This window comes from Pagrus pagrus (genome assembly GCF_965226575.1).
Source record: "Pagrus pagrus genome assembly, chromosome: 2".
NCBI lineage: Eukaryota > Metazoa > Chordata > Actinopteri > Spariformes > Sparidae > Pagrus > Pagrus pagrus.
Genome location: NC_140186.1, coordinates 3836203 through 4049496, shown reverse-complemented (window position 1 = coordinate 4049496; position 213294 = coordinate 3836203). Strand labels below are relative to the sequence as shown.

General features: G+C 42.8%; 4 protein-coding genes across 18 annotated transcripts; 1 reads left to right on the top strand and 3 right to left on the bottom strand.

The window, feature by feature from the left end:
- Positions 1–13806: 13806 nt before the first annotated feature.
- stx10 (syntaxin 10) lies at positions 13807–27582 on the bottom strand. The gene is made up of 10 exons (XM_084345722.1): positions 27485–27582; positions 27280–27377; positions 26706–26781; positions 24637–24730; positions 23859–23953; positions 22551–22613; positions 21394–21495; positions 20439–20545; positions 18366–18460; positions 13807–17508 (listed from the first exon to the last, which is right to left on the bottom strand). The coding sequence occupies exons 2-10, from the start codon at positions 27345–27347 to the stop codon at positions 17432–17434; spliced, it is 777 nt and encodes a 258-aa protein (XP_084201848.1). The 5' UTR covers positions 27348–27377; positions 27485–27582; the 3' UTR covers positions 13807–17431.
- Positions 27583–37000: 9418 nt separating this feature from the next.
- ier2b (immediate early response 2b) lies at positions 37001–38582 on the top strand. Its single transcript, XM_084369931.1, has one exon. It carries the CDS (start codon positions 37189–37191, stop codon positions 37738–37740), a length of 552 nt encoding a protein of 183 aa, XP_084226057.1. The 5' UTR covers positions 37001–37188; the 3' UTR covers positions 37741–38582.
- A 16261-nt stretch (positions 38583–54843) lies between these two features.
- On the bottom strand, positions 54844–177129 carry cacna1ab (calcium channel, voltage-dependent, P/Q type, alpha 1A subunit, b). 14 transcript variants are annotated; one of them, XM_084373863.1, is made up of 49 exons: positions 176914–177129; positions 145209–145315; positions 144716–144855; positions 129624–129715; positions 129279–129431; positions 128994–129181; positions 127320–127423; positions 127045–127160; positions 126868–126912; positions 126345–126437; positions 125744–125938; positions 124219–124331; positions 123434–123546; positions 122711–122842; positions 122543–122615; positions 121436–121556; positions 121169–121236; positions 120872–120978; positions 118758–118911; positions 115257–115846; positions 114743–115050; positions 113443–113575; positions 113112–113241; positions 111704–111763; positions 111279–111385; positions 101768–101867; positions 100926–101086; positions 100347–100484; positions 99796–99997; positions 99527–99691; positions 99277–99387; positions 98833–98916; positions 93392–93508; positions 93231–93296; positions 92594–92691; positions 92235–92385; positions 91744–91871; positions 90986–91082; positions 81712–81817; positions 81224–81331; positions 77976–78079; positions 73776–73897; positions 73323–73458; positions 71790–71903; positions 68861–68878; positions 68242–68277; positions 63033–63231; positions 61312–61550; positions 54844–60617 (listed from the first exon to the last, which is right to left on the bottom strand). In XM_084373863.1, the coding sequence occupies exons 1-49, from the start codon at positions 177065–177067 to the stop codon at positions 59889–59891; spliced, it is 7125 nt and encodes a 2374-aa protein (XP_084229989.1). In that variant the 5' UTR covers positions 177068–177129; the 3' UTR covers positions 54844–59888. The 14 variants fall into 14 exon arrangements, with proteins under 14 accessions (XP_084229989.1, XP_084229997.1, XP_084230000.1 ...); XM_084373871.1 differs by having other exon boundaries at positions 61312–61538; XM_084373874.1 differs by having other exon boundaries at positions 73776–73873.
- A 19553-nt stretch (positions 177130–196682) lies between these two features.
- Positions 196683–208765, bottom strand: LOC311269673 (uncharacterized protein). 2 transcript variants are annotated; one of them, XM_084373998.1, is made up of 3 exons: positions 208605–208765; positions 207813–208205; positions 196683–196734 (listed from the first exon to the last, which is right to left on the bottom strand). In XM_084373998.1, exons 1-3 carry the CDS (start codon positions 208619–208621, stop codon positions 196701–196703), a joined length of 444 nt encoding a protein of 147 aa, XP_084230124.1. In that variant the 5' UTR covers positions 208622–208765; the 3' UTR covers positions 196683–196700. The 2 variants fall into 2 exon arrangements, with proteins under 2 accessions (XP_084230124.1, XP_084230123.1); XM_084373997.1 differs by lacking the exon at positions 196683–196734 and adding an exon at positions 200910–201071.
- Positions 208766–213294: the final 4529 nt, after the last annotated feature.

The window sequence follows — 213294 nt, the reverse complement described above, 5'->3', positions numbered from 1 at the left end:
CATGTGAGCTATTCGAATGCAAATATGCAAATAAATGGGTGTAGGTACATCTGACCAGGCACATCAGTGCTGTGTGTGTGTGTGTGTGTGTGGTTAAGTACGTGTAAGTGTGTGTGTGCTGCATGTCTCCCCCCCTCTCATTTGACACTGTGGTCCAGTTGTGTGATTTTTTTATGTTTACTGCACCTTTAATAATCAGACTATTGATGAGGAAGGTCCGTGTGTCCCTGTGCTCCCCCTGGCTGCTGTGGCCGACGAATCACAACGTCCACACGAGCGACAGGCAGCCGACCGTGACGCAAATAACGACCATACTGTCGAAACTAAGTGACCAAGTGGGGTTAAAAAAATAATTACAATCATCCTAGACTTGAGCAGTGAGGGAAGGAGGAGGAGGAAGAGGAGGAGGAGGAGGAGGAGGTGGTGCTGTTCTTCCTGAGGAGGAGATGTTTGTTAAGAATCTCCCAGGACAGATGAGGCATTGCGGCAGTCTGCCGTCACATGAGCGAAGCCACAATCCAGACAAAGAGACAAGAGTGAGAGGAGAGAGGAGAGAGGAGGAGGCTAATGACAGAGAGGAGGAAGAGGAGGAGGAGGAGGAGGGAGGAGGTGATCGTCTCTCTCTGGCCCTGTGCCACCAAGATAAATACCTGGGTGCTTGTTTATTTATGTAGCGTGGCATTTTTGCAGAGGGGTGGGGTCGTGAGGCTGAATGAATTAAACAGTCGACTTTTCTAAAAATGACCCCGACCAGACGAGCGCCCACTCACCGGACGATAACGGGGATCCAGATAAAGAATAAAGCCTCTAAAACTTTAGTTCAGATCGAGCTTTGATCTTTTTTTTTCCCCCCACAAAGTTGAAATTGCACTAAATATCTGTAACCGAGTGGAGAAAATGTCTTTTATGTCCAGAAACACATTTGGCTGAATGTTTTGACCCGACTCCTTTTTTTAAAGCACTGCGATACGATAATGTGAAGATGGTTTTTGCTGCAGCTGTTAGAGGTGATCTCGGCCTCATCGGCAGCTGTCGTCAGCGTGTCGGCATGCTGAACACCAGGCAGATCTTCATCTGTAGTCGACACTTACAGGTCAGGAGGAACAGTGGAGCTATGGATCAGCAGGAGGCCATTTTAAAGGGGCTGTTTTAAGTAGCACAGTGGTTCCTGACCTTTACGAGCTTGTGACCCCACAACGAAATCATTCCACGTTCAGTCGAACTGTAATGTTCCCGTCTCGGATTTCATTTAAATAAAGAAAATCAGTGCTGATGACTGTCACGCTCAGGAAACCAGACGAGTAAAAACAATGTTTTTCAACTACATAAGAGGTGTTAGAAATGCTTTTATCCAGAGTTTAATGAGATTTACTTCAAACATTTTTAGTCACGTTTTCCTGCGACTGATGATACATCAGTCCACAGTGGATGTTCTGCAACAAAGGCTATAATCTGTTTATTCTGCCTGTATTTAGATAAAAATCTTAAGACTATTTAACAAGCAAAATAAGGCAGAATCTGGTGCATATCGTCCACTGGATAAACATTAAGAAATACCATTTATCTGACAGGTTTTCTGAGAAAAAGACGACTTAACAGTTATTTAATGCTCAGAAGTGGAAAATAAAGCTTCGGCTTTTGTATTCGTTCATAATAAATTGAATATCATGAGAGAATATCAAGACAAGGAATTTCAAGTTTTTCGAGAGCAGGAAAATACGTTTCATGCCTGATTGAACATATACAGAATTTCTTCAGAGAAAAAAGCAATACTTTGTGTAAATGTATGTATCAGAATGTACTTTTATCATCTAACAACCCCTTAAATGAGTCAGTCGACAGGTCGGGAGCCACTGCAGCAGCAGTATTAGACCCTTTACAAACAGTCTAAACGTGGGCTTTAATTTTCTAACACACGGGCGGGAAATCGAGATTGAAGTTGAAGGTTTTGTACTTTTTGCAAAGGAACTTTTGTCACTGTGCAAGATTTTTTTTTTTTTTTTTAAAAAGCAAAGAATGTGGAAGTTGTGACTGTAGATGGTTTTAGGCAGATCCAACAGTTTCCAGCTGTCTTGTCGGTGCTTGGCCCGGTTCTCCTGGGGCCTCGGGGTGCACAGGGGCTCTCACATCCAGGGGTTTGAGGATTAATTTAAGAGAAATTCGGCGTACTTTAAGCGAGCACAGCAAAAGGGATATTTTCCGTAATATCCGTCTGTGTGTGTCGTGTTTCCTCTTTTGATCGGGAGGAAAATGTTACGAGCCGGTAGCCGAGTGCTGCTGAGAGGAGGATAGAGAGGATGGTTTCCTAAAGAAGTTTTGAACACTCCTGCCCTGCAAAGAGCAAAACGTGGAAATGAAACTGAACAGTAAAGCTTCGTCAGCCGAGTACGAAGGGCTGCATATCACAGAATATCTTATCTTTTTATTTAGGACACAGGTCGCAGCTTTTTTTTGCCTCTTTGTAGGGCAGCTATGTCTGAGCACAGTTTCACGACTAAAGGTTGAGCGGGGCCAGAGCAGACGTTTTTATTCGAAGCGATACGAGTCTTGTAGAAGAGCTTTGTACACGTTTTTATTCTTTGAAACTTTCACGTTTAATTTTCTGTTGCTATTGTGTTTTTTTTTTTTTTTTTTTTTCGTTTTCTACATTTGAGCTAGTGTACTGTAGTCCTTGAGAGTTATTTTGAGACAGATGCTACTAATAATCCAACATTAACACCTTGTACGTAGAGATGCCAAGATGTGTAAAAAAAAAAAAAGGAAAAAAAGTGAGAAAAAGAGAAAGTGGAGACATGGTTAGCTGTAAAATAGTTTTAGAGAAAGAGAACCACATATTTTTGCATTGCGATTGTTGTATGACTGAGGTGCTGCGGGCGGGCGGGGCGGGTTGAGGGGTTTGGGCTTTAAATGCTGGACCAGATGTTTTGGTTTTACTGTACTGCAGCTGTTGTCGGGCAGGACGGACGGATTGGACCGACTGATGGATGGACGGACAGTCTAAGCAAAACGAAACACTGCTGGGCTTACTTCATTTAAAGGCTACAAGTCTGAATGTCTGTTAAAAAAAAATCTCTTCACGGATAAAAAAACTTGCTCTCCATTTGTCTTGTGACGATTTAAATACGTTTCTAACCAAGCTGACACGAACTTCCATTAGAAAACGACCCAAAGTAAGTTTACTTGACCTGGTTCTGGAACCAGCTTCTCCACAAAGAATAAGCTACTGCTGCTTGAATGTTCGTTTTTTCTTTACACGCCACCTGGTGGCCAAATGCAGCTACCGCGGGCCTCAGAGAAAAAGGGGGGGGCTCAGAGGCAGCAGTAGCTGCCGGCGCCGCCAGAGGGCGAGATCCCAAGAAGCAGTGATCCAACGCAAAGCTACGATTGTAATGAGTCTCGATCACTGTATTCATCCGAGCACCTTATCAGCAGACCTGCCGGAGGCTTCTGCTGCCCATTCTTTTTACAAATCCGACACAAGACGCAAAACCCGCCAAAATGTCCGCCACACGTGGGCCCAAGATGCCAAATAAAGCTGTCAGTAGATTGAAAAGTTGCTGACGAGACTTTTCCAAAAGAAAAAAAAGAGCTCAGCAGCTGTTTTGTTTCTGTGCTTCGACCCGTCCATCCACGCTGCGTCCGTCCTCCTGTCTTCAGTCCTGATGTCCGCTCCAGCTGCAGACCCACAGAGAGGAGCAAAAAGTGACAAAGGAGAGAGTGAAATAATCTTTAAAAAAATAAAAAAGCACCTTTGGGCGAGCGCTCAACTGTCCCGGAGAGCCGAAGCCCTCTGCACCTTTCTGAGCACGCTCACTATGTCACTTCCTGTCTGTGGTTTGGATGCTGGCGTCAGAAGTGGGACTTTTGTTGACTCGGGGGAGGGACGGGGATCGAGATGTAATGTGAGGGTTCTTTTTGTAAGTTCCTTATTTTTGTTGTTTTTATCTTTTTGTACTATTATTCCCTTTTTTTATTTTGTATGTTTTGTTTTCTCTTCTCTCGATGACATTTGTTGTGTACTGTAAAATGATGATGATGATGATGATGATGATGATGATGATGTGCCCATCGACCTGTCTCCCCCCCAGGTGGGAAGTGGGAGCGTAGACTGTGCAAACTCTCCCTCTGATTGGGGGTGTGGGGGTGAGGAGTAACGGGGGGGAGGGAGGGTTCAGGTGGGTGAGGGGTTAAAGGGTGAAGGTTGGAGTTGGTTCAGACAGGGTTCCTACACAGATCTGGAGTCTGGGACGAAGTGATTTCTGATCATTTTCCAGGTCTTCAAGAAAAAATCCCTGAAAAATCAGCAAGAAAACTGCTCACTCAGCACGTATCACAGCTAAAATATCTCTTAAAAACCAGATTCAGGCTGATGCCGAGCAGATTTTCACGTCTGATTTCAAAATCAACAATGAAGCAAAGATGGACGACTTCAGTGTCCTATGATCAGTTCCCACCAAAATGCTTGTGAGGTTTAACTTGTACTGTCATATGTATTGTATGGAAACACTTTTAACAAATCCAGTGAAATGTCAAAGGAAAAATCCACCCTGAAAATCACATATTCTGCTGTATTCACCAGTGAACATCAAGTCCTGGCGTCTCTCCCTTAAAGCTGCACTAGCTGATTATTTTCATCCAACACGTCCTGCAAACATGAGGAGAGTTTGCATTCATTTGGCAACATTGACTCCACTTTAAGCTCTGTTTTGGTCTCCACCATCTCCCGTCGCTGCGAAAATACTCAACTGTTTTCCACCAGCTGATCGCGAACTTGGTGCTGGTGCCGGACAGTCGACGTACAGCGAGTTAAACTTGTCTTTTTCACTGACAACAAGTCAAAATAGTGGATCTGCTGGCTTTAAAAAAACTAAGAAAATTAAATGCCAACTATTTTGATCATCAATCGTCATTTTTTAAGCAAACATTTGCAGGTTCCAGCTTCTTAAATGTTTGGTTTGCTGCATCTTGCTTGTCATTCATGACAGTAAATGAAGAGTCTTCGGGTTTTTGGACTGTTGGTTGGATAAAAGAATGAATTTGAAGCAATACTACAAAGTTTCGACACTTGTCACCAGATGAACTTTTGTAACCAGAGGGTGGATCTTTCCTGTGTAGGGACCCGGCTGAGAATCCGGATGAATGTCAGGAGTCGTGTCGTTAAGTGTGTAAAAAAAAAAAACTGGCTAAACTTGAGAACAGAGGAGCCGAGAGGAAGTGGATGCGAGACTGTTTTTTTGAATCAAGATCAGGAGGATGAATCCTCCTCGTTTCTCTCTCTCCCTTCTCCATCCCTTCCTCTCCAGCTCAGCCGCCTTCCTCCTCATCTTCCTCGGCGCTGCGGCCTGACCTCACCGACCCCTCGCCCGACCCTCATCCCCCCCTCGCGCTCCTCAAGCTCCGCGAGTCTCTTTTTTCCTGCTGTCTGCAGGTCCGTAGTCTTCTTATCCAGAACCATTTACTCCGCTCTCCCAAATCCCCACACACCAGAGACAAACACACAATCACACAAATATATATATAAATACTGTATATGTATAAATGAATACAAAAACGGGCAAACCTCTGAGATACAGAAGCTCGCACACACACACCCCTGCAGACTCTCTCAGGATGCGACGCCGGAAACGTGTGTGTGCGTGTCTTTCGTGTCACTGATGCAGTTTTAAAAAAATCGTACCAGTTTACCTCGGGAGCTCTCAGCCATAGCAGACCTTAATCTCCACAGATATATCTCAGCGCTGCGAGCAGCTTCTGAACTGCTGTGGCTGCCGTTACAAAAGCAGGTACATTTTTGTTTTTCAGGAACAAAAAAACTCTCCGGGAGCCTCAGCAGAGCGCCTCTCGGAAACCATTTGAATGCATATACATCGCAGGGTTTTTACAGGAACACGGGACACACGTTGAGAGTCCATGTCAACACAGTCTTACCTCAGAATCATACTACAGAACAGCAGGGGGGGCGGGCCGGGCTTCTATATGATCATAGCAACCGTGAATGACTATTTTTTATTCCTTCTCTTCCTTGTCTCTGGTGTCGTCGGGTGAAAAATACTCTGCAGAAACTTTTTTTTTTTCTTTTTCTCCGTTTTTTTTCCACTATAAATATATAAATATATAAACTGTACATTATGACATAGAAGCACTATCGAAGTTTGATTGTTAGATGTGCACTCGCAGCATGAGGTATTATTCTTTATTATTCCTTCATAACCCAGAAAAATGATAAAAGTGAAACAAGAGCTTTTGGAAGTAAAACAACAAAGGATTAAAAAAAATAAAAAAACAAAACAATGCAGTAGCATCTACTGATGTCAAAGAAAATACCCGACCTCACCCCCGCCACACACACACACACACACACACACACCCCTAGACCTTTACCCCAGCCCTACCGTGTTACCCCGCCCTGCCCCCCCATCCGACCGATCGCCCTGATGCCCCCTCGCGCCGCCCCCCTCCTGCCCCGCCCCGTGTACATGCCAGTGTTTCCCCCATGTGTTCCAAGTGCCAATAACTTTGTGAATTCCTAACTGTGACCCAGTAATAAAGATAATTGCACATTAACTACTGTAAAGAGAAAAAGAAACCAGACTGATTAAAAATGAGGAAAAATCTGAATATCTTAATAAAAAAGGTTTTTAACAAACAGGATTGACCTTACGGCTGTGTCGCGTCTTCATTGACCCTTTTCTGACATCGTCCAGTACGACTGGATCGTGTTTCAGCAGAGATTTTAATATATTTTGAATTGATTATATGCAACATTTACTGAACTGTAGCCGCCAGTTTCAGTAAGAGAATCATGGCGTGTTGAATGTCTGACGACGATCTTTAATGAGCTACTTTTAAAGATGCCACCATCAGGACCACGAGCACATGAGACCATCAGTGTGTTCCAGCACCGACCCCACCACACTCATTAGTATGCCAGAAAAGATTTTGTCATGTCCGATAGGAAGTGTGTCAAAGCAGTATGACAGAAATATGCCTACTGTGTCCATTTGCAAATATGCAAGGCAGCATGTTTTTCTGGCTATTCTGACCCACAATCCTTTGCACAGACTGCAATGGATGTTTGAGTAAGAGGATGAATGTTTAAGGCGCAGTGTTGTGACAAAGTAGTATGTCCCGATTTTAAGCATACTCCATGCAGCAGTACATACTTTGTAGAGATGAGATGCGATGAGATGTTCCTTTATTCACAGGTAACACAGCAGTACAGAGGGAAATAAGTAGCAGCACAAGAGTGAGTCTCAAAAAATAGAGACAGTAATAAAGGAGATATTGGAGAGAATAAAATAACAATTTGAATGAAAATATAATAAAAACTATTAGAATAAGAATAAGGATACTGCACAATGTACAGAGTAAAAAGTATGTGATTTGGAGCACAACAAACATGCTAGCCACTCTGTGAAGCTGTACGAAGGCTGGGCGCAGCTAAATGCTAACACTGATATGCTAACATACTTAAAGTGACAAAGCCTAAATGATGATTTGTATAAAGCGTACCATTTTCATTAGTGTCGTAAAAAGTACCCAGAAGTCATACTTCAGTAAAAGTAAAGATATCTTGAACTTCAGTGTCATAAATGTCTTTAAAGTATCAAAAGGTACAAGTAAAAATTATACATTTACATGTACTGTATATTATAGGTCGACTGATTATTGGCGTGACCTATTAGTGGATCAGATATTCAATGTTTTTGTGATTACTAGAACTTTTGTTTTTTTCAGAAAAAATTTTTCAGGAGATTTTCTTTTATTTTCAGGAATTTCTTTTTTCACCATTTTTTTTTCATCGGTGAAAAAAATGAGAAATTTTTTCAGGATTTTGTTTTTTTATGAGAATTTTAAAAAAAAATTAATGTTTCCTTTTTTTCGGGAATTTCTTTTCAGGATTTTTGTTTCCTGATTTCTGGATTTTTTGTTAGTTAGGAGAATGTTTTTTTCAGAAGAATTAAAAAAAAATTTCAGGAGAATTTTCATTTTTTTTCAGGAGATTTCTTTCATTTTTTCAGGAGATTTTTTTCCAGGATTTTTTGTTTGTTAGGAGAATTTCTTTTATTTTCAGGAATTTCTTTTTTCATCATCTTTTTTCATCTGTGAAAAAAATGAGATTTTTTTTCAGGATTTTGTTTTTTTTATGAGAATTTTAAAAAAACTTTCAGGAGAAATGTTTCCTTTTTTCAGGAGATTTTTTCAGGATTTTTGTTTCCTGATTTCTGGATTTTTTGTTTGTTAGGAAAATGTTTTTTTCAGGAGAATTTTAAAAAGAAATTTCAGGAGAATTTAAAAAACAATTTTCAGAATAAAAAAAAAAATTCAGGAAAATTTAAAAAAAAATTCAGGAGATTTCTTTCATTTTTTCAGGAGATTTTCTTTTTTCAGGATTTTTTGTTAGGAGAATTTTTCAGGAGAATTTATTTTTTCATCATCTTTTTTCATCTTTGAAAACATTAAGGGAAAAGGATCAGGATAATTTTTTTTCAGGATTTTGGTTTTTTGGAAGAATTTTAAAATTTTTTCAGGAGATTTTCTTTTTCAGGATTTTGTTTTTTCAGGAGAATTTAAAAAACAATTTTTCAAGATTTTTGTTTTTCCCAGATCCATTTTCTTAGTCTGATCTAAATAGTTTTCTCTCCTTTGTTTATGACTTGAGAACTGGTGGAAATGCTTTGTCATCTGTGAAAACATGAAAAAAGAATCCGGAGAATCTTTTTTTGTTAGGGGAATGTTTTTTTCAGGAGAATAAAAAAAAAAATTCAGGAGAATTTTTTCCATTTTTAAAGAGATTTTCTTTTTCAAGATTTTTGTTTTGTCAGGAGAGGAATTTAAAAAAAAAGTTTTTTCTAGTGATCCATTTTAAGTCTGATGTCACACCCCTGGTCTAAGGGAACCCAGGGACATAACGTGATGTGTCTCCCCCCATTCTTTTCACTCCCAAGAAAGCCAGTGTCACAGAGGAGTCACATTCAAAGTAGCATTTATTTTTCTTCAGAGGGAAAACAAGGCCAACACAACAAACACAATAATCTGTTACCCTGACTTCCTGCCACAAATCAAAAATATAAACAAAAGACAAAGTCTTACCTAACTCCTAAAATCAGCATAAATAGGAGAAAAAGGGTTATCAAAGAAAATGGCTTCTCCCTCCTACTATGCTAACACACTGTCTGTCTATTTATACATTCACAAATTGTACTGCAGCTGAGTTACTTTCAATTGGTTTATATATCATATAACAAAGACACGAGTCAGACACTGGTCCGGGTTGGAAGTAGAAGATTGGTGGAGAAGATTGGTGGAGAGGGAGATTGCAGTCAGCCGGTGGAGCCGACACTCAGCGAGACTGCTCACACACAACACTGAGGAGGAAAGACAGATCAGCAGAAAATACAAACACAATAATGACTCCCGGTCATGACACTGATCTAAATAGTTTTCTCTCCTGTGTTTATAACTGGAGAACTGGTGGAAATTTTTTTTCATCTGTGAAAAAATGACTGATTTTGTTTTTTCAGGAGATTTTCTTTTTCAGGATTATTGTTTTGTTAGTAGAATTTTTTCCAGATCCATTTTCTAAGTCTGGTCTACATAGTTTTCTCTCCTGTCTTTATGACTTGAGAACTGGTTGAAAAAAAGTTTTGCCAGGATAATTTTTGTTTTTTGATTTTTTGTTTTCCTTCCAAACTCAGGAGAATTATTTTATTGAGGAGAAATTTATTTTTTTTCTATTGATCCATTTTCTAAGTCTGATCTAAATAGTTTTCTCTGGTGGAAAAAAAGTTCTGCCAAGATCATCTTTTTTCATCTGTGAAAACATGAAGGAAAAATCAGGAGAATTTTTTTTTCAGGATTTAGTTTTTTCAGGAGAATTTTAACATAAATTTTTTTTCTATAGATCCATTTTCTAAGTCTGATCGTGTTTTCTCTCCCGTGTTTATGACTTGAGAACTGGTGGAAATGTTTTGTCATCTGTGAAAACATGAAAAAAAAAAAATACGAGAATTTTTTTCAGGAGAATTTTTTCCTTTTTTTCCCAGGAGATTTTCTTTTTCAGGATTATTGTTTTGTTAGTAGAATTTTTTTTTTCCAGATCCATTTTCTAAATCTGGTCTACATAGTTTTCTCTCCTGTGTTTATGACTTAAGAACTGGTGGAAAAAAGTTGCCAGGATCATCTTTTTTCATGTGTGAAAATCTGTGATAATGTTTTTTTTTAGGTTTTCATTTTTTTTTTAAAATTCAGGAGAAATTTTTCCTTCTTCGGGAGATTTTTCAGGATTTTTGTTTTGTTAGGAGAATTTTTTTTCCAGGAGAATTTTTTTTTCAGGATTTTGTTTTTTCAGGAGAATTTTAACATAATTTTTTTTTCTATAGATCCATTTTCTAAGTCTGATCGTGTTTTCTCTCCTGTGTTTATGACTTGAGAACTGGTGGAAATGTTTTGTCATCTGTGAAAACATGGGAAAAAAAATTACGAGAATTTTTTTCAGGAGAATTTTTTCCTTTTTTTTCCAGGAGATTTTCTTTTTCGGGAGAATTTTTTCCTTTTTTTTCCAGGAGATTTTCTTTTTCAGGATTATTGTTTTGTTAGTAGAATTTTTTTTTTCCAGATCCATTTTCTAAATCTGGTCTACATAGTTTTCTCTCCTGTGTTTATGACTTAAGAACTGGTGGAAAAAAGTTCTGCCAGGATCATCTTTTTTCATCTGTGAAAATCTGTGATAATTTTTTTTTTCAGGTTTTCATTTTTTTTAGGAGATTTTTTTTTTTTAGGGGAATTTTTAAAAACATTTCAGGAGAAGTTTTTCCTTCTTCGGGAGATTTTCCATGATTTTTGTTTTGTTAGGAGAATTTTTTTTTCCAGGAGACAATTTTTTTCAGGATATTTTTTTATTTTTTTTCTCAGGAGATTTTTTACATTTTTTCAGGAGATTTTCTTTTATTTTCAGGAATTTCTATTTTCATCATCTTTTTTCATCTGTGAAAACATGAAGGAAAAATCAGGAGAATCTTTTCAGGATTTGTTTTTTTCAGGAGAATTTTAACTTAATTTTTTTTTCTATAGATCCATTTCCTAAGTCTGATTGTGTTTTCTCTCCTGCGTTTATGACTTGAGAACTGGTGGAAATGTTTTGTCATCTGTGAAAACATGAACAAAGAATCAGGAGAATCTTTTTTTACAGGATTTTGGTTTGTTAGGGGAATGTTTTTTTCAGGAGAATTTTAAAAAAAAAGTCAGGAGAATTACGAGAATTTCTTTTCAGGAAAAAAAAATTTTCAGGAGAATTTTTTTTTGGGGAGATTTTCTTTTTCAGGATTATTGTTTTGTTAGTAGAATTTTTTTTCCAGATCCATTTTCTAAGTCTGGTCTACATAGTTTTCTCTCCTGTCTTTATGACGTGAGAACTGGTGGAAAAAAGTTCTGCCAGGATCGTCTTTTTTCATGTGTGAAAATCTGTGATAATTTTTTAAGGTTTTTATTTTTTCAGGAGAATTTAAAAAAAAATAAAAAATCAGGAGAAATTTTTCCTTTTTTCGGGAGATTTTTTCAGGATTTTTGTTTTTTTAGAATTTTTTTTCAGGAGAATTTTTTTTTCAGGATTTTATTTTTTCAGGAGAATTTTATCATACATTTTTTTTCTATAGATCCATTTTCTAAGTCTGATCGTGTTTTCTCTCCTGTGTTTATGACTTGAGAACTGGTGGAAATGTTTTGTCATCTGTGAAAACATGAAAAAAAAATAAATACAAGAATTTTTTTCAGGAGAATTTTTTCCTTTTTTTTCCAGGAGAATTTAAAAAAAAATTAAAAATCAGGATTTAATTTTTTCAGGAGAATTTTAACATAATTTTTTTTTCTATAGATCCATTTTCTAAGTCTGATCGTGTTTTCTCTCCCGTGTTTATGACTTGAGAACTGGTGGAAATGTTTTGTCATCTGTGAAAACATGAAAAAAAAAAAAATACGAGAATTTTTTTCAGGAGAATTTTTTCCTTTTTTTTCCAGGAGATTTTCTTTTTCAGGAGAATTTTTTCCTTTTTTTTCCCAGGAGATTTTCTTTTCAGGATTATTGTTTTGTTAGTAGAATTTTTTTTCTCCAGATCCATTTTCTAAATCTGGTCTACATAGTTTTCTCTCCTGTGTTTATGACTTAAGAACTGGTTGAAAAAAGTTCTGCCAGGATCATCTTTTTTCATCTGTGAAAATCTGTGATAATTTTTTAAGGTTTTTATTTTTTCAGGAGAATTAAAAAAAATAAAAATAAAAAAAATCAGGAGAAATTTTTCCTTTTTTCGGGAGATTTTTTCAGGATTTTTGTTTTTTTGGAATTTTTTTTCAGGAGAATTTTTAAACATTTTCAGGAGAATTTTTTCCTTTTTTCGGGAGATTTTTTTCCAGGATTTTTGTTTTGTTCGGAGAATTTTTTTCAGGATTTTTGTTTTGTTCGGAGAATTTTTTTTCAGGAGAATTTTTAAACATTTTCAGGAGAATTTTTAATTTTTTTCAGATTTTCTTTTTTCAGGATTTTTTGTTTGTTAGGAGAATTTTTTTCACATCTGTGAAAACATGAAGGAAAACAAATCATGAGAATTTTGTTTTTTTAGGACAATTTTACATTTTTTTGTGATTTTTTTTTTCTCTTTTTGGGAGATTTTTTTCAGGATTTTTGTTTTGTTAGGAGAATCTTTTTTTTTTTTCAGGAGAATTGTTTTAGGAGATATTCTTTTATTTTCAGGAATGTCTTTCATCTGTGAAAACATGAAGGAAAAAAATCAGGAGAATTTTTTTTCAGGATTTTGTTTTTTTATGAGAATTTTTTGAATTGGTTATTTTTCCATCTGATTTGAATTGGTTATTTTTCCATCTGTGAAAATGTTTTTACAGAATTTTTCTGTTTTCATGGGTGAAACTGATTGGGGGGGAAATAAAAGTTTTTGTTTTTTTGGTCTAATTTTATTTATCCATCTTTTAATTTCTTTGTATAAACGAGCCGAGCTCTTCTGTGTGAAAGTTCCTGATATTACAAATCTTTACTAAACCTACAACTGAACCATACATCGGTCTTTTTCTTTATATTTGCACTTACCTGTTGGCAAAATGTAAAATAAGCTAACTCACTCTTCTAACCACATTCCCAGATAAAACCTGGGACCAAATATACCACCTACCTTTATACGTCCTGGAAAAGTAGAAAGCGTCTCCAAAAGGCCCAAATAAGCATTAAATGTAAGTGTGTGATACCTGCAGACACCCTGTTTAACACTCTATTTCACTAAATGTGGGATCTTTTATTGTAGTTTCTACAACAGTGCATTCATATTCAGATCGTCGCTTGTTGCCACAGTGTGAGAGTTGGTTTTGAGTCCATCACTGACAGCTGACGGATCAGTGTGATGCTGTCAGTGTCTCTCACTCCTGCAGACTTTCAACAGGACGTCTGCTGCTGCTGGTCTGAATGAACAGGACTCCTGCGTGCTGATTTTCACAGCTCCTGCTCGGTTCCCTGAAGCCACCGGGGGACTGGCGTTCTGCTCATTACAGCTAAAGTAAATGTAATTTCACATGATGGTCCCGCTCTCAGAATAGGATGCGATGATGTTTCCATTTTTGAAGAGTGCCTCTCGATTAAACCTCGCTCCTGTGGCGTCTGCAATTTGATGAAAGCTTTTACCTAAAGTACAAATCACAGAGGGAACTGGAGCCAAAAATACTGACTTCAAACAAACACAGCGAGGGAACTGCATCAGCTCTGAACAGATACTTTTATTCATGTTTAAAAAAAATCACCAGAACAGCTTCATGTTGAACAAGTTTAATGAAACTCCAAACCTCACTGAACCGTTTCATAAATCTCCAGCAACCAGTAAGAAAACAATAATTTTCACTTCACTTTATGCAGATTTCGTGTTTTGTTTTCGTCAAAGCATCGTGACCTTCATTCTACATGTAGTGTGTGAAAGCTAATACTTCAGATATCTTATAGCAGAGCAGTGAAATGAAAAGCAACGATCAGTCGCTGCCGTCACCCTTTCTTTTAGCATCATACGGCACGATGGCAGACAGTATATTACACAATTATCTCCCTCCTTACCTTTAATATCATGTTACAATAACACAAGTCTTTCAGGAATAAGTTTGGATACATTCAAAGGACAAACTCTCCGGCCAGAAGCTGCTCTCTGATCAGTGGCACTTCGAATTAAAGGAGACGTTTAGTTTCATTAACAGTTTTGAACCATTTAGAGGTCAGCTCACAGGTTTGCACGATTTTACCAAAAGTCAACGACTGACGTAATCTTAAACTTACTCATCTTACAGCTCTGATGTTGGCAGGTGTTGAGCTATAAGCTGTATTGAAATATGCTCCTGAAAAAGTTTGAAATTTCAAATGTCTTCCTTCAGACCCAGATCAAGCCAAAAAAAGAATGAGCTCCCTAGCAAAGCCACGTTTCCACCAAAAGTACCTGAAACGTTTAGTCCCAGGGACTGCCTTTATGGAAACTAAAGGTTCCTTCAGTCTGTTGTTGTCTGCGTTTAGAAAATGAGTCTGCTGACGTACGAAGAAGCAGCGGCTGTTTTCACACCATCTTTGTAACAACATTGAATGTCGGTCCATCTGTCGTACGCTTTCTTCTGCAACTCCGGCTTCTGTATACTCATTTTTTAAGCTGTTTTTTCTTTTGCTGGCCTTCCTACAACAGGAAGTCATGCACCACTGCAGTGCTCACATAGTCCCACCTCCTCCAGAAGTAAATTAACTTAGATGCGTCTTTGTAACTTAACTTTAGATATTTTATGCCCCCAATGTTGTCAATTTTACCCCATGGAATTAAATTTTTTTAAGGTATTGATATTTTTCAAGGTATCAAAGCTAGAAATTCCAGTTTCGTAGCTACACAAGCGCCTGAAATAAAAAAGTACACGACCTGTCAAAAATCAGCCTCCCAAAGTTACCGTACTTTTGGAAAGTACGACCCCACAATCAAGGACTTTTTGCGGGGTAATTAATTTAGATCCCTGCTGTGGAAACACTCCCACAAACGTTCTCAGTCGCTGCGGTGGAAACATGGCTTCTGACACTCTCACACACAGATGTGACGTTACAGTATCAGATCTGTAAAATCCTGTTCAGTCAAATCCAAACAGAAAAGCACTGAAGAGCCTGAACAACAGAAAACTCCTCTTCAAGTGTTTCAAGAAGCCGTTACCTTCACATGCTGTACTGAGGTCTTACAGTGACTCATGACTTCATTTGTGCTCGCAGAGGTTTTTCCACGTATTCAGTTAATACTCCCCACTGAAGCAGTTAAGGAACGACGGCTTGCATACGCAGAAGCACATTAAAAAAAGCATACGTGATGAACTGCTGAGAGAAAAGGATTAGAAGAGGCTCTGGCAGTGAAGCATCCTGGACGTCTGACCTCTGACTCGGGGAAATGTCTCCGAAGAAAAATCTCATCTAACTACTGAATTCATTATTTCCTCCGCAACTGGGCGACGAAACACAAACGTGAAAAGAAATCTGGATCACACAGGATTAAAAAATAAGATTCAATCTGGATTTATACAGGAATAAAGTCCATTTACACACACACGTTTAAAGCATTATAGTATACTGTATATCATCAGTACAGCACTGGAACACACCCTAGCGTGGGCAGCGTTACCTGACATGACACAAAGAAAGCAGCATGACCCACAGCCTCCAGCAGAGGGAGCTGTGAGCCCGACTCTGGGCTGCGTGTGGAGACATCCTGCCCAGCAACTGTTCATCCTCTCATTAGCTAAAGCTTTTTCAATAAAACAGGCGAACCCATTCGCTCGGAGCCAAGCTTCTCTCTCATCATCACCCAGTGAGAGTAACAAAGCCTCAGCCAATCGTGTGCTCAACCGCCTGCAGCGGCGCGAAGGCGGTTGTCTGGGCTGAGGACCTGACTTCACCTCACCTCACCGCGACGCATCACGATCAGGGGCAGGGAAATGAAACCGTTATTTCTGGCCGCCGCAGCAGAAAATCAAAAACAGGCATCTAGAATCAGAGATGGATGAGTCTACATGTTTGTTTTGATCACAGACATCACAGCAGCTGATTTCAGAGGACGAGTTCATCGGTGAAATCAGCAGCTGTCGTCGTCGGTGCTGGAAGGAAAAAACCTGCAGACTTTAACTGCCCATTCTCCTGATTTAACCGATGACTAATACTCGGTGTTCATTTCCCTCCCTGATTCACATGTAGGCACAGAAACATACTGCACTTTTCACAATATAAAAATATATTTAAGGCAACACTGAAAACCCCTCCTCCCCCATCTCCTCCCTCCCACGCTGCTCCTGTAAGCTTAAAACACAAATAACTGCATTCTTCTCTTGATTCAACAGTTAATAAATCCATTTTTAAAACAACTTTTTGGCTGCTTACTGCCAGGAATCAGATCTCACCACCCAAACTGATTTCATGTTACATTTTCTTTACAAAAACACTCCTTTCTCTCCTATAAAGCATTTTGAAAACCTTTTTACTTACAAAACAGTTTATCAATAAGTTTGTGGTTCATCGTGGAGTTAGTCTGAGTCACATCGGGCGCCTATTTTCAGATGGCACTCTCCCTCCCTCCTGTTATCCAAAAATCTCCTTCTCTATGGGAAACGGCGACTACCGCCTCCGAGCCAACAACCTGCACGCTGGAAATCACACGCTACACTAACCTGGTCGTAACCGGTACGAAAATAAACACGCGAGCAGTTGTTGCCGTTTCTTTTACTGGGATTTAGCCATTTCAATGCCAAGTCGCCTCCTGGCACTTTTGTGCAGAGGCTGCATCCCGAGTTTAGCGCCGTCCGAGATGAAGAAACTGGTGCAGCCAGATTTTTCTCCAGCACAATGCGAGACTAAAAGTAATGATGACAAAAACGAGACTGTTTTGTAGTTTTAAAGTGAAGATGTGTTGATTACTTATTATTATTATTTATCAACAGAAAAGATTATTCTGCCACTTGTCGGGTGTAGATTACAAACCCTGACGTACACGCTGACAGACATGAAATGACGTTGAACTGATTTGCTCTTTTAACCTGACAGCAGCAGCTTCCTGTCCCGACTCTCACATTCAGTACCATTTTCAACAACAATAACCGAAATGCACCAGTTTGAAATCCGTAACACCTCCGGGGGTTTCCACGTGTTAAGCTCCTCCGCCGACAGACACCAGCAGGTTTTTTTGTTTTTTTTTCACTTGAATGATTAAAAGCAGAGAGGAGGAGGATTAATATCCTGACTTCTCTCTGCAGGTCGCCAGTTTCTCCTCAGTGTGAAGAAAAGGGAGGGGGAAGGTCCGTCCATCCATCCATGTATCGATCCATCTGTCCGTCCTAACGGGGAGGAGTCGCTGAACTCAGTCGGGAGGTCAGAGGTCAACTGGGATCAGAGGGCGAAGAAGAGGATGAGGACGACGATCATGATGGCGACCAGCACGCCGATAGCACACCACTGTCTGCGACCTGAAGGACAGAGAGACACAACACACACACAGTCAGGCTGACATCACTGACTAAGATCATTAATTAAGTATTGATTGTTGTTGTCCAGGCAACCGTGTCTGATTGTTTTAAAGGGAAGGTGTTTGATAATATTTAAGGAATAGTTCCGACATTTTAGCTTCTTAACGCTAAGCTAACTGAACCAGCTGCTGCCTCTGGTGTCTGTTATATATGTATAAACACACCTCAGAGCAGAATTAATGTTCTCACTTAATTACTGGCAAAGAAAAAGGAGAATAAGCATTTTTCCCAAGTCGTCAAATGATATACGTCACCTACATTCAGAGATATGAGGCATGTTGAAACTGTCTTAGTTACTACAAGGAACTTTCACTTTTTTGTATATTTTATGCTCTTTGTTTGTTTATTTCATTTCAATACATTTTTACAGACAGTATTTTATTCATCATTATTTTTATTGCTCGTATTTATCTTTTATTATTTCGACCACCGTTGGCGCGTCTCTAAATGTTTTTTCAATCACTTTTTAGGCACTTTGAAATGCAATTTGGTTTGTTTGAAAGGTGCTATATAAATTAGGTTTGATTGATTAATTGATTGATGCTAATTATATCCACCAGTGGAAACCTGACGCATCACAGTCCTGAACAGAAACTGGAAATTTCCGCTTCAGCAGAAAAGGAAGTAACTGGTTTTGGTTTCGCTCTGACAGACGCTGGTTGGTTTGAAGACTCACGCTAATCAGGCTCCTCTCAACACGTCTGTATTGCAAGAAGTCAGATTCTCATTATTACAAATTACGATTAGCAGTAATTACAAAAATGTTTCTGTGTGTGTGTGTGTGTCTGTACACTTACTGCTGGTCATGTGCGACACCTTCTCCAGCTTCTTTAAGACCGAGTCCATGCGGGACGACGTCTGGTCCATCTCGTCTCCAAAGTCCCCCAACATACTGAACAACAGGAGGACAAAAACGTCAGCAGAAGCACCAAACACTCGTGTGGAAACATTATTCACACTCATTTAAGCCACTAAAACCAGTCATTGTAATCGGGTCCAAGTGTCCTTGGCTGCTGCGGGACATTTTAAGCGCTGCACGATATCGAGACAGGAAGACATTTAATCTGGGTGTCTGAATGATGTAGAAAAACAAACTTCTAAATAAAAGATAGCTGGAACTCTTGAAGGCCACAGTATTAAAGTATGGGTTTAAAAGAGATACACGGACAATTTTGCTTTTAATAAAGCAGCAGTGTGGCTAAAAATGTGATGACTGTCCTGCGGGTGGAGCTACAGGGAAGCTGAAGGAGTCATTAAAAATCAAAACTGCTCTGAAGATGACAGGATCGTGACGGTACCGTGACGTCCTGCGAGTCACTGTGTACAGATGATTAAAAGGTGTTATAGTTTGCTTACGTTGCCGGCTGCGTTTCTCCCGACGAGCCCCGCGTGTTTCCATCGGGGGTGTTTTAGTCAGTGTTGTTGACGCGAAAGGAGAGAAAAATAATCGTCGCTCTACTTCCTGAAGACGTGTGCCACACTTGTTTTAATCACCCTTCTGTTGACTAAACACGTCTCGATCCTGGACAGTCACGGGAAACATTCAGACGAATCCAACTCAGATCAGATAAAAGAGCAGCGATAAGAACTGTGTGGGAGGGTGGTGCTGGTGGGAATGTTCAGTTCTACCACACGTGTTGTGGTCGCCGGAGAAACATTCACAGTATTTAATTAAACCGGCATAAAAAATAAATAAACAAATAAATAAATGAGAGCACCCCTTGGCTGCAAACACGTGGCGTACTCAGACTTGGCCGTTAAAACTCTTGTTACTGAGCAGTAAAGGGATTCAAACGCTCTAACTGCTTTCTTTTCGTTAATGATGTCGTAACGTTTCCCAGAATCCTTTCTGATAACTCCTAGAAGAGAGCAGAGAGGTGAAGTTCTTCTCTTCTGTTGGACCACCATGCGATGTTGTTTTAGAAAAGATACGTACGATAGTGGACGATGAGAGGCAAATCATTTTGCCATGAATTCAAAAATAATGGTTCATCTTGAGAAAGTCACAGTTTGTTGTGAAACTGTTGGTGTAAGACTGTGACAATATGTAATTATAAAGACAACACACCCAGGTATCGTCTCATTTAACACTCACCAAAATGGATTCCCAAAACCCTAAGTTTTAGTGCCGAGGTGACGGCCATGTTGGTGTTGGCGACATGCATCATGTGAGATGAACGGCCTCCCACAAAACTAAATGGTTTGACGAAGTTTGACTTTCTTGACTTGCAAAATTATCTTCTAAAGTTGACAAACATCGTACCTGTTATTCATGGCACAATACAAACAGGAGGCATGAGGGACTTCACCTCTCAGGGGCTGATAGATACATTTTGTATTTGATGGTAAGGGACGATGTTTGTTTTTAATTTATCCGCGAGAAAACAGAGAAAAATCACAATTTTTCGTGAATGATTTCCTGAAGCCCAAAGTGACGTCTTCACAAAGCTTGGTCCGTCCGAAGATATTCACTTTACTATCACGTAAGACAAAGAAAAGCTACAAATGCTCACAATTAAGAGGCTGGACACCAGGAAGTGATTGTCAATTTTTATCAAAAACTGACTAAATTCATTATAAAAACAATTTTCTTTCAAGGTTTTTGTCCACTGACTAATCCACTAATTGTTTCAGCTCTACGAGGGACTGACACCAAAGCGTGACTGAACTTGATGTTTAAAAAAAGATGTCAAAGTAAAAGAAAAAAACACATCACATTTCACTTTCTCACAAGGTCAGACAGAAGAAAAGTCTTCTTGACCTGAGAAATGATATATTCTGAAGTCATCTTGAGGAGATCTGTAGCTGCTAATAATGTGTTATTTACAGTCAGTCAAGTAAAAGTACAACAACGCATCGTCTACACTCACACAGCCTGCTCGTCCAGCTCGTCCCCGATGCGTCCCGACATGTCTTTGAGGACTCTGATGCTGCCTGACACCAACTCCAGCTGCTCGTCCTGCTCCTGCATGATCAGCTGCACACACACACACACACACACACACACACAAACATTCATGTCTGTTAACATTGAATTTGCCTGTTTATTGATTATAAATCACGTCAGAGAGTCACAAATACTGTTGGAGGATCTGGTGAAACTCCACAGGAGCACACGTCTACTCCTCCATCGCTAATCAAAGGTGTGAACAAGCGCGTTTTTTCATTCACTTCCTACTAAAAACCGACGACCTGACACAGGATGTGTGAAGAAAGAGTTTCACCGTTCAACACCACAGGAAACAGAAACCGACAGCTCATACTCTGACTCTGAAAATAACCTTTTACACGTAGATTTCATTTTCATTCACAGCTTGAAGCTTTGTAAGGCGGGTAAAGATCTCCTCGTCTACCTCGTCTTTATTAAAAGCGCTGCAGCGGGAGTCCTGCGCTCTCCGTGCTCACCTTCTCTTCATGTAACGTGACGCTTTGATTAAATCCGTCTCCTCATCTGTTAACATAACCTCGTAAAAAACAAACATCGCAACATTTTTTAAGCTTCTGTGTGACGGTGAGGAGGCTCTCATATTGGAGTTCATGAAGTCTCCTTTTACATGAAATCATGTGTAACTGCAAATAAAGTCACACTGAACTCAATTTAAAATGTCTGACGATGCACATGAAGAATGTGGAGGGACTTTACAGGAGGAAACTAGTCCTGCTCACTTTTCTTTACACTTAATTTTAAAGAGAAATTGAAGTCAAGAGTATAAATAGAGAATATTAAACGGATGAACAAGACTTCTCCCTTCTTCCTTTTCCCCGCTCCTTTGTTCGCTGCTTCCTGTCGCCCATCAGTTTCCTCTTTTTCTTGTGTATTTCTACCTGCTGTTGTTCCTGCTGCTCCTCGATGTATCTGGAGTTTGCAGACACCATGTGAGCCTCAAGTCCTGTTGACCTGTCCTGGCCTGATGAAGTCAGCAGAGCCTGGACAGAGAGACACACAAGACACAAAGAAGACATAAATATAAGTAACATTTATAAAACATTTACTCGTGATATCAAGTTTTGGCGTCACATAAAAATCAACCATGAAGTTTAAAAACATGAGCCCACAGCAGCACTCGGATTAAACTACACCAAACTGTACATTGAAGTTTCATGTCAGCAGGTGTATTTTATATTTAGGCTTATGGACAACACATAATTACTTTATTCTAACATATTGCACAATAACATCTATACTTAAAGCATAACATTTAAACAAAATCATACAGATTAATAACATGTAGGTTTCTTGGGCTTTTGTTGCAGACATGTGAGACTAAAAACTTATTTTTACACCAAAATTAGTGCGTTTATGTAGATTTCCTATTGTGGATTAACCCGCTAATATAGACATTGACTGCAGGAGACAATATGCCTTTGTTTTGTTTAGTTTTTGTGTGTGTCATGTTCAACGTCATGAAATCACGAGAACAAAGGGAGCAGTAGAAAGCAGCATGGAGGCCGGTGACAGTGGTTACTTTTTTAATATATTTTTTCCTCAGTCTCTCTTTATAAAGAAAAACTACACACCCGTATCCTCAACTTCAACGTGTGTCATAGCATCACCCCTGAAAAAGGGCGAAAATCAGTGTGTGTCCACCCGGGTGTTGTGTTTCCATGACAAAATTGAAGGTGGAGCCAAACAGCCAAACAGCCATTTGACCTTTGAATGAAGGCTGATTGTACTCTTTCCCATTGAAGACAAAAGCCAGATGTTAGCAGGGTAACATCGTGCCAGTCTCAAAGGGCTGCTGTAAATGTTAGAAGCCACCAGATGTCACTGTGTTCGCTGAGTTTGAAGCCCTGAAGCTTCAGCACTTACATTAAAGGAAGCGCTGAAGCTTCATTAAGGCTTCATCCACCCATCGCTGCTGACAACCTCACATTTCTGAGAGTTACATCATTCAGTCCGTGTATCTGTAGTTCATTACATTTCACCCAGTTAAGTGTTTATATTGTTCACATGCTCATCGTGTGTTTAAACGTCCACCCACCTGTCTGTTCTTCTTCTCTGCCTGAGCCACAGCAGAAGGGCTGGACAGCTGATCCTTCATCTCCTGCACACAAAAACACAAGAAAACTTGACCTCTCTCCCACAATGTTTCACAATTGTAGCAGAAATGACTTTAAAAGCCCGGCTCAGTGCCGACAGCTCCATTAATTACACTCTCTGCTTGGCAGCTGGGCAAATCAAAATGTCAGAAGCACTTCTGTTCCCCCTCAGTAAAGCTCCTTTCTTTGGCTCAGATGACTCAGTTCTCTTCGGCTCTATTTAAAGATGGTACCTTTGCCTGCAAGACTCGTCTGCTGGTATCTGACTCATATTTTCCACTGTGCATACAGCGTGGTCATTGATTCAATTCAGTCAGGAGCCGAACAGCTGCGGTGCAGGTAAAACGAGCAGACAGGCGCCGATGGATAATCGATATCGCATCTCTTTACGATAAAACTCAGTGAAAACACAGAAGTTATTCTGGGCTTTTTAGTTGTGGGAGCCGCTGCTCTGACGGATGTTTGACTTTGTCTGACCTGCTCAGTCTGTGGGCTTTATTAGAAACACTTCAGTTGCCAAAACACAACAGAGGCCTCCCAGGCAATGTTTGTGTAAGTGTTTCTGCTCCAACATGACCACTGGTAACCACGGCTAACACCATTCAAAACAAAACACACACGATCTGTGACGACGATATGTCAGGTGGTATCTGTTATATCTGAAGAAAACAAAGGATTTAAGGATCCTTTCATTGAACAATGAGGATCAAAATATGTGCTGAGCGCTAACATTCAACACTGTTTATTATAAATTGGCACAAACATACAGTATCCTTGACATTTGGGATATTGTGTAAAAATATATTTACACCTGGCATTAACGTGTGTCTTGACATGACCATTTATGTTTGGATCACTCTTCCCCGCACTATATGCAAATAAACCCGTACGTTACTGGTGTACACCCGTAGAAACCGACATTATTACACAAAGAAGGAAAAAATGTTGTGTATAACATTTGCCGAATTTACAAGAAGCGCCAAATAATTAGGAATTTGTCATAGAGAGCGTTCACAACATTTATTATGCTTCCCCTGACTCAACCAGAACAAAAATTCAATGATTTGTGAAGGAAGTCTGGGGACTTTCCACACAGGTGACAAACATGTAACCTATATTAGTTACTATTTATAAAATTTGACATGTTTACTGTCCCAAAAAGAGTTAGGATGCTGCAAATATAGAGATTAATAACACGACATGCTAGAAAAACGTGTTTAAAAAGATAATATGGTTGAGGTTGAGTTTACCTGGACAGATTTCCTGGTTCGCTCCACAAAGTCTCTCCTCTCCTGAAGTTCATTGTCGCCCAGTTTGAACTTCCCCGGGTTCGACTCCACGATATCTGAGCCAGTTAAAGACCAAACGGACTCACAAACTTGTCTGACCCTCCTCATGCTAACTGTTAAAAACTCTGCAGCACCTTCAGACCATCTTTAATGGATTCATAAACAAAAGCTTACAGGACTTCAGGTGGTTTTAGAAATAAAACACCAAAAAAAGAAAAGAGGTTAACAGGATATTGTCGTGTTCACTTTGAAAGCGTACAAAACCCCCACACTTTCTCTGTCATTTGAAGTCACAAGGAAACTTTTTAAATTTTCAAACTACTCGAGGCTCCATCATCCACTAATTTCTTTATTAAAACCCTGGTGAAGCAGCTTTATTTGTTAGAGGCTCTCCCATCAAACACATTCAGCATCCTCTGATATAAAATATAATAACCAGTCATGAGTCACAGTAAGAGGTTCAATCACTGAGTGGATGCAGGTCGCGTTCCCTCTTCTGCCTTTAGACTCTGCTCTTTAAAAACAAATTTCTGATTTTCCTGACAACTGAGAGGGTCTTTTTATAATTCTGATGTTTATCATCATGTAGGTAAAAATGTCTCTGGTCTTCAGAACGAGTGGAAAGAGGGTGAGGCTGGGAAACAAAGGATCTGTTTGTTTTAAAAATACTGTGGCGGTCATGTGAAGATACGAGTTGTGAGGATGAGGGAAAGAGATTTTTCCTTCTGTTAAAGGATACTGATGGTCTCGCTGAGGTCCTCCAGGTCCCAGTCTATGGCCCTCAGACAGTTCCTCAGTTCGTTGGTGCTCCAGTCCAGCTCGTCACGACTTACCTGAGAACACAGAAACCAACAGACGCTCACTTACTATGTCTAAAGATATAAACACTGTACTCAGACTCTGTGCGAGCAGGTTTTCACTCCCACTAAGAAATTCTACAACGTGGCGCTCACTACAAATGTGGCATGTGGGAGGTAAAGGTCTGAAACCAGGCGATGAGCACCGTCCTAACGTCAGGATGCATGATGTCAGACACCGAGGACTTAAACCGCTGCAGTAAGGAAGTGTACTGAAGTGTATATTTGCACAATATATTTAACGAGGCAGATAAAATACCAACAATATGCTTCGAGATTTGTTGACAAAGCACACTATTGTATTGCAGTAATACTGTGTTCTCATCCGGTAATTAACACAGGCAGCAGCCTCAGAAAATGGGTTATTTACACGAAGACGGAAAACTAAATTAAAAACAGATGTTTTGAGATAAATTCAGAACATCATTATATAACTAATTGTTTTAAATAGTTGTGACGATAACTGTAGGAATCCAGCGGCACAACGAATAAGAAACATTTTTTAAGGTTTTTCTGACAGTATTAGTTTAGTGTTTTCATGTAGATGCCACAATGTGATAAACATTTGTTCCAGAAGGTTTCTAGTAGAGATTAAAATTCAAAAACAGATTTGAAACTGAACAAAAGCAGATAAGTGTGTCCACTCCTTTATCCACACAACAAATGAAGTGATCATTAATTGATAAACACCTGCATCATCTACCAGAAACATGTGTGGAACACAGAGAAAGCTTTCAGCGCAGCAGGTTGCTGATATGCATTTGTTTAAAAGGCTGTTAGAGTTTGGGAGATTTATTGTAATGTACATTATGCACCGTTGACTCGACAGTCTTTCCCTTCATTCACAGAAGCATCTGCATTTGAATACATCTGCATGTAGTTTAAAAATTATAATCCCAGTGAGTCCAAAGTGCATTTTAAATGAATTAACGACTATATTTAGAAGTTTCCCCACTTGTGATCAGACCGTGACATAATTGTTTACGCCGAGGCTGACCTACTTGGCTGCCACGGGCCCTCAAAGCACTGCATTTTTGAGAAAGTACTGTACATGCAAGTAGACATAACACGAGCAAATGAAGTACACAATAAATTAAATGTTAACCAGTTTGACAGCAGATATGCCTCACAGAGAAACACACTGCACACTCATCAAAAATACGCAAAAACAGAAATGCTGCAGGCTGTACGGAACAAAACAGAAATAAGTTACAAGAAATAAATGTTTCTGAAGGACATTAAAACTGATGAACACATTAATTAGCAGGAGGTAAATGCTTTCTATATAGAAGATATCTACAAGAATACAGGAAACAAGCAATCAGAATTTTCAAAGCTACAATAAAGATTATTCGCACATTTTCCTGCACATCTGACAAGTCGTGTTCAACCGTTTTTAGCGTCTCCCAGAAACTTTTGTTGTGTTGTTGACAATTTTTCATGATTCTGTATTTGCATCATGTGTTTTTGTATCAGACATCAGACAGTCATGTGCATGTCTGTCTGTCCTGGGAGACGGATCCCTCCTCCGTGGCTCTTCGTGAGATTTCGCTCATCTTTTTTTCCCTGTGAAAAGGTTTTTTTCATAATATGGCATGTTTTCCTTCACTTGATCGTGGGTCTGAGGACAGAGGATGTCGCTGTATGGATTGTAAAGCCCACTGAGGCAATGTGATTGTGATTGTGGGGTAAATAAATAAAATTGGCCAATAAGTCGTCTTCTTATTCTCTCGTGTTTCAGTTTGCTGTGATGTTTATTTCCAGATTTACTGAATGAGAATTGAGCTTTCTCGGCCACCGTAGACCTGGGCTTTAGACCCTACCCTTTAGTTTCTGGTGTGTGTTACGTATAAGGAAGTCATTGGTAAGAATATCCATCTATATATAACTTTTTTGAGTCCGACAGTGATGTTCTGCAGTGATGTTGTTGAGGTGGTGGAGGGCTGCTCACCTGTGTCCCATCCTGCAGCAGCTCCTCCCATCTATCAAACAGGCTCCGGGCACGAGAGAGGGCCTTCTGCACCTCCCTGGACACACAAGCACATTAACAGGACAACATTACCAGCACAGACAGCGTTAGCTAACTGACTTCACCCTTGAGACACCTGGCTGTTCTTCAGGCTGAAACCCAGCAGCTACACCCCTCAGTTTTAACCACAACAAACACAGGAGCTACATTTCGCATCCCTCTCTTAACTTCGCAGCGGCTTGTAAACTGCCTGACAGCAGAGTCGAGACGCAGCTCAGCTGTTTGCAGTGAAAGCCAGATGAAACAAACACAAACAACACAGGTTTCTCGGTCTTGTTAGCCCTGAAAACAAACATCAACACACTGACCAACCACGTAAGCTAGCAGCGCTGATGCTAGTTAGCCACAGCTAGCCGTCTGGCTAACTTCGCTTGTGTAACTTTGTCCTGAGGGGAAAACAACAACTCGCTGTCCACTTCTGCTGTTAAACATGTACTCTCTTGACTTATCTCGATGTACAGCCGAGTTTTAGGTCTTAATTTTATTAATTTCTTACCCCTTCACGACGAAAAATGGGTCCTCTATCGACATGATGCCTTCTTCCGCGTTCTCCCCTTCGCGCATGCGCACTTCACAGACAAGTCTCCAGTGACACTTCATCAATCAGAGTCTGATGATCAGTTATTCAGCTGTTTCACACATTTAAACACAGTTATGCTGATCCATGACACTTGAACAATATACATATAAACACCACGTACCACCACAGTTTATTATCCAACTGCATCTCCTTTGTTTTTTTCATTTTCAAGCTTGTAAAAGTTGGAAAAAGTAAATAATTTCCATTCCAGTAGAACAAAATAAAAAACACCAGGTTGAAGACGGTTAAAATGAAGCTGAACAACAAAAGGGGAAAAATACTGGCTTGTTGGGGCAAAAGAAGAGTTACTAGCACACATCTGTATAAGATTAGTTGCCGTGGTAACGTCCATGCAGTGATGTGTAATCGCTGGCTGCGTTTGCAGTAAAATGGCAGGAATTGATACACAGACTGAAACAATGAACTGCACTTAACTCTTTGTGTACACAATGTCCAAATATTTACAAAACAGAGCGTTTTAAAAACAAAAAGGTGGATACAGCAGACCAAGTAGGAGGATGTCTTCCTCGAGAGTAGGACGTATACAGCCCACAGACATAAATCTGCACATCTGCAGTACAACTTCATGACAACTAGGCACTCTTAAATGACCCTGTGGTGGGTAAAATATGATAAAGGATTCTCTATGGTTGCCAAATGTGCAGTAAAACATGATACAGTGCCCCCGAGGGTGCTGTTCCAGTGGAGGAAATGGGATGTGGGGCCAAAAAGTCGAGCAGATGAGTTGGCCTCCATGTGCCTCTGAATGCAATAACTAATAGTTCACTGTGTGTTTTTATTAAAGAGGAGTAGTTCAACTTCAAATCAGAGTCACATTATAAAAATCATTATAATGTACCAGAGTTCTCACCATTAATACATCATGACTTTCATGACTTTGACTTGCACACGATGTTAAATATAGTTATTTTGACTTATTCAACAGCTCTGAGCAGAAACACGATGCACTCGTAACTATTTGCTGTGTTTTCTCACTTTGTTCCAGACCTCTGAATTTCTGTCTATATCTTCTCACAGAGGGTGATTGTTACATTCACGGCCTGAGGTAAAAGGAGTCAACTTCAACTTCAACTACATCTTGAAGGAGCAGACAGATCCCTTTTTAAAAAAAAAAAAATAGGCATCTCCAACCTCCAGAAAGCGGTCCAGAGCAACGACCGCTGAGCTCTTTCTTCATCAAGGGTAAGTGGTAGAAATCTGAGGGTGCCAAGTGAGGCGAGTCGGGCAGGTGTTGGACACGTTTACATCCACATTCCTGGATGGCAGCCATTGCCACCGTGGAGTGTTGTCAGTGCTGACTTGCAATTTTTCAATTACTCAAAACAGAAACACCACAAAAGGTATCAGCTTCTAAACTTTCTGCAAAATCACTCAAAGACATCTCGTTCTTCCTCAGGCCATGAACACATCAATTACCTCTTGTAAATAAATGAACCGTCATGTTTCTCATGACGTGTCGGGGCCAGATGCACAAAAATACAATATAAAAAAATATGTGACCCACATTAGACTCTTTGCATACACATCATGCTTCCAATCACAGACGTTGGTGTGTTTTTAATATATATTTATTAATTTTCCAGAACACAACAACACAGAGTGAGAAAGAGACTCAGGTATTACATCACATTACACACAATGTGTATTCCAGTGTCGGACGTAAAGGCTCCCTTGTTCTATGACATACATTATCTAGTCGTAATCTAGAGAAACATATTAATTTATTACCTTATGCCACTGTGTGTTGTGTGTTATCCACGTCAGAAGTTTAGACCATGCACAGAGTGTTAGCATTTTAAAAACATTTCCTTTAATATTTATCAGTGAAAAAGCTGCTTTGTATTCCAAGTAGCACGCATACTGGATCACTCTCTGGATACAAGTCTGAGATTTTATTCATTTCCTGCCTTATAAAGTGCAGGATCCTCTGTATTGTGGCCAAGACCACGGGCAGTGGTTGAGACTAACCAACTCCAGTTTGCACTTCAGAGAAAAAGGGGAAAAGAAAGTGTTAGATTTACGAAGCTGGTGGGAGATATGTGAGCTAACATCCTCTGCTAAGGTCCTCTCACTCTGCAGGGCCTCATCCACAGGCTTTACTTACACTTTAACTTTAAAATAGTCTATATTTTAATGGACCGTTCAAGTATTTATGTGTGAGATTGTATTTAATTGCTGATGCGCACATTTGCATACTGTAGTGGGGGTGTTTAATGGGTGATTAAGTGGTTACATAAACACTCAGGCTGACCAACAAGCAGTGCTAAAACCCTGAAATCATCTTTAAATCACACCACTTTCTTTATATCATGTTAAATTTGAATGAGCTTTCCATTAAAATGATGTTAAAAGATTCCTGGACTTCTTAAAACAGACCTACAAACTCCCTCACAGTTATAATTTGTGAGTCGAAAGAAAAGGAGGCTGGTGAATCGTCTGGACAAACATGGAGCTCTCATTAAAAATGAATTAGTAAAGGATCCACGCAGACACAGACGGACTGAGTGGATCGATGTAGAGTGTTGCAGGAAGAGAAAAAAAGAAAAGAAACATGCATGCTCAGCAAATCCTCCAGCTCCAGTTTGCATGTTCTCCTTCCTGTCCCACCCATTTGTCTCTATCCTGAGGGGGTTTGACTCAGTCCCACCCTGTCCTGTCCAACTCCTGCCTTCCTGTCTTCATCCTGTTTCCTCCCCTCTTCTCCTCCTTCACTCCACTTCCTCCCTTCCTGTCCTGTGAAAATTCACAGCCAGTTATAAACGTCACTCTCTTCAAACACACACACACACACACACACACACACACACACACTGAAGGAGTCCTCTCTGTGGTATTGCTACCACTGGTATTTATCCAGATCAAGACTTCACCCCACGTTCACTCTGTCACAGACATCTGTTTGCAATTTAAAAACAAATAGGTTGTTGTTATACATTTTTGTTGAGTTGTATTCTTAAGTTATCCCAAATGTTTCCAGCAATGTGCAGACCCACCGAAAATGTGTCTATGGCAACACAAGAAACATCAGGTGATACACCAGAGTGAGGAAACATTACCTTGTCCGTGAACGTTTCTGCCTGAGTCACATCAGATAGATTTTTATTAGCAATAGTTGTTGCTTAACACCAAAGACATCAACTCCCATGATCCCACACAACACACAACAGGTTTGTTTTATCTTGATTGAGAGCAACCCAACCGCCAGTATAGATCAGTACGTTTGCATGCACACTGAAGTCCAGCTACGGTCATAGCTCCATTAGGCCGTTTAACTGGACTGCTGCCATTGTCCCAGTACACAAGCACCAGGGGAGGATCCATTTATTGACACAGTACGTCGGACTCGACCACGGTAGGTGGTGATATGCACCGCTTCAGCTGGTTGCTACTGGACCTTCATCCAGTTGACCTGTTACATCACATACCAAACAAGTTAAGAAGACAGTGAAAACATGGATGACTTTTCAGCGCTGTACGTTACATACTATATAATCGTCTTCTGCTTTTGATTTTTCCAGCTTCCTGCTGCAGATTTATGCAATGGACGACTTCCTGGTCAATGCCCGGGGCGGGGACCGTGGTGCATGTGCAGAACGCTGAGGCCAGTTTGGGTCCGACTCAGACGTATACAGGAGTACATCGACTTCCAACCGCATTATCCGGGCGTGTTAGTCCGACTTTGAGAAATTCGATCTAGTATGATTTCAGTCGGACTAACACAATAGTCCGACTTTTTCAAACATCATGTAAACGCTCTGAATATTAGCTGAGTATGTTTCTAAAAAAACATAGATAAATGAAAAACTGAATGTTTCTTTATGTTGCAACTTTAGGTTAATTTTTCTGTTCCTCTCTTGTCACAACACTGTCATTCAGCTCTGGTTAGGTTTAGGCACAACAGCCACGTGGTTAGGGTTTGGAAAACATCATGGTTTGGCTTAAAATACCAGTTTTGGTCACTGTGATCGGGGATGGAGAGCGTCCGACTTCTTGTGAGAATAGCTGGTTGTGGTTACCACAAAAACGCATGGAAATATCCTGAGGTGTCCTTAAAACCAGGCGGGCTTTTTGCTGGCTTGTTGGCTCGTTGGCTTGTTATAACAGCACCACCACCTCTCATAGAAAAGCCAGATCTCATACAAATGTTAACTTTGTACATATCTGTGGCTTGCAGAAACATTAGCTGCTAACATTATCTCTTGGTGACCAGGCTGTTTTCTTGATACCGCCCCAAAATCTAAAATCTGCCTTGAAACACTTTACAACCTGTCCAGCAGACAGCAGCATCTATCCCCTACCCTTCAGTACAGATAAGGAAAAAAACTCCAGTGTGTAAAAACCCTGAAATACTCAGTGAAAGAAAACATTTAGGTGTTTTCTCTTTACAACTCAAAATGTATTATGTACAACTCGGAAAGTTAATTTCCACCTGCTGCATCTCTTGATTCATCTTTACTGCTCTTCTTCTACTGTCCAGCTCAGCTGTGGAAACTTTGCGTCATTTTAAAACACAATGATGCAGCAGGAAAATGTCCACTGGAACAAAAACAAAGTCTGAAAGGAACCAGGTTGGTCTGCTATAACAAAAGAAAACTGGCTGCGAGTCAACAATCAAAAGGAAACAGCCAGAGAAGCGCTGAGTCTATAAATAGGCAGCATGACCCATTCCCTGACGATGCCTTCAAGTGCCGCTCGTAAGGATGACCTACTTTCAAGCTATTTGAGTCGCAGATGCAACTTGCTGTTAGTGCATTCAAAAGAGTAACTTGCTCTGCTGCTGTCTTCTTTCACAGCTTAAGTTTCATGGTGCTGCTGTTCAGAAGGAGGGGGAGGGGAAGCACACGTCATGATATTAAATTATAGTGAATGAAGCCAGGATGCAACTGAAAACCACAACAAACACCAGCCTGTGCGTCAAACACCTGCAGCACGATGAGACAGGCGCAACCACTTTAACCGCCACTTGACACTCAACCTGATGTCTCTGAAACCTTTTGAACACGTCTCAGAATCCATTAAAAACATTAAAGCGTGCTAAATAGTTCAGAATTTAAAATTGAGAGCCGGTGATGAGGCCGTTACAAAAGATTGATATATACTTTTTTCACAGCCAGATAGTTTGGCCTTGGATTCTAGGAATCCTTTGGTTTCCAGTTAACTTGTGAATATGTATTAGAGGACGTAAATTTGAATTAAATTCAACTTTCTCCAAGTTAAATCGTCAAAATCGTCAATGCAGAGCAGACTTCTGAATTCAGTCTGACCTTAAACCTACATTAAGTGATATTTTTAGTTTTAAACAACATAGACATACAGTATTATCTCTTTAAAAAGTTAATATGGCTTATTTTAACACTGGGAACACACAGAGCAACATCATATCACCATTCATTTGGAGTTGTCTGCAGTTTATTTCCTCAATTAATCAGTTTTTTGGTCTATAAAATGTCGGGCTATAGTGAGAAATGGCCAACATAATGTCTGAATTAAGGATATGTGATAAAAGTCTTTTTAAAAGGAAGTTTAAAGTTGCGATATGTAAGAATTTTAGGGGTTTGCATGCTAACCAGCTAGCTCCTGTCTCATGATGCCACTCTGAGCTCCCAGTCTGGACAGTTAGCTGCACGGCTAACTGAGCAAACAAGCTAACAGCAGCTACAGTCAGCGGTTACTCTGGTGATGTGCTGCCTCATATTCATTTGCAGTTCAGCCAATTCTTACATATTGCACCTTTAACACACTGCCAACCCACATACACAGAGTGCTTAAAGTGCTTCACAGAGTTGATCTCCTTTACCTTCATGTATTGTTAATGGTGGCAACAGTCTCCAAGCTTTCTACCTCTAAAAGGTCATATTTTGGCAACTAGGTCATTTCCCAGTCCTACCAACCAACCAGTGTTTATACAGAAGCAAATACTGCAACTCTTTGAACCGGCAGGCCCCACCCTTTGGTCTGCACACACACACACACACACACACATACAGTCACACACACTCTCCAACGCCCATTTTGGCCTCAGGCAGAGGCAGTGTGTAAGTATAATCACACATAACACTGTCACCATAGAGACCGGTCGGGTACAGACCTGAAGTGAAGTCATGTTTGGTTTGTGTTTTCTTTGCTTAGGAAGCGCTCGGCTTATAGAACGACTCATCCGACAGGCATTTAAAGTGCAAACGGCTCGTGATTTAGTCTGTTTAAAAACCTGCAACACATACCAGTAACAACACATCAGCTCAATTTATCATTTAATTGCCAAACATGATGAGTGAGAGCGGACAGTGAAAGTGGACATGAGGAGCATAAATCCTCCTTTGTATCCTTTCAGGTGGACAAATTTAAATTTTTTTCTTGAAAACTGTGTACCTTGCACCTTGGATTTGTCCATTTATCAAGGATATTTTGTGAGACTACATTATGTGGATGCATTTAAGGGTCAAACTTGAAAAAACGAACTGAAATATGATCTGCTGACCCGACCAACAATCAGAAAGCACCAGTGTTTCTTACTTTCTTACATCTTGGACCTTTAAGGCACACAAAAGACATGATCTTATGTAAGTCTGCGTAGATAAACACCTTTCTTTTTGCAAAAAACCTAAATTTCCACATTACAATACTTACAATGATGACTTAATTTAAAGTATATTTTAAATGCAGTGAGATAGTGAGTGTTTTGCTCAGCAGTCATCTCCATTATATACAGTACAACATCTTGGTGTAATTTTCTGTGAGGACATTTGGTATCCATTACAGTGTACAGTGTTTCTCATGCCACGTTCACGTCATGCGGGGAAGGCAAAGAAGCGATGGGGAAGGTTTCCATGGTTACAGCTTGCATGTTTTTTTTTACAGCATCGGACCACCGAGGGCGGTGACTGCCAGTGTTACTGATAACAAGTGTAATTTGCACTCAGAGTTACAGTTGTATTGTATGACGGGCAGTCAGTGGTCACGGGTGCATAAAGAAACCTGTTTTGTCAGCAGTAAGTCAGAAACGTCTGGATTTGAATTAAACGACACCTGGATGTTGTCATGACAAAAACAAATACAGATGTGGTTACTACAAAACTTCCATATGTTGCGTTGGTGATCTGCACAATCTCCCTTCAACACTCACACACTTCGCTCTCTGTCTCTTCACTGTACATTATTTTTGATGCTAAGGAGGGAAATTTAGCTTTAATACCAGAGATGTAGTAAAAAAAAACATGCACTTGTTGTTTTATTATATTTTAGTGTCTCAATGAGATGAAAATGAGCCCAAACTCTGGATTATTTATTGTCTTTCTCTGAACAACAATGAGAAGTGTCCATGAAAAAAAAAAAGAGTAAAATAAAGCAAAAAAAAGGAAATAAATCAAAGTTTGGTTTTCGTTGGAGCAGCGTGCACGAATTAAAGAATGTGCAAAAGCAGTAGTGCTACATTTATACAATAATAGTAACATTTTATGACAACCATCATAAATAAACGGTACGTTTATAGTAAATTAAACTTTAGTTAATAGTTATTTCACTCAAAGTGCTGTGTCGTAGGCAACTGGACTTTCACCTCTCATCCAAGAGGCTTCTTCACTTCTAACTAACTGGAGGGGAGTTTGCAGGCTGCGACACTCTGTGTGGGAGTGTCCTCACAGAGTCGTTAAGGACACGTGTGAGCTCTGAGTTTCAGAGTCGACTCTGAAACTCAGAGCTCACACGTGTCCTCAGTCAGACCTGAAGAAGCCTCTTGGATGAGAGGTGAGACTTCTGCAAGAAACTGAAACACGTCTGGTTGTCTCCGAAACAGCACTTAGAAATAAACCCTGACCTGGATGACTGAGAACGTTCATCAACACAGTTATTAAGCAATTGTAAAGGTTAAAAACATTAGTTGCAACACTCTAATGGCCATCCCAACAATGTTTATGAATGAACTACATAGTATTTATGAACCATTTACACAGTATAATAAACATCAGTTGCAACTTTCCAATAAACAATTGCTAATAAATAGTTTGTAAAACATTTCATTGCTTGTTTACAGTGAAATTACTATTAACTAAAGTTGAATTAACTTCCAATGTTGAATTATAGATAATTATTTATGTTAATGACATGATAGATATAAAAAAAGTGTTACCAAATATATATATTATATATTATTACTTATTGTCTTGTAAGATAACCTGATTAAGTTGAGTTTTTTCCTTTTTCCTAAGCACCTGTTGCACCGCATGTGTGCAAAAGCTGTGACTCTGTGACATTAAAGGGATAAAAAAAAAAAAGTAACAATCACTGTCTTTCTGCAGAATTTGCCTCTTTCTTTTTGTTGTCAATCTGAAATGCTTATATTTCCAACAGCACCTGAAAGCAGCGCCGCGGTGCTCTGGGCGGACTGCCTCCTGCAGTTTGACCTCAGCTGCGCTGCTGCTTAGTAACCTAATTTACACCGGTGACAGCTCCTTATATGGTGCAGAGATGACGACATCACCGCTGTGCACGGGCGCACACACACACACACACACACACACACACACACACACACACACACACACAGAGAGAGAGAGGGGGAGAAGGGGGGGAGCTGCGGTTGCGCGTTCGCGTCATGGCTTTTCCACTGTGCGCGTCCCCACGGGGCTTTACTACCGGATGGACCATATATGGAAGCTGAGCGTGCGAGTGTTGTGACGTAGTGAGTTGTGTGTTAGAGCGAGAAGAAGAAGAAGAAGAAGAAGAAGAAGAAACTCCCGACACGTTTTTTTTCTCTCCCACGTAAATTCTTCGAACCGCTGACTGGGTTTGTTACCAGAACATAAACACTCACTGACATAATCTCACTCGTTTCTTCTTCAGATCACTTCCTTGTATTTATTTTACACAGCACTTCCTCAACAGCCCTGTCAGACACTTCCTCCTCATGCTGGGAACTGTGAACTGGGACTTTAATGTACAGAATCTCCCTTTAAACCTGATTTTATTAAATAAAATAGTTTATTCTTGAGAAATATCGCCATATAATATATAATTCATCACAGAAACATTATTTTATAGTAGATTAAACGTTAAACAAATATTTTATCATTATTATCTAAACAAAAAAATGTGCTATAATAATGTTTCGCTGCCTGCTTCTATTAATCTTGATTTAAATGCTATTTATTTGAATAATATAAGAAGATAGATAGATAGATAGATAGATAGATAGATAGATAGATTTGCATATAAATGAAGACATATTCATGTGAAGGTATTTGGCTAAAATGCGTTTTTAAACCAGAAAAAAACACCTTTTCCTTCATGTTTATAAAGAAGCTACCAAAAAGAGGCTTAAATCAAAGAGAGGAGAAAATAATAAAATATAGAATTGAACCTTTAAGTGTTCAGGTTTGGATCTAACGAGCTGCAGCAGCGATGAATGATCTGCAGCAGAAGCTGAAATAGAAATAATAAGAGAAGATCAACTGTGAGAAAAACTCGGTAGACGGAACAGATGGTGTGTGTGTGTGTGTGTGTGTGTGTGTGTGTGCGCTCCCTGCAGCTTACAGCAGGTGTGGGCGGCGCCTGTTTGTCACTAACTGAGGAATGAAGTCCACGTTACGTCAAAGGGGAAATAAAACGCCACCCTGCTACTCGCACACTCTCATTTCTCTGAGTACAACAACTGGTGAGGAGCGGAAGTCCGAGCCGAGACACGTTACAACACTAGAACAACTAAAGTCTAACTCAGGACAGATCGAGCTCGTCGGGCTTGTTCAGCCTTTTGGTGTGACAGTGCCAAAACAACCGTGCGTAATTACGCGTAAAGAAGACAACACAACAATGAGTGCCACAACCGCCATGGAAGTCAACGCCGAAGCCAGACGGATCCTGGCCGTGTCGATAAGCAAGCTGTACGCCTCCAGGACCCAGAGAGGCGGGCTGAGGCTCCACCGGAGCCTTCTCCTCTCCATGGTCATGAGGTCTGCCCGGGACATCTATCACTCCTCCCGGGAGATCGAGGGGCCAAGCGGCGCGCAGCCAGCATCGGAGGAGCCGATGGACACCACCCCCAACCCCGAGGAACAACCCGGGCTGCCCGAGCCTGAGCCCCAGTCGGCTCTGAACTCTACCGAGCCACCCCAAGAGGAGCCGGACAGCTCGGAGGAAGACAGTGACACTGAAATCACAGAGGACAAAGAGAACTTGAGCCCGGCGAGGCAGTCCAGGAAACGCCGGGGCAAGGCGTCGGCGGCGCCTGACTTCCTTCCCAGCAAGAGGGCGAGGCTGGAGCCCGGGGAGGAGAGGTATGCGGCCCCGCTGGGCAGCTGCCGCGCCGGGGCCGGGGACACCCTGTCCGCTTTGTCTCTAAATCGGGTTATACCTGCCTTCTGAACAGACGGGGGAAGGAAAAATAGCCTCCAATGAGACTTTGGAGCGGAGTGATTCTCAACTCCTCGTTAGCCTATAAGGGCGGTTTGATCCCTTGGCGCACCAAGGAGCTGACCTACATCGGCGATCCTGGGGACAAAGGGATTACCGGGGCCACGGTGCGAGCTCTCCGGGTCGACCTGAGTGTGCTTGCCGGGGCTGGCAGAGCCTCCCCCTCCCCTCCACAACCAAGAGATCAACGGAGCAGAGAGGGGAGAAGAAACTGAAGCAGGCCGGAAAGTTTGAGGAAGAAACCGAAGGGGGAACTGGCCCTGTCGCTTTTCTTGTTTCCCGGTGATTCACCTTCAGTAAGAATGAGTCCAAACAAGTGACTGCTGCTGACTCAAAGTGTGTGTTATGTGTGAATCAGCAGTGAGTGATGTGAGTCAGTCAGAGGAGAAGTGAAGTGGTGAACGGCTGACCACAAAGCAACACACACACAAGAAGGACTTCTGGGGAATTTCCTGCCTTTGTGCCGGAATATGAGACTCTGAAAGAGGAAGGACAGCCGAGACTGTCACACACACATTCACACACTGCTGCTGTTGACTTTGGTAAAAATCAATACTACTGCTTTGGGACTGTGTCATATACAGTGTTCACATGGTGCTTTGAGAGAAAAAAAAAAACAACCCCAGGCTCTCCATGTGGTGTGGGAAGCCTGATAATCTAAACTCTTTGTGTGTTTATGTCACTGAAATGTTGTTTTTCATGACATGTGGATAATAATATTACCTCACATTCAAAGCTGCTTTATTTTATTTGTATGATGGATTTAATGGTGTAATAAACACGTTGAAAGGTAACTCGGCTGTCTCGCTCACTTTGTTCTGAAGATTCAGGTCCAAACTTCGGTCTTATGTCCAAATTAAAGAGGTCTATATTGGGCCACGGTTCACAGGGTCAATCCTTTTATAAGGGGGAGGAGGCTGGTACAACCCCGGAGCCAGTCTGGCCTCCTGCCGCCGCTAATCTCATGCTTACACTAAGACGCACGCACATTAAAACAAACAAACTCACACACACACACTCTCGCAGAGCTTCCAGGGTCGTACCATTTCCTGTTGGATTACGACTGAATTCTGAATCACATCCTTCCCAACATGACCTGACACCGATTCAAAAGAGGGATAATAAAAAGAGTTACGCAACATCAGCTGGGGGCCGATGACAATGTGGCTGCTGAACAACACAGGGAGCAGCAGGTAGTGTTTACAGCCTCAGGGGCCTCTTCGTCATCATCATCATCATCAGCAGCAGCAGCAGCAGAGTCATCGTCACGAGAAGCCGCTTCCTGCCAGATAACTACACCCTGAAACCTCGATGACTGGCAGGGACGTCGAGCTGGTTGTACTGGTCGCTCAGGGTTTTCACCATCATCGTCATCATCATCATCACTTCTTCTTTCCAACATACACAACAGGTGTTTAACTAACAGATGTCATCATGAAACTCCCCCGGTTGATTACTGACAATTATATTTCTTGTATTACAAGTCGTCTAAACTTTAGATTTAAATATGGAAATAAGAAAGAAACCTGAACTTTGGATAAACCCGGGCTCAAAAGGGTTTTTACAGACGGACATCTCTTGTTTAACAGCCATAAATAAACACTTCCACCATGTTTTTAGGAGGAAAATCTTATAAATCAGGCTGTGAGTGATATAAGAACAGAACCCTCAGTGAAAAACCTTTAGAATATAGAGAGAAATAAAAGTGGTAAGTTTGGTATATGTAGGTACGATCTTCCCTGTTGACTGCTCGCATTAAAGATGCAGTATGTAAACTCTTTAGTTGATGTAGTGTGTAGTTAAATAGCAGTTATAATGTCTATGTGTTGCATGCTTAGCCCGGCCCTTCCTGCTCCTGAGCTCCTGAGCTCCTGAGCTTAGCGGTGTAAACATCAACACTTCCCTGGTGCTCCAAGTTCCCAGTCCTGACTGCTAGCTGCGTGGCTAACTGAGCTAACGAGTCACTTAAAGTGACGTTTGTTGCTCCAATTTTAAGACAGTTAAGGAAGCAAAATACCCCAAAATCTCCAAAGTGACTAATTCATGGAGAAGAGGAAGAACAAGAAAAGCAGATAATGATAGAAAAGCTGAGGAATGATGATGATCATTGACCCCTGAACAGTACAGAGGAAATGATGATTCTAGTTTTATCACAACTTTGGCCTCATTTTTCACAGTTTCTGTCAGTTATAACAACAAAGTCAAAGACATTAGTGAAGCAGCGTGTGAGAAGCAGCCAGGTTGTAAACAAGCCCAGTCAAGTTTGTTTTTAAAAGAAACTGAATTAACTCTTAACGTGACGCGTTTCCTGTTGACGCGCTCAGGCAGCGAGGCCACGGTGAAGCCGTCAGACACGAGGGCGAAGGTTGTCTCATTTGGTTAGAGAGGCGTTTGAGTTTCACTCGCGGTGCAGCGTGTGGTCACCACTAAAGATAAACAAACTTCCTGAAAGTTAAAGTGTCCACGTCATGGTGTGTTTTCACTGCAGTGTGCAACCGTGAGTACTCAGAAGATGCACATTTAATACATGTAGTCAGGTTTTTGTGTCCTTTTCATGGTGAGGAAGAGAAGAGAGGGCAGGCAGAGTTTATGATGATGACACAGGAAGGAAAAGGGAAGATTAAAAAATGAACAGAGGTCGTGTGAATATAGGAAGGAAAGCTGTTCCATTTCCTGGCCGTTATCGTCTTCATCTGATCGCCATCACCTTCAATTTCCGCACCTTCCTTTCCAGTGAACGTCCACCACAGGCCAACACGGGCGAGAAGCCCCAGGAAAAGCTGCAGGTGATGACAATCGCGTGTCAACAGATGAACGCTGATAAGACCGCAACGCCGCTGACATCACTGGAAAAAGCTGCGTCAGTGGACTTTGAGCTGGGTTGTTTTTTGTTGACTCATCATCGTCCTTATCTTTAAATTGAAGGAAAACACCTTGTTGACGTCACAGCCGCTAAACGTGTGGATTCCCTCTTTGCTGACCTTTAAACTGACAGTTTCTGTGTCTGCTGCTTCTGTCTTTTATTTTGAAGAAGACCTTTAAACTGAAAAATGTCATCAATCCATCTTCCCTGATCATTTTCCAATGTTTCTGTTCATTATTTAATTAATGAAACGTCAAAAAACTGTGAATATAACGCTCATCACAACTTCCCAGATCGAAGATGACGCCTTAAAATGTCTTGTCGCGTCCGACCAACGACCCAAAACCGAGAGTTATTCAGTCAACAATGATTTATGACAAAGACAGCCAGCGAATCCTCTCATTTAAGCAGCAGAAACCAGAGTATTTGTCATTTATTCCTCCATTTTCACTACATTTTTCAGTGCTAGTCATTTAATCTTATTACCATCGAATTTCTCTTCCTCCTACCGACAATCACCACCTTCTTTCCCCCATATCGGTCATCTAAACCCTGCATGCTCCCTTTTCTTCCCCTCATTGTAAGTATTTGGATGAAGTTAATCCAAAGAGTGTTTTTCAGAGGCCCGAAGAGGAAAAAGTATTCATGAAAAACAAAACAACAAATGTGATTAAAGTCGGGTTGCGTAGAAAATCAATATACTTTTCTTCATATCTCCTCAAATTATTATCTGGGGGACATTCTGACCACCAGGCTTATGAAACGCTTCATGTTTTCATCACGACTTTTCCGCTCACGGATGTTGTTTTGGTACGTCGGCGGCTCAGCAGCTGCATTATCACACTGCCAGTGTTAATGCCCCCTCAGTATCCACACAGCATATGAACGTACACATGAGAGTTTTATCACGGTGACCCCGATCTGCTCGATACGTCAGTAGCTTAATGTGAAAAAATCTGGGTCATATAGGAAGTTCACGCTTTTATTTTTTCAAACCGGTGTTAAATCCTTCTGTAAGCAGCCGTAATTATTCATCCACAGAGGATTCCAGCCTGTAACAGTGTTTATCAGTCTGTGCGACGAGGACTTAAGTCACGCAGGGTCCTTTGAAATGTGCTTACTAACAGAGTCGATGCCACTCATGTATGTAAATGAGTGTAGTGAGAAGACGTTTTATTAGGTGTTTCATTTCACTGTGGGTGCTGTGATCAGAGAGGAGGAGGCAGAGTGAGGGAAGAAAGGAGTTTTGGGTGAAAAGCAGAGGAGGAATGTAACTAAGTACTTAGACTGTCTGCTTCGTCTCCACCACATCTGGAGGCAAATACTGGACTTTATACTCCACGATACTTATTTGAAAGTCTCGATCGTTGAGTCTCGTTCTCAGGTTGTCAAACAGACATGGGTGAAAACATGGCAGAGGTGATTATAATCCAGGAATATTCGACTTTGAAACATTCTCTGTGAGTACGTTTGCTGTTTTCCACCATAAAGTGGTTATGAAACAGTCTCAATTTAATAATGATGGCCTCTATATGACCTACATGAGCAAGCAAGGCCATCAGTGAGAGGATGTTTGAGTCATTCTTAATGCCTGTCACTGGGCACACAGCTGTTTGAAGGATGCATATCAGTGAGGTGATGTTTCTACCTGTGGTTATGTGAGGTTAAGCTAAGTAAAGTATTAAAGTGAGTGTGAAATGACAAAAAACAGCCAATCTTGTCGCTGTCAGTCACCAGGATATAATGTCAGCAATTAATGTTTCTGCAGAAACACACAATTGGGAGCTGGAGCAGATGATGGAGTTACAAACAACAACTGCTTGTGGTATTTGGAGTGATACAACTGGATATTTCTAAGGAGAGCTGGGGACGTTTCCAGACGTGTTGTGGTGACCATGACCGGATATTTTTCACGGGAAGTCGGGCCGTCTTCAGCCGTGTTTGTGGCAACAGAGGCCGGCGATTAGAAGGAGACGCTGTGACATTTCTATCCGTGTTTGTGGCGACCAAAAGACGTATTTTAAGCCAAACCGTGATGTAAGGCATCACTGCTTGCCATAACCAAGCATTTTTTCTGTGCCTAAACCTGACCAGAGCTCAGCAAATGTAAGAAATGCACAGCTTGAAGTTGTCTGTAGTTTTGCAGAAACGTACTTAGATAAAACAACGCGATTGTGTCGTTAGGTCTTACAGAGGCATCAGTATTAAACATGCTTGTAACAGAGTATTTGCACTGTAGCGTTGCTACTTTTACTGAAATGAAAGAAGTGAACACTTCCTGGTGTGAGCACTGAGACAAAGCCAGTACAAGTTGCCACAGGAAACTGAACGACAATGAAGGGCGGACCTCAACATAATCATGAAACTACATTTTTAAGTTTTGTTTTCTCAATATGTCGTATTAATCATCCACGTCTGTCATGACTGAGCAGTTGAGAGTTCGAGCAGAGGCGGGGAAGTGAGCTGTGAACGACAGAAATCTGTCATCGTACAGTCACCGACATCCATCATCAGTTTTCTCACAATGAGGTCACTCTGTGGTGCGAATCTTAAGTGCCGTCCGCTTTAAATGACACAACGTTAGTCTTTCAGTGACTTCTGTGCACCTCAGTTGTGTCGCTTTGACGCTGCACATGTTTTGAATGGATCACATCCAAGACGTAACGGCTCAAAAGGAGCTGCAGAGCCGAGCTTCAGTGGGTGTTTGTCTGAAAGCGGCGAGTTCTCCACAGACGGGCACAACAGCAGCCGTACATAATGTTCCACACCGCCACTTAAACAAGAATACAACATGTCCTTGGGCTGGAACATGTGCTCAAATCAAAACGGACTCATTCTGGCTCAAATACCCGACGCACTGAGCAGAATTACCAGCTCACAGACATGGTGTTATTGCTTTTATTGTTATTTATATCAATTTGCAGGCTTGTGCTGGTGCGGTCGTGCGGAAAAAGGGGCATTAATGGAGCCGGAGGTGCAAATCTTCCTTTCAATAAAGCATGATTGTTTTGTTCCTTTTATTTCACAGTGTTCTGCATCTTAACCGAGAAAAAAATCTGCTGCTCTAATGGAGTCCCTTATTAAAAAACAAAAACAAAAACAGCACAAGAGGAAATTGGACACGACCTCAGGAACAACAGATTCTCTGCTCTGTGTCGCTGTCTGTTCCTTGTCTCTTAGTTAATGGACAATTACTGACATAAAACAATTATAACTGCTGTATAATGCTGTTGTTGTCCTTGTGCCATTGTATGTAACAATACATGTAATAAATGTAAGTTAAGTACGTTTCTGCAAAACCAAAGATAAGTTAAAACTGATGTTCCTTTATGTTGCAACGTAGCGTTTATTTAAACGCTTTGCTTTGGTGTACGCACAAAACCCACTTGGTTAGGGTTAGGAAAACATCATGGTTTGGCTAAAAATACCTGTTTGGGTCACCACAAAAACAGCCAGAAATGTCTCCAAGGTGTCCCTAAAAAATATCCAGCGGCGTGTCTCCAGTCGCTCTTTATACTACGTCACCTGGCTGCATCCTTTGCTCCCGTCATAATAGAGCGCCGTATGAACGGGTCCTAAAACCCGGAAATCAGTTGCATTTCTGCACTTCAGGTTCCCTCGTCTCAAAGTCGGGACATTAAACGTCATCAACATGGTGACTCATCTATAGTCCGTCTTCACAGGCACAATCAATTTACAAAAAACGTGTAGTAAGACGCTTAGTGGTGGTGAGGCTTCGGTCATGTAGTCTGTTTATAGCCTAACATTAGCTTTTTACCTCTGCTGGTTTCATTTACCCTTCAAAAATCATTACAGTGGTGTTCGTCTGTGAAGATTATCGAGAAAACCTGTAAGTATCACAAGCTTTTTTTAGCCACAGAGCTTATTTTCTGCAACAATGCAAAATCCAATGGAAAAATCCTGTAGACTTTTTACCGAGGGAACCAGGGCGATGCTAACTTCAGGGTCAGCCTACAAAAATGCATCATACCTCCAGGTCTCTATTACTCAATAATAAACGTAAATGTACCTGTCAGGAGGGAACGGACAAAAACGGAAACGATTTAAGAGGCGATGTATTATTTACACAATACACACTATCAATATTTCAATCGTAAGGAGCTGCCTGTAGGGCCGTCTTCATAGTGAAGACTTCCATAGAAAGACCAAAATAACACATTTCCATCTCCTAATACTTTCCGACATCCATCGTCTGTCTGTGGCTCTCAGCTCCAAGTCCTCTGAATAGTCTGTTTGTTATTTTTTCTATTTTCATCAGTAAATTAATCAGCATTTGGTGCTTTAGTGGCTATTTCCTGCAACTGAACGCTGCATGTGGGTCTGAGTCATGATACAACTACAATGTGTGTGTTCACAGGGACACAACATGACAATGTGCCACAGTGTGACTCACTGGTGTGGTTCAATAGTTTTTGGACGACAATGGACTTCAGTCTTTTGGATAGGAAACAGAATATGTGTCAGTAAAATCCATTTATTTTTATTTTTTTTATGTTTTTAGAAAAATATAGAACATCTTTAGCCTTAACCTTTAAAATGTAACAATAACCTCTAACATTTCCTGCTACACAAATATATCTTCTGTTTTTCTATGAAGATTTACTGGTGCTACAGCAGATAAGCACCTTTTATAGCGATGGATGGACAAAATCCTGCACCGTGACGACTGCACACACTGGGTGAGGTATTCTGATTAAGATGCAGAGTGCAGAGGCCAGACAGTCACAGTGACGTGGAGCTCTAACAGCTCCGAGCTAAAAAAAGAAAAAACACACCAGCGCAGGAAATGTCTTCACACAGGATGCATGCAATGCATCGAGCGGGCGCGCTCCTGCCTGTGATGGAGGCAGATACACCGTGTGACCAATCAGAGCGGAGGGAGTCGTGTAGTGCAGATGCGCGGGGGCTAAAACAGGGCGTTTGATCGTGTTTCTCATACCACCAGTATGATGACGATGGCGGTGTGTGTGTGTGTTTGTGTGTGTGAAGGATGGTGTGGTTTTCTTTACGTATGTCTTTGAATAACCCACTAGGGTTTCACATTAATATGAATGAGATTGTTAACGGTGACGATAAACATTTATATATTACAGGAGTGTTACAGAATGATTACGATGTGGATCTGAACGTGAAGATAACGCTGGATTGTCTTAAAGATGCATTCTTCCAAATGACCGTCCACTGGTTGCGAAAAGAAGTCCGATTGTATGTAAGCTTATGAGAAATGACCCTACTTCTCACTTGATTCATTACCTCGGCAAACAATTTCCTGAATGGTCTCAGTCAGTATCAAGTGTTCTTCAACACAGCACGATCCCATTCAAAGCAAAATAGCCTTGTGACTGACAAGATGCACCACCGCCAGGTATTCAATCAGGAAATCCTCCCCAGCTCCACCCTCTCGTCCAAATATGGTCACTTCCGGCTCCTAACCACCAAGACGGCGACCTTCAAAACAGACCACAATATCATGGGTGACGTCACGGTGGGCTTACACTTGGCTGATATGTAAAATGTGGTTAATTGATGAAGGCAGAATGCAAAAACGTGTAATAGAAACAGACTTGGCAGATAACATCATGTTGCACATGAAGCATGTTAGCTCGCCTTTAGCATCTGCTGCTAAGAAATAGCATAACTAGAGAATTAGCGCCACCAGCTGTTCAATCTTGATGCACCCAACTCTTAAAGGCTCATTTATGCTCAACATGAGATGCGGACGGAGGCCTCTGTCCGGATTCGACGTACATTTCTTCGGTATTCCTGCACTTTTTCTAAAAGCTTACAAATACGGAGCAACGGAGCAGTACCTCCGATAGTCGCGGGGGGCAGCGTAGCAGTGTAGCCACTAGTTCAAGCGAGACTCGACCGCAGGACAAGAGGAAGTTTTAAAAAATGCTGAACTTTTTTGAGGAGAGGTTATACAAAGTTTTAATCTGTATGCTACTTTTTTTCTGGTCAAGGTGGGAGGAGATTAGACGGCGCCTTCTAGTGGTTGTTTTGCTTCACATCCACGCCAACGTGAAGGACGCATGGAAACATGTGGGCAGTGATGGCAGCGATCGTATCTATTTCCATACATAAGGGGAGGATAAATGAGCCTTAATAATCCCATAATGGTAGTAGATGGAAACATACACTAGTTTTTATTATCTTTTACTTTTAGCACGACATTTTAGCGCAACACCAGCTAACTAATGATGGGAAAATGAATCTCTGAAAGCTGTGATGACTCCATCCTTTTCTTTTTTAATCTCACAAGTGAAGGTTGAAATGTTAATATGGGCTGAATTAAAATGGATAAAATTAAAAACACCCTCCAATGCTTGATGCAAAGTCAGACTGCCTTCACTTCAGCAAAAAAACTTAAAAAATATGTAATCCTCCTTTTGACCTCCACTTCCCCCTTTTTTTTGATATTCAGCACAAAATGTCAAATAGAAACTTCAAATGTGAAAAGATCAAAAGTGTGTGACTGTGGGAACAGGAAGTCAGTTGAAATATGTGGCTGTTTCTCTGAAAATGAAGAGGAAGTAATTATGTCTGGTGTATCTCCCTCTGCGTGTGTGTGTGTGTGTGTGTGTGTGTGTGTGTGTGTGTAAGCAGTTGATGATCACATGTCAAGACGCTGCGATCACGTGACCTCACGCCTCTCATCACAGCGCTGATTGTGGGGCTGAGATGTTTCATTACACCAGAGGACTACTGACTAACTGTGAGTGTGAATGAGTGCGAATGCCTGCATGAGTGTGTGTGCGTGCACGTGTGTGTGTGTGTGTGTGTGTGTGCAGCAGTAGCAGAGCTGGCTGAGACAGGAAGTGATGCGTTGATGCCAGCGGGCGACAGAATGTGTAGGAGGTTTCTATTTTTAGACTCGGCTGCAGGAGAACACAGAGCACTCCAATACATCTGGCCTGGTACTGTGTGTGTGTGTGTGTGTGTGTGTGTGTGTGTGTGTGTGTGCTTTTATCTAGTGTGTGTGTGGTCATGATGCAGTAGGCAGGCTAATGGCCAGAGGCGGTGCTTTTAGTGTTTTTTAAATGTCCTCAAAGCCCAACGGATAATTGCATCTTTGCACAAAAAATCAAATTAGGACATAATTCTTCTTCATGTTTTTTAAGCCTGTGTCGGTCGGATGCCACCCAGAGAGCGTTTAGGAGGCGGAGGTGGGAGACAGACAGACAGACAGACAGATGAGTGGACAGGAGGAGGAGGAGGAGGAGGAGGAAGGACAGATGTGAGGACGGCTGCAGGAAGAGCAGCAGCAGTGTTCAAAGAGAGGACGGGAAGGAAAAAAAAAAAAGAAATAGCCGGAGGAAGGATGTCAATAAAACGTGACTACATGGGGAGGGGGAAGGAGGACACAACAAATGGTTGTGTGAGTGTATCAGTGTGTGTGTGTGTGTGTGTGTGTCTTCCACAGCCCACATCCGTGACGTAGCACCAGACGTAGACAGAGAGGAGGAGGAGGAGGGAGGCAGTCTGAGGACACTCAGTGAGGGGGCGTTTGATTCCAACATGTTTTACATTGTTAAATGGAAAGAGAAGCAGCCCGGCTGTCTCACCTGCGATGAGTCGACTGCCTCCGAGGGTTTTTTTAAAAAAAGAAATCTCTCTGCAGGAACAAAATGAACAAAATGTTTCATTCAGCGCTCCTCGCCAACGTTCAGGTACATGCTCTACCTGCATCCATCTCCTCTCTGACGAAGAGTCCAGTAAACAGAAATCAAGCTTCCCTCCGGTTGTTGGGATGTTTGAAATTCTTTTGCATTCAGGATCAGGATATTATGACCAGTTTTAAAGGGAAACGCTGCCAATTTTACACATTTAAGTGTGTTTACAGGACAAAAAGAAGTCAGGAGTGTGGCATTAATGTAACATAAACACCTGTAGTCTTTTAAAATCATTGTCCAGGTGTTGAAGGTGACCTATTAGTGTTAAATAATCTTGTCACACATCTTTCCTCTTCTCTAGATTTGATATAAACAGACTATTTAAAAAAATGTAATTTGTTTTTCAGTATTGCAACAGTAATTAACTATGCCTTGAATTAGATTTTTAAGAAGGTGTGTGACGCCTGTTAAATGAGTTATTCTGTGTTATATTTAATGTTATAACTGAGCTGTAATCGGTAATAGCGTCTCTAAAATGTAATCCTGTCATGTATAATCATATTAGCTGTGTGAAAGCACTGAACAGCAATTACTTGTATACAGTACTTTATAAAATCACCTTCCAAAAGTTGAATCCTGTTACATGTAATTACTAAAATCATAATAGGTTTTTTTTCTGTTACAGGTTCTCTTTGCCACTTTGTGTATGAACTAACTGAATAACAGTTATTATGGATACATGATACTGTTATCGTCCTGTTGTGTGTCTGAAAGCTGTCAAAACTGTCTGAACTAAAAACAGTCATTTATGTAATCCTCAGTGGTGAAGGGAGAAGCAGGCTGCTCACCGGTATGATTAAAACTAGTCAAAGTCCTGCAATGACAGTTATACTCAAGGAAAAGTAAACAAGAAAAAACTGTGTGAACTGTCCAAACAGTATTTCAGTATTGAGGGTTCAGGTGCTTCTACTGATCACTGTTCTGACCCGTCTCATCAACCTAACGTCACATTGTATTCAGCAGGTAGGCGTGGGTTGGACTTTCCCGTTCTTTACAATACGTCGCTTGATGTTTTCATGTGTAACAGTGGGACACATCTGTTTCCTACAGAAGGCAAATGAGTCGTGTTATTCGTATGCAGGCGGAAGCGACTTGACTGACAGTTTCATCTGTACCTGCAGCTGTCACACTAATGTGTCAGAGTGAAAACTACAACACTTACCCCTGAATGTTGTTAAGGAGCCACAGGGAAAACACTTTGTCATTCCTACTTTGTGTAAGTACCCTGTCACCTCCAAGTTCACATCGTATACTGCATGCATCATGTGAAGACTTCATGGTCCCAGTCCATTTTTTAATACCAGTCAGCTTGATCCAGTGGGATTACACCCTTATTTTGTTAGGAGGAAAATGCACACTGTGATGACAGAATTTAAGAATCTGAGGTCTTAAAACTACATTTTGATTTAAGACCTTCTACAAGACAAGAGCCACAAAAGATTAGGTTTAAAAAGGCAGGACTCAGTCTGTTGCTACTGTTGCTTAGTTCCTTAACAAATGTATGATTAATAAAATGTACACCCACTAACACACTGTGAATTTAACACTATGTATCTTGTTTGTTTAATCCTACCAAGTGAAAAATACAGTTGTCTTTGTCATCAGTGGTATATGTCTTCTTATTTAACGCATTGCAAGAAAGTGAACATGCACATTTTCTAAAAAATATTGAACTTTTCCTTTAAATAAACAAGAGAAAGTTAGGAAAGCTGGCAATGTTAGCAACTAGCTAGTGAACAGCTAGCAGCTTGAGATTTTGATTTATTCTCTGGAGTTGGTGGAGACCAAAACAGAGCTCAAAACTGGACTTAGCATCAGGCTAGCAGCAAAAACAGCTGCACCACAAGCTATCACATTAAGTGCATTCATAGTAAAATCAAAATCAAACATTTTTGATGCTATGTCTTCTTTTTGTACTCTTTGAAGAAGACAGTTAGCAATGTTAGCAACTAGCTAGTGAACCGCTAGCAGCTTGAGATATTGATTTATTCTCTGGAGTTGGTGGAGACCAAAACAGAGCTCGACACTGGACTTAATTCACCACGTGGACGCTGACACGACTCCCAGTTAATGCTATGCTGCTCTGTGTCTGTTGGCTTTGTCAGTAGCTGACTGTTAGCCATTAGCACTTCTCAATGCCATCACATATCAGGGTTAACATGTTGAACTTTTCCTTTAAATGAACAATTTCCCCACCTGTAATCGAAACCATGGAAACGTACTCTGATCATGTGTAAGTGGGTGAAGTGGGTGCAGGATCAATAAAGCAGACGGGAGGATGGGTAGAATGCATTCTCTCTGGTTTATTCAGGTTCTTTAGGAAGAGTTCTGTTTGAAATTACAAAATGCACTGGTAGAAACAGCAGAGATAGATAGAGAAAGAAAACAGAGGGAGAGAAAGAGATGGTCAGAGAAAGAGAGAAAGAGAGAGAGAGGGAGGGAGAAAGAAGGGATCTCATAGCCGGAATAAACGGGAATAACATCACCAGATTCAGGTTTCAGGCAGCTCTTTACTCTCAAAGGGATTTGTTTTTCTATCAAGGAAAAAAGTTTTGTATTCCTTCTCCCTCCTTTTTAAAATCATTTTTTCTTTTTTTTTTTTTTGTAATGTTAGTTTAAAGTGTTTATCTATCCTTTTGTTCCCCCCCCAACGGTTTTCCCCCCGTGAAATAACTGGCAAATATAACAAACAAACATTCTTTGATTTCATCACCAAAGTCATTTCCATTGTGTTTTTTTTTTTTTTTTTTTTAAATCAGGATGATTTTTTTTTTTTTTTTTTTTCATTTTTGTTATATTTTTTTTTGGTCGGGTTTTTTGGATTTTTTTGTTTTTAAAAATAGAAGAAAAAAGAAACACGTTGCTCTTAAAAACATCTATCTATATATATTTTTACATATATATACTTTTTTCTTTATATTTATTTATTTTTTTAATTCCTGAAGTTGACTTGTTACCCCACATAGTGGCATGCACATTGCACATGCAAATCTGTAATTAAATACTTCTCTTTTATCTTAAATTGCCATGTATGTTTTATTTTTTTCTCTTTTTTCCCCAACTTGCTGAGTGAATCCTGTATGGTTTTCTACTGTGGCACTGGTTCGGTTTCTACTGGGTCTGAGTGTCTGATGGTTTGCGTGGTGATGAGATGGATGGTTGGGTAGTTGCTTCAGAGTTTCCCCCCCGGTGCATCGCCACACTGACAACACTTCTACACCTCTGCTGATCGGATCTTTTGTAATGATATTTAACCCTTTGTAGCTAGTTTTTAACATCAGATGGTAGTATTAATCTTTAGGGGAAGGGTTTTGTTCCTTATACATACTTATACTCCTTTAGCTTGACCTGGTTTGACTATTTCTCCCAGTGTTGCAGCATCATACAGCTAAAGTACCAAATATAAGGAAATATAAAAGTAAATAAAGCTTAAAAATACACGGTTTTAAGTCGAAAACCACTGTGAATACCAAAGAAGAAGAGACTGAAATGTCCCTAATCTTTGGCTAAAGTTTACAGGATTGGAATCAAATATCTTTTGACACCTCAATCTTACATCTATCAAATGATCGGTTACCTGAATTTTGTCAAATAAAGGAGTCAACAGTTCATTTTGGTCGGTGCAAACCTAAAAACCAATCGAGCACAGAAAGCCACATAACGTAAAAATGTGTCCATTTCTGTTATGATGAACTGTGGATGTGTCACTTTCCCCCTGTTTGGTTCAAGGATGTTAAGTCTTGTTAAGATATAACAATCAAATCAAATCTGTGCTACAAAGGGTTAAAAAAAAAAAAAAAAAAGTGATCCTGCCAATTCCCAGATCTTGTGGCACCTCAAGATGTTTTTTGGGGGATGGTGAGATCGTCCTCCTGTCGTCAAGACGCGAGGACAGATCTTCTTGAAGCAACTCGGTTCACTGGGTTGATGGTGATGGAGAGAGAGAGAGAGGGATACATCCAGATAGATGGAAACATGAGGGACCTTGAGGGTTGCTATGACGACAGCAGGAGACACTTCACTCGTGTCTCTGAGGAATCATTTCTACTCTGAAGTACCGAGCCCAGCGTGTATCAGAGATGAAAGTTTGGATAACTCGCACAGGAATGAATAATTCACTCCTCGCACTCGTAAGTCCTGCCTTCACAGTAACAACCCTGAGTGTTAGCATCAGGCTAGCAGCAAAAACAACTGCAGCTATTCAACAAGATATCATATTAAGTGCATTAATACTAAAATCTTAAAACATTTTTGATGCTATGTCTTCTTTTTTGACTCTCTGGGTGGTGGAGACCAAAACAGAGCTTAAAATTGGACTTAATTCATCATGTGGACACAGATACGACTCCCAGTTAATGCTATGCTTCTCTGTGTCTGTTGGATTTGTCAGTAGCTAAGTGATAGCTAACACATTAGCCATTAGCACTTCTTAATACCAGAACAAGTCAGGGTTTTGTTCATTTCTTGCCCTTAGAAGTTGATTAGCGCAGCTTTAACAATGAAATATACCATTTTTTATCTGTGTTTTGGTGTGTTCATAACAAATTTAGTCATTTTCGATTTCAAATAATTAATTCAAATGAATGAATTACAGATTAATGTGCATGAATTGTCAAGAAATTCACCCCTAATACCTGCTGGACCCCACGAGGAGCTGAAGACCTACACAACACTTCAGACAGACCAAACACTCCCACAGCAAGCATGAACTCATTCAACCTGCACAGACACACACACAGACACACTGGACTGCACACCTTTCATAATGAGTGATGATGGTGAAAGCTCAACCCCACCACCTTGTGTTTTATGAGTGGTACTACACGAGGAGTGAGGGCGAGAGAGAAATGTGAAGAGTGAAGCACAGCGAGAGAAACAAACACGATGAGTTTTTCCAGAAAGTTTATGGATTATATACACAAGAATTACAGAGCCCAAAACATACAGTAGACAGCATGGGAGAGAATGGGTGAGAGAAATGACATGATTATCTACTGAAACCCTCCTCACCCCTCCTTCACCCGCCACCCTCATCAGCCCAGGCTTGACTTAATGGTCCCAGAGGAAGGTGAGGAGAGGGTGAGGGAGGGAGGCAGGGAGGGGGATGAAGATGGCGGATGGCGATGAGGACGTTAAAATCTCACGTGTGTGCGCTGTGATTGTCTCAGTGGGAGAAATCATCGTGTCCTGTACAGTGTAAGGCACTGAGGGGTTACCTACTGTAGCTGATGGCGGCAGGACACGTGCACGCACACACACACTAACACACACACACACACAATAATAAATACTTGCTAGTTCACTCACTTCCATGTCTTCCTCTTACATGCACACACTCACAGTTAATGCTGAAACGATTAGTCGATTAATTGATTAATTATCAACCGAGGGATGATAAAACAATAACGACATTGATAATCGATTAATTGTTTGAGTAATCTATTAACTTACAACTTTCTCTGATTCCAGGAGGATTATTTACTATAATTAGAGCCCTGAGCACAAACCTTGTGAAGGCCCGCTTGAAATGGAGGGACTTTTTATAATTATTAGTTATCTGGCAAATAAACTGCTGATTTGAGGCTTCAACACGCTCAATGACTCAAAAAGCCTTGCAGGAAATTCAAAGGTGGTGGAAATGTACGTATTTTTGCCTACAAAAACGTCTCTTGTGGCCTAAAACCAACATTTACACATGCTGTGCTTTAACAAACTCCTCCAAGAGCTTTAATTACTATAATTTGCTATGTTTGATATCCTTGTAAATTAAATATCAGGACTGGTGAAGTTAATTGTTGTTGCATACTAATATAGCAACATAAACACACCACCTGTGCATCATTTTCATTCGTTGTAATTTGTCATATATACTTTTATTTAAGTGTTGCACCTTCATTATCTCATTCATTTCTTTCTAGTTTACTTTTTATTTTATATAATTACATTTCAAGAAATACTACACTGACCATCTTGGATGCAAAAATTCCTTTTATGTATCGTATCTTATTGGTATTTTGAAACCATCTATGTAAATATTCAAGGTTCAGGTCAACAACTAAAATGAACCAATTGTCTTAAAACAGATAACTATATTTAAAAAACATAATAAATTTGCATTTTTCTTACAATTTTCTGATTTCTTGATGAATTAATCAATAATGAAAATAATCTGTTTCAGCCCTAAACACACCGCGCACTCACACATGTCACACATACACACTCAGACACCAACACACACACACACACAGTAAATGTCTCCCTGTCGCAGCAGTAGCCCCGCCCCTCTCAAAGTGTGACCAAGCGGGTTTGACGGTGACAAAAAATGGCTTCTGAGCGTGAGGATGAGCCCGAAAAGTGGTCCAGTGCCATTGTGAAATTGTGTGTTAACATCACTACGACCTCTGCTGCTGCTGCTGCCCCTCCCCCCACCTCCCACCTCCCTATGACTCCACCCCGAACACCCCTACATCATTAAAATCTCTCTCATTGCCTTTTTGACCCTCCCGCCCCTCCCTCCCCGCTTCGCTCTTGACCCCCCTACACACACACGCATGCACACATCTAGTGCTGTACAAAGGGGAGACCACGGCGTGGCTTCAGCTACATAAGCACGACTTTTGGCAGCACTACTGTACATTAAAACCCACTGTATAGCTTTTTTTTTTTTTTTTAAAGAGAGCCCTTATTCGTGTTTTTGTCGACACGTTGCCTCACGACTGACCCACTGACACAATTTCACAGCCGACTGAGTGGATGGGTTGGTGCGTTTTGTTAGTTTTTTCCTTCGTCCGATAACGAAGAAGAACATAAAGAGAATGATTAGTCGGAAGGTTTTAAGACTTGATGGGAGACAGAAGCCGGAGGTGAAGACGTGGAAAGCGGAGGTGGAGAGAAAGCATGACTGAGCAAAAACCTTGTAATCCCCCCCAACTCCATTCAGGAAAGTCAGTGAAACAACAAGAAAGAAAGAAAGAAAGAAAGATCGGATGTTCACTTTTCTTCCGAAAGAATGGGATTTTGTTTTCTCGGAAAAAGCACACACACAACATGCTTTCACACAAGGGCAGTGTTGTGTGTCGGCCATTTTGGATCCGCTGTTACAATTCTGGACAAGCGAGTGGTGTCGTGGAGAGCCAAAATGGAGGTGGGTTTTTTCCTGCCTGTCTGTCAACACGCTTGGCGTCGAGTGTTGGTGCGTCGGCAGGCTGCTGATGGGGAGGTGAGGTGTGTAATGTGGGTTAGTGAAGGAAGAAGGGGGGGGAGGTTGGGGGTGGGGGGGTTGTTAACATTACAACGTCTGACGCCATGCCAGGTAAAACCATACAATAACTCAATCTGAGGCCTGCTTGTTTTTTTATTTAGCTTCCCTACGTGGTCTAACTATCTAGCTACCTAACTCTAGAGGGACCTGAGAAGTAAGCAAACTGCTTTGCACCTCTGTAAACCTCTCACTACACCGCCTGAAACTGGACCCACGACGTATCCGCGATGGACACAAAATGCCACACCTATTCCTACATAGGGAGGTGACACCAAGAGGAGCTAGCTTGCTAGCAGCATCCGGTATATCAACGATGAATGTTTGAATCAGAGCTTCGTGGGTTTCGAGTTTTAAAGATTCAAACTGCGTGGATCTCTTTTGATTTTTTTGGCAACTTTTACAAAAGATTGTGTATGTTTGGATGGGAAGTTTAAAGCCCATACCGGATGTGATATTGATTCCTGCTTCAAGGTCTAGCCTCTTGGCTGTTTCCTCAACGTGGCCCAGTCTCAAAATCACCGCTCTCCCTGTTTCTATGCTAGCATGGGAGCCGGTGGGACTCGACTTTTAAGGCGTAGTGTGGTTGATCTCAACTACTACAGAGGGTAAGGGGGGTGACGGACGGGAGCGGCCGGGGGCGAGGAGATCTTGGGGGAGGTGACGGATGTGACTCTGATACAGAAGGCACTGTGGCTCTGTAGGGGGTATTTGGGAAGTATCCCCACATGCCGTAACCTCTCTTGATGGGAGGTGAGGGCAGTAGGGGTTTCGGGTTTGCGCCCCTCGACTCCCGCCAAACAAATAGACAATCAACACAAAACAAAACCCCCCTATCCCCTTCTTCACTACGCTATGCTCAACTATGCGAGGCCTGGAGGCAACACATTTCGGGAGAGGAGAGAAGGATGGAGAGGGGGAATCATCTGGAGGAGGGAGGGAAAAAAGACAGCGACAGAGGTAACATGAACGAAAGGGGGCTTCACTGCGGGTGTGATGTCAAGTGACGTGTGCAAACGTGGTGTCGATCTTCACATTTTTCCCCAGATCCGTTTTTTTTGTTTGTTTCATTAATCTGTTGTTACAGTACCACAGCGTTGCAGTTTCCGAAATAATACGACGAGGATGCTCATGAGGTCTGCATAGAGTCAAAAACACGTGGACTGGGGTTTGTTTTCTGGCTTCAGCGACTGCGACGAAAAACAGCGCGAGTTTTCAAGAGTAGCTAGATCGTCGACCGTGTCATGAGCATGAACGGTATGCAAAATAAATAAATATCTGAAACTCTAATTATACTCTGTTATCTATAACTACATCTACTGCATTATGTCTAGATTTAGTTTATCATCTATAGTTATCTATACTTTATCATCTTGTCCTAGAGTTATTGAATATTCAATAATTGTTGTCCCTCATATAACAATAAGGATGAAATTATTATTCCTAAGTGTTTTCTGTCCTGTGATGCCTTTTAGTGTCTTCAGTGTCGCTTCTCTGGCAAGCTGAAAGAACAGATGTCGAAGCAAATGGACAGAAAAAAAGGAAAAGGTAGATGAGGATAGAGAGGTTGGTGGATACTGAAGTAGGTTTTGGCAGAGGAGGTTTTCAGCTTTGCTACAACCTCATGTGATTGGTGATTTTGGTGACTGTTCTCTGGTTATCCAGACCTGAGAGTAGGGGCTGGAGGGGAGGTCAGCATTGGCACAGACAGGCAGACAGAAGGACTTACGAACCGACAAACGGACAGATATGGCGTCTCCTGGGCTACATCCACGTTTCCTGACTAGGACTGGACTCCCATCTATTTATCTTACAAAGATACAGGAGGTTTCACTCCGGGGTCTAGAAACCAGGATGTGGCCCGGAGGCTGTCCTTTAGAGGGGGGAAGGCGGGGAGGATGTGTGCTGATAACTGCCCCCTGGTGGCAAAAAAAGAGAACAACACCACCTAATACTGACACCAACACTGTACCACCAATACTGTGCTGTAACTGCCGGCAACCGATCTCACTACAAAACTACAGAGCCCGACAGAGGGAAAAGATTAAAATTAGTAGTTTTTTTGGCTGCAGGTGGAAGAAATTCAATCGTGGTAGAAGTTTAACGTCAGTAAAACAGGGTTGTCTGAAACCTCTGCAGTGTAAAAGGCAGACATGATATGATCTACCCCTGCATCTGAGCGTGAAGTCTTGATCTTTGGGTTGGCTCGACAAGAGTGCTGACCCCACGAATCGTTGAAAAGTCAGGTACTGAAGCTCCCCTGACCTCTACCTCCACCATTCAGAAGAGAGAGTGTATCTTAAGAGTTGCGTTACAACACGCAACGCTGCTAAGTGAATGTTCCCAAGCCGTCATTGCCCCGAAAAGTTGCAGGAAGGCATCAGGAACCCGGTAAACGTCATTGAACGGGGGGGATAAAAAACATAACGGATGTAAACAAGATGGACATAGCATACTTAAACTCCAAATAACATGACAACAAATCTACAGCAACAAGTTCTATCAATCAAACAATCAATCAATCAACCAATCAATCATCAGTATCATCATCATCATCATTGTCATCGTCATTTTGCATTGACATTGATATCATTATTCATAAGACTATCATCATTAACAATAATAAATCAAGTGTGGTAGAAGTCCGCTTCTCTCCGCTCGTTCTCCCTCTTGTTTCTCGAGCACGACAGGAAACGAGAATGTGATCCTGCCGTGTTTCCTGTCTTTTTAATAGGTCGTAGAAACGTAGCTTTTGAACAGCGTCGGCAGAAAAACTGAGACGAAACAAAACGGCCGACCGTCAAAAACCTGTTTCGGGTAAAAAGTAAAACTTACAATTTGAGATGTTAAGAGAGAGAGAGAGTCTGAAAGAAGAGAACTTCTCTGTTTGAAAACCTAAATGCAAAGTTTCCTATAAAGCCCCCAGGTCCCACCCACACCAGTTAGATTTCCTCTCTAGTATGTATTTTTAATCAATCATGCAGGTTTCCATCAAATTTTGGACTCCGAAAAAGATCAAAGGAGGCTGAGCGAATGCAACAGAAGAACCAAGCTCCAATGTCCGAAGAAGAACAAGAAGGAGAAGTAATCGATAGAAGAAATACTGAAGAAATTAGTCTTTTTCCCCATCCCTCCTTTCCTCTCCTCCGCCCCATTCGACTGTGTGATGTCATTTCCTGTCAGGTCATCCCTCGCCCTTGCGCCGGGTCGAAGTAACTGAGGAGGAAGGGGCTTGACGAAGTGTCCGACTCCCCTCTCAAGTTACCTGAGCTCACTGCCCCCGCAATAGCGCACTCGAACAGGAAGTGAGCCCACACCGTGCCCCGCCCCCTTCCTCTACCACCACTACCACCACCACCACCACCAACGCCGGACAGGAAGTGATGTCACACCAGTTCCGTCAGCATTAAGTGAGTCTTTAACAGTAAACAGAGATGATAAAACTCATCAAATATCAGCCAGCACTGTGATTGGCTGGTTTTTGCAGTATAGGCGGAGCTTCCTGGTTCTGTCCCTTGGAAAGGAAAAAGGTTAAAGATAAAGTGGTTGTTCTCCCTTTTTTTCTTTTCATTGTTTGTCATGTAAAGTTTCATTTTTGTTCTTCATTGTTCAAGTTTGATTTTTCTGGAGGCATAGCTTGGCATGTAAGGGTTAGGGGGTCCTGGCTTTTTGATAATTTTATTCTTCTTTAAACATATTAGTTCAAGGAGCAGAATCAAAGCGGTGGACTCTGTGTTCCAGCTCATTTTCAGGCTTTTACATTTGCAGACTTGGCCAGCAACAGATAGCACACATCTGGCGAGACTAACCGATCACGCGACAGTCTGGGAGAAGTGCTGTTAGGCCTCGTGAACGGCGATCAACCCCCGGCCATTTTTACATGCTCCTCCCTCGCTTTTTCCGTCCCCACGCCTCGCTCTTCCTCCTGCAGCCTGGCCTTGCTGGTCAAGCAGGGATTTCTTTAGTTCTGAGACTGAGAGAGGCGGAGGTGCACTGTGCCCCGGGTGTCTTGGCAGTCTCTTTTTCAGTTTATCCGTTTGCTGCTCTTTGAGTCTTACACAAAATTTGTAAAAGGCTATTTGCAGCACCTTCACCCCCCTCCCCACCACCCTTTCCTCTCATTTAGAGTCCGAGGGCTGAAGGTAGAGGGTTTGGAGGGCGTTCAACCCCCCCCAACATTTTCACCAACCCGCTTTATTAAAAGTCTACATATCCAAAGCCAGAGCACCGGAGGCTGCTATTCTTCTTCTCCTCTCCTGCCCTTATCCCTCGCTCCCTGTGGTTGCTAGCACCAGTCATCCTCATCCGTCTCACTATAAGGTTCATGCAGGCCCTTGCGGGGCCCTCTGGCATGTGGGGGGCGGTGGTGTGGATGGGGTGGCGCCCCAGGTGGCCCCCTCCGATGTGGAGAAGGTGAGGATGAGCGGTAGCCATTGGGCACCCTACGTGGATGAGGGTGAGGGGGCGGAGGGGGCCCGTGACGGGCAGTCCTTGGTGAGCGCGGGTGTGGGTGAGGATTTCCCCCATGTGGGTGTGGGTTGCCATGAGAGAGGCTTTGCTCGTAGGCAGGGGGCTCATGATGGCGCTCGTACTCGTAGTCGCGCTCGTAGAAGGGCCCGTCGCCCTCCAGGCTGTCCCCAGGCGGGGGTCCGCTCCAGCGGCCTCGATGAGGGGACCTAGGTGAGCCGTGGAGGGGTGAGCGCGGGGACTGGTGCCGAGGGGAGCGCGGAGAACCGTGCCGGGACCCGGAGCCCCCGTGGTGTGGAGAAGCGTGGCGTGACGGGGGCCGGTGGTGGTAGCCCCTGTCGTGGTCTGGTGGGGAGAATTGCCGGGGGGAGGGCGAGCGCAGTCGGCCCGGACCCGGGGGACCGTAGCTCGGCTTTCGGACAGCGGGGGAGTAGGTGACATGTGGACGGGGTACAGCAGGGGTCTGGGGCAGCTGGCGACGGCCTCTCCTCGGAGTGCTGGTCCCCGAGGTGGAGGGGACCGGGCTGCCGCTCACCGAACTACTGCCCTACAGCAAAATGTAAACAAGGAAAATCAAAACGCACCACAACAGCAACAACAGAGACCAGAATAGAGCAGAGTGGTGGCAGATAGATAGAACGATAGACAGAACGATAGATAGAACGAGAGAACGATAGAACGATAGAACGATAGATAGATAGATAGATAGATAGAGAAGAGATAAACACCATTGAAAATCATTCAAAAACATAGTGATGAGGCAAAAAATTGACATCAAGAAGCCACACGTCACATTGAAGAAAAATGGACAGAGAGAGAGAGAAACAGTGATAAAGAAAAAAGCATAACACAAAAAAGAAGAGATTGAAATCCATAAGTAGGTGTATGACTTTGTGTGAACTCTCACTGGGTAAGAGAACAGTAGTTGTGGTGGGTGAAAAGGATCACTTCACACAGAATAGTGTCTCTTTTAAAATCAAAATCTACATCTAGTGCAATAGAAACACAGCTCACAGGTACGATGTAAAGTACCAGCATGAGCACTGAAGCGTCCACAGTGACAGTACAGAACATCCTTAAGGCTACAAGGGCTTTTATCCCACCTGCACTGAGTGGAAAGCTTTATTTAAGCTATTCTTCATATATGGAAATTAACACAAGAATGAACAGAAAAGACAGTGTTGGACAGACCCTTATACTTTATACCCCTTGGCATTAATCTCGGTGTCTGTGGAGCCCACCTGTCTGTGTCCTCGTCCATCAGGCCCCTCGCTGGGTGAGCGGGACCAGTGGCGGTCCTGGGGATGCCTGTGGGGGTAGTCATGGCGTTCGGGGCCGTAGCGCTCCTTGTCCATGGAGCTGTGATGGTGATGGTGGTGGTGGTGGTGACGACGGTCCTTGGTGCGGCCGCGATCGCGCTCGCGCTCCTTAGGTGGAAGGTCGCCCGACTGCGTGGTGGTGCTGAGGTCTGTGCCCAGGCCTACCAAGGAGATGTCTCAGTTTACATTTGAAAATACAAGATTGTTCTTTATGTTGTCAGCTAAACGAGGCGAGGACACACAAATTAAGATTACAAAAAATTACAGTAGTGGGGAAAATGTTTTTCATCGGGGAAGAGCGAGTCAAAAGTCAGTTAAATGAAAATGAAACAAATAAATGAAATACCATCCACGCAAAAATGCACTACACCTGCAGCGTGTAGAGAAATAAAAAACAAATTTCAAACACCATCATTACTGAAGGGTAAGTAAGCAGTGGAGAGTCTCCTCCATCAGATTAGCGAGCTCTCCAATTACAAAGGGGATTTAGAGTTTAACCGTGCCAGCCTTGTCGCATTAGTTTTACAGCTGAAGCCTGCAATTTGCACTCGCAATTAGTGATGAAGTGGGCTATCTGCACGCACCACGCTCTTTTTCAAGGACCTCTTTGTGCCGAGACTTGACTTACATAAGATGTAGTGAATACAAACTTTGCTGTCTTAGTTCCACAAATGCACAGCTTTCTCTTAAGTGCTACAGAGTTGCTCTTCACCGAGGCAGTCTGACATGTTCTGGATGAAGAGTGAGGAGCACACTAGTCTTGAAAAGCTGGACCTGTTTCCACACTTTGTTTTCGTCGCTGGAGAAGTTACAAATGTTTGTGAAGTTAACCTTCGTTTGTGAGAGCTGTCCGACAGTCACTCGTCAGAGCTAACGTTAGCCTGTCTGCCCTGGCTAGCTTGACTTTTAGCTTCATCATTTTTCTCCCTAAAAGAGCTTTCCATGTGTTTAGTCTCAGAAGCTTTTGATGTCATAACGTACTCGGGCTTGAGGTAAAGTTACCTACTAACTTTTCTCCCTCTGGCTAGGAGTGATGTGATCGTTGGTAGCGAGCCATCCTTGGACATGGCAGCGGGGCGTTGGCTCTTAATGTGGTACGGCATAGTGCTAGTAGTACTACTGAACTAAAGAGTAGCTTCACACATTGTAACGTATATTTGACTTTATTGCCTTTCTAGAGGAAATGTTCTCACACTGAGCTTCTTTTAGAGCGCTTCATTTTTCACTTGCATGTCTGTATGCAAATAAACCTAAAGACCCACGTTAACCGCCGACATCCGGAGTCGGTACGTTAAAAAATGAAGTTACAGAAGTAATGTAGTTACCTCACCCCAAACCACAATGTTTTCCTAAACCTAACCAAGTAGTTATTTGCCTAAAACTAATCTAACTGTGAGTTTACGAATATGGTGCGGTACGCTTGTTGCTTGTACACTGCAACAATCATTTTGAGAGTCACTGTCGATCAACCTATTCAGTCATTAAGGTCTGAGGATGTGTTGGCCAATGGAGGCTGCTGCTCTTGAAGAGAGACTTTTAAAGTAAGCAAATTGAACCTTGGAGATACATACACTTTTAGATGCTGTACAGATGTCAGGTAGGACGTATAGGAAGCATATAGATGTCTACTTTGAGTGACTCACCCGTGTCTGCGTCGGTGTATCTGGTGAGGGAGCGCTGTGAGGTACGGTGACTCATTTCTCTGTGTCTGCGTCCTCCGTGTCTCCCCTCCTCAGACACCACCCTCTCCAGGGAGTAGTCATCCAGCCTCACGCCCCGGCCCGGACGCCCGTGGACCAGGCTGGAGGTGGAGCGACGCATCGGACTGGTGTCGGTGATGGTCTGAGAGGACCAAGGACAGAGCAGAGTAAAAAGGGAGAGGGGACAGGCAGAGAAGGTAGGAGAGGATGTGATGAGAGACAAAGTGGTGGGAGAGAGAAGGAAACAGAGGAGAGAAGAAGTGAGATTTAAAGCATCGTGACGTCCATCATCAGCTGTGAGGAGGACGACACTCTCAACACTCACTAAGCTGATTTTAATGAGTGCATGACACTGCTACAGACCTGCATATGGTGGGATGTCTGTCAGATTGTGCATTCATTCATTTGTTTACATGCCTATTCAATGACAATAACAAACAGCAATAGCGAGTTGTCTCGGTTTAGGTGGGTGGTGGTCGACCACACGAGGACAATTCAGGTTTTGTTGCATTTTCCTCATGATGGTACGAACAGTTTGTCTGTTGTGCTGTCCCGTGTGGCGACCTGCACCCATCTGATCTGAAACGACACACCAAAATCACCTGCCGACCCGTCTTAAATCTTATATATCAGCTTACGATCTTTTGCATTCTTATAGCTTGACCCGTAGCCCCCTGAAACCCCCAAACTACTAAGCCTTTGACAAGCACATGTAATACCATGCTTCTTCACCATAAACATGGAGGAATGAAACATACAGGAGGATAAACAGGGATCTGACAGGAAGAGAAGAAAAAAGGGGCAGAGAGACAGAGAGCAAGCATGAAGGAAGGCCATAGAAACCATGCCTCACATGCACAATGCAGAGGAACCTCTACTGGACGTCTCCAGACGGCAGCCGTACTTCATTTAGATCATACTCAGGATGGAAAGCCGGGAGAAAACCCTGATCTTGTCCCAATTCTCCCCTTTTTGTCCTCAAATGTTTTGGAAATATTCAAAATGATTACTTAAAAAAACAAATGATGATCCTAATGTGAATTATGGCAGTTTACAATAAACATATTGCTGCATTATTGATACCATAGAGGCTTGTGATAGTAAAATGATTACATCTCACTGATTAGGAGGGAAACATCTGGCCACATGTTAACTCGTGGATTTCCATTTAAATTTGAATTGTTAAAAAAATGCCAGTTTTATGGAACATACAGATGCTTTTCTTGGTCGTTAACGTCTCACATAGGTTATTGTTTCCCAACACAGAGTATGACATAAATCAAATATGGCAGCCAGGTGGATAAACTCACATTACATAACCTGAGAGCCTGGTCAAAATGCTCTGAAAGAACCCAACAGGAAAATCCTACAGGATGAATTATTGTGTTTAAAAAGGGTTTGTGTGTTGCATGTTGAATTAAGCTGTTGATCAGTGCAGGGAGGTGTTCACTGTTGGCCTGTTAGGGCTGTACTGAATGATATTTCTATTGAAGTTCATCAGATTTAATCACTCAAATAAAACCCAATTTTAACACATTTCTTTAACAAATGTAGCTGGTCAGTGTCATCAACATAAATACATAATAAATACATATTTTTTCCAATAACTTTTGACCTTTGGACTTTGGACTTTTCACATTTCAGATAAATCCAGAACTGAACGTTCTGGATTTATCTGAAATGTTTGAATCGCACAAGTCGGAAACAATCCTACACATTTCTACACAAAGTATAGCACTAATCACATCAGTGAAGCCTAATCTTTATCTGCAATAGTGCAGAAACCTCAGGTGTAAACAGAATTAATAGAAAAAACTGCATAGAATTTAAATGTTAATATAAAATACAGAAGCTTCAAACTATTTGGTACAGCCCAACGTAAAAGTGTTCAAATGTAGAAGCAACTAAATAATGTGGAGAGCAAGTTACACTACCTTTGTGTCCTGTACAGTGTGTGTGCATGTTTAGAAAATCTATGAACACGTGGCTGTGTTTTTGCATCAAGATACAGATAATCAGTCAGGTAAACAGTGAAACTGGCTCCAGTTAAAGTCTACGTGATGTATTCTGGAGCCAGTGTTGTGTGATTTTCCTGCTGGGGTCGTTATCAGGCTCTTCTGACCCGGATCGGACGCTGCTGACACTCTGAACCCCCCAGAAAGCTTCACATCACCCTGATGACGAAGCACACGTCAGTCTGCAAGCAGCAGGCCGGACAACGGATTCACTGTCCTGAGAGGAGCTGCACTACACACTCACTCACACACACACACACACACACACACACACACACACACACACACACACACACACACACACACACACACACACACACACACACACACACACACACACACACACACACACACACACACACACACACACACACACACACACACACACACACACCGGTCCGCACACTCTCTGAGCAGCTTAACACAAGCCATGCACGCCCACTGGGTTGCCGGCAGCACTGGACTACAGATCTGCAGACACTGAAGACACACACACACTTGAAAAGGACGTGTCACTTTCCACATTTTCTTTATCGCCTCCCTGTTCCTTGTTGTGACTACAGATTTACAGACACATCACAAAAATGTTGTGAAATCAATCAATGACCACTTGGATCGTGTTCTTAATGAAGTATAGAAAGTTAAACATCAATGAAATGATTTTCAGAGCGCTCGTGTCTACTCTCGTTTGCCTTATTTGGGCACTAATGAGAGCTTCGTTAGCCTCTTTTAGCTTCAATCATCACTCGTCTGCTGTGCCGAGTTTCCCAAATGGAGCGCCTCGAGGCATTTCCAGGTGTGCAGTGGGGTTTTGCATGGGATTACTTTATCACTATTTTATACACATTCATTTCCGAATACAGAGGCAAACTCTACACCCTAAGAAATGTGTTAAAAACCATCCAGGGCGCCAAAAATAAAGATGTCCAGAGTGATTAGATAACACGTTATATAGACTGATATGAATACAGGTGTGCCTTGAGATTTTGGCTTGTGCCTGTAAACACCTGCCATATAGAAAATTCCAGCTCAAACTACATGAGTCACCAATAATTAGTTATCGAGGAAACTATACGATATGTGGAACTGATACAGATTTGCAGTATAAATGAAAATCTAGAACAAAAGCACAATATACTCGAGTACTGTACTTAAGTATACATTTGAGGTACTTTTACTTGAATGTTTCCATGTTCAGCTGCTTTATATTTCCACTGCGCTATTTTATCTTGTGTTGAAAAACACTGATTCAGATAATTGGAAAAAATGCTGAATCTGATAGTCGCCCATGCCGATAATCGGTCTGTCCCTACTAACAATTCTTGTTTTTAGAGGGCACACTACTCTCTTTGCATTACCTCATCAAACAGCTTTAATCTGGGGGCGTAAAAGACTGAAAATACTCGTCTGTACACAGAAACATTATGATCCTGGTGACTTGTGTGTCCAAATGAACGGCTGGCTAAACGTTAGAATAACATCATCCAACAACCGACAGACAGAAGTGCTGAGCATGACACAGCCACTCTCCTTTTTGTCCAACGTTCACTCCACCTTTCAGGCTACAGATGGAGCTTTCCTTTGTTCGTACACTTCCTCTCCATCACATCCACGGCAAGACTCAGCTCTGCCACGTCATGCACGATTTATGACATGCCGGTACGATGCCAACCCCTGCGTGTACAGGCCAACAGTTGCACATCAGGCCAGTCCATGCTTTCCGTCATACACTGTTGACCCGGTCTGCAGCGATGCAACAGACTAAAAAAACGCACACGTAACACACACAGAGGAACACACACACACACGCACGCTGCATACAAGCAGAACTTCAGGGGAAACTGGTCACGGAGAACAAAACGATGGAGAGCAGAGCGACCTCAACACGAGCAGACACGGGTGGAGAAAGAGAAAGAAGGGAAAAGACAGAGGCAGAGAGATACCAGGACGGTTTAAAGAAAAGCTGACAGGGTAGGTAGAAGAAGGGAGATGTGATCAAAGTAGATCTGAACAGTGACAATTAGGTCACAGTTGGTTTAAAGAGCTCCGGGTACCAGGTGGGTGGGATTCACTGCGTCAACACGGCTCAGATGGCGACTCTTTGAAGCTGAGGAAACGACTGAAATCCGAGCTGTTTCGAGTGGCACTTAAAACAGACTACACAAACTATAAAATCAATAATACAAAAATGTGATCCGAGGGAAGAAGAGAGGACATAAAATATAGAAATTTGTCCCACAAATGATCGTGACGAGGCACAGCGGTACGAGAAGTTTCTGAACTTTTGCAGCACATCAACTAAAACTGAGATCCTGTGATTGTTTTTCTGTGCCTGACAGCGTTATAGAAAAGGATCTTCACAGAGTTGTTTAAGACTAAATTGGCGATCTTAAAACCGCTTTCTTCAAAGTCACCAGACAAAAGTCGCACAATAATACGAACAAACTAACCGATCGAAGCGATAGACCAGCAACTCTGGTGTTCTGAGAGGTAAGATTACTGTTTTTGTCAATGGAGTCTGGTGGCTTTGAAAACAGCAATAATATGCCCGTTTATGGCAAAAAAAATAAAAGGGATATTACTATTTAACAAAAAGGTCATTTAGACCAGTAAATATATAAAAACAGCCTCTTGAAAAGGCCTTTAAACACACTGAATGTGCAGTGGTCACTACAGCTGCATGTGCAAAATCCCAACCAATTTTAATTTGTCTTTTCTTTTTTCAATGTTTGAATATTTTAAAGAATTAAAATTCTTTTAAAGTGTGTGCGCATTATACAAATTCAATTCAACCCATCAACCCACCTGGTTTCCCCCTTAAATTTGACTTAAGACTTTGCTCTCGGCAATAAAAGAATATAAATATATTAAATGACGATAGAGAGGATGTGTTAAATAAATAAAACAGACAGGATCATAACTTTAATCTGTCACGAATACCAAACAGGTAGTGTCGCTATCACCATCTGACCCTGTCCCAGTGCAGTTCAAACCGACCCACATGGCGTCTCAAGAGTGGGTAAAGAAAAACCAGCAAACTAGATTCTGGTTCAGATCCAGTTTGAAACATGATTGACAGAGAGACAGAAGAATCAAGAGGGAGAGAGAGAGAGAGAGAGAGAGAGAGAGGTACATACACTGAGGTTATCTCCGCGAGGCCTGTGTCTCCTCCGCTGCAGAGCAGGCAAACACAGAGATGATACGTAGAGCAGAGCAGTGTAGCACACACACACACACACGCACACACACACACACACACACACACACACACATACACACACACACACACACACACACACACACACACACACAGCATAGGCCCGACATAGCATAGCCGCCAGGACCGAGAGAGAGTAGAGGTAGAAAACGAGTAGATAAGACAGGGAGGGATGAGAAACGAACAACAGAGATATGAGGAGGGAGAGGAAGGATAATGAGCTCAGTTTGAGGACGTAAACATGTTTTTGGGAGGGAGGGGAGAGAAAAAATACAAGGGCAGGGATGACAGAGATGTAGGACGAGTATATAAGTGAAGGAGAAGATGAAGGGAGGGATGACGAAGAGAGAGAAACGTACAAGAGTAAGTGATAAAGAGAGGACAGAGAGAGGAGAGAGAGAGGACCCAGGTGATTTAAAGGAGGCCAGTGCACACATATAAGAGCGAGGTGGGTGCGTCAGTGAGCGAGAGAGGACAGAGGACAATATATAAGACACACACACACACACACATACACATACACTCACACACACACTTACCGAAACAGCGTGAGCTCTCTGTAAGGCAGAGCAGTGTTAGAAAGCAGTAAGTAACACACATATATACTGTATACACAACACACACACACACACGCACACACACACACACACACACACACACACACGCACGCACGCTGGACATTTTCTACACTCCCGCAGCGGTCTCTATCTTTATTCATGATTGAATTAACATGTCTAATTCTTTCAAAGTAGCATTTAATTATGTTAACACCAGGACTTATGATAACAGTGTTGACGCACCAAAACCTGAGTCAGGTGGTGTTTGTTTTAATGAGCAGGGAGTACCGAATGGGTGGAGCTTGTCTAAATATATAGAGCAATAAAGAGAAGCGATTGTTCACTTTCTTTTTTGGAAAGACGAAGGAGAGTCCCCAGAAACTTGCTATTTCAGCTGGAGGCGATGCCTTACATCCTGACTGACTGACTGACTGACTGACTGTCGGCTCGCATCGGGCGTCTTCTCACTTTTAATTTCGATTTGTGGAGAATCTTTGACTTGTAACTGAGATGATTCATCCATTTAAAATGTGATTGTGATCATCGCTGTTTGTGTCCTGTGTGAAATCAAAACCATAATCTTCTCCTCAACCTAACCAGGTAGTCAAATAAACAAACAACAAAACCGTGACTGAAAGCTACAAATACTTTAAGATACTTTTAGAGTCAAGATTTTTTTTCCGGCAGAAAACCTCCCAATATCCCAGCCCAGGCAGACTGATACTTTCCAGGCACATACGTGTGAAGCCAAATACACAAAATATATGATGTGCACTCAGAGCGCAGGCTGAGACGGTCACGTGGTTCTCAGACTCATCTACTGCTACGTCCTGAAATCCATCTGGGTGAAATAACAAGTTTGAAGGGAGACCCATACACAAAGAGTGTTTTCATAGTTTTTTGGAGAGTGTTATTTTGTTTGGCTGGAAGTGCGTTGGATATAAAATGAAACAGTAACTGTCAGCTTTAACTGTTTCCATCTGGCTCGTACGAACAGTGTAAGAACTGTCGCCATTTTTATCTTCTGAATCAGAAACTTAAAGTACTAGAATAAGTAGATATTGTACTGACTCCTTCTCCTCACACATCACATTCCCTCGTGTACACCCCTCTACCTCACCCTCTAAATGTTCAGACAAAGAAACACTCCATGGAGTTACCAACATACCAAAGTGAGAGCAACATGACTGGATGCAGTGACAGTGTCGGAGAATGGGAGATGCTTGTATGCATGAATGTGTGTGTGTGTGTGTGTAACTGCAGCCAGAGGCTTCACAGTAAAGTCTGCATGTGCTGCATGGAAATATAAATTACACTTCTCTCGTTTTAAGGATTAAATATCTGAGCACACAGGGGCCGATCTGTAAGCAGAGCGAGATGGTTTGTTTCCTCACTGTCTTCATAAAGTTCCCGTCTAGTTTCTTTCTTCTAGGTGCTAAAGGCCGTCAAACCTGCTGAGGAAATTCACAAGGCCAGATTTCACAGTCAGTGAGTGCAAAATCAGGATTTTTACACTCAAAATCTGCCCCTACCTGATCCTAAAAGGTGTTTTGTTAATTAATAATTTTTAGTTAACAACTACAAAAAAGGTTCAGCTGGGATCGAAGCCTCTGTAACAGCTTCTACGTCAGCCCGCTCTGTTCATATCTCACATACCATGAAGAAACGGCCAAAATAGAAAAATAAAGATATTTATAAACAACTCAATAAATAAATGAATATGCCTTTCAATGCACCAAAAGTAACATTAAACAATGTACAAATGAATTGATATTTTTGTTTTAATTTGCTTGTGTATTTTTTATCTTTAACTTAATTTAACGATTAATTTCCATTTTTTATTATTCAGTTATCCATTTAAAAAAAAATGTATTTCATAAATATGTACATTTTAAAATGACAGAATTGTTAAAACAAATGGAAAACTAAATGGGAAATTAAATAAAAATACAAGCAATTAAAGCAATTAAAACAGAAATATCAATTTATGTCACTATTATATATCATTTTATAAATGTTTTTCTTTTTTTTAATAAATAATGTTTTATAAATATTGCCCACATTTATTTTTAGTATTTTTTTTGCTGCACTTTAATGGCATATTTATTTATTTTTGTTTTTTTGTTTATTTGTTTTTGCTTTTGGCAGTTTCGGTCCTCCATAAAACACCTGAGACGTCAAAAAAGAGTCCGTTTGAGCGAGTTAATGATGGCGGCTGCTGCTGAGATCACTTTACCATGAAATGATCATGTGGCTGTATTTGTTCTGAATGATTTATATGCTGCAGGATCATTTGCACTTCATGACTTTTCTTTTTGTCATTTTGTTGCTGAAGGGAGACGTTAACTCTGGCCACAGTTTACACATGACAGACACACCAAGGATTCAATGGAGATGGGAAAGGGAACAGGAAATGGTTCGACCACATATTCTACACATATAGGTCCTCTAGATATACATACTATACATATCTAGAACACTTATCCAGCCCTCCGACCTGAGCTGAGCAGCAGCGCTGGGTCGGCTGCTGGATAAGTGGAGGTTTATGAGAGTGAGGGAGGAGGACGAGGAGGTGGAGGAGGTGGAGGGATGGTGGTGGGAAGGGGAGGGAGGGACGAGACAGACGAAGGTGAATTTAGATAAGTCTCACTGCTTCTTTGCATCCTGTCAAAACATTTTGTTGGAAATGAACCATGTTTCCTGTGCAGAGAACTAGAGCCATTAATAAACAAATATTCCAGAATAAAGGAAATATTTCTTGGCTTTGGTTTGATTTCAGACTCGGCTCTCTTCTCTGTTCGGGATGCGAGGAGACTTTGCCTCTAATTCACTTCGACTGTCCTCACTGCTAACAGGCATATTAATGGGAGAGTGGTGGTGATGGTGGCGATGGTGGGATGAAGGTGCTCACTTGGTTGTCTGCCGAGAGGCGGGGCATGGAGATGGTCCGCCCATGCCCATCCATTGGGTGATAGGGCTCAGTGTCGGAGTACCCGTCCCGCCCCATCTCACTCATCTCTACCGTCTGTAAAAGACAACGAGAGGGGGGCGTGACCACTGTCTGCTGAGGGAGGGGAGGGACTCTGACAGGTCATTGACTAATCGAGGGGGAGGAGCTAACTGAGGTGAAGGTAACAGTGAATAAATTCAAAAAACGTTTAAAGTTCCTTCTTTTGTGTGTCTTTACTACAATTCTGTCTTCATAAATGCAACTTGTTGTCGCATAAATTGACTGTTGCAACCTGTGTTGTTTTAGAAAATTGGCCTCTGAGAGATTTAGATGAGGTGGAGATCAATAAACCTATCTGTAGCCAAAATCCTCCACCGTGGGTTAATGTATAATCATGTACTCAAACCCTGCACCATCGGACAAGAATTCAGACCTCTCTGACATAAAACCTGCCAACCCACAGGATCCAAAACTGGGGGCAGGAAAATATCTCCCTCCAACGAGTCCACGGCACAAATCCATAAACATTTTAGTACGTTAGTCATGGGATTGAAGAGAGAGATGAGGGGCTGGGGGAGTAGGGACATCCCAACAGACAAGTGAAAGGAAAGGAGGCCGTGAGGAGGAGGAGAAGGTGCACATCGCAAAACACATCCACCAACTCTATTCACCAAGCCAACTGATTCAAGAGGAGGTTGAAGAGTGGACAGGAAAAAATAAAAAGGAATAAGGAAGATGGTGAGACTAAAGAGAATACGGGAGATGTGAACTTTTGAGCAGAGAGATGAAGAAAGAGACAGATAAAAAAGAAAAGAGCTCAAAGGACAGAGAGACACTACAGTCTTCATCCAGCAAGATTTCAACTCTGAACTAAGAAAGTGGTTTTGGGACTAACAGCTCTCAGTCTTTCCACAACAAGGACACTCAAACGGGGCGTCGAGGTGGAGTTCTTCAGTTCCTTTGCAGCTGCATCAAATCACTTCATCCCAGAGACAGGAAGCTGGATTAAGGTCTGGCTTTTATCCCTGAAATGCCCATCCAACCACCTCTGAGGTTAGATTATGGATCGTATAAGATAATTTGAAATAAAATACTTACCTGAATGCAAAGAAAAAAACAGGGGATTTTACTTTCAGCTCAGTTACTTGACTTTATTTTCCATCGAAAGGTTTTTGCTTTTGCATTTAAGCTCCGACTCTTAGATCGACTTTTATTTAAGGATGGGCACTGGAGTGATGAAACTCACCAAATTTCATTTAAAAAATGTAATTGACAAAATAGTTTTAGGCCCTCAACGAATAAAGAAGTCATAAGAAGTAATTTAGATAAAGAGAATAAAGAGAGTTCAGGTGCAGATTGCAAGTGTGACGGCTTCAGGATGTTTCAGTATGTGCGTTGCAACAGCGGGAGTCCTGAGGATTGTTGAGTACTGCACCACGGCGTGGTCGGAGAGCGGAGAACATGGTTGTGTGTGCGCCTGTGTGTTCGTCATACCTGCGGGTTGTGACGGTTGTCGTGGAGACCTTCGGGGTAGGGTCTGTCGGGGCTCCAGTTACCCGTCTTTTTGAACATTTCCTGGGCGTTGACCGTCAACCACGACTGGCTCTGAGTCATGCCACCCTCAGGAGGTCTGGCACCCACACATACACACAAGTCAGGGGATTACAAATCTGCGAGGCTTCCAAGTGAAGAAATTCACAGTTTGAGTAGAAGGTATATGACATCTTTGACCAATCAGGCAGCTGATGCTGGTGAAGGATCTCTTAAAACCTGTCCTTGAAAAAAACAAGATGCCCCTAAAAATCTGACAAAAGGTGCACAAAGTGTGTATATATACTGCATATACTTATTAATTACTACAAAAAATATGTTTGTGTGGGCAATTATTAATATATCCTGCCTTTCAGTGCACTACACTTAAGCTCCCACCCGCACCCAGTCACTCACATGCTGTTGAGGTTTTCCGGCTGGGTGCTGGGGAGGCCGTTCAGGCCTTGGCCCCCCTGGCCGTCCGTGCCCCCTCCCTCAGAGGGTGGCTCCATGCGCTGAAACAGTAATGGCGTTCGGTTCTGTGTGAGATACACGACATGGCCTGCAGGCTGGCATCAGGCACACTCAGGGGGCAGACACAGGACACAAACACAGGATGCACTCGCAGCATGCACCCACACGGGGGCGCCATCGGCAAGCACATGGCTGTGGGTAACCAAGGTAAAGCCAGACTACTGATCTGGGATCTGCTGACCACACTGAACAAGTGTTTAAATGAACACTGCCGGCTTTAAGATTACTTGACTTATTCCTTCATATCTCTGAGCTGATGTTCAGGGAGGGAAAGCTGATCTCAGATCCGTGTCAGAGGGAAACTTTTACCTTAGGCATTTGAGGTAAGATTGCTCTTAAATCACAGGTTTTGGACCAGATTACCATATTCATGAAACACATGATCCAAAAAGACACATTACTCAAAAGTCATCATTCATCTGCTAAGATTTTTTTTGAGTAATATGCCATTTTGTAGAAAAAGTAGACATCTGATCCTGAACTAAGAACATCTGCTTCCATCAGGTCAGAGGTCAGGCAGGCTTCCTCCCAAGGTGTGCTGGGTAATGAAGACCTCTCAGGAGTGGCTTAAAGGCAACGGTTCATGACTGCTACAGCCTGTGTCATGTCCCTCCACAGCCTGGAAGCTAAAGGCTGAATGCTTAATGAGTGCAGATGGATCGAGGCCTGTTCAGAAACAGATACACGTCCAAACCTCCTCGCACACGTCAGGCTGATCTGCTGGACAGGAAGCTCGTCTGGCTACGATGTCAAAACTTTGAAGGATATTTGTAGTTTTACAAACCGATCTTTAAGGACAGGCTGGTGAAGGTGGTAACAGAGGCTTTGCAGCTGCTTCCTTAATCTGTAATAACAACTGTATCTTTTGTCATGGAGGTGCAGATATCTTTACAGGATTGTTTTGATGAGGTGTACATGTTTCTAAGTAGGCCAAAGACAGAAATGTCTATGTCATGTTGCCTTGTCCACCAACTTCCTGTTGCGTGCCTCAAAGTGACATTTCACCTTTTTATCCCAAATCCATCCATGTATAAAAGACACTCACTTCCACTGAATATGTTAGTCAGTGTGCTAATCAGATTTGTTCATGGTGTGCAAGTTTGGGCTAACTTTGGTTAGCTAGCTAAAAAGCTGACATTATCTCAGCTCAAAAACAATTTGGCAGTTGTTATGAGTACTCAGACATTCACCATGACTGTTGAACTCTGTTGGTGCCTTCAAGTTGTTTAAATATTTAGCTAGCAATCAGAAATTCACACCTATCATTGCTCAAGAGTTGTGGTCCTCCAATGTATTTGCCAAAGGTAACAAAATGTCAGCTGAAAACTTTCTATTTCCTTCTTTGAACATGTTTTAAAAAATGATCAGACACTGAAGCACAGCCTTTTCCTGTCCAGTCGTCATCTCCTGTGCCACAGAGGTGAACGGCTCAAGTTCGTCTCTGGACAGTCTTGTTTGATACTTGCTAGCTCCAATGATGCATCCTGAGAAAGTTCATGGTAGATGGCGAACACACCAAACACCTAACACAGACACTGGCTTTAATGGAGTATGTTTCAGCAGCGGCATATGTATCAATGAATTGTTCCAGGATTGACTGATTACATACGGCGCCACTGGTCACAGGAACCTCCACTCAACATCCCACCAACCACCACAGCAGACAGACAGGCAAACAGACAGCTTCATGAACACACAGAGTGGAGAGAATGGGTCTTGGTTAGAGCAACTTGGTGACAATCGACGTGGATTGACCAAACAGCGAGAGCTTGATAAGCCAAGGTCTCATCTCTTCCTGGAAGGATAAAGGGAGTGCATCAGAAAGGGCCGGAGATGACGCAAGACTACAGACAACAGAGTGAAGAAACAGGAGAGTGACGGACAGCAGAAAGAATACCAAACAACAGAAATATCTGAGACACAACAACAGCTCAACAAACACTGAAGAGGACAGTCGTGGCGTCAAGAGGCACAAGTAGGAGGAACGGAGGAGGAGAGAGACGAGCACAGCGAATGAAGAGTTAAAGAAAAATCCACCTCCTGGTTCACTTACACTGTTACATGAGACCAGGAGCTATCTTTTAAAAATGTTCCTTTCCTCATGAGCCTACTACAACTCTACTTTCCTTGAGAGTTTATATGTTTTATTAACATATATAGGTCTCGGAGAGCACAGATGACACCAAATTAGCAATGCTATTGTTAGCAGCCATGACAACAAATGAGAAATCTTGTATACTACTATAGTTAAAGAGGGCAAAGATTTATCAAAGTTATATTTACGATGCTCGATCCAATACAACTGCAAAGCTGACGAGTTATGAGTCATGACTTTTAAACAACTGGATAAGCCATGATGTTTCAGTCAGCAAGAAAAGAAGAAGAGAAAACCTGGATGAATTTGACCAACTTTCTTGGAAAAGGAGAAGGGATTGTATGTGCACTATGGCCAGGCACATGGGAGAAAGGCTACTAAAGAAACTTTAGGTAAGACACAAAATTTAGTTCTGAAAACTTGCAAATTAACTTGTTAATGGCAATCAGCTGTAAAAGTGGTGCCGATCTGGTCTGTGTTGCCTGGCTGGGATTGGCGTCTCCTGGCTATTCATGAGTTGGGCTCTCAGCTTCAGACAGGTTTGGATTGGTTCCGAGTAGTACATTTCAGGGTCTTTCTCAGGTTTGGGCATGAATTTATGGATCTCCGATGTGGACATATAAATACAAAATAGCTTTCTAATTTGTGAACACTGGGGTTCGTCCATGGTCCCAACCACATCCTATATTCAAAACACAACATGTTGACATTACTTGTGTTGCATTTTGATTGGTTGAGGACACTTCTGAGGGAGAAATTTGGATTTTTGTCTATTGTATCAACTATTTCCCCTGTATGATTCCTGAAGTCCAGAAAGTTACCCTGGATATTTTAGATAACCAAGAAATGTTCTGCTATAAGACTCCACTGAAAGAAGATTTACAAAACCTCTGTCGTAAAGGTTTTGTTGTTTATTGATTTGTCATTCTCTGTTATGTTTTAGGGTGGATTCTTCCTTTAAAATGGTACGGCATTACAAAAACACAAGACCACACTGAAAGAGGGGAGGAATGACGTGAGATACTGTGGACATGGCAAACGACGATAACAGACACACAGACTGCTTGAAGTCCTTGTGTACTGCTGATGTTGAGAGAGCCTGTGTGGACCTGTCCATTAAGTCCAATGGGATGGCTGCATTCAAGAACATACCAACACATACTGTTTTAAGAAGAAAGGCTAACATACTCTCCAGTCACCAATGCACTCCTTCGTTCTTCAAATAGGAAATCCCATCTCAAGAAATATGTTTATGGCTCCATTCAAAGAGCACATTTGGACTTGGTTGTATCACCTTGAAATTTAGGATAAAGTGCTGATGACTTGCTAAAGCAAACTGGAGGTATTTCATGAGTGGAGAGATGTTTCCAGACGTCCACAGTGTGGACTGAAAAATACAGAGACAGCGGGCGCGAGTGCATCTCAAAGGCATTCATCGACATGAAGGTAAGAGTACTGACAGGGAACAAAAGGTAAGGCCATGTGGTATCATCATCATAATTATCATCACGTATCAGAACATTACCAACAACAAAAACCATAGTTGTGAATTGGTAAACCTTTGTCAACGCCTAATCCTCCTCAAACAGCCCATAGTGAGAAGACAAAGAACACTTAAAGCAGTTGTTGTGGGAAAGGTTGCTTAATAGCTAGAGAAAGTAAAGCAGCTAGAAACCTCCGTTAGCAAGCACGGTAAAAGGCATAAGGCTGGTGAAAGGAGCCACAAGGTGCTTGAAAAAGAACGCAGATTTTTCAGGTGGCATGCTAATAAAGGGCATAGCACAGGCGGAGAGAGGTAGGACGGTTTTTTGAGAGTTTATATTGGATTTAAATGTATAAGACGTGGTTCTTATACTTTTAAATCCATATTTGGCAGAAGACAGGCAAAATTCGCTACGGGGCCAGTGGAAGTGGTACCAGGAGGAAGAAGAGAAAAGGGAAATAAAAACTTGTTCGAGTTCAGGGAGTTTCTCTGGGATGGAGTCTACCTGTTCCTCTCGCAGGGCCTGCAGCTTTTTCGTCTTGCTCTGCCGGTAGTACTCCATGATCATCATGGCGGCGTAGATTTTGCCCACCGTCAAGTCTGTGGCTGCTGAGAAAATGACAAGTTACCCTGCAAGATTAGACCCGAGTGGGATGGGACCCTGAGCCGTGGGGGGAATGGGAGTGGGGGACAAGACACACACACTGAAACACCACCATTAACAACAACAACAATAAATTCACAGTAACATGCAGAGTACACCAGCAACTGAGACATTTCTGTTTCATGTCAAATCCATGGAGGGACAGACCCGAGCTTCAAAATCAAGACTTTAAAGCTCCTATTTGTAAGATTGTTGATTTTTGAGTCTCATTCCCAACTCGTCAAATACTGAAATTTTTAGGTTTCCCCAATTGTAGGTCGGGTCAGCAGCCAGCCCAAATCATCAGTATTTGACGAGTTGGGAATGGAGGGGATTACTTCTTCGTCATTCACAGTCACAGTCAATTAAGCTCCCTAAAGTAAGCCTCCATCTCACATACTTGACATAATCCTGTCCTATTTGACTTAAAATGTTTCATTTATGTTTGTCATATGTGATGTAGGTGCTAACTCATTACGTCATTACAATGTTATATCTTGAAAACTTGTAACCTAAAGTAATTGCGTATGTGGCAGCGACAGAGACAACATTCACCCTATTACCCCATTGTTGATACTGTTTTTATTTTACCTTCTATGTATGAACCTCAAAAGCTAAAGGCAAAACATTTTTTCTACCAGTTTGATAAGATAATGATATAATCTACACCTATATCTAAGGATAGGGTCTGTTTGTTTGCTGACGATGTGTTTCTGATCACTGCAAGTGAGACCATGAACTGTGCAATATAAAGGGACAAAACACTTTTAAAACAGAGACTAATACGCTCTTTTGTTGTCTTGAGGGATCATAGGTAACCACTGTGTAAACATGTTATGTGTAGCCTTAACAGAAACAGGCAGCTCACTCGCTGGTGTACAACAGACAAATACAATATTACAACACTACACTTACTAACACAACAAGGCCGGTAGTCTTTTCACAGGCAGATGCTGTACCTATACATTATAACATTCTCTTAGCTGCAATCTAAACATATCAAAACTTGAGTATATTTAATCTTTAGACATAATACTAAGGCTGCGGACTAGGTAGCCACCTCATTAAGAAACCTTTTGACACCACAGTCAAATGGAAAACAGGAGCTCAATTTTTTTCTAAAAACTCCGGACATGTATCCCCAGAGTTTGGATGGAAACATTAACATTTAAAATCAGAAAAATACTGAGCTTTGTTTTGGTCGTCGAATAACTTCACTGAGTAGCTAACTTTCTTACTGAATGAGTGGCGCCCTTTTCATAGTGACATGGCTACAAGTCATCTAGATATTGATAAGATATGACCACAGCATATCTTATTTTCTTCTTATATCACTGAGCAATAAGACATGACATATGCATATCTTGTACATTCTTAAGTGCCATGCGTTTAGCCAAGTAACTTGCGGGTATGCATAACATGCATCATTTTACTAGTTTGTATTCATGTGAGCACTAAAATCATTCCTATAACCTTCAAAACATTCATTCATCACAAGCTTTTCATATACTTATATACTTGTTGTGTCCTTAAGATCTGTTTTACTAGTCTAATAACTGCTCAGTTCTTCCTGTAGTGAAAAGACTTCTATAGAGGATCTTCTATAGCAGGCACCCCCTGATACCAGGACTGACTGAATGGGTAGAGATCAGCAGTGCAGGTATGTGTGCTAACGTTTCCATTCTGGTGTGTTTGTATGTGTATGAGTGTGCCTCCAGTACATGTATGGTATGGTGCATTCCTGTGTGGGATGTTTTTCTGTGAATACAAATGATGCAGGAGCTACTTTAGCCAATTAGGTACAAGATTCATAATCCACCTAAACTTAAAAACCACTATCTGACAATCTGTTTATCAAGAATCCAGTACAAAATGGCTCAACTGACCAAATTTGATTGAAATTGGTCTTGCAGGGTATACAGGTGGTGATTGGTAATGAACGGTGGCTAACCCTCATGAAACATTTTTGTTCATTGTTTGTCTGTGTTTATTTGTTTACCTAAACTGAAACCGATGGCAAGCTCAGTGCACAGTAGGCAAAGCAAGAGCCTGGCCGCCAACCACGTGATGCGGGGCATGAGGGAAGCATCTGCAGGAAGCAGGCTGAGCTCACCAGGGTTCAGGTAGGCCTGCAACCTTCCATATTGTTGGTAAGGAAAGCAATTGCCACATTTTGTAGCCGGTTAGTAGCTTCAGGAATTGTGGTTAATTGCCCTAGACCTAAAACCAAATCATTTTACAGGACAACCTGTGCCTAAACAGTAATTTTGGGCTTAAACACAAATTGCTTTGTTCATGAGTGGAAAGCCATGTCATGTCTTTAGCCTCTTTTATGCACCCTGTTCAGGGTGGGATGGTTGCTCCTTTATTCTGCTTTATCGTTATGATAATTATATAATTGGGTTGGTCTTTGTTCATCCGCCTCTGATTCAGCAGCAAAGGCATAGATATAATAGATGTCTAACAAGCAAGATTTTTAAAAAGCAGCTAGCATCAGTTAGCAGCTAACTCAAATAAGAAGAACAGCAACTGAAATTGGGGAGACGACACAAGGTCTGGGACCTCCTTACCCTCTGAGCAGAGAAAGAGATCATTGCCTTATAGACATTAAATAATTGTTATTGCTAAGTTATTGATTGTATTGTTTCGAGAGTGCTGCCCTTGCCTTGTGCAATCTCTTTGATGCTATTCAAGTGACTACTACTGCTTGGGGCAGTGAGCAATGAGTTACTGAGGTAGCAGGTTTCTATCATAGCAATGCTATATGACAGGCCAAGAAGTCACCAAAATCTATTATAACTCGCCGGCGGACCATGAATCTTGATGTCTTGAATCTTGATCCCAATTTCATTGGAATTTAAGAAGTAGTAAATATTTTGCTACAGACAACAGCACTGGAAGGACGTTTGGATTAATGGAGGTATACTGGTTTATGTATGTATGCATGTATGTTTGTGTTTGTATGTATGTTTAGTATGTGAGTTTCTGCTGTAGTAGCCTGATCAGGAGATGCGAAGCAGTGAATGACACTGGCTGGTGGAAGCTGTCCTCTTGGTGAGTTGGTGATCGGACACACACACACCACTATGCTAGGCTTTCCTGCAACTTACCCTTGTGCGGTGTAACCAGCAGGTCCAGCGTCTTCTGCGACAAGTTCGGCCAAATAGCCATCATCTCTTTTCTCAGCTCTGCATCCATCTGGTGCTTGTCTGCACCGCCTGGGTAGCACCAGCAACCCAGAGTGTCCACACACGCATCAAACATTTGTACACACACGCATACATCCATACACCAGCAAACACCCAACATGCATAAAACACAAGGCAGAGGAGGTACAGAGCGAAAGGAAGGCCAAAAAACATATATGTAGCCATTCACGCGTGTACACATTCATCCAAAACAAGAAAGTATTTTGTTAGAGTCAGAATCAACAGTTTTGTTAAATTTGCTATAATAATCTAGAGTTGTTGAAGAGAAACAGACAGAAACAGAGAGGTGAAAAGTCACACTTGTGAATTACCAAGGAATACCCAAGAATGTCAGACAGGAGGGTAACTGAGATAAACAGTAAATGGATTGTAGTACTTTAGGGTCGTACCCTTGGCAATCTTTATATCCAGTGCTGTCCTGATCAGAGCCATGAGGGTGGAGTTAAAATGCACCGTGTTGTCATCAGCAACCGGCAGATCCATGCGCAGCAGCCTCTGTGGAGAGCCAGTCAGGATGAGAGCGTGAGAAAGATACTTGTCCTTCCTAAAGTGTGGTGTGCCTGAACCTCCAGGAAGGGGAGAGGGTGAGGGGTTGGGGGCAGGGTTGAGAGAGCTCCATAGACAACAGCCAATTAGAGTTGGACTGGATTCGTCCAGCTTTTTATTTAATGTTGTGTGAGACAGATTAGAGTTAAGGCAAGGGTGACTATAATGTGTTTGGGTAATGATTTGATCAATGTAGCCTAATAAGTCAAGTTGGTAAAGTTGAGTCAAGGAAATGATTCCTCTGCCAAGTGTGTGCTATATTAAGTGATTGTTGAGCATTCATGTGTTAAGTGTGCTGCACATTTTATTAGTGCATTTACTCGCAAGTGCAAGAGCATTTGCTTGAGGAAAGAAACTTGAATTGGCGAGTCCCCGCATCTCCTGATTTTCCAATGATACTCTACGAGACAGCACAGCTATCCAATGAGGGCCATCTGCTGCTAAGCAACTGTGAGAGCCGAGAACCACAAGGAAGAACAATCGGAGCCAAAATGGCCTCCGACCCAACCTGTGCCCATGTTCCCTAAATGTGTGAATGCATTGGCGCATTTACACATCTCTGTTGTTACACACATATAGATATATACTATAACAGTACACATACACTGACCCCCCACCCCCTCCAGCCCCAACATCCCTCCCCGCCCACTTACACACAATTATTTGCACAGACTGCAATTAAAGGCGCTTAATTGCAGTCCTTTGAAGACAAAATAGGTTGACTGGAGAACAATAACAGTATCGCTGGAGTAATTCCGCAATTTTTCAGGAGACTGCTGTTGTTTTATTTGAGGCATCTGCTATAGAGCTCCCCCTACCTGTAAGGAGGTTCCCTGTCTTTACATGTCTATACCAGGTAAAACCAATGGAGAATCCTGCGGATAGAACGAAACAAGCTTGGCCAGCTGGGGCCGCTTGCCGTTCCTATCCTAACCAGTTGGCATCCATCGGATTTACCTACGAACATGAGCGTTGGGCACTAACGATAGCAAGCACGGCAGTACGATGGCGGTGGGGTTGTGTACGTGCTCGTGTTCCTGAGTGTGTGTGAGTGTCGGGCATGCCCAAAGCCAAGTGTGCGGCAGGCGGAGGGCATCGGCCAACATCCACAGCGCTCGGCAGACAGCAGGCAGGCTCGATGTCGCCCATAGCCATGCGACAGAGATTGTGAGCAATGCATGCAACACAACACCCTTCCCCAAGAAAACTCCCACATACCCGGACAAACAGAGCATGCAACATGTCTTAACTTCACTCCCATTATCTAACCCCAAAATCTTCTACCCAGCCCACTCTCCCCCGACTTCCCTCAAAACCCACTTTCACAATACAAGCAGCCGTGCATCCGCGCAAAGAGAGTATCCTCAATCCAACTGGATTGATCCTATTGATTGACAGATTCATTTCATAACTTTTTTTTTCGCTCTGTACATTTTTACATGAATGGTTCCCTGAATCATTGTCAAATTGGACAGCGATGGTAGTATTTCATATCAAGTCAAGATCTCTCTCAATGCCAAACGGGTGCAGTGTCTTAAGGGGTTGTCAGAGTTAGAGAGAATTAGAGTTGTGGCATTCCCTGAAAGAAGAAAAAAAAATCATAGAGAAGATCAAAAAGAGATGATTGACGTTTCTGTTTTTGTTTTGGACCAACCAGACTTCATAGTGGTAGTACTGAAGGGTCAGGTGAGGGGGGTGTATCAAAGGGGAAACATGTTAGGGGCAGCAGTTAGTTGAGTTAAACTAGGCGGCTCTAAGCTTGGTCATGAGATGTAGTTACAGATAAAAAGGGAAGGGCGAGAATGAGAAGGGAGAGGAGGATCGTGAAAACACTGAAAGAGTAAAAGAGGATTCAAGTGAACGTGGGTCAATTGGTTTTAACAGAGAGAGGAACGAAGTGTGTGTGTGCAGATAGAAGGAAAGATAAGAAAGAGGCTGAAAATTACAGAACAAGACAAGAGATAAGGACGAGGACTAAAAACAACACTGACATTAGTTTCCTGAGGAGAGGTCAGCTCAAAGAGCAAGGTGTCATAGCGATACACATTTGTCAAAACTACTTTTTTCAGTAAGGGCGAGGCCTAGTGTCCACTAAAGAGTAGATCGAGAACTTTAGGATTAAGAGTGATCAGTGTCAAATGGTTCAACACGTCTAACCTTCCCCTCTCTGTTCTGACAAAAAAACATGAAGACTTTCTGATGTCACAAGGTCCTTTAATGGACATTTTCTGTGAAATTGCATCAATGAATACTGGAAGGCTTTGATGGCTGAAGTATGTGATGGGGGCCACTGCCAATACAAGTTGACATTTTGAAGGAAAAAAAGAAAGAACAGTAGAGTCGAGGTAGAGACAGAGTGGTCTTAATTGGGCAGAGGGATGATATGGAGGACTGAAGATGGATGCTGGTCGCTGACAGGTGAAAGGACGAAGAGGTGCAAGGACAGAAGAATGACAGCAAGAGAGAAAGAGAGACAGAGAGACTGACAGGTTGGAAAAAAGAGAGAGCAACAAAAATTAGTAAAGGATATGACAAGACAGTGAAGAGGAGAGCAGAACAGAAGACAAAGGAGGAGAGGAGACAAAAGTGAGAGACTAGAAAGAGAGACAGGTGTGAATTAGGTACTGACACCCAGATTCAATAAAAGTTTAGCACACTGGAGAGTTTGTATTATTTGATCTAACGGTGTATTTGCACCTAGCTCATTTTAAACCAGTTGTATGACACCCTGAGTTTTTCATCCATAGGTTAGGTTTGTTTGTGCATGTGTCAACACAGCAGTCTTGATCAGATGTGGGCCAAAACAAGCGAGTCAAGAATCGTCTAAAGAGGGCTTGCCTCTGCTCCTACTCTGGGGTGGTTTGTTTGCAGTCAGAACCAAGTCCACCTTAACCTCCTAAACAACTTGCTTGTGCATTGACTGATGATCTATCCGTTTACTTTAGCTTATCTGGGGTCGGGTTGTGGTTGCAGCAGGCTGAGTAGAGTATTCTAAATGTCCTTCACCCCATCGACACTTTCCAGCTCCTCCTGGAGGAGGATTTTGAGATGTTCCCAGGCCAGATGAGACATGTAATCTCTCTAGGAAGCTCTGGGTCTGTCCCGGGGTCTCCGCAGAGTTGCCAAAGGGAGGCCCCCAGGGAGTATCTTAATCAAATACCCGAACCACTTCAGCTGGCACCTTCTGATGCGTGGGAGCACCCAATCTAATATCTCTTAGGCTAACCTGAGCCACCCTACGTAGGAAACTCGTTTCGGCTGCTTGTGACTGCTATCTCATTCTTTCGGTCACTACCTAAAGCTCATGACCGTAGGTGAAGGTTGGAACGTAGATCGACTGGTACACTGTTAAGCTTTGCCTTCCAGCTCAGTTCCCTCTTCACCACAACTGTCCAGTGTAACGCCCGCATCCCTGCGGATGCTGCAGCTCCTCACCCAGTATGAGGAAACCAGTGCATCCTTTTGGAGCCAGACCTGGGAGGGAAGCTTGCCAAAGGGTGTCTGGTGGCTGGGCTTTATTTCAATTGGGCTTGGGCCTGGAAAACCAACATGGAGCCAACACTCTGTGGGTGCACCACCTGCAGGAAAAGGCAATATGGTCGGGTGCAATGTGCAGACTGGCTTGCAGACTGGCATTGACTGATTATTAAAGATATAATCAAGTTTACCCGGTGAGCTGTCTTTGGAACAATTTCTGTGCAAGTTTGTGGTGGTAGCATCCATCAGAGTCCATCTACAAGAGCGAATGAAGCAGCACATCTTTTATTAAGATGCATCAGAACACTGTTTTCTATTTGCAGTCTAGATGCTCTTTGGAACGGGATGTTTGTTCAATTCCAAGTGAATCTTCTCAGTCATCCTTCTGCCCAGTGAGCGAAAAGCCTGCCGGTGGTTGGCATTTGTTTCCAACTTTTTCCTGCCACACAAATAAACCAAGGGGGAAATTTGACAATTTTAATCAAACAAGGGTATCATTTTGGTATCAATATTGAAGGAAATAGTATTTTTAGGAAACCTCCAATTTTCCAAAGCTTTTGGGGGGCAATGATGTTGGCTAAAGCAGATAAGCTTTACAGTTGAAGCATACAGGATGCTTGCCTTTGTGGTGCTACTTTTCATAGCTTCTCGATTATGGGAACTCTTTGCTAACCTTTTTTTCGATACTTATTTGGTGCATCTGGATGTCAATAAGAAAGAGAATGACAGAGAGGATAGACAGAGTATGATTCCACTGAGGATAAGAGAAATTGAGGACAACGAGACAAAGAGACAGCGGATGCTGAAGTACTCGACCCAAATCTTTACCCTGATGGTCTGAGGCACAAAGAGAAGCCAAAGACTCTGAAGTTTCTTTGGGTGTCAAAAAAAAGACATCTTAAAAAAGACAAAAAACTAGAAGGGCCATGTGTATGTGCACAGTGTGTAAGTGTGTGGTAGTGTGGGCATGTGTATGTGTGCACTATAGTGCCATCCACAGGAATAAGAGACGCAGAGGACTGAAGACAGACACCCTTGCCGGTCCTTCTGTACCCGCATCGTAAGCAAAGAGTTGCACTGTGTGAATATGAGCCTGGTTTAAATAACCTCTCTTTAAATGTTGTTAGTATGTTGGCCTTTGTACTAGAGATTTTCAGTTTTTTTTGTTTTTGTCTTTGTGAAATAATGGCTTGTGTAAACTAAACATTTTTCACATTTTATAATTCATAATTCTATACACAGTATATGCTCACAAAGAATATCAGAAATTACCACAAGCAATTGGTTGTTCTGGGGTTCATGTCATAGTTTACATATCTTTTTTTATGTAGTGTAAATACTCATACCTGTAACACAAATGTGGCCCAATGATATGTTTTATTATTTGTAAATCTTTAGCTTGTTAGAAATTTCTTTAACACAGGCTGTGTAGGACTGATTCAATGTACTTGTACTACAAGATTCAAGATTCAGTATGGTAGAATGCAAGAAAACTTCCTTTGTTAGTTTTAATGGATGTTTGCATATTTTAATTTCCTTAATTTGGCATGGAAAAGGCAAAATTCTTTGTTTTTCTGACTGGATTGTGGGTGTGCATGTGCATGCGTCCGTGCAGGTTGCAGAAGGACTAGCAAAGCCTCCTCCGTTCCTTTACTCCTGCGGCCTGACGGGAGGATATAAAAGAAAGAGGATTGACTACCACTCCACTATCACTTCACTTCACTGCACGACAAAAGCCCATCCCTCCATCCCCGCGGTCGGAGAGAGAGAAGAGAGGACAGCGCTCACCACCACCACAACCACCACTAACAGACAATGAGGAGAACATCGCTGGGAGGAGGGAGAGAGGGGAGGTGGGACGTGGAGGAGAAAGGGAGAGGAGGAGGAGGAGAAGGAGGAAAGGGACTGGGAGGTCCCAGCAGAGGACAGAGAGGAGAGGGTCTTCTCCCCAGCGATGGGGAGGTTTGAGGACGGAGATGAGAGGGAGAAAAGTAGGGAAGAAAGGCATGATGGGAGAAGGGAGGGACAGAAGGAGGTGGGGTGGTGGCTGAGGAGGGTGGAGGGGTAAGGTGGGGGGCGAGTCTACCTTATAGGCGACCCGGGCGGGACACCTCTTCCCGAGGCCTAGCGGCGGACACATGTGTCTTAGCATCTGATACATGTCTGTGTAACTGATCCGGCCGCTGGGTTGGCCACAAACACACACACACACACATATCACATGCACACATGCATTCAAACATCCACACACCATCACACACACACACACACACACACACACACACACGACAGACAGAACAAACGTAGACGGACGACGTGAAAACGAAAGAAGATAAACAATGAGGGGTAGGGAGGGGGAGGACAGAGGGGGGAGGACGCACAGAGGTGAGTTTGGAGGAGGAGACATGAGGAGAAAAAAGAAAGAAACCAACAAAGGAAAGGAAGAGGGAGGGAAACAAATACACAGAGGTTATTGTTTTGATCGCTGTGGATATGTGGTTGCTGTGGTGAGAGAAAGATAGAAAGAAAGATAAAGAGAGAGAACGAGGGGTCGTGTTACGTGGCTTCTAGTCTGGTATTTCATAAAGTAAGGGAGAGGAGGGGAGGGAGGGAGGGAGGGAGAAAGGTTGGGGAGGAGGGGAGGGTTTGGAGGAAGAGGAGGTGTTGTTTAGTTTAGTTAGTTGTTGTTGAGATACCGTTCTATGCGAGGTGAAAAGGGGGTTTGGGATTTTTTTCGCCGCTCGAATAGAACTGGCAGCGGGGCTTCTAGCAGGCAAAGAAAAGCACCGCTGCAGAGATCGGAGTGAGTCACAATGACAAGTCAATGCAGTCCGTTACTGAGGCTGCGTGTCCACCGGGAACCTCCGCTCACAGCTGTGCCTCCAGATGTTCACGGGCGCCCTCCCTGGTAATGATAGGGAGGGTTGGGATATACCCCAGCAGTGCTAAAGGCTAGGTCAGTTCACCCTCATCACAAAAAGTGTGTTTCATCTTGTATGTGGTATCAGAGCAGATTCAGTGGGACAAGGGCACTACTTTAATAATCAAATCATAATCAAAGAGCACCTGGTATTTTGGTTCACGTAGCTCATACGCAGAAATTAGCCCAAGGAGACCAAGTGTCTAAAATAATTTGTCTTTAAAGTTATGATGGTAAGTAAATTGACTTACCTAATCTACGTAATGTAAATTACATAAGTGACATGACTGAACGTTATTTAAACACAAAGCAGAATCTTTTCCTAAAAAGTAGTTTTGGTGCCTAAACCTAACCAGCTGCGTCCGTCAACATCAAACAGTCCAAAAGTCACAATATATTATCATAAGTATGACAAGCCATGGGATGGCCTCTTGCAGTGTATAAAAATAACCACTAGATAAATAAACGTGCGAGTGTGGGTATAACCTCTGCATATCCAACTTTTTTTTTTAATGATTTTGGTGAACTGACCCTTTAACCATTTCTTATGTCAAAGCCAAAGACTGCAGCACTTTGAAAAGATCTTGACAGTCGTAAAGCAAAACGCAGACGACCGAAGAGTCTTCCCACGAGCGTCTGTCGACACAGGAAGTTAATGAGAGGTACCTGGTGGACACAAGACCTTCTTATGTCCAGAGTCACTGCCCCAAATCACACACACACCCTGCCCCTTTCCTTTCTTTACCCAAACACCAGAGCCACAAACAGAGCAGGTTTGGCCTTATTATTATGATGATATTTCAGTTACCAGCGAGTGTAAACTTTTACCATAAGGCCTGTTACATCCTCCACTCAAGAACACGAGTACGTGGGATACAGAGGATCTCATAACACACTCATGTGTTTACATAACACACTGTGCTTGTTGCACAGGGGGAGTAATGTCAATGTGATCTGGGATTATTCAGCATTTAAATGGCCAAAGAGTGGAATTGTTTAGTTATATTATACACTGAAGAGTATTTTAAAAAGAAGATAAAAGCTACAGTAGATCTCTGTGGGTTACAAGATGACAAACTCTTTATAGGATTTGATTTTAAACTTGTTGTAGAAGCTTGATGTTGCTGCAGGTTTCACAAATTCTGGACTTTACGTATGTGATGGGCAACGTGTATATTCTTTATGAGGAGCTTGTAACAGGCCTAACAATTGTTTGGATACCTTGAATATTTAAAAGCCACTACGTGCAGGATTTTAACGCAGTTTCACTACAATCATTTTTATTTTTCTACAAATCAGCCACCAGACTCATGATTCAATAATCACGTAAAATCTCTACACATAGTGGCTTTAAAATCTTAGATCTTATAAAAATATTACAGACTAATGCTGAGCGCAGTGGTTCACAAACATGTGCCATGGAGGCGCGAGAGTCTGCAGTTTGCTGCTGATATCAGCTGGTTTCATTTGTGTCTATCAGCAGTCGACATGTCACCGTTACTGCAGTGGCGCCTCCCAACAATATCTTTTTATGCGAGCTGTCCTAAGAAGTGAACATTTGCTATCATTTTTTTACCTTTACCTTCTAAGTAATGTTACTTACAATAAGGGGAACTTGTGCAGTTCTCAGCTGCTCCAGTCTCCAAAAAAAGCTGAACATTACTTGATCAAGAATATTATTCATATTATTATAAATAATTATTTATTACTTAATATTATTAAAACAGTAGTTCTGACCCTCTATGAGTGACCTGTAGTTAGCATTTTGTTGCTCAACGGCAGGCGATTTCTGAAACAATCTCGAGTACCTATAAAAGTTGTATTATGACTCGTTACTTGTAATGTAACTGGTCTTTCATGATTAAATGCAGTTCTTGACTGATTATTCTAGCAAGCTAGTTGGTATATTACTCAGTACTTCATCTATTCTGGCTGTCATTACCAGTAGCATGTAAAAACTGAATTACATTAAGGGATCGCCATTCATATGAGGTACATTAAGTATTTACTGGGGGTCAAAGGCGCCACTAGATGGTTGAACACACAAAGCCTGCAGACTCCTGAGCCTTGATGGCACGTGGCTGGAAAACAGTGGCCGAGCTAACGGGCTACGAAGGTTAACATGGTGACGATATTCAGACCAAGCCATCTCTGCATGTGTCTCTGCACTAACCCTGCCTCCCTCACCCAAAACCCCAACTCAAACAAGAACAATGCACATTGCTCGAACCATTTTCTGCCCAGGCAAAAATTAGACAGCAAGCAGAAATAAAAGACAATGGCTGACTGGAGTCTAGACTCTTAACGTTTACATCATACTGACTTAAAAAGGTGAACACATCAGTGTCATTTTCCCCAGCGTTCAGTCAGAAGACAATAGCGAGTGCAGTGCACCACCTCATGCTTCACACACCGCTATCGGTGTGTGTGTGTGTGTGTGAGTGCGTACAAGAGTGTGTGTGTGTGTGCATTTCTGCATTGTCCCAAACATTCTCATTGTCATGTCAGAATGCATATACATATAACAGAAACCCCCCCCAAAATGATTCAATGGTGAAATGGGACTAAAACAACTGAATAATGCAAACCCAAAAAAAAAAAAAAAAAGTTGAAGTAGTAAAAGATTTGTTTTAAAAGTGATAAAAGAGCGACATTCATTCCAGTCTCTTAAAGGCGAGCAGGTTGCGTTTAAGTTTGTGCTTTAGGGGTTTGGTCCAAACCTTGCAGGCCACCCTATGTGGGCATTTCTTGCCAAGGCCCAGGGGAGGGGAGATAACTCGCAATAAACTGTACATATCCTTATAATGTATGCGCCCGCTGCAAGAAAAATACAAGGAGGGGAGGTTAGGTGAGGGAATACACAGAATACAGAGAGAGAGAGAGAGAAATAAAGAAAGCGGAGGAAGAAAAAGAGGAGATAAGAAAAAGAAGAGGAAGAAGAGGAGAGAGCATTTATTTACACTGAGAAAAAGAGGTGTAAGACACCTTCCTCTCATGCATGCTCCAACACACACTCATTACAGTGAGGAGAAGAGGACGAGGAGAGGTGTTACATTCATCGCACAAATTGTGCATTTTTGAGAAAGAAGGCAGAGGAGTTCAGAGAGAAAGGCAGGGAGAGAGCTGGACAGCTCAGGCCAGCTGTAACTGACCCACTTTGAACATCATCTATGATGCAGATCATCAGCTGATGAAGATCCTGTTTCATCATAACACTTCCTGGATGAGATCATGACATCAGTCTTTGCCCCGTTTTTGGGGACGGGAGAGAAAGTCAGGAGTTAAGAGTAACTTTACATTCAGCAAAGACACATGTAACGTCTGCTAACTCAGTTTAATGTTACAGATCAGCAGTGTGTATCATCCTTCTACAGTACAGTCTGTACGTCTGCGTATTTGCTACTTCAGATCTGTATTTCTGCCTTTAGTATTTGAATGACTCCGACAGTGTGTGTGACAGTGTGTGCGCGCCACTCACCAAGCAGCAGGGTCGTACTCGGCCCATATCCTTACATACTCGTCCAGGTGATGCGGCCCCAGGATAGACGAGTCTCTGGTCAGGTACTCAAAGTTGTCCATGATGACGGCCACGAACAGATTCAGCATCTGGAACAAGAATGAGGTAAACAAACTCATAGCAAGAGTGTTTTTTGATAAAAATCATTGAGTTCAAATGTAAGACATGTGACTTTAAACCATTTATCTAGCTGGATATAGAAAGAGAGAGTCTGCCTCGGTGGCGTTGTTTTCCATGTGGCCAGCTGCAGAACTGCAGTATATCCCTGTAGCCCAAGTAGCATTTTCCACATTGATCTCTATAGAACATATTCACACGGCGGCCATTTTTCTCTGACGTCACACTCAGTGTGGGAAGTTCAAGTGTTTTAGCGGGTTGTCCCGTGTTTAAATAAACCTGTGTAGACCAGCAAATTTTTGGTGTAAATGCGGTATGAGTTAGGTTTTTCTCACCAGGAAAGAGCAGAGGAAGATGAAGGACACAAAGTAGGTGTAGGCGAAGGTGCTGCCACATTCAGGTCCTGTGTTCCCTGAGTCCTTGTCGCATTCCTTACCACCCAGACAAGCTAACATGATCTCATGCCATGCTTCGCCCGTAGCACTCCTGCATGAGGGGAGACACGCAAACATGAAGGACTGAGCGTTTAGCAACAATGGTTCAACCTTTAGTGAACGTTAGCAGTGAATGGGAAAGAGACAGTGTTGATTAATTAATTAATTAATTAAGGAAGGATAACTACTACTCCTGTGGGTTAGTTGGGGCCTTTGTGAACATTTTGATATAATTGTGAAAGAGAAGCTGAAAGACTCACCTGAAGAGCAGCATTAGGGCCATGATGAAGGTTCTGAAGTTATTGTGCTCGTTAATGGCGCCTTCCCTCTCCTCATCGAGCGCCAGATTCCCGAACAACTACACACACAAACAGTGGACAAAGGAAGTGAATGTATTGGTTGAGTTGAAACGATGCAGTAACAACAGTATTTTGAGGTACTTGGGTGCTTTAAATTCGTGGTTCTGTACTTATACTTCTTATATTTCAGAGCCCAATATTGTACTTTTAATTTATTGACTCTGCAGTATAAAAAATATAAAAACTAGCTCTTTAATGAGCTACAACTTTAAAATGTTACACACACGTTAATGCATCAGTGCAGTGATAACAATCAGCATTACACAAGACAGTGTAACAGGACAGGAGCCGTCGTTCCTGCATAGAAAGTTCCTCTAGTTTGATACTTTTAAGACATTTTGGTGATATTGCTTCTATACTTTTACTTTATATGTAAATACAGGGTTTTTATCTGTGATGGAGTACTTTTACATTGTAGTACTGAATGTTTCTTCTGTTGCAGAGAAAATTGACCGACCCTCCCAGCTGTACGATTAATCCTACGCATCATGTAAAAATCACACACATGAAATTCGAAATTCAAACGGGCAGCACTCACCTGCATGCCGATGATGGCATAGATGAAGAAGAGCATGGCAATGAGCAGGCACACATACGGCAGAGCCTGTCAGAGGAGATGAAGAGAGAGGGAATATTTGTAAGCGATGGTACGTGTATTGTGACCATACGTACGTTATGTATCTGTTTGAGGCTGAATACCTTGAAGGACTGGACGAAGGTCCACAGCAGGATGCGGATGGTCTCTCCCTGCCTCAGCAGCTTGATGAGACGAGCTGCTCTGAACAGCCTCAGGAAGCTCAAGTTGATGAAGTTATTCTACAGCACAGAGGGAGAAAACAGTCAGCCTCACCAAACACACGACACGTGCACAACCTCCCTCTACCAAACACAAAAGCCAAAAAACAACAGCGGGAGGAAGAGAGTACAAAGAGAGAGAGAGAGAGGAGGGGGGGGGGAGAAACATAACTTACTGCAAACAAAATGGCTCTTAGTAGATACAAGTATAAATGAGAGAAAGACAGAGAAAACGTCAAAAGACAAAGAAAAGATGAAAGAAGGAGGAAAAAGAGAGGAAATAAGGAAAATCATAAGTCAAAGAGTCTAAAGGTCATCATCCAATCTGGTACAGCAGAACGCTTTTTTTTTTAAAAAGAGAACCAAATGCACTGATCTCTGGGGGGCAAGCAGGCCACACAAGATGGAGCACAGGGCACTGTGCCTGTCAACCACACACACACACACACAGACACACACACACACACACACACACACACACACACACACACACACACACACACACAGACACACACGCACTTTTCCGTGGCCCAAAGAGCATGGCGTAGGGTTGTCTGTGACACCTAACGCTCTAAAATGTGTGTGTGGGGAAGTTTTCTTTTCAAAATCAGCCACAAATTACATTTCATGTCCAGGGAACAGCCGCCATATTGTGTATGAGTTGGATAAACTCGGTACGTTTTCACACTTGGGTTAAACCTTTTTCCAGTCTGGAGAGTCTGTTCTGGTACGTTACATTAAAGATCATAATAAGCTCATAAGCTCAACGCATTATTTTCTTCATATTGTCTATCGTTGCAGCACCTCTATTCACCCTTTGTCTGAGCGCTCTAATTTAGTGCCTGTCTCTTTAAGAACCGCCTCCTAAAAAGCCTAGTCTGCTATGATTGGTCAGCTCTGGCAGGCCTGAGCTAGCCTAAAATATCTTAAATTTTAAGGACGTGTGAATTGTTATTATGGGCCTTGTTTGGAGGTGCTGCTGGATTTTGACATGCCACACATCCACTTACTTTTTTTTGTATAACTATCATTCAGGAAAGCATATACTATTCTTGATATTTGCAAAACCTGCTAAAGGCTCAACTAATGTAAGGAATAGTGTTGTTGAGGATACCTGTTACAAAATCTATCTATGGTCCGGACTCCCACTACTAGAAGACTGAAGTGTGAAAATGCCTTTAAACAATAAGGCGCTCTGTTCCCAAGATGAATTCAGCCCAATTAACTGCTGATTCTTGTTGGTGGTCCTTCGCGGTGTCACAGAGAGAATAATGTAATGTAACGACAGCCAGACTCCCTGATGAGGCCCTTGCATTGTGTGGTTGACAGGCAAGGCAGGAGGAGGAGGAGCATGAAGAGGGCGGGAGGAAGAAGAGGAAGAAGGAGGAGGGACTAGCGAGCAGCCTCCGTGCAGGCATGGTTTGGCATGGCAGCATACTTTTCGAGGAAAAGAAACCGGCCTACATGCAGACCAGTCGGGGCCAGAGGGGCCGAGCACATTGACTGATTCACACATTCACTCATTTAGTTGCACAAAGAGTGTGAGAATTCAATCTGCTTCAGATTGTCTTATAAATTTAGCATGAAATACTGGTACTACCTGCTTATGTTATGTGTATGAATACCCTCATACTGTTGCAAAGAGTGTGAATATTATGTGTTATTAAAGGGACAGTACACCCCCAAATCAGAAATACATATTTTTCCATCCAGATTGTTTTGGTGTGATTTGCAGAGTTTTGGAGATATGAGCCGTAGAGATGTTTGGCTTCTCTCGAATATAATGAAACAAGATGGTGCTCAACTTGTGGTGCTCAATACATTTCACACTCAGCAGCAATGTCTCTTTCCAGAGATCACGGAGGTCAAATCCACAGACCTTGTTGAGCAGCAGTTAGATGTAGGAACAATTTTCTTTCTACTGACCTACACCGTATCACCACGCAGGACATTGAGTCTTGGATGAAACGCTTGTGCTTGTGACAGCACATGACAAAACATTAATGGCTTCCTCCTTAACTTTAGCTAGGTAGTTAGTTTGCTTCTCGTCCATGAGTAGAAGCACACTTCCTTATGCGCGGTGATGCATATAGAAAATAGTCCCTACATGAAACTGCTCACAACAGGGTCTGTGGATTTATTTTGAAGTTTCCGGGTTATGATTTCTGGAAAGAGACATTGCTGTTGAGTTTTTCAAAAAATATTTTTTGGCACTTTGAGCACCACAAGTTGACGAGACTTCCATCTGGTTACATTATATTAGAGAGTATGCAAGGCGGATGTCTCTACGGTCAATTCACACCAAAACAGGTAAGAGGAAACAGTTTGTATTTTTTTGATTTTGGGATGAAATGTCCCTTAAACTTGTTGTACTTTTAATAAAAGTGATCTCTGAGATGATTGGGATTAACCCACACAGATGCAGCTGAAAGATGGCAACAGCATCAAACAGTCCGCTACAAGCTGAACCAGATCCAAGTCTTTTGGTTGCATGAAACTGTTGCCAGGAGCCAAATATGCAAAAATTTGAAAAATGTGTTCTTTATTCCACCTCGCTGGATAATTAGTGAAATGTTGGGAGATATTTGGGATGAATTAAGAACTGTGACCAGAAAGCTTTCTCTTTCTCTGTATACATTAAATATTGTATATTCTACCTACATGTGCAGTCCTTTCTAAAATATTTCCTAATGTTTTGTAATATTGTCACTATGTTATCATGTACAAAGAGTTGAAAAGGTCATCATCCAGGAAGCGCATGCACTGGGGTCAGGGGTTAAGACTGGTCATGGGGGGTGACTGGGGGGTCAGAATGGTCAGGGGGGTACGCATGACCAATGAGGATGCAGCAGAAAGCTTTGAGAGATAAATTACAAACCAACCAGATTCTACATGTGCGAAGATGTAGAAAGATGAATGGGGAGGGAGTTTTTTTTTTTTTTTGTTGTAGTACATTGTGAGTGGGTGAGAGACATTATTTGGAGGAGGGGCGGGTGTTTTATTGGGCAAGGGCATGGGGCGAAACGCACACCATCACCACCATTATCATCATCATCATCATCATCACAGCACCACCACCACATGTCATGGCGCAGCACGGATGGAAGAACACGATGAAGGATTTCATAGTGCATTTTGATTGGATGGATTATATCAGAGGAGGAGGAGGGAGCGGGAAGGGGCGTAGGGCGCCAACAAAGTAGAGAGGTTTTTAAAGAAAGCATGTAAAGAGATAGAAGAGGAAGACGGAATCATTATGGGTGTCATTAGAAAGGCAGTGAAACACAACTTCAAGTCAACAACAACAGTTAGAGAGCGATACGAGATACAGTGTTCAGCCCCTCTTTGATGCCAGCTGTTAGAAAACCACGTAGGACTCGTATTCAGTTAGTTGTTCCACACAGGAGGTCCCCCTGCAAAATGGGATGTTGTCTAATTTTCACGTATTTTAAGATAAGCCGTCAACGTATTGGAGCACTTTTTTGCAATTCGTCCTCATGCAGTGGTGGAAGGTAACTTAGTACAAGTACTGTAATTTGAGGAGTTTTTTACTTAAACATTTCAAAGAGAAATGTTGTATTTTCCCCCCACTACATTTATCTGACAGCTTTAGTTTCTAGTTACTTGACGAATTTAAATTTATGCATATAAAACACCTTTATTAAACCTAGATTAAAGTACCTTATAGCCAGGCTGCTGATCGTTTTGCTCGTGCTCAGCACAAAATAATCCCCCAAAGGCTCACCTAGCATGTTATCTTAAAGCTTAGAGGGGCATTTTGTTCTCATGAACCAAGGACAACTGACCTGGTGATCCTCCCGTCGGTGGCCCTGCCAATCAACTAGTCATTTTCATGTACCTCCATGACGGATACTGTGCTGTGATTGTTGTTATACACTATGGGATTCCCTTAAATCAGAAATAGATGAAATTGACCATCAGCTTGTATTATCTGCTTATTTTCTCCTCGAGCTGTCATTAGAAGAGTAAAAGTTAATGTTAATGGTCTTATTAGGGGGATTTTGGTGCAGTTTTGGGGAAATTAAGTACTATTAGACTATTCAGTCTATTATTAAGATAACTATGCAACCAAAGCAACGTCAGTATCTGCTTACTATCTAATACTAACACTAGATTTTACTCGATGTGTTCGCTCGTGCAAAGATCAGATGTGCTTAACCTTCAGGTTAGTTGCATCGAGCTGACAGAGAATCAATCAGATGTCTGAAATGATCAGCTCACTGTTGACAGCAGCACTGAAGTCAATTACTGTCTGCTCAGACAGCTGAGATGTGAATTGAGGGTGTCTTTAATCATGTGAAGGTGCAGTTGTTCTGCAGTGAATACAACACTCACTGCTAATATAGTCAGCGCGAATGAGAGGAACTGAACAGAAACCTGGATACAAAATACCAAATCTGTGCTTGTGGCTGCAGCTGGACAACAGAGAGGGGCTGAAATTCAACTGAACTCCACAAATATTGAGACTTACATCTATAATCATATTAAGATCATATATATATATATATAGATTAAAACACAGACATGCTGATAGACAAACAAATAGAATCACAGTTAACAGTGAGATAAACATGAGTGTGTCTACATACAACAGCACATTAAAGGCACAATCTGTCATTGGCACAAAAAAATGTCATTTAACCCCAAAACAACAGACTCATAGGTTATAATCTGAATGCAGACAATGTGGACTGTATAATTATTTGATGTTTAGGATTTGCTGCACACCGATCGAGGACGAGCGAATCAATGTTTTGCTTGGAAAATAATAATAAATGACCGTTTCCCAGCTTTAACAAATAAATAAAAATGTAAAATACAAATTTTGATTTTGTGTGGAAGTTCTACTTGTTTCTGTAAGGGACGTGAGGAGGTATTGCAGCATTTTGAGGGTTGTTAGCTTTAAAAAAAAAGTCGACACAGTGGGTCACTCGACCAGTATGCGGGACACATACTTAGCTTTTTACAAAAACGAATATCATCTGAGTAAAAATTGTCAATATTCGTAATTGTGATGAAGTTTTGTTATCAGCAACATTGATCTGAAGTTCAAATTCAGAGGCATTATAATACATTTAACAACTTCTGTTCAACCCGCATCAACTTCAGGGTACGGATACAGATACAGATCATTTAACTGGTTGGACAGATACGGATAATGGTTAACTCGCTCAACTTGAATATTTATTAAGAACGGACAAAGGAAACTAAAGTAAAACCGAGTCCTGTCTGGTTTAGACACTGACAACAAGGCTGATAAACAACTAGCGTTCAGCTGCAAATCAAAAAAGTGTCATCCGGTCCAAACAGTCCACAGCACTTACCCCTAGCTCTGTCACTAAAATGTCAGTGATGCTTCCGAGGACGGAGACAAAATCAAAAATGTTCCAGGCGTCTCTGAAGAAATTCTGTTGGGGAAAAAGAGAAAAAAGTAAGAGACCGGCGAGCCGACAGAGAGACGCTACAACAACAGCCAATCACATCCTCCTGTAGCTGCAACCAGGGCAGCAGTAAGGGGCGCGCCCCTGGACCAATGGTGGTGTTGTTACCGTGGAGACCGGCTGGAGGGAGGCCGATAGCGTGACTGCGGTGCGACACGGTGCGCTCCGGGTTTTTCAGGGACAGGAAGAAACATGCTCTAGATCTGTCTACCAAAATAACCCGCTTTATGAATGAATAATAGGATGAAACACTGAAGCATATAGACCGGTCAACCTAGATAAGGAATATGTGTGTAGGTTTTAGGTTTTGCGTTTTTTGGGTCTTACCAGAGGGCCGAAAGCGATGAACTTGAGGACTGATTCCATGAAGAAGAAGGTGGTAAACACAATGTTGAGGTTCTTCAGGACTTCATCGTACGTTTTGGATGCACCGTCAAACTAGAGACACGGAAAATTTGTTTTTTTCTCAGACCGTCAGCCACATTATTTCCACTTTTATATCTTTACTCTGAAATTTTCTTCAAGTTTCAAGTTGAATAGTTTTACTTTGCAGACTGAATTGTGTGAATGTCCATACCTTCATCATGAGGACGATGGTGTTGAGCGCAATCAGAGCCATGATGCTATACTCGAAGGGCGGAGAAACTACAAATTGCCACATGCGATACTGGAAACTAAGTTTATTCTTCGGCATGTGGCGAGTCAGAGGCCTGGCGTTGATGGCGAAATCTATACAGGCTCTCTGTAGGAGGGAAGGAAAGGAAAGAAGTTATAGTTACATTACTTTTACTCTTTAAGAAGAGTTAACGCAAGATATCCGAACATATCAGATAATCTCCTCCTCACCTCATTCTTTTCTAAGCTATAGTCTTCCATCATCTTATCCCCCTGTTCCTGGAAGGTGATAATGATGAGAGCCACAAAGATGTTTACGAAGAAGAAGGGGAAGACAACGAAGTACACCACGTAAAAGATGGACATTTCCATCCTGTAACCTGGGCTAGGGCCCTGATTCTCATAGGTGGAGTCCACCGAGTGCTTTAACACCCTGGAAGAGGAAGAGAGAAACGAAACACAAATGAGGTTTGTGGTGACGACAGCTCAAATGTTTGCGGTGGCATTCTGTGTGTTTTTAGATGAGCATATGTACTTTATTTTTTTAGTATTAAACCATAAGAAAATCCAATCAAATCTACATAAAAGTAATGTGTTCGCCATATAATCTGTGTAATGTTATGCTATAAAACTATTTATAAACATGCGATTATTCAAAAGCCGTTTGTTTCAATTCCACATTTATAGTTACAGCTGATTTCCTCGATTAGATAATTGTTATTTATACTATTATATAAATTTGATTTATTTAATCTTATGCTGTGTGTATGACTGCCACTCACGTCGGCCACCCCTCTCCAGTGGAGACAGTGAAGAGGGTGAGCAGGGCCCAAGCCACGTTGTCGTAGTGAAAATCGTACTTCTTCCACTCCCGCTTCTGGGCTTTGACCTCATCTCTATCATACACCAAGTACTCGCCCCTGAAGGAACAAACACACAAACACACACATGGTTTTACAGTGAAAACACAACATCAGCATCGATCAGGAAAAGCATTGGACGTGCAGAAAAAGCACCAGGATGGTCTTAACATTTCTGAAAAAGTCCTCCAGGTGGCAGCATCTGCACAGCTAACTGTAGTTCACCACTGTGTTTTCTCACCAGCATTTGCATGGTAGTACCTCTGATATTAAATGGCCATCAGGTTTGGCACTATGAGAGTACCATACTGTGCCAAAAGACAGTACTTTATGTACCACAAGTACAAACAATACAGAATCATGGTGACAAATTATGGTAGAATAAAAATCTTTCTACCTAATGAGTTAGAAGTACGTGTACAAACTGGAAAATACTTGAAATATTAAGTCAGACATGCGTTTGTCACTGGGTGAAATCTGTGTTCGTGTTTCTGAACCGACCTGCAGTCGCGCTCAAACTCCTTGGATTCGTCTGTGCAGTAGAAAAATCTCCCTTTGAAAAGCTGCACGGCCACCACGGCGAAGATGAACATGAAGAGCATGTAGACGATCAAGATGTTCAGCACGTTCTTCAGAGAGTTGACCACACAGTCAAACACAGCCTGCGAGGTGGAGACGGAGACAGATTAGAAGACTGATCGACTGGCTTGGTGTTCAGTGCTGCAGTGGTTTGATAACATTGATTTAACCCTAAATGATCTCGATCGTGATGGTGATAGATGAGTATTCAGCCTATGATACACTTGATTTGTGCAACTTTATAGAGCAAATCCAGACTTAAGGGTGCTAAAAATACAAATATAAACACATTTGAGGTGTTGAGTCATGCTTTGCCCTCTTTTGCCTGACCTGCGTTGAATAATAACCTGCACAGCAGAACAGCGTTGCTCTCTGGGCTTCTGGAGACTTGGATTGCGCCGGACGAGCTGTATGGAGCCATTTTATGTATTGTTTTTTTTCTGTGGTTGTCTTATTTTAAGTATTTAAACAAGTCTCCAGGACAATACTACAACACTGTTTTGCTCCAGAAATGTTTTGTTGACTACAAAACTTTTTTTGGGTGAACTTATCCTTTAGGACAAAACCCCATTCAGTATGATGCATGGGACCTGTTTTTAGATCAATTTAACCTCCTCCATTGGAAAGAAACATCTTGCATTCATCTGATATGTGCATATATGACTCATTCTATAATATTATATATTACGATGAAGTATATCTTATCCTCACGTATGCGGCCACCTGACCTGAGATCACAGAAACAGAGCCGCCGAGCCCCTCACCTTTAACTTGGGCAGTCGTTTAATGGTCTTGAGAGGACGCAGCACCCTGAGCACACGAAGGGACTTGATCGTGCTGATGTCTTTGCCCTTGCTGCTCCCCCTAGAGTTCAGCCAGAGAACAACAGCAGCGTCAGAGACGGATTAGGCGGCAGAGCGGAGGAATGAAGAGATGGAGCGATCGTGAAGGGCTCTTACTGCACCCTCATCAAACGTTGTTAAAAAAGGGGGTGAGGGGTATGTCCGTAAAGTTGAGTTTAACTTAAACCTCTATAGTGACAATTTCTGTGAGAGCAACACATGATATGCAGTACTTTTGTATAAAAAAACGTACATTGCACCAGTGTGGACAATAAAAGCTCCTCTTCTGTAGGAAAAAGAAACTTTTAAGTGCACGTCAGACATGAAACCAGGAGGAGGGAGAGCGATCAGTCGCCTGACCGTTTGGTTTCATGGACATCAAGAAGCAAACACCATCATCATCATCCGTTATTATAATCTAACCACCATTATACAAACAGACATTCGCTCATTCCATATCGACAGGCATCTCCCGGCAGAGTGCCCAGCCAAACCTCTTTCTTTCTTTTTCAGTGACAGTTTCTGTTCGGTTCTTCGGAAGAAATGGGAGTTTCAGATGTGGACACATGAGGCGTGAACGTTAAGTATCACACGGGCGAGGATTATGTTGATATAATCCTGAAGTTTGGACACACGACTGTACATGAACTGATTCTGAGAGGTTTCACATGGCCTCGTTTCATCTAAATCCAGATTTCAGAGAATGTTTTTTTGGTCTTCGGTCAGGACTGCAACCTGAATCGAAGGGAAACGGAGGCTATGCGAGACTCTCGGGACATGTGATGTCGCTTTGCGGGACCACGACATCCACATGTCGTAACACAAACAAACACGTTGCATCAATATGCTTCAAACGAGCCATGAGAGCGACCAGGAGGAAACCATTTAGGGGCCGAGAAGACAAACTCCTTTTCGGGCCGTGTGTTTTTTTTTAATGCGCTTGTTTCCTCCCCGAACCGCATAACAGAACATTCTGCTCATGATTTGTACGCCCATAAACCAATATCAGCGAGGAAAAATTGGGGTGTCAAGGGAGTAAATAGCCGAGTTGATCTTTACTGTAAGTGGATGGGCCATTTTCAAAAACACAAGGCAGGAGGCGCCTGGACGCCTGCCAAGCCCCGAGCGGAGGAGAGGTCGTCCATCAGGGCTCGCTCTTTAACTATGAACTCAGTTCCCGTGGCAGGAAAAAAAAAACGTAAGACAATTCAATTCAAGGCTGATTGATTGAGTCTGAGCCTTGGAAGTTGTACGTGTATGCGTACAGGGGGTTTGTGTGTGTGTGTGTGTGCGCGCAAGAGTGAGAGTGAGACTCGATCGATAATCAATAGGCCTTCCTCCTTTGAAGTTGTGCAGGACTGAGGTCTCTCTATCAGAGCAGCTTGAGGAGTATTAGAGTAAAGCCCAGTAAGGCCATAGGTGTCAGGAATTAAAAACATCCCTACACAAACACACACACACACACGACTCACACATGCACGCACACACACACTTGCATACTTAATAGGGCTCTTTGAGTCTCACGGTTGAAGTGTGATGTGTTTTGTGACACGTGCTGTCCCCTCAAGTTAAGGTGACACTCAAACCCTTTAAATCAAAACGTATCGGTGAAACTATTCTCGGTGTTCGGATGTTTTTTCTGTGACGTATGAAGAGTAAGACAAAGTACGATAACAGCGAGAATGAGTACGAACGATCAGAAGAACAAAGAAAGAAAGAGCGAGAAGCCAATTTGATCCGGTGGTGGAGAGCAAGGGGACAGAGCGGAGGAGGAGGAGGAGGACAGAGGAAGAACTTTACCGGGTGGTGCTCCTGTGGAGTTTCACCGAAGGTGGAGACAGCGAGAGTCAGTGACAGCGACAGAAAGAAAAGACAGCAGACAGCAAAGAAAGAGGAGGAGGAGGAGGAGGAAGGGAAGGAGAGGAAAAAACACATAGAAAAGACAGACAGACAGGCACAAAGACAAACATTGATAGAGAGAGAGACAAACAAAGACAGACACGAGACAAGAGAGAGGGGGTTTGGTAGAAAACAGGAAAAAAATACATCCATATGAGAGACAGACAAAAGAAGGAAGGACAGCAAGATGGCCATATCCCCTCCTGCTAACACACCTACAGGATACACACTCAGATACACACATCACTCCCTCTTATCCAACCACCCCCGCCCACACCCATCTCTTGTCTCCATGACAACTGGATGGGATGTCTACATACCTGTCTCCTAAATTTGTTTTTAGATAAGTTGAGGCCTACATACTGCAGTTTCCTTTTAATTGGACATGGTACCTCATAGCTAACACCTCGTTTCCACACAGTTTTGTGCCTGCTTTTACAGACATACACCCCCTAGTGTTTAAAGCAAGGAACTGCATTACTGTACGAATGGATAGAAAGCACTAACATGAGAAAGAGACTAATTTTCTCTGTTTAAATACGTTTATGATGCATTATCGAGAGAGAGTAATGCAGGCTAACAATGCTAGCTAAATATGCCGTTGCGCTTCTCTTTTATCATCCAGCTAATCCATTTATGCTAACGTTATTTGGCCTGAAATCCACTGCAAATGTTAAATTTTTTCAAGGTAATAAAGGCATAAAATCCGGACTAGGAAAGGAAGGAGGAGTTTCTGAAACACATCAGAGATCACTGAGGTTCCTGTAGGACTGAACAGACGTCGGGCTGACTCACACAGGTGCACAGAGCTACGTGGAAACGAGGTGTAAGAGTTTCCTGTTGGATTATTTGCTGCGACCTGTATCATCATTCCACTGATTTCTCCAAATACTCAAATATTTTCTACAAATTTTAAGATACTAGCTTTGTGTTAGTTGATTTTATGAGATTTTATTGACTGTTTTTTTTAAGACCAAGAGGTTGTGAAACAGTATGGATACAATTACACATGTGATCACAACCCCTGGCCACATATTTAAATTAAAGTAAGAATTTATTCTGCACAGTGATCATTTGATGCATTCCTTCTGCACTTCTGAACTGCACTCAACAATCATCTGTATACAACATACAAACAATAAATCTCAGGTAACTTCTTCAGATCTATATTAAGAGCTTCTTCTGAGAATCCAGCCCCTGGCTGAGAGACTCTGGATGTGCCAACCCTCCTTCCCTCCTGGCTGTCTTCTGCTGTGGCCTGCTGTGCTAGCAGCTCTATGAAGAATTACCTTCACGGTTGGAAGAGGAAACTCGATTGCTGCATCCATTTACACCGATTCTTATCTTATCACACCATAATGATCAATTAGACCGGGCCTACAGCACAAATTGCCCTCATTAGATCTGCAATCATCTAGTGGGATTTTTATCAAAGCTCTTTTCTGCATGCACATCTGCACAGGGGGAGGAGAAAGGCTGGTTCCAGGTTCTCTTGACATGTTAGAGCACATGGGTTGTACACTCAGGACATCCATCATGAGTGGAGACTCAAGAAACCAGGATTTGTGTGTATTGTCCCATACACACACACCATTAATAGAGGAGGGAAGGCATTCTCACAGAGTACTGCGACTGCATGCAGTCAGTGTTTCATTCAGCATCTGTTTGGAGGATGAAGGGTGCCAGAAGCGCGACTGTTGTGTTTAAAAACCCATAAAAAAACATGAAGCCATTGCACTCCGACCATGCTGACACTCCTCTCCTGCACAATGGCTCTGTGATGTACCTGCTGTGGAACAATGTCATGCGTCGAAGTTTAGTTTTATAGGTTTTGTGAGTGAAGCCTTCGCCCCCTTAAGCAAAAACTGTACTGTAGCTCAGCCCTGGAGCAGATGGTGGGAGGCAAAAGGAGAAGAGGTGGTGGAGAACGCGAGAAAAGGTTTTAGGAGAAGAGGCGAAGGTGAAGGAGGGGCAGTGGTGGGAGAGCATCCTAAAAGAAAGGGCGATTAAGAGAGTGATGGGTGTTAGAGGGGAGAGGGGAAGGTGACCGGTGGAGGAGGGGAGGAGGCGTCTTTGTTTCAGCGGGGGAGTCATGCTGTGGAGGGTGCAGCAGTGGACTGATTCTCAACTTGTTTTGTCGTAGTAGTTTAGCGCCGGTGCTGCTCGGCTTTTTAGCCAAAGTGATATTTTACTTTGATAGAACGATTTCACTTTTCTCTGCGTATTGATGGAGTTCATGATCTGTCTGATCTGAAACTGACTGGTCCTGTTGGGGCAAAACTAAACAAAAATGATCAATGTTTCTATTGGATAATATTTCAGTTTATTCCGACACATTCTCATCCCAGTTCGCCAAATACAGATGCCGCTTTGTCACGCTCCCCTGCGTCCCATACAGACACAAGATAACCTGTAGTGTCTGTGTGCGACACGCTAAGCCTTCCTCCCAGAATGCCTTTCTAACATCTGACTTGGTTGCAATTTAATGCAGTTAATGCAACAAAATGTTACTTCCTGGAGAAAGATAGTTGATTGTTAAGCTTCATCCCCAGATCGTCAAATACTGTCGCCTTGGGTTGGCAGAGCGTGTCGGATGTAAACCCATAGCGTCAATATTTGACGACCTGGCAGTCCAGGCAGTTACATCTTGTTGCTTTTAGTCAAATCAGTTTTTTTTATATAGCGCCACATCACAACAAAAGTTATCTCATGATGCTTCTCATAAAGAGCAGGTCTAGATGCTCAATATACTCAAACCCAACCCATCATTTCCCCATGAGCAAGCACTTTGCAACAGTGGCACGGTAAAACTGTCTTGTTACAGGCAGAAACCTGGGTGTGACCCTCCATTTGACCTCTCTTGGGACTTGTCTGTCTTTATACAACGTCAGGTTGAGTTGTTGCTCCTAGCGTCTCGTATAGACATGGATGAGTTTACACTAGAGCTACTACCTCATACAAATGCTGCATCCGTACGAGATGCCAAGCGGCATGAAAAAACATTGGTATTTGATGAACTGGGAATGAGAGCAGGCTGTTTGATCTTGTTTGCAGTTATTGGTGCTGGTGTTATCTGTAGATCTGATACTGTGAACTTCGACACAGGTGTGAAATGTTTTTTAAAAAAAAGTATCATATCACTTTAAATCCACAACACCTGTCTCCTGAATGCTGTGCGTCAGAAGACTTGTATGTGCACCTTCCCCATCCAGCTCGATTTACTTTTGCTGCTGTTTGTTTCCTTGAACACTGTTCACTGCATTCAGACTGCAAGCAACCACATGACTTATTCATATGTAGGACAGAAACCAATGGCTGCACGTGATGTTGGATAAAGTTATCGGTGCTGACAGCTTTTTCTGAAATTCAAGGAAACACATCAACCTCTGTTAACATCGTTAACAGCTCTCTAGTTGCTGGCAGTGTGAACGTGTAGTGACAATGACATTTAAAACAGGACTTTCACTTGTGTTTGCTATTAAAAACAGAGGTGTTGCGTGTTCAGACTGAGTGCAAAGTGAAGTGATTAGCCGGCTGTGCTGCGGTGTGTGTGATGTCTTTTTACATGAGATGCAAGGAAATTGTTGTCAAGGCAGGTTTGACCTACAATGTGAGAAAATAAAGCGGCCATGAGATGACGATTTGTGCCAGTATGGGTTGTCTTGGTCCTCAGCGACGAGTGAGAAGTGGCAGAGGTGGTGCTGCACACATTTTAACACTTCCTAAGGTCTTCGTAGTACAACTGGACAGATCCTAGCTGTCCATTTGTAGTAACTTACGCACTGATTGTGAGACTACTCTATAACATTTACCAGAAACCAAGAGGAAGTCTTTCTGATATTTTCCAACAGTTTCTTGCCTTTTTTCTTTTTGCCTCTTCACATTTAAGTGAACTTTGGGATAAGTGTTTGCTTTTTGCACAAGTTATAAAATGAGGATATAGAAATCGTCCAATGAAGAGACCAAAACGAACAACTAGGTAATATGTTCCCTTATTACCAGTGGTACATGGTAAATTACCATTTATTGCCACTGAACATAGGCACTAAAGTTTATTTTAAGTCAAGTCAGTTTTATTTACACAGCCCAATATCACAAATCTGCCTCATGGAGCTTTACAATCTTTACAGTATACGACACCCTCTGTCGTTTCGAACATGGTAGAAACTTTGAGAAGCTCTCTTGTTCACCCGAAGTATATTCATTTACTACAAATGCACTGTTTACTCCTGATTAACATTTGTTAAATACTACAGTGCCCAGCTTATTTTAGAAAATTACGTAAACAAAGGTTTGTCACATCTTTTGTTTCGTTTGAGTGTGAAAGACAGGTGATCAGATAGTAGTGAGACTAACACATTTTTAGTTTTGGTCTTTTCATGGACTTTGTAAGACATTAAGAAAAATGTTAAATGACACCAAATCACTTTACTGATTTATTATGCAATGGCACCACCTCTACAATTAGCTTTGTATTCAATCTGAACACACTTTGTCATCAACTCTAAGAGTCACACAACATATTTAACTGGATCACAGTCTTTTTGCCTGTGACTGACTCTGAACATCGTTAACATATGTGAGTGATGACGTCTGACGCATCACGGGTTGTGTTCAGGTTCATGCAGTCACCAAGGCAGACATGCACTGAGCATCCACAGAGCTGAGGAGGATGCACACACAAGCTTCTTTCTTTCTTTTCACTCACTCTTCTGCTTTTTTTTGCTTTTTTTTTGCACACAAACAAACATTCAGTCCCTCCAGTTGCATACTGTATATCATACATATTTAGTCCATATGTATTTACCTATATACCACCTCAGCGTAAGAACAAATCATTCCACCCACCACACCCTGCCCACGGCATGCCTCCCTCCTTCCCTCCCACGTTCAGTCTTCCCCCAAGGTCGTGCAGAGGAAGGAGTGTTAAATACCTGAGTCTCCGGGTACGTTAACATGGTCAGAAGGACGGGTGAGGATGTGTGTTTGTGTTTGAGTGTGTGTGGGTAAAAGAAAAGAGAAAGAGAGAGGGGTGGGGGGACGAGGCGATGAGCCCTGGTGGTATTCCTCCCTGTGGCGAACTGATAGCCTGGGCACTTAAAGGGTTAAAGGTGTCTGGGGTGCCCTCACCCCCACGGACTGACCGAGAGGGACCTTCAGCCCGAAGGACGGGGGAGGATGAAGAGAAGGGAGGCAGGGGTGTGGCGGGGTTCGAGGCAGGATGTTTGGCGTTAATGGTTGTTGGAGAGGTGGGGTTGAAAAGTGTGTGTGGTGGAGTTCAGAGGGGCAGCAGGGTTAATTATGGATTGTAGGGGTTATTATAAGACAGGGGTGGATAAGGGCAAGCTAGGGGGCAATGGTTGAAACTCATTCCTAACATACAGCACACAAATCAAAAGTTAGCATAAACTTAAATTGTGGATCTGGAATTAGGTTGGGTAGGTTTTACCGGTCCAGAGTACGAGCTTAAACCGGTTTGATTTTATGCGACCCGACTAACCCAGCATTTGTCAGGTGTAGGTGAAGACAGCTAGCAGCATGTCGCTAGTTAGCAGGAACCCAGGATTAGCTCAGTGCCAAAGGGTGATGCCTACAGTTGAGAGTTCACACAGTGCCGCTAGACTACTCTCACCAACGTCCAGGTAACGAGCTGCGGCTGAAGTTATGCTGCACCAGCTTACTTTAATATGCAGCCTCATTTTGATAAACTCCTGGTTGGCCTGTTAAAGTTACCGCATTATTTTGTTGATACAAACTCAACTGTTTCATTTCTTAACAAGACCTTTATTGTGAAACATGAAGCTAATGCCATCTTTTTGCGAGTTGTACTGCGCCAATTCTTTACTATTTTGATGTTAAACTTCAGAAGAAGAAACGATGTGTCGCAGTTGTCCTGATGGACTGTAGTGCTGTTACACTCTCATTCATGGGCTCTCATTATATCTCACTCAGGAGGTCATGTGCAACACCTCGTGGTAAAATAAGGTACGACTGGTCTGGCTATTTGGCTTAATATCAAACCGGTTGGAAAATGTTTACATCAGCCAAACCATACATGGATCATCTTATACCTGCAATACATCAGCATGTTTGCATCGTCATTGGGAGCAAGTTAGCATGCTAGATGTAGCATTTAGTATAGCCTTATTGCGCCTCAAGCATGGCTGTCGACCCTTGGTCTTGTTTTTCTCGCAATTTTGCATGAACAGCTTGGAGTTGCAGCAAGTTAACAGATTGTTAGAAAGTAAAACTCCCCTCAGTTAATGCACAGGTTTGGAGACGTTGACTGAGAGCACTGCCTCAGTGTCTCTTACTGTCTTTGCTGTATGCTAGGAGTCCGAGGTGTGTAAGGGGGATGAGTTAGGGAAATCAGGTATACACTTAAAATGTAATGACAGATAGGAGGGGGGTCTTATGAAAGAGGGGGTTGAAAGATATCTGGGAGGAAGGTGAATGCATCAGCAGGAACCAAAGCTGTGAAGGGGCCTTGGGGGGGTGGGGGTGTTGGTAAGCAAAGATTTGAGGGATCAAAGTCAGAAAAGAGGAAGGGATGACTCACGGCCTGGTTGGTGGAAATATCAGAGCGGCATGGATTGGGGAATAGGGGACACAAGGAAACAGGAGCAAGGAAGATTGGGAAAAGAAAATGTTCAGAGGGAGCAGGTGATGCTTTTTATTATATCAGGTCAGACAGTCACGGAGATTGGTGATTGAGACAAGGTTTGGGGTTTGTGGGGGGTGAAAGATGGGTGACATTGAAATTACACTCTAAAAACTCTAAAAACTAATTTCATTTTCAGGACTTTTAGGGTTCCTCTCTAGGAGCTTCAGAAAAAGTATCAAAAAAGTTAAGTTGCTTGTAAAACTACTGTGATAATCATTGCAAAGGTGTACCTCAGGGTACCCTCTGTGGTTCCCCAAAGATTGGATCATCAAGGAAAAGCAAAAAGTTAAGAGGCTTTTCTTTTTTAGAGTGTAGGTCAAAGGTTGGTGGTCAGGGAAATAATTTAGTGAAGGATCACGGGTTGTTGTCCAGATGAAGGTGGCGATGAAACGTAGAGAAAGACCTGCTGACACGATACCACACGGGTTGATGACCGATGAGATAGAGATGGAAATGGTGAAAAGGGTAGACTGCAGGAGGGAGGGAGACAAACAGACAATGACAAGACTGCAGAAGAAGTTTAAGAGAAGGAAAGAGAGGACAGAGACAGAAAGATTAACAAATAATATACTGAGGCTAGAGCAGAGAGAAAAAGATAGAAAAAGAGACAAAGGGAAGAAAAAAGGAGGAGATTGTGGGAAGACATTGACAGGAGGTGATTTCTGAAGTACAGCAGGCTGACAAAATAGAAAGAGAAAGATCAGCATTGCTTCGTGTATCGGACGCACAAGGCTGGGCGACAAGGGTCTTTCTGCAAATGGTGAAATGTGTGTGTGTGTGTGTGTGTGTGTGTGTGTGTGTGTTTGGGTTGGGGGTGGTGGAGATGATGAAAAGGAGGGTGGAGGTGGTGGAGGGGGAGGGGACACTTACGTGAAGGCGAAGGCCACCAGAGCACCACTAACCACTATAAAGTCCAGAATGTTCCACAAGTCGCGGAAGTAGGAGCCCTGGTGGAGAAACAAGCCGAGCACCACCATCTGGAAGACACGGAGCACGCTCAGTACAGCACACACAGTTTAAACACACACACGCTCATATGCCAGCTCAAACAACACACACTCTTACACACAAGTCCGTGCGTTTACAAAGGCACAGACACGCAGCGCCGATACAAAAAAAATACACTCGTAGGCAAACAGCCATAATAGCACACACGCAGAAATTTGCACAAAAAAAGAGAAAGAGGCAAGAAATAAATACAATTATGCAAAATACAAAAGCATTAAAATAAATTTCAATACACACTCTTTCTCTCGCTCTCTCTCACACACACACACACAGTGATACTTTGTTACCTTGATCAACATTTCAAACGTGAAGACGCCTGTGAAAACGTAGTCAAAATAACGCAGCACCTGCAGAGCAACACAACACCAGGAGATATAATTATCATATTAAAAAGACAGAGACAGAGAGAGAGAGAGAGAGAGAGATGAATCAGAGGAGGGAAAACAGAACAAGAGGAGGAGAGCAGGAGAGATTAACAAAGAGAGAAACAAATCAGACACCAACAAAAAGCCTAATCCTAATTCTAATATCCTGTTTTCTATTTTCAAACGGCCATTTTACAATCCAATTTCTCTTCTCAGTGTTTCTCTCTCATTGATAGTCGAGTAGAATAAATCATTTATTCACCATTTCCTTTTTTTCACCTTTTGTTTTCCCATTCATTTATGTTTTTCTGGGTAAAATTATACTCTACATTTCCAGCCCTAAGCCACATTTATTAAAACATTATAATATAATAATAACAATCACTAATTTGTCCTCAGTGCATTAAACTCAACCTGCCTTCATGAGCTATGCTGCTGCAGGTCCTGTTGTAGCTGACTCTTGATTAGAGATGTTCCTAACGACTAATTTTCCTGACATCTAAACAGAAGTTAAAATGTAGACTAGTCGACTATTTAACAAGTAAGAAAACACTGAATAAAACAGTAAGAATGGAGCGAAGTTTGATGCACAAAGTTAAAAGCCGATAATCACGTTCTTCAATTAACCAAATCATATTTTAAATTATTACATTATAGTGGCAAATGGCTGTGAAACGTCGTAGAGGCAACAGTAAACCGCCGTTGTTTGATCAGGAAGACATGACTGAAAAAAATAATAATAATCAGTTTAACCGACTAAGATTTCGGGTGCTGACTTCTTATTGACTACTTGACTATTTGAGTGCATCTCTGCTCTGAAAGTCAATGGAAATGAATCCTGCACTCAATTGTTGCGATTAGATCTCGTCCGGAAAACATATTTCTTGCAAAGTTTGTTTAGAAGTTGACCCCAAGCAGCTGGTTTTCATATATCATCCAGCATGAAGCCTAAGAGCTGCCAAGTGATGCCATCTGTGATGCTTTCTAAAAAAAAATGACTTGAAATTACAGATTTACAAAAAAAACATGTTCTCTTGAGAATATATGTTTAAATATTGTCTAAGTGGTGCTGTTATACATAAAACTTAATACCTGCCCAGGTATAAAATTATCATAACGACCATTATTAACCCTAAAATAATCAAACGTGACTTAATTTTACTTCAAAACCAAAGACTCATCCTAAACCAACCTTCATACCCGTGAAAATGAGCGAAGTGTTTTTACTTTGGAAGATTTTTCTCATCTTTATATCCTCGGGAAACATTTTATTACACTCTCACAGGTGGACAGAAAGCCACAAACACACACGCAGTGAATGATGTCTCACATTATTTCGCGGTGAGTCGGGCCAGACGGGGTCCTCTGCAGCGAGGGCGATGCTGCTCATAGCGATGACAGACAGGATGCTGAACTCGAAATACTTCAGAGTCAGGATGTAGTGACAGCACTTGCGAAACCTGGTGCAAACACACAGACGCATACGTGTGTTGACACAAAAAAAGAAAAAAAAGCACACACAACAAACTGTTTAAACATTTCCAGGCTCGGGGAGAAAAATGTTCATATTCAATAACTCTTCTACGTCCTCGATAAGGACACAGTAAAATGTTTTATGACAGTGTTTGGTCGAGGTTTTACACACAGACGTAAATACTCACGGGTTGGTGGTGGACATTATGAAGCAGGAGCTGTAGGGAGGCATGGGTTTGGGGCCGTCTTCATCTCCTTCTTCGTCCTCCTCCTCCTTCTTCTCCTCATTCTTCTTCTGGTCAGTGTTGGCGTTTTTGTTCACTGAGCCAAAGAAGGGATGAAAATGGAGGACAGACGAACGGATAGCAAAGAGGTCAGCGTCACCGGAGCGAGACAGCAAACACGTGATACAATAATACAATCTGCCAGCACTGTTTCAAGAATAGAAACTGAATGACACTGAACTTACAGCAGCCTTAGCCAGTAAAGCCATGTTTTTAAAGGGGACACCCACTGGTTTTACATGCTGAAGTTAATTTACTCTTTATGGGGAGTACTACTCAGTGTGCGGAAACAGTTGTTTAACGTCTGCTGTGCCACTTCAGTAACTGAGATAACTTGGGGTAACTAGGGGGTGAAGAGGGTGGGATGGTAGGTTAACAAGGGGGGATGCATTTTGGTAATTTTGGCAATAAATCAGCAACTGCACGTCAGCACAGTTATCCATTGCATTCACGGCACAACATCGCTGTTTATCGAATCATCTGTCACCTCAAGTGGTTGACAGTTTGTTGCATTTGCTAATGTTGCTAATGTAAACGTTGCTAGCACTAGCTAAGTACAGAAATGCTGGGCGCATACTGTAGAAATCAACTACCAACACTGCTGATTGCTTGAATTGTGCCATGCAGAACACATATGATGTTTGTCATTTAAAAGATAATGTTCCAAGTCAAGAAAGTCGCAGTTTGTCATAATTACAGTAAAATATCATCCAGTTTTGTGTTAAACCGCTCAGTGAACTACATCGTCTCGCTCAACACACGTCACCAACACCAACATGGCCGCCAACTCGGCACAGAAAACGTACTAAAAAAGATAAAAATCAATAATAAATGAATCAATAAATCTGGTCATATTGAGGAGAGTTGGTAAGTTCTGTGAGCTGCTGATATACAGTAGCAGCTCTACAATGTTTAGACTATTTGTACCAGAAAGCCTCAATCCTAAATATAAATGGGCGACTGAACTCTGTGTGGAAATGTGGTGTTGGGTAGGACAGGATCCCAGGGGAGGACAAGGCATTGGGACAAGTCCTTAATCTCTTTGAAATTACGTAGAAATATTTTATTGTCTCGTATTTGCTCAACTAGAAAAAATCAAGTCATTTGTGTACAGCCAATTGTCGTCTTTGTGAATGCCAGGGGATTTGTGACTGTATACCTACTTCTACCCTGGTTTACACAACTGATCCCTCCAGATGCTCACCTTGCAGGATAGCGTTGGTGGAGGGGTAGGGGTAGACAGGTGGCATGTCTATCTTTGTGTACTCGGGTTTGGCCATGCTGGTCAGGATCAGGCTGTCCATGCTGTGGAGCAGCGTGTGGGTGTCGGCGTCGCGGCAGTTCAGCAGGTTGTTGACGTGGTCGGGATGGTCGGGGTGATCCGGTGGGAGGGCGTACGGGTGCTCGTGGGCGCTGGCCAACTTGCTGTTGTTGCGGAAGTTGTCCAGGTCCTCGTTGTACTGCTGTATGGGTCGTGTTGTGGAGAGGCTGGGACAGGTGCTGTGGTGCTCCCTGGTTGGAGGAGGAATCGGAGACAGAAGGAATGAAACAAGGACGAGGATGGAAAGCATTTTATCAAAAACACCAGAACAGCACCATATTTCACAAGATGTGTTCTGTGTCCAGCACTCCCTTGTCCCTCAACTGGCTTTTAATTCTTGTCAGGTTGTAATTTAAAAACATTTCACACAGAGAAAATAAACCCTTCCTTCACTCACTTTCTGGTGCGATGTCCTCGGCTCCTCTCCTGGTTGCCATGACGATGCCGTCTCGTCTTCCTTCCCTCCCCGTCCGCACCTTTCTCCCCCTCTCCCTCCGTCCCCCTGGATCTGTGTCTCCTGCCTTCCTCCCCTTCTTTGCCTGCCCTGCGGTGCTGCCTGGACCTCCTGTGTTCGTTGCTCCCCTCTACCCCCTCGCTGTGGTGGGGAGACACGCTGCGAGCCTCCCGGCCCTCTCTGTTCCTGTGCCTGTGGCCCCGGTGGCTCCTGTGGCCGTGCCTCTCCTCCCCTTGATGGCCCTCCACGTTGCCCAGAGACGTGCAGCTGAAGCCGTGCTCCATGCGGGTCTCGGCCGGCTGGCCCGTCACTACGCCGTCTGGTCCGACGGCTTTCTGATGATGGTGGTGGTGGTGGTAGTGGGTGGCTCGGCGGTAGTGGTCGATGTCCTGGCGCCGGTACTCCTGGTCAAGAGGCAGCTCACCTGGCTGGGTCTTGTTGGTGTTGTTGTTGCGGTTGTCCTGCGGGTTGACCACCAACGGCCGATCAAGGTGGGTCTTCATATCACCGCGTCCTTTCCGTGGATAGGACACCTGAGTCGAGGTAATAGGGTAGCAGATGGGGTGAGTGGGTGCTGCCAAAACATCAGATACATCTTAAAAGGATTCGGCCGTAAATCAGATGAAAGAAACATTTCCCTTCTTACCTCCAGTGTTATTTAGCCATGCATGATATTTTTGGTTTCATTGTGCAGGTTTTGAGATTAAGCAGCAAAGCTTCTGCTGGCACCACAATTGAGTTGAAGTAAATTTAATATGCGGTGTTTAAAGTTGATAAATCTTCCATTTGATTAATTTAACAGCTAAATTAGAGGCAGAATGAGCAGGATTTGTTAGTTGCGGTTTGTAAACACATCGTTCAAAGTTGGCCCATCCTCCGCCGGCTTCGCCACATCGTAGCATGCTTACAATCTGGCACCTGGTTCCTACATTTTTATAGAGTCCCGCCCTCACACCGTGCACACTGTTATTGGTTGGGGGATTAATTCTCACTGGCCAAAGGTTGATGTGCAGACACGTCCCAAACTTTACCAAATCAGAAAAGTCTATGCATTGAGGTTTTTTTGGGGGAAAATCTGCCTTTAAGGGATAAGTTAGATGAGGTTTTTATGGCAGGAATGTTTAGAAGAAGCACCGATGCAAAATGGGCCACAATGTGAAGGTGAAACATTTACTTTTGGTTTCAAACTTTCAACTTTCAACTTCAAAAAAGTCCAATAAAAAGAAGCATTTTGTGAATTTGGTTTAAAAACCATCTTTCTGCGACAATAAAGGAAAAAGTTCTTATATCCTCCTTGACTTTCACACATATTCGTATATGTAAAGCTGGGTTGTAAGAGTTTTTAAACTCAGCAGAATGCATGACAGTTGCATTTCCATGATTTTTATGTTTCAGTAGCAGTTTGCTTCAAAGCTGGCACAAAGGACACAGTTAAGGCCGACTGTGACCTTCATTCAGGGCAGTTCATACCTGACTTAGATCTCAGTTTACCCAGAATAAACCCTGAATTTGCAACACTTGCACAATCACCCCCCCCTGCCAGGTTCCCTCCCCTGAGCCACAGACATACACAGATCGGCAAACAGTCCACCATTTTTGGCTCCACATGAGCAATTTGAAAATCCAAATTGTCACGAATCTCTCAGAACCACAAAATGGTAAACAGATCCAGCTGTGAGTACACAGTTTGCCGAGCCATATCCAGTCGACTCCTGATCATCTTCTTTTTGTGAAGTGCGTTACACTTCACCCCGCTCCAGTTTAGAGTCCGCTGCCTTCTTTGGGTACAGCTCTGGATTTTTCTCTGCATGCCCCACTTTAATAATGCATCGCTCCCAAGCACGCAGCTTCAAGCCGTCCCATATAGCAGCGGCTAGCGCAATAATAACACTCTTTCACCAGGCTTAAAGGGACATTACACCCTGGAATCAAAACATCATGACCCAGAATACACAGTGATAAAAAAAGCAGGTCAGGCTCTTGTGTTAGTCTAGTGTTGCTGCTGTAGATGACTTCACATTACATACAGATGTGATTAAAGAGTGACTTAACACCAGCCTGAAAAGTAGACATCACTGCAGCAATGTGAGATGTTGGAGGTCAGCTGATGTTAAATAACTCTTTGAAAATGAAAACATTTTTCTGATGCTGTGGGAACATGCCAGGCAACCAGTTTTTAATATATGAAAAGTGATTTTAGCGAAAAGCAGAGGAATGCCAAACAATGACTGGTCATCAGGGATGAAGTTCAACTTTTACTGATCACAGATGGATGTTTTCTGTAAATTCTGTGAAGATCTCAGACAAAGATCGTCACTTTATTTACAGAGGAATGAAGGTAAACTTCATCACGTGATTTTTGGCAAACCACCAACTTCCAAACTTTAAGAAGAAAACCCCCAAAACACTGTCAGGTCCACAAGTGAAAGTTCAATCATTGTTTACTCAACCCCATGGGGATGGAAAGTCAGGTTAAATGTCGTAGTCCTCAAAATATTCAAACACTCCTTGAAGCCAACATCTTCACTGTAGCTGCAAAGCTTGTTGAGTGTGTAAATTATGTCTTCTTAAATCAATTTGGGACCTCAGAGCTTCTGCCGACTTGGATTCGGCCACATGAGCTGAATTATTTTGGTTGATTTTTACATTTTAAAACAAGTCTCCAGCTACTTCAGTTGTTTAGGAGAATGCTGCAACACTGTTTTGCTGTGAAGCTCCAGAAATGTTTTGTTCACCTGACTTTCCATCAGTAGTTTTCATATTTGGGAGAATTTTTCCTTTAAAAATGATGCAACCTGTTTGCAATATTTTGGGGATGTACAGATCAGTTGGCTCGTGATCTTTGGCTATGTTTTGATGTCACTTGACACAAATCTACGGAAGCCCAGAGGGGCAAGTGAGGACATTTATTTTGCATTTTCCAAATCAGATCTAAATTGTGACTATGAGAACTGGTGGACAAACAAAGGTTTTGCCAGGATAATCTTTTTAAGTTGTTGATTTTTCTTTTTCCATGTGTGAAAACAGGTGATTTATTCTTTTCCAGGAGACAAAAAGTTTCACGTGTTTCAACAGTTTTGGCAGGAGAGAAAAAACAAACTGTGAAACCAATTTTTTCTTCCAGGATAATTTTTTTTTCCCATGTGTGAAACCAACCATCCACCAGTCCTCAAGTCATAAACACAGAAGAGAAATGAATGTAGATCAGACGTAGAAAATGAATCACCAGAATCCTTTTTGTCCTCACTTGCCCCTCAGGGCTTCCGTACAACTCACAAGAAATGTTTAAGATGATTTGAAGTGAACATGGGTGATAATGTCCCTTTAAGATGTTAAACTACCCAATGATATCACTTTACAACAGATATTCACCATATATATATCAGGAGTAGACTGCATATATATGTGTATATGTGTGTCTCCTTTAACGGGGGGGATCCTCACCTCATCTCCCTCCCCTCCCACCTTCCAGTCCTCCTGCTCCAGCTCGTTGTAGAGCGCCTCGCGACTCGTCATCAGGTTCTGCCGGCGGATCTCGCTCGTCCTCTGCTCCCACACTGACTTGTTGCCCTTGATGTGGTTCTTCTGCTGCTCCTTACTGTTGGAGGGCGGTGGTGGAGTGGCCATGGGGGGGATTCAGAGGAAGAGAGAAATAAATACATCGAGAAAATTAGGAATCATTTTATATGTGAGGACTATTTGTTCTGAGAGTATTGCATTCTGGGTTGTTTTTGATCCTTTATGCTGCTGGTCTAGGGACTTTCTATCATCAATGTTTTATGAGTGCTATAAACAGCGCCACCACTCAACTCTGGTCAACTTCAGTACTGCATCAGAAATAAAAAAATCTGCAGGACAAAAACTTTTTTTTATTGACGGGACACCTCCAGCTGCAAACGAGGTCACTTATTCCTCTTTGTGTTATTAATTTATAAAAACCATGGATGTTTTAAACTTGTACAACCGTTTCAGAGGCTGTCTTTACGTGCGTGAAGTCATCCAAATGTAGGACAGGTTCATGTGCAGCGAGCCACTAAACATGGAAAGGTTTTAAGACTCATGCACTCGGTGAGCAACTTCCATTTAAAATGATTCGCCATGTGCCAGTCCTTGTGATACAATGCTGATTCCCAAAAGAGTTGGGACGCTGTAAATAAACTGTGTTTACAGACAACAGTTTTATAAAGTGCGTCCATATCCTTTATACAATCATGTGCTCGACAACTGAGCCTTTCGAGGCTAACAGGTAATATCCAGTATTATCCAAACAGGTGTTTTTGGAGCATTTAATTCACAGTTAGTATATATTTACAAAAAATCAATGAGGTTTCTGGGGTAAAACATCAAATAAATGTTGCCTTTGTGCCTTTTTAAATTGAGTATACGTCAAAAAGGAGCAGCAAATGATCACATCCATGGTTCATATCTGTCCATAAGTGTCCAGTAAACCCAGTTTAACACAGAGAGTTGTCTGTCGGGTCATCCATCATGTTTTAGCTGCCGTGAAGGAAGCAAACGAGAAAGAACAGAACGCATAGAAAGCTTATTTTGCTGAATTAAAAGCAGAATGGGGGAGTCTGTCAAGAAGCCAGGAGGAAGTTCAATGTCCCCTGAATGTGTTGTGAGGTTTCCAATCCAAAAAGAAAAAGAACGTGACACTGAGAAATGTTAACAAATCGTTCACTGGTCCACAAAAACAACCGCTTCCAAGCTCTTAACAGAGTTTGCAAGTATGTGACCAAAAACCAGCTGAGGGAGTTTCCTGTTGTGATACTGTAATGCAGTTCTTCATCTCAAAGGCTTTAAAAGTCAGAAAATGGTTGACACTCCTAAAACTATAATAATGCAGCACCACACTGCTCCTTTAACATTGCAGTTTTGCTAATATCTGGATTAATTGTTCAGCGCTCGTGACAGATTAACAGACATCGCTGCAGTAAAAGAAATCCACCAGCTTCTAATCTGGCAATCAAGGTTCTCGCCAAAAAACGCCTGGAGTCCGGTGACTTCTAAAGGAGCAGCAGGGTTTTTTTGTGAGAAATGGTTTTTGATGTGTCCTATTGTCAGCGTTTCTGCTGCCAGGAGCAGATTTTTACAGACTGTCCGCCTCTCGCTCTTCTTCACTTCACAAAGCCCTGAATCTGTTCCTTTCACTCCCAGAACAATCGCTTAATCATGTTTTTAGAGGATGAGAACGGGGAGAGTGTGATGGTGGGTGTTTGTGTGTGTGTGTGTGTGTGTGTGTGTGTGTGTGTGTGTGTGTGTGTGTGAGAGAGAGTGCGTGTGTGTGTGTGAGTGCATCACGTGTACATGAACGCCTGCCAATCACAAATGTTAGAAGAGAGAGCTGAGAGAGAAACAGTGATTTCTGTGTGCAGTTTTTTACAAAAAGAGCGAAGAAGAGAGACTTTTGTCCAGAAATGAGTGCATGTGGGTACTTTTGTGTTCATGTACGCAAAGTGTATATATTTTGCATGTATTTGTGTTTTAGACGAGTGTGTGCACGTGTGTATTTGTGCATACAAGTACATTTTGTGGATATAAGCGTGTGTACTCACGCAGCGATAGACAGGTTGGCAGCTGACAGCGGGCTGACCTCTGCCACCTCCTTAGCCTTCTGCATTGCTGTCTTCTGATTGGCTGCTTCCTCCTGCTCCTCCTCGTCCTATCGGAGAAGAAGAGATCATCTCAGTGACTTGAATCTACCTTACGTTTCAATAAACTGTGTAAATCAGGATAGAGGTCGACACAAAAGGTCATTGTTGCTAAACGACCCAGAAGATATCTTTCAAAGATTACATTATATTACATAATAAGGCAGAATGTATTTTTCCTGCTCTGTTCCTGTGCTGTACCTTGGTGAGCTCCTGGGCGTTGGCCAGATTGTCGACAGCGATGGCCAAGAAGACGTTAAGCAGAGTGTCTGTGGTGGCAGAAGTTAAGGAGAAAAACTGCTGCCAGGAGAATCAGAGAGGAAGAAGAAGGAGTGGAGAGGATACAGGGAAGCTGGAAGGCAAGAGCCTCATCTGCATTTCATCATTTCACCAAAGCATCTTTGTTTTTAGTATATTTACATATATGCATATTGTATATGTTTATGTGTGAGCGTGAGGGCAGGATACAGTTGCCAAAGAGTGTGAGGACGATGAAGAAAATGGAGAAGACCATCCCTTTGTCGTTCACTCCTCCCTGGGACTCGATGCCGTCGTACATCACCATGTTCCAGTCCTCTCCTGTCAGGATCTACACAGAGAGAGAAAGAAGTCAGGGAATAAATCCTACTGGTGTGGATATTTTTCTAAAAAGCAAGACCCAGAATTTAGTGGTATCTACTCAGAAAAACAGGTTAAGATCGAGTGAATGTAAGCCTGTACGTGAAAACTTTAAAACCCTTTAATTTTTTGTTTTTCTAAACAAGGGGAGGGCGAAACAGGGTGTATTCAGTTGGTTGTAATCTGCAACCTCCCCACTAGATGCCACTAAATCCTACACACTGGTCTTTTATCTGATAATGAGGCCAAATTTTTAAAGTTGTGACGAGTGTATGTGTACTGTATTCAATTGGATAAGGATTTGCATCCTTTTATTTACATTTCACACGGTGTCACAACTTTCTGTAAATCGTGGCTGTATACACACACACACACACACACACACACACACACACACACACACACACACACACACACACGCACACACAGCTGTCCTCTGAGTCACTCAGAAAACAATACAACAACACAAACGGCTCTTTACAAAAGCTGTCTGCCCGTGTGAGTACAGAGAACACAGAAACACGGAGACCGCAGTCAGAACTGAACAACTCATCTGACAAACCGATGACATGACAACAATGGACGTCGTTAAAAAATTTCACTCTCGAATAAAAAAGGGCTTCAGCTGTCCCGATCGTGTACGTGAGTGTGTATGAGTGTGCCGTTTGGAAAACACACTAACTCACTGGTGCCACATTTGCAAAAAGGGCAGCTTTTACAAAGACACTCTGGAATTTATTTAGCAAAATAAATCGTGATTGATTCAAATAAACAGTGAAGAAAACTGACATCAAACCCAAACTAATAATGTTCGTTTTTATCCTGGTGTCAAATGAACATGTAAAAGAAAGTCATAGCAGGAGTTTTGGACATTAAATCATTTATTATGTTCATGAAAAAGGCCACATCATACCAATAACACCATATAAAAATGTATAATAAGTGTCTCCTTCCTACCTGAAACACTGTCATGATCGCTGCTGCAAAAGTGTCAAAGTTAGTGGGAGGGGTCCCGCCTTCAAAGTTGAATCTGAGGAGGAGAAAAGAAAAGAAATGAGATGACACGTACGAAGACAGAAACATAATGATGTGAGCTTGGTTTTTTTAGTTCATGCTGATACTGACTGTCCTCCAAACAGCTGCATCCCCAACAAGGCAAAGACCACGATGAAGAGGAAGAGGAGGAACAGCAAGCTGATGATGGACTTCATGGAGTTTAACAGAGACACCACCAGGTTTCGAAGAGGAGCCCAGTACCTGAGGAGGAAGAGGAGGAGGAGGAGGAGGAAGATTAATTAAAAAAGGGAAAACAGAGGTAACAGAGGTATTTTAGATACGGTACAATTTGTAGTACGGCCCCATAAACTTGTGGCCCGTCCTCCATTAATTAAACACGCCACAGAGTCGGGTCAGTTCTGGTCAAGGCCGGCTCGGTTCAGTCTGAGAGTCAGAGCTCTAATTAAAAGAAAGTAACAGGAATGCTAACTTACTGTCCAGCTCAGACTGTATAGAGGACTGACCCTTACACCCTGGTGGCAGCCACCCTAAAAATATAGCTTCATGATTTCATTAGCTAACCCCACAGAGGGTTCAAGACTCATTTTTTCCAAGTGAGATTTGTCCAAATGAGCAACAGACCGATGTGCTTCAGCCCAATCCAATTAAAGTTCTCCTGAAGGAGCGTCGAAGTTTGGACAGTTTGGATGGTCCAAAAGATTTTCAAATTAAAACTCCAAACTCTTTTTTTTTCATATCAGCACCACGAGCTCAGTTTGTCATCACGATCCTTCTTATCATCACTGTTTCATGTGTTCATAAGTGAGATGAGTGAGTGAGTGAGTTACTTACTTTGTGACTTTGAAGATGCGGAGCAGTCGCAGAGCTCGTAACACACTGATCCCGAACGACGTGCCCGGTTTGATGGTGGCCCACACCACCTCGAAGATGCTGCCCACGATCACCTGAGCATGCACACAAACGAATGCAACACCGTCAGCTGCTGTTGAGAAGTTTCAGGGTGTCTGACAACATTTTTAACTGTTTTGGGGAAAATGGGTGATGAATGAGAATGTTTTAAAATCTGAATCCAGTTTAGAAGTTTGAGTCTGAGTTTATATAAGCTTTTTTATGAGGTGTTTATTAGCATTTTCTGATTAATAAACATTAAAATCAATCCAAGAACAAACAAAAAACACTTTGTAGCCGAGTTCACCCACTGCCATCTGACTGAACACAGTATTACACGACGTCCATGTTCTGCACATCAGCATATAATATGAAGTAACCTGCCGATAAAGCCTCTGTAACTATGTCAGCGTGAACAGATCAATGTGCAGTTATTGCACATGTGCTGGTGACAAACAGCACCAGGCTGAATCCGCTTCTTTGTTCATTTGTCGCACGGCAACACGAGAAAAATCTATTTCTCAAAATCCGTTGATTAAATGGAGTGTTGGATTTGTCATCAAAACCTGATAGTTATGGGCATAATTTGTTTTTTTCACTCAGCTACAGAGTGTGTGTGTGTGCGTGTGTGTGCGTGTGCGTGTGCGTGTGTGTGTGTGTGTGTGTGTGTGTGTGTGTGTGTGTGTGTGTGTGTGTGCGTGTGCGTGTGTGTGTGTGTGTGCACTCACCACACAGTCGAAGCAGTTGAATGAGGAGTGGAAGTAGGGCTTGGTGCCCAGGCCATACATCTTGATCAGCATCTCGGACATGAACAAAGCGAGGAAGATAAACTCTGCATAGACTGGAGGGAGGAGAAGGGGAGAAGGAAAGGAGAGAAGGAAAGGAGAGAGGGAGGGAGGGAGGAGAGTGAAGCAAAGAGGAGGTTAAATACAGAGAAAGGTGAAAATGAAAGGGAGTGAGGTCGAGGAGGAACGGGAGAGAAAAATGTAGATGAGGCAAATACAAAGCGCAAGAGAGAGAGATGAAGTCAGATAAAAAGACGGAGAAAGTGAGAGAGGAGAGGAAAATCAAAGGAAAAGAAGGTAAAGAGAGTCAAAGAGAGAGAGAGAGAGAGTGAAATGAGTGGAAGTCAATAGTGGTGTGAGCCCAGCAGTGTATGACAGTCTGGTGATGAATGGACTCCATCAGCAGCTACAGCTTCATATGCTAATGACACTGGACACCGGCCAGGGCCAACGAGCTGAGGCCCTAGTGTGAGTGTGTGTGTGTGTGTGTGTGTGTGTGTGTGTGTGTGTGTGTGTGTGTGTGTGTGTGTGTGTGTGTTTGTTTCTGGTCATGTCAACAGCAGCAAGTGTGCATCACTGTAAATAACTGACTCAGGTGAGTAGTTACAACTCTTACAAGTCTCGGCTGCTACAAAGCTCAAGCTGCAGACAACAAGGTCTAATATTAATGTCTCATATCTAAAATGTTTCTTTGCAGTGATTATATTGTCAAGCCGACATCATCAAAATGAAATAAATAAGTGAAAAACATTTATTCATCCTCAACAGGAAGATGTAAAAGAAGGTGATGATGGATCAGATGCTGGTTATCAGAGAAAAAGCAACATGTTCCTGCTATTTAAAGGAGATAAAGTTGTAAATGCGTTGTTTGCACGTGTGGGCGGAAAACAGTAGATCTGAAGTGTGAAAAGAAAATGATTCAGATTGGGGGTAAGGTGTGTGTGGACGCTGTAAAATATACTGTGGATTCAGCTGAATTTAGGACACAAAGGAACAGTCATTTCCTCCTTCGGTTAAACAAAACTGTCCTAAAGTTAGCATCAAAAACAGGATGTTGTGTCACACGTCTGATGTAAATATTAAAGAGATACTGTCGCGCTGTTGTGCAGGCTTTAAAAAGAAATAGAGCAAATATTCATAGTGTTTGTGTTTGACCACACCTTGGAATAACACTGATTAATATTTGAAATATAAACATCAGTATCGTCTACGTATAATCCTTTAAAACGCCCCCGTATGCTCTTAAAAAACAAACGCTATACTAATATACTAAATATCAGGAAAACTATTTTTTACACAATCTTCCTGCAATTATAGCATTCATTATTTGGGTTATACCTTGAATATAATATGAAATATGCACAAAATACATCACTAGTCAGGGCCGTCAGTTTACTAATGATAGTAAACTGCTGTACAGTACGTGTGGATGTGTAAATGTGTACTTGCATGTTGTTAATTTACTCACAGAGGAAGTCAGAGAGCAGCTCCGGCTGGTTGTAGTGCACTGCCGCCACACACATGGTGTTGAGGCCCACCAGGCAGAGCACCGTCCAATAGAAAGCCTGCGTCTTCACTATCTTGCGGATGAAGAATCGCATCCGTCGCTCCGTCTTATTGTAATTGCCGTCCTTACCGCTCTTTATACTGGAGCGGGCGAAACCTGGAGGAGACATGACAGTCCATCATCGAGTCGACTGACCCATCACCACCCCGACTCTTAGAGGACATACGGCTCATCATTAACCTAAGATGACATTCACCCCACCATCAGCTAATCATTTCTGCTCTTTTTGACAGTCGGCAGCAGGAAGTATCACCTCAACGTTCATCCTTATAACTGGCCTTGTGGTGTAGAAGTTTCTTTTTTTTTGCAATTCTGGCTTGAGGTACCCAGAAGGTTTTGTATTTTGTTGTTTCTTACTGCAGATGTCCTCACATTTAACAAACAAAAGCGCCTTGAAAAGAACAGAAACTTCTCACCTGATCACATGACCTGGAGCTGAAATCACTGGTGTGATAAAAACTTTCTATGCTCGCACGTCTCCATCCCTCTGTTTTTTTCTTACCTACTGCATCCCCCATGTTGTCCTCTCCTTCCTCAGGGTTCAGCAGCTCCGTCTTGTTGTTTTTGGTTTTGATGGTTGGCCTTCGCCTCGTACCTAGCGTGAGAAAAAAAAAAAAAGGATTGTTCCTTTCGCCCGTCTACCTCTCAAATGTTACTGTCTTTGTCCTTCCCACAGTCTGTCACTTGTAGGTGTATTGTGCTAAACAACACATTTGCACATTTAACCGAGCCATTCTGGAGTTGCTTAGTCATATTGTGTCATGCATAGCAGTTAGCTTAAAGATGCTTTGGCAGTCTACAGTGTCTGGTGTCCTCCTCCTCTAGGAAGGAGCGTCAAAAAAAAAAAAACAAGCCATGCATCTTGGTGGATTTGTGCAAATTTCCTCATGATACAAGCTGTCACTGTGGATTCTCTATGTAGCTCCGTCTTCAGTTGACTGCATGAATGTCATTAGCGTGGTGCTTTTTCCCTGTGTTGCCAAAGTTTACAATACAATTAAAGAAGAGAGAGGAAGGTCAGTTACCATCAAAGTTCCCTGTGGCGTCGTCTTCAGCCAAAATCACCTCCTCTGCACAGGATAATAAGACAGGAAGCCGTTAGCGCGCCGCACCAGGATTTAGTTTGGTTTTCTCACATTCAGTATGTCTATACATGGGAACGAGCAGTGTGTGTGTGAGTGTGTTTGCCAGTGTGCACTGACCTGCTTTGCAGATCCACTCCAGGTATCCGTTGAGCTCTCTCTCAATCTGCTGCTGTCGCCTCAGCTTGAGGAACTCGCTCCTGTTCTCCACTCGCTCTCTCTCTTTGGCAAATTCACTGCAGACACATTTTGTCATTTGTTTTTGCCATTTTCAATTTGCTCTTTTGTGAATGAACGATACACATAAAATAAATCATGCAAGAATACCTATTTTAGTGTTTTATTTAAAAAAGAAATAACTGCGAGTGTCCACAGACAGTAAAAGAAGACCATACCCTGAGAGTACACCCAGCACCAGGTTGAGCATGAAGAAGGATCCGATGATGATGAGGGGGATGTAGTACATCCAGTTCCAGGCACTGCCCTCCACATCGTTACTCTGCAAGAGACAAACAAACACGGACAGACACAGATAGGCGAGTTATTACTGATAGTCTGATATAAAAATGTCTTTTGGATTAATGAATCAAATTCACTTTTAATGCAGCTTTGCTCTTCTTATAGACAGATTCGTAACCGCAAAAAATCCGTCATCTGTCAGTTTAATTAAACTACCTGGTTAATAAAAACACAGCTCACTAACTGAAGGAACAAAGATGAGCTGACAGATGTTACCAATGTTCTTGTACTGCAGGAGAACCAAGCAGAGCTGGAGTGTGCGTGACATGCTGGCTCAGGAGTGACCCATTTCCTAAACTTATTTCTTTAAAGGCTGACCTGGATGCAGAGACATTGTGTTTGCAGAGACACCCACCGTGCACGGTGTTACGTTACAGCAACGGCTCTCACAAACACGGATGGCACTGAGGTGTCTGGTGAGCAACAGCAACAGCAACAAAAACTGACTGACACTGTGGCACTTCCCCTCTTTCACTAAACAAACCCAGCTGACAAGGAGAGAAATCAGGTTTAGCGGAGGATATCGTGTTTCTGCGACCTGTGTAACGCCTAAATGGAACTATCAGCTGATTATTATCTGCCGCAGGAGTGCTGTGTGCATTTGTTAGGGTTTTATACCGCATGGAACGGCGGTAGCAGCCCGTTCTCTATTAAACTTTCATTGGTTTCCTCCTGACTGCCTGTGTGAGAGTGGAAGTCAGCCTCCATCCATCAGAAAAGATGTTAAATATAGAGCGAGACGGACCAGAATAGAGAGTGGAAGAGAAGGAGGCGGGGAGAGAGAGAAGGAGAGCGACTCCGAAAGGCAGGAAAAAGGATAGATGAGAAGACGGATAAAGGAAGTCGAACAGAGGATGATGAAGCGAGTGGGGGCTGGAAAATGGCTTTTTGGACAAATAAATGGTGTTTTGAATCAAATCTCAAACTACTTTATGCCTCATTTAGCTGAATGAAATTCAAGCCAATCACCAAACTCCACACCCACCCACCGCTGCCAGTCCTTGAGTGTGCTAAAAAAAACAGTTCAAACCTAATACACATCAGAGAAAAACAGGAAGAACATCGCTACTTGTGATAACTGGGGGAGAAGATTTGTGGTTCATGACGGCAGATTCTCGGTGGGCGTGGACAGCATAACTAACAACAGAGGTCTGCAGTGAGTTTGAGCCTCGTCGTAGGTAAAAATGTATGCACAGACCATCACTGAAAAGCGCAGCCTTCTCATTCATTTCAATGAAATTCTAATTTTGACACGTCATCTGGCAGCGCACTACGTTGGTCAGTTAAATATACGCAAGTGTAAATACGTCGAAACATGAATGGTGCAAGGGTGAATAACCACTAAACACAGCACTCGTGGACTCAGCGGGGCTGATCGCTCCACTCGGTGCCCCTATGTTCAGAAAAACGCAGAAAAAGTGCCCTCTTGGATGCCGCTATGGAAGCTAAAAACATTATAAAGCGCCCTCGAGGGTCTTCTTCACTATAAATACATCACGACTTTGCTAACACCAAACGTTAAGTTTGGATCACTGGACGGGCTAACTCACGAAGTAGAGCATATCTGTCCATCCCTCCATGGTGATGCACTGGAAGACGGTGAGCACGGCGAACAGGATGTTGTCGAACTGGGTGATGCCGTAGTTTGGTCCGAGCCAGCCCTCACTACACACCGTGCCGTTAGGACACAACCTGGACGGCAACTCTGTGCCACATGGTAATTCGTCCACCACTTCGCCTGTTTAAAGAGAGAAAGATAATGTTGGATCAGAAAGCAAAATCTTTTAACAATCACATCATGTTCCCTATCCAAGTTTTTCTTAATTTTTTCTTACGTGTGACTTCATCGAAGCAGGTGGCGTGGAACTTTCCCATGTAGAACTCCAGGCCGATGATGGCGAACATGAGGATGGCCACGAACAACAGCAAGCCGATCTGCAGCAGGGGGATCATAGCCTTCATAATGGACTTGAGCACCACCTGCAGGCCTGGAGGACACAACGCACAGAAACAATCAGAGGAGGAACTTGTGGCATCGTCAGTCAACGACACATCTGAACCATAGATGTAGACTGCATGTTACTATGAACTCATCTGTGGTCGTTCATTTTTAGCCATTTACTGTAGTTAAAACATCCAGGGCAGCGTGCACACAAAGACACACAAAGCACAGCACTTACTGGGAATCCCAGACACCAGTTTCAGTGGTCGCAGCACTCTGACGGCTCGTAGCGTCCTCAGGTCGAGCTGAGACCCCACTGACGACAAAATACTGCAGAGGGACAGCAAGAGAGAGGGAGAGAAAACAGAGAGCAAGTTCAACAGGCTTTCAAATTCATTAAATTTGCTAAAACATGCTCGATTACACACATATGGAGAGAAGGTACAGGAATGTTAATGGTGGGGAAAAAAATAAACAATTAAATGAAAGCTGTAGGAGGAGTTCCTTATTGTAAATCACCTGCAAATCGCCAAAAATGATCACTAAATCCAAAATGGCCGACTTCCTGTTGGGTTTAGGTCGTAGCACCAAGAGACTTTTTTGTAGGTCTAGGTGTGATACACATGTCTACCCAATTTCATACATGTAGGTAAAAGCAGTCCCAGGGGGCGCTAGCAAGCCATTTCGCCTCAACCTTTGCCGAAAACCATGAAATACATAAATTTTTTAAAACGTGTTTACGGACTCAGTGATTTACTGTGGACGTAGAAATAGAAAAACGTGTTTTCATCTGTGTCTGTTGGTTGGTTTGTCAGCAGGACTGCACGTAAACTACAGAACGGTAGTTTCGCAAAACTTGGATGGAGGATGGGTGTCGGCCCAGAATAGACCGCATAACTTTTGGTGGCTAAAGGGACAGATCCAGGATTTTTATTCTTCTCGTCACTGTTGTTTATTTCTCTGGGAATAACTGATGGATCTTAATGAAAGAAATCAGGTGTATTTAGGTGGCTGGTACTGTGAGTATACAGGGGGACAGCTGGGCCTTGGAAGAGGTCAAAACCTCCAGAGCAAGTGAGAAAATGGACCTTGATAGGAGATTGTAAATCTTGTAAACAACTAGGGTTTTTAAAATTGTGCTCAAAACTTAAAAACCTGATCTGATCCTGGCAAACTAAAGCCACTGTAGGTTACCAAGCAATTTGAAATCTGACGATAACGTGGCCCTTTTAACAGTTGATAGAGAAGTATAGTACGTTTAAAACTGGGAATGATTGAGTCCCTTATTCCCCGTCTTTGTCATGTCTTGGCTTCAGAGACATGTCCTGTACTTGTGGCACAGTATGCGTCTTGTATCAAGAAGCTCTGGTGTAAAGTCGGCCAGAAACAGGTTGGAAAATTCCATCCTCTGTCTCGTACGGGGGCGGGAGGCTGGGTCGGTCCAACACGAGGGGGGAGGGGGGGAGAGTGCGTGGGCGTAGAGAGGGGATGTTCTGAGGAGGAGGAGTGAGAGAAATTAAGGGGAGGAGCTCGAGAGACGGGCAGACTTTGACCTCAAGTCAGACATCATTAGAAGAACCATGATGATTAAGAGAAAACGTATATTTTTGTGTTTTTCTTCCTTTAAGCTGCACTTCAAGACAATTTACAGAGGTGACATCAGTTAACTGAAGGCAGGTTTGTTTATGCTGTTCAATGCAGCCAACTCCTCAGGTCAAGACTCTGCTGTCCACTTACATCTGAAGGAGAAAAATCACTCCTTTAAGGACAACAATGTGAACATCTTGGCCAGAGAAGACAAAAGACTCCATCTATGTCAAACTGGAACGACCGTCTTTGAACAGAGGAGGTGGCCTACGACATTACTTATCACCCGCCTACGATGAGTTCCCTCCCCAGACAGCCTAACAACCATTCACACCTGGGCTCACCTAGCCCTAGCAACCCACATGAAGGCCGGTTAAGTGAACGACCCACAAGTGGCCCTAACGACTCTGAGACTCAGCGCTCACACGTGTCCTTAACGACTCTGTGAGGACACTCCCACACAGAGTTTAAAAGCCTGCAGCTCCTATCCAGTTAGTCAGAACTGAAGCTACAGTAGCTACACTGTTACCTGAGCTTACTAGCTGATGGCAGCTGCTTGTAATTATTAGTTTCCACCATCAAAACCTTTCTTGTATCACACGTGAGCTATGTGCATCTGCTCTACAGTCAGAAACAGAAAAGTGTAAATCTCATCCAGCAGACTGTGTAAACCAGTCACACGTATCATCATCACTTATCATATCTCTTCCCAACTTTGTGCAACTTCTCAGCCCTCGAATGCAATTACAGAAGAGAAAAGACAGAATGCAATTAGAAAATGAGAATCTGTCCGACACACAGGAGAGCTGCTCCTTAAATCAAGTCTCCCTGATAGCGGCGTATGATTTGTGGATTCGAATTAAGAAAGGAAAAGGCATGAGAAAGCAGGATGGAAATGCATTTGACCATCTATATAGCCACGTAACACTAAGAGCTAAAGGAAAGGCCAAGAAAATTAACAAGGGGCCCAGACAGTAAGTATGAACTGAGATAAATTTTCCCTTTTGTCATCTCTTTTTTTCCCTCCATCCCTCTTTCTGATCTATCGCCGCTCGTCTTCATCCCCACCGCCCTCCTCCCCCGTCCCTCTCTCTCCAGGTTGGTTGCTAATTCCAGTAAGAGGTCATTTATTAACAGACACGGTACCGGCAGCCAAGCCCCTCATTCCCTCAATGGCTTTTTAACTGCCACGGCTAAAGGCCACGCTGCAGACCTGTAAAAACACCGGACCTCAGCAAAAATAAGCACACCGCCTCAGGTCCAGTAAAGGATCCAACAGGACACACAGAGATTAGAGCCTGACACGGTCACTATGTAGAGCGCACAACAGGGTGAATAAGCAACTCTGCATGTGATCCACAGGTGAAGTTTGACTTTAAACTCTACTTTTTTCATCTTTTGTTTGTTTTCTGCCCATTGTGATCGATCGGTTTTGTTCATATTCTTGTTTTTTCCAGTAAATTGCCAACACAAACGACAGCTTTCATTATTTAATACATTTCTACTTCTGACTCTACTTTGATTATTTGTATTTTTTGTATCTCGCTACTTGAACTTCAGATACATTTTCACTTTCAGAGTGAGTAAATGGATGTCCGAAAGAGCAAAGGGTCTGTTTTGACATCATGAATCTAAATCCTGACTTCTTCTTCCATCTCTCCGACGTTCATCTTCTCTCCTTCTTTTGCTCTCTGTTTATTTTTGTCCCGTTTCACTGCTTTTGCTTTGCTTTTCCTCCCCGTGCATCTCGTTCGACGGGCTGAATGCAGAGCTTCAATATTCATCCGTGCGAGACGGCAACCATCCGCTTTTGCCAGACAACCCAAAACCTCCAGGATGCAGTCACCCTTAGCAACGGCTGAACCTGCCCACAGTGCACCGAGGTGGCCAGTAGAGGGAGCAGCGACTGTGCTGCCAGGTTGAGATGGGGATGGAGGGGGGGAGGGGTTGTAATAGAGAGGCAAACAGTGAAACAACAACAAGAGTGTAAAGGAGGAACAGGTGAGAGATAGATGGGAGGAGAGGAGGAAAACAAGAGGGACCAGGGAGCAGGAGAGCGGAAGAGAAAAAGGCTAAATAGGATATGGAAAGCTTTATAACTATTGTTATGATGAGTATAATAATTATGTTTTGTAAATGTGTCTTTATACTCTCATGTTTTAATCCTCCAAAAGTGGCGAGCAAGAGATAGAAAGAAATAATTAATCAAAGCAAGGCTGCTGCATTCACAAACAAAGCTATACTCTTAAAATGCCCAACTTTTACCTCAGTAGGCTTTTCAGTAACCTTCATCAAACTGAGTTTAGTTGTGACAGACTTGGAAATGATCAGGTTTTAAAGACAGAAACAGGCTCTAGGAGGTGGATTAAAGAAATGCTCTTGAGGCTAACATCTCAGCCGGCTTCATCCAGCTAGCATCTCTCTGTAAATTATGTTGTTACAGTTTCAAATAAACTTTTTTTTTTTACTTTTTCCAATTAGTTCATGTATGTAATTTGCAATTTTCTAGAGTGAAGTTGGTCCTTTTGACTGTCAAACTGTTTAGCTAGACTACTAGCATCATCTGTTAACACCATGGGTGTATTAGGCAGAAACAGGATATAACAATCGGAGGCAGAGACCTGCTCATTCCTACAAAAAAATTTCACGAGTGGTGCGTGACGCCAAAAAACGTCCTCTATGAAATTACCCAGATCTTCATATAGTTTCCGTATTTTTGGTCCCAGAGAGTGTGCACTAGAGACTGACGCCTGCTGAGCCAGCTAACTTCTGGTTTAGCCCTCCCCTAACTCAAACAGGGATAAAAAGGATTTAGTCATGCAGCTCTTCTAAACAGTCCGGCAATGTTCCTGGGCGCTTGGCTAACAAGGCCAGGCTAGCAGAGTCAAACCTGGGTCTTGTCAGAAGATGCTACTTGTTTCTGTAGAGTATATATTAGTATTTATGATTAAACAAAATACAGCACATAGAGCTGTAGCTGGTTGGTTTCCTTAAACTTGCAGGTTAAAACTCTTGTCTTAACAAGCCTCCGACAATTTCCCTCTTATTTAGCTACGACGTGTGATCTAAATCCCTCCTTTAAATGACAGGGATACTCCAAAAATGCGTACAGGAGATTTCTCCTTATTATACCGTTAGACGTTAGAGATGAGAGTCCCTAATGAAATATAAACCGGGAGGGGAAGAGATGGAGTATCCCTCGAGAGATGGAGAGTGAGAGCAAGAGTGAGCAGATTGAAAGAGAGTGATAGTCCTGAGTGTCAAAAGTGTGAGATTAGACTGCTGAGAGAGAGAAACCCCAAGGAGAGAGGGAGAGAGAGGTAGACAGACAGAGAGAGAGAGAGAGACTCCAGGGAGAGAGAGAGAGAGAGAGAGAGAGAGAGAGAGAGGGAGGGTTTCATCTGCAGAGGGAGAAGGTGTTTGGACAGTGATGACAGAGGATCTCACTGCTGGGAAACACCCAACAATCAACCTGTAAAACACACACACACACACACACACTTTCAACTGTGCTATAATATACTAACAGTCTATTCGCCTTTCCTGTCTTGTACCTGAACTCTTATTTCTTGAGCTGTATTCTGCATAGGGTTGCAACTAACAATTTTTTTTAATAACAGGCGAATCTGCTTGAAAATGACCGATACAATAAATCAAATTATCAATGTAGTTGGCAAATAATTTTCCTTTGATCGACTAATGCACAACTAGGTGTTTTAGCGTGCGAAAATAATGGACGAAGTGAAGACGAAGGGTGTCTTATGGAGTTTCATATACTTCTAGCACTATAAAACATTACATACATTTTCATATGTAATATAATATAAAGTCCAAAAACTGATACATTAAGCACTTTGAATGTTTCACTTTTTGGTCCTTGTGTTCATTTTAAAAAGGAACATTCTGATGTAAAGATACGACCATATGTCCCCCAACTTTCAAAGCCATCTGACAGTCCAACAGTTTAATGAATCTTTGAAAACTTACTTACTTAAAAAAAACTTGATTATTTAAATCTTCATTCACTAAAACAACTTGTAAATAAATCATATAGGTACTGTGAGGATAGAGTAGTTACTCGTGGTTTAAAATGAAAGATTAGACCAATATAACCGTTGCTGTTGTCTACGGTCGCTCACTTAAATCATCAAACCTCCCTCCAGTTCACTGTTGATGATCAGAGAAGAGTTTCGAAATATCAGAACAGAAACATTTAGCGACAGGAAACCCACCAATAGAAAACTACCGTCCACAAACACTGATGTGTGTGTGATGATGATGATTGATGAAGACGACGACGATGATGGTGATTGATGGCCCTGACATCTCGGGAGGTCACTCGCCACCTTCACTTTGCCTGGTCTCTCCCCGTTCATGGCATTGCCATGGCAACCGGCGATTCCTCTCTTCGCCGAGTCTCCACGGTTACCGACCTGCTCTCATTCATAAGCGTTGCCAGGGCAACGCAGCCCCGGCTCATTGATGGAATCTCGGCATTGCCGCAGCAACGGGGATGGGAAGTGGGTCTCCTAGCGATTGATTTTCAACCCCTTCAAACCCCCGCATCTCCCACTCACCCGTCCACCTACACACTCAACACATGCACACACACACACACGCACACGTTATCCTTACCTACCCTCTCACACCCTTTTCTAACAGCAGCTTCTGCAGCTCCTGTGTATTGTGCAAGCATACAGTATGTGCACACAAGCATAACTTCCCTGCACACACACACACACACACGTACACACTGACCAAACAAGTGCAAGTGCATCCTTTTACACACAAACAGATTCACACACTGAGGAGGATTTGATGACAGTGACGAATGCAGCGCAGCCCAGGTAGTATGGATGACCCACTTTCTCTGCTGCTGCTGGTGTGTGAGCACGGAAATTGTGGTGTTTTACAACATGTACACAGACACATAACTCACACATACACACACAAACATATATAATCAGATATCTGTGTCTGATTCTATATGGGAAGTCTTTAAAAAATCCTAAATCATTTAACTTCTGACTCTGATTGGTCAAATCATTGTAATTGTCAGAAGAGCCAAAACACCGCCAGGACTTCCATTTATTCCATTTAGCGATAGACCTGCTTCAGAGCAGGCTGCGGTGACGTCTCAGGACTGAACCAACCCGTAACAAGCACCGGTCTACCCCTCAAATCGATGCTCAACTCAGGTCTGTGCAGGAAACCTAAGAGAAAGATGTCTTTAAACGTCAGTGTGTTCAGCTCTCAGTACTTTTGTAGCTTCTGACTGAATCTCTTTAGTTTCTCTCGTCCTGTTTGTATTTATAAACATCTGCTGTGTTTGACTGTTTCATCGTGTTCACTTTCAGCTGTTTCAGGAGCGTCGTTAAGTTGCTGCTGCTGAAAACACGTTTACTGAAATGCTGCTTCATACTAAAAGCTTTTAAAAGACTCAAATTTGAGTCTATGAGAGCCACACGATTCAATCATTTTAATCCCTATTTAAGTTAGCTGGGCGCTAAATCAGAAGTTAGCCTGCACAACACTGAAGATCCGGGTATTTTCATACCTATGAAGTCGAGCTTTGTCGGCCTCAAGCGCCACTGAGCAGCTTTTCATAGGAGTTGTAGAAATCTGACCTTATACTTTTAGGATTTTTTATTCCTTATTTACCAATGTACCAAACTGTGACCCCAAAACTGAGGTACATACCGATCCTTGACTTCTGTGTACCGTGTTGTGTTCTGTGTTACATCCCTAATGTTTACTGATACTCATCCTTAAAACATATCTGATGTTATAAACATACATAACATGTATGTGCCTGTGTCAAAGACCATGTGTGTGCGTTCACAGTGCCGCTTCTTTGGCAAAAAATAGTAAAAACACACACAACATACAACAAACTGGGACCAGTTCCAGCCACTGACATGAGCTGTGTGTGTGTGTGTGTGTGTGTGTGTGTGTGTGTGTGTGTGTGTGTGTGTGTGCGTGCGTGTGCGTGTATGCGTGTGTGAGTGAGTGTGCACGTGGTTTATGTGGAAATAGTGTGGGAGTACCATGTGTCATCACAGTGTGAGCTCCTGTCCCCTTTGTGTCTCCCACTGAGCCCTCAAACCCCCCCTCACGAACACACACACACACACACACACACACACACACACACACACACACACACGTGATGGACGATCTTCCAGTGTGACACGGTGCACAGTATAGGAATTTGTACAATATGTTCCAACACGATATAAGAAATAAACAAATAGCATCGTGCATGTAAAAACAGTGAAATAGTGACAAAATTCAGATTTCCCGAAACATCTGAATGTGTCGTTTTCTCGGGGGGACGATCTCTAAAGACACAAGTATTTCCTTCAACTTCATTGGCTGTCCTGCCCTTCGTACCTTGCAGTCATGGTGTACTCTCCGCCCTGTCTACAAATGTTTGGAGGGCGGCATGGACGTAGTAAAGGCAGTAAACACTTCACAGGACAAATTGAGCACCAAACCTCTCACACCAGCCCCGATCTCCCTCTCTGTCTATAGATACGGGACATTAAGCAGCATTTTACGACTTGTTATGTCACCGCTTACCCCTGATCTCCGCCACCGAGGTGGTACGCCCCAATCACTTCCCCTTATTGGGAGAGCCCATTTGTTAGGTGCACGGGGGTGTGGGGAGAGAAATGGGCGGTGGGATTGGAGGTGAAGGAGGGTTACTGTAATGGCTCCATCACCTCTGGGGTTGGGATATCTTTTCCACCAGCTTATGTCATCAGACCCCTCCCTCTCACTTCATCAAAGACAGTTTTCTTTTTTTCCTTTCCATCCAAACCTCTCTTTTTATCTCTCAATTCATCCCTCTCTCCTGTTTTACAGCCCTTCGTTCCGTCTCCTGCTTTGCCGAAGCTTTCATTGGCAGAGGCAGGGTGGAAGCACTCTCATTCTGACCACATTCTCCATCCTCATCCCCCCTTCCTCTTCCTTTCCCTCTCTTCATTTTCTCGCTCTTACATTATTGCTGATCTCAGCAGAGTGCTAACACTCAGCTGATGGACTCTCTCTCTCTCTCTCTCTACCTCCACCCCCGACCAAACTCCCTCATTTTCTCTTCTTCATTCCTTTCTTTCTCCACCTTTCCTTCGCTCTCCCTCGCTTCCTGCTTCTGCTTTTTTGAAAATGTGTCTTCATATATGATCAGGTGGAGGATGGATGAGGAGAACTGAAGGTGGCTGATGAGGAGGGATAGTCCGGTCAGTCCTTTCTCTCTCTTCCATCACGTCACTCCATCCATCCATCCACCCTTCTGTCTTTAAATCACATATGTTTTATTAACCTTTATTTATCTAGGGAAGGTTTGCTGACTGTGCATGCTTTTCTACAAGCACCCTCCGGACACTGCAAGGGTTCAGAGCTGAAGTCTTTGGCACAAGAGCACCTTCATCTCTGGATTTAACAAAGTAACGCAGACATTGTCATTTTAGGCGGGTATCATTAAGAAATAAAGAATTTGTTGCTGAGGATATTTGCCCCCAAACTCTTCTGTCAAATCGCACAAAAGGTAAAAGCAGCAACAGAGCGAGGGAAGTTTGATCTGCTGTCACTTTGTATTATTAGATGTTTGAACTTTTAACCTAATTCTCTGGTAAAGTGGCTGTTTGTCAGTCCTGCCCCATCTGTCCGTCCATCCATCGCTGTCCCTTAATTATATCAACACTCATCTTTTTCCTCTCTCCTGTTCACCCACGTCATTCTTTCCTGTGTCTATAATCCTCCTCCAGTTTTTCCATTCACCTCTCTCCTTCGTACTCATCCCTCTCTCTGCCGAGCCGGCTGATTGGCCCACCTGTCTCTCCGTCTCCTGCCAGCATGACTTTTGGACCTCATGAGGACACGACGTCTGGACTTCTGTGTCCTTGTTTGTGTGCGTCTTTCCTCTCGGCGTGTCGGTGGGTGTTTGCTCGCAGGCCACATGTCACATAGTCGAATGTTTGAGTGTAAAGTTTCATGTGGTTGTCTGTCTTCTCTGATCAACCTTGTTGCCAGCTGCTGCAGACAGCTGGTTAAACAAGAAAAGTTCTGGTAAACCCAATGTACACTACGAACTCAGCACACACGCTAGGCAGATAAAGCCAACTAGCTGATGAAGAAAGCGCTAAAGAGACAGACATCGTTTTCATAAATTGGCGGAGACAATAAAAAAAGAGCGTCAAGGACACGAATATTGGATTTAGATTCATCAGGTGGCGACTCCAGTGCAGTTTGATGCAGGTGAGGCTAAGTTGACCTGATGCTGTAGCTCAGAGTCAGGTACAGAGCTGGTAGAGAAGAAGTGTTTCAACGAAGGACGATCTAGCAGGACAGATGCTTGTCAAGACTGTGGGTGTGATGATGATGATGATGATGATGATGATGAACTGGTTTAATGCCCAACTTTACCACCTTGCTGCCTCCACATTGTGTGTCTGTAGGTGTGTGTTTGTGTCTGTGACTCTATTTCTGTTCACAAGGGTGTGTGGGTGTGCACAAAGCAGCGCACACCGAAGCAGGCTTATAACAAAAAATGTTTTTGTTTAAAGGGACATGACACTGACTTCATTTCACAGTTTCATTCCAAAATGGCTGGTTGACCAGCGAGAACGGAGGTTGCTTCAAGCTGCGGACAAATAACAAGACTTTCGACTTTTAAATTGTGTGCGGTACGTACGCCAAAGTCTTTTGCGTGCGGATGACGTGCCAATCCTTCCGATTAACCACACAAAACAAGGGTTGGGATTAGGGGAAGATCGTCGTTTGGGGTAAAAGGTATCATCTAGGAGGGCACGCCACCCTACTTCAAAATGTCTCGATTTCCACCTCTTGTCTGCAACGTTTGTATATCAGAACAGCAACTGACTATTATCAAGAGCTGTTCTCGACTGAACCAGCTCTTACCTCATCGACTGTTATCAGCCTTTACAATGCTTGTGCAACCAAATACCCTTTTACGTGAGCGTGTGTGTTCATATGCAGCAGATAGCCTGCGGGGCACAGAGTTGGAGGGTATAGGAGAACGTATAGGAGAGTGATGAGCCTGTAAATGACTGCAGAGTAATAATGATAATGGAAGTGATGGCAAAGGGACAATTTCCAGCCAGGTACTCTCTCTCTCCTCTCTCTGACTGTGACCTCATTTTTTCTCTCCCGGGCTGGACTTCATTTCCTCGCTCAGTGTTCATACAGTGTTTTCTCAGGGGGGGCACTGTACTTACCGAGACACCTGTGTGTACCAATTCACAGCGTTAAATTAAATTTTGATTTGCTGTTGGAAAGTGACCTGATTAACACCAAAGCTAGCCGGTGTTTCGCTCACATTCAGGAGCCTCCCAGACTTAATGTTCTGTATTGACCAAGTTTAACAGTCCACACAGCCTGATAAATATCTTTATTAAGACCCGTTTCTGACGCAAAACTCAGCCCCTCGTCGTCCCTGCAGTGAGTCACAGGTTCCTGTTTCTCCCTGTGTTGAGTTCTGATGTCATTTATTATCTCTGCCAGACTCACTTGTGACTCAGTATGCTATCTTTTTTCCTTGAGATGAGACAAGATGCTTTATTTCCAAGCCCCTTGGGTGTTTTCTCTGTCTCACCTGCACAGTTTGTTCCTTCTCCTTACAAAAAAAGACAGTTGCAAGCTTATCATATACATATAAATTAAGCAGGAAGTGACCGTCGCTTCTGTCCATCTTGGTGCTTTAGACCAAACATCCATCATCAACCTTGAGGTTATGGCCAAATAACCTAAACTGGCAATAGATGTGCTTTTGTTTGAGCTCATTTGTTGATAGCATGATGTAAACGCTATAGAATAATGATACAATGCTATTTTGTAGGCCACCGGACACAAAATCTCATGAGGAAATAAAGGATCACCAGTCAGCCTGGCACCATTTCCATCTGCTCTCACATCTTCATTACAGACTAAGTGAATGAATAAACTCACATTTTGTTCTGTGTTGTTAGTTGTTGCCACTCTGATGAAAATGGATGCAGATGGCAGAGAAACTACAGCATACGTTCAAGCATAAAGTTTGCTGTTTTAAAATATATATTTTGTATGTGTAGAATAAGAGAGAGGTCTATTTTTGGACACCGTCTCTGTGAACATCCATTAGAAGAGTCGTAGGGACGTCTATGGTGTCCTCTCATTGACTGACTGAACCCAGAGTCTCCCGTAAACGATTAGATTACTGTGTGACGTCACAGCACGGCACTGAAAAATCAATGGACTGTCATACCCTGAATACTAAATACACCAGTCACTGTGTGTGTGTGTGTGTGTGTGTGTGTGTGTGTGTGTCCTCTCCTCTTTTTTCCCCACTCATTAATTCTTGTCCTCGTCAAGTGTGTCTCTCTCCAGTGTGTTTGCCAAGACTGAAGTCGGCACACATGCGTGCACACTTCACAGCGCTGTGGCAGAAGCCTTCTCAGTCACGACTCGCGCAGCACAAGCACAGACTGCTCCCAGAAAACCAAGGCAGGAGAAGAAGAAGAAGCAGGAGGGAGGTAGACTGACACTGTTATCACAGGAAATCAAACTTAACTGGAAGTCTGAAGCCTTTGAAGCTTCATAGATGCTGGGATGTTTGTTACGTGTCACATTATAAGTGTTGGATCAAACAACGATGGTTTAAGCTAGTCTTGGAGGCCTACCTGAAAACCGGGTCAAAACCGAGGGGTCATGGGGTCATTGAAATCGTAAATGATTATCAGATTTGGATCAAAAAAATATAATTTTATTGTAATCTGCTTCGATTTGGGGGCATCTTTGGTGCAAAATGTAAATGTTGGCCACCAAAAACAGAGAAAGGAGAGAGTTTACTCTCTTTACATGTGTCACGAGAATCCACTGGAAGTTTCCAGCAGATTAGAAGCTTCACCAAAGTTTGATTAAGATTTAAATCTTTGTGGTAAGTGAACTTGCATCACTTATCCGTCCTCACTCTCTAACCCTAACCCTAACGCTTTATTTTAGTATAACATATTTCCAAACTCCAAACAGGTCATGACTTCCCTCACAAGGTCTTAAAATGTGTGTGCACACACAGTCGAACACAGAGAGGAAAGAAAACAAGTAAACATCTGCTATCTTCTTCCATCGTGTGTTCAACCTCTGTTCTATATGAATATATACATGAAATATGAGTGTAATTGGCAATATAGGCCATGCATAGTAATGGTGTGTGTACACATACGGTACCCAAATACAAAAATACACACAAGTAGTTGTGTGTGTACGTGTGTGTGTGTGCACCACAAGATAACAGCAGTGTGTGTGTGTGTGTGTGTGTGTGTGTGTGTGTGTGTGTGTGTGTTGTATATAGGCTGTGCTGAGTGATTGATCATAGGGAGCAGGGAAAAGCAGGTTACTGCAGCGTTCGCTCACACACACACACACACACACACACAGACACACACACACACACTCCCTCTCTGAGCGTGCTCCTTTCGGCGTTTGCTCTTTCTCATTTCCCTCTCTCTCCCTCCCCCCCTCCTTCCATCTCCATCGTTGCCTTCCCTCCTCCTCCTCCTCCCATCCTTCCTCCAAACCTCCCTCACTCTCTCTCTCTCCCTCTCTCTCTCTCCATACATCACTCTCACCTCCCTCTCTCAACCCCCCCCACCACCCCTCGCCCATCACTCTTCCCTCCTTCCTGTGGTCTTCCTCCTCTGGCTCTACCTCCTCTCTCTCTCTGCTCTCCATCCCTCTCACGCCTTCTTTAACAGCCTAACCCATCTTGTATTCCCTCTCTCTCTCTCTGTCCTGTTATCCAGAGCCCAGGGGAACGGAGAGACATCGTCACGTGTCCTCTTCTTCTTCCACCTCCTCCTCCTTTTTCCTCCCTCTGTTATCTAGCTGCAGTAGTAAAGCTCCACTCTACTGCTGCTCAGGCAAGAGGAGGCTTCATCTCCCTCGCAGGGCTTCCTCTGTCTCTCTGCCTATTTATCTGTGTATACTATCTATCTATCTATCTATCTATCTATCTATCTATCTATCTATCTACAGGAGGGATGAAGAAATTAGATATTTAATTTTTCTTCTCATTACCTTCACTTCCCTTTCTGCCTACTGTACCTTCGTTAGGGTTGGGCGATATGTTGGCGTAGAAATGTTCGGCAATAATGTCTGTTTCTTGTCTTTGACAAGAAATGACACAAAACCAGGCTGGACTCTCACATGATCTTGTAAATTCAAGTCCTGTCGCCCAGATATATAATGTTAACAGCTAACGTTTCTGCAAACCACAGAAATGTCCCAGGTTGACATTTGTACCAAACGTAGCACATCACGTCCGCATCGTCAGGAGGTGGTGGCGTTATTTGTCACGATTCTGTCGGGGAGATAACCCAAAGCTGGTCGGACCATCTCCAGCTGTCTTTGTGGTGATAAAACTGGTGTTTTTTTAAAAGGAGACCTGGGGACATTTCCAGCCCCAAAACAGGTTGACTATTTTAAGCCCAACCACAATGTTTTCCTCACCCTCACCAGGTGGTTTTTGTGCCTAAACCTCAGCAGACCGTGAGCACAGAAGTCTGACAAGAGAGTAACATAAAACTGAACCTAAACAAACATAAAGTAGCAACATAAAGAAAGCTGTGCGAGGGCGGGGGATGATCATCCCCCCGAAAATTAAAGCTCTAAGCGAAACAAAACACTGGTTCTCCGTCGGTGTATGTCTTGATCAATACTGACTTGTTGTGTGTCAACAATCATGAATAAGATATTTACAGAGAGAGAGAGAGAGAGAGAGAGAGAGAGAGAGAGAGAGAGAGAGAGAGAGAGAGGGGAAACTCTACCACTCTCTCAGCTATCGCCATAACAACAACCCAGCTCCCCCCATCTCTCGGAGAAGTGACATTTCACTTTGCCCTGTTTGCTGCTCCCTGCAGTGCTGCTCTGATCCAGCCTGTGTGTGTGTGTGTGTGTGTGTGTGTGTGTGTGTGTGTGTGTGTCCTCATTAAAGGAGGATAGCGACCGAGGGGGAGTGGCCCTGATCACACAGGCACACCTTGTCAAACCAGACCTCTGGCTGTGTCTGTGTGTGTGTTCAAGATCAGAAAAAGACAGGAAGTCATGCTACTGCAGGATAAACACAGATTCGGAGTGAGGATTTAATGTAAAAACACTTTGGTTATATTGTTGGATTCACTGTATATATGTGTGTATCTGTGTCTTGTATCTGTCTGTCCCCCTTGACGAACACTATATCTTTTTACCATCTCCCTCCCTCAGGTGGCCATATTTAAATCACACAACATCTGCAACATATCTTCTCCTAATATTTAAAATATACAGACGTAAAATAATCAATATCAATAAATCTTCCTCCGTCACATTTAAGGATGAAGAGGAACCTGTTTGAAGTCGCACAGTCGCAGAAGAACAGATTCACTCGTGTTTGCGTGTGGTGCTTCCAAAACTATTCAGTCGAGAGTCTGAGAGGAAACAGCCTCAACCTGACTGCCCCGACTAACTGGAGCAGGTATCCATGGAAACACATCCTACACATTTCGGTATCCACAGCGAGGTACACATTAGGCACCACGCGGACAACAACAAGTAAAGACATAGAAGTAGAAACACAATAGAAAAAATCTGAATATTGGATTTCCTGCAGGAAATAAAGACATAAAGAAAAGAAATACTGAAAGTAAAAAAGTAAAGTAGAAATCAAACTAAATAAGAGAAAGAGGTAGAATAACAAGAATAACTGACCCGGTGAGCACGACCACGAAGTCCATGACGTTCCAGCCGTTCCTCAGGTACGAGCCCTTATGTAACGCAAAACCCAGAGCCAGGATCTTTATCCCCGACTCAAAACAGAAGATGGCTATGAAGTAGGGCTCTGTGTCCTCCTGCAGGGGGGAGGAGAGGAGAGGAGAGGAGAGGAGAGGAGAGGAGAGGAGAGGAGAGAGGTGAGGAGAGAGGAGAGGAGAGGAGAGGAGAGGAGAGGAGAGGGGGAGAGAGGAGAGGAGAGGAGAGGAGAGGAGAGGAGAGTTACTAGTTACTTTGTAGATTGCATGCTGCATCAGAGCCAAAGAAGTGCATTTTTAAAATCATTTACTTATTTTTCATTTATTTAACAATATCTTTTTTTTAAATCAGATAAACAGAAAAATACTACTTATCTGTGTGTGTGTGTGTGTGTGTGTGTGTGTGTGTGTGTGTGTGTGTGTGTGTGTGTGTGTGTGTGTGTACTGTATGTTACCAGTCGTTCAGACAGAGGCGTCTTGTCTCCATCAGGAAGATGCTGCTCCAGAGCCAGGACGATGCAGTTTGCAATGATGGTGGTGAGGATCATCCATTCAAATGGAGTGCAGCAGGAGTTAAGGCCGACATCAACAGCACAAGTAGCACACAGAAACACACACACACTTCATATGCATGTCATATACATACTCGCTATAAACATTCACACTGGAGAAAAAGTATCCGTCCAACAACCTTTGTGACATTTTCTACTCTCTTGCCGTCTCTCTCCGTATATTTATTCTGTTTCCTAATGTCAAACTGTCCAATAAAGGTGGAATTGTAATAAAAATAACGACATTATAACATTTTATTCTCTTATGTTAAAGTTCAAAGTTCAATTCAGTCATAAAAAATGATGTAATAGGACTTTTTATTGGTCTTATTCTTTTTGTTCTATTTGTTTTTTGCATCTCTTTTTGGGTCACTGTGACCCATCTGTCTGTTTTAAGGTCTTTGTAAATACAGTTAAAGTTAAGTCTGCCTGAACTTGAAGTTGACTTTGATTTCACACTGTTGTGGTCCATTCATATGCATGTCGCTGCTGTATGTGGCTTATAATTCACTGGAAGCTGCTCATTATTATGTTTGTCAGACTCGGACACGTCAAGTTTCCTGAAAAAACACGGACAAACCACGAAGGCTCGGTCGCCTGTGTGAGCACACCACATCATCCTGCAGCCTGACGCAACAGACGAGCAGCAGCTATGACTGGTGTTATTACATTTAAACTGTAAAATGGTCAGTTTATCAAAGCTGTTCGTCGGGAAAAAAATCCTTCACACACACACACACACACACACACACACACACACACACACACACACACACACACACACACACACACACACACACACACACACACACACACACACACACACACACACACACATACGGGCTGACTCACAGGGGTCGCCTGGTGGAGCAGCCAGCTTTTCACAGCGCTCCATCCAGTCAAGTGCGTTTGTATGTGTTGTGGTGTGTGTGTGTGTGTGTGTGTGTGTGTGTGTGTGTGTGTGTGTGTGTCCATGCCTGAGTAATGGCCGCTGGAGGGGCTAAGATGACTGGATACATCCAGACAGATCAAGCCTGTGCCTAATTGGCCAGTCATTATCCTGTTAGCCCGTATATGTGTGTGCGTCTGTGTGTGTGTGTGTGTGTGTGGTCGGAGTACGTATCTATTGTCGTGTTTACCAGATGCAACGTTGACATTGACACTATGGCCGGAGGACGGCCCCTGTGTGTGTGTGTGTGTGTGTGTGTGTGTGTGTGAGGGATAAGAGGCTGCTGGTTGATGTGAGAGGATCAGACAGGTCGGTCTGAGGAGTACACACTAACAAGACGAGGCTGAACTACACTGCACATGCTGGCTGGCAGACACAGACACACACACACACACACACACACACACACACACACAGAAACGTGCTTGAAGAGCACAAAAAAGCGTTCTGACTCAAACTGTGAAAGTCTTCTTTCCTAATATATTTCATAAAAACTGTTATGAAGCTATTTCACAGTTTTTTTAATGTGTTAGATGAGTTTTGTGCGATTCAGTTAACAAAAGAGCAACTGTCAGTATGATTGTGCTGTTTATTAGAGTCATGTGGGCGGTAGGCTCTTAATATTCCAGCCCAGTCACCAGAATAATAAATGGTTCAGGTTCTGGTTAGGTTTGGGCAGATCATGCTTTGGGTTAAAATACCAGCTTTTTTAGAAAGACGGCTGCATGAATGGCTTCAAACAGTCAACTCATATAGATTTCTCTTTTTTTTTGGAGAAACATACAATGCCGACATTTGAGTCCAGCGACTGGGCTGCAAAACACTACGATAGATAATACGATACACACAGCATCATGTCAATCTTTGTTTTCTCTTTTTCTGGACGAGCTGTAGAGACAAGAACCCGTCACACGATTAAGAACTTGAGTCTTGACGAGGGCGTGAACGTCTGTGAGACTTCCTCGAGAAGTTACTTCACCGAGTTCAGACTGGAAAGCAAAAACATTCAAGCTTTAGAGTGGTTTAAATCAGCTTTTTATAATGTAATATGTAATCTCATGTAATATATCTGACGGTGCACATTGCTAACGTAGTGCCATCCTGTGGGCGGACCGGCCCTGTGGCCAGTCTGTGGTTCTTCCTGCAGGATGTATGTTACTGTATGTGCACGAGTTTAAACCGTCGGCCCGTGTTTGTTTTTTTTTCATTATATGTAACTGTAGTATGAACAACTGGCTGGATTTAGTTGCAAATCAATTTACAGTAACCTTATGCAGCCACAGATGCTTGTGTGTGTGTGTGTGTGTCTTCAGACTACATGCTAGCCTGCTACACCATCTATTATTCAGCAGACACACACTCTGCTGGCCTAACAACCTGCTGAAAGCAGGAGGTAACACTCCCTCTATGTGTGTGTGTGTGTGTTCCTCTCTCTCTTGTTTCCTCCCATCTCTTCACCTCCCTGCAGTCTCTCTCTATATCTGTCGCGATCTTTCGCTCTTTCTGTGTTTTGTCGTCTATCTTTCTGTTTTTCTCTCCCTTTCTTCTTCTTCTTCTTCTCTTTATTGACTTGCCTTTCTTCCTCTCACGCTTTTCCTCTCATAGTTTCTTCCTTTGTTATGTCCTCCATCTTTCTCTTACTCCTTCGCCTCCTCCCCTTCTTCCTCCAGCTGACATCAAACTGTAAGTCTACGCTTCTTGTCCTGTACTTTCTTGTCTTCCTCCCATCCCTCATTGGCCTCCCCTCTATATTTTTCACTTTCCTCTTTTTTCTCCTCCCTTTCTGTCTCCCACTTCACTCCGCTCCTCCTTTTTTTGAGCGAGAAAGAAAGATTAGATTGAAATCGGAAGCAATTAGAGAGCATAAATTTTTGGCACCAGTGTTATTGGTGAGCGCTGCAAAAAATGTGTGCGCGTGTGCTCCTCTCTCGTTAATTAAAATGGCTTTCTGATGGCCACAAACAAGGACCGCCCTGCCAAATACACTGACCTCACATCACACACACACACACACACACACACACACACACACACACACACACACACACACACACACACACACACACTGTCTGTCCTCCTCCTTTCACTCTTTATCTCTTCTCTCCACTGCAGGCGGCTACTCAAACAATTAAACACACACACAAATGCATGTATGCAAACAGTATGAACAATTGCAAACACACACGCAGGCGTTATTACACCAACTAATGCACTGATACGTGTAGGTAATGCTACACACACACACACACACACACACACAGGAAGAAAAGAAATATCCACATCAGCAATATTTCCTTTATTGTGTATAACACTCACACACACACTCTGTTTCTGCCAGCAAGTGTATTAACTTATTACAGAGAGAGAGACGGTTGATATTTATGCACAAGCCTCAAAGTTTCAAAATGGCTGCATACCACTAGGAGTCATTTACTGAACTGACCCTTTAAGCATCAAAACTGCTGTTACACAGACTCAAACCCTCCGTCTTCCCGGGGATTTTGTGATTAGCGAGGTCCGAGCTGAAACGTCATTGCCTCGGTCCCCCTGGGGCCCAGCTCGGCCCCGGGACGAGGGCACTGAGATGAGGCACTACAGAACGTGCATAACGTCACATCTCGTCAAAGAAACCCACAGTCCAGCAGCATTAAACAACTTAAACAAATCGTCCACAGTCTTTGCTTTATAACTGGAGCAAGCACGTCACTAATAATAATCACTAATCGTGGCCGTTTGCGGACAGCCAGAGCTGTACGATAACACATCCACTCGTACCGAGGACGTGCTGTGGAGGGAAGTATGACTACCCGGTAAGTTCGGGAAATACGTCTCAGCACAGCGCACCCGTAGGTCTTATCGATCCGAAATTCCATTCAGGGAACAAGCATTTTGTTGTTGTTGACTTGTCGTCTGGCCGACAGACCTGACGAAGCGTGAATTCAGGCTTTTTACAAGCTGGCATTATGATGTTGTTAATTCGGCGCCCTTCTGATCCATTTTTTGCAGTCAGATCACAGAGACATCGCGTTACCTGCGCAAGTAGACGCAATAAAAAATTTAAAACCACACGATCAAACTCGTGCAAGTAACGCAGTGCCAATATTTTCTTCGCGTTTGGTCTGAACACAGCATTAGTCTCAGCGTCTCAAACCCTCACGCTTTATTTATTATAATCTCTGAATCAGGTATGCATTATCACAAAACTAAATGTATGGCTTATAATGTCCACATACTTCTACGTAGTGTAGTTCCTGATACATTCAATTAATTTATTTCTAATTCGAAGACAAATATTCATTTTTTAAGTACCAAAATAAAAAAAAAACGTCCACAATGATACAAAATTGCTCACTCGGACAAAAACCACTGGTCCCAATGTTCCCAGCTTAATGTTGCACTAGCTCCTACTGTGGTGAAGAACTTGAGTACACTAAGTATCTAAAAAGTCCCTCCTCTGTCTACACACCACAAGCCCAAACCTCCACAGAACTACCCACACCTATTTAAATAAGCTCCTGTCCAAGCCATCCTGTGAAAAATGTCCTTGTGTACCAGTTTGCTTGTCTGTGTGAGTGTGTATACGCAGGCTGTGTGTGTGTGTGTTCACCCAAGTGTGTTTGTGAGTGCGTTTTCAGCTGATGAGGCATTTTGGCGTGGCGCTGAGGCTGTGCTTTAGGGGAGCCGAGCCTGATGAGGGGGGAGATTTTAAATCACACCAAATGAAGCTTTATCAAATAAATGAAACTGTGTAGCACTCGACTCAGCAAGAGTCAGTTCCTTTATGGGAGTGACGCAAGCACTCGCTCTCTCTCTCCATCCCTCTCCCTCACCCTCCCTCCATCCTGCTTCGCAAACATGCAGAGCCGAGAAATAGCATGAAAAACAGGTACATACGCAGTCAAACATCTTACAAATTTGAACTCTGTATGCAAATTCTTCAGGTGTGTTGAGACTGAACGTGAAGTGAAAATGAGAGAAGACACAAATGTGCGAAATAGTCAATGTAAAAAGACATTTTGGAGATTCAGTGCAAGATGAAGCAGCCGTCAAACTTCCATCCATGGCGAGTTTAATCATTTTGCACGTGCTGCCATGTACGTGCAGCAGATGTTGAATGATCTTTAGTGCTACAGCGCTTTATTCATTGTGTTTTAGTGCAATCTGTAGATCACAGCTGGGTGTGGTCACAAGTAGAACACCACCACACCGAACTGCAGCCACCTGTGATTTGTGTTAAGTAATCGCAGAAAGACGACTGCTTTTTGTCCATACAGGTTCCTGTAGTGGGGCAGTAACGATATCAAAATTTCACTATACGATAATCGTGGCCAAATAATTCACGATAATGATATGATAACTACTGTGACAAAGCTAGAACTGAAGCAAACAAAAGATTTAATAGGTGCTGGATTATTTACACGATATAATCATATGAGTATCAACAGCACAATGTCAAATATTTCATTTTTAAATATTGCGATTATCATCAATACCAGTATATCGCAGTAGTAGTAGTACCCCTAGTCTGTAGTGTGACAGTATATTCAAGAGAAGACAGACAGATACGGTCGATATCTCCAAAACTCGACAACCAACAACAATCTAGATGGAAAACAGCGTATTTTTTTTATTTTGGATGACCTGTCCCTTTAATAAACACGATCCTGGTTGAATCAATTAAAGTAGGAAGTTGTGGCTCTGGAGTGGCAGGTGTCAGGTTATAGTGTCTGTTGCTGAACACCTGTATTAACCTGATTATGAGTGACTTGACACACAGAGCCAATGATTGCGATCGGCCAATACAAGCACGACTTCAGCCCGAACCAACACGACGCCTCATTGATTTTATTTAATTTCAGTTGTGTATTTTCTGGCTGTGTCCTGCAGCTTTTTGCATTTGTGGCCACGACCCAGAGAGAAGTTTCATCTTCGTCTCTCACCGTCCTTCTACCTCCCCTCTCCTGTTCATCCATCCATCTGCCTCCTCTTCATCTCTCAGGTCTAAACACTCCCTCAAAATCGCTCTACATGTTTCCTTCTTGTCTGCTCTTATTCAGCCATCTTGCCTTCTCTCCATCCTCTCCTGCTCTACCTCCACTTCCCTTCCTTCTCCCTCCCATCCCGCTCCACTCCTTCTCCTCCATGAACCGCTATATATAGACATGTGAAAGATAAAAGGGTGCGTCTCTCTCCCTCTCTCCCTGCCTCCCTCCCTCCCTCTCTTTCCCCTGACCCCAGCTCTTTTTGATTTGTGGAAGAAGCTTGTTTTTTTTTCTGCCGAATATCTGCTGTGCCACTTCGCAGGCTGGTAATGAGAACTGCATAGATTCACTCTCTTGCTTCTGTAGCACACACACACACACACACACACACACACACACACAAACACACAAACACACACACACACACACACACAAAACAGTCCATCACTCCCTCCTCTCTCGCTGGGCTGAGCCATTGTAGCCACCATTTTCAAAACTGAATGGAAACCTCACACAAACACACGCCGACTCACACACAAATCAAAACACACATGCATAGGTACACAAAAGAAACTGTTCACACACACACACACACACACACACACAGTAACACTTGCAGCATCTTCTATGATGCAACTCAAGGAAAGAGTCTCATCTCTAGGGTGTGACAGCTGTGTACACACACACACACACACACACACACACACACAAACGCACACATATCATAATACACACTGTATAACTGCTGAACCGGCTCAGATCATGGCTTCAGTTTGGGCTTCATGGTTCAAACGCCCACTTCACAACGACAAAGGAAACACTGAAGTCGTCCTCTTCTATTTTGAAATTGAATAATTAAATGTGGCGGCTGGTTTACCGGAAGCAGAGGATGAAAAGTTTATTTTCTTGTTGTGACTTTTTGTGTGTTTGTTCATTTTCTCTCAGATTTTTCATATCCTGAATCATATTTTTGGCATTTTTTTATTTTTTTTCCCCCCGTCACTCAAAAATGTCTTCAGGATGTTTGATTGTTTCCAGTTTTCTCCTGTGGTTTGTTCACTTTAATTCAGTCTACAAGGACAGATTAGATTAGATTAGATTAGATAAGATTACATCACATTAGATCAGATTGTAATTACCACCATGGGAATTTAACAGCCTGTCCTCATCAGAAAAATGACCATATAGCTCCACAATGAAAGCAGCTTATTACGACCCATATTTGCATTTCTTGTTAGCCCACTAGCGGCCGTAGCAATTACAACAGCTGCAAAAGAGGAAGTAATGAGTAGTTGATGAAGCAAAAAGTCTGTAGGTCACATTCATAACGTCACAACATTTCTTATGTAATCTAGTTACACTTACTACGTAGTTATTTTTACCCCAACCACAATGTTTTCCTAAACCTAACCAAAAAGTTATAATCTCCCTTTTCAACTTTCATATAAAACTCCCAGCAGCCACCACTGCTTTGCTGATCTTCGCTCTGGCAGGTAACTCTGCCCGAGCAGCTTCTTTTGTAGGTCATCCGTCATCTGGAGTCCTGTTCTATTTTAACAATCCAGTCGTCTTGTGAATTATTAAATATGGCGGCTGGTAAATTTACCGGCTGCAGAGGACAAAAAGTTTCGGGCTCTTATGATGACCACTTTTTCTGTTTTTGAGGCATTTGCTGTTCTGTTAACCAGTGGAGCAATCAAACTAAAAGACTGAAAGAAGAAGAAGGCTTTATTTCATTTAATAATTGTATTTATCATTATTTAAAATTGTTGAATATCAGATGTTGAATCTAACTAAATCCCCCAAATGCATCTTTCATCTTAAGTACAAATCTCCAGCAGCTCCACTTCTAACCCGAATCATCTCATCCAGCCACAGGCATCACATCTCTCCACCATCTTTCCCTCTTAATCTTCCCTCCATCTCTTTCTCGTACTATCCTTCCTCCTAATCTGAACCACTTGTGCCTGAAGATACTCTCCACCGTTCTTTTCCATCCCTCTTTTTCCATCCTTCTCTCTCTTTCCCTCCCTCCGTCATACAGCCTTAACTCAGGCAGGCCGACGGCTGACACATCAGCATCTCCTCAGCCGGGACGGGAAGAAGTGAAAGACGAAATAAAGGAGAAAAGAGGTAAAAATGAGAAGAAGGAAGTAGAATAAAAGAAGATGAGATGGGTGAAGGCTTAAGTATAGGAGAGAGAAGTGGAAAAAGAAGAGGGGAAAAGAAAAAAGTAGGGAAGGAAAAGAGAAGCGACAAAGAAAGGGAGTCGGAGGAAAAGCCGGTTGTAGGAAGGAAGGAGGGCAATAAAGGGTAAAGAATGATGGATGTATGGATGAAGGGAAGGAACAAAAGATATACAGAGGTAAAAAAAAAAGAGAAGTAAAGGACATAAAGAAGAAAGCTAGATGGAGGGGAAGATGGAGCGATGCAGGAAGAGAGAGGGAGAAAAAAGGAAGGAAGGTGGACGTGAAGAGGAAGAGATGGAGGGAGTGATGAGGTGAGGAAAAGGTGGAAGAAAAGATGGATGGACGGACCGACAGCAGGAGGAAGAGGAGGGGGGAATTGCAGTATTTTTATCATTCTGAGTGAGTGGGCTCCATAAAAAGTAGGTTACTGTCAGCAGACAAGGAGCGGCTCAGACACACACACACACACACACACACACACACACACACACACACACACACACACACGGCTACATGTACCATCTCCATTTTAGTTCTGCTGAAGCAGCTGCAATGTGTGTGTGCATAAATGTGTGTGTGTGTGTGTGTGTGTGTGTGTGTGTTTGTGTGTGTGTGTGTGTGTGAGCCTGGAGCATGCTCAGTGAGCCACCAGCTAAACTGTTGGTTCCAACATGAAAATACCAAGTGGATCGTCTAAATGGCAGCGCCGGATGTTTCAGCAGGAAAACAGAAGCAGCGGAGCGTCTCTGCCCTCGACTGCGTCTCGTCAGGGGTCAGCGATTAATGGGATTTAATTAAAAGCAGCGATGTTGGCTTCCAACGATACGTTCTCGACTCAGGACTGCAGATGTACGGACCAGTGTTTTGATAATGCAGGATTTTTAAACATGTCTCTCACTAATACAGTCGCTTCTAATCAAGAATATGTCTGAAGAAAAGTTGCAAACGGCACTGGTGAAGAGGCGCAGGTGAAAAATAAGGAGACATCACCAAATGGGTGAAATCATGGACACTACAGCGACACTGATGGGCTCCGCCGTCGAGGACCAACTAAGTGTCAACGGAGCGAGATAAAGCAAAAATTAGGGCTACAGATGCTCACCGATGAATCAAAGTTGACCGCTGACGGAAGGAGATGTTGTGTTGGCTTCATTGAATACCCAAAAAACGGTATTCAAGAGTGAAGACACCAATCCTGTGTCACAATAGGCTAAGCAGCTAAGCTTCACCAGAATTAGATAATCTAGCATTTATTGGTAAAGCAAAGGAGACACATGGAGGTGCACTGATACCAACATCAATGTAAATGTTGATCAAACCGTCATTTTCATTGATACCTGCTGGTGTTTTCACTTTGACTTGACAATCAAACAATCCTGCCTACCTTCACTTGAAATTGTGAAATCCTGCAATACCCACAATGCCTTTCAACCAACACAATATAAATAATTCTGGATGGGAATGCTTCTGATAGCTAACACAAATCACATGACATGACATGATAATTGTTGCTGCTGCGTCTGCTGAACTTTAATGGATGATGGTTTTTTTTTTTTGTGATTAAGTAATCTCAGTTGAGACTCAAGGTAACATTTAATCAATCACAGTCCAAATCTACATTATAACGTCTCAGACATGCAGTACACGGGTTAATGTTCTGTCCTACGGGTCAACCGGGCTGAGTCAAAGTCAATGAGGTGTGATGGAATGTCAATGGAGAGTCGGTCGGAGGAATCGGCATCCAACATAGTCAAGCACACACACACACACACACACACACACACACGTCTGATGTGTGAAGAGGTGGGCTAACTAACATCCCACGGCGTCCTGCTAGCTCAGCAGCCGTAAAACTGTCAAGAGAACTGATGACCGAGTATTCTGTCTTCTCTCTCGCGTACACACACACACACACACACACACACAGAGGCAACGTTCACCTTAGCCACAAATCTCTGAACATCCCCTCCTCCCCTGTCACTTGCTGAACACACGTACACACACTCATGTACACACACACACACACACAAATATGCACTTACTCACACATTTCACGTTAAACTCTCCAGAAGATGATGAACACTCTGAGGACGGAGGTGCTGCTGTACACGTTTACAACATGCATTCAGCTGAGGGTGACAAGACATGAATCAGAGAGGCACACGATATTTAACAACGGGTTCAAAAGTATTAGAAGTAGTAAAAGTATTCTGAGGCTGAGCTGTTGAAATCCAGACGGATTTAAAGGCTGAAAATTAAACTGCCACTGTTTCACTGTTTGAGACAACGGTTGACAATAATGCAAAACAGAATTTGGAGTTAAAATCAAGACTTAGACACTGATGTTGTAACAAAACGTGTATGGATCATCTTCAGACATTCACCAGTCTCTGCTCTGATGCATACATGAATGTGGAGAATATGAAAGAAACTAAATAAGTCTTTTTTTAAAGAATCAGGTCAATAGTCGGATTATAGGACTCCATGTAAACACAGTCGGTGTTTGGATGTGTCGCTCTTTGCTCTGCAGCTTTTGGCTGATAAAGTGTATTTTTTTCTCCAGAACAATCCTGCTGTTAAGCACTTTTACTTGATCCCAATTCAATCTGACTACACATGTAAACGCCGGCCGGTCGGAGGATCCATGTGTGCGTGACACTCCGATCGATACGATCTGGTTACGCTCAGCTGTCTGAAGCAGACGGAGGTTACACAACGTGGATACATGTTACTAGTAGTACTACTTCTACTGTTACTAGTTTGATTTCACACATTCTCAGCCGCTTTCTTGTTCGCTGCTTTGTTGACTCACACATCCATCACATGATTCCTCCTTCCCTTTTTTTTTTCCTTTTGCTTCCTCTCCTCTGTGCATCTTTCTGCTCCTCCTCATTCGTCACAGTCACTTAGATACAAGCAACTTCTTATGATGCTTACAGCTTATATCCTGTATATTGTACTTGCCTGCATCCCTGAGCTGGTGTATAGATAATGAGTGTACTCGTGCTTGTGTGTGTGTGTGTGAGTGTGTGTGTGTGTGTGTGTGTGCATCATGATTGGCTGATAAATGATGAATGTCCAGGAAATGAGGAGTTCAGCAGCGAGGAGAAGCAAACACATGACATCAGCAGCTTCTACATTAGTCACCAAATCACATCTGCAGAACGGAGCACTATCCCATTATTTAGTACACTTTAGTACACACAAGCACACACACACACACACACACACACACACACACACACACACACTCACACTCACACACCTGCACACATACGCTACCTCCAATACAAAAGCAAGCATACGTATGAAACACACACAAAGACGGCAAATACATGTAGAGTTGGAAACAAACACGGCAAGCCAATCGTTACACAGTACTAAATATGTATATGCATGTGTGTGTGTGTGTGTGTGTGTGTGGTTGTGTGTGTGTGTGCATTTGTTAGGGGGGTGTATTGGAAGACAAGGGTGGTTGTGCCCGTGCTGCTGTGGTGACTCATCAACCCAGTGAATCACACACAGAGATCTGATTTAGAAACAGACTGCATCCACCTGACTGCTGCTTCCACCGGCAAACACACACACACACACACACACACACACACACACACGCACATGCATACACACTCCCACACAAGACACATTTATGCATACTCACAATCAGACGTGTGAAACATACACCCACAGACACTTATCCACGTACACTGATGAAGACGGATATTCGATGTTTACCCGACTGAAATTATCTCTGTCCTACATGTAATATTCAGTATCTTCACGCAGCACTATTACGTGTTTCACTGCTTCAAAAAATGTAAACTATTTCATTCCAATCATTTAAACCGTGATCATGTAGTTAAAGGGACACTAAAAACACTCTGCTGAAACGAACACTGATGACGTTCGGTTATGTTAGTAGCCTCTTTAGGACCAACATAACCGTCGAAAGGCAGGAAGAGTCGACGTAAACCAGCTAAATAACATGTTAAATTCTAGATTCTGGAAATCAACACCAATCTCTGAAGCTTTTAGTCTCCTTGACTCATCATTTTGCTTCTCTTGGCAGTCATGTCAAGCGAACAAATAATAATTTTAATATCATTATAATAAGTCATCCAGTGGTTGATGAAGAAAGTCCAACATCCAGCAGCCTAAGATGTTAAAATTCAAGTTTTTCTGGCTCCTACAATAGTGGTAAAAAAAATCACTTAATGCAAATTTAATCTCTAAACACCTCGGCATAAATCACTAAGGTTGCTATTTATGACCATAAAATGGGGAAAAAAATGTATCTATTTTAAACTTAGACCTGTTGATGAACTTTAACACAGAGCATAATGGATGAAACTGTGTGTAACATAAAACAAAACTTAGAAATGGAAATGTATTCTTCACATATTTAATGAAGAAAAACTGAAACATATGGGCATGAGACTAAAAAAAGCACATTTCCTATTGATTATTTTCATTATCAGTGAATCTGATGATTATTTTCACAATAATGAAATAAGAAATTCTAAACTTTAAAAAGCTGGAACCAGCAAATGTTTGTCATTTTGCTTTAAAAATGTCTTTAATCGTTTATCAAAATAGCTGATTGTTTTCTTTTTATCCACTAATCAATTAATCAACTAATTGCTGCAGCTCATCCATTCATTGTCTCTCAGTTAAACGTAGTGTACACAGTAAAAACAGTGATATGGTGAGCTGTTTGCTTGTAATGGCGTCTGGTTCTGGTTTTCTGGTAATGCCGGCTGCTCTGCAGGGTTTAATATTGTATTTCTATTGTAAACCCTTCCTGCAAACAAAATCCCTCTCAGGATTCGACCATGTTAAACCTGGGCTGAATAGCTCCTGCAGATAAAAGTCGCGGGAGCCTTAAAAACCTTTTAATAAGGAGACGACAGCCGGTTATTCTGCCTCCTTGTCCTCCTTTAACACTAAATCCGTATTACACTGTGGATAAGTCTGCGGCAGAAAAGAAGCCTAACTTCAGCTCGCCTCGCCCGTCCCGATGATTTTGACTTCAGCTTCAAGGGGATTTCGCAGCGAACAGATCTCCACGCAAAAACCTTTCAATTACCAGGTGAGCTCAAAGTGCCGAATACCTGTCTGCCTCTCTGGAAGCGTTTGAGAGGAGGAGACGAGTGCAGGGATGTGTGGTTCAAATAATTAGCCCAATACCAGAATCCCCTGTCGCCAAATAGTTAATTAAAAGCTCGCCTAGTGTGTGTATACGACTGTGTGTGTGTGTGTGTGTGTGTGTCCAGAGGATTAAAGACTGTAATTATAATTATGTCCTCTCCTCTCTGTCTCCTTTTTTTTTCCACCTTCTCCTAACACATACTCTCTTGGTAGTTTTACATACACACAGATTTCTCTCCACACACACACACACACACACACATACACTCCCTCATTCTGGACCACCGTGGTGGAAATCAGCGGTGGTTTTTCTTCCAATTCTTCATGCCAGATTCTGAATAGTCACATTAACAGAAGGCGAGGTCTCCCTGTCACTGCAATGAGTCAAGTTCTCTGTCTGCGGCTTTCACTGCTCATGTTCTGAGTCGACTATCTAACAGCGACTGTATCCGCGGACTAAAAACATAAATGTATTAATGGATGACAATTATACTGATTTATACTCATGTATTATTTTAGAGTAGGGAGTTACTGGTGACATGAAAACATCTGGAATTCTAGAAATCACTCAAACTTGTTGACCGATGCCACAAATTCATATCATATCATGAGGTCTCAAGCATCTAATGGGACAACAATGACTTTAAAAAAGGTTCAGTTTGCAGGATTAACTGCCATTAAATGGTGAAGTTGCAGATTGCAACAAGCTGGACACCCCACATCTCACCCTTCTCTACGGTGGCCAAGAAAAACGCAAAAAGTCCCTATCTAGAGCCAGTGTTTGATCTGTCCATGCTGGGTGGTAGGAACACGATTCTTAGTAATTAGTTGGTAATTATACACTTATATTCATAATTATGTTTTTTTTATATATTATATTTTTCAAGCTTATTCCTGTTCTTGGTAAATGCTAGGTAGGACCGTCACGATAACTTCTGACTTATGGTACTTATTAGGCTCGCCATGCTTGTCATGTTACCGATGTTATACAGCTTGAAGCCCAATGTGAACAGAGATCCTGACATTAATGAGGGAAAGGAGTTGGTTACCTCACTGAGAAGTTGGCGGTGCGCAGCCTGTCACTCCAACAGATTTTATAAAGCTACTTCCTGACATATTTCAAACCGATCCGCTGTCAAAGAATGCTGGAAATGATCTGTTTTTCTATGTAGACGCATTTCCAAGCCATTTCAACATAAAGGTCAACTCGTGTTTTGCCCGTTAAACGCTTTTAATGTGAAGCTGCGGCAGTAGGAAATGTCGGGTTTGCAGAACCACTGTAATCTATGACACAGGTGTTGTTACATCTGGGAAAATGTATGTCTAAGTTTATATCTTGTGGAATTGTACACACCTGGTCAATATATGTATATGACCTCGAGATATTGTCTGTCGTGTTAACATGCAATTTTTGCCGACAGAGCTCGAGACAATATACAATACGTCCAACACAAATAATAATCGTGACAGGCCTTATATGAGGGGAATTACTGAGGATGGTTTAAGGTTAAGTGAAACAGTTTGTTCTAGCTGAGTGAGAGAACCCATACTAATGCCCTCGATGTTGTCACACTATGATAAGAAAGGTGTTAAATCAAAATGACTGCTCTTCTGAGTATTTTAATGGTTTAACACTGATGTAGGGACGCTGATATAAAGAAGACTGTATATAAAAATGTTGCAGAATATTATTTTCTCGTCCATATTTCACCCTCTCCTGACCTCAGTTTGTCAAATATGCCCTCATTCACATCCGTCTACCTCTCATCACTCCTCTCTACTGTGGCCACAGAGCAGCTCTGCGATTGGACGAGCCCTGGGAGACTTAATGACATCGACGTCTCGTCCTCTCTGGTTCAAACACACAACCTTTGACCCGGAGATCTGAGGCTGTATTGACGTTGCGACCCGGGCTAATGTAGCAGGCCTGCTGATAGACTGAGATAAGAGTCCATGTGCGGACACGACTGAGACAGTCCAGACTGATGCTGTGAACTCTAATCAGGTACGAAACTCTCACACACAATATCTTGACATGGAATATAGTGAGATATATGAGTCTTCCAGTTTATGCTTCACCCATGTTATCAGATACATTTAAGTCTTCTTACATTGGGTGCAGTTATTGTTTTATTTTAATCTCCTGTCATTTCACAGTTCATGCCTTCTTAATTTGATAGGGAAATAAATTGCTACTGTTTTCCAGAGCTTGACTTTATTTTAAAAGGGACTTTAAAGGAACTAAGCAGTTGATATTTCACTATACTGGATTAGAAATGGCAGTATTTTGAAAAAAATAAAAAATATAACATTATGTTTAGTGACCAAATGACCAAACTGTAACTGATAAACCCTGACAAGTATGTTAGTTTGATGTCCAGTAAGATGTAACATGTTCAGTTTACTTTCATAAAGGAGTAAAGAATCCAGAGAATATTAACATATAAGAAGCTGGAATCAGACAATTTTGACAAAATCGATTGTCAAACTAGCCGGCAATTAATTCAAAAGTTGACAATTAATTGATTAAATGTTGAAAAATCACTGTTTAAAATGTATGTTAAGCCAAAAAGATTGAGTTATCCCTACTAAGTTTCTAAACAGAAGAACAGTGTCTCTGCTGCTTTGTGTTGTGGCTGACAGTGTTCAGACGGACACTTGTTTGACCTCTCCTTCCCCTCCAGGACCAGTGAGAGGTCATCAGCCGGGGTCAGGAAGGAGGAGCAGACAAACAGCTACTGATGCTGAACACAACAACTCTCCTCCTCCTCCTCTTCTGACCGGTCAGATAGAGAGAAACTACAGAATAACCTTCATGTCAAACACAAAAGACGCATACAAATCAATGAATTTGGTCACTATGGGTGGACGTCTGATCGGTTTTGATAGTAGCAGTTGATGACACTAAAACTCTCCTTTAAAACCTCTTTAATTCATATTTTTTTGAAGGTTGCATCTTCTGAAGTCACCGATTTAATACCAGAAAAGGCTGGATTTATTTACAAAAGCTTTCGGGCGACAACTAAAAATCATTTTTAGTATTGACGATCAATTGATTACTTTTTTTGATGAATTCATTAATAATTTAGTCCATGAACTGTCAACAAAAACAAGCTTAACAAGTCTTTTAATTGCTTTTTTTTTCCAACCAAAAGCCCAAAGCATGAATATTTTCAATTTCAATGATATTAAATGAAGAGAAGCAGCAAATTCTCATTTTTTTAGGCTCGAACCAGCAAATATTTAGCTTTTTTCATTGCTTTCATTTGCATCTCATGGAGCTCTCAGCTGATGTTGATGTCATGCAGCTCTGGAAAAAAGGCTCGTAAATAATGTTTAGTTTCAAATGATCGCAACTGATTTGTTAATTCTCTGATTGACGGAATAATAAATCAACTTTCTTTGTTCTGAATTGCTTCAGCTCTAAAACTGAATATTGGGAAGATGACATGAATAATTAAGGTCTGTAAAAAAAATATCATTCCGTCTCAGGTTTTACAGTTGTGGTCGGAGAGAAACACCAACACTGCCCAGTATTTAACTAAAAGCCTAAACCACCCCTCTTTATTGGCAAACCATTATATTGGTCTGACCCCATCACACGCCATAAAATCCTCCCTGAAAGCCCTCGCTAGCCTTTACCTAATTAAAGTGTCGTGTCACTTTATCCATCCGTCCTCCTCCCTCGTCTTCGTTCCTCTGTCACAGCTCGACTCTCCTCCTCTCAGTTATCCACTCATCCTCCTCAGCATCTTTGCCTCGGGGCCCCGCTGACTGACAGCCGCGAGTGACCCCCAGGCCCACCCTCTCAGAGTGACAGGGCCAATCCCATGGCTTGGCCAAGTGACACACTAACGTGGCAGACTGATTGTCAGGCTGCTGATGCTGCAGTGTCCAAGTCAGCTCAACCTGGACGATCAGCTGGCACCGTGTTCAGTCTGCACAACGCGGACCGAACGGCTGCTCCGACCAAAAGGAGGAAAACGACTTTTTTATTTCTTACATGTTCTCAAGATTAAAGTTTGATGAGAAGAGAGGCTTTTTAAGTTTCACTACTTGTACAGTGAGACATCAGGGGTGTCTCCAAAACTGAGGTTACTGTCTGCAGAGCATCTTTAGACGGTAGAGGAAGCGGGGGCATCTTTCTCTCTGAGGAATAAAAAATAATAAAAGTAGCCGATAAAATACTAAGATGGGTCGCCACATATACTACCAGCCACTACTATATCTGGACATACCGCCCAAGTGAAGCATATGTGTGGGAAACACTGCTTTTATACACCAAGGAAATGGAGAGGCACTGTCCATCTTTATGTTAAATCTTCTTTTAGAAGAAGAAGTTTTTTTTAGCTCAATTGAACGTCTTCTCGTTAATAATAAGACTCGTCCTTCAACGGTTCAGTCTCATCTTGTAGCATCCAGGCTACTTGCATACGTGCACTTGAGCAAGATACTGAATCCCTGCCAACTGTTCAATAACAAACCTGGGACCCTCCGAGCACCAAAACCAACTTATCATAGCCTGGAGTCGTCTTCAGTTTATCAGTTGGCTTCTGAAAGGGTGTCGTCGCACCTGTCGCTACGATATTTACTCCACCCATTGTTGACAAACTGGGGAGTTAATTAAATAGATTTTCACCTGGAAATATGAGGTGAGATCACACACCATCTGCCATCTTTTCTGTCTTGTACTATACAGTATATACTGTATATTCAGGCATGTGTGTCACAGCTCGTCATGTGAGAAGAAAAGCAAACGTATTCCAACAATAACATTATCGGTTACATTAACAATATAGCTGATTATTTAGATTTTTTCTACGACTTTCAATTATTTCTTGACCCTGACGTTGATATGCGTTGCTTTTGTTCTTAATCCTGGTTATGATTAGGGCTGCGACGCTAAGTCGATAAATGGATTGGTTCCAGCTTCTCATATGTGAGGATTTGCTGCTTTTCTTTGTCATTTTTGACAGTAAATGAAGAGTCTTTGGGCTTTGGACCGCTGGCTGGACAAAAGAAGCACTTTGAAGACGTCACGCTGGAGCAGGGGTCAACCGATATAGCTTTTTCAGGGCTGATACAGATTATTAGGAATCAAGGAGACTGAAAACTGATATTTGGGACCAATGGTCATTTGCAGTAAAAGTACAAACAACCAGTGATGAAATGAGCCTTATATGTAAGTACAATTTACTCAAATACTGTACTCAAGTATTTAAATTTTCTGTTACTTTATACTTCTCCACTACATTTATTTAACACATTTACTTACTATTTACTTCACAGATTCATATTATTTAGTGTTTATAGGATATTAATTGTGACGTGTCAACATCAGCATCAACCAGATACTGTTATGGACAGGACATTGTGTGAAAGGATGTTGCACCAGAGCCAAAGCAGCACATTTTAAAATTAGTTTATCTTATCGATAAACTGACAGAAAAATCACTGATACTGAAGCCATTATCAGCCTGATAATTGGCCAGGGATGATAATCGGTCTACCCCTGCTTTGGACTCTGGGAAACTATCATGAGCAATTTTTTTTTTGGCTTTAGTCATAAGATAGCTTGGAGAGATGACAGGAAATGGGCTGAGAGAGGGCCGCAGGTCGGACTCGAACTCTGGACCGCTGAAGTCAGGACAAAGCCTCTGTACGTGGGACGTATGCTCTACCGACTGACCTACTATGGTGCCCCGTGATAGGCAATTTTGACATATTTCCGGATAGATAGATAGATAGATAGATAGATAGATAGATAGATCACACTCCTATTCCCCCAGTTAGCCACAGCAAGGCATGTTGGGTAACGGAAAGAATAGCCTATAGCAGCTGGGGACTGCACTGCAAAAACAAGCTTCAAATTAGCTTTTGATATACACTCGCTCGCCAAGCTCTCACACACACACATACACAAACAAGAGGAAACGCACACACGAGAGCAGCAATCACACCTACACACACAGTTACCCACACGGACTGTAGTGTCGACACACACACACACACATATTCAGATGCCTGCACTTGGCCCTGTTTCTGGGGAGAGGCGCCCTGGGCTGAAGGGGGGAGGAAACCAGCTCAGATCAAACACACACTGAGCCTGTCACTACTCTTTCATTCCTCTCCTCCGCCTCCCCTCCGCTGCATATTCCTCTCTTTTTCTCTCTGCATATCTCTTTTCCTGCCTCTCTCCTCGATCTGCTCTGCTCACTGCAGTCGACGGCAGGCAGAGTAAAATGGAGAGGGGGGGGGTGTGGAGAGCAAAACAGAAGAGAGCTGAGAGGGGTGTAAGAAGAGGAAGAGATGGAGGAGGGAGGGGAGAGCGAGCTCAGTCAGGAAGAGAACAGATAAATGAGAGGAAGATGAGCAGCTGAGAGCATCGATAGTCTTTTCTTTTTTTCTTTTTTTTTGGTAATATTCTCGCTCGCTACGTCGTCTCCTCCTGTCCTTACACAACCCCTCGCATCACAAACACACACCGCTCCACTCCTTATCTATCTGAAACCTCGAATAATGTTCTATTGCAGCTCAATTACAATAATTACGATCATTAAGGTGATCATTTCCCGACACCACCATTCATTACTTTGGCAAAATAACTATTAGAAGCAGACGGGCGGGAGGATGGAGGTGGGGGACGGCCCCTCGTTTTCCTCCCTGCACCATAAAATTCACCCTCCCCAATTCCTTATATCCTGTCAGTAATGTATGAATAAATGGTTGCTGGTTCAAATCCTACACTGTTGAGGTTCAAAAATATATCTGCAGTTCCACTTTCATCAAAACTGTTTGACTGCAAACAATACTACCACTAAGGGGGGAGAGCTGTCTGCTGTTCCACTTCAACTAAGCATATCAGCCATAAACGTTATGTTGTAGACAACTCACTGGAAAACAAGGTGGTGTTCATCAAGGAGTTTATCCTGACACATAATACATTTGAACAACATTAAGGTCACATTTTAACATCACCAGATTATATTAGAATAGCAAACTAACTCATTGATGTCTGTAAGATGACAATTTTTATTCTAATGAGTAATTTTTACAATTAAAATCAGGGTTTCTGAACCAGAACAACCAGATGGAGTCTTATATATTAAAATCTCTCTGGTCATGATGTGAAAATATTTCTCTTTAAGCACAATTTGAATTGCAGGAGAATGGTAGATGATTGATAAATCTCCTTCCCAGGTCATCAGATACAGATGCTTTGGGTTGGTGATGCACAACATCGGTAAATTGTTTTCAAGCTCGGTAAATGCAGATAAACCGGACACGCCAGGTGGTTGTTAAGCAGAACCATCTGGAAAGGGAAAAGGGCAGGAACTTTCAAAAAACACTTGGCAGGTGATTGGACGAACCACCTGTCTATCACAGGCTAAATTATACCAATCAGATCAACAGTAGGAGAGCGTTCCACCTTCGGAGGCAGCTGGTAAATCAAACTCTTACCGAAGCCAGTCAAGAGAAGAGAAAAGCCTTCAGTTCACTTTCAAAGAAATACTGTCCACTTCTGATATTACTGATGATATAGCAGCTACGCTAACCTCTTGAGGTGCTGCCATTGTAGTCTTCAAAGAAGAAGTCACCTTTCTCGCTGGCCGTCACATCTAAACCAAGCCTGTAGCTGCAAGTAGTTTCTCAGAGCACGCCAGTTGGTTCAACCACTGTGGTTCAGCCAGAAATCTTGCCAGTCATAGCTTGAAGCTTGGCAAGATGGATCCTCAAGATCACATGATCTCGCAAATCCAGCTGCCTCACAAAGTAAAACACACGTCATACTTGACTGGAATTTATTCTGTTGGTCCGGGACATGAAATCATCCAGGACACGTGGACCGGCACCCTGCTTTAGAGTATTGATTAAAGAAAATGTTTCGTTGCAATGAGATATAGTCTGCTTACTCAGAGAGAAGGTGAAGAGCACTTTATAGATTCGTAATAACCACTTCAATTAACGGTAATAGACTGTTGGACATCACTTATCTTTGGCTGAACTGTGCCATTGTTTATTATTAATTCCTGAACTGTCGATGGAAAACTACAGCTGTGTCCAAAATGAACGTTGTACTCTTCCTCTAACACACCAACTTAGAGCATTTACAGTGTGTGGAATTTTGTTCAAATAAACATTTTAGGACATCGTGTACTGTTCGCTTCATTTCATAACACGCTCGTTCTCTCCCGGTTCGCCTTGTCTCTCTCCACTGCAGACTGTCCAGAGTATAAATAAACTGAAAGTCTGTCCAGAAGGGAAGCTTTTGCATGTTCCACCAAGATGCTAATGAGCAAGGCAGGAACAAATTGTTGGTTCACCCAAACCAATAACTGGTCACCATTTCTGATTGCTACTAACACAGATTTGAGTATAAATATAAAATGAATAACGCATTCTGACCAAGAAGGAGATGACTAAGACGTATTTTGGACACCTGAGTTGCAGACAAGTGAGCAGGAGATGAGACGGTCTACAAATATAGAAGCCCACCCACATCCAGAAAAACAATGCCGACTAATAACATGTGCCGGTTCAACAATGTGCAGGTGCACGGAAGAAATGCTGAATCCAAACATTCAGAAAATCCACAAAGTGAGGACTACCCTTGGTCTGGTAATGGCTGAGTCCGACTTGTTAAGACACCTGGTTCATCTGTCCTGAGAAGAAACCATCAGGGGTGGTAAAACGGGGGTGTTTGTTTAGCGAGGCTCAGTGTGTGAGTGAGTGTGTTTGTGTGCTAAACTCCTCCCCGAGTTGGTATTTAGATATCAATTCTGCCTCAAAGGTTGGTTTCTTCTGTGTCTCTCTATGTGTGTGTGTTTGTGTGTGTATTAAAAGTGCATTTTCATGTGCATGCATGCTGTGAGCGGAAAAAAATGTAAATGTGCTTTGTGGCTGAATGAATACAGTGTATGCATATTTGTGTGTGTGTGTTTGTGTTTATGGACACCTGCAAGCCTGGGTGTGTGTGCGGGTGTGTGTGTGTTTTTGTGTGTTTGTGTGTGTGTGTGTGTGTGAGTGTGTGTGTGTGGGGTGTACACATGCATGTGTGTCTGCATCTGCATTCTGTCCCATTCTCCCTATTCTACCTCTCCGTCACCCTCCATCAATAGAATAAAAAAAGAGAAAACGCCACCACTGTGCTTTTCAGCAAAACCATCTCGGCACCGACACACAAACACACACACACACACACACACACCAACACACAGGCTGGCTAAAGGCCAATCAATAATTCACATAGTGCAGATTGAATGTAGATCAGTGACTCAACATGGGGGGAAAACACTATGGCTCTCCACCTCTACCGCTCTCTAATTCTCCTCCTTTCTCCACATTTCAGACTCTCTCTCACTGCTCTCCATCTTTCTCTACTTTTCACCTCTTTATTTCCGCTCTCTTTCCCCAAACTCGGTCTTTTTTTCTTTCTCAGCCTCTATCCATTTTTATGTACGTCCTCTTCTTCACCCATTTCCTCGCACACCTCATTATCTTCTACTTCCTCATCCTTGCCAGGACTATCACTTCTTATCTCTGGGTTGGGTTCTGGTAACCAGTTCTATTTTTGGATCCAGTTTCAGGTCAATGACCAATCATTTGTACCAGTTAATATTATAAACTTTCCAGGAGGCGAGTTATATCAGCTGAGCATTTATTCTCTACGTAACTTGGCTATAGTTAAACATGGCTGTTGTTCTTCGCAAGATGTTTGTCTTCATTTGCTGTTTGTTGGAAAACTGAACACTACAATTTACGACTGTGTGTCTCTGCCAGATCGTCCTCACCCTAAAAAAACCCAGCCGTATAGCTCATCTATGCAAGCAGTTCATAGATTACAATGCTCTTTCTCTTCATCTTAATCTTTTATTTCACCTCCTTTTAACCACCTCTGTCTCTCCCTCCACTCCTCTCAGACTTTAACCTCCTTGCTCTCTCCATCTCATCCACAGAAAACACTTCTTCCTCAACACTTATCTGGTGCATTTACATTCAAAAGCTAAACTTTGTTTCCTCTAATTTCTCCCTCTTATGACCTCTTCAAACACACTTGCATATAATATGCAACAGACATCACACACACGCAGAGTGGTGGCAGCCCACACACAGAGTTGAGCAGAGGACAGCAGGGGCATCACATTTCACCACAGTGAGATCCAGACGAACACACACACACTCACACACTGAGGGAATTGACTGAGAGGATCGCATATCTGGAGTAGAGTTCTGTCAAAACAACCATTATTATGGTGCTGGTCCATCTGACGGGGTGTCGTATCCAAGAGGGAGACAATGATGTTTCTGTCACTCTCATGTATGGATGGGTGTGTGTATCCAAAGAATGTAAATGTGGATGTATATACGCCCATATGTACTTTCTATCTGTCTATACATACCAGAGATTGAACAATTGTATTGATATTTTTGTCCCGCGTAGTAAAATGACAACAATTTTGTGCTCCTTTCATCAAGATCTTACATTAGAAACATTAAAAATGAATTATAAAAATGTATTAATTACTTGTGATCAGGTTTTCTTCGGCGAGTTATTCTTCTTGACTTGGAGGAACCAGTTTGACGTAGAGCTGGACAACATGGCCTTCAGATAATTTTTAGGCGATATTATCAAGCTGTTTTTCCCGTTTTATTTGTATTCTGTCATATTGCTTCTCATCTGTTATCATGTTTATGTACCGATTCTGTTTATTCACTCTGTGATCGGTCGTTGTTTATGTTTGTTGTCACATTTTTGCATCTATTCTGTTTTTTTTGTTTGTGCTCTCGACATCGTTGGCTTGCTCTCAATGACTTTTTGAGATTTAAATAAAAGGTTGAATGAATGAATGAATATCATGATACACAATATACATCTCGCTAGGACTGGGCAATTAAAATATCACAATATTTAGCACCGCTAAGGAGGTTTTCACATGTGTCCGTTTTTTGCTACACAACAGATTTCCACGAAACTCAGATGGAGGATAGACCCCATTACCCTGTTTGACAGATACAGGAATTTTTTTCTTACTTTTCTTTAACATGAGACGCTTTTTGACATTTTCCTTAGTTTCTGGGAATAATGCATGGGTCTTGATGAAAAATTCAGGCGCACTTAGGTGGCTGGTACGTATCTGTGAGTGAGTAGAAACAGGGACTGTTGGGCCCTTGGCGGGTGTCTTGTCTGCGCTCTACTGAGTGCCATTCTAGTTTTATTAAAGAAGCTGGTTTGATTGATAAATTCATTAAAAGTTTCTTTGGTATTGAAGTTGTTACTACACTGCGGTGATGTCATATTATGGCATCAGCAGTATCAAACGTGCCATTGTGTCACCAGATTGTATGATGGTAAATGAGACGCAGAGAGAGAGAGAGAGAGAGAGAGAGAGAGAGAGAGAGAGAGAGAGAGAGAGAGAGATTGCACACTGGAGCGTGAATGTCCCAAATGGTGCTTTTTCTGCCAACCACTGGGCTGCACTGACTGTGTGTGTGTGTGTAAGTGTGTGTGTGCTGGGATGCAGGCGAGCCCCCTGAGGTAAGTGATCCTGCTGAACAGGTGTTACAGTATCACCTGCCCCCACCCACAAACACACAAACACACACACACACACACACACACACACCAAGCTATCAGTGCCTCTGTCAGCCATGACTGATCTGAACGGATCTGCTTGCTCCACGCCAGACTGATGAAGCCAAGCCACCAGCTGATCTGTCAGCGAGTGTGTGTGTGTGTGTGTGTGTGTGTGTGTGTGTGTGTGTATTTGCATGTGTGTGTGTGTGTGTGCCCATGCATCATTTATATGTTTGTTTACGCTTGGATAAGTGTTGAATCAAATGATTTCAACAGCCACATACATGTTTCTATGACTACCAGTCCATTTCTATGGATCTGTGTGTGTGTGTGTGTGTGTGTGTGTGTGTGTGTGTGTGTGTGTGTTCGCGTCCTCATTTCTTATCTGATCGTCTGATTAGCTGGAACTCATCTTCATCATTATTCCATAGTAACACAACAGTTTACTGTAAAGCTGCCACACACACAGTTTCCTCACACACCTTCAGATCAATAAAATCTACTTCAGTGCTGAAATCGTTCGTCTGTCTAACTGATAAATTAGTTGATTAAGATGTAAATGATAAAAAAAATGTGTAATTTTAATAATTACTTCATCATTCAAAATGCACTGGCTTTCTAACAAACTAGATAACTTACGATAAAAAAATCGTATTTCCTGCCCCTGTAACCCAGTCGTCAGGATAAATGTTGGCAAAGTAGGTTTCTGGTTCCTTTAGTTTGAATTGTCTATGTTTCTCTTGACACAGCGCTGTGCTTATGCTCCGGTTAGGTTTAGGCACAAAAACTTGTTGGTACGGGTTCGGAAAAGATTATATATTGGCTTAAAATACCCTTTTTGGTCACACAGCTGAAGATGTCTCGACATCCCTTCAAAAATATCTGGTTTTTGTCGCCACAAACGATGAATGGAAATTGTTCCGAGGTCTCCTCAAGAATATCCAGGGGTGTCACAGTCACAGATGCCAAAACGCATACATGAAATGTGGTCACTGTACGTTTGGACGTATCTCTAAACATATATATGAACACATTTACTGTTTAGGCGCAGTCCAATGTCTTGATTTCCACCTATATCTGTGTGCTTCTTCTTGTTTTTGCTCTCTAAAATCTTAATTTAATTATCACGTTGATAATCTCAGGGACAGATTTTGACTATCACGAGTTACTAAGACAAGGTGACATTCTTCCCTCTGATTGTCCCAGAGGGGGTGACGGTGGGGCGAGGGCTCTGTCTTTTAATCTCTTCTCTCTCTATCTTGCTGCCAAATACCGTCTACCTCTCTCCACTTGTCTTTTCCCTCACATGATAGCCGGCAGCGTGGCCAGAACCCAGCTGGGAAAGTGTGAAACCCACACAGACAACGAACGCCACCGACAGATGGTCAAAGAGAGAGAGTCAGAACGAGAGGCATACAGTGTATACCGATACTACCGCCTTCTTTAATACTATGCCGCTCTGAGGAAAGAGATGGAGAGATGTATATTCTTGTGTCAAAGCAGATTTCACGTCGTAGCCAAACTCTAAACTATATTTTAGAGTTGCTGTGGTTCAGTTTATTCATAGTGGAGTGATGAACTTATCTGACTGTGAGGCAGGGGCATTTCACAGAGCCAGAAAAAGTCATAATCTTTTTTTTTTTTACTCTATGGTTGCTAGAATAAAGAATAAAGTATGTTTGTGTGAAACGTTTCGCTGTCCTCATGCTCCAGTTAGGTTTAGGCATGAAAACCACTTGGTAAGGGTTAGGAAAACATCATGGTTTGGCTAAAGATGCCTGTTTAAGTTGCCACAATTACTGACGGAGATGATCCGACTTCCGTGAAAAATAGCCGGTTTTTGTCGCCACAACAACAGCTGGAAAGGTGTCCAGTGGTGTGACTCGAACTGCGGTCGGCCGTTTGGCAGCCTTGTTGGCTTGTGAAATTGGCTAATAAGCATATAATGTGAACCTGATATGCCAGGTTGGGTACAAATATCAACCTTGGACGTAAACGTTAACAGCTAACATTACAACCGGGCGACTCATCTGGATATCAAATTCAGCTGCAGCAGTGATTGGAATAAAAGTTTGCTGTCTCGGTTCAAAGTACAGAACCTCTTAAACTGTTTGATCATCTATCTATCTAATATATAAGAACATGAAATGTAGTTTTTGGCCTTTGCTGTGACGCAATCAGCCTATGAACCCTACGTGAACCATAGTTTGGAAGTTCAACTTCCTTCACGTTTGCAGCTGGATACAGTCGTCTTCTTCTTTAGTGGTTTAATGGCAGAATTAAAATAGAATTAGCGACCCAACTATTTCTCTCCATGTGTACAACTGCTCATATTTGCACATATTTCCAGTATAGGGCAGGAAACGCTTTTAACATTTTTTCGTGCTGATGGTAACTTGGCTTAAGCCACTTTAAGTTGTTGTTTTTCCTTTAATGTCTCACCTATCTGCATTTTGGACATTGCTATGACAGACAATACTGCCGCTTCTGTGTCTAAACTGAATTAAACTGAGAGATACAGAGGAGGTAAAGACAAAGAGGAGAGGACGGGATACATACGGCGAGAGAAGATGGAGGACAGAACATTTAAAGCGGAGTTGCAGGGGGAAGAAGTGCAGCGGAGAAGAGGAGATGAAAGGAGCGTAGAGAGAGCGAGAGAGAGGGAATGGGGAAGTGCAGGCAGAGGGAGGGAGGTATAATGAAGTCCTCTGGGTCTCTGGTGGAAGAAGCCACAGCGCCTGCCAGCCAACACAGCCTGACTCTGTACAGATGGCGGCATGCTGGGATAGGCTCAGCTCGCTTTCAAATCAGGAAGTGGATGGTCTTTAAATTTGAAAATGTTTTGGACTAAAAATAAAAAAAAAACTTTTGTCATATTAAAGTCAAAAACAGTACGGATTCTGTTTTATGATGATGTTGTCGAGGCTGCGTCCATATCAACAATGTTTGGACGAATACTCAAATTAGTGTGTTTGTCTCTTGTTTTTGTTCAGCCAGGTGAAGATGATGTCGACTCTGATGACATCTCAAAATGCAGAATAAAGAATAAAATGTTGGCATTTTTACGGTTGAGCCAACTACGTACACAATCAAATCTGCACAAGTCTTGACATGATAACTCGTATCATAACACTTCTACAATATGTGTCATGACACGTTCACATTAAATGTATACGAGCTGACTTTCATGTTAGGAGCTTAAATGGATGGCAGTGGTGCGAAAAGCGGGCAGGATGGCTGCCGAGCCAAAGGCCACCGTTCAAGACTGGATATTTTTAACAAGACATTGTTTTTCCAGTCGAGTTTGTGGCGACAGAACCAGGTACCGGAGCAAAAACATGAAACATTTTTGAGCCTAAACCTGGTATCTCGTTATAATCACTATAAGCCCACGCCGCTATATGCTACGGTACATACAAACTGCAGAAACATGCTACAGCCATCAGAAAGTTCTGTGTAGAACCAAATGAGGTGCAGTGCAAACCGACGTTGCACTTCCTGGGTTGAAAAAAGTTGTCAGTAAACATAAAACTTTTGTGGCTGCACGAACACAGTGATTTACATAATGTCCTCATTGTTTAATCCTGTCCTCTGGTTTGGTGTGACAAACTTAATTTAATTTTAATCCAGAAATCAATCAACTCCCAAACGAGACACAAACACACACACACAACATTCTGATTCACACATTCATCGCCTCACAAAATCACCACTAAACATCAGCGACGCACATTTCTCAACCTTGAATCGTGATTGTGAAGCAAAAACAAAAAGCCTTTCAACCAACATGTGCAAACTGAAAGAAAAAGCTGTACAGAGAGGACGAACTGAGCTATTTCTGTGAGCTGGTGGAATTCCTAAAAATGTTTCTATTTCTGCAGAAAAGCCAAAATATTCTGGCAGAAAGATGAAAAACCTTTATGAAGAAACGCTGGCAAAACACAGCAGCTCCCCTCTCCCTACAGTATACAGCCTCACTTTCAAACACGGACTGGTCTCAGAAAGTGTTTCTATTGGTAAAAGTCTATCAGCTGACATTCGGATAACTTGTACTCCAGAACAAAATGTCTGAATTCTACTTCTTTGTCTACTTAAACGGTACTTGGATCGTCTCCTGAAGCCGGAAAACACGAGATCTGTATTTTTAGTCGTACTGTAGATGATACCTCTACTGTGCTGAACTATTTTGACAATTGGAGTCTGATTTCAGCTTCTCAAATGTGAATATTTTCTGCTTTCTTTCCTCCTCTATGACAGTAAACTGAATATCTTTGGGTCGTGGACAAAACAAGACATTTGAGGATGTCGTCTTGAGCTTTAGGAAACACTGAACACCAATTTTCACCATTTTCTGATATTTTATGGACCAAACGACAAATCAGTTTATTGAGAAAATGATCATTAGTTACTGCTTTCACCACAAATGACACATGCTCAGCTATCATACGACGTTACCTGACTCAACACCTATGAACTGATCAGCTGCTGCTGTTTGTACCATACCAGTAAATATTAAACCACTTTTTTTTTTATTCCACAGGACGAATCTTTTCCTTTCTTGTTTAAAACTTTTAAGTATTCTGCAGCTGTTCTTATCCATATTTTATCAGTTTTTTTATTCTTGTAATTGTGCAGCACTCCCAAGTCAAAATCTGTGTAGACAAGCTAATTTACAATTAAAGTGGCTGCCCTCACCGATCGTCCTGTGCTGAATTAGGAGTACTCATTGTAAGATCAACCTTAAAAGACCCAAAAGGAGGAACCTCACCCTCTCTCACTCTATGAAAACCCAACTGCAGTCAGAAAATGATTCTCTGCATCAATGCAACTGGACCATTAACATGCCAAGCCAAAAAAGACATGAGATTTCTTCCATTGTGATTGATTGGTTGGTGTAAAACTGCCGAACGTGACACAGTAGAGCCCAAAGCTGGACCACCAAACAAACTGAGCTCCGGCCCTGTGATTCAGACCTGTAGGGGCTCCAACAGCCCCAGTCAGCTTGTGGCAATTTGATTAATTGCACATTTGGTGAGGAAAACACCTGGACACGTTACCCTCTACTCCTGTGTTTCCTATCCTTCCCCAACTATCAACTATCCTAAAGATTATATAAGTTATGAACTTTACGTACACAACTCAAGATATGTTCTCTACATGACCTAACTTAACTACGTCAGTATGTTAAAATAACTCACGGTTGACTTTTGGTTTCACACGGGACGACAGCAGTGTTTGTTTAACCCGACCGTCCACCCTGTCCTCCTCCCCATGCGGACGCACTTTATACTACCTCACCTGACTACCGTAATGACAACTGCAGCCACTAGAGGTCGCCACCAATCAAGAAATGTAGATACACGTGTAATAAGCTGCTTTCACGGTAGACATATATGCCAGTTTTTTCTGATGAGGACAGGCTGAAAAAGCTACGTTTTGAAAGAATTTACTCAACAGATTGATTTAGTATCAAATAGTTGTTGATTTTTTTTCATAGTTGAAAACTAATCGACCAATCACTGCAGCTCTTGGTCAGCCTAAACAAGATGACATCTGTCAGTGACAGACCTTTCACATAATTTTGCTGACATTTAGACCCAAAAACTAATAAATGTATTGAGAAGACTATCAGTAATGTGTACTTCTGTGTGTGCTGGGGGTTCAAAAATAACGGGGGGGCAACAGGTGCCGTAGTTGAGCTCTGATCTGGGGCCCTCTATCGAGTTCATCCGGCCATGTGTGGAAATTTCTGCTATCAAACTCTATTGCAGCTGCTAAAAACACCTTATTTTGACGTCACATCATCGACATACAGCCCGTTATCTACTTAAATCTAAAAACTACACCATATGGGGCATCAGCTCCAAAAAAAGTAGTAAAAACTACATCACAAAGCATCAAAAAACACAGATCCTCATCTTTAAATCAACAGAAAGCGCCTCGAGGCCGGACCGGATGAGAGTGTTCCAGGTTCTAGCAGCAGTGGCCCGGCCTGTCCTGACAATTACAGCTTTTTCCACCGCTTTCCTGCAGGACGATGCCACAGGCCGCCCATATATGGTCAGTAGTAATTAGAGCGGGAGAGAGTCATTTCCTCTCCCCTCTGGTTGCATGGTGCTTAAGCCTTCATAATGCTGACATCAGCACTCAGCTCTGACTACAACTATAGACCCAACACACACACACACACACACACACACACACACACACACACACACACACACACACACACACAGGTCACTAACAGGTTCCAGCTAAATGCTGTATTCAAGATGCATCTTAATCACCAGCGAGCATCAACAGGATTGTGATTGCCGGTGTCATGACAACCGCCATCATCATCAACATCATCCTTCATCCCATCAATGGCAGCTCTATCAGATGAGCCCCGGGAGGCCAGCCGGGTCGGACACAACCAGCAGCAGCAGTGAGAGCGGAGCGGAAATCAACTCTGTCATGTATCCATCAACAGCACATGCTGTACACAGACACACACACACACACACACACACACACACAGTCCATACACTTTTTAAAAACACACATCATGTAACATCTCAAAACACTGAAAAACAAAATAAAAATACATCACACACCAGCACAAACACAACTTCCATGCTGCAGGTGTTGGCTTATCCAACACCAAACCACTCCACACCACAGCAGGCCACACCTCACCAACCACTCCAACACACACACACACACACACACACACACACACACAGTACCTTGGCAGTGTGCTGGGCATTGCTTATGAAAGGATATGGCCATTCGGTGATCTTTTTGGCGTACTTCCTCACCAGGTTGTCTTCGCTGAAGAGGAAGAGGGAGCGGTTGACCGTTAGGCAGCTCTGCCGGACGGGTATGGGGTTGTACAGGGCCATGGTCCGGGCTCTCTGGGCCATCGACTGCTTGTACATCCGCTGCGCTCCGGGGGGCCCCCCTTGCCTGCTGCCGCCGCGGCCGGGCCCCCCTTGTCCGCCGGCACCCCCGCCACCACCGCCACCACCACCTCCTCCTCCTCCTCCTCCATACCTGTTGGGTAGCTCGTCTCCAAAACGCGCCATTCTGCAGACACCAAACGCCAGAGGTTAGGAAGGAGCCGCGGGGGAACCTCAGAGTGACACCTCCACATGCCACCACCCCATCAGCCTCGGCTCCAAACACACATGCAGAATGGACTTCTCTCTGTCTCTTGTCTCTCTTGTCTCCTTCTCCTGCTGTCTATCTGTGTCTCCTTCCCAGATCTTCAGCGCCGAGAAGATACCTCCATTTGTGTGTGGAGAGGGAGGGAGGGAGGGAGGGAAGGAGGAGGAGAGAGGGGAGGGAGGGGAGAGGAGAGGAGAGGAGAGGGAAAGCGCACGGTGTCTCTGATCGTGTGTTTGGAATATGAATGGGAAAGCAGAGCGCTGTGTTTATGTAATTTCTCTCAGATCAGTTCAGATTATAATAAAAAAAATAAATCAAACACGATCAGTCTGATTGGCGGGTGAAGAACCTGTGAGATGTGAGATGTTGTCAGTGCGTCCGCGTTTTTCTCTCCGTCGAGGAGGGACCCTGTTTTTACGGGGTCTTTTGGAGGGGGTTTCGGGGAGAAACCTCTCCAAAGAGTGAGCTGCTTCTCGCATTCAAATAGGGAAAACAGATCGATCACCGTAACTACGTGCGATGAGGATGCATAGCTGCGCGCTTAAATAAATATTGCAATCATCTCCACTGAAGAAGGGCTACCCCCTCGCTGGAGACTGCGTCTTTTTTTCCCCTCTCTCTCTCTCTCTCAACAGCCTAGTGCATCTTGACAGGATCTGCAGTTGTCTTTTTTTTCTCCCTCCCCAGGCTTTATTTTTCTCCTTCTGCTGGATAAAAATAGAAATAGATAAGAGTAAGAAGATCTCTTAATAATTCATTTTATTCTTGTGCCATATATCCGCAATGTTTGCTGTTGGCACTGGACAGATCCCCGCGCCGCCACCTCTCGCTGCCACTCGGGTTACACGCAAACGCCAACCGAGGGGGGCTTCCCCAAAATCCGAGCTCCCGGTGACATTTGTTGATATTTGGGTGATGGACGGTGCGGCATCCCCCCCTCCTACACCTTCCTCCCTCCTCCTCCTCCTCCCCCTCCTCCTCACCAAGGCGTCGGTCACTGATTTTGGGCGTGATTGCGCGCACTTGGAGACGAAAATACACCCGTCCTCAATCTACCAATTTTTTCCCCCTGATCAGTCTTCCCCCCGGCTTTCCCCCCTCCGAACACACACACAATAAAAATGAGTTGATGAAGTTAAAAGAAAAAAATAATGTCCACAACAATCATCTATAATCCAAGGTCTGGAGAACATGAATCCCGGACGAGTAGGATCCGGAGGAGCAGAAAAAGACCACTGGGGGAGGCAGCATCATCACCATCATCATCAATTCTTGTTCGGAAAATACGACGGCGGCGGTGCGGGTGTGTTGTAGCAGCGGCTCGCATCTTCTCCTCCGCCACCGGGCAGAAACCGTGCACCATCCCCGCCCAGCAGCATCGCCCCCGAGGCTCCCCGAACCAAGAGAGAGGCGGCCAGCCCCGCAGAGCTACAGCAAGTCCAGCGTCTCTTCTCTCTCTCTCTAGCTCCCTCTCTCTCTCTATCCCTCCCTCCCTCGCTCTGTGTTTTTTCTTTTTCTTTCCTCCCTCGACCCCTCAGGGGGGACGTGAACCAGTCGGGTCCGTGAGGCTGTATATTCCCGTGGAGATCAGCCTTGGAAAGGAGAGGGGGAGAGAAAAAAAAAACCCGACGAGCGGAGCGCCTCTCGGGCTCTCCTGCGTTCAGTCAAGCCGTCGGGGTTGAGCGTCTGATCCGTCTAACGGGAACCGAGCGCCGCGCGCAGATCCGTGTGGCCAAACCCTAGCAGCGCACGACGCACGGCGCCTCCCCGGAGCCTCCCCCACTCCAACCCACTCCCCATAACGCACGACGGAGATGTATGGGCGTCAGTTGGGTATGGCAAGGTGCGGCAGCTTACCTTTAAACACAGTGACTCTTTTATTTAATCTGCTTAAAGAATAAACACCAGAACTCTTCTGGTACCTGTGAGCTGATTGTTTCTTGATCTTTTACTTTATCATTCCCAATGTTTCCAGACGCAAGCTACGAGCTCCCCATAGCTGATGGGGCTTTAATGAACTGAGGCTTCCTCTCATGGCTGCCAAGTGTCAAAAGCACCAGTCTCAGTCCAATTCGCCCCAGTTCACTGTTTACTCAAACAACCCACCAGGCCGAGCAGAAGGCTCCGGGCCACGAGCAGTATGGATTCAGGGGGCCACTTTCCAGAAGACTTCAGGGGATCCTCTCAGCAAAATGAGAGCTGTGTTATTTCAGAGTCAGTTGTCCCACACTTCCACCCAGAACCCCCCCAATCTGACAGTAAAGACAGTTATGTAATCCTCTACCAAGCAAAGCCTGCTCAAATGGGATTCCTAGGGAGAGCATATGAAAATGAAAATATGGCTATGACCAAGCTTTTTTTGGTAAAATGTTATCAGCTGATATAAATGTATGAGGGAAAAAAGGTGTTGCCAATAAACTAAGTTGGACCAGCGTGTCAGCTGTGCAGCCAGGAGGAGAGTTGGGAGAGTTTATTTTGAGGACGATTTTGAAAGAGAGGTTTTATCTCCCTTCATTCCTCCCCCCTTCTCCTCCGGAGCCGTCTGTCATTCTGGCTCCGGCATCTGAGTCGTCTTTGATGCAATTCAGCAAGCTGTTTGCTTCGGCTAAACCGACCAAGCTGTCACCTCTCCAGAACAGGAGAAGATGAAGGTGGTGGAGGTGGTGGTGGTGTCCATAAAAACACAGTGGCCAGAGAATCCCTTTGAGATATTTTTATATATAGTCATATGATGGAAATAAGATAAATTGAGTTAAAGGAGATTTAAAAACACAGACTCTGGTCACTTCAGCACTTTGACGCTGTCCTGGGTCCTGAAACAGCTCCTGACGTGTTTCCAAGGCCTTCTGGTTCTGTCCAGAGTGCTGAAACCAGACTATAAAGCTCTGCGCAGCCACCTGCACGCCTTTTGGAAGAGACCACCTTCATTGTGCATCAGGGTGGGTTAGCTCCTGTACCTCCGGCCATCTGTTAAACGCTGAGAAGTGTTTGCTCGCCGTTTGTCTCCTCCAGCAGATACGTTGGCAGGTAAATCGGGAGGATCTGATTCTGTTCTAAAAATCAGTCGGTGGAAGATTCAAAGTGGGCCATATGGTGGGTTTTTTTCAGGATGGATCTGAAGGCAAACTGTGTTAGACTGTGTAGAAGTCAGCAAAGTCTCAGAAAACTTCATGAAAGGGGATAACCTGGTGGTGCAGTGTAACAGAAATGTTGTCCACACTCCAAACATGTAGATTAGGGTATTAAACATACAGTACATGTAACCCTGAAGATCGCTTTCCTTCTCTCAGGAAGGATTGTGTAACAGTAGCAGGAATGGGAACCAACATTTTCACGCATTTGTCACAGAGGAAAGGATCCAATTGGTCAAGAAAAGTAGCTGCGCATCAAATGCTGGCATTTTGTGGAAGTTGAAAAGGGTTTCTCAACATATATTTAAAGGAAAAGTTATCATTACCTACTCGCTGATGGGAGTTTAGGTGAAGTTTCATCGTCCACAAAACATTTCTGGAGCTTCTCAGCAAAACAGCCTTGCATCATTCTCCTAAACCAAATAACCCAAGTCTCTCCTGAACCCCTGAGATCGACGAGAACATCCACACTTTTAGCTTAGCGGCTACAGTGAAGATTTTGGCTTAAGAAAGGGTTTAAGTAACATCTTTGTGAATCACTTGGGATCTTGGGGCGTTTGGCAGACTTGGATTAAGGCAAACAAGCCATATGGAGCAATATTGTTCAGTTGTTTAGGAGAATGCTGCAACGCTGTTTTGCTGTGAAGCTCCAGAAAGGTTTTGTCGATGACGAGATGATGACCTATTTTTCGGTGAAACACTAAACATGTTTCTAAATACTGAAGCGACCCTGAACCTTGTTTCTCCTCACTTCAGCAGCTCCAAGGGTGCACTCATGTAAAGCACTGTCCTCTCTCTACACAAATCTCAGCGCTAAACCCAATTCTTCTTTTCCATTTTGCATGTTGCAAACTCTTCACATTTGTCGGTCCCACACCTGGTTGGGCCTGGGCCTTTCAGCCAACCAGCTGAGTCTGTATGTTATTTTGTTTACCTGTTTACAGCAAATATGTGAAAGTGGAATGAAAAAATCCATTATTTGCCCCTTTGTGTTGGTCTCAAATGAATCTTGAGTCACTTTCTGAAGATGTGAGATGAGTAATTCACCTCGTATAAAGCTCTGACGGGGCTCTGCTGTCGCCCTGAGGTCACACACTGTGTCTAACCCACCTGCTCTACTGGTTTTCAGAGCTGTGCTATTATTTACGAGATGCCTGTTCAACGTCACAACTCGCGTGCATCACTGGATATTTGCTCGTCATCTGATTCCCGTAGACCGGTGGCTACTAACAGGCATGATAAAAGCCCGTTCCCGCTGACAGCATGGGAGAGAGAGTGAAAGTGAGTGTCGGGAAGAGGTGGGTGGGCGGTGGAGAGATGGTGGAGTGGGAGGGGGGGGGTGCTTGATGATGCTGCTGCTGCTGCTGCTGCTGGACAAGCCTTCCTGTGATTTGCACGATCACGGGAAAACCACGCTGGCGGTCGGATGCTGAGAGATGACGAGCCGCCCCCCCCCCCCGTCACTTACTGATAATGAGGACGGACGGAGAGGAAGGTGACGGCTGGACACACTTCACTCTCTTCCTTTTCCATATATTTACTCACAGGAATGCCTGTTATCACCACTGCTGCTGCTGCTGCATGCCCATGCAGCTTTCCCAGGAGTGTGTGTGTGTGTCTGTGAGTGTGTGTGTGTCTGTGTGTGGGTGGGTGTGTGTGTGCTGCTACCACCGCTGCTGCTGCTGAGGGGAGTCGTGCTGAGGCCCTGATGCGCAGCATTGTCATTCAGGGAGCGTTCACACAGGCAACCCCCGCAGGAAGCCCTGGCACCTCCCCCTCGAAACGACACCCCTACACCATCCTCCCCCTTTACTCCCTCCTCTCCTCCTCCACCCTCCCTCTCTGTTCTCTGATCTCACTCAGCAGGCCACAGCTACAGCGCTGTCTGAGAGGCAGAGAGACAGACAACACAGCAGGATTAGGGCCAATTCACGTTCAACTCAAAAAAATGAACACAGACATGATGATTCAGTTAGGAACCGGCCATTCAAAAGAGTTTTAATCCAAAATCAGATTTACTTTTGGGGAGAAACGGTGGCAACTTCTCTGCGCAAAGTACTCCAGAAAATAACTGTGTTTTATTAAATAATGAGAAACTTTAAGTGGCAATAAACACGATTTTCCTTTTATTGAATTTAACTTGAAGACGAAGCGGTTCTCTTGGATTTTATTTTAACTGGAGGGGATCTAGGTCCAGAGAAAAGATCTCCATCTCCATCTTTTTATCTGTGTCAGGCTGACAGTGCCAACAGCTCCTTCTCCTCATCTGAGGCTGTAACAGACACATGCTGGCTCGGCCCGGCTCGGTTTGACTCGGCACGTCTGCATTTCCACTACAACAGGACCACCTGCCCGAAGGCGTGTCTGCAACCGATGATGCACTCGTCAACAGAGCAGATGTAACGTCTCTTCTTCCCTGCAGTGTTATCACAGAATAGCTGACAGACCTCCGCTGATTTGCTGATAAACACGTTTCTTTTCCTATAAATTCTTCACAAGAAAAGTCCTCCATCCCATCTAGGGATTCAAAAGCTTTTATTATGAAGCAGCATCATCAGGACGTGTTTGTTTTCACCAGCAGCAACTTAAACTTGACTTCTGAAACAGCTGAAAGCGAACACGATGAAACCGTAAAACAAAGCAGAGAGAAACTGAACTCAAGATCCTGTTACAAACTACAAAACTACTGAGAGCTGAAAGAAAACGACACTTTTTAACAACGTCTTTCTCTCTGGTTTCCTGCTGAGACAGGAGTTGAGCATTGCAATACAGTCGTCCGATTGGAAGATGTGTGGGTCGTCATGAGTCGTCCGTGACTGTAACTATTTATTGTTGCTTTTTTGTTTTAACTGTCTTTTAAAATGCAATTTTTACATTTTCTTAATGTATTAATGTCTTATTTGAATGCATTTCCAGGTCTCTGTAGAGCACTTTGAACTGACTCAATGGAAAAGTCCCAAATCACTGCTGCAGTTTGTGAGACGGCAGTTTTATTTTTCACTCTCTAATGGCTGCAACTTACAGTAAATACATCTGAAAGTTAGGTAAGTAATAAGTGAAATGCACGAAAAAAAACATATAGTTGTTAGAATGGATTTCCAGCCTGAACACACAAAAAGAAAACCCACAACAATCATCTAAAAAGGTGCACAGAGCTGCAGACTCTCAGTGGGATTAACAACACGTCCATATCACAGACAGTTATATGTTTCATTTACTTACACTGAAAAAAATGCTTATGGAGCTTATCACTGGTATAAAGAGAGCAGATAAATCCCCACATACTTAATAAAAATGGTAAATAAACCCTGATTATGTCACAATTAAGCATCTGTGTCATCTCAATTTAGTTTTAAAGACTTCTCTGTGTTACAGATTGCAGATTTTGTGTCTGAAAGCAGTAAAGCTCTTGCAAAAAGATGCTATAAAGTTGAATTATGGGAAACGTAGTGTCCCGTTATTATTGGAGCTTGACCCACACAAGAGACTACAAATTACATCCTTCTTTCCAGACGTACCGTTTAAATTTAAGAGGAGCAGCAGGTTGATCTCACTTCAGATATCTCCTGTTGTAACGAACACGTTTCCGGCACCTGATCTCTAATCACACACAGCAGAAGGAGAGTATTGTGGTTGTGCCTGGAAAAACTTCCAGGTGTGAATGCATCGCTGTGGGAACGTGAAAAAAAAAAAAGAGAAAAGCACAGCCTGCTGCATGATCAGCAAGTCTCTGGCCTGGATACAGAAAAAGGTTTTGAAAAATGGAGGAACATTTCAGTGACACCGTTGAATCCAACTGGGCTCCTGAACACGAAATCAGCACGAAGAGGTGGAAACAAAAGCAGTGGAGGAGGAGGAGAAGACAAATGGACCTGAAGGTGTAAAAACATTTGGTACCGCCGAGTATTACTATTATTACTGCTGTTGCTGACAACAATGGACCTGAAAGCACCACTACTTCAGCTACTGAAACACCCTCTACTCTTAGTACTTTTACTTATACGAACACGGCTGCTAACACTGCTAACGGAAAGTTTCGCGCAAACCCAGCAAATACTTTGAGATAAGCTGCTGACTGACAGACGAGAGAAACAGTAGTACAAGCTGTCTGCTACAGTGTGTTAAAATTTATGGTAGGAATGCATATTAGAAATCGTCCTCATTATCATCTTTGATCTGTGCGGAAGAGGAAACGTCGATCACACACACACATTCACGTCCAAACAAACACATGAAGACCTGCTAAATGATCAGAACGACTTCAAAGCAACGAGCTGCACAACTCTGTAACACTCATTCACACACACACGGAAAGACAGAAAAGTTACAACCAAACTAAATTCACTTTGACTTTGTTTAAGAACGTTTTTCCCGTTACAAGGATATAACTCTTCTAGCACTCGTTGTTAAAGCCTGATCAATACTCTTTTTCTTGATTTTTGGCGATATTGGCATCAGCCCCAAAGAGACATATATATATTTATCATTAATTACCCCTGTCTAAAAGGTTTTCATATTGGTGCATGGCTGACAGAATACACAATATCAATATATCTGTGATAAAACAATATTGGCCTTTAATAATATTGGTTGGACTCATACAGACAATCTTCCAGTCATTCATTCCATTATAAGATACAAGACTGATGCAATGCCGTGACAAGCAGCGCTCATGACTAACACAAAACTTCATATTGGTTCCACGTCGACTGTGTGAGGATGCTGTTGTAATCTGTTACGGGATGCACACACAAGGTGCTGTATCGTAGGCAACTGGACTTGTTTCACCTCTCATCCAAGAGGCTTCTTCACTTCTTCAAACCGACCCACATGAAGGCCGGTTGGGTCAACGACTCACAAGTGGCCATAAGGACTCTGAGACTCAGAGCTCACATGTGTCCTTAACGACTCTGTGAGGACACTCCCACACAGAGTTTAAAAGCCTGCGACTCCCCTCCAGTTAGTTAGAAGTGAAGAAGCCTCTTGGATGAGAGGTGAAACGTCTTCAAGAAACTGAAACACGTCCAGTTGCCTACGATACAGCACTTAGATTTACCATGACCTGGATGACTGAGAACCTTCATCAACAATACTGGTTTTATTCCAATATTGTCGATGAAGGTTCTCGACCCCTTTTTCGACAGCACTGACAGACGCAGACACACAACTTACATGATCATATACATACATTCACTGGGCTAAAGCTCCTTTGGGCCCTTGTCGGCTGATACGGATGACGTGCCAATATTATCATGCATCCGTTCAATCTGTAAACTGTATTTTACAGAAACTTATAACATCCATTCTGTTGAACCAAAACACAGCTCTGAGTGTTTCACTTCTTCTTATTTATAGACTTTAAACTTCCACTTTGCATGTATTTGTTTGCCAGTTGGACTCCAGATTGGATTTACAGCTTGCTGAAATTATACTTTTTTGGGGGAGTACCGTGGCAGCACCGAGCCTGGCAGCTTATTCACAACAAAATCAGATTTGGTGTGTTCTGGACGGTTATGTGACCAAAACCGCTGCCAAATCTGATGCTGCAAGAAACTTAAGAACAAAATTTAAGAACAAAATTACGATCGCTTGAGTGACGGTGAACTGTGTGATGGCGTCTTATTGGACCCTGATTGAGACGGTCTGATCCAGACAGCCTGCAGCAGCTGAAGTCCGACACACAACTCTTTGTTTTCGTTCACAAATCTGCAATTCTGCCTTTGAGAACACAACAAATTTGATTTGGAGTAGAGTGCCACACACACACACACACACACACACACACACACACACACACACACCACTTTACAAGGCTTCACTCTTAATGCAGACTTGCTGTGTTTTACTGGACTCCACGTGGCGGACGAGAACGAGCAGCATTTATGTAACATTCGGTCACATGATACTTCTTTGAACTTAAGAGTGTGTGTGTGTATGTGTGTGTGCGTGCATGTGAGTGAGTGTGTGTGTGTGTGTGTGTGTGTGTGTGGTGTGTGTGTGTGGGGAGGGTTATGCAGACAGGCAGAGAGATATAGCGAGCTGATGTAGCGTCCAAGCTAATTAGAGGGATTGCTCCTTTTTTGGCTCGTTCTCACGCCGACTCAACCTGTATTAATTGATTGGCTGGTTAATGGAAGTGGAGAGGAGGAATGGGGGAGGGAGGGAGGAAGAGGAGGAGGAGGAGGGAAGAAGAAGAAGAGGAGTGTGCTGGTCTCAGCTAATGGGCCCGGGCTCTGGTGTGTGGAGTAAGCATTCTAGTCAAAGAATCAGCACTAAAGGACGGACAGAAAGAAAGGACGAGACGGAGGGAGAGCAGCAGAAAAAGAGCGAGGGAAGGTTTTTTTTATTTTATAATGAAGTGCATCATGATCACCTGGAGCACACACATCTCCTACAGCTAGTATTAAAGTCAGTTCTTATAGATATGATTATTCTCTGCCAATTTTAGACATTTCCATCTGTCTGGAGTGGTTTTACAGCTTGAGGAAGACGACATCAGTGAAAGGGCACCGACCCGGGACAAGAGACCAACGATACTAGAGGAAAAGACCAAATCAGCTGCCTGTGAACAACACAGCAAAACGGATCGCAACCTTGAGAGATGCCACATGAACTGAAGGTGTTTGTAGCATGTAATGAGTAAAAAACAGACAGCGCAAGAGAAAACTGTCTAAAACAAGACCCATGTATCTGATTTTGTCTTACAGTACGCTTATTGAGACATTTTGATTAGAAATCAGAAAAATACACTTGATAAGCTAGGAAGAGGTCAAAGGTCATCGACCAGGAGTCAGTGGATGACAAAAGATGGACGAAAAAGACATTCACACCCCAGAAAAGAGACGATTTTGAACCAGCTGATGCTTTTTCCAACCATCAGGGGATCAGGTGGATGGAGATGAGATGCAGTAGAAGTTCTACCGGCTGAAAAGTGGATCATGAGTTGTGTTTTTTTTTGTTTCTGAGGTCAAGAACGACCTTTTTTTAACAATGTCGACTCATGAAAACGAGTGGATGTCAGTGCTAACAGCTTTTTACAGTACAGTACAGTTCCACCGCAGTGAGTCAACAGTTTGTGATGCCAAAAATGTTTCGGCATCCAAATAGATGCCAGAAGTTAAAAAAAGGCAGGAGTGTCATCCAAACTAGTTGGTGCAACCTGTTCTCTGAGCACGTATGAAGGTAGAAGCTCTGTAGCTGTTCTGATCAGTCGCCACGGCCAACACCTGTACATCACTTCATATATACTGTGTACTGTATATGTCAATGTCACAGAGTCTATTTCATAAAGTTTCAGAAATTGATGGACAAAGCGCTCCTGAGTTCAGTCACTGGTGAGATGTTCAGACGATGTTCAGACGTTCGACAGGTGCTTGTTCGACAGGTGCTTGTTTAAAGTATGCCGACACCTTCACTGTGAGCATCACATGCAAAACAGACTACACAAGGTGTCAGATCTCAGGTATTATTACTCACTACTGCTTTCTCGTGAGATTCAGACAGCTAACTATGAAATAAAACAAATAAAAAGTTCAGGTTTCCAATATTTTAGGGAGGAAACCATCGAAAATGTCCCACAAAAAGAAGCAGAAAAGGATCAGAAGTGCCGAAATGTGTCAGATATGACAGTGGTCGAATATCACAGAGCTGTGTCCAAAATCATGAAGTACTTTTATTTTATTACTCTATCAGGAAAAGCTCACATGTCTAGAAAGCTTTCAATGTAGTCGTCACATCTGGTATATTATACAGTTTTTACCAATAAATCAAACAGTGTCATTACAGATTCGATTGTCAGAAATGCCCTTCACTTATATGTTAAAGGGCTGCAATGATTAATGGATCGGTAAACTATTGAATTAATTGCCAAGTATTTTGGTAATCGATCAACCAGTTTGAGTATAAAAATTCCAACTATCTAAATGTGAATATTTTTTTGGTTTCTTTGGGTTGTAGACAAAACGGGATGTTTGAGGACATCGTCTTGGGCTTTGGGGAATATTTTCCCCATTTTTCTGACATTTCACAGACTTTACTAATAAATGAATCGACCAAAATAATCAACAGATTAATCGACAATGAAAATAATTGTTCGTTGCAGCCCTGATATGTCAGGGAGCGGCAGGAGCAGAGAAATCGAGTACGCAGAGGGACAACCGTTACAAAAATTCAGAGCAGTTTGCAGCATTCCTGCCTGAAATCACCCGTAAATACAATATATAGAGCCCCTTACAGGCCAATCCAAGATCCCAAATCTTCAGGCATAAAAACCCAGAATGCTCATTTAAGTGCAGCAACAATACGTGGCAACCTGCCAGAGTCTGAGGGACAGCCAACGGAAAAGGCAAGTCAAGCACGTCAAGCCCATATGTCTCAGGATGTCTAATACCCACCGAGGGGCTGTAATACCCATCCAGCTGGATAAATGTTAAATTTACAGGAGAATCAACCCAAATAAGACCCGGTAAATACGCTCTGTTTGGTTAACCCTTTCGCTGTGGGCGTGATCCTCCTCTAGAGAGGCCATTTTCCATACAGTTTGGTTAATATTCTAGCAACAGAGGCGATGAAGAGGTCTACTGGAGAACCAGCCAATTAGAGAAACAACAACCAGGCTATAAATAGACCGGCGACCGTGGAGGAAGATTCAGAAACGAAGAAAAAAGGAACGAGCAGACGAATTTATCCTGAGGTATTTAGATCTACGAGCGAGCACATTTAGTCATTTTAACAGAGCTGCAGTCTGTCGTCAGTCGTCCAAAAACTCCTCATACTATTATTACTGTTACTACGGTTACTTTAGAGGATGTGTAGCTGGATGATTAGTCATTTGAAAGAGGCCGTAGTGTGGGGAACTGCTGCTCCTCACTCCGACTGAGTGAATTATGACTCCCGACACTCTGACTGATTAAACAGCACAGTCAGGATCCACAGTCCACAGTTTCCTTTTCCCCCAGTGCATCTTTTTCTCGTTCAAAATCAGGAGGAGGAAGAGACGTTGACGCTCTACCCTGACATACTGTAGATGTTATGTAACAGAAGAGGTGACGATGCAGGGCAGGAGAGAGAAGGAAGGAGCGGCATGAAAAAGGTAAATGGATGAGGTCGAGCTCAGCGGGTGGTTATGTTCTGTAATGTTGGTTGCCGACTGGAGCTGCAGAGGAAATGTGCTTTACTTCATGAATGTTATGTTAAAGAGAGGAGAGAGAGAACTTGTGTCTCTGGTGAGTGCTGAGTTCAATCATTGACCTGAATTAAAAACCACTGACTCCCACTCAGGCAGAAATGTTCCCTGATGACGTCTTTCTTTCCTCACTCGCTGACTATATTCCAGAAGTTAAAGCAACACTTCTAGCGGCATCATTTTAAAATAAAACTGGGTCTTTTTCTGGGTTCGAACATTGTTGGAAACACTTGGAACAATTTAAATACACAACTCAACAAAGTATACAACAAATGTCTTGTTGTTTTAGACATTATAATGTACGGAAGCCCTAAAGGGCCATGCATTCATACATTTTATTTCCTCCGTTTTCCCGTGATATTGAGTTAATTTCATTTGTTTTTTGAGATCTCGAGTTATTATCTCGAAATAACAACTGCCGTTTTCCCGAGATAACGGGATAACTTTCTTGAGATCTCGAGATAACGAAACGATATAAGTAATAATAATGAAGATATTATATCTTTAAAATGTAGATTAAGATGCTCTACCCTGAAACCCTGCATCTTCCCATGTCCCAGTTACGATATTATTCATACATGTAATCAGCCATTTCCACGCAGCCCTGATTCTGTGTCACTGAGTGACTCTGTGCTGTGACTGAATATGTTAAAGCAATTAAACAACTGACGGCATATTCGCGGCCACAGATGCAGCGTTCCACCCGCGATAAAGTAGGTCAAAGCAGCGATGATCAGTAGTATTTTGTGCAGTTATTCTTTTCTTGACATTAAAGTGTAAGTGTAGCTCTGTGGGAGACCCAGTCTGCCCAGAACAGAAGTGTCATCTGTGCTGCTGTCAGAACAGGGTCTGCTGAGCCTTGACACTTTCCTCTGAAACCAAAAAACTAATCTGGTCAGCGCTGATTAACTCCCAACTCACCGTTCCTACCCAGAGAAGAACGTTTAGTCCCAAGAACTACTTTTTAAGTTTCCTTCAGCCTGCTGTTGTCTGCATTTTCACCGCAGTCTTAATATCCATAAACATTAGACAACTCAGTAGCCTAACGTATGAAAAAGCAGTCCTCAATGTCTCAGTGGGTTGTTGGTTCTGGTTAGCAACGTATAAGTGTATCTAGCACTGAACATAAAAACAAGTGCTGAGGTTCAACTTCCAGCCAGAGTCTGTTCAGATGAAGCGAGAGCAGGTGGGCTGGAGAGTAATGTGAGTGCTCGCCTATTTTTGGTTCTGTGTGTTGGACTGAGCTTCATCTCTCCAGGTGGTTTCCCTGCCTTCCACCAAATGCATGGTGGGACTGGTAACAGAAAAAATAAATTAATGGTCGTTAAGGCACAGTCAGCAAAGCCTGGAAGAGACTGAAACTAAAAATACAAACTCATCTCTGCCAAAAAGCACACATGTACAGTTTGAATACTTTTAGAGGAAAAAAAAACAAGAGGATGGAGAAAGTAAAGATAGAGAATTATGAAGGGGGAGATGGAGAGGAGAGCAAAAATGGAAAGTAAAGATGATATGAGGAAAGAAGGAAAGAAGAAGAGGAGAGGAAACAGGATGCAAAGACAGGGCAGAGAAGATAAGAAAAGTAATGGGGGTGAGGAGACAAGTGGCCGAGAAAGAGGACAGAAACAAAAAAGGTGAGGAGCCAAAAATGTGATGAAAAGCAGCGGAGAGGAAGGTAAAGAGACGATACGGTGGAGGAGGAGGAGGAGGAGGAGGAGAGGTGTAGAGAAGGCAGGAAATAAGGTCAGATAGGAAGTGAGAGAAGAGAGATAGCGAAATGACAAAAAAGAGACGAGGAGAGGAGCGAGCGAGCGATTGAAAGGAGCAGATAAGGAGGTGGAGGACGGTGAAAAGGAGGAGAACGGGGACAGAGAGGGAGATAGTGAGAGGACGAGGAGGACGAGGACGAGCAGGAGGAGGAAGAGGAGAGATATGGAGGATGGAGGGAGGGAGGGAGGGGAAGAGAACAGCCTGTTTTCTCTGTTCTCTCTCGGTGTATATACATTATGTGTACGTGCTGACTGTGTCGTACGCGTCGTACGTACCCAACTGGCATCTCTACGATGCAACACTTGTCATTTTAACTGACTCTCATCTCACAGGATGGATTTGATGGCGGTGGCGTAACAGCTAGACACAACAGCTGTGAGGCCAGAGACGACATTTGTAAGTGTGAAACGTTTCTGGCCGTGTTTGTAGCGACAATATCGAATAAGTGCAAAACCAAGTTATGCACAAAACCTAACCAGAGCCGAAAGCACAGTGTTTTAAAAATGTACCTAAAGTATCAAAGTTGCAACATAAAGCAACATAATGATTCAACTTATCCGTAGCTTGCAGAAATGTACAATGTCATCATTCAGTTTGACCACTGGGTCGCTGCATGGATACTTTCAGAAACAGAAAGTATCCATGAAAATAAAAGGAAGTTTGAAATTTGACTGAAAGTACAGAAGAGCAGTCAGCTGCAGGAAGTGATTTCCCCAGTGTCTACAAAGCAATACATTTTTAGCATTTGGCAACAACTCTTAAATGACTAAATAGGTTGTTTGTCGGTATTTTTCAAAAGGACTCGCACCAACACACTGCAACTTAAAGCAGCTACAAGAAACTTTCATTTTTCTGTTGATTCTGGCGCCCCCTGTGGACAAAAGCTGTATGAGCACCACCACCTCCTGTGGTAAAGATCTTGATCCGACTAATATCAGTGACAGGTATTAAAATTAATCATAATAACTACATTTGATGGTCCCAAATAAATGTTAGCTATGTCGCTACTTTCTGTTTGTTTAGGTTGAATTTTCTTTGTGCTGTGCTTTCGCTCCGGTTAGATTTAGGCACAAAAACGACTTAACCGAGGTCTCAAAAATGGCTTCAAATGTCCCCAGATCTCCTGTCAAACACACCTAGAGATCATCCACCTTCCTGTGAAACATAACTGGAAATCTTCCCACACAGTCGACTGCGGTGCCCGCTTAGATGTCTTGTGCCTTGTAATAACGCCACCACCATCCCCTCCACCTTTCACTGTGAAGATATGCTAATAATGTGTCTGCATAAACGTTAACTGCTCACATTATGTCCTGGCAACTGGGGCCGAGGCATCAGTATTAAATTGAGACTGGTTCATAACCAGTTAGAAACATGCAAACATTCAAAGAACACAAACCAACACACACACAAAATAAAGAAAAGAACAGCAAACACAGAAAACACAAGAGAGTACAGAAACACTACAAGTGGAGCTGCGATTCAACACGAAGCCTCCGTGGGACACTAAAAAAACGGATTTGTGAAAAGTTCATCTCGATGTTAAAAAAACAGTCTGAGCTCATTTCTTAACACCAAAAAGTGCATCCAGACATGTTCGTCACACATCGTGTGGCTCGAAACTGGGAAGCAACAGCCGCCAAACCCAACTCAATGTTTCTGGAAGGAGCTGAAGAGGATGAACCCTCACTGGTGGTGTTCATTATTTGGGGGATGATTATGGGGCGTATAGTCTTACTGTGGGGGAAAACGCTGTGCTGCAGCATTAAATCATTTTAAGTAAGAGGACAGGTGGATTTTTTACATAAAAATCTGCTGAGTGCAGCTTTAATGGGCTTAAAAGCCATTTAAAGTTTAAACTCATTTACTTAGTCAATATATCACACAAGTATAATGCAGGAGAGTGTGTGTGTGTGTGTGTGTGTGTGTGTGTGCCATAAATGTCCCCAGTGTAAAAGGTTTCATTGAGAAAAAAAGCTGAGGCATGAAGGGTGAGGCGCTGCCCCTCACTAAACGGGAGTGGCTGGCAGCCGGCCAATCACAGAGAGCCGGCGACCCTTGAGTGACAGCCGGAGAGAGAACGAGCGTAAAGAGCTCTTAAGAAAAAAACAAATGTCATCCACCGCAAATGATGCAGTCACCCCTGAACCAATCAGGAGGGGAGCACTCCCTCGTTCACTCATTCATTATTCCCTTCATAAAACACTCACTGGTCGACTCCGCAGGGAGCCGTAAACTCACATCTTAAACACTTATGACTCATCATAACTTTGCATCGTCACCGGCAGGAGTTTGTTTGTCATTCATCACACTGTATCACGAGATTTTTTTAGGTTGTGCTCACCAGACTAATGGCGGCATCACTCATTTATTAAACATGTGAAACGAACCTACTGCCGTTTGTGTTATTCATGACAAGTGAGCCTCTTGGGGCCGTGCGAATAATGGCACTTAGGTAGCGTGTTGTGAAGCCTCTTAGGGAGGACGCTGGGGTGGAGTCAACCTAAAAAACATGACTTGTCACAAGGATGCCTTTTGCATCAAGCGGTAGTCTAAGACCTAATAATAATTTTTCTGCAGCCACATACTTTTGCAAACATTAACCCAGTAGTGTCTGACAGCAACTCAAAGCAACTTTAGCAAAATCATTTTGATGGCACATTGACCTGTAATAGGGAGAATGGGGATCTTTAACAAGGGCTGAGCAGGTATGATCTCCCATCAGAGGTGCGTTTGCGGCACTAAGATGGAGGGATAGCTTTGCTTGGAGCTAAAATAACAAGAAACTGCTGCTATACTGTAGCTGCCATTAGCTATTAAGCTCAGGTAGCCATTTTTTTTTAATTTTTGACCGCCAGATGGATTTTCCTCATGGAGCCGAGGAGTGGCACCAGAACTCAGCAGCTTCTATGGACATCATGACGGAGGCAAAGACACCGGGAGAGAGGAAATCTTAGTTTGAAACGGGAACATCATGACCCCTCCAGGTCACACACACACTGAGAAAGAAAATCCTTAATACTATTGATTGTTAGTATGGAAATGGAAATTTCCAGACAGCAGAGACGAACAACCTGTGTTGTCATTAAGCTGTGAGGACTTATGCCACCGAGCCTGAAACAGAAAAAGGATAATCAGTGTAGTTTTAGTCGACAGTTCTTCGACAGATGATTTTCTATGACCCGATTATTGAATGATCTTTGCCACTGAGATAGAAGAACTGCAATATTACTATCATGTTTAAGCTGTTTCATGTATTTTCAAACTCACCAGCTAAGCAGCAAAACACTCATATGTTGTCTCAAAGGTTAATTAAAGGACCGGGACAAATAGGAAATGTGCGGTGAACTTCTGCGAGAGGTCAAACTCTACTTTCTACACGGCGAATTAGACTCTGCTAATTGCTTTTCTTTGCCACGTGTGGGAGAAAAACAAGGCTTTCCAAAAAGAAATCTCCACCACTGCCATTATCGCCATGCTGTGCAGGCCAACCCTAAAACACAACCACCATCCACAACGAGGCCTTCTCTGGCTCCGAGCAGAGAAATGGCTGTGTCATTACAGGAAGATAACTGTGACTAAGACTATTAGCTAATTGATAGGCTGACTGTGTTGGCCTCTCTGCTGCGGCGGTGGGCCGTCCGGGGCTGACACAACAAAACGAACACACCCAGGGTCCACTGTAATCACGAGACGTCCACAAAATCACCTGTGAGGTGCTGTTTTTTTTCTGACCGAGGCAGTAGAATAAATATATCTAGCATTTAATGTGTTGCACTTTAATTTGCGAGAGTACATCTCGACTCCCGGCATCGAGGGGGGGAGAAAACGCTGAAAATGCAAAGCTGCTCGCACAAGCCAAAATGTGAATGGGGTCTATTAGAAATGGTGTAGATGGAGCAGCAGCCAAAAAACAAAAAAAACCACCTCCTGCTGGGCTACGACCCAAAATCCTCCACCTCTGAGCCCCACAGGCTGATTTACAGCCCTTCCACTGGAACAGTATATAATGTGGGAAATAGGAATTGTTCCACAGCATCGTGCTCAATACATTTCACCAGACGTCCAGTTTTTAGTTTTTAAAAAAAAAAATCACATTAATGGACAGAAATACAGGCTGAAACCTGTGATCGTCTGTCGATGTTCCCCCTGATAACCCACGTTTAGACAGTGCTGTGGAACCGTAAGGGTTAAGTGTATTAATACAGCATGACGGTGTGTATTAATGCATGAAGTACATGCATTTCCCTGTGCGTGGTTTAGGAGAAGGATATTTGTTTAAACCCGCTGCCTTTGGCTCCTCGGAGAGAGCAGAACACGTTCCCGGTGGACTCCTCCTCATTAAAATAAAGGACGAATCAATGATTTCTAAAACCTTCTATTTATCCAGGAGAGGAATCTGCTGAGCAGTCAGGCTTTTAATGCAGGAAAAAAGCTTTACAGTCTGTTGTTTCTCACATTCATCCCCCTCACACGTATTTAACTGTAAATGTTGAGTTTGCATATGTGATTTATGTGATCGGCTGCTAGAAATGATAAAACTGGACTCTGCATGCTGTCGGCTTTAAACGATGTCCTATATAAAGAGTGTGAGTCGCTGCTGTTTACATGTTGGTCCCAGTGTAACATGATGACACTGGTATTGTGTATGTGGTGATGGTGGCAGTGTGGTGGTGATGTGTGTGTGATGTGTTTGGTATCATGGCTGATTCATCTGGGCAGTCCTCTACTGACACTCTGTGGTCACATGAGGTACTGCAGATAATGAAGCGACTGCCAATTTCTGTATTACTACACACACACACACACACACACACACACACAAAGTAAGTTAAAGTAATAACGCACTTTAGTGCAGTTTTGAGGACTTTAGCATACTTGATTTTTCCCATTTTCTGCTACTTCATACGTCTTCATGACCGTTTAGAGACAAATATTGTCCTTTTTAATCTACAACGTGTGTTCAATAAGTTATTGTAATGACTAATAATGCCAAATATATTCACCAAATAAATGATGATGACTTATCATTGATTAATATGAGACTTTACTGATCTCTCAGGGTGAAAATGCACAATCATCTGTGTTGAATGTCGGCTGTATATTACGTGTGTGTTGCATTAATTGTTGTGTAATAGTTGTGACGAGATGAGACTTGTTATATTGTCGTAATGTGATGTTTTTACTATATCTGGTGAGACCAAATGTGCTTTGAAGTTGATATAAAGTAATCAAAATGAGTCCATCCTCGTGAAACATCTGTTGTTATTCATAATGAGAAAATCTATCTTCATTTAAGCACTTAGGAGTAACAACAGATCATCTGTTATCTTGGAGGGACCACGCTGAAACTCTGAAAAAGGACAAAACAAAGAATTTGGTTTCTCCGCCGCCTCAGGTCGTTCTTCTGTTTTTTTTACGTCTGTCATTATGAGTGTTTCACAGTGTTGAGTCCTTTTAATCTTGGTACATAAGTATGGTAATGATCACATCTGTACTCTCATTTAAAGGTCTGGTGTGTACGATTTAGTGGCATCTAGCGGTGCAGGTGCTCACTGCCTCCCATCTCACCCTCCTCTACTGTGGCTGTTAAATCCTCAAAATCGTGAAAGGCCCTCTCTTGAGCCTTCGGTCTGACAGCTCTAGGGAGCTGTGAAACACGGCCGACTGTGTGGAAGAGGACCTGCAGGTTATTATACACGAATGACAACATATTTATGAATACTATATTCGATTTCTGGCCCTTAATCTCCCTAAATCCTTCACACTGGACCTTAAAGTGTTGGTTTTTAATGCAGGAGTGTTTCTACACTTGGTAACACTACTTTTACTTTGAAAAAGGAAAAAGATCTTCCACCAGTGTACACACGTTTGTTGATAAAAGATCCTGTGTCTCTAACAAAATCTTAAATCACTGCTGCTCAGTGTCCTCACTGGTTTGAACTCGCATGTGTTTGTGTCTGCTGCCACCTAGTGGTCACACAAACTCCTGCAGCGACTCTTTCTTTTTCCTGTCACCTACTTAAAAATCACACAGCTGGTCCACAGATAAATAGTTCAGTTGACCGCTCTTACAACACCTTGATGTTCTCTTCACTGCTGCTTCCCTGTCCTCAATCTCCACTCTGCATCACTTCCTTATTCTTTATCACCTTAAGCTCATATTTGAGCTCCTCCTCCTGTCTTTTTTTTATTTCCAAAGTACATCTCTATGTCTTCACTCATCTGCTGCGTCTCTCGCTCCATCGTTCCCCTTGATGACTTTAGTTTTTAGTCCAGTTTCTCTTATCGCAGCGACCTCCTCTGAAGCACAAGGACGATGCGTTCTTAACCTGGATGTTCAGGATTGTTTTGAGACGTACAGTACGTACGTACAGTAAGCAGGAAAAAACAAAATGTTTGCAAAATGTAGTTATTTTAGTAGAGTACATGAGTCATCTCAAAATATGAGACTATCTTGTATCTATTCCAGTTTGTGCTGCACAATCAGCACTTCCTAAGTTAGTAAATGCACATTTTACAAGAGACAAAGTGATAAAAGTTCATATAAAATGCTTTCCAAAAGGGTCAGGAAGAAACAGAAGATTGACGTGGGAATGTGCTCCTGTTCTCTATTCTGTCAACTTTGGGTGAATGCACCGCATTCAAAACGTCCTGGACTCGGCACCACGACGGAGCTCCAAACCCTTGAAACCCGGTTTCCCAAACATTATTGTAAATCAAGTCCAGTGTTTGTGTGTGTGTTTGTGTGTGTGCATGTGTGGGCACGGAGCCCAACTGCGTCACAGCGTGTGTCAGCGTGACGCATCGAGTCCTGTATCACCTTGCTGTTACCAACACACACACACACACACACACAGACGGAGAGAGGGAACTCTGATTTATGGTCTCGAACACATAAAATCAAACACAGATAACGAGCTCAGTCATCAGCGTCGACACAAGAGGGCAGCAGCTTCCTACACGAGGACGCCCGCGACCTCCTGCTCACACTGCGCTTTGGTCCTGTGTGTGTGTGTGTGTGTCGTTCTGAGTAGTTGTCAGTCAAAGATCCATCAGACCTTTGATCAAACTGACCTGCCAGTGTGTGTGTGTGTGTGTGTGTGCGTGTGTGTGCGCGTGCGTGCGTGCGTGCGTGCGTGCGCGTGCGTGTGGAGGTGGGTAGGTCGAGGTGAAACAAAGGGAAGGAAGTAGGGTGAGTCACTGAGGATTTGGATGAAAGGGATAAATGGCGGAGAGATGAAGGCTCCTGCAGCGGCCTCATAATGTGAGACCGTCCTCCGCAGACACACGACAGCATTTTGTCCGTTTACACAAATATTTAAAAATAGTATTCGTTTGTGGGGTTTCTGAAAAGCAACCGTTGTGCTGTTTTACGAATAACTGGCCCTCACATCAGACCAGCAGGAGCAGCTGAACATGGCGACATATGATACGTGTTTAAATAAAGGAGGAGAAAGGTCAGTTTGCAGTTTACATTCAGGTCAGTCAAGACTCATAATATACGTATATAATAGAAACTTCACCTTTTGACTTTCCCTCTCTACATCTGAACACAAATATCTGAACTTTCTACTCCTAACATTTTCAAAACAAGCTCTTTACTTTAGTTTGAAATCATTTGAGGGGATTGTTTTCACTTTGCATAAAGTGTGCTGCCTTCCAAACTTACTCATCGATGCACATCACGCACGGCTGACGTAGCGAGACGAAACAAAGACAGAAACAGACACGCTGCCTTCCCAACATCACAAGGCTGAAACAGACAGAGAGCGAGGCTGGAACGAGGAGAAAAGGTCGCGTTAGTGTCTCGTATCTGCAGAGACCCTGCAGCCCTCTGCCTGGATTGTCTTATTTTCTCACTTTGTTGCTGCTCGGGACGCTTTACCAACCCAAAATGTGGCTATTTGACGTCCTGGGAATGAGACTCAACAATCAGCTGTCTTTGTGGTGCGTTTAGGAACAGCTGGGACAAATCCTACTGATTCTACCTTTAAGTTTAACAGTGAATTATATCCTATATCCTTCTTTGAGGTCAGAGTGACCTTTGACCTCTGACCACCAAAGTCTACTCTGTTCATCTTTTAATCCAACTGGACATTTGTGCCAAATTTGAAGAAAAATTCCCTCAAGGCATCACAGACAGCCTGAAAACACTCCCAGCCTCCCAGCGCGGCTCTCACAGAGACATAAAAAGTAACGAGGAGAGGAGGGAGGCGAGGTTGACGAGGGACAAATGAATGAACGAGAAGTGAACAGGAAGGAGTGGAAGACGTAAGAGAGGAGGGAAGGAAACAGGAGGGAAGGAGAGGACTGGTGGGTGAATGGGAAGGAGAGAGAATAAATATTAAAATGAATGATGTGCACTCTCCAGTCAGAAGTGCAGCTGGCAGCAGAGTGGCGTCGCCAAGCCAGCAAAACAAACTGACTGATGCTGGCACTAATACAACACAACAGAGAGACAGTCACTGAGGGAGAGACAGGGCCACAGAGACCGGGGGGAGGGAGACGTTTTCCTTTTCCCCTCCACCTTCACTGTAATATGTCTCCTCACACAGTCCCGTCTCTCAAACATTTAACACTTATACATAGTTTTTCCTAAACATGTCATGGAGACATAATTGCCGCCTGGCAGAGAAAGAGAGAATGTTTCCTCGGAGGTAATTTGGTGCTAATTGTGACGGATCAAACGAGGGAGAGACCAACTGGAGGAAGGACGATCTTACAAAATGTCGGGTTTTCTTGCTCTTGAAGAAGTTGAAATCTTTCAAATCTCAAGTCTTTAAAAATTGGATTTATTATTTTATCTTTTAAAACAAGTCCCCATCTACTTCATCTGACTTTCCATCAGCATGGGGTTGAGGAGATATCGACTGACCTGTTCCTTTAATGACTAATCACTGTTTTTAGTATTTTAAGAAAAAGCCCCACAGATTTTTGTTTGTCACATGTAGTAACTCATTTCATAATTGTTCACAAATAAAACCAGTTTTGTTGTAAAGTGATAAATAAATTAACCTTGGTCACCTTGAAATGGAAATACAGGTTCCCATGATCCTTTGCAACTAACGACTAGAGAAAAAAAGGAAGAAAGAAAGTAAAAACTTGCATCGTCGCCTCATAACTTGATTGATTTTTTAAAACTCTCATGGATATCTGCTCAGCTCAGGAAATTATAGAAATTATAAAGAAAAATGTAAGTGTGGACAAGCTGCGAATCAGCTCATGTTTAGAGGACCATTGTGGAATAATGACAAAAACCTTTTATAAGGGTTTGAAGTTGACTTTTGTAAAAAGGTTGGAAAATGTTTTTTGTTGCAGAAAAAGAGAAAAAAAAGAAAATATTATGCAAATAACTAAAAAGTGACATCCAGTTATTCAAATTCTGCATCTAATCAAGAATTCAACATTTATTGTTACATTTTTAATCAGATGCGACCAAACTTCTAATATTCACCTCCACTAAAACTGAGTCAAGCAGCTCAGAGCGATGACACAGATCCAGCGCATCAGTGTGAGGCAGAGCCGAGCCCTCACACACCTCACTGTGTCCGGATGTTGGTTTGTTTTCAGCCCGTCTGATCGTCTGACTGACTGTGTGCGTTTGTTGCCCTGTCGGACTTCAGTGTAGCTTCACACGTCGCTGTGCTCCAAGATGTGCTCCAAATTAACTTTGTGACAACAATGAAGCTGAAATAAATGAAGGAAATAACACCAAGGAAGTGAAAATCTCACCATCTGTGGAGAATTTGCACTTTTGTTTCTCGTTGTGGATTAAAAGTGAATCAATGCCTGACAGTTATTGGATTTTTCTTCCTTTTACTCAAAGCTGACTTCTTCTTCTTCTTCTACTTTTTCGAGTAAGTTCGGCACCGCGAGCAAACACGAGCTGCCCGTCTTTGAACAGGTACTCTTTGTCTTCCTGCTGCGTGCCGGGCCTGACACTTGTCTCTGGTTATAAAGGGGACAAAAACTATTTATGGTATGTTTTATGCACCTGAAATGAATGAAAATGAGTGTGTGTCTGATCACACACACACACACACACACACACACACACAGAGTGGTTCGTGGCGATGATAGCTTTTGGCGAGAAGTAGTAGCTGTAGCGTGAGGACACTGCAAATGGCTGCCACCTCCCTCTGAGGAGAGAGAGGAGGACGGAGACGGACGGAGTAGGTAGTATAAAAGACGGAGAGGAAGAAGGACAGAAGATGGTTTTGCTTTAATTAAAATGTGTTCTTTAATTTATTTCATTTTCTACAAGCCTCACCATGACAGTGCTTGAATCAGCATGAACAGGTGTTTCCACCTGTGCAATTTTCTCTTTTCATTCCATGTTCATTTTGTTAATTACGGTCTTCTTCACAGCAGGGTTTACTTTAGGGCGTGGCAACCTTGTGATTGACAAATCACTTGCATGGCGTGTCACAGATCCAATCAGGACATCCTCCCCAGCTCCACCCTCTCGACCCCCTCACCATTTGAGATGTCCTCCTCCTCTGCAGTGGTCTAATGACACCTGACTGGTAATTAGCACAAACAGCTGTTAATGTCAACGAAGCTGCGCCTAATTATTGAACAATAGTGGGAGGGGAAGTTGTCTAATTTCGATTGAAACCTCTCTTTGTCAAGTGTGTGGGATTTAGTGGTATCTTGGGGTGAGGTTGCAGATTGCAACCAACAATATACCCCTCGTCTCACCCTTCCCTCAATCAAATGCCCTCTCTAGAGCAAGCATTTGGTTTGTCCATTCCAGGCTCCTGTAGAAACATGGCAGACTCTACAGAAGAGGACCTGCTCCCTCTGCAGATAAAAAAGGTCATTCGAAGGTAACAAAAACACAACGATTGTTAGATCCTAAGATCTTCCTGCGAAGTAATAATCCTGTAACTGTGGTGTGATGTGTGAATTTAACCGATCCAAACCGTTGCTGCGCACCAACACAGATGGAAAACATAAAAAGACAAAATGTCCAGAAACGAAGCTCGACTAAGACGAAGGAGACAACCATCACACGTGTCACATCTCAGAGGTGAAGTATATTAAAGCATTTTTTCATGTGCTGCAGCCGGTTCGTTATGAGCAGAAGCTTTCTATCCTCCATCACTGAAGTGTCAGCGTGACAGCAGGTGTGTTGTCTGTACGAGGCGGGAGCTGCAGATTTGATTAGCTGGGATTGATGTCGACCACCGCACCACCAGGTGTCTGGGCTTATGAAATGACTAAAAATGAAGTTCTCTGGTTGAATCAGTTCGGTGTCAGTGTCGTAATTGTTATTACTGCTGTTCAGTTTGTTTTGTTTAATTACGTTTCCATCGATGGGAAGCCTTTTTTAATGAAGATGGTTAGGTGAGTCATCCCTCATATAAAATGGGTTACAGTCATTTCTCCTTGCTGGAGGGATTTTTAATTTTTCTGAAACTCAAGTCATTTAATGAAGTCTGTCTCACTCCAACGACATCAGATGATCCAAAAAACAAAAAAGACTGTTCGTTCACTTCTAAATCACAATGTCAACCAAGACATTGCAGATTTAACCATGAATACAGCAGTTCTTCGCTTGTTTTTGGCTCATTTATTGTCACAAAAAGACAAAAACATCATCTCTTGCTTCAACATGAACACATGAGGGGGTCGACTCCTCCCTCTGACCCCTGTCTTGACCTATTTTTGCCTCTTGTTCTCTAAACCACAAACTGTCTCAGCTTACTGCGACCTCTAGGAATGTCACAGCCTAAAAAAACACATCTACAGTAACTGAACGCTGGTGACGGCGAAGAGGTTAAAGAATCACGAGCATGACGAAGAAGGAGAGTGTCTGGTTTGACCTTAAAGGATGATTACAACAGGGTGAAGAAGTCGAATGAGATGTTGATTCTCACTTCCACAACAACCTACAATCAACACGGTCAAGTCCACAAGATGTGTCACATAAAAAAACGTAGAGTTCATTTTTTATGACCCCATCAACTTTTGACTTCTCCTCACTACATCTGAACACAAAGATCTGTACTTACATCTTCAAAGCAGGCTCGTTACTTTAATCTGAATGCATTTGAGGGGAATTATAGATTATTTTTATTTGGCGTCATCGAGACTCATCAACTATCTTTGTGGTGCGTTCAGGAACAGCTGGGAGTTTGAATTATATGAATATGACGTTAGCTTCAGTTAGCTTTGACCACAAACGTCCTTCAGAGGGAGTCTTTTTACTCTGATACTCTGAGTACATTTCAGAGCCTGTACTCTATTACTTCTACTTGAGTAAAGGATGTATGTACTTTTGCCACCTCTGATGCAAATACTCTAAACATTAGCCATTAGCTCATCTTCCTTTTCCTTGAACTACTTGATAAAATTCAATAATAAAAAAAAAAATAGTGCTGTCATCTTTCAACAGTCTCCTCAGTCTCCAGTCTTTCCGCTTTATGAGGCAGAGTCTGTCACGCTGACTTACACACACACCTCTCCAGAACTGGACCGGTCCACAGGGTACACCACAGAACAACAAGAGTTGTGAATACAGCACTGGGACCGCTTTTTATTCCCTCCCCTCCTTTTCAGATGGATTTTTTTTTACTGATGGTGAAAACAATGTGCCATATTTCTGCAGAATCTGCACTGAACTACCAACTCTGAAATATAAAAAGCTCAACATTACTGCCGACACAACAGAAACAACCACAGTTACACTGCAATTATTATGAATTCAAACTATTTGAGATCATTCATGTTAGCAGGACGTCGACGTCTGCGTCTCGTGCCGTTGTAACACAAACATCCATCTTCTGGATCCTTTTCATCTCTTCTTCATTAACTAATATGTTCTTTTGTTATGTGATTGATTTTAACTTTTTTTTGGCAACATATGGATTCTCTGTGTCCTGCCAATAATGAACTCATTGAACTGAGTGTGGTGCCAGAGAAGGCAGAGGCAGGTGATCCAGCCGAAAGCCGTAAACATGCTCTCAATCACAATTAGACGGGAGTAATGGCAAAGGACGGATGAGCTGCTGCGGCAGTCGTCGCTCCCGTTGCTTGTATCTGCCATTTGGGTGTGATCAGCTGTGTTCGGCATGGACTACCTTTGAGACTGCCGGAGGAGGGGGGCATTAAAGGAGAGGGAGTGGCGAGGGCAGACAGTCACACGGGACCAGAGGGTAATAAAAAATCCTTCCAACCTATCGTCAATCTTTCCATCTGTGGATCTACTGCGTGACAGGGTAAGTGGGGTTTTAACCTGTCATGTCTAATAAAAATCAGCCGCCGCCCCTCCAGGCTGCGCTGACACACCTGGTCTGATCTGCAACTGGGTCAGCAGCTGTCTGCCTGCCCGTCTTCTCTGCTTGTTTGTCCATCATACAGAACAAGGAGACGTGAAAGTCTCCCTCAGTCACCACCCGATGTTTCTGTCACAGAGCCCGGGACTCGGCCGGCTCAAGGACATGGCGCCCTGCGGCGGGAAAAGCCCGGTTTCGTCAGGAGGCTGGTCGGCGAGTGAACTCAGGTTTAGAGCAGCCGTGTGGCATCGTGAGTGAACAGTCTGCATGCTCTCACTTTCGTTTCGCTGATTACTTCCTCTGTTTGAAGGTGTGTTAGTCAAAATCAACTGCTGAGGAGTTTGATTGCTCGAAAAAACCTGCAGACTCTCCCTCTTCTATCGAGAGACACGACGAGAAGAGTTCATTTCCATCCTAAAAAATATTTACGGCAACTATAAAGTGACAAGTTTTCTTTGGTGGCGCCCAGATAATCATATAACAACTTCTTGTTTTCTGATTCTTGATGCTTTAAACCAAACCGGATTCTTAAATGCTGTTTCAAGGCTTTTTCTTGCCGAGCTGGCGGCGACGTCGACAGTATGTACTTGTTAAATCTACAGATACAGCTCGTGTTATTAAAGAAAACATTCCCTTTTCTGAGCCGTCTTCCTGAGACGTACAATCAATGAAGACACACAGCTATTGATTTCCTCACTTGTTTGAATCCCCTCTGTACTAAAAAGCTCTCGCACTATTTGGACACGATGTATTGATTTTGCAATACATCTTATAGCTTCCGATTCTGAGGGGCCAAATTGCCTTCTGATGAACCCACGGTTGGAAAAGTTGAGTCTGTTCTCCACTCTTGAATTGGGATCGATGAACAACCACTGCAAAGGCCTAATGTTGAGTAAAATAATTAATGACGTGGGCAAATAACATGAATCTTAAAGATCTTTCACCAGGAGGACTTCCTTACGAGTCTGTCTGGTCCACAAACTATGATACAGAGGCAGCAACGATTGGCAGATTATTTCAAGAGCTAGACCCAAAGCTCGGGGTTAAGTGACTAGCATCTTCATCCCCTTGTTGGCGGCCCTGCCAAACCACCCAACCTCTCCAACCCTCTTACAAATAGAGGCACGGTAAGACTGGTTTCAGAACGGTGGATGAGAAGCGAGTGTGTGCTCTCATTGGCTGCAGCTCGTCGCATGGCTCCCCGACACGACCAGACTATTTAGCCCGCTTGATCCGGACGTCTTCTCGGCAGAGCTCCCGGATATCGTGTCTTTGAACAATTCACGCTCAGCCCATCGAGCGCCAGTTTGCCTCTGATCTGGAGGCTTTTTGTCGGGGATCCACAAAAAAACTGTTGTGTGCAAATGGAAACCATGGCTGTAATCCCGTAGTGTGAACTGGGCATGAAGTTTTTGGTTTCATCCGTCCATCTGTTCTCCTTTGCTCTTTCTAACAACACAAACTGCGTGGCGCTGAATTGTCTCCTACATTAGATCTTTCACAAAAATGTGACTATAACATGAGAATTTTGGCAAAAGCATTTGACTGATGTAACTTTAAAACAGCTTTCGAACACTTGTACTTGCTGTGCAACTCGATATGATTCCCCCTCGCAGCTCTTACTTATTAAGTAGAAGTATTTTTCCTCTGAGACTTTGTCCACACCCTGTATTTGATAATTTCTGATTGGATAAACTGGGACCTTGTTAGGACTGCTAGATCCCAGATATGATTACCGCAATTAGTGTTGAACAATAGTAATTATGTTTTATGGCTCCTCCGCTGTCTCTAGGTAACCTGTGCAGGGGGGGGGGGGGGGGGCTGTGTTTGGTAGGTAACAGATAAGCTGAAGGAGTTTTTGCACATGTAAGCTATGAGGCGTGCAGGATAATGAATAGTGTCTCTACGGGAAACAACTGGAGAGGAGGGTGAGGAGGGTGAGGAGGGTGGAGAGGGGCAGGTGGAGGGATGAACGTATAGATAGAGAGGTGGAGGTAAAGCACTCCCTGGTGCTCTGACACAAGCTGATTTGATGATAAAAACACTTCCATCGTTGTTGATTACTCATCGTTTACCAACTTCACTGCAGTTTTAAAGCTTCTCCGATGTATTTATATTCTTCTGGGCATTTTAGGCGCTTTCAGTTTTGGTTTTTACTGCACATTTACTGTTTTCGTTCATCATCCAGAGTTTCCAGCAGCAGCAACAGCAGCAGCAGCAGCAGGCAGCTGCTTCAACAAACAAGCTCTGATAAACCTACCATATGCCACCTGGCCCGGGTTTCCCTCCCAATTCTGTATCACAGCAGTTCATGAAATCGTCACGGCGTATCATCTACAGCATTCATGTACGTGGACATGAATTTTAAAATTGTTTTCATGACTGCCAACCCTCCTAGTTTTATGTCATCGCCCTTTCCTGGTTTCCTCCTGGCATCAAAAGTCTCCTCAACTTCTCCCATTTTATGACATTTTTACCCTTCAAGTGATCATAACCTGTTTCTGGCACTGTGCAGCATGTAGTCTGCTGTACTGCCGCACCTGGTTCTCCTCAGTGAGTGACAGACAGACAGACAGAGAGATGGAGGAGGAAAAATTATTCAAACAGATTTCAGACGCGGATCATGTTGTAGCGCCGACACGAGCGTACAGTTGAGATTCACGACGATTCAAACAATTTGGTGCAGTTGCAGACGGACTGTGAATAACTGCATTTGTTTAAGTGCTGTTGTGGGGTGAGCTGATGGCATCGCACTGGATTGGGCCGTGAGAGACGCTGGTGTTGTGTGCGCATGCATAATAGTATAACCTGTAGGAAGAAATCATTTTAAACCTGAATTTGGGGCAAAGTCACTGAACTTTTTAAGCATTTTTCTTCAGATTTAAGTCCCGGTGAGCGTTGAAAGTGAAGTTACGGCGCTCTTCCCATTCATTCAAATAGGGGCCTGGTTTTGTTGCTGTCCAGGGGCGTTGCCAAATGGCTGCTGAGTGGCGAGATGTGGCTAAAATAACTGTTCAGTTTTCAGAAACATCAGAAAAATTCAAATACCGTTAACTGATATGGCAAAATGTAAACCTATAACATAACGAAATCATCCAGGAGACTCCCACACTGCTATTCTGAGTAGTAAAAAGTGATCTGTACTCACTCCCATTGTTTCCTCCTGGCCTGCGGCGTGTTGTGCCGCTTGTGTGCCTGGTGAGCCAGGATGACATCCCGGTGGTCCACCAGTCCTCCCCTCCTGCGGATCAGCGGGACCGTGGGGTCATTGCTGCTGGTGACCAGGGACAAGGAGCACCGGCCGGAGCGAACCCCGTAGCCACCGCCTCCACCGAGAAAGGGCACATCTCTGTACTGGTCGACCCGGACGTCGTAGACAGCGTGATAGTAGGTGGGGTTGGGGCCCACGCTGCTCCCGCTGATTGGGGGAGGGGGGCAGCGTAGGGGCCGGTGGACGCCCTGAGAGGAGGAGGAGCAGGATGAGGTCTGGGGCCACACCACCGAGCCGCCATGGTCCTGATAGAGGGGGGACAGCATGGAGCTGGAAGAGGAGATGGAGGGAGAAGAGACGGGAGAGGGAAGAAAATAGAAGTTTTTGTAACTCACTGAGTAAATGGATGGGCATGAACACATACAGTGATCGGCCCCCCGGAGCAAAGAAACAGTCACTGCCAGCAACAAAGAGAGAGTAAGAATGTGGGAATTAATCTGGGGATGAAAAGCTCATGGAAATATCCTGGAAGATGGCAACATTAGACACAGCTTCTTCTTCCCAGTGTTCGTCCCAGCCTATCAGCTCCTCCCCTGATCATTGTTTCCTCCACTAATTCCCCTCACCTGTGTTTCTCCGCCTCTCTCCACCTGCCCCTCATTCCCTCGTTAGTTTGTGTTTAAATCCAGTCATTAGTTGAGCCTTTGTCGAGTCATCTGTTGTGTTTACCTGATCCTGCTGTTCATCTATCCTGTTCCTGCGGTTTATCTCGAGTAAACGTTCTGCGACCGATCTGCCGGCCTGCCTGTCTCTTGCATTTGGATCATTGGTTGAAGTTTATCCAGGATTAGGGTAACGCGAGGAACAGCATCACCAGGGAAACTCGACAGCAGGATCACAGAAACTGAACAGATGAGTCCACAATGACTGAACAAAACACTGGCTTAAATACAAACTAATCTAACGAGGGGATGAGGTGCAGGTGGAGTGAGCCGAACAAACACTAGAAACAAAGAAGGGGCTGATAGGCTGGGAAAACACTGGAGGGAGGGAAGAGCTAATGAGGGAGATACACTGCAGGTGTGGAGGGAGAGCAGACTGGGGAGGAGCTCAGGTAACAGGGCGGGGCTAATTAAACATACAAGACAGGTGAGGAGCACAAGAAAACAGGAAGGAAACACACACACACACAACACATAAGACACAGATACAGTAAACTAAAATGAACGGACCATGACAGAACGCAGAGGAATCAATAAAATGTTATTAGCGGTATGTAAGGGGAGGTCCACGTTACCGTACTTTAATAATAAAGGTTGGTGAGCCTGTAAAAAGTCTGAGAAACACTGATCCTCTATCTTAATCAAGGAACATATTCAGACATCCAAATGACTCAAATGCAGGTGGCTGCAAGTGTCACTTCAGTCTTGACAAAAGAGGATCCCTCACACTGCTCTTGCTCAGCGTCACAATTTATTAATTTCACTGACGTTTCAGTCCCTCTTGACCTTTCTCTCAACACTCTTGAGTAAGGTCCGGAGGGACTGAAACGTCAGTGAAATTAATAAATTGTGATGCTGAGCTAGAGCAGTGTGAGGGATCCTCTTTTGTCATGACCGAGGATCCTTTATCTCCCATTTCTCGTGCAGTTTGCAGTGATGGCGACGCAGGATTCGGACAGCAAGTTGCAGTTTTCACCAATATTTGGACGTTTTTACAAAAAAATGGGGGCTTGTTTTTTTTCCCAGGCAGCTTTTTCTCAACTTTATATGTTAGATATAAGCCAGAAGGTAAAAAATCAAACTTTGTTGCCCTTGGTTAAGAAGAAAAGAAAAAAGAGCGAGAAAGGTGAAGAATATGAATCCACACGGAGACGACGGGGGGCACATTAATAAACCAGACATTCAATAAAAGTCCAGAGGACAAACAACAACGAGAGGTAGAGAGAGAAAACAGAGGAGAGAAGAGACGAGTGGACAGGAAGATAAAAGGAGGAAACACTCTTAATTAACGCCTGCAAGGACTAATGACGCTAACCTGGCATTTCAATTTAACTACGTAAACTAACTGCTCCCGGTCTACGTGTGTGTGTGCTCGTGTGTGTGTGTGTGTGTGTGTGTGTGTGCACAGGGCGTATTGCAAACAGCATTTTTCCTCACCAGTTATCTGCTGAGCGTGCATTACACATTATTTCTCCCTGACATGGTGTAAAGCGAAAACTAATTCACAGCGACAGGCGCACACACACAGATTTACGCTCACACACTGCAGGTACAATGATGAGACATACTGCTATGGTAAGGACTTTGTTGGGTGATTGAGAGTGTGTGTGTGTGAGTGTGTGTGTGTGTGAGAGCCGCAGGGCTTGAATAACACAGGTCTGGTTGTATTAGTGGTAGCAGCAGAGAGCGCACAAACTCAGGACTGTGCACGTTCAAACACAGAGCAAGGGCAAACTACAGAGCTAACACGAAACACGGAGGACGCGAAGAGGTGGCGAGATCATGAGGGGAGGCGGCGAGGTTGATGGACAGATAGAGAAGGAGGAAGACGGTGAGCAGGGTTGAACAGATGATGGAGGAAAGAGGAAGAGAGTAATAGAGGAGAGGAAAAAGGGAGGGCACAGGGTTAACAGGAAACATGTAACCAGCATTTACCCTGAAGGCATGATGCATAGAGCCCTTTAATAAAAAGGTACAGAGGCAGCAGAAACCAGCAGGATGAGAGCGAAAGAGCGGGAGAGATTAGGGGAAATGACAGATGAGTGGAAGAATGACTAATTGCTGAGCGAGAAAGACGGGGCAGAGCCATGCAGATGAAGCAAAATCCTTTCTCGCTCTCAGTCATTGTGTCTCTCTTTCTCCCCCCGGGGGATTGACAGCAGAGGGGACAAGGAGGCTTCTGGACGTCTGGCTTAGCAGCGTACTACGACAGCTCTACATGCTGTCGATATACGGAGCGGAGTACCAGTGACGACCTGCCTCGCAGCCACACGCTGCTGCTACAACCGGGGATATCAATTATCCATCTGGGAAACTACTAACCACCGCGGCAGGGTTATCTTTGCAGCCGGGGTTAAATCTGATATTCAGTTATCAAATTGAATAATGTGGGGGGGTTTCAACTGTTATTCCAGCAGGTCCTCACCCAGCAAATGGTGTTATCGCAATCCTTCTTATGAATTTTGGTGTCATTATAGTGGCTAATGTCAGAGAAAAACTGTCAAGTGACATTTAAAAACACTTTTAAAAAGCCAGAATTGCGTTAAATGATGTGAAAAGCTTAAACTAAATAACAGGACATGCAAAACTGTGTTGTGCTATTTATATGAGAACAAGTTGCCTCCCAAGAAAAATGGCCGTACATTTACAAGCAGCTTATTATGACCAGTTTTTACATTTATTGTTAGGTGGTGACCTCTAGTGGCTGTATTAGTAAAGACAGAAGCAAAGGAGGAAGTCATGTCAAGGAGTCATGAAACTAAAGGCGGGACAACTGACGTAGTTTCTTTCTTTTGAACTTTTAAGATCTTTTACATGCACGGAAACATTTATAAAACACTGAAGGAAAGGAAAACAGAAAAAGCATAATAGGTCTCCTTTAAGATATCTACGTGATGTTATGTGTTAGCTTATGAACGCAAGTTAAAACAAGTCAGTATTGACATTTGGATTGCGACCACAGCGGTCTCCTTTTTGAATATCCTGTGTTTGAACCATCCATCCACCTCAATATGCAGACTTTCTCGCTCTTTATGCGTCACCACCTTACATGTATTTTCTCTCTAAATAACAGTAAAAATATGTTGCGATAACAGGTGAAATTACAAACATTGTCACACAGTTATCCAAAAAGTACATGTTTGACACAAATGCTGTGTTAGTTCTTTGTTCTACAGTCTGCGCTCAAGTCACAAAATTATAAAACTGCTCAGCTGGTAATTATGGAAGGAGCTGTAATCACACACTAAACTGAACAAATGTATTCATCCTGCTGGCTCCTGAAACATCACTGACGTCAGAACCTTTAGTTTCCAGCGTGACACTAATAAAAAACAACAGTGGGAGATGAACGGCCTGACTCAGCTCACTAAATTGAACATGACTCACTCTGAATTTGTTATTGTGATTTAAGTTATTTTTCACCGGGTGTTTCCTGTACTCCGTCCTCTCCCGCTGAGTTGGGGGGGAACATAAATAAAGGTAGCGGTCCTTGAATGATCAGATGTGTATGTTTTACTGCAATGTGTGCATACTCACTGACGTTTCAGAAAAAGGCAGCATATGTTTGGTGCATTTAAGACGGACAGAGGAGTGAAACAGGGAGCAATGCCTCAATGTCACAGAAGCAGGATTTTGATTGGAAGGTCACTGAACTGAATCCCTGGGCAGCACTGGGAAAAATCTGGCCAGAGAAAGTGGATGAGTAAAACCTTTTCCTTCCCCCTGAAGCGGTCCTGAGCAGCTACTCAGACCGTAATTTCTCTAAATTCACTCTGAAAAACACCTTTTCATCAGTACAGTAAGCAGTGGGAGTTCAGCCGGGGTAGGGCTGACTGGTCGAGTTATTTTTGCATGTGTGAGGTCAAGAGAGGATGTTTTATATGACAGCTGCATTTAAGAGCACAAGCCCTATCTTTACGACATAATAGCCCACGATATGTTTGTTAAATCCTATTAGTAGATATCGGCTCATAAATGTGACAAAACTGAATCTAACGATGCGTTTACAACAAGTGAGATAATAAAAGTCAAACACAAACTTAATGATGTTTATTATAGTGTGCGTTCTCCTTCTTTCTGCCAGGTAATAACAGCAATACAACAGTTCCCATCATGAATTTCTGGTGGTCTAAACTCAAGTTAATTACAGAGCGACAGCCTCCAGCTGAATCGCCCACACAGCCAACAATGAGGACTGATTAGTACCAATGGTGTGAGACTGTGGGATCACAGGGACTCAATAATGGACCAAAATCATCCAAGGGACAAATGTTGGAAAATGAACATGAACATAATTTCAGTTTTTGTAAGATAAGTTTGTCATTGTGTCGTTATTGGCAGACACACACCAACTACGACAGCCTGACTACAGAGCGCTGCAGGGATGATGTGTTTCTGTCGGCTAACCCGGAGGTTAGCATCGCCCTGGTTCCCCAATGAGTTTTTCCAATTGGATTTTGGACTATCGCTGAAAATAAGCTCCGTGGCAAACACAAGTTTATGACGCTTACACCAGAAGTAAAAAGCTAACGTTAGGCTATAAACGAGCTACATCACAGCTTCAACGTCACCACCATGAAGCTTCTACCACAGTGATTTATTTGAGCTGCGTCATGCACGCAGAGCAACACAGAATAATCTTTTTACTTTGTCCTAAATTATTTTAGTGTCTGTAGCAACTGTCAAACAAAAGTGCT

Bases quoted from the DNA above. Each gene is read 5' to 3' on its own strand.
- ier2b (XM_084369931.1), top strand. From the start codon at position 37,189: ATGAGTGCCACAACCGCCATGGAAGTCAACGCCGAAGCCAGACGGATC.
- LOC311269673 (XM_084373997.1), bottom strand. The intron at 201,072-207,812 runs GTGAGTACAGAT...CATTTATTTCAG, and splicing joins GCCAGGAGGAAACAATGGGA to CTTCATTGTTGTCACAAAGT.
- stx10 (XM_084345722.1), bottom strand. From the start codon at position 27,347: ATGCGCGAAGGGGAGAACGCGGAAGAAGGCATCATGTCGATAGAGGAC. The intron at 26,782-27,279 runs GTAAGAAATTAA...TTGTGTGTCCAG, and splicing joins CCATTTTTCGTCGTGAAGGG to GGAGGTGCAGAAGGCCCTCT. The intron at 23,954-24,636 runs GTATCCTTTAAC...TAACTGGCTCAG, and splicing joins GGACCTCAGCGAGACCATCA to ATATCGTGGAGTCGAACCCG.
- cacna1ab (XM_084373863.1), bottom strand. From the start codon at position 177,067: ATGTACAAGCAGTCGATGGCCCAGAGAGCCCGGACCATGGCCCTGTAC. The intron at 129,182-129,278 runs GTAAGAAAAAAT...CTCTTTAAACAG, and splicing joins CTGCTTCGATGAAGTCACAC to GCGAAGTGGTGGACGAATTA. The intron at 121,237-121,435 runs GTATCCTGCCCT...CTGCCACCACAG, and splicing joins CCTCACACTCTTTGGCAACT to ACACTCTGCTTAACGTCTTC.